Genomic DNA, 285,672 nt, shown 5'->3' with positions numbered 1-285,672 from the left:
CATAGTCACACAGCTGAGCCAGTCTTTGGAACCAGTGTCTAGTTTACTGAAAATATATGGATGAAGGAATGTTCATAACAATATGCGGAAGCACACGAAGCCAGACTGTGGGACGTGATCCAGCTCTACTGATCCAGTTTCCTCGAAAAGCCAATAGACCAGTGAAAAAGAGGGGGAGAACTTTCTGGATTTAGAGACTCGAGGTGACTTCTAGTGTTGGCCAAGCTGGACAAAACTGATATCAGCCCTTCTCTACCACTGACCACAACAAAAACTCTGGGCAGAATATAAAAGCAGCTGCCTGAAGATCCTGAAAAGTTCACAACAGGTGGACTGGAGACAAAAGTCAAAATCTGAATAATGATGCATGACACGGACAGCTTCAGCTGTGTGCAACTGTGTGTCAGCATGGAAAGCTAAACTTCGAGAGCTCCGTCTTTCTGGACAGAGGACTAGGAAAGACAGAATGGGGCCTGAGATTGTAGGACAAGTCCCAGATTGCAGAGATCTGGAGAAGGACACCGTCCAACTCTGCGTACGAACTGACGTAAGTTCCAGGGCCCCCTGTGAGCCATGTATGTGTAACAGAGAAATGGAAATATTCACATAAATACTAGATGTGAAGGTTTATGGCAGCTTTACTTATAATCCCCCCAAACATCGGCAGCAACCCACTGTCCTTTAGCTGGTTAATGGATAAGCAAGTTGTGGTGTACCTAAGCAATGGAATACTACTCGGGGTTATATGATATGCTGGCAAAGACAGAATTCTAGGGATGGAGAAGAAATCGGTGGCTGTTGAAGAGAACGTCACTATGGTGGGACAGCAAAAGGGGATTTTTTGGTGGTGGTGGAAGTATCTGTATCTTATGGTGGCAGTTACACAAACTTATGCATTTGTCTAAACTCAAAAAATAGTACCTTGAAAAAGGTGAATTATACCATAATTTATTTTTATTTTTTTTGCTTAAATTCCATAAATTAAATAATTTTTAAAAAGACATTCAAGTACACGGTGTCTGGGTGGTTCAGTCGGTTAAGGTCCGACTTCGGCTCAGGTCATGATCTCGCCATTCCCGAGTTCGAGCCCCGCATCAGGCTCTGAGCTGTCAGCCTCTGAGCCTGTTTCAGATTCTACGTCTCTCTTCCTCGCTCTCTGCCCTTCCCCCACTCACCTCTGTTTCTCTCTGTCTCTCAAAAATAAACATTAAAAAAAAAAGGACATTCAAGTGCCATAACAATCAAATGTAACACGTAGTCTCTCTTTTGATAGTGATTTGAACAAATTAACTGGAAAAAAAAAAGGTTCTGGGGAAACATACATATGGAATCCATTTAAATGATACCAAGGAATTGTTGCTTTTATGAGGGGTCATATGGATATTGTGATTGAGTGAACAATGTTCTTATGTTTAAGAGATGCTTAACATAGCATGGCATATAGCCATCCATCGAACCATTCCATGTTGGTTATGTCTAAAATTTTTCAAAAATGTTAGTAAATAAAATAAGAAAACTACTTTGTCTCAAAAAAAGTAAAGACACATTCTCTTTAAAGTAGTGGGGCTGAGATTTTTACTTAGTTTTAATTACGCTGAAATCTGTAGTCTTTACCACTATGTTCTAGAGCTTTCCTATGTATCCTGACCTATTTATTGCAACTTTCATATTTCCATAAAAGAAATATAAAGCATGTAAATAATCTAAGAGTGACTATGGACATTATTCAGGTAATCTGAAAAAAACATGGCCTCATGAATTGCTTTGATATGCTGTCTTCTCTATTGAGAAGGTATTCCCCCAACCCCGACCCTGTCCCCAGAAGAATGCCATTAAAATGTCACTGGAATTATTCTAAATGATGAAAAGTTGTAGGGAATTTAAAACACTCACTTCTTAAAAAGACCTCAGAAATTTCGCCATATTTCCCCTATGATGTATCTTAGCTAAATATAATCTTTTCAAAAACATTTCAAGTGAGGTCAGATAGATGGTAGATACTTTGAAAATTATGAGAGGGCATTAAGTCAATTCATCTGAGGCTGGCATGGGCAGGATGTGGAGGGCTCTTCTTGTGGTATCCTCACTACCGTGCATCTGGAAGACTCTTATAGAACTCTCGAGTCATTACGTCACCAAGAGAAATAAGATACTGTACACATTTCAAGGTGAACGCAGAAGCTTCCCACCATAGGACTACAGAGAAGCCATCTAGGCCCACAGCAGAATAACCATCTGTTGGCAACTTGTTTGTTGCTTAGCCATTAAGGTAAAATGTGGCCCAGGAAACAATACAAGCACAAAATAACAATCTCATGATAGCCTTCTCCTTTGTGAGAGGGCCATTTCCCCTTATATGTGTATATATTCTATATGCATGCTTTTCATATAGATATGCACACACCCTCTCACTTATATGTCAGTCTAGATCAATTAAAAATAAATGTTTATTGAGCATTCACTATGGACCAAGCACTGTTCCAGCACTTCCGGTGTGTTAACTTATTTCACTCTCACAAAACCATATGACATGGTACTCTCTTCATATGCCTCTCTATTCATATCAACGGATGAGGCAGTTTGTTCTCAACTAGGTACATCAGGCTCTAAAAGTCATTCAGAATTGCATAGGGAACTTTAAACTTGCATTACGGGACATTGCCCTAGAGAACCGATGCACTACATAAAAAATACATTTAAGTACACGAAACAAAATACTACCTGTTCTATAAATCATTTTCAACTCTTGAATACAGCCATGTGCCAAGTCCTGGTATGGTGAACACTTGTTGTTTTGTCCCCATATCAGCCTTCACCGTTATGTGGTCCTGGGGAAAATGATCCAAGCTTGGGCTAATGGTTGATGGGGCATCTCATCCAGGTTGGGCCAATCACAGATACGTGATTCAGTCGGTATTCTTCAGGACTTCTGTAAACAGAAGTGGTAAAGAGAAGAGTCACTGCTTGTATGGTGGAAGAATGTGAGAATCAGGAGCCAGAGACAGCCATGTTTTCTGCCACACGATGGAATTTAATCTTCTTCGGGGGCAGGAAATTAAAGTCAAAACCCACTGGTGGGAGAGAGATACAGAAGCCTAGCTGTATCAGGTCTTTTTTTCCTATTGTTCTTGAAGCCCAGATATGTGTCTACTATGTCCATGACTTACTTGTTCATCCCTTTCTTTTTTTTTAATTTTTAATTTTAGAGGGAAAGAGAGAGAGCTTGAGTGAGGCAGAAGGACAGAGGCAGAGAGAGAATGAGAGAGAGAATGAATCTCAAGCAGGCCCTAAGCTCAGCACAGAGCCTGATGCAGGGCTGGATCCCATTACCCTGGAACCATGACCTGAACCCAAATCAAGAGTCTGATGCTCAACCGACTGAGCCACCCAGGCACCCCTGTTCATGCCTTTCTTTAATCAATGATCTCTATTAGCAAATTCCCCTTTTTTGTCACATTATATTATTTTTGTCACTGGGAATATATAGTAAGTTGCATTATTGTTAAGATCTTCTCTTCTGCCCTTGAACAAACTAATTATCGATACATATTCTTTGCCATGTGACTTGCCTTCTTCCTGGTAGGGGGTATGTATCTCTGCCCCATTGACTCTGGGTTTGGCCGTGTGACCCACTTGGTCCAGATGTAGTGTGAGAAGTGACAGGGTGGCAGTTTGAGCAGAATTTCTAAAAGGTGGTACATACTTGCACCACTAATCTTTGAGTTTGTGGCCTCTACCACGTGAACAACATGTATCAACAGAAGCCACTTTGCTCGCCTGACTCTCAGCATAAGCAGAGATGGAGAGCTGACCCATCATCCAGCTGCTGTCTTCAACATAGCCTCAGACCCACAGGGCTGCAGTCAGCCAGCTCCTGACATGTCACCTGAGTGACAAACCTTTTTTTATAAATTTCTCGGATTTTGAAGTTGTTACACAGCATTACCTCAGCAAGAACTGACTGACATGGGACTCTAACCGTCTTGATCAATTTGTCCTGTGCAAACGCGCTATTATATGCCTTAAGTATTTCGGGATACAACTATTACTCTTGTTTGCTTTGCAGTCGAGGAACCTGAGTCTTAGAGTGTATAAGCAACTTTCCCAAGGCTACCAAAAGAGGCGGGAATCAAAGATAGCTGACTCTAGAGCCCAGGCACTTAAAGATTTTTTAATTGGCTTTATATCACGCTTTTACAATCTGCATACATAGCATATTTAGTTGCTATGTTGGGGAAATATAACTTGACTGGGAATATATCTAAATTGGTATATTTCATTACGAGATTCTAATATGTGACTATATTACATTAATATGCAATATATATATATATATATGCATCCTACAAGATTATACTATTCTGTATAAATGTAAGTAGCTTTAATAAATTCTAAGGAGTAAGATATTAAAAATATACAGAAGATAAAGTAGGCCATTTTTATTTGCAATATTAACATTCTTGCTCTTGCTTTCAAATGGACACAGCATGGGCGCTTTTTTTTTTTTTTTGAGGTAGAAAGCTCTCCAAGAATATTTAAATGTTATACAGTTAACAAAATTAGATTTGCATGCATTTTTCCCCAAAATTATGTAAAAAAATTATGTTATTTCTGTAACAGACTAAATATCTGCAATAAATCAAATCAACAGGGGAGGTTTTATGGAAATTAGCGAGTGCCTTTAAAAAATAATTGATGATTCAGTAGCACTCCTAACTATTATTTTTGAAAGAGTTTTAGACATTTTAACAAGCAGTTTCAGGGGTAATTGTTACTGTTGTTATTTTTAGAAACATGGCAGAGCGTAAGTACCAATTTGTTCTGCTATCTACATATTTGCCTAATTTCTACAAGTGATGAAATGCATCTGTCCTCCCAGGAGCTGTCCTTTGGCAGCATGTTGGGATTTAGTTCAGGAGGGAGAAAAGGGAAAAACTGGTGCGGCCAGAGGCTCGTTCTTTCCATACCCATGCATCTCTGTGCTTCAGAATGAATGCACGCTACGTCAAGCAGCTTTCTATTGTGGTGAACAAAGGACGAAATTCTGAAACCATATTTAAGAACCTCTTCTCTTGGGGGGTCTGGGTGGCTCAGTCAGTTAAACATCCGACTTCGGCTCAGGTTATGATCTCACAGTTCATGGGTTCCAGCCCCGCATTGGGCTCTGTGCTGACAGCTCAGAGCCTGGAGCCTGCTTCAGATTCTGTGTCTCCCTCTCTCTCTGACCCTCTTCCTCTTTCTCTCTTTCAACAAATGAACATTTTAAAAATTACCAAAAAAAAAAAATGGATGTCTTTTGGTTCCTATTGGTTGGGTTGATAACTTTGGACTGGCCTTTCAAGTTCTTTGATCCATCAGGGATAAAGTCTTCACTACATGTAAGGGGAAGGTTAGGACGTGGTAATGAAATACAACAAACAAGTGAAGGTCTTGAGGCAAGAATCAGAAGGACTTGACACATGGGTCCATAGGCTGGAAGTGTTGGAGTTGGGAGTTCTGATTCTGTGTATCTACTTATCTATCTGTCTATCTATCTATCTATCTATCTATCGTCTATCTATCATCTGTCTACCATCTCTGTATATCATCTACCTATGTCTCTGTTTATCCCTACCTATCATCTTTCTCTCCCCTTCTCTGTCTCTTTTCTGTCTCAGTCTTTGCAGCTGGCAGATGAGATGGACCTGGGGAAAGCATTCATCTCAGAAGGGTCTGCACGGTCACTGTAACTCGCTGTGGTCTGTGATCAAACTTCAGGCGAACATTAGACAACACAAACGAGTGCAGACATGATTGTGTGGTCTCTTTGGGTTATGGAAACAGAATGAGGCTGCTATGTGATTAAGGACTGGAGGAATCTAGTTGCGATCACAAATGCAAACCAGAGCAGGTGAAAGATATTAGCAAAGCATGCGTGAATTTGAATACGATATAGTTGGGAGATGGAACGTAAGCATTAACACAAAGCCTTCCTTATTCTTCCTGGCGTCTCCATTTGGGTCACTTTAGGGCTGTGCCAATTTTTCTCAATGGAGCTTTTTAAGATCACACCAGATTTCCAGTTCAAACAACAGAATAAGTGCTTGTAATTTTCCATTTTATGATGTCACCTATAGAGTGTATTTGGATTCTTCGTTTGGTTGACGTGAGCTCAGTGTCTCTGTTGTCTGATTCGTAAGATTTGCCACCTTAATGATATTTGGAGTCCAGTTTTCATAGAAATAATAGAAATATTTTGAAAAGATTGCCTTTATTATCACTAATACATTGGGAATATGCTGAACATATATGTTGCAATATATATTGAATTTATACGTCAAGTGGCCCATTTTTCACACATTTAGCCATAAGCTTTTTTTCCCAAAACAAGGGAATTTATGATTGTCTTATTTAAGCCCTGGCATTTTATCTTAAAACAACAACAACAAAACAACAACCAAGGTGATTCTGTGTCTTCTCCTTTAGTCTGGAGCCCATTAAATCTCTTTCTAATGTTTTCTAGAAGGCTTTGTTGGAATCACTATCTATCTATCTATCCGTATCTATCTATATCTAATTAAGCTGTGGTCTCACATATCCCTTGTCTTTTACTGATAATACCAGGCTCCAGGAAAAGTGATGATTCATCAAATAAACAGTATAACAGCTTAACTGAAGCTGACATAGAAAATATGCAAGGAGACTAGTTAAAGTACAGACAAGCTCATGCCTGTTCTATGAATGGGTGACATTTTAAACAATAGAGCTGTCAGACCCTAGTGTGAATAAAGGGGCTTAATCATAGCAGGAATTAGTGCACACGACAGGTGATTATGTGTTGGAAACACGCCAGGACCATCTGTGATGCTTCACATTATTTGTAATCTCGGTAATTGCAGCCTTGGGGAAAAAAAATTATTTGGGATTGGAGAACCCATGGTTGGGGAAAGAAGTAAACAAAACCACATACAACCCATTTATTTTAACAATAGGGGTCTCTACAAATGGGAAAAGTTCAACCCACATTATCAATTTAAGTCCATCCCTCTTCTCACCAATTCAACAACAAAGCAATATAATCATGTTTCCCCCCCCTCCTTTCTCAAACTCCAATTATAGTGGCTCCTAGCCAATAAAATAAGCCTGCTATAATCTACTTACTAAATTGAGATGAGAATTTCTTCTAAAATTATTTAGGCTATGCTATCCGAAGCCACTCAAGAAAGCATGGGGCCTGGCTGAAAAGGTGTTCTCCCCTGGTAGATATTCTGCTGTTTAGCTATGATAAAGGTTTGATTGCCTTCTGCTGAGGTTTATGAAAACAGATAATTTTTTTTTTTTTTTTTTGAGAGACCGAGAGAGACCGAGCACAAGTAGGGGAGGGTCAGAGAAAGAAGGAGACACAGAATCTGAAGCAGGCTCCAGGCTCTGAGCTGTCACCACAGAGCCCAACACGGGGCTCGAACTGACAAACCGAGAGATCATGACCTGAGCCGAAGTCAAACGCTTAACCAACTGAGCCACCCAGGCGCCCTGAAAACAGATCATTCTTTAACCCTGATACAATTTGTGGAGAATGATCTAGTTGGAGCCAATGGTGTGGGGAATTCCAGACATAAAAGACTGGAAAGCAAAACCGAAAAATGAAGAACAAAAATACCAGTGAAGATTTGCAGAGTTAGGAAACAAAATTCTGGTCTCATGTTCTAGCCGGCCTATAGCAATGAGGCGGAATGTAAAAACCAGCTTTGTCTTAGCTGTTGATCTTTAGCCATTTTTTAAAATGTTTATTTGCGAGAGACAGAGATAGAGAGAGAGCGCAAGGTAGGGGCAGAGAGAGAGGAAGACAGAGAATCCCAAGCAGGCCCTCTGCTGCCCCCACATAGCCCGGTGTAGGACTCCAGTCCACGAACTGTGAGATCATTACCTGAGCCAAAACCAAGAGTCAGAGGCTTAACCGATTGAGTCACCCAGGTCCCTTGATCTTTAGTCTTACTTATTGATTGCTTCTCAATGGAAATAATACCTCCAGTTTTTCTATTTTCTTCATACCCATGTGGTTATCACTACAAAATGCAACTTTGGCCACATAGCTTTCCTTTACACATGCTTTGTGTTCTTTTGTAACTTTTTAGTTCACGATAGTTTCAAATTTTCCTTTTATCAGTTTCTCCAATTATTTACCTTTTGTTCCATTGATTATTCTCCCACTATATATTTGTTGATATTTGCATTTTTTTTCTGAGCCTTTGGCAACGCGTATTACCATTTTTACTCCTAAATATTTCAGACTACATTTCCCAAGAATAAGGATCCTATCCTATTATCCACAGTGCAGTTATCAAAGTTGGGAAATTTAACACTGATACACTAGTATAAGCTGACCCATAGGCAAAACCGTCAATTTGCCCAATATGTTCTTTGTGGCTAATTTTATTTTATCATGCGGGATATAATCCAGGATTACAAATTACTCTTTGTTGTTATGCTAATTAGTCTCTTTTATCCCAAAGCAGTTCTGCAGCCTTTTAAAAATCTGTATGGACATTGCCATTTTAAAGGAGAACCGACATTTATTTTGCAAAATCGTTCTCATTTTGGGGTCTCTTTCTTCATGATTAGACTACATGCATCTTGTCAGGGATACCGCAGAAGTGATGGCATGTCCTTCTGAGTGCATCAATTATATCACGAGGCATATGAGCTTGGTTTGTCCCAGTAATGCCAGGGTTAGCTTTGATCCTTTAATTTAGATGATGTGGCCCATGGCTCTTCACCGTAAACTTATTATTTTTCTCTAGAATTAATAATCTGGGAGGAGATAGTTGGACACTGCGTAAGTATCCTGTTCCGCACCGACTTTTACTGAGTTGTAACGTCCATTGATGGTTCTGTAGCTACACTATTCCTTCTTCATTGATCAGTTGGCATTCATAAGAAAGTTTGTTTCCATCTTCCCACTTATTTATGTTTATTCACTTATTAATGTTAGTATGGAAGTGTAGATTCTTATTTTCTTTTTTTTTTTTCCAACGTTTATTTATTTTGGGGACAGAGAGAGACAGAGCATGAACGGGGGAGGGGCAGAGAGAGAGGGAGACACAGAATCGGAAACAGGCTCCAGGCTCCGAGCCATCAGCCCAGAGGCCGACGCGGGGCTTGAACTCACGGACCGCGAGATCGTGACCTGGCTGAAGTCCGACGCTTAACCGACTGCGCCACCCAGGCGCCCCATAGATTCTTATTTTCTACAATGCGTTATAACCCATGATTTATTTTGAGGTCCCATATTTCCATTTTGGGTAAGCAGAGCTTCTTCAAGCTAGCTGCTATGTCTTTCTGATATATTGTCATCATTGAGTACTCCCTTACTGGGTCAATTAGGGTTCCACCAGAGAGACAAAAACACTAAGAGATGATGATAGACAAATAGATAACAGATAGATAGATAGATAGATAGGTAGATAGATAGATAATTTATTGCTGCCAAGGCAAATCCACAGTCTGTAGATGAGGTCTTCCCCCTGAAAGATGGGAAACTCTTTTGCAGGAGCAGAAATTGTGGTCCCTGAGCAAATATATTCCTTTTCAGAGAAACCTCTGTTTAGGTCTTAAGGCCTTTTAACTAATTGGGTCAGGCCCACGAAGATTATCCTGGATAATCGCCTTTACTTAAAGTCAACTGATTGTAGATGCTAATCACATCTACAAAATACCTTCTCCACAGCACTTAGGCTAGAGTTTGGTTTGGTAACTGGGGCTAGGGTCGAGCTAAGTTTGTTACCACTGGTGGGGTATGCAACTCCTTGGTCCTTGTCTTCTCCAGGGAAAGAATTCAGGTGAGAGACTCTTTGGAGAGTTAAACTAGCAAAGCTTTACTATTTAGCAAAAAGTGACAGTACGCTCCAGAGACAGGAGTGGACAGACTGACGGGAGGATAGGTGACGGTGTGCTGAGTTTCTCATTGTGTCTTTGTGTGGGGGTTTATTCTGTCTCCTCTCTCCCGTGTCATAGTTACATTTCCACCCTTGGGTCCACCTTGGTTTTCTCCCCTCCAACCTTTTTGTGCAAGCTTGTGTTAATCATCTCCTCCTGAGGCCTGAGAGCTACCCATGGGGGTGAGGGGCCCCAAATCGCAATGCCAATGGTATTATCATGACATTATAACAGTGGACAAGGTCTTTCTTAAGTGCTCATGCTCCAAAGTGGAAGCATTCTTTGCAGCGTGTATCTTTTGCTAATCAGTCTGTGCTAAACCACAAAGGGGATTGGTCTAAGGGAGATGGGCTGGTCTCTCGGGGGAGAACTGGTGGTTCCTGGTAATTGTCCATCTGTCATCCTCCCGCTCAGGTCTATCTAACTGCCTACTCTGACATGTTGGCACATGAAACTGACCATCACACTGTTTTTTTCCGAGTAAGCTCTTGCAATTTCATTTTGTTGTTTCCCTGCCAATCCTGGAGTCAAACTTTTCTCCCAAAAAGTCTGTTTTCTTTAAGTAGGCAATGGTATTTAGAAACCAAGATCTAGGTGCCAGACGTGCTTATTGCTTTGATGTTACAATTATTTATAGACTTTCGGAGCAGACAGAGCTAGCAAGTGTGTGTGTGTGTGTGTGTGTGTGTGTGTGTGTGCGCACGCGCGCACGTCCACATACATATACAGAGAGAGAGAGAGAATAAAGAAGGAGGAGCAGCTGAGGAGGAGGAAACGGAGACAGATGAAGGAAAGGAAAAGAAAGAAAGTTTTACACGGAGTTAGGAGTACAAGTTCGTACTGGTACCTCCGATTTCATTACAACAATAAAACATCAGAGGATAAATTCTAGTCCTTGCCTTTTTATATTTCTAACTCGCTTCTTCAGCCATGTCACTCCTTTGCTTATTCCTATAATAAACAAGAATGTAGTTTCCAAATTGCTAACAATGCCCAGTGTGGAAAGCAAACTTGCTAAGTAGAGGTTAAATTTTGTTTGTAGGGTTTTCTTTCACATAAAATTTATAGATAATTATATACACAAATCTTAAGTGCACCATGTGATGAATTTAACAAACCCAACCACCTGTAATAGTCTGTCCAGTTCCAAGTTGTTTCCATCACCTTAGAAAGTTCTGTCATGCTACTCCTAGGTTAAGTCTTCCCTTCCCAGAGCCAACATTTTTGTTCTGATATTTTTTGACACTGATGAGTTTTGCCTCCTTTCTAGAACTTCCTATAAACTGTATTATATAAGTAGGCACTCTTTTGTGTCTTGCTTCCTTCACTTATAAATTGTGTGGAATTCAACTATGTTTTTCACCTGTCAGTTGTTCATTCCTTTTTATTGTTAATCAGCATTACATTGTTCGATATACCGCAAATTATCTACCCATGGTTCTGTTGATGAGTATTTGCAATGTTTCCAGTTTGGGGCTAAGTAAATAACTATGAGCATTCTGAAACAGATAGATATTTTCATTCCTTTAAGTAATATCTAGGGCTGAAAATTCTAGTTGATAGGGTAGGTTAACATTTAATTCATGATAAACTTCCAAACCTTTTTCCAGAATGTTTGTACCATTTCATCAGCAAGGTATTTTAGTCGTAGGCACTCCACATTCTTACCAACTCCACAGTCATACCTTGAGTTGAACTCAAGTGTTTGGGTGTTTTGTTTTAATTAACCATTTTAGTGGTGTGAGGGGCATTAATTTGCATTTTGTAGATGATTACCAATGTTGAACACTTCTTCATGTGTTTATTGGACCTTTGTATACATTCCATTTTAAAGTGTCTTTAAAAAAATGTTTATTTATTCTGAGAGATAGAGAGAGAGCACATGTGTTGTAGGGGGAGGGGCAGCGAGAGAGGGTGAGAGAGAATCCCAAGCAGCCTCCACACTGTTTGCCCCGAGCCCAGTGTGGGGCCCAATCTCATGAGAACCGTGAGATCATGACCTGAGCCAAAATCAAGAGTTGGACGCCTAACCAACTGAGCCACCCAGGGGCCCCTCCATTTTAAAATGTCTTCTGAGGATTTCTCTTCATCTTAATTTTTTAGAGTTGTTTGTCTTAGTGGTAAGAGTTCTTCAAATATTCTGGACATATATTTAATATTCTGGACATGTCTTATGTGTTATAAATTATGTATATTTAATACATAAATATATATAAAATATATGTATATATGCAATACTTTTTCTAGTGTGGACTATTTACGTGCCTGTTGGCATGTAAAATTTTTAGGAAATACACTTCACCAATATTTTCTTTTATGGAGAATGTTTTCTGGACCCTAAGAAATTTTCTCCTACCCTAAGATTGCAAAGATATCCCCCTTTTTTCTTCCAGATGTTCCCATAGAATACTAGGTTTATTTTTAGCTCTATGATCCATTTTGAGTTAATTTCAGCCTTTTGCTCTATCAGAATTTGTTGAAAAGACTTCGCTTTCTCTACTGTATTAATTTTTTTCCTTGGCTAAAAAATCACTTGATCATATAAAACTGGATCTATTCTATTAGTTATTTATCAATCCTATATCATTACCACATTATCAAGATTAATACAGCTTTATAGTAGCTCTTGAAATCTGGTAGTGAAAGTCTTCCAAATATTTTCTTTTCTACTGCCACCCGAGATTATTTGGCTATTTTAGGTCCTAAAATACATTTACATTTCCATATAAATTTTGAAGTCAACTGGTAAATTACCTACCAAAAATATCCCGCCGGGATTTTAACTGAGATTGCATTTGCTCTATAGGTCAATTTTTGGAGAAGTAATATTGTAACAGTATTGACTCATCCAATCTATGAGTATGGATTTGTTTATTTCTCCATTGAATTCTGTCAATGTTTGCTTTGCTGTTTTTTAAGCTCTTCAGCTATTGCACAAACTTTATAATCATTATATATTTCTGGTGGATTAAGGTTTTATCATTATGAACTGGCCCTCTTACTCTCTGGTAATAATCTTTATACTGATGTCAGTTTTCTTCTGGCATTAGCATAGCCACTCAGATTTCTTGTGCTTGCTGTTATTTTTATGGGGTATCACTCTCCATATTTTTACTTCTACTCTCTATATTTATATATAGATTGCCTTTATATTTAAGGTGTGATTCCCACAGATGGCTTTAAAATTTTAGTCTGGTAATTTCTGCTTCTTATTGGGAGTCTTTAATTCATTTATGTTTAATAATTATTGATATGTTTGGATTTAGGTTTATACATTTTATTATTCATTTCTCTTTCTCCTATCAGTTTTATATTCATTTATTCCTCCTTCTCTGCCTTCTTTTGCTTTATTGAATACTTGTTAGTGTTTCATTATGAGGCTTCTGTTGACTTTGTAGCCATGCCTCTTTGTAGTGTGTGTGTGTGTGTGTGTGTGTGTGTGTGTGTGTGTATGTGTTTGCCAAAGCAATTACAATATAGGTACTTAATATTACAATGTACTAGAGCTCATATTGTATCACTTCATGCAACATGTAAGGACAATGTGATAGTTCATTGCAATTTACCCTTCATCCCACGTGCTATTGTTGTTGTGTATCTTACATCAAATACATTACAGATTCACAGCTCCTATCAGCTCCCTTTTACTTTTGCTTTAAACATTCTTATGGCTTTTAAATATATCTAAAAAGCAACAAATACATATTGCTTCACACATATTATATGTGCATACAAAAATACATAGTCAAAAAGAACAAGAGAGAGTCTTATATATGTATCCATATAATTAACATTTCGAACACTCTTTAGTTCTTCCTGTATGTAGATCCTTGCTTTCATCTGTTGTCATTTCCCTTCCAAATGAAGAGTTTCTATGAGTACTTCTTGCAGTATAGCTTTGCTGGTGTGTTTTCAGTCGATCTCCACTGCCGACATGCAGTTGTTTGTTTTTAAAAATATTTTGCCCAGAGTTTATCTTTGTTGTCTTCAGGGAGGTTAGAGTCATAAAAAGTCCTTTACCATTACCAGAAGTAGAGTGCCCATTATACAATTTTTAAAGACATTTTTGGAGGTTAAATAGTGTGCTTAACTAAATATATATAGGTCAAAAGTTATGTACTTATCTTTCAATGAGTATGTGTCACATATCCAATTATGTTGCAAGCCCATTGAGGGTTGGCTCTTGGTCTAGCTTCCTGTAGTCCTATTCCCTAACCCTGATACTCAACAAAGGTTTTATGATGATGAAGAATGCCTCTATTCCTCGTTATATGGTTAAAGAAGCCATGTGCAGGGGTGCCTGGGTCATTCAGCTGGTTGAGCGTCCGACTTTGGCTCAGATCACGATCTCACAGATTGTGAGTTAGAACCCCGCATTGAGCCCTGTGGTGATGGCTCGGAACTGGGAGCCTGCTTCGTAGTCTGTGTCTCCCTCTTTCTCTGCTCCTCCCCCACTTGTGCTCTGTCTCTCTCTGTCTCTTAAACATAAAAGTGTAAAAAAAAAAAAGAAGCCATGTAAAGATTTTTACTTTTATTATCTTCTACATCCAAGAAGAGAGGTCTCAGTTCTGAACATGTGTGGCAGAATTTACTTATGGGATTAGAGATTTCATAGCTTTAGTTTTTACGTCAGCAAACTATAGCCCACAGGCCAAATTTGGCCCACTGCCTGTTTCTGTATAGAAATTTTCATTGGAACATGGCCAAGTTCATTCGTTGATGTATTGTCAATGGCTGCTTTCACATGACAACGGCAGAATTGACTAGTTGTAATAGAGACTGCATGGTTGGCAAAGCCAAATATATATAAGGTCTGCCCCTTTACAGAAGAAGTTTGCTGATCTCTGATCTAGATCAATAGCAAATAATCACCAGCACTTAAACGAAAGCAGTTCAAAGTGCATGCTGCATTGACATCAATATTTCGAGAAGCCTTTTTTTTTTTGTTGTTCAATATGATAAACACTAGACTCATTATGGTAGGCAGAATAATGACCCTCTACAGATCTCCGTGGCCTAATCCCTGGAACAGGTGAATATGTTACCTTACCTGGCCAAAGGGACTTTGCAGATAACTTAGGGTATGACCTTGTAAGGGGGCAGGGGGTGATCATTCTGGATTATCCAGGCAGACCCAATATAATCAGAAGTCTTTTAAAGCAAGAATCTTTATGGGCTGTGAAGTGACAGTGGAGGAAGGACCAGAGACAAAAAAGAGAAAGGGGCCATGAGCCAAGGAAAGCAGGTGTTTTCTAGAAACTGAAAAAGACAAGGAAATGGATTCTCCTTTAAAGCCTCCAGAGAGAAACACAGACTTGTGGACACCTTGATTTTAGTCCAGTGAGGCCTGGGTCAGACTTCTAACCTCCAGAACTGTAAGATAATAACCTTTTTTTTTTTTTTTATTTTAAGCCACAAAATTTATGGTGATTTATTATGGCAGTAAAAAACCAAAACAAAACAAACCAAAAAAACTAATGTATTCACATACGATAATGCATGAGGAAATGAAGTCACTTTATAATTATTGAAAAACTTCTATTATACATTAAAAACATATTAGCTAACGAAGCAGAGTCTCTCTTGCCGCATCAGCTTTGTTTTTGCAGCGATGCATTTAAAGCAGGTATTTCCCTGCTATCTGTGATGTCTGTGATCATTAGGAAACCTTCATGTGTGAAAGGAAGGCAGTTCTAAGGGCTTTCATTGGGTTATGGTTGCCATGGAAACCATTTTACTTGGTAATCAATATGTTCAGTACGTCTCTGTGGCTTTGCACTTAAGTCCTGAAGATACCATTGCAGAGTGGGTCCATGGAAAAGACTGAACAGGGAAAAAGGAAGACCTTGAAATGTTAACTTCAGTGAAAGACATTCTGGTTAACTTATTCTCATTCCCATGAAGCAGAAAAAAAAAAATAAGAGAATGAATGGCTTTGCTTTGATTTTTGTGCGGATTGAATAGACTGAGATGCATTTTTCAATAGCAGATTGGCAGGGCTAAGTAAGGTCCTCCGGACTCTCTCGCAAGGCCACGGAAGCAAAGACGCAGCCCCTCCAGCAGCCAACCAAGATTTTCTTTTTTAAGTTTCCCTCTCTTTCTTTGTTCTCTGACTCTGTCTCTGTCTCTCTTTCTCTTTCTCTCCCCGGCATTTTTCCCCTGAATTGTCCCTCAATTAAGAAATATGAAAAAATGAAATAGACTTGTTTTTAAGGACTCTGGTCAGTACACAGTATTAGAGTCTATTCACTGTCACATAACATCCTAGACTGCTTTACACAGCCAAGAAAATGCAGCCCTACAGAAACAGAGTAATTCCTATTATGCGGAACTAGAGAAAAGCACAGAAATGTTTAGGGAGAAACTCAGGGCACCAAGGGACCATTTCATGTGTTACATTTTGAGGTCATTAAAGTACTTTTTGCTGAAAAAAAATGTAAAGTTGACACTTGTGTGTTTGATCACAGCCAAGCAACTCAGGATGAGCATAATCGGGTGACACCATGACTCATATGCAAATACTTCCCCCAAATTAGCAAAGGCTAGTTCTGAGAAATAGTCTGTCTCCGAACCTGAGGGATTTAACATTTGCACATCAGTACAGTTGCTTTTCCTTATTTTGCATGTAAATCGTTTTGAAATACATTATTACGAGCATGATTAAATTTGAAATCATCTTGGTCAGAGAGATAGGCAGGCAAAAAGAAATGACACAAAGTGATGGAGTAATAAAAGAGCAAACATGAAAGAGATTTTAAAAATTCCTGTAAGGAAAGTGGAGAATTACAGGTGGATAAATGAACGTATTAGTATCTATGTTTATCCAATTCAGTAAGAATTTTACTTTTGCATTACTTTTTGTTAAACGAATGAAATTTCTGAACTGTTTGGTTATGAAAGAAGAAATGCAGGGTGAGATATATTCATCTAACTTCTCTTTCAAAAGACAACAGTTAAGGGGCGCCTGGGTGGTGCAGTCAGTTAAGCGTCGGACTTCAGCCAGGTCACTATCTCGCGGTCCGTGAGTTCAAGCCCCGCGTCGGGCTCTGGGCTGATGGCTCAGAGCCTGGAGCCTGTTTCCAATTCTGTGTCTCCCTCTCTCTCTGCCCCTCCCCCGTTCATGCTCTGTCTCTCTCTGTCCCAAAAATAAATAAATGTTGAAAAAAAAAATTAATAAAAAAAAAACCAAAAAAAACCAAAAGACAACAGTTAATAAGCGTAAAAGACTAAAGTGAGATTTGTACCTGGTCCTGAAATGGTCCAAAAGGATGTCAGAAACAGTTTAAATGGTTTTTAATGTTTTTTTTAAATTAATTTTTTTTTTTTTATTTTTGAGAGGGGGGAAGTGGCAGTTAGAGAAAGACACAGAATCCGAAGCAGGCTCCAGGCTCTGAGCTGTCAACACAGAGCCTGATGCGGGGCTCAAACTCACAAACCGCGAGATCAAGCCCTGAGCCGAAGTCACTCAACTGACTGAGCCACCTAGGTGCCCTTGTCAGAGACAGTTTAAATGAAGACACAATAGCAACAACATTTCTGCATTGCTTCAAACAAAGAGAATAAAAATTGCTTAAAAGATATATAGTTACTGGGGCACCTGGGTGGCTTAGTTGGTTAAACATCTGACTTTGGCTCAGGTCATGATCTCGCGGTGTGTGAGTTCAAAACTCAACTTGGGCTCTGTGCTGACAGCTCAGAGCCTGGAGCCTGCTTTGGGTTCTGTGTCTCCCTCTCTCTCTGACCCTTCCCAGCTCACACTCTGTCTCTGTCTCTCTCTCTCTCAATAATAAATAAATGTTAAAAAAATTTTTTAAAAGATATATATTTACCTAAAAGATATATAATTACATAGATACATATTTCCCACGTGAGTGTCCCCTGTGATCTTGTTTTTGAATCCCCCCGATGACCTCTGTCTTTTACTTGGTGTATTTAGACCACTCATATTTAAAGTGACTATTGATTCTGATGAGGAGACTATTGCAATCCCTCTCCTATTTCTCTATAGGTTAAATGCTCTATTTTCCCTAGCTTTTTGAAGTTCTTTTCCTCTCTCTTTGGTTTTCTGCAGTGTGAATATGATATGCCTAGACGTAGACCTTTTGGTATCTATCCTTCTGTATAATCCTCTGAGTTTGCTGGATTTTTTACTTGCTGCCTAGCATTAATTTTGTAAAATTCTCAGTCATCACTAGTGAAAATATTTTTTTCTGCTCCCTTTCCTCTTCCTTCTAGTTCTGGTATTTCCACTGCATGTACGCTATACTTTTTGGCTGTTGTTGAAAGCACTACTATAAACATTGGGGTACATGTGCCCCTATGAATCAGCATTCCTGTATCCTTTGGATAAATTCCTAGTAGTGCTACTGCTGGGTCATAGGGTAGTCCTGTTTTTAATTTTTTGAGAAACTGCCACTCTGTTTTCTAGAGCAGCTGCATCAGTTTGCCTTCCCGCCAACGGTGCAAGAGGGTTCCCATTTCTCCACATCCTCACCAGCATCTGTTGTTTCCTGAGTTGTTAATTTTAGCCACTCTGACTGGTGTGAGGTGGTATCTCAGTGTGGCTTTGATTTGTATTTTCTTGGTGATGAGTGACATTGAGCATCTTTCCATGTGTCTGTTGGCCATCTGGATGTCTTCTTTGGAAAAGTGTCTATTCATGTCTTCTGCCCATTTCTTCGCCGGATTATTTGTTTTTTGGGTGTTGAGTTTGTAAGTTCTTCATTAGATTTTGGATACTAACACTTTATCCTGTATGTCATTTGCAAATATCTTCTCCCATTCCGTCGGTTGCCTTTTAGTTTTGTCGGTTGTTTCCTTTGCAGTGCAGAAGCTTTTTATCTTGGTAAGGTCCCAATAGTTCATTTTTGTTTTAATTCCCTTGCCTTCAGACATGTGTCGAGTAAGAAGTTGCCGTGGCTGAGGTCAAAGCGGTTGTTGCCTGTTTTCTCCCCTAGGGATTTGATGATTTCCTGTCTCACATTTAGGTCTTTCATCCATTTTGAGTTTATTTTTGTGTATGAAAGTGGTCCAGTTTTATTCTTCTGCATGTTGCTGTCCAGTTCTCCCTGCACCATTTGCCAAAGAGACTGTCTTTTTTCCATTTGTCCTGCTTTGTCAAAGAGTAGTTGGCCATACATTTGTGGGTCCAATTCTGGGTTCCCTATTCTATTCCATTGGTCTATGTGTCTGTTTTTGTGCCAATACCAAGCTGTCTTGATGATTACAGCTTTGTAGTAGAGACTAGAGTTTGGGATTGTGATGCCTCCCGCTTTGGTCTTCTTTTTCAACATAACTTTGGCTATTCGGGGTCTTTTGTGGTTTCATACAGATTTTAGGATTGTTTGTTCTTCCAGGTGTGCCTCCAGTAGCAGGGGTCAGGCACGACTGTCTGGATTCTGCTGTTTTTTTCCAGATCTCTGGGTAGAGGTTTGCTGTGCAACCTCAGTTCTCTGATCAGTGCAAGAAAAGTCATTTCTTTTCCATTTGTTTCACTTTTTCGTACATTAAGGGCCGGAATGACAGATGTCTAAGCTTATTTCACGTCAAAGCTGAAACTGGGAGTAGTGTTCTATCTATTTTGTCAAACCTAATCTTTCGTCTAAGGCTGCACTTGTCAAGGAAAGTTAAAAAGAAGAAAAAGATACTACAAAGTAATTATAAGCAGTTATTTCCGGCACATTTTGGGGGAACATGGACTCTCTCCTTTAGGGAAACAGCCTACATAATGAATTGAAAAAGGCACTCTTAGACATCTCTTCTTTTCCCTTTTTCTCTTTCCTACTACAATTTGTGCCTTTGGTCTTTGGTTCGCTGGGGTTTAGACTTAGAAAACTGACATTTTGCTGGATTTCTTTCTAGTGTTCCCAGATTACCGGAGGAGGTGGGGAAGAAAGAGAAGCCTCTGTTCCCACCACCATCCATCCCTTCCATCTGGGTGATTGTCTCCAAGGAAAGCCCTTTTTCGTAAATGCTGCCGGAGTTCAAGGAATGCAGTTTTCAATGGTCCTGTGTCAAATCTCCTTTGCAGCGACTTCACCTTTGTGTCCCTGTTTGTACAGCCTCTCCTTAAATATGGGTGGAAAATTTTGAACAGCAAACGAGTCAAAGACAGGGTGTGCAGCTTTGAGAGCAAAGACCTCTACTCTGCACCTCTCATAATGAGATTTTCTCTGTGAGATGAAATTTCTATGTCTTCCCCAAAGCCCCAATTTTCCAGGCCAAAAAAAAAAAAAAAAAAAAAAAAAAAAAAAAAAAAAGAAAAGGAGTCTAAAGAAATGGCACAACTAAGGAGAAAGCGTCCGTGTGACACAGTTTTCCCTTATGTGATATAGTGTCACTTAATACTTCAAACCATTTCACGTCTCAGATAAACAACATCTTGCCTTTCAATTTCCTCTCACTCTATTCAGCCCGGAGTGGCCCTCTGGTGCCGTGTTAGAGAATCCGGCTCATTTTGCACAAAATGGGTTGAAAGAAAACTGCTTATGGTGAACTTGCCTTTGCCTGTAGCAAAAATGTGAAATGTGGAAGGTTGTAATGGAATTAACGTCGTGGGCATGTGTCGCTAAGAAACTTGATGCAGAAGTGCTTATCATTAGAAATTCTTTAGAAAGCGCGTATCTATGAGGAAAAGGGCTCTTCCTTCTCACACCATTAAATAGAATTCGGTTCCCATTAACACGCTGAGCTGCCCACTGCACATTCAGAAATGAAAGTTCCTGGAGTGCACATCAACTTCCTATTTTCAAAGGCTAACCTGCATTGGGGGCTTCCGAGTGGAGTCCAGCGAGGGGGGCTCGTCATGAAAAGGTTTAATAGGTTAAAAAGGTTTGACGGTGATGAGAAGGGGGAGGGGCAAGAACAAAAGGACAGACAATATGTTAGGATTATTCACAAAGAACATTTTAGAGGTGACTGTCTCTCTAGGGCAGAAGAACAGAAGTGGTGAATATGGTGATATTAAGTATGAGTGGCGGGGCTCCTGTTCACGTTGCGCCTTCTTTCTCCCGGTGCTTCAAGACCCCCCAGTCATTACCACCCGTTTTGCCTATGTTTCCTCCAGGTGGACGGGGGGCTGCGAAAGTCACCCTCCAGGTTTGCTGTCAATCCATGTGTTTCTGGCTCTCACGGTTAAATTTGTTACAGCCCCGTGTTTCCTAATCAGTGGTTTGCAGGCAGCACTGGTTTAAGATAAAGTTTCCACAAGTCCTTGAAAAAAGAGTTTTCGTAAAGCCAAATTAATTTCATTGGAAAGACTGACGGCCTCTAAATTGCAATTATGTCCTTCCTATTTTTTCGGTTCTTGGAAACTTACCATTGTTTGCTTATTTAGCAAAATTAAAAGAATGTTGGCTCTAAAATTTTTTTTTTTTTAATTATTGGTCCTGAAATCCTAAAGACTGTTTATTGGTCCTTAACCCCCAAATTGGGATATCCATACTGACTTGTCTGACAGTCAGATGTAAGTAATGAAACACATTGAAGAAATTCCCACGTGTATTAATACAGGCAATTTTTTCCCTACTGATGTTTCCGAGGGCCTGATCATTATTTACTGGACTGTGCCATGCTCCTTCTGGCTACTATATATTGAACACTTACCCTCTGTTAAGCATTGGGTTGATTGCTTGACATGAATCATCCCATGTAAGCTGCAAATACCTTAGGAGGGGAATACAACAATTATTCTCGGTTTACAGATGAGGGAACTAAACCACATGGGGTGTGGCTTCTCAAGATTCCACTGCTTTTTTTTAAAAATTTTTTTTAACGTTTATTTATTTTTGAGACAGAGAGAGACAGAGCATGAACGGGGGAGGGGCAGAGAGAGAGGGAGACACAGAATCTGAAACAGGCTCCAGGCTCTGAGCTGTCAGCACAGAGCCCGACGCGGGGCTCGAACTCACGGACCGCGAGATCGTGACCTGAGCCGAAGTCGGACGCTTAACCGACCGAGCCACCCAGGCGCCCCACGATTCCACTGCTTTAAGTGAAGAAGCAGAATTCAAAAGCAGGCAAAATTCAGAACCTCCCCCCTTAACTATAATGGGGTTGTGCCTTTTGACCTTTACATGTGGGAAATGTTCAGAAGGTAACAGAACCGTTGAGCAGTATGTTCAATTGGAAAAAGCGACTGGGTGCATAACTTATTGTACAAATCCTCCTGGTTTTAAGAGTCTGTCAAATTCTGGCCATGGACTGAGTCAGACTAATAATAAAAAAGATAACGGTCAGTATTTATCTGCGCTTACTATCTGCCAGGCACTGCCATGGTCATCACAAAGAGATGATCTGATTTAATTCCCACAACAACTCCGTGGGATAGAAGCCTTTATTACTCCCATTTTCAGATAAGGGAAACTGACACTTTGAGAGAATAATTTGACCAAGATCTCAGTTAATAGAATGGGTGCCTACCACCCTGTTGTAAAATCCTGTGCTGTTTTCTCTTATCAAGTTAGGTGAGTAAAAGCTCTAATCTTGAGGCATGTGAGTAGAATAAGGATGATGAGTCAAGTGCACTTTTTTGAGGGAGAAGTTTGTCGACTTTCTAAAATTATCATCCAAACGTTCTAACCTGGCTCTTCCTCATTCCTTGTTTTTGGTTTTGGTTCTAAATGTACACTCAAACTGTGCAAAAGCCGAGAGTCCTACCTTAACTTACATGCCGTATACAAGTATCTGCCTTGTCTGTTTTCTTTTCTAATGCTAAAAAATATGAGCGTTTGCTAAATCCATGGATATTGGACTCAATACCAATCTTGGTCATGAATGTGGCAGCGAAACCACCAGTGACTCCCACATCCTGGTGTTCACACCCTTGAGGATCTCCTCTGTTTGAATGTGAGCAAAACCTTTGGTTTGTTCCTGAGCAAAAGAATATGGCTGAAGCCATGGGGTGTGACTGCGAATTGTCCATGCCCCTAGGTAAGGCGAACCCCTCTGCTTGTCTGCTACTCCTGATCCTTTCTGTCCTACATGAAGGCATTTGCTTCAGCAACTCTCCCCTCTCCTGCATTATTATTTTGACTTTTTGTTGGATCACGGTCATCTGCTTATGTGATAGGCTGATAATGGCTTCCAAAGATCTATTCATGCCTTCAACCCTGGAAACCATGGGTGGTCAACTAACATGGGAAAAGGGTCTTTACAGATGTGATTAAGTAAAAAAAAAAAAATCTTGATATGGGGAGATTATCCTGAGTTATCTGGGTTGGCCCTAAGTGCAATTACACATATCCTTGTAAGACAGAAGCGGAGAGGACGGGGGGTTGAGATACACAGAAGACGAGGAGGCGGTGTGACAATGGAGGCAGAGTTTGGAGTGATATGGCCACAAGACAGGAATATGGAGGCTGCCAGATGCTGGAAAGGGTAAGGAAGGATGCTCTCCTTGAGTCTTGAGGAAGCATGATCCTGCTCATAGTTTGATTTTGGACATTTGGAACTCTGGAACTGGGAGAGAATAAACTTCTGTTGCTTTAAGCTGCCCAGTTAAAAAGACACCCTCAACTCAACTCTACTTTCCCTCTAGCTGTCGCCATTTCCTTTAGAGCAAAATTCCTCAAAACGGTTGTCTACACTTACAGGCTCCAGTCTGTCCCCTTTCATCCTCTCTTGGATCTACTGCCATCAGGACTTTGCCTCTCTCGTGCTACTGAGATTGCTCCTCAATATTGTTGGTGACTTCTACGTCATTAAAGGCAATGGTCAGCCATCTTGGACACAGAGGATTACTCTCTTTCCTGAAAAACATTCTTCCTTTGGTTCCCAGGACATGGCACCGGACTGGTTCTCCTGTGTGCTCTTAAGAAAGAGGTTTGTGCTGGTTCCACTTTCTGTTCTTGAGGATGGGGAGATGGAGGGCTTTTCTCTCTTCTCCCATATTCCCTTTTTCCAACACCCAAATTTATGTCTGCAGCCCAAGTCTTTCCCTGGCATTCCAAACATGCATCTTCAACTGCTTACCCAACCTGTCTGCTCAGCTGGCTCACCGGCATCTCCAGCGTAGCCCATCCAGAACTGATGTGAATATCACTCGAAGGTTGCTTCTGTTTGAACTCTATCACCAATCTTGCAGGTGCAGCTGTCAAAACCTTTGGGGCCCTCTTTGTTTCCCCCACCCCCATATTGCACATCCACCCGACTGTGCATCTTGTTGGTTCTCCCGTCCAAATACACTTGGAATACAATCTCCCTCATGTGTTGTGGCACCCAGGGCCACGCCCCCTTCCCTTTTCACCTGGATCATTGCAGGACTTCCTTCCTCACTGGCCTCCCTGCTGCTCCCCTTCCCTCTTCTGTACTCTTCACAACTCGCAGCCAGAGTGGTGCGGCCGCATCCTACGTGAGGTCCTGACATGCCTCTGCTCAGAGCACTCCCGGCACTTCTTGTGGCCAACTAGTCCTCCATGGGTGGGTCACCTGTCTGACTTCAACTCCTAATGCTCAGCCCCGTCTCTCTCCATGGCTCCCTGCCAGCAGTTTCTCCCAGCTTTAGGTGCATGTGCCTCCCATTTGCTGTTCCTTCTTTCTAGAAGCTTCTTCCCCTCATAGCTCCATGGCTTGTTCCCTCATTCCCGCGGTCTTCACTCAAATGTCACATTTCCAGTGAAGCCTTGCCTGAAGGTTCTAGCTAAAATGTTAACTCTCTTGGGTGCCTGGGTGGTTCAGGTCATGGTCTCGCGGTCCATGGGGTCGAGCCCCGCGTCGGGCTCTGCGCTCACAGTTCAGAGCCTGGAATCCGTTTCAGATTCTGTGTCTCCCTCTCTCTGCCCATCCCCCGCTCACACTCAGTCTCTCTTTCCTTCAAAACTAAATAAACATTCAAAAAAAATTTTTTTTAAATGCTGACTCTCCACCCCTGAACCACCCAACACTTTCAAGGCACTTTCTTTGCTTTATTTTGCCCCTTGATGCTTATCCCTTATATTTTACTCATTTATTATCTGGCACTCACTAGAATGTAAGTCCCCTGAAGGCAGGGAATTGGGTTTTACTGGTGCAATGCGTGCAACATGAAAACACTGATCAAATATCTCAAATAAATGAGTATATGAACATGACACATGAATATTATAAACAGCATGAAGGCACAGGCAAAAACAGATACACTGAGTGGATAAGAATAGCCATTACAAAGGCCAGCAGAAGGAAAGTATGATTATCATGTAAACAACATAAGATAACAACATATCATGTAAACATATCATATCATATCATAACATATCATGTAAACATATCATGTAAACAACAGAAGATAAATTGGGCTTATATGTTACATTAAGACCTTTGTCCTCCCCTGTGATGTAAAGCCTTCACGGTTATTATTTCCTGTATCTTCCCAATGTCTCTGGGAAGTGGGCCAGGAGCTTTATTTTTGTTGCCTTTATTTAATTGTTGGGGCTCCTTAAAATGCTGTTTGAATCATTCAGATCGTGGCCTTGATTTTTCCCTTTGTTTTTGTAGTGGAGACAAGGCCAGTGGGTTCTTGGTACATTGACAGATGTTCTCATCAGGGACCAAGGTGAGGTCTATAACCTCGTGAGCAGACACTCCAATTCCTGTCTCAGTGGTCAAGGATGGTTTTCCCCTGCGGGGGGTGGAGCGCGGGAGGGGGTTTACATAACACAACACTGCATCTGCCGAAGTCAGACCGCTCCTCCCCACTGGAGAGAATGTTACTGGACATCTCTTTCTTGATAGAAACCAGTTTCCGTTTCAGTTTAACCAAGGCCAGAGTCAGCGTGAAAGAATGCAGTCAGTGGCAGCTGAATGGATATTATGAGAGAGATACATCATTGCCTAATTCTCATGAATCTAGAAGGATGAGGAGAATACTACAACAAAGGTGTGCACGAAGAGGTTAGAGGACATTCACATCTGTTCATTGTGCCAAGTGCAGGGACTCAGAGAGGGGTTGACGGAGTGTGAGGACACCGGGCACGTGACAATACAGCTGCCCAGTCTCCAGGCTGGAGAAAACCGGCCTCAGTTTTAATGCCGTCGAATAGCTTTGCTCCGCTGAGTGTCTTTTCTGGGTGTTATGCTCTAAAATACCTAAATGAACACATACGGACTAATGGAAAATACAAATCATTTGATGTCAACTGCGTTTTATTGGAAGACAAAATATTTCCCCAGTCTGGGGAACATTTTCTTTTGTATGTGCCGGGTTTGGGGAACTGGGGGGTTCCTACCACTCCACGGGTACCAATGGCCATCGCCTGGGCTGTCTACCTAGATTTTGACACCTTTGCTCACATTTTGAGTGTTTATAAGTAACTTTATTTTCCCATGTGGCTTTGGTGGTTATGTACTGGAATAAACATACCTGATGGCATGGAAATGCTTTAATGTTCTGGGACATTAGAACATGTTACACAGAAAATGGGTTAGGAAGATGTGGATTTTAGGCTCCTTCAGGGCAAGAAACGTACCCAGGGCATGTCTGTCTCCCCCTCTGAGCCCAAAACGAATGCTCACTGTGTATTTTCTGTGGATTCTGAACTGTGGCCCCTGTCAAGGAGAACAGTGACAGTGACGACGAGGACTTGGTAGGACAGACATGTCCGGGCACATCAGCGGGCCTGCCTTATAAGGAGCTGAACGGGTGCTGGCAGGATACGACCTGATGAACTTCCACTGACACTTGTGAGGGAAGAAGACACCAGTCCCTGAGAAACCGATCATGCCACTTGTCATTGGGGAGGGCACCCTCCGGGTTCTATTGCGCCCTTGTTGGCAAAGGCAGCAGAGGACATCAGAAGCTTCGGTCGGTTTCCTTTGCTATTCGGGGGTATTTTCGGTATTGCAGGGACTGCTGGCCTCACCGAGCTCATTAAGCTCGATAAGCTTTGTGTCAGGAATCGTGACTTGGTCCAAGGTGACCAAAGGCATCCCTTCCCTACATCACGTAGGAGTGGTTTACAGCCCTGGTCAGAGAGGCCTGAGGCGTGAGGTCATAGATGCACTCGAAGCTTCGTCTGTAGGAAAACAGGTTGAGGGGAGACAAAACATGCAGAATGTGACCAACAACTGCAGAGACGTAAGCAAATATGAGCGCGTGTGGGTGCGTGTGTGTATTTGACCGAGAGTCAGACGGGCAGAACGTGAAGAGAGACATACAGTGCCTGACAGTTGTGTTTGGTTTTTTGTTTTTGTTTTTGATAAACTCAAGTGTTTTGGATTCCTGCAACTCCGTAGTACTAAGTACTAAGAAGCCGGACTCAGAAGCGAAGCCACCCCTGGAGCTGTCAGGCTGCACCATGCACCAACCAGATATACTCCATTCTTCTTTTTTTTTTAATGTGTATTTATTTTTGAGACAGAGAGAGACAGAGCACGAGCAGGGGAGGGACAGAGAGAGAGGGAGACACAGAATCCGGAGCAGGCTCCGGGCTCCGAGCTGTTGGCACAGAGCCCGACGCGGGGCTCAGATCCATGAACCTTGAGACCATGACCTGAGCCGAGGTCGGATGCTTAACCGACTGAGCCACCCCGGCGCCCTGTGATATACTCAATTCTTAAAAGCTGAGTCAACCAGAACACCTGTAGTATGTTTTTAAGGAGAGAAGATGGGGAGACAGTGATGCCAGCTGCTAGACTCACTGGTCACTGCCATCACATAGTGGGCTATTTTCTTTTCCCCCTCACATACTCCTTCTCTTTGAACAGTTGGCAGAAAAAAAGCAGGGCAGCAAACTTGTTTAGTGCAAAACAGCTAAACAGTGCATCACCTGGTCACCCCTAGCATGCACCCCAGTTTCCCGTGCAGCACAATGCTTCTCACCAGGGGACTCAATCCAGACAGGCTCTTGAGAGTTTTCCATTTGGTGGACAACTACTTAGAGAGCTTTGGCGGTCACCAAGCACTTTTTGCAACCCTGGAGATCCGTTTTATTATTCCCCCGTGAGGAGACTGAAACTGGAAGAGGCGAGGGCTGTCTTGTCCCCAGCTCTACACTTGGTAACTCGAAGAGCTGGATTGTGATCCAGACAGTCTGGCTCCAGACGCCATGCTCTTAGTCACCACACTCAAGTGCCTCTCCGTCTCAGGAGCTTTTCAAACATCAGAAAGCATAACTTTGGAAAGTAAAACAACGTTGGAATGTGTAAGGAAAATGCCAATATTACTCCCCAACTGTTCTAAATTAACATACGACAGTAGATTGGTCTGGCTCTTTCCACATCACCTTTTACTCCATTTTTTCTGCAGGCGCAAATGTAAGGATTTTGGTTCTGTCTTTGATTATACGGAACGGGATGACGTAATGATACAATATGCATTATATCACCACTTACTTTTTTCGCTCAACAGGATGCTATGGACATTGCTTTGGGTCAATATTCATAGAGCTAGCTAATTCTCTTCAGTAGCTGAACCACATTGCTTACAGACCACGATGTACCATAAAATATTCAATCATTCTCCTAGTAATAGATATTAAGACTGTGTGTGTGGGTGTCTTTTTGTGGTTTTTTGGGTTGCTTTTTGTTTCGTTGTGTTTTTGCTGTTCTGCAACAACCTCTGGAAACATTACTGAAAAAAACTCTTTTTATGTGTGTCCATAAGTACTGGAATATTTGTTTCTATATACGGACCCCCCAAGTTAAAATCATTAGGTCAAATGGGATGCAATTATTGTGGTAAAAGTTTAATAGATATTGACAGATGTATGCAATTTGATCTCTACAACGTACAAAAATGTGTCTTTATCTTCAACTTCAAGGCCACCAATTTCTTCTTTCAGCGAACAATTGCTCTTGACAGAATCTTTCAATTACAAAATATTCCATGTCTTTGGAGTCTCAAGTTAATGAAAATATCTTACTCCCCACATGGGCCTAGTGATTGATATCAATGGCATTTCCCAACCAAGCCACCCCAACTAAGCTATCTTAATAAAATGTGTGTTCATAACTTCTAGGCAAGTCCCCAGCCCTGCCTCAACAGGACTGCCCCTTCCTAAGATGCTCCATAGTGGAAAACCCAGAGCTGACCCTCTCACCTTGACGATGTCCTTGAAATGATGAGTCTGTTTATTTTAGTCTTCACACGATTTTTATCTTCTATATCAGAGGGTAGTTGATAGAAGATTATTTCTAGAAGATTCTCCAATATTGGTCTTGGGAAAAGGGCGCAAATAGATATGGTTTATAAAAATATATGGAGTATGGCTATTAAGTTCTATAGGCTAACTACTAAACAAACAACCTCAAATCCCAAAGACTCAACCAATAAATTTTTTTTAATGTTCTTTATTTTTGAGAGACAGAGAGAGACAGAGTGTGAGCAGGGGAGGGGCAGAGAGAGAGGGAGACAGAATCTGAAGCTGTCTCCAAGCTCCGAGCTGTCAGCACAGAGCCCGATGTGGGGCTTGAACTCACACACCGGGAGATCATGACTTGAGCCGAAGTCAGACACTCAACCGACTGAGCCACCCAGACACCCCTCAGCCAATAAATTTTATTTCTTACTCCTGTCATTATACAGTGCCACTCAGTAGGGGACAAAGAGAGAGAGCTGTAATGGGGGTGTCATACTCCATACAGTCACTTGGGATCCCTACCCCTTCTGTCTAGGGATCCATCCCTTGTTGATCTTCTGCGTTTGCTCCAATTAGCCAGTGGAGTGGAAACAATCAGGATTGGGAGTAGGAGAATCATCACATCGCAGTGGAGAAGAGTCCATGGTCCATGGCTCACCTAACGGCAGTTAGAAGTACACTCCAGCTGAGTGCCCAGAAACAAAAAGTACAGCGTGGTTTTGTACTTCATTTTCAACTACAATGAGAGTAAAGAGTATTTGTGAGAAAACAATGGAGACTTAGGGTAATCAGTAATGAAAGGCTGATATGGGACGCAAGTTACCAGTGACTGAAGACAACACAGGAGATTGTTGTGTTGGCTGGCCAGCTCATATAAAAGGAGAGGTGGGATGGGCAGCACTGGTGTTGAGTGGGAACCAAGATAGAAGCTCCTCATCTTGACTCCACCATGAGTTCTCTGGGCAAGTAGCTTCGCTTCTCTGGGCCTCAATTTCTTCATGGATAATAGACCTGAAGCAGAAATACATATACTCTAAGATGTCTCACTATTCTTAATGGATTGACTGCAAAAATATGTCCTTGTTATCCACTTAGGCTGTGATAGGCTTGCCTTTTTTATAATAAAGTTTTTTTTAGTGTTTATTTATTTTGAGGGAAAGAGAGAAAGAAGGGGCAGAGAGAGAGAGAGAGAGAGAGAGAGAGAGAGAGAGAGAGAGAATCCCAAGCAGGCTCCATGCTCAGTGTGGAGCCCAATGTGGGTCTTGATCCCATGACTGTGAGATTGTGACCTGAGCCAAAATCAAGAGTTGGACTCTTAATTGACTAGACCACCCAGGTGACCTGATATAATTGTCTTAAAAAATTTTTTTTTATATTATTTATTTTTGAGAGAAAGAGAGAGAGAGAGAGAGAGAGAGAGCAGGGGAAGGGCAGAGACATAGGGAGACACAGAATCCAAAGTAGGCTCCAGGCTCTGAGCTGTCAGCACAGAGCCTGACACGAGGCTTGAACTCATGAACCATGGGATCATGAACTGAGCCAAAGTCAGACGCTTAACTGACTGAACCACCCAGGCACCCCTATAATTGCCTTTTTGAAGAAATTTAGATGCCTACATTCCATAGTTACAAATAACCCTAAAGAGTCCAGTTTGTTGTGTTTACTTTTTGTCATTTGAAAGTTTAAAATCCATTAGTTCAAGATTTGAAATCTCTTCGATTTAGATTGTCACTTTAGTTTTGGATAATAATACCCACACTTTGCCTAGCACTATCTCTGGGCCAAGTCCTTTACCTAGTATATCCTTACAATAACCACTGGAGATAAATGTCGTTAGCCCCATCCTCAAGATGATGGAATCGGGGAGGACAGATTGGCATGACTTCGTATGCCACGGAGCTGGAGTTAGAAGACAGGCATATCTATGCTTCTTTTGACCCACAAAGAGTTTCACCAGCTAACACAGAGTGATTAAAGTTTCAAATTGGCCTTCTATTTCTGAGTATTATATATTCTCACATACATATTTCTTGTTGCTTGTATTTCTTGTTAACATTTTGAAAATCTACAAATGTTGGTATTCTTGATGCTATTGTTTGTAGCTATTTATCAAGCTTCCTCACTCTTATTCATGTAATATACTCTTTCCATAAATTTCAGGCATGCAAGTAATAATGCTACTTAAGCATTACTCTAAATGCAAGTTTGAGAATGCTTTGTAAAATCAGGACTGATTGTCAAAATGAAATTGGAAATGACGATCTCAAAGCCAGCAGACAAAAATTCTTGAAGCAAGAATGTGGATTCCATTGCTTTGCTTTCCCAACAAAGTCATTTTACTTTATTTTTTCAGTACTGGTTTATTTAGTCTGATAACATTTCCAGAGAAATAATAATCCTAAAGAAAATAGAAGGTGGGGGCCTGGGTGGATCAGTCAGTTAAGCATCTGACTTCAGCTCAGATCATGATCTCATGGTTTGTGGGTTCAAGCCCCACATCAGGCTCTGTGCTGACAACTCAGAGCCTAGAGCCTGCTTTGGATTCTGTGTCTCCCTGTCTCTCTGCCCTCTCCCACTCATGCTCTGTCTCTCTCTCTCTCTCTCTCAAAGAATAAACATTTAAAAAAATGTTTAAAAAGAAAATAGAAGCTGTTCTTTATATTTATGATGTTGGGGAGATATTCCCTATGTTCATTTAGAACACTGAAAATACAGTTGAATATTTTCAGTAAGTATGAGAATGTTAGCTGTGTTTTTGAGGAGTCTGGTGGGTTTGCGTAACCAATTAAATAGCTTTTATTTATATATTATTAATATATTATTAATATTAATAATATATTATTTAATATTTTATATTGAAATAAAATAGCTTTTATTTTATTTATTTTATATTGGGTAACAATATATTGGCATTTTGAATACTGTTGAAACAGAAGAGCCAGTATATTAATTCCATCTAAAGAAGACACTTGCTCTTACTTTATCACATATAAGAGAAATTTACAGCTAATTTTCTGTGTAAAGAATTGTTTGGGCTTATTTAAATATTGATGCACAAAGATGTTCATTTTCCTCTCTGTAGAGATGCCCAAGTAAATTGCTCTGTGAATGTTGAATTACCTGGTTCTTTATCCTACTTTTTTATGGGTTTACTCAAAATGTAAATATCATCTATAGGAATATGTATAGTTGATCTGTATATTACACAGGAAGCTCATTTTCTAACTTACAGAGATTTTATCAGATTTTATCAGGGTTCTGCTGTAACATTTTCTAGGGAGGTTTAGAACAAGCAGTACCATAAAATACATTATATATTACTTGAAAGTAGGCAGAGTAAGAAAAGCTTAAATTGGAATTGTCATGTCTTTAGTTGAAATACAGTTTTGAGAGCCCAATTTGTATCATTAAAATGTAGGGCTCGGATTAGCAGTACAATGATTGTCTATTGTTATTACCCCAATTTGTCTTCCAGGCCATACATTCCTTTGGTTCAATCTCTTGCCTGCCTGCAAAGGGTGGTGGCCAAGGAGCTGTTTGTAGATCAATTTTCAATTATCACAATCATGCAAATAGAAAATAAGATAAGAAACATTTCGACGATAATAGTGTCTCAAAAATGAGCTACCAAATTGTCATGTTCATTCATTGCCTGGCATGAGATGTTCAAATTACTTTCCTAACCTTTAAAATCTGTAAGGCTCATGCTGTTGAAGGAAAAAAGCAGTGTTACAGGTTTTGTTTACCCCTTTGTTAAAAGCATGAATATCAGCAACTTGTATCAGTTGGGAAAGAGATGATTAGAATTAAAGGGATTTGGGGGGGGGGCAAAACAGACCCACAGGTGCAATCACAGATTAATGGATCTCTCCCCCCATTTGTGACGTGCCTCCTTCCCAGACCTTAAGTCATCACTTTGCCGCTTGCAAACCTCAGCATGGCTTAAACCTGTGGTCTGATGGATATTTGTAAATACAGATTTAAAAACATAAATAAAGTTCTGAGTCCAGTACGAGCCACTCTAAAATCTGCCACCGCCTATTAGAAGAAATCTGAAGGGCTTATAAGGATAGTAAAAATGTCTTCTTCCAAATCTTTTGGGAAGCCAACATTTTTCATTGGGAAAAAAAAAATAGCACCCTCTTTCAACAAGAATTCTTGGTAAGAATCTTTCTAAATATAGCGTGTTTCTTCAGAGCGGCTCAGAGTACTGACTTTTATATTTTGGTTTTTTGAAAATAAGATGTAAAGGACAAGAAGAAATACCAAGGAAAGGATTTTGTTTGTTTGTTCTCCGGCCCTGTTTACTCTCAGTTCCAGTCACCCACGTGAATCTGTGCCCCCTGTTCCCACGACTCCAGGTTACAGGAGTTGAGAGAGCTTGGTCCTTAATGTTGGTAGATTTCCACCAGAGGACACGACAAGCGTCCTATTAATTTTAAGCTGCTACGACCACCTGGGCACTAGCCTCCTTGTGCCAGGGGACCAACAAGCAAGAGGCTGAGTCGTCATCCTGAGGGGACAGTTGGCCCTGGTCCCCAGGAGGAGGTAGGGCTGCTGTTACACATGAAAGAGACAGGACTACATTGGACATCCACTGTCTCCTTCTCTTCTTCCCCAAAGATGCGAGGCCCTCCAAAATCCTAAAGGAGGTGCTTCCCGAGCTGGTATGAAGCAGTGGCTCAGGGCACGCACTACAGTGGACAGGAGGCAGGTACTGCCCAGATTACTGTTGGAGGAAAGGCTTGTGCCCCAGTTTTCAGCACCAGGCCCACAGCTTCAGCTCCTCAAGAGTTTGCCTTCACCGTGAAGATGGCTCTCCCAAAGGCACGCCCACCCAACCACTGATTGTGGCCCTGCCACGTCATCCTGAATCCAGACAGCTCTGCTGGGCCCTAGAGCTCCCCGTTGGGCTTTGTTCAGGCTCTGCTGCGCCTGCCTCATGATCTGACTTTTCCTCCTGCCCGATTCGGCTTCCTCACCCTGCTGTCCGAGCGTGCCGATTCCCAGGAGACATCCTCTTGGCATCTGCCTCTGGATAACACGACCTGTAGCAACCGACTTCACCAGTGGTGTTTTAGCATATCCGATAGGGTCTCAAAAATCTCTTATGAGGATTTTGATTTAAATGGGACCTGAGTTTCACGCCCTACCTCCACCGAGACAACTGTACAGGCATAACAAAGAATACAAACGCACAACGTCGAGGATCAAACTCTTGCCATGTTAGGGAGTTTTTACTGACAGCAAGGCCAATGAAACTGGATTGCAATACTGAGTCGGTACAAGTGAAAACCGAGCCCAGGTTCCTGAGCATAAATATGGCAAAGTACTGATAAAGCCGGGGCTGCTGGCACGTCATGGCATGGTTGTATGGCTCGCTGACATCTTAGCCGATTTTTATCATGTTTACTAGATCAGGTAAATTAGTAAATTGCTAGAGCAAGTACCTCACTGAGCCTTAGCTTACAGAACGCTAATGGCCAGTCCTGCTGTAGAATGTAGGGGAGGGTACACAGAATGTGCCCTTGGGTCCTAATAGAGGCTTATCACCAGGAAGGAAGGATGTTGTTTCAGATCCCTTTAAGGATTTAATAATGCTCTTGACCACAGCTGCAGACAAATGCATACACTCAGCCACATTTATATAAAACTGAAGTTCACCTATGACTCCTCCAGGGATCCACGGATCCTTGGTTAAAGAATGCTTGCGTTAAGAGTTGGTCATTTTTTTTTAAACTTTTAAAATGTTTATTTATTTTTTGAGAGAGAGACACACACACAGACAGGGATGAGTGGGGGAGGGACTGAGAGAGACACACACACAGAATCAGAAGCAGGCTCCAGGCTCTGAGCTGTTGGCACAGAGCCTGACGCGGGGCTTGAACCCACGAACCGCAAGATCATGACCTGAGCTGAAGTCAGACGCTTAACCGACGGAGCCACCCAGGCGCCCCAAGAGTTGATCATTTTTAAATGTAATTTCTCAATAATAGATATTTATTAAAAAAAAAACCCCAACGCTGAAGTAAGTAATTATCTATTAAGTGCTACTTCCCACTTGATATTTTCTACCCATGTTTTCCCAAACTCAAATCCTGACTCTGCCATTTACTTGTGGCAAGACCATGGGCAAGTCACTTAACCTCTCGATATGTCAGTCTTCTCTGCTGTAAAATAGAGGTGATAATAATTCCTACTTCATGGGGAGATTGGAAGAGTAAATGAGCAACACAGAGCTTAAGACAAAGTGGGCTCCTAGGATGTTAGCCACTGTTGTGGTTGTGGCGGCATTAAGTACCTTGTTATCACTCCTTCTTTGTCCCAGTGAAGGGTAAAGTGCACTTTTTCATTCCTGTAGATGACAGTTTATAGAGAAAAGGCAATTTTAAATTCCATACATTACTGCAATATTCTGTTACTCAGGGCAGCACAGCAAATAGGACTTAGCTTCCCATAGACCCTGGGGAGGTGGACTCTGTGAGACAGCACACCCAGTGCTGTGCCTTCTTGACAATATACCAGGAAGTCTGGATTTTTTGGATCTCACTTGCCATGATGCAAAGTAAATGATTTTGCACAGGGACATTGAAGGTCATTTGAAATCAAACTGAAGGGAGGAATTAGCCATTTCCTAAGTCCCCAAAGAGTACATGAAGCTTTAGAAGGAATTTAGGTGGTGGCTTGTCTATTTAATACAACTTCTGAGAAAAAGAATCTTAAAAATATTAAACATGTCCTTGGGATAATGGGGAATGAGGCTATGATGCCACAGAAGATCTTTCGATTGAAGAATCAGACAAATTCCAGTTGGCGAATGGAAAGAAGTGGAGATGAGTTGTAATATAAATGAGATGTTCTTTGATTTTAATCGTTTATTTATTTGTCCTCCCCTTAAAAGGGCTTAACCATATATGGCTTATATAGAAAAATTTAGAAATAAAATGGGATTTCCAAGGTCTTTAAGATTATCCAAGAGCACATAGGAAGAAATAGCCAAGAATACCAGACCCATATTGACCTCCAGAGGGAAATGAAAGAGACAAAGCTGCTATAATTGGATTTTTCCCAGAACATGTCAAGAGTTCTTGCTTTTGCAAAAATGTTCGTGGGTCAGTAATCATAACCTAAGAGCTGTATCTCTCCTGAAAACCAAAAGATCCTTCTTTGGTCATGGCCTAGATGAATTCCAAATGGCATAGAATACTTAATTTTCAATTTCCCACATGCTTATTATTGACCCAACACTCAACATATCTAAAAAATAAGTTCCATTTATCCAAATGGTATTATTTCACTCTAAAATATTTTTTTCTCTTGCACAACCACGCTGTGTTCAAATGTTCTCAATGGATTCCCTGGGACAGGAAGCCTTAGATGCGGATCAGGCCCTTCGAGAATGTTCTGGCACTTAAAATCTGAGTGCCAAGGGCCATGCCGTGAACATAGCCAGAAGAGCCATGTTTCCACCTTCCAAGGCTTCAAGAGCAGCCCGGATGCTTTCTGAAGAACTGTGCCTGCTTGTTAGATTCTCCAATGGGAGATGTTTATCCAATTTTAGAGACAAAGATGTCTCATGGGGAATCTGGCAACTCCATATACTTCATACCACTCAAAAGTGACAGGGACTGGGTAGAGGCAGAGATATTTTAGCATTTTATTTATAAGCCTGTGTACCATGTAGAGCAATAACTTCTCCCAGTTATACATTATATACATATGTGTGTGTATATATATATATATATATATATATGAATTTTTTAATGTTTGTTTATTTTTGAAGGGGGGTAGAAGAGAAAGCGAGCATGGGGGGGGGCGGGTAGGGGCAGAAAGAGAGGGAGACACAGAATCTAAACCAGGCTCCAGGCTCTGAGCTGTCGGCACAGACAGAGCCCAATGCAGGGCTCAAACCCATGAACCTTGAGATCATGACCTGAGCTGAAGTCGGATGCTTAAACAACTGAGCCACCCAGGTGCCCCACATTTCGTGTAGTTTTTAAAGTCACATACTTTATTTATTTTTTTTTAACATTTATTTATTTTTGAGACTGAGAGAGATAGAGCATGAACGGGGGAGGGTCAGAGAGAGAGGGAGACACAGAATCTGAAACAGGCTCCAGGCTCTGAGCAGTCAGCACAGAGCCCGACGCGGGGCTCGAACCCACGGACAGTGAGATCATGACCTGAGCTGAAGTCGGACGCTTAACCGACTGAGCCACCCAGGTGCCCCTAAAGTCACATACTTTAAACTTGCCACCCAAGTTTTGTCTGAGAAGGTGCACACTCTCTTCAGAATAAAGATATAAAATAAATTAAATGGAATATGAAAGGGTATATCTTGGAAAGGCCTATTATATCTTATAGTAAGAGCATAGTCTTGTTTTATTATACCTTCTAGAACCTTCTGTAGTTAATTTCACAATCACAAAATGTTTCATAATCATCTTAATTAGTAATTCCTTTTAATAATTTAACAAGCCACTTATCATCTGCATTTCGTGCTTGGGCAAACAGCTTGTGGAACCAGAAATAGAAGAAGTTGTGCCTTTGAGCTTTTTCTTTGAGGTTTATTCCACTAGGCAGGGATATCTCCGTGTGTCACATTTTTTTTCAAAGATCCCCACAAACCTCCTCCAAGAATGTCTCTTCATTCCCCAAACCGAGTTCCCCTATGGATCCATCAGGGAGGCAGTGGTGAGAGAAAATTTCAATATTGTACATTTATGCTCAAATATTACCTTCACGGGAGCCTGTAAACTACACATCACAGGATTTCTGGCTGTTTCGAGTGTCTTACAAGCAGCTGGAAATTCACACAATGCTTTGGTTCAGGTCTCTTGGTAAACAAGACCTAGGTATGTGGGGCAGCCTTGCCACACTGATTTATAAGGAGGCAGCAGGCCCGGTAAGGCCAGAAAACACCTAGCCCTGCAGGTTTGAAAAGTGGCAAAATGCTCTTACTGCAGACAGGGTTGTGGATTTATGGAATATGCGGTCTGTGCTCAGCATATCGCCACAGAACGTGCGAAGCGGTGAAGATTTCTTCTTCTCCATCCCAGACAGACCGATGTGATTTTCTTGTCCTTCCTGGTTTGAAGCCTGACTACTTCATGTCGGACCAGACTTCAGCCTTGGACGTCTCATAGTCAATGTCCCTTTGGTGTAAGGATGACAAACAGCACGTACTTCACTTCCCAAGTAAATGTCAATTGGGACAGTCCTGTGGGGCATTGCACTTTGGTGCCCAGTCTTATTTAAATGAGCCTTAAGCAAAAAAAAAATAAATAAAAAATAAAATAAATTTGAATATTTGGTCTTCAGAAAAATAAATAAATGAGCCTTAAAATCCTCAGCGGCTTTGCTAATATGGGTCAAGATATTGATTCCCCGGGTTTTGGCTGTGAGCGGCTTTTTATGAAAAGCGTCGACTCAGCTGTTCAACTCAGCCGAGCTCCTTTGAATGCTCAGAATGCGCTGCTTTTGCTGCTGAGTCGTGAAAATCAGAGAGGATCTTTTAGTCATTGGAAGCCTATTCAGATCCCTGTTGGGTTTGAGCTCTGTGTTGCAGAGCTGGGAAAATAAAAATAAAAATGATTGCTTTCATCATCACGGGGTCCTGCTCTGTGCTTCCCCGCACACAGAAGCATGGGATATCTTGAGAAGAGACTTTGTCATATGTGATTTCATTATACGCTTTCAGGGATAGTGTTTACAAACCTTTCCCGGAGTCACGGACTAGCCAGTTTGCTACCGTGCTCTCCCTCATTGGAGAGCCAGCTCAGCTCTGAACATCAACAGCTGCGGGTTTCTTTGACTGTGTCTTTTTGATCATTCAAAAATCGCTGATTAAACGGGGTGCAGAGATGCTGATAAACATGATTCCACAGTGTAAATTGACCAAAAAAAAAAAAAGGGCACCAAAACATTTACTTCTGGAATGCAGACTGTAAATTCCTTCAGGTCAGAGAGGACTGGGCTTGAAGAGAGTCGGTAAGAGGCTGCTGTGTACCACAGGGCTCGGTAAGCATCTCTATCATTGACATCATGATCAAGTTATTAAGCCCTAGTCTTTTTTTAAATGTAGATTTATTTATCTTAGAGAGAGAGAGCGCGCACACACAACCAGGGGAGAGCAGAGAGAGGGGGAGACACAGAATCCGAAGCAGGCTCCAGGCTCTGAGCCGTCAGCACAGAGCCCAACGCGGGGCTCGAACTCACAAACTGTGAACTGAAGTCAGACACTGAGCCACCCAGGTGCTCCTCAGCCCTAGTCTTGAGACCAATAGTATCCTCGGAGGAGCTGGTAAGAATTTAACCGTCCTTGGAGGATCAAGAGAGGGCAATAAATTCTTCCAAAATATTAAATGAGTATATTGCGGCCCTAGACAGTGTACCTGACTACATGATATCCAGGGGCTCTAGGAATGCCTTCACCTCCTTTGGCCGAGCAGTCTGGCCTTAGATCTTCTGTGACTCACCCATAATGCAACTGGCCCTTCTAGAGCTTTGGAGAGGCTCATTTGCTAGTTCTTATTATGCGGATCACATTGCTTGAATGCCAAAAGTTTGCCCACTCACAGCTCCTAATGTGAGGTTTGGAAAACCTCAGTCTCAAACATATACATATACATATATATATGTATATGTGTATACATACATATATATATATATGTATACATATATGTATATGTATACATATATATGTGTATGTGTATACATACATATATATGTATACATATATGTATATGTGTATATTATATATGTATATGTGTATATATACACATATGTATACATATGTATTTATGTATGTGTATATATTATGTATACATATGTGTATACATATACACATATATCCCCAAACCCAGTCTCAAACACATATATATGTGTATATATATACACATACACACACACACATATATATACACACACACGTGTGTGTGTGTGTGTGTGTGTGTGTGTGCATTTCAAAATCTAAATAGAAGTGATGTGCTTCAATGGTCCGGCTTTGCCATGAGGATAGATGGCTTAGCTCACACAGGTTCATGGATGCCTTCATTCTATGTGGAATATAGCAGATACTCCCACATTACGATAATTGTTTTCAACTGACTACAATAGCTGCCCACTAGCAATCCACGATGCTGCCCTCCGAATGGCACTCTAGCCATTTATTGAGTATGGTCACAAGACAGGTGGCGTGGAAAGGGTTTTACAAACAGCCTTTATTTCAATCCTCACAAAATTCTAGAAATTAGATGTTATTCTCTCTAATTTATGGAAAAAGGAGAAGTTAAGGTGCTTGCATAAGGCCACGTCCCTAATAAGCCTACAGTTGTGGTTTGAACAAAAATTGGTCCAATCCAAAGACGGGACTCTTCCCCTTTGTGTTAAGCCTGCAGGGTCTGGTGTGAAAGTGCTCTACTGAGCACTAGAAATGAGGACCGTGGCCAGTCCAAGGTGACCTGTGAGGTACACACTGGCTTCAAAGACGGTCTGAATAAATAGGTCAAATGTCCAAATAATTTTACATATTGATTAAATGCTGAAATGATAGTATTTGGGGTCCGTTGGATTAAACAAAATATGTTACTAAAACTGATTTCAGTTTTTTCTTTTTAAAATGTGGCTACTTGAAACATTTAACGTGCCTACGTGCTTCTCTTTGTATTTCCAACGGACGGAGCTGTGCCAATCTGTATGCTGTTCGAAAACTTTTTCCACTTTCACAAATAAATGTAGGTTTAGATCTGAGAAATTCTTTTCTCTCTTCCAAAACAAAACGAAACAAAACACCCCGTTATTAACAATAAAGAGTGAGAGACTAGTTTTACAAATTCCCCACCGTTTCTAAGGATGAAATATAATTTTGCCTTGAACATTCCTCTTTTAAAATTTTAGTGTCATTGCTTTCTGTCACCTGAGTTTTCTTCAAGTGTCCACAGTTGTTCGTTGTATTTGTTTTGCCTTGTTTGGTTGGTTGCTTGCTTTGGTTGATCAAACACCATGGTGGGGGGAAGGGGTCTCTCTCAATGTCTCTTTCTTTTAGGGTCTCTTTTGTAATCCATTCATTTAAAAACTGTGTACAATCCTATGGAACCTTCAAGAAATGCTTGCAGGCAGGACAGGAGACACCCAGCAGAGAGCTATGGCACTGCAGCAAGTGTTTAAAGTCTGCACTTCTCAACTTCTAGAGGCATGAAATTCAGAGTATTAGACTCTTCTTACCACATCCCACTGAAGCGTTTCTCTGGGGACTGTCATTGTGTGTGTGTGTGTGTGTGTGTGTGTGTGTGTGTGTGTGTGTAACAGCTGAAAAACAGAGTTCTGATATTAAATCACGTGACAATCCCAGGTGTTCCGGTTTTCAGTTCTCTCCCTGACGGCCCTTTACTGCAGTCAACAGAGGCTCTCAAGACTGCATCTGAACCACCATTTCAAGGTGTCTGAGAATGGCGTCTTCAAAAACCGTGGCACATTTTTCAGATCAGACATTGCACTCAGTTTAAAACAAATAAACAAACATGATCCTGAACTCTTGCTGATGCCACTGGGGAGACGCCCAGTAAAGACCGATGGGGCCTATTTTGCTCATTTCTGAGTTGGACCGTCTAGCTTCAGAAACAGCTTCTGATTCTTAGAGAAAAAGGCACCCCCAGGATAAGGCACAGCAAAAAGAGCATTGCCCACCTGATTCCAGACCCTCTTTAATGTGGAAGATTTGGGGTTTCTTTATTCTCATGATGTACTTTTTTGTATCTTGTTTATTGTTGTTGATCAGACAATCTAATCTTGTTTCCAATTCCACTACAGAATCTGAATCCGAGACCTCTTATAATCATGGATTTCCCAAGTTCCACAGTGGATTAAATGCTTCTTTCCAATAAGTAATGTGAGTGAAGCACCAAGTCTGTCCTATCACAAACCAAACCAAAATGGGACCCACCATGATGGGCCGGTTACCAAGGACCAAATTGCTAGGTGACTGTCTTAATCTATCGCTAGTAATCATCTATTTGCTAAATAGCAAAATCCCTATATAACAAATAATTAAATTCAATCTTTTCTTTTAAGGCACTACACTGGGTGTAATTTCCCTCTCCTATACATTAACCTTTTATCACAGGGGAGGTTAAGATAATGGTTCCACTGGTACAGAAAAGACTTTCATAAACAACTTGTAGTTTGCAATGATCCTTTGGATTTTCTTCTAATTATTTCCCAAGGGGACAGTAGAGACATACTACTTTCATATATGCAGCACGTTATAATCACAACCTTTGCCCCCCCAGTTGCGTTTAAGGAGCATGCTGTTTTTCTTCACAAAGAGTCTGGAGGATACAAAATACCATTAGAGTGACTTTTCTGTCTTGGAATTTGGCAGGATGCTCTTGAATTCCACCTAAGAAAAAGTACTGCTCATACATAGAACTACTTGCATTTATTTGAGTCCTTCAAAGTAACCTCCTTCTTTACCTGGTAAGTGTGTGTGTGTGTGTGTGTGTGTGTGTGTGTGTGTGTAGTCAAGCAGTGAAGCAAAATTTACCACTACAATTCACTTGGACATACATCCCATGAAAGAATTTATAACACTTTTATCAGGAGAATGCTGACATCTCAGAAACATGACAACACAGTGCTATAATGAATGATATTTACAGTATAGGTGTGATGAAGAACCCACCTGGGAGAGGCAGAGTTGAAAAGACACCACGATCTATAAAAATCAGGAGCAACCTTGTGTTGCACATGAACCAGAGAAAGATGGCAAATACTACGGTTGAGTTTCTCAGTTCACCTCGTGGAAGCTCCAAGATGTTCAGACCCATGCAAGTCGGTTCCTTTTGACTGTCCCGCTCTAAGAGCCCCCATTAGAAAGTACCATTTTATTTATTTATTTTTAGGTTTATTTATTTATTTTGAGAGAGAGAGAGAGTGCCTGCAAGCAAGTGGGGGAGGGGCAGAGAGAGGGGGAGAGAAAGATCCCAAGCAGGCTCCTTGCTCAGCATGGAGCCCAGAGCAGGGCTTGATATCATGAATGTGAGATCTTGACCTAAGCTGAAATCAAGAGTTGGACGCCTAACTGACTGAGCCACTCAGGTGTCCGAAAAGTACTATTTTATGTATGTATGTATGTATGTATGTATGTATGTATTTGTTTATGTATTTATGTATTTATTTATTTTTAAGAGAGAGAGACAGAGACAGAGAGACAGAGGATGAGCAGTGGAAGGACAGAGAGAGAGGGAGACAGAAAATGAAGCAGGCTCCAGGCTCCGAGCTATCAGCACAGAGCCCGATATGGGACTCAAACTCACAAACCATGAGATCATGACCTGAGCCAAAGTGGGACCCAGGTGCCCCCCAAAAGTACTATTTTATTTTATTTTATTTTTTTTTTATTTTTTTTTTTTTTAATTTTTTTAATGTTTTATTATTTATTTTTTTGAGACAGAGAGAGACAGAGCATGAACGGGGGAGGGTCAGAGAGAGAGGGAGACACAGAATCTGAAGCAGGCTCCAGGCTCCGAGCCGTCAGCACAGAGCCCGATGCGGGGCTCGAACTCACAGACCATGAGATCATGACCTGAGCCGAAGTCGGACGCTCAACCGACTGAGCCACCCAGGCGCCCCCAAAAGTACTATTTTAAATATTGGCCAGAATGGCTATAACTATGCCCTCAACGGAGAGATCAGGTAGCCCTCTTGGGACTAAGGTGATAGACATCTCTCCTTCTTTTCTGTTTACTTCTTTGTCTTCTGTCCTCATCTAATACTGAAGCAATTGGCGAGGAGAATAGAGGTGGAGAAAGGGATTTGTTCCCCAGGTATCTGTTCTTCGCACTGTAGTACAAATAATTTTTATAATTTTTACAACAATCTAACAATGTATGGTAGTAAACAAATTAGAACAATTAAATTGCAAACCCTTATTTCAAAGTGTGTGTATATTAAAATTATTCAATACAAGTGTGTGCTAGTTATAATGCTTTCTTAATTAACCTTGCCAAATATTAGAATTTACAAATACATTTAAAGGATGTTTATTTATTTATTTTTTGATGGGTGGGAGGCACAGAGAGTGGGAGACCGAGAGTCCCAAGCAGGCCTGATGCCGGGCTTGAACTCACGAACGGCGAGATCATGACCTGAGCCCAAGTCAAGAGTAGGAGGCTTAACTGACTGAGTCAGCCAGGTGCCCCTGTAATTCATTTTTAAGTTTGAAAGCAAAATAAAAGAAAAATGAGTTTGGAGACTATCAGAAATATCAGCTCATATTTCTTCATCTTAAGTAACTTAATTTTACGGCTGGATTATTTCTCCCCACGGAGGTAGCAACTATTAGGCTATCAAAAATGTAGACTTAAATGTATGATAACCTCAATGTTACCGTCATCATATCTCTAAATAACGTTGTCTTAAGAGTAAAGCAATGATCATGGAAACGAAGCCAGATTTTTGCTGTTTTGGTTCCTCATGCTGGGGCCTCCTTGCATGGCATGTAACATCTCTGTGCCTCAGTGCCTTCATTTGTTTAACGGGGACCATAACATTATGTACCCCATAGGGTCGTATGAAGATTAAGTGTTTCAATACATGTTAGAAGCTCAGGGCACTATGTGTTAGATGTGCTCAGAATATATTAGCAGTGGTTATTTGTGAACCTGGTTGGAGACTTAAACTTGGTGGCAAGTCCTCTGACAAATTTGGACACTAACACGTCTGCAGTGTCACAGACTCTCTTGTTTCCACAGAAAAGTGCTCACCATGTACATATCCGTGGATATGCCAAGTAGGCAATAGAGGCAAATATTTAGGAAAACTTAAAAACTTAGGGAGTGTGAGTTACCCTGTAACATAGTATTCTTAATCAATTAAATACAGGCCCATACAGATTATTGAACCAGCTCCCTAAAGAATACCGGTGTTCCAGAAAATTCAGAAAAGTAGTATTTTATTTCCGAAAACGCTTTTGACTTGGTCTGTCTCTCACACGACTGAAACAAATTTTGCTCAAGAGATATGGTAATAATAAACAGAAGACAAAAACTTTCGTTGATTGATTTAGACAACAAATAAAAATCTGAAGGTAATTAAAGTAAAATTGTAAAAGCTCTCCATTCTATGATATAAGAAAGAGTCTCTAAATCCCAGTTTAATATTTCCTGTCATGTAGAATATCCAGCTGCAATAAAAAGATGAAATTTTCCAGTCTCTGCTTTTGTGTATAGATTTGATACTCTTTTCTGCACCTTAAATGTTGTCAATTAAGTCACTAGTCAATTAAGTCACTATCCCCAGAGCCAAGGCATTTTGCTTTAAATTCAACAGAGCTTAAGGTTTAAAATAATGAACTGCATATGTAATGATTAAATAAAAAATCGCCATTTATCATATTTTATTAACAAAGATGGCTCGGAAATGAGTTCATACGAAAGAAATTTTTCATTACCAGCAAAAATTATTTGCTAAATGAGACAGATTCCCATGCTCCGTCCACAGGAGGGAAATTTTCATTGTAAATGATTAGGCGTTTTATAGATTAATACTGTTTACAAGCAACAATACTTTAAATTCTTCAGGATCGGGGATGGTGGGCAAAAAATATTTAAATGGAATTGGCCTTGTACGCCTGTCATGGGAGAGGAGGAATGAACTTCAGAGCAAAAAATACAGAAAATACAAAAAATACAAACGTTTTTGATGATGCTGAAAATAATAGTCCTGGCTGTTCCATGATGAGGTAGCTGGCCCCCTTCCTTCCCCGGCTTCAGGGCACCTTACGTGGGATGAACGAAGGAAAGTTCCCTTTTTGGCTTTCCTCTTCCACACCCAGCTCCTCTGCCATATTGTCTGCCTTCTGTACTGCCTCATCGCCACTACTCTGTCTTGTTGTGCAAGACTCCTCTCCTACTGACCACATGTAATCTCTGCGAGTGCTAAATGTTCCTTAAACTGTACTAAAAACAAACCAAAAATGCTTATCGAGATCTCTTTCGCATTTTACTTCTTCACAACCCAGCTCTATCTTTGGCTGTATTTTGTCCGCACTCTCGAGTGTGGTGAATTAAGTTTTCTGGAATGATCTCTCCAGGTTTCCCCCGTCTGGGTTTTTACCCCCTCCCTTTGTTTCCAGCTTTTTACTACTCTTGTTTAGGATATTTTTTATTGAATCTTGACTTGTTTTGCAGCAAACTAAGTCTTACTGTCCTTACCATTTTTCTGTTTATTTCACCTCTTTCCTTACCTCCTTTGGCGGCTCCACCAACCATCATCAGAAGCATTTAATCTCTTGGTCAGAACTCTCTTGTCAACACCATCCCTTGACCCTGACTGGAGGGGTCCCTGCCCTGTGCTCTGCATTTTAGAGAGCCTTTCATTGGCCCTCTTCTGGAAATACCCTTCCCCAGGGGCTGAGGAATCTGTGGGGGAGAAGGCAACACGGCCAATTGAAATCCAAGCCCCCTTTTAGAACTCTTAAAGTCACATTTTGGTACCCAGAACCCTCAAATTCCCTGCCCAAGCCCATGTCCTGGGCCTCCACAGATCTCTTCACGGAGACCATGCTCCCAAGTGCAGATACAACCTACCAAGTGGCCACAGTTTGCCGGAATGTAGAGCGTTTGCACTCAGACATCCCCAGGCAAGTGCGGATCCCTTGTATATGGGATGAAGTCAGAGCGAAAAGAGAAGCGATGCAGGGCTTCTCCCCCAGGGAAAGTTCTCATTGAAGAACTCAAGAGAGCACAAACATTCTATATTTGACCTGGCTTTGTAGGTTACAAAGGGCCACGTGTCCAAATAGGAGCCTAGAACACATTTTATTTAGCAATTTCTTACCTTGATTTAGATCTTTTGACTATTTAGTCTTATGGTATCTGGTCTTCCTATCCTACAAAGTCTGTCTTATGGTCTTAGTTTCTGTTTTATTTCATAGAGCCCCTTTAAAATATATTTTTGGGGGGAAAATGAAAAAGAAATATATTTGTCCCTTTCTCTGCTGCATCACAATAATCCCAAATGCCATTCTTCTGCTTACTTTTACCCCTTGTTGCAATGCTCTGTTTCCATCTGCCTCATTCTGGAAATAGTTTCTGATAGATCAGTTTCTGATTCAGCTGGCCAGGGCTGCAGAACTGACTAAGCTATTCCATATAAGCCTTAAAGCCCAGCTTTGGACAACCAGCAACACCTTTCTATCAACTCCTTCAGGGCTTCTGATGACAGTCAGGTGTACCTCCTTCTTTTGTTTCGTGGAAAAACTACACAAAATTGTTGGCAGTCAGAACGTGAAAATAAATGGCAGTATTACTGTACTTCCTGACTTAGGAATGCCAACAGTCGTGATAGGAGTAACAACTATTATAACTTAAGAGGCAGAGATCAAATGCCCCAGGTATTGCACAAACAATTTGCATTGGCTTTTTAAAAAGTTTACCCTTCTCTAACAATTGGATTGCTCAATTCATATTTCAACCAGTTGGCCGTGATCCTTGGGTCGTTAGTATCAGGTACATACGACCTGATGTCGTATTAAATGGCCATTTAATTTTTAAAGCAAATGTCAATTGTCTTTACCCTGGCTTCCTTGTGTGAGATTATCATAAAATCCCAATAGATGTGGCCGATTTTGCTCTCGTATTTTTCCCCCTAAATCTGACATGTAATTGGAGATTTAAATCTCTGTAAGTCTACTGTTTTGGTTTTATTTCTAACTCTAGGACCACATCTCCAGGAGCTGTGGTTCCAAGGGCACTGGGATAACACAGGATTGACTCATAGAATCTTGGGAGGTTTGGCTGATGTTATGGTGTCCCCAGCACTGTAAATGCAGCCTACATGAGTGGGAAGCTGGAGATCTAGGCTTGTATATTGAAACTCCTTCTCCTCGTCAAGCACTTCACAGACCACTTCTAGGCTGATTGCCTTCATAAGCAGGAGTAGAATCCCTTGCCACTTCTACTGTACCCCGATTGCACATGCTTGCTTAGAAGTCTCTTCCTAGCTTCTCCTTTGAACTATTAACATCTCATGGCCTTAGGTCAATGGTGTCTTGTGGGGCCTTCCCCATGTCTCACATCCTTTGATCAGTTGAATAAGTGAGAACCTTCCACAGCCACTAGAAAAAAGATAATTCGTCCTAAAACAGAGGGTTGTCATCGGTTGAGCTGGACAACAGTAAGAAGTAATAGTAACCGAACTGACTCATTCGTTTATTTATTTATTTTGTTTAGCTCTTGGCTCAGGCCATTCCAATGAGGATCCCCAACATAGTTCCTTTGATTTTTTTTTTTTTCTAATTTAGGTACAACTCAGGGCACCTGGGCTACTCAGTCCGATGAGCATCTGACTCTTGATTTTGACCCAGGTCATGATCCTGGAGTCGTGGTATCGAGTCATGCATTGGGCTCAGTGTTGAGTGCTGAGCATGGAGACTGCTTAAGTCCCTCTCTCTCTCTCTCTCTCTCTCTCTCCCCCCCCCCTCCTTCTCCCCTGCTCATGCACTCTCTCTTTCTCTCTAAAAACCAAAAAGAAAAAAAAAATAGGTGTGGGGAATAAGTTTAAGGAGTCTCAAAGCTTGGCACCAACGGATTAACAAAGCTTAGGGTGGAAAGCCACCACGGGAGGAAAGCGCTCAGCATAGAACAAAGCTTAGTGCAGAAAGCTGCTTCCACAGGATGAAAAGCGTCAGAGAACAAGTAGGGGGGGAAAGCCACCGCAACAGGGTGAAAATTCCCAGAATTTATCATTAAGTAAAACAAAGCATAGAGCAGAAAGCCGCTGCAGGGCGCAAGTGCCCAGAGCTAATTAGCGAAAAAATGCCTTATTAACCCTGTGGTATCAGGGTTAACCTGATCATGGTCTACCTGTCTTAGCCCCTAGAAAAATTAAGATAGGGGTGCCTGGGTGGCTCAGTCGGTTAAGCATGCGACTTCGTCTCAGGTCATGATCTCACAGTTCGTGAGTTCAAGCCCCGCGTCGGGCTCTGTGCTGACAGCTCAGAGTCTGGAGCCTGCTTCATATTCTGTGTCTCCCTCTCTCTCTGCCCCGTCCCTGCTCATGCTGTGTCTCTCTCTTTCTCAAAAATAAATAAACATTAAAAAAAAATTAAGATAAACAGACACGGTGCCTGGTGCCTGCAGTAAATGGCCATCTGCTCGGTGCCGGGACTTTGATTTGTATTGACCCTAACCCCTAATACCACATACCTTCGAAATCCCCCTTTGCTCACACACGAGTTAACGATCACTGTTTTATTGTCTCCTTCTGCACGTCCATCACGTATGGACGTCCATCAGCCTTCTGATCCTAATAAATATGGAGCAAGGACCTTTACTGAGGGCTCTTGTCTCCTCCCGGACATTAGCCTCTCTCATAGTCAATGCTGTGCCTGCTCTCTTGCTGGACAAGAGAGAACTCCAGACTCAAAGTCGGCAACATTTATCATTCACATGCCATAAAATTCATTTTTTAAGGGTGTACACGCCAGTGATTTTTTAAAGTTGTGTTAATTCTAAAACATTTTTGTGAGTCCCAAAATAAACTCCATAACACATTAGTAGTGCCTCATTCCCTTCTTCCCTCAGCTCTTTGCAACTACTAAATCTATATTCAGTATCTATGGATTTGCTTATTCCAGACACTTCATATAAATGGAATCATGCAATATATGGTCTTTTGTATCTGGCTTCTTTCATTTAGCATAATGTTTTCAAAGTTCATTCACGTTGTAGCATAAATCAGTACTTCGTTTTTTTTTTTTTTTTTAATTGCTGAATAATATTGGATTATGTGGTCATACCACATTTGGTTATCCACTTGTTGGTTGGACGTTTGGGGTTGCTTGGTTGTGTCCAACTTTTGAATTTTATAAATAATGCTGTTTCTTGATGATTCATGAATTTATGTGGATATATGTTTTCGATTCTTTTGGGTAGACACCTGGGAAGTTGAAATTGTTGGATGATATGGTAAATCTATATTTGAGCACCTGAGGAACTGCCTGACTGTTTTCCAAAGTGGGTGCACCATTTTACATTTCCACAGCCTCATTGACATTTGTTATTGTCTTCTTTTTTTTTTAAAATATAGCCATCCTAGTAAGTGTGAGGTGGCATCTCGTTATTATTTTGGTTTGCATTTCCGTAATGAGTAATGATGTTGGACATCTCTTCATGTGCTTACTGGACATCAGTAAATCCTTGAGAAAATGTGTATTCAGATTCATTGCCCCTTTTTGTTTTGTTATTATTTTGTTTATTATTATGTTTTTATTTTAATTCCAGTATAGTTAACATACATGGTTGCATTAATTTCAAGTGATTCCACAATTCTATACATTAGTCAGTGCTCATCATGATAAGCACTTTAATCTCCTTCAGCTCTCTCACTCATCCCCCCCCCCCCCCCGCCCCACTTCTCCTTTGGTAACCGTAGTAGTTAAGAGTTTGTTTTGTTTGTTTTTTTTGGTTTGTCTCTTTTTTTCCATTTGTTTATTTATTTTGCTTCGTAAATTCCACATATGAGTGAAATCATTTGGTTTGTCTTTCTCTGACTGACTTATTTCACTTATCATTATACCCTCTAGATCCATCTATGTTGTTGCAAATGGCAAGATCTCATTCTTTTTTATGACTGAGCAATATTCCAGTGTGCGTATGTGTGTGATAAAACTTGAAGTACCAATTCAATATCTTGTTATACGTCTATTCATATTTTTAACTTTTTATTGAGTCAGTTTCTGCAGTTTATATATTTCTAGGAATCTGTCCATTTCAAGTAGAGTTTCTAATTTGTTGGCAAGTAAGGGTTCATAGTATTCCCTTAGAATCCTTTTTTCCCCATAAAGTCTGTAATGATGTTTCCCTCTTCCATTCCTGATTTTTGTAATTTGAGTTTTCTCTCTTTTTAGCTTGGTCAGTCTAGCTAAAAGTTTGTCAATTTTGTTGATATTTTCAAAGAACCAACTTTTGATTTCATTGATTTGGTTGTCCTTTTTTTCCTTCCTTTCTTTCTTTCCTTCCTTCTTTCTTTCTTCCTTCCTTCCTTCCTTCCTTCCTTCCTTCCTTCCTATTTATTTTTTAGAGAGACAGAGAATGTGCGTGGGCTGGAGAAGGGGCTGAAAGAGAGAGAGAGAGAGAGAGAGAGAGAGAGAGAGAGAGAGAATAGTAAGCAGGCTCCATGCTCAGTGCAGAGCCCAACCTGGGGCTCGATCCCATGACCCTGGGATCATGACCTGAGCCAAAACCAAGAGTTGGACACTCAACCGACTGAGCCACCCAGGTGCCCCATCTTCTATTCTCTATTTAAACTCCACTCTGTCATTTCCTTCCTTCTGCTAGCTTTGGGTTTACTTTGCTCTTCTCTTACTATTTCCTTCAGAAGTAAGGTTAGATTATTGATTTGAGATCTTTTTAAAAAAATGTGTGTGTTTACTGCTATAAATCTCACTGTGAGCCCTGCTTCCTCTGCATTCCATAAGCTTTGGTGTGTTGTGTTTTTGTTTTCATTGGTCTTTATGTACTTGCTAATTTCCCTTAAGATTTTTTCTTTGACCTTTTAGTTTTGTAAGAGTGAGTTTTTTAATATCCGCATATTTGTGAATTCCAGTTTTCATCATGTTATTGACTTTTGGCTTGATTCCACTGTGGTCAGAGAAGATACTTCATGTGATTTCAATCTTTTAAAACTTACCGAGACTTATCTGGGATCCTAATGTACAGTCTATACTGAAGAATGTTTCATGTGCTCTTGTGAAGAATATACATTCTGCTGTTGTTGGGTGGAGTATTCCATAGATGTCTGTGAGTTCTAGTTGGCCTATAGCATTTTTCAAGTTTTCTGTTTCCTTATTGATCATCTGTACAGTAGTTTTATTCATTATTCAGAGTGGTACATTTGACTATAACCTGTCTGGTGTGGCTCTCTTTGCAGTTATTATTTTTGGAAGCTGTCGAGCTTTTCGGATGTAAAAACTAATGTTTGTCCTCAATTTTGGGAAGTCCTATTTCTACAAATTTTCTTTCTGCCCATTTCTCCCTTCCCCCTTCTTTGGGGACTCATATTACGTGTATGTTGCGACGTTTGATAGCGTTTCACAGGTCTCTGAAGCTCTGTTTATTTTTCTTCAATCTTTTTCCTTTCTGTTCCTCAAACTGGATAATCTCAACTGACTTAGCTTCAAGTTTGTTTATTACTTCTTCTGCCTGCTGAAATCTGCTATTGAAATCCTCTCGTGAAATTTTAATTTTAGTTATTGCACTTTTCAACCGCAGAATTTCTAGTTGATTCCTTTTTATAACTTCTCTCTGTTTATTGATAATCTCTGTGGGGTGATTTAAAGACTTCTCCTATGGCTTATGTCCAGGCTTCCTCATGGACAGTTTTTATTAATTGACTTTTTTTCCCTGTGTATGAGCCATACCTTCCTGTTTCTTTGCTAGCCCCATGGTTCTTTATTGAAATTGGATATTTTAAATAATGTATCGTGGAAACTCTGGCAATCCTCTCCTCCCCAGGGTTTGTTGTTTTGACCGTTGGTTGGGGTTGTTTATTTTCGTAATGGGTTTTCTAAACCAATTCTGTAAAGTCTGTCTTCTTTGTGTGGCCCCTGACATCTCTGATTGGTTAGCATATTGGTCAACTAATGATTAGAAAGAGATATACTTTAGAAATAAAACCAGTAATTCTTACCAGTATTTACTAGAAGTTCTGTGTGTGTTGAGGCATGCCTCCAACACTCAGCCAGGCAATTTGCTGTTCTGTCTGGTTTTCACTTCCTGCTTGTGCAGGACCTCAAGGTCACCCCAAGGTGAGTGCCTAGAGCCTTCTCTGGTCTTTTCTGAGGCATGTGCACAACCAATCCCAGGCGTGCAAATAGCCCTATCCGAGCATGTGGCTTTCTAGATGCCCAGGAATAGGTCATGGCTTTTCAAAGCTCCCTATGGACATCTCATGCCCCCACTCTTCCTATCAATCATTTCGGTCAGGTTTTGTTTGTTCCAACTATCTTCTGTTTCAGGTAGCCACAATATTCAATTGCTTCTGATTATTTTCAACAAATGTCTATGGGAAAAGGGCTTTTTGTATGGGGTGAGCGCCAAGGAAGGCCAAATAAAGGGAGTCTTGCAAATGGGATATTGCAGGAAAATGCCACACAGGTCAGATAATGTTAATTCTCTGGGAATGGGTCTTGAAGGAGCTCTAGCAGCTCCATTCTGCCTCCAAGCTGCCAGGTTGCTGATCTTCACCGTGATTCGTGGCTGTTTGTTTTCAAGATTCCTGCAAAGCTTGAGAGGAGAATGAGGATAGGAGAGGTGGAAACTCCCCAAAACTTACTATTCTTACCGAGACTTCACTCTTGTACTTGCATAAGTGCTCCCCGGATTGCGACAAGCTCTGGTTAATTTGCGGAGCTCAGAAAAAGTTGATTCTGACCATCTTTGCCACTGCTCTTATCACTTTTATGGAGGAGAGAATTTTTGGAGGTCTTTACTCCACCATTTCCGTTGACGCCCTCAGCGCCTTTGATTCCAACGGAAACAACACCCAATCTGGTCTCTCCTAGCAAATGTATAAGAAAAGTCCTCTTTTTAATTAATTATAGTACCTCTTTGAAAAGTCTCCTGCATTTAAACCTCTTTCTTCCTTCGCTGGTTTATTTTCTGTGTCATTTGAAGCCAGGGACGCAAAAAACACCACCACCATATACCTTGGCTTTCTCCTGTTCTTTTTCTCCATAGTACCCATTCACCTCTGGCCCCAATTTTGTAACTGTCTCTCCCGAGCCTCTGCCCTTCAAGGCTGCTGTCTGTGCTGCTGGCTGGAGTTCGCCGTGCCAAGGCAGGAAATACTTCCAGATTGTGTATCTCTAAAATCCTGCTGGTCTCCAGCTGCTCCTGCCGTTTATACTTTATTTCATTCTCCCTCCTCCACGTTCATCTTAGTTGTTTCTCCAGGGCAAAGGCTTTCACCCTGGAGTCTACAGAGCTTGACATGTGGGGACGGGGGAGGTTGGGAAAGGCCACCGAGGTGAAGCTCCAAGCCTCAGTCACTCTGATCAGATCCGCTCAGCTTTTATCTGGTTTATTTGCTGAAATCTCCCTGTAAGCCTTCCTTTAAACAGAGTGCTCCCTGGTATTAAAAAAAAAAAAGTTTGAAAATCAGTTCTCTAAGGAAAACAATGTCATTGTGGCCACAGATGCAACCGATAGAATACAGAGCCCAATAACATTAAAGGAAAACTCATTATTAAAGAATCCCTGTTTCATAGGACAAACTTGAAACTGCTGGATTCTCTAGAATTCCATAATGAAAGGGAAGCCTTTTGTTTTATACATGAGAAAACTAAAGCCCAGAGGAGGTGAGTGACTTATCCCAAGGTCAAATAATGGTGCAGCTCTAGCCAAAAGCCAAGGCCACGGTGTGTTGGCAGGGGTGGGTCGTTCTCAGTGTCCTTCGGGCAGAGCAGTTTCTCAGCCTTTGTAGCTCCTAGCACGTGAATGCATGATTCTCCTTCGCCCAGCCTCAGGCTCGTTATAGGTATTCTCCGCTCTCCTTCACTCTCCACTTGCCTGCCTTTGGTGAGCCTCTTGTGTGCTTCAGAAGATGTCCACGAAGCCTCTTATAAGGACTTATTTTCATCAGCCCTGTCTGGTCTGACCATTCCGATGTCTCTTCATTCAGATCCCTAAGATCAAACACTTGTTTAGTTCAGCCCAGCAGATGGATTAGCCACCTCCAATGTTCCTAGTCATTATCCACCTCTGGTCCACCTCTGGGCCAAGAGGTTTGGGATACCTGGAGCTATCATGACCACACAGACCTACCCCCTCCCTGGGTCTTGAAAAAATTCAGAGTGGCGAGTAAGCCAGATATTGAGAACAAGGCATATCTTCTCAAGCAATCGTCTTTAGTGTGGTTTTAGAAACCAATAAATATGGGATCCAGAGTTCTATACGTCTACTGATGAGCAACGGGTACAATTGGTCTGTTGATGAATATCGTACTGCATTAGTCAAGGCTCTCCAGAGAAATAGAACTCACACACACACACACACACACACACACCCCTCGTGTGAAGAGATTTATCATAAGGAATCAGATTGCATGGTTATGGAGACTGGCAAGTCAAAATATGCAGTGTTGGCCAGTATGCTTGAGACCCAGGAGAGTTGATGGTAAAGTTCCAGTCCAAGAGCCAGGAACCTGGAGACCCAGGAAAGCCAATGGTGCAGATGAGATCTGAAGCCACTCTCCTGGAGACTGTCTCTTACTTGTGAAAGCTGGTCTTTGTGTTCTATGCAGGCCTTCAACAGATTGGATGAGGCCCATCCACGTTATGGAGAGCAATCTGCTTATTCAGAGTTCAGTGACTGAAATGTTAATCTCACCCCAAACACCCTCCAAGTTGGCACATAAAACTCACCATCACGTACGCTTTCTGGGATCTCATCCAAAACAGCTCAGGTACCACAGAGTGAACATGATTCAATAGTCTTCCTCAGGGACTCATTCCAATTCAGTTTTTCATTAGCCCCGACCATTCTTGCTTTTCCTTAAGTAAATTTTATGAACTTCCATATGTATAGAACTGTCACAGAGTGCAAAGAGACTGATATGAGAAGAGTAGAGCATTAAACAGAGCAAAGGGGCTGTGCTATCTTGATAGAATCTCCCGGACGCAAGGCTCCCTGGGGTTTCTGTCAGCCCACCAGTTTGACCAGTGGATAAGTGATTGTTTCAGAATGACTCAGTATATTCTGTAGGGTTGAAAATTCCTCGATTGCTGACTAACTTTTACATCAAGAAACACAATAATAAACAGACTTCCAACTGCTGTGGCCACATGGTGAGATTCGTCACTAAAGAATGCCTCTTTTTGCTCTCTCTCTCTCTCTCTCTCGACTTCCTCTTGAAAAGCCAGACATCCTGTTTATCATCCAGGATATGTCAGCTATATAAACAATGCCACAAGACCTAATTCATAGAAATGTGGTAGAGGCACACTAATTCATAATCAATAAATCTTTTACAGTATGTGTACTCTATGCCTTTTTTAATTTTAGAGAAAGAGAGAGAGAGAGGGGGGCAAATGGGGGAGGGACAGAGGGAGAGAGAGAGAGAAAAATCTTAAGCAGGCTTCACGCTCAGTGGGGAAATCAAGAGTTGGACGCTCAACCAACCAAGCCACCTAGGTGCCCCAGGACACATTCATCGTTGCTGCCATCACCCCAGGTATCAAACCAGTAATGTTTAGGGATATTGCCCCTCCCACTCCTACAGGTCACATGAGGATCAGTTTCTTTTCAGAGATGTAAATGACTTATTAAATGTAAATAACGTAAATAATTTATTTGCCACTCTTCTTTAAAAATGACACAACTCTCAAGATAGCACTTGCACCCTAGGACTTCCAGACAGAGAGCTATGTTTTTTGGTATTTCATGGTGCTGAAGGCCATGAGTATACTTTCAATTATATGAAGGAGAGTACAATATGGAATTCATTTTTGATGTTACATCTTTTCCAATGACTAATAACTACTGACATAAGGCCAGTACACTATCCAACAGTGTTAGGCAATGTATAGGAGAAAAAATGAAAAATGGAAGTCTGCTAAAACAGTTATTCTGTTGGTACAATAGAGCAGTGTGGGTTCAACTTAAGCAGGTGAATGTGATAAAACCACAGAGATAACAATGCCTTCAGCGCCATAGCCCGATAGAGACAAACAGCGGATTGCCTGTGTACAACATCATTTTCCACCTTAGTTTTTGACAGTCCTTTTAAGTTGGACCCTAACTGGAACATTTCTAATAGTGCCTCAAAAATTGCTTTTATGTCATGCTCATGTATGGTAGGATGAGGAAGCATTTTAGGAAATAAATTACAAGCAGGGTACAAAATCTGTACCTAAAGAAGTTAGAATCGCATTAAGTCCGGTAGAACTTCCTTTTTTTTTTTTTTTTTTTTTTTTTTTTTTTGGTATTCTTTCAGGTTGTTGGATTCTGCAGTGTTAGCTAAGCTGTGTTTTAGAAGTTTGAGGCTGTTGGTCGATATGGCTTCAGGCTACCAGGAATATTGTTAGTAGGCGTTATCCCCCAGTCCCCAATTTCACCATAGCTGTTGAGCATAAAGCGTTAAGTGTTTGGTTCAGTTCAGTAATTGCTGTGGAGCTTGTACGGTGAGACCTTGGGTAGATGTACACCGAGGGAAGTCAGTCTTGCGCCTCATCCATAAGGAATGTCCAGTCTGGTGTCCAAGAAACGCCCTAATGTGACTGTTGACCACATGATCTGGTAGATATAAGCACAGATGCCTGATAGACATGAGCGGAGAAGGGGACCTAAACCAGCCTAGATTCAAATAATGAAAGACCTAGACAAGCATTCAATTCTGAGTTTGTGTTTCATAACTCAGCCCGTTGTGATCCAGAAGTTCCCACATCCAGTGCTTGGGCAGCTGGTTTCTCAAGCCCCCTGCCCTGCCCTGGGCACTTCCCTGAGAAGCAACCCCCCCCCCCCCCCCCCCCCCCCCGCTCTGAAACGTTTACTGGAGAATTCAAATACACTGCTCAGCCTGGGTACAGCAGCTCAATAAAAAATGGGCTAGAAAACCTTTGCCTCCAGGATCACCTTCCTGCCATCCATCCTCCGGGCCCTCTCTGAGAGGCAAGTGTGATGTTCCCTTCCCGGATTAAAGTCCTGGGGGGGTGGGCAGGAGCCGAGCGGGGTGTCTCTCCCACAGCTGGCCTGGTAAGGTCTGCAGTTCCCTTCCTTCTGGCTCCTCCCCTTCTCTGGCTCTCTTATTAGTCCAGCTCCCATTCCACTGATTTGCGATTCCTCCCTCCTAGAACGTTCCCTTGCTCTTGGTGATAATCCTAATCACCTTTTAAGACCCAGTTCAGGAGTCTTCACCTTTGGGAAGCCTTCGTTGGCCTTCCCGCAAAGGGATCTCTACCTCCTCTGTGCCACTGCCGTGGCCCACTCGCATCGCTTCGTTGTAGTAGCAACAAGGGTAGTGTCTTGAAGTCGTCTGTGTCCGGCTCCACACCAGGCCTCTAAGCACCTTGACAGTGCAAGAAAATATCATATTCATTTTTATTTATTTTATTTTTATTTTATTCATTTTATCCTGGCATACAGAAAGTCCCCCAAAAGTAGCTTGTGATGAATTACTCTGCTTCGTCATAGCAATTAATTCAGTGGTTTGCAACTATTTATTTACAAAAGTCACTCCACTTCCAGTTTAAGTATCTTGAGGGCAGAGACTGTGCCTCAAATATACTGTTGACCCTTGAACAACATGGGTTTGAACTGCACGGGTCCACTTATACACAGATGCTTTCTGATAAATACGATACAGTATTGTACATGTGTTTCTCTTCCTTATCATTTTCTTAATCACATTTTCTTTTCTCTAGCTTACTTTATTGTAAGAATACAGCCTATAGTACATATAACATACAAATATATGTATGTTAAAATAACTATGTTATCATTAAGGCTTCTGGTCAACAATAGGCTATTAGTAGTTACATTTGGGGGGAGTCCAAAGTTCTACTGCGAGTTTTGGCTGTGTTGGGGGGGCATCGGCGCCCTTAACTCCTGTGTTGTTCAAGGGTTGACCATATTTATCTGCCTAGCATATAAGAGGAATGACTAAGCAAATCGATGAATTAATTTGGGAAATTACCAATAATAATATTCTACATCTGTGATGCCTAGTAAATTTTCTTAATGAGAAGACTTACAGCATAAATACTGCACTACCTGTGAAAGGTATGTCAGGGGTGCTATGTGGCAGATGTTACCAAGCAAGGTGATCTTGCAAGAATAAAAATAGCCCTGTGTTTTCCCCTCCCGTAGAATATTAACTAACGATGATCTGGAAAAGATGTGGTACCCGATACACTGGAAGTCACCAAGCAACAAATGAATTCAAGTGGACTTCGGGGCATACATTCTCTTGCAAAATGACTTCTATGTGGCCGTGCCATTGCTCACAGGCTTTGGGAGAGATCTGAGTCCTGGGGCATCAGCCCATTTTGCTGCTTGGGGTAATCTAATGAGGAGGCTTATAAAACTCTAAGTGCCCCCGACTTGAGAGAGCTTCCAGAGCATGAGCTAAGAGCCTTCTTTCCACTCACCAAGACTCAGCCTCAGAACATTAAAGGGCACCTGCAAAACTCCAAGGCTCCTGTTCTCATCTGGCTCCTAGCCAATGAGTGTGTTGTCTCTCACAATGAGATGTCAAGCAGCAAACACTCTAAGCACGAACTGCTCTCCTTCCAGTTCATTTTCATTAACGTCCCTATTCCAGTAGTTCACTAAACCCATCTAGACCTCCAAGTCATTTGCAATTTGTCACATGCTCCTGTGTCCACGTCATGCATTGCCCATTCTCGAGTCCATCACTACAATAAGTCCCTTGCATACACTCGCCAATTCCCTGGCCAATGGGACAGTCAACGAAGGTCCCCAGGCCAGATCGGCCCACTGTTTTTATAAATCACATTTTACTGGAACACGGTCACACCTATGCAGTTGGCGCATTGTATTTGGCTACTTTTGCACTGAAGCGGGGAGCTGAATAGTTGTACGGGGACTGTATAGCCCACAAAGCAAGTTTAAAATATACACCGCCTGACCCTTTACAAGCAACGTTTTCTAATCTCCACCCATCGCTGTCTATCATATCCACTTGGAACAACTCAAGTTCTGCACGTGTTGCTTCCGGCCTCGGAGCAATAGAATGGGCTGAGCAAAAGCTCAAGCCGAAGCTGAACACGCTTGCTGTAAAGTGAAGGGTGTATTTTTCCAGTAATTCTTCAGCACTGCTCAAAACTTCACCTTAATTCCCTAGCCAATGAATGATTCCACTCTCGGAGGTTACAATTTTCCATCTCTTTTCTCAAAACTCCAATTACCCGTTTCCTCTTCGCACTCTGAGATGATTGATTTACTTCTCATTTCGCTCAGAAAATAATAATATTAAGAAAAGAAATACCCTGCCTACCTTTCATCAAATCTACCAACCTATTGACAGCTCGGCCCATCTTCTCTGTGTGCCCTCTTACAAGGCTTGAACCACCTCTACCCCTATAAGAGGCCAACCACTTGGTGAGTGTTTGGATCTCATGTCCTCAAGGACTTTGATCCTCTAATTATTTCCTCCTTCTTCTGTTTCATCAATTTATTTTTCTCTATTAGACCATGACTGTCAATACACATACTATAGTTCCCATAAAAATAAAAATGCTCTTCCAAGAATGCTCACTGCCTTTAGCCTCGGCCTTACTTACCTGTTGCCTTGTCATCATCCAGCTAGAAAGAGTTGTCTCTGCGGACCATCTCCACATTCTCATCTCGAACTTTCTCTGCAACACACTCTACTCAGACTGTTCCCATGCCTCCAGACTGAAAACATAACTGTCAAGGCCACAAAGTCATTGCACTCACCCTCTCAGGAGCATAGGATGTAGGGATCACTCTTTCCCTCCTGAGGCACTTTCTTCTTTTGGTTTTCACAGCACCGTACCCTCCTGGCATTCTACCTGCTTCTCTGTGCCTCCTCAGCCTTTATTGCTGGCCTCCCTTATCCTCGGTTGCTAAATTGTGAAGGTCTCAGAGCTCCGTGCCCAATCCTTAGAACTTTTCTTTCTTATCGATGCTCATTTCCTAGAGAGTCTTGCCCCGTCCCATGGATTTAAATACCATCCATATCCTGATGCTTACCACATTCATAGCTCCAGCCCAGACCACTTCTCTAAACTCTGTGTTGACTTCTCTACAGGCATCTCAAACTTAACAAGGCCATAATGAAGAGACTTCCAAAACATGCTTCTCCAGTGTTCTGTTTCCATAACTTATAACTCCATTCTTCTAGGTATAAGCCTATAAATATCTGTATCCCACTATTCATCTCTCCCTTCACATTCAGTCCATCAGCAAATCTTATCAGCTCTTCCTTTGAAATGTACCCAAGTGTGACATCTTCTTGTCACTTCCGTCACTATTTCTTGTTCTAAGTCTCAGCCATCATCTCCTGCTCGGTCTTCTTTGCTTCTTTGCTTCTACTCTTGCCCATGATCTCCCTTCCCCCCGCAGTGATTCCATAACAATCAGAAAGATTTTATTTTAAATACAAACCTGCTATGTCGTTGCTATGCTGTCAAGTTTCCAGTGGTTTCCCATTATTCTGAGATGAGATTTCAAGTCCTTCCCATAATCCGGAATGCCACCCATGATTTGACTTTGGTCAGGCTCTCTGATCTCCTCTTGACTCACTTACTCCATCTTAAGCTTCATCAGCATTTCTACTATTCCTTTTATGTCAAAGCCTCTCCTCTCTCAAGTCTTCTGCATTTCCTCTTCCCCTGGGATGCCTCCCACCCCACCCCACCCAGGCCTTCTTCACGCGGCTCGCCACCAACCTTTGTCAGCATGATTCTGTGTTCAGATGTCACTGCCTCAGAGAAATCTTCCTTGACCACCAGGGAAGTCTTCCTTCTCCCAGGTCATCCTCCACCCACCGATTCTGCTTTTCTTTTCTTCAAAAGCCGTTGTCACTGTGCCCATGGCAACATGTTTAGTTTGTATTGCCTGGATTCTCCCCTAGAACATAAACCCTTTGAGGTCAGTGACTTTGTCTAATCACCTCTGCATCCTGGGGTCTAAAATAGTGACTAACACATAGTAGGTTTACAGTAACTGGTTTTTTGTTTGTTCTGTTTGTTTTTTAATGTTTATTTGAGAGAGAGAGAGAGAGAGAGAGAGAGAGAGAGAGAGAGATCACGAGCAAGGGAGGGCAGAGAGGGAGGAGAGAAAGAATCCCGAGCAGGCTCCATGCTGGTAGTGCAGAGCTCCACTTGGGGCTCTGTCTCAAGAACCATGCGATCATGACCTGAACCAAAATCAAGAGTCAGATGCTTAACTCACTGAGCCACCCAGGTGCCCCTATGTTTTGAATAAATAAATAAAATCATTTCTATCTAATTTCATATCCTTGTAATCATCATTAGGAGTTGAATGACTTCTGTAGTCTTAAAGTGAAAGTCAACAGAGGAAGAAAGAATTTTATTCTTTGAAACACAGAAATGCAATTTAATAATGACTTGATGTTCTATTAAAGGTCAATTAAATCTCTACTCTTTACTTTATTTTGGCTTCTGCATTGAAGCCCTTATGATAGAGTAGAGATCTCTTTTTTGGTTATGTCTGTAGGTACAGGGGACTTGACCAGGGCTTATGTTAGGAAGGAAAACAGAGGGTGGTTAGAGATGAAGTGAATTGACCTGCAGGATGTGTTTGGCTACCATAGGGAAGACTTAATTTAATTAATTATCCCAGGTCTATGCAGTGATCACATTTGCCAACAGTCTGTCACTTATGCAAGAATGCATATTTCCTCTTAAATGTCTATCAAGAGAGTGAAAGACTTCATCAAACTGCTAACTCCCATCAAGTTCTAATTCATGGAGGTGATGTGGCCCCAGGACCAGCCAAGAAGGTCCTTGGCTTTGTGCAGGATGGAAATCAAACTCAAGCTGGAGAAAGTGAAAGCAGAGTTTATCAAACAATGTGAGTGACAGACATAGAACAGCAGAGTGTCGGGGAGACTCAGAAAGGAAAGAAGAATGAGTTTTTGTCATAGCTTGGGGTTTGGGCTTTGTATTAGAAAGGGCTCTAGGGTGTATACTCCTTCAGGAACACAGGGTAGGGTCCAATCAAAGGACAGTAACAGGTGAATACTCAGTGTTATTTTCTAAATTATCCAGAATAAGGGGTATTGATGTCAGCATCAGCCAAGGTTTGTTTGAAAGTAGTGTTCTGGAACATGTTTGGGATCAGGCTCTTCTTAGATGTTATCAGGTGTTTAGGGGGCCTAGGCAAAACTAGAGAATGATTAACTCTCTTGTTTCCCCCTTGGAGGGGGACCATAGCTTCTTTTGTTTATTTAGAGACAAAATACAGAACATGAATACGTGGGGCCCAGCAGAAAAACAGCCGAGATAGAGCCTTTCCAAAATGGCGTCTCTTCAGTTTCCCTACCTCGGAGGTAAATTTCTCTTCATGTGAGGCCTCTATGCATCAGACTTTGCCTTTTATAGACCAGAAATTCTAAATACCCTTCATCTATTTCTGATAAACATGTAATTACATTTGGCCAAAAAAAAAAAAAAAAATAGAGAAACCTGTTGTTTCAATAAAATGAGTCTTTTGACAAATACCCATGGAGCTATAGCCAAGGAAAAGAATGACATATTCACATTAAAAGAAAACGAACCCTCTGAAGAAAAGCACACGGTAATTATGCACATTCAAGAATTTATTCTCAAAATACAGTTGAAGAACAACATATGCATTTGATTATGTCCTTCTTATACTCTAGGCTTCCCCTTTACATCCTTTTCCTGCACAGACACTTTTCACAATCATGATTTTGATATACAAACAATGTCACCAAGAGTCTGCACTCTCAGTGACACAGAGACAGCCAGTAAAAGGCCAAATAGGAAATGAACTAAAGTTCTGATTTTATCCCAACAGGAAAGAAGATAGGTTTATAATTTCCCCTTGGGAAATCAGATCTATTTCTCTGCATAGCTGGACAAGATGATGGTATGTCTTTTCCCTCTCTATTAACATAATATCAAAATAATGGTAACCCAGAGTTAAATAAACAGGAATAGACTTCTAGTCTCGATCCAGACACCTGCCAACTTCACTTCTACTGTCGGTTGTGTAGAACTCAAGTTTATCACTAAAAGTATTTATAATGTTCTTTCCTCGTTGTCTAAATCAGAAAGAGATTTAAGAGAAAAAGAGGGGAAAAAAAATGCCAGGTGACAATATTATCATATCATTTCATTTGGAGGATTACCTTCTTATGAATTTTTCTCAACTGTTCTCATCCAAACACCCACCCTCCCACTCCCCCCTCCCCACCACCATTTTTAGCTGGAAGGTATTGGTGATGGGCTACTTACATTTACCTGAAAATGTGAGCATAAATCCTTTTATCCAAAAGTGATTCTTAAGTCAAATTTCCAGACTCAGAAACCTCCCGTTTCATTTGCAGAGGTAGCTTCAGATGAATTTCCCTCAGAGAAACATTCTGTTGCTTTCCCGAGTTGAAAAACATATTCTAGATGACTAACGTTTCAGTGCTATTTTTCCCTTAGCAACATAAAATGGACTTTGGGGTAGAAGGAGCCCGATTTACTGACAACAGTTATCTCTCTCAGTTGGGGGGCATTGCCAAATGCCTCCATATGCTCTGTGCTTAAGATGCTCCTTCTAGGAGGCTTTTATCAAAACAATGTGTAAAGCAGTGACACGCCTGGAAGAGTTACAGGGGAAAGAGAGAAACTGTGATCGGGCACCCAAGACTGGCCTGGGCTCCTTTTAGGACGTCCATGAATTCCTGACCTGCATACTTCCTGCATCCTGTGTGGGTGGTCATAAAGTTCGTGGTGAGTCTGGAGCTGAAATACTAAAATGAAGAGGGCGGAGGCTTAGCTTCCATACTTGCGTTTATTTACGCATTGGGCATTTATTCAGCGGGCACGGAAAGAAGAGCTTGACAGACCCTGGGCTCCTGGACCCCATACAGAATGGGCACAAAGTAGAGGGAGAGAAATGGAGTTGGTTATACAGTTTCACATACACGTGTCTGTCTGTCTCTATTACCTATCTATCACCTATTTATCTATTAAAAAGAGTATACACCCGTAAGATTTATTTATTATCGAAATGTCTTTGGAGAATGCACTACCTCAAAACAAACAAACAAACAAACCCTGAAAAACCCAACTCAGGCTTGCACTGAGCATGTCAGTATGCAGTTAGTTAATGACCTTGTTGCTTAACGTCTAGCCAAACGCTTTTTACCTTTAAGGCTGAAAATATTTTTGGAAGATAAAGTTCCAACCATTCTTTACATTCAAATTGTTCTTTTTCACTGTGTTCTTCCATAAGACCCTTTTGGGAAGCTTTATGAAAGGTTAAGAAGAGGAACTCCAAACTTCGCCCCGCCCACCGTGAATGCCATTAGCTGTAGCTGAGTCATTAGCTGTAGCTGAGGCTTAAATTAACTGGTATAGTAAGACCTTCTAGAATCTCACATGTGGATCTCTTCATATAGGTAGCTCCTTGAAAGAGCCCACAGAGTTCACACAATGTTTGGGAAGAGCCAAAGATTAGGAAGAGTCCTATTCGATTCCATAAATCTAGGGAAGGTTATGGCTTACCAACTACAAATAATGGCTGTATTTAATGTACTATATGAAGTTGCTTCTTTTTAAAATAATACCGCCTCGTAGGTGCCTCATGTAAATCACTTTTACTCTTGATCTCCTGAATTTGATACTCTAAAAGCCTATTTTATGATTTATTAATTAAAATGCACCTCTTATGCCTGCAAGTCTTTTGTAAGCCCCTTAAAACAGGCAGAAGGAAGAGAAATTAAATCAAACTTTTCAGTTGTTGTTAGATTATCCAATCTGATAAAGGAGTCTCAGTGAAATCTACACCAGCAGGCAAAAGCAACAAATAAAAGGAGCTACTGTAAAGTTAAAATCAAAATCAGCTGATTAGCAACTCCTTGAAATTCCTTGGTAACAAATGCAGATAGTCTTGGCTTTGTTCTCTGGGCAGTGATGTTGCTGGAGTCAGAGCTATTTAAATCTGAGCTACACCCATTGGTTAGGAAAATTAAAAAGTTTATTTAACTCTGGCACATAACCATGTGGTGGCAAAACTACTGTGGTTAAAAAGAAATTAATTTAGGCTTTATAAGTAAGCTTTCTCAGCATGTTTTTATCAAGGAAAAAATCATCAAAGTGATAAAGTAGTAAGTACAAATGTAAAAATAATACACAGACTCTCAAAAGAGCCCAGGCAGTCTCTGAGTGCACAAGGAATTGAGGAAGAAGCCAGTTCTCAGAAAATTGAGATTTGTTGCCTATGATCCAGGAATACAGAATAAAATCTATATTTTCTAAAACACAGTGGTTCCCACGCTAAGATTCTGCGTTTTTCTGTTTTGTGTTGTTTGTTTTGTGAATGTATGGTTACCGGAGTGAAATTTCCCCAGAAAAAATATTTCCAAAATGTTTCAGTTTACATAAATGGTCAGGCAGATCCTAAACAGATGTCTTTTTTGCAATGAGTGCTAATATGGTGTCATCACTACGGAGGGTTTACTTCCAAAAGGAGTCCTACAGAAGCATTTGACGATTTGTCTGCCATAATTTGCAATTAACAATTCACACAGCCGCTGGTTTGTATTGCAGTTCATGTGAAATGCAATCCCCTTAATTAATTCTTACCACAAAATATACAGCTGAAATGATAGATAGCATTTATATAAATATTTAACAACCAGGACTTGAGGCTGAGGGTTGGAGTGTTGCCCTGATTTGAACATTTATCTATATTATGGGTGTCAATATGCCCATCACGACCAATTTCAAGCTACCAAGCTGACATCACAAATTGTGGAGTTGGGGAGAGGTGTACGATTAGCCAGCATTATGTAGTATTTCTACCAAGTAGGTACGAAAAGAAGTAAAAATCCTCAAGAGCACAGATGATAGTAAAATGCAATAAAATGATCAGGAACTATTGAGTTTCAAGTGTTTATACCTTTTTATAGAACATAATAATGTAACATAATATTGTATAATGTGCAATTTTTAATAATGGCTACCTTTAACAACCGGCTTGAAAAATTCCTGAAACTTTGATAATTGATTCTTGTGAATTAGTGTGAACTGGCTCCAGCATATCATGGTAAGACTTTCAGAGCTAAGTAATATTATTCCGGAAAACAGAAATTTCATTTAAAAAAAATTTCATTAAAAAAAATTTTTTTTTGACACTTATTTCTTTTTGAGAGACAGAGAGATAGAAGAGCGCAAGTGGGGTAGGGGCAGAGGGAGAGGGAGACACAGAATCTGAAACAAGCTCCAGGCTCTGAGCTGTCAGCACAGAGCCTGATGCAAGGCTTGAACTCACGAACCGGTGAGATCATGACGTGAGCTGAAGTCGGACACTCAACCGACTAAGCCATGCAGGTGCCTCAAATTTCACTTTTAAAGGATGAAAAATTGGACTCCTTCAGTTAGCATCCAGATTAGTACTTTGTAGACATTCCATTTCTCTCACCATCCCCTTCACACTTCTTAGGCATCTTCTAACACACGTTTTCAGTGACGGGGATGCAATGAGGAAATAAAGGTTTCTTGTGAGTGAACACATCATCATTGATCCCTGACATTTCGTTTTCACATTCCCTCCTCTACGGGTTGTATCTACTCTACAGAGCATGTCTGGTGGCCGGCTTTTCCATTTGCCCCATCCCATACAAGCCCACAATGCTACCCTAACTGCTCAGACAGGGGTGCACTGCTTCTAACCCTGAATATGGTCTTGAAAACAGAGATTGCAGAAGTGCCGTAACTTACCTACGTTCTCCTTCTCCATTTGATCTTTTCTATGGCAAAATGGTCAAGTACAAAATGAAGTTCTAAAGATTAAATGGGGCGTTGTATTTAACTCTACCTTTGCCAAAGTCTCTTATACAGCTTTGGAAAACTTCCCAGGGTGTAATCTAATAACAATGATTCCCAAACCACGGTTGGATGACATATTTCATGGGGTAGATATGGCCATTCATCCACCGTTCCTCTTTTTTTCATATTCTCCCTTAACAATGTTATACTATCCTGCAACGCCAACTATTGAGCTGAAGTGGATGTTATAAGTAAGAGTCACCATCCATTCTGGGTTGCCTGACATAGCTGTAATTTATGTTCACTGTCCTGGTGTAGGTCTTAATACTGTCCAGTGCACTCTCGAAGGGGCCCATCCTGCTTTGGTTGATAAATTGTATGGTCGTCTTTCCCCAACCCAACCATGATTTCTCGTTCTGATTCCTGACCCAACTGGATATCCCAAAAGACCTCGAAAGTCAGTTCATCCCAATCTTAACTGAAATTCTGTTCCCCAAACCTACAATTACAGGCTGCTGTTAGTGTTGATGGTATCTCTAATTTATCACATTATTGAGGTCTTTCTAAAAATTGCCCCTTCTTTTCCATGTAAAACAATTTAGGAACGTCTATCCACTTTCCATAGATTTGTATCCTGAACCCACCCCACTGCCACCAACTTAGCTTAGGTTTTCTTCCCTGGGCTGCTGAAAATGTTTTCTAACTGCCCTCATTATTTTGTTTCTCCAATTCATCTTATACAGTCTCACCAGACTAATGAAATATTTGCTAGAAGGGACCATACAAAGTTCTCTTTATGTTGCCATCATTTAGAACGCACCTGGCACATTTTAAGAGCTCAACGTTATTTGTTAAATAAAAGAATTAATAAACACACGTTAAAGTAATCTTCCTAAACCGGTCACTTATGCCTAGACCTATTTTACAATATTCTTTCAATAGCCTCCTTCTACCTCCCACAGCAAAGTCCTTTCTCTGCATCCAAGAGCCTTTGTGTCTTAGGCACCTCCTCTTTCCACCATGTCTGATCATCTGGGTTCCTGTGCCATCACGTGGGTCTTGCCATAGAAAAGGGCACACCCTTCCCAGTATTGTTCCGTGCTTATCTGCCTTCAAACTGTTGGTCCTGCCATTACCTAAACACCAATCATCTCCCTCCTTAACTGTCCCCAGCCCATCTTCCAAGAGTGCGATAAATTGCTAAGTAAAAAGACTGATTATTGCAGCAAGGATTTAATGTGATGCAAATCTCAGCGTTCACTCCCAAGTCATGACTTGCTAAAGTCATGTTTCTGTTTCCATAGGTAATCAACTGTACCTTTGGGGGGGGAGGGAATCCAGTGTGTTTATAAATAATGTACTTCATTTTTCTAAAATGAAACTAGATAAAAAATATGACACCCAAAGAGATGATTTAAGATGATTTATTTTATTCAGAATATCACAGCTTATAGTAGCTTTTAGTCTTAAGATGAATATAAAATACTCCACATGAAGTATTTTATGTGTTTTTTATGGTTCCATCAGTACATTTCTTTCTCTAGTAGCTTTATAATAGATTCCATAAAAAAAAGTCATCACCAAAACATAAAGTTAATATTTGTAGGTAAGTCTTCTAAAATTTGAAAATAGGACACAATTCAAGAGGTCTTTTGTGCCTGACTTTTTTGTCAGGAGCATAGATAAGAAATAGAAATAAACAATAATATTTTAAACAAAAGAAATGATAGCAAATATAAGAATTGCTTTATTTGTCCACTTAACTCATACCCTTTGGAGCTATTTAAGGAAAATTAAATCAACAGTTTTAGTTCCATTTATAATTACTTAGGAGACTTTGAGAGACAGATTTTATTCCCAATATTTTTTTCTGTGACTTCTTTTATAAAAAATAGGAATTTTAATAATTCTAAGAGTAAGTATAAATCTGAACTTTGAAGGGGTCATTTGTAGTTCAGGATTTGGAAGATAAAATGTTTAAATGAGCCTTGAGCTTAGTATAACACATGTGCTGCTTCTATCCTTTTTTGCAATAATACCTCAGAGCAAATAAAACCAGCTGTGTAAATCAAAAATTCAAATTAGATATGTTTAGAACCGCCGCTAGTCCCAGAGAAGCCATTTGAAAATCTATTCTATTCCTTCTGTTACCAAATACAAGCAAACAAACTGTCGCTAAAACTTCACGAGTGACCGAGTCAAGACATCTCGGACTTATGACAAAAATTAATGTAACCCAAAGGTTATTCCCTGGTAGAGCTAAAAGGTATCAGAGTGTAAGATATAGACAAATGATAGATGGGTACATAGATAGATTGATAGATGATAGAGATGAATAATGGGTTTGTGTCTAATATTGTGAATATAAAATATTATCCCAAGAAAGAGTCAATGACCAAGAATTTAAAAATTGTATATTTGTTTATTGCCCATATAAACCAGTGTGTGATGTAAATTACAGAATGGTGTCATTTTCCTGTGAGACAGAAGTTTGGAGGGATTAGTTTATACTTTTGTCTTCGAGAGTCGGTATACAGATCACTCCTCAAAAGTCGATGACCTGTCTTCCTGGAAGCGTTGGCCACATGAATGTTGCCATTGGTCAAAACTCGGCTCTAGTGCGGCCTGAGTCCGTTTTCAGCTCACGCAGATATATCGAGCCCCATGCGTTTCCTCTGAGGAAACGGTATGAGCCCACGGACGTAGCATACTCGTGTCCTACCTGTCCTGATGTGATTCCCCACTGCGTTCCATTCCCAGAGCACAGCAGGTCGCTCCCCTGCATGCTCTCTACCAGGTGGCTAATCCCAGCCCATGGTGGCCAGAGAGGTCACTCTGTCATTCGATATTCCATTATCGAGGGCTCAATCTTTATGAGGGCCCAGTAGCACGTGAAAGTCGCCGTTCAGTTTCCTGCTGCAGACAGCCGGTCCTCACTCCAGAACTCTAAGGATCTGGGCCCTTAGACTCTTCAGCGAGGACAGCCACGCAAAGAATTTTCCGGCACTGTTGGGTCTGCTGGGCCATGCAGCATGAGTGGCAGGGCATAGACCTGAAGCAGGGGTGCCTTGGGCACCCTTCCCAACAGGCAGCCTTCCGAGTCACGTGATAAATGGTTGGCGCAGTGGTGGTCCCGAGCGTGGTATATGTTGCCTACAAATCCAACCGATACAGGTATGCTATGCAAGGTCTTGTCCTTCATCATAAAGGGGTTGACCTAGTTTGCCCAGACCACTCAGCCCCTTAAAACTTTACAACGTGGCAAGCCACTCTATATTTCTAAGGCTGATCTCCTTCTCTTTGGCACTTTCTTGCTTACTAGGGCACCCAGAGGCTGGGTCCTTTCCTGTACACCGTGTGCACAATGTCATCAATATAGGGAACTAACACGCTGTTCCGCAGAAGGGTCAGAGCATCCAGGTCCCTGGAAATCTTGTTTAAAGCATTATGTAGAGCAAATGGAGAAAGTTTACAACAGCTGCTGGGTGTAGTTGTATGTCTTTCTTTTTCACCTGGTGTTATTTGTAAGTATCTTCTCATGTCGTTTAATATTCCTTTAAAATTTTTTTAACACTTATTTTTGAGAGAAAGAGAGCATGAGCAGGAGAGGGGCAGAGAGAGAGAGAGGGAGACACAGAATCCGAAGCAGGCTCCAGGCTCCGGGCTGTCAGCACAGAGCCCGACACGGGGCTCGAACTTATGAGCAGAGAGATCGTAACATCAGCTAAAGTGGCCGCTCAACCGATTTAGCCACCCAGGTGCCCCCAACATGTAATATTCCTTTAAAGATAAGTCTTAAATGGCTGTATAATACTCCATCATATTGCTATATGGTATTTGTCAAACTGTTCTCCATCTACTAGATATTTACATGTTTGACAATATTTGTTATAAAAATAGTATTGTGAAACCCTTTTTGCATTTAACTCCCTTTCATCTTTATTTCCTCCAAAGAAATTCCTAGACATGAAATTACTGCTAGAGTGTACTGAATTCATACAAACGGTTCTCTAGAAATGGTATCCTGATTTATTGCCAACCGCCCATGTTTCAGAGGGCTCATTCCCCATGTGCTGGCCGGCACTGATGGTATCGTTTTTAACTTTTGCAAATTCTCATTATTATTTTCCTGATACAGACCCTTGAACAACATGGGGGATAGGTGTGCTAACCCCCACCCTGTGCAGTTGAAATTCTGTTTATAACTTCTGATTCCTCCCAAATGTAACTACTAACAGCCCACTGCTGACCAGAAGCCTTACTGATAACATAGTTGATTGGCACATATTTTGTATGTTATGCATAATACAATCTATCTATCTATCTATATATATATATACACACACATGTATATATACATATATATGTAAATATATATATGTGTATATATATGTATATATATACAATATTCTTACAAGGAAGTAAGCTAGAGAAAAGAAAATGTTAAGAAAATCAAAAGAAAGAGAAAAGGAAATTATAGCACTATATTGTAGTTATTGAAAAAAAATCTATGCGTCAGTAGACTTGTGTACTTCAAGGGTCAATTCTCTTTTATTTTGATATAAAGTTGAATATTTTCATGTGCTTATTGGAAATGCTTATTTCCTACTTTTTCCCCAAACTTCCCAGAGAAGGAGATAGTGTGATTGCCTTCCTATTATTCCATGTTCTCATGGGCATCAAATCTTTCTCATCTTTTTAAAAAATGTTTATTTATTTTTGAGAGAGAGAGAGAGAGAGAGAGAGAGAGAGAGCAAGGGGGGAGGGGCAGAGAGAGAGGGAGACCCAGAATGTGAAGCAGGCTCCAGGATCCTAGCTGTCAGCACAGAGCCCGACATGGGGCTCAAACTCACAAACCCGGAGATCATGACCTGAGCCAAAGTTGGAGACTTAACTGACTGAGCCCCCCAGGCACCCCAAATCTTTCTCATCTTTAATATTGTGTTACTACCCATTCAGTTTAAGGCTCCAATATGTTATCAAGTTATCAGAAGAATAACTCCCTGTGATTCAATAAAATATTCAAGATACTCATTTAATAACTACTCTGTAAACCGTTTCATTGTCCTGACCTTGTAGGATGAGTGCCTTCACCTCTCTTCTTCCTTATTGTTTTCTTTTATGTTTATTTATTTATTTATTTATTTATTTATTTATTTATTTGAGAGAGAGAGAGAGGGAGGGAGGGAGTCCCAAGCAAGCTCCATACACTGATAGCATGGAGCCTGACACAGGGCTCGATCCCATGACCCTGGGATCATGACTTGAGCTGAAACTGAGAGTTGGACACTTAACCAACCGAACAACCCAGGTTCCCCTCTCTTCTTCCTTATTCTTATCTACCCAGCCTATGGATGCCATTCAGTCTGAGGTCCCCTCAGGTTCATGGCCGATCATTCTGGGATGTGATTGCTATGAACAGTAAGTAGGTAATCCCAGGGTTTTTCATTTGGAGAGTAAATGTTGATGCAGACCAATGCTTAACTAACCAAATTTTAGTTATTTCTTTATTCTTCTCTAAACTCTTTCAAAGTGTTTACTGTTCAATTTTTACTCTTCAATTACAGAAATGAAAACGGAAAGGGTACTACATGCACCAATATGGATGAATCTCACAAATACAGTGTTGAGTGAAGGAAGGTGGCCCCAAAGTGTGTACATACTTTATAAGTGGTTCCACTGACATAAAGTTCGAGAATAGGCAAATTAATCTCCAGTGATAAAAGCAAAATAACAGTTAGCTTTGGTTGAGGGAATATTGGCTGCAAGGGCCTTGAGAGAGCCTTCTGGGATGTCCTCCTATTTTATCTGAAGGAAGGGTTCATTCATGGTACAGCCACGTATTAAAATTCATCAGTTAAGATTTGTGCATTTTACCTCAGTAAACATGTAGATGAAAGGGAATAGGGTTCCCTAATATGTCTTTTGTTAAGTAAGTAAAGAATTTTATGTTTTTTTTTTTTCTGTCTGGATGTCTCTGTAACTAAATAATCTTAAACCTCTTTTGTATGACTTTTATTCTGAGGTTAGTATCTCCTTCCAGGTGAAGTGCAAGAAAATCATTTCTAACTAAAGCTTTGGAAGTTACAAGGATAAAGACCTATATAGTAAATTTTTTTCCCCATAAAGCCAAATATTTTACAGCAAATCTCATATATCTTTACCCATTTCTTAGATTAGTTTAGCATCAGTAATTCTTAATAAGGAAATGCCACAGAAATGCACTTTGATATTAATTACACTAGATGCTAATACAATTGACAAGATTTGCAACCTCACCAAGTAACTTATAAAGTTGTCTCAAGAGAATAAGAAAGCAAGACAGAATCTTCATATCACTGTAATTATATCTAGCTGATTAATGGTTTTTAAAAGATTTAAAAAGTGTTTCTCATCCACTACCTATATATTTTCTCCCACTCTCAAAAAAATAAATGGTAATAACCTTTTGTTTACATTTTCTTTCTTTTGCCATGCAAGAGAATAATGCATGATAATTGTTTTGTCAGAAACCGGGAGGGTGGGTGTGGCTGACTCAGTCGGTACAGCAGTCAACTCTCGATCTCGGGGTTGTAGGTTCAAGCCCCGTGGTGGGCGTAGAGATTACTTAAAAATAAAAATCTTAAAAAATCTTGACAGCCATTTGGGAAAACTTGATTTTGTTTTCTTCCAGGAAATATCTGAAAACAGTCAATTTTAAAGTGGCTCTCACAAGGGGACCTCTTCTGAGGTATTCTATGCCAGGTATTAAGTAAACAGGTATCATATGGCAAATCGTTTCAAGAATACCTTTACTACGTTACGTATCTAAGAATGCCCCTTGCCCTCCATCGCCTTCATTAAATCCCAAATTAATCTATAAATGTAGTAGAATTCTAATCACCATTCCTTGAGAGATTTTTGGAAACTGGAACATAATTCTGAAATTCAACTGAAATAACACATGCTAAAGAAGTGAGGGATGTTTAGGAAAAAAAAGCAAGATAGGAGCATGTCTACCAGATTCCGAAACATGAACTTGTAATTACCAGCCACCATCTACTGAAGTGTACTGTGGTCTACTGGCTGCTGAGCTATAGCAACCGTGACCACTGTAAGTCACCTTGTGACAGATTGGTGTGCCTTTCGTGGAGGAATAATAATTGGTCCTCAGTGGAACATACACAGGTATATTCTATATTTGAAGTTACTTTCTTGCCCCAAACCACTTGTGACTGATTTGCTGAGACCCTTATTTTCTATCATGAGAACCCAGACAACATTATTTTTGACCAAGGAACTTACTTTACTTCAGTAGATGTTAAGATGATAATTATTGTTCATGTGACTTATCATTCTTACTATGTATCCCATGACCTAGAAGCCTATTATTGATAGAGTGACTATCTGTCTTGCTGTGCCTAGGATGGCCTTGATTTATGCCTTGTTGTTCCAGAATAATTAGTCAAAGTGCTCCCTTTTGCTCTCGAAATGTCCTTCTTTAGATGATAAATTGTATGGTTATTCAACTTATGGGCATTTCAATTACAGCTTTAACTGGAAAACCACCCTTGTAGGTGTGTGATGCTATCCTTTAGGATTCAGTAATAGGTCTGAGCCCATGGAGTGTATCTCTCACTATTATACTTAATGACCCTCTTGCATAATTTTTTTTTGCTTCCCATACCTAAGACTTGGACTTTGCTGGCTGGAGACTATTGCTCAAAGGATTTGGATTAGTTACCTATTGCTGTAGAGAAAGAATTCACTCCAACACTTAATGGCTTAAAATGGTAATCGTCATTTATTAGCTCCCATGATTTCTTTGGGTAAAAAATGTGGGTGTATTTGACTGAATGATTCTGGTTTGTGGTTTCTCATGAGGTTGTAGTCAGGTGGTAGCCTGGACTGGGAAGACTAGAACATCTGGAAGCCAGAATAGCTGGGGCTCATTGATTATCTCATTATGTAGCCTCTTCATATGAAGACTTCATATGCCTCTCCAACATGGCAGCTTCAGGGTAACTCAGAGTTCCCAGAGTACATAGAAAGAGAAAGAGTGAGGAAAGGAAGGAGACAGAAGAAAGAGATAGAGGGAGAGGGAGAGAGAGAGAGAGAGAGAGAGAGAGAGAGAGAGAGAGAGAGAGGCATTATGTTGATCAAGGCAATTAGAAGAATTTTTTCCAGATTTAAGGGGGAGGGGGTCATAGACTCTCAGTGGGGGAGTGTTAATAGCACACTGGGAGATGAACATGGGGAATGAAGTATTAATGTAGCAATAAAATGCAGTCTGCTATAGGATACCATACTTGTGCCATTGAATTAAAAACTGAGACTCAGGGCCAACTCATGGGCATGTGGTCATGGTAGCCGCACAGTGTTCCATGCTTAGAGCACCCCAGGCTTGGTTTAATGCTCAGCTGTTGCCATCTTGAAATCCTTCATACATTTTTAACCAAAGACCCACATTTCATTTCACAAATGATTCTGCAAATTATGCACCTGGTCATGCTGAGATTGTCACCTAGATATTTCAGGCTCTTCACTCACTGGACAAACAAGTAAGAAAATAGGGTTATGGTTTACTGTGGTGATTAACTCTAGGGAAAATCAGGTTGCTAATAAACTATAGACGTAGTTAGGACATGAGCCGGTACATGAAAAACTAAAGGAAGCCTATAAAGGAAGTACTACCAAGGGAACACGGCCCCTAGAAACAAAAATTTTCATCATCCCATAAAATGCTGGCCAAAGGCAAAAGGACTGTGTAGAGAAAGAGGCAAGGCATAATTATCAAGTGAAGCCTGGGGACTCGTTGCGGAAACGAGGACTGTGGCATGTAATTGCATTTTATTTCTTGTATTTTCATGCATATATTTATTAACTAATATTGTTCTTTCTTTTATCTCTGTGTATGTGTGTGTGTGTGCATGTGTGTGTGTGTGTGTGTGTGCATGTGTATGTTAGTGATTGTTGACTATACCATGTAGTCCATAGGCTACAGAATAAAAAGAAAGGATTAGGACAGAGCTAGAGAAAGAATGGACATAGTTTTGACATTTTGAATCATGATGGCTGAAATAATTGAAGAATTTGCATTGATTACTTTTGGGGAAGTGGTGAATATATTTTCAGTTGTGAGAAGGTTAACTGCATTATATGTTGCATTATAATTGTATTGTGTGTGTGTGCGTGTGTGTATGTGTGGTGTGTACCATTGTTTCTATCTTTGTTTTAAAAATTTTTTTAAACGTTCATTTATTTTTGAGAGACAGAGAGAGGGAGACAGGGAGCAAGGGAGGGAGACAGACTCGGAAGCAGGCTCCAGCCTCTGAGCTGTCAGCACAGAGCCCGACGTGGGGCTTGGACCCACGAACCGTGAGATCATGACCAGAGCTGAACTCGGCGGCTTAACCGACTGAGCCACCCAGGAGCCCCTTATCTGTCTATCAAGAGGTGATTTGTAGGGGAAATTTGTCTTCTTTTTAGGCTGTAGCATCTGTGAGGAATCATATGGGGGAAATTCCTTATTTTATGGATCCAAACTTGGCTTCAACTACAGAAGCTGAAAATGTCAGATACTTCTTTCCCTGGCTCTCTTGCTGCTAAGGTGTATATGCTTACCAAAGGCCTTTGCCAGTCAATTGAAGTAAAAATTGGTGATGCAAAAAATGTATTTTGGTGATGGATTGCATGGGTAGCAATAGCCGTATCCATAATTTCCAATTTTGTGGTATCATTTTGAGTGCTGTTTTGGCCAGTGAGCTTTACCCCTGATTCTCCAGTTCCCTAACTGAATCTGCGAGCTACCCAATATCCTTTTCCTAAGTTCCCTTTCTGTTAATTTCAACCAGAATCAAGTTTTGTTGATTGCGAATAAGAACCTTAACTAACACATGTAAAAAGATGATTATAAAACATGACGAGTAATTGGGAATTTACCAAAAAAGTACAAATATAATCTCATTTTAAGGATAGAGAAGGGAAATACCCATAGCACGAATATTGGATAGAATACACAAAAATTCAAACAGTAACTGTCTCTGGCTTGTGAGACTATCAGAGGTTCTTCTTTCTTTTCTTCTTCTCATTGTCTCTGTTTCTCTGTTATTCCGTCCTTTCTCATCTTTTTTTCTTAAGACATCTTTTCAGGTGTTCCTTTACTGTGTACAGAATAATTGTTTGAAATGCCTTTAGTGATTCTTAAAACATGAGGCAGAAAGAGGGTTTACATTTCCAGATTTTAACAACTTGTAGAAATGGATAGGAACTTAGAAATTAAGTACTCCAACTTCTTCACTTATACGGACAAGATATTCAGGACCTGCAGGGTTACTAACTCTGGGTTGCACAGCAAGTTCAAGGTGGAGGTAGCTCTAGAACATGGATCTTCACTCCTTCAACAAATATGGATGTGTCAGGCACTGGTCTAGGCATTGGTGATAGAGTAATGAATGAGACAGATAAGGTCACTGTTATCCTGAAGCTTAAATTCTATTGGGAGAGATAAACAGTAATCACGTAGAATAATAAATAATATAGCTCTAACTAGTGATAAATGTTATGAGCAAAATAAAAGAATTACTTAATAGAAAGCGATCAGGCGAGTTGATAGGAAGCCTAGGGGAGATTCTTTGTAAGGTTTCCACTTCAGTTGAAATGTGACCAATAAGAACGAGGCAGACTGGGGGATTTGGGAAGAGCATGGCAGGAAGAATGAACAGTCAACGTGAGGCACTGAAGTAGACATGAGTTTTGCATAATCAAGGAATAGAGAAGGCCAATGGGATAGGAGCACTGGGGTAAAAGGGGGGACACGCCATGACATGTGATCAGAGATGTAGAAAGGGACCAGAACATGTGGGATTGTACGTGCTTTGGTTAAAAAAATTAAAAAAAAACAAAACAAGTTGAAGCCATTGGAAGTTTTCTTGTGAGACCGTATGATCTAAGACAAAAAATTCAGCACAAAAAGTTAACTCAGCCTTCTGGACTGTATTAGAATCCCCAGGAGGGCCTGTTAAAACGCAGATTTATGGGCCCCACCCCCAAATTTATGATTCAGCATTTCACAATTTGTATTTCTAGCAATTTCCCAGATGATGCTGATGTTGTTGGTCCAGGGACCACAGTTTGAGAACTACTGGTCAGGTGCCATATTCTTGGTGACAGACGGTGATGTCTTAGACAAGGGTGGTAGTTGTGGGGTGAAGGAAAGAAACTGGGGATGCATGGTGATAATAAAGCCAATAGGACTGACTTAGTGATTTGAAGTGGGGGTAGTGAAATGGCTTGAATTGCCAGGGGGCAGTGATGCCAATCGCCGAGACGGAGAAGGCTGAGGGGTGAGGAGAGAGGTCAAGAAGTTCAATCAGCGATTAGGTGGTCTTTTGTTGCCATGTATTTCATTTTGGGTTGAAAGTTATCCAGGTAGAGATACGAAGCAGAGAGCGGGCCTTCTAAGTGTGCAACTCAGGTGTGATGGGGGAGCTGAAGATACAAATATGTGTCATCAGCATATTGATGAGACTCCATGAGAAATCAGGGAAAAAAATGAAGCAGAGGAGAACAGTGGCCTCCAAAGCAAGCGCTGAGGCGCTCCACCATCTTCTTGTTTTGGCAAAAGAGAGCAAAGAAAAGTAGGAAGAGTGGCAGGCAAAGCCAAAGGGAAAGCAAGAGCGGGTGGTCCATGAAATGGGAGGGGGGAGGCGATTCAAGGGGGAGATGAGCGAATGGGCCCGTTGCTACTGCAAACTTACCAAGAGCCGGGGTAGGCTGGGAAGGCCTGCGTCATCTGGTGACGCGGGGGGTCAGGGAAGGCCCCAGTGAGGGGAGTTTCAGTGACCTGAAAGCATCAGAGTTTGATTGTAGTGAGTTCAGAAGAGAACCTGACATGAGAAGGCAGAAGCAGAGAATGCAGCCAATCTTCCCAGAAGTGTGGCCTTGAACAGACAGACAGAAATGAGACAGGGTAGCTGGAGGAGGGTACAGATCAATCCCAGGAAGGGGATTGTTGGTTTGGTCGGGCTTTTAACTTCAAGGACTCCCCCGCCCAGGGTTAAGTGCTAATAGGTAAGACCACACAGAAGGGAGCATCTAAGCCACACAAGACCCGGGGATCAGCACTGCAGAGACTGAGTCCTTGGCCAATGGGAGAAGTTGCCCCGGATGGTAGCTGGGAGGGACAGGAGGGCAGCAGAACTCAGCTTTCCTGCTCCCCGGTGCAGTGAGACCCCAGCCTTCTTCCTCCTGCCCTACCCAAGAAGACAGCCACTATCATAACACATTAATCAATTGCCGTATCTTTGTCAAACAATTTGGGAAGCCATAAGAAGGATTGATTAGGAGGTAGATGAGACAAGGGAATAGTATATCCCTGATGAAAGGAGGTAAAGCCCACGAGACTTGGACATGCCCAAGGATGTTTGGAACCCGTAGGCAAACTTGGTTTAAAACACAATACAAGGGGAACATTTTGACTGATGAGGGACATAGTGAAAACGTTACGTGAGTGACATAGAAGAAAATAAGATGCCTTTATATTATGTTATATAAATAATCAGGGGAGAAAGGGTTGGCATGAAATATTTTACTTCCTCCATCCCGAGGAACAAATTATGTGTTTAAGAGGCTCTATCATGCCTTTTTTTCTTTTTAACTTTTCCATGATTTGTTACTCTGAGTACAGAATTTAAAGATCTAATCAAGGTGATAAGAATTATGCACTTGAATTTAAAACATTCAAAAACTCAATTTGGTATTTAAAAATAAACCAAATGGCCTGGGATTCAGATGTTTTAATACGTTCCAAGTTTTTATACTAGTAGCCATCTGCTTAAGCAGCAGACAAATTGAAAGCCCAGGAATATACACACATCAAGTATTCACGGAGATCAAATTCATGGAGAAATACATTCTTCAGGGAGAGACATTTCTACTTCAAGATGTGTCACAACACACAAATCTACCGGATTTTGCTGTTAGGATCGTGTCTGTTAAGGGTACGTCACACGCTATTTACTGTGTTTTAGATGTGACCTACATACGCTGATGGTTGTGGCTGATCTGCTCAAAATATCGTCTATCCTCCTTCTGCGGGAAGCCACTAGGAGCAAGGGGGCATTTACACTTAAATGTGATTTTTATTCATGAGCTCGCTCAGTCTTTCTTATTCTCTTGCTTCCGATCTTTTTGTGTGTGACAGGTTCAGAGGTGTAGTCTTGATAAGCGTGCAAAAGTTTGGATGTTTGTGTCAACCTCCTGCATCTGCACGAATCTGGCCAGAGTCTCCTGAGGGCTGCTTTCTTGCAAGTTCGCCGGGCTTTCTTTCATACTGGCAGTCCTGGGCAAATTGTCTACCTCAGGCATTTTGTCACTTCTGCTCTGAGCCCAGGCAGCAAGGGACAGATGCAGGGACTGAGTGAACATCGACATCTTGAGAGAGAAAGAAAGGGCTGCATTTTGGGCATTGGCTTTCGGTGATATCAAGGGATGGAGACCTGGCGTGGCTGTTTCAGAGTCGAGACACTGAGTTGTTATCACATTTGAGGGACACTCTGCCTCTGCGCTGGGAATTTTGGTATTAGTAATTTTAATCCTTTGGATAAAAAGTCTTGTTCAGCTCATATGCATCACTTTATATTAATCTAACTTAGTTTTGGTATTCACGCATCTATTTATGTTAATTCCATGCTCGATGCCAGATGCTGGCGGAGGCCCTGGGGATCCACTCACGGATAAGCCTGCATAAATAATGACTCGAGGAGGTGCTCTTCTAGAAGGACTTCTTTCCGCCCCCCCCCCCCCCCCCCGTCCACCGTGTCAGTACCTTTTCTATGCCCCCCATGGCACCAGATACGTTATTCCACAAATATCTCTTGAACCTTTTGTGAGTCAGGTATTGCTGAACCATGATGGCAAACCCTCAGTGATACGCAACATTAAACATTTTATTTCTTATTCGTTCATCTTCTGGTTGGGCAGGTATTGCCTGATGGAGGCTGGCTTTGCCATTTGGTTCTCAACCATGAAATAGTCCTGAGCCTATGCTATTCCATATCTTCCTCAGACCAGTAGATACCTAAGGATCTTCTAAGGGTAATCGCAGAAGCACCAGACGGCGAGTGGGAAGGTGATGCTCTTGTGTTAAAAGCTGGAATGCTGACCCATTCGATTAGCCAAGCAAGTCACTTGGTCACGTTCACCATCAGTGGTGTGGGATCTACGCATCTTGCTTGGAGTCTGGTTGGGGAGGGAAGGAATGAACGTCTGCTGAACAGTCATCACCTCTATCCCAAGAACCTACTATGTACCAACCATTTAAAAGTTGCTAAAGAGGCAATGCCTTCCAGAAGGGTAAGGTTTCTCACTAAACAGGCAACTACAGTGTGATCAGTTAAAAGCAACACAGGTACGGGTTAAGAATTTGAACCCTGAGGTCAGGCGGTCTGTGAATTTTGCTTTTTCCACTTATGAAATCTATGGCCTTGCACAAGATTTTGTATTCTCTCTGAGCCCCAATTTCCACATCTATACATTGAAAGTGACAATAAGGTACCCATCCCAGAGGCTCTTGTGGGGATTAAGTAGAGAATGCATGTGAAGTTTTAAATCTAGAGGCTGGCACAGTGTAAATGCTCAATAAATGGGCACTATCATCATCAATCCCAGGCATCCTGAATAAGCAAGAAAAGCATCCTTGCTTTGGAGGTGCGGGGGAGGAAACTTAAAGAAAGCTTTAGTCTGGCATCTATCCGATTGGGCTACAAGAGTCTGTTGGACCATCCGCTTTGCCAACCGAACGGTGCGCCCCTCAGGGACAGTCTCAGGCCTCCTTCCCCAGTGGCCAGCACTCAGTGCACGTTGATAAACCACTGAAACCCACCCCCCTCCCCACTGTGCTCGCCATAGCACTGCTGTTAAAACTAGCTGCAGTGAAGAAGGATTGGGGTTTTGGTTTGTTGTTGTCACTTCCGATCTGTCACAGACCAGTGTTCCTCGCCTCTGCTCTGTTTGGGGAAATGGATCCCTCGAGCATATGCTGGAGCGTCATGGCCGTGTCAAATTGCTGGAGACGTTTGTCAACGATGACTCAGTATTTCTGTACCGATCTCTCTTTGAAGTAGCAGCAATCCTTGTGGAGGCCCGCACCAGTTCCCAGACCCCACCTTCGAAGAATGTTGCTGTACAGTTTGTGAGTTTCCTCATTATACAGTCTGATGGGAAATCCTTGCCAAAGAAGGTATGTGGATGAGCAGGCACACCCTTTCTGCTATCCTTCCAGATACTTAGAGCCGAGGGGCAAAACCATCATTTATCTTGTCAGTGGTTCTCGCTCGGATGCTTCATCCCTCCTTGTTCTCCATAGCCCGGTTTTCCCAAGGAAAACAGCAGAAGCCGCGCTGCAGAGGCAGGTATGGGAGTGTAGCGTTGGGTCAGCTCCAAAGCACCCAGTTCGGGGGTTTCTGTAAATGGCTACAAGAGTTCAAATTCCTTAGCCCTGAAACTACCCTTCCAATATCGTTGCCCTCTCCTGAAACGCACATGCCCTGAAGGCAACTGAACTGAATGAGACCAGTGGTTCTTTGTACAGGACCGACTTCTCACCCCTTGTGTTTGCTTGTACAGCTCCTTCCTTCCATCTCTACGTGTAGACTCTCCTCATCGTTATCCCCCTTAGTCTACATTAAACCTTCCTTGGTATCCCAGAGCCTAATGCCTTGCACATAATAATGCTCACTAAATATCCCTGGAATGAGAACATTTAAGCAAAGACTGCTTCCTCCTCACGGTGGGAGCGGCCGTGTCTTTCTGTTGTTCAGATGAGCCAATCAAGACTTAGGTTTCTAACCTCTAGAGGGGTTTTACAGAATGGAGATTTGTTAGAGATGTGGTTTTGGAAGTAATGGATCAACCACATGATTGACTGATCGGATGAATGAAGGAATGAATGGTTTTGACCTGTGGTTGGGAGTCCTTTAAGTTTTGCTTCGTTTTCTATGGCACCTAGAAGGGTTTTCCTGATGGCGTATGATTTTTCCTTTTTGTTCCTGTCTCAAATCTAAGATATTGTAGTCATTGTGTCAAAACATCTGACTCTGAAGGAAATTGCTTCTCTTAAAAGATTCACAGCAAGTTTCCAAGTCACATGACAAATGAATGGCTGCCAGGTCTATGCATCAAAAGTCTAGACAGAACTATCTACTTCCTGGAATCATAGATGATACAGGAACCATATTTTGTTGTTTAAATATGTTTACTTCTTTGAGAGAGAGACAGAGGCAGAGAGAGAGATGGGGACAGAGGATCCAAAGCAGGCTCTGTGCTGACAGCAGAGAGCCCAATGTGAGGCTGGAACTCGTGAACTATGAGATCATGACCTGAGCTGAAGTTAGATGCTTAACCGACTGGACCACCCAGGTGCCCCATTTTTTTTTCAAGAACCATCTTTTACAGAAAAGGAAGCAGGGGTGCAGAGGACCCCTCATCTGCGTTCCCATGGGGGGTGGCCGGGGTGGGGCTGGAACTGGCCTGCAGACTCCCTCTCCATGCCCTGGAGTCACTCAGTCATCTTTTTTGTGGGTTTGAGGGGCAGGGAGAGGCAGCAGGACATGGGGGGGAAGATGCAGGTCAGAGCCAGAAGTCCTGCTTAGAGGTCGGGCTCTCACACTTTCTAGGGCTGATTGTTGGCCAACTCATCGAGTTCCACTGCAGGTGCTTCCTTGTTTGTATTATGGGTACGGGCCCTTCCTAGAATCACAGGGTTTGTGTGTCACTGGGGTTGTCATGAGAACAAGGAAGAGTCTTTCTGTTCCTTCCATATTCCAATCCTACTCCACATGTTGGTTTGTCCCGATTGGTGACACTAACTTGGATCCATTGGTTAAGGTGGTATCCACTATCTTAATCCATCCATGGTAAGGGGTAAGTTTACTATTTTTCCTTTCTAATTAACTCGTAATTTGGGGGGAGGCTCTTTGAGGCTATGTAAGTATCCCTTTTCCTCATCAGACGTGTATGTATAAGTTTTGTTGCCTGAGTCAATTGTTGCTCTGTTGGTGGTAACCTGGTGAAATCTTAACTCAAATGATGTCTTCCACATTTATTAGTTGCCTAAATTGAGCTCTGATAATATGAACAATGAATAACACAAAGGAGTATACGTAGTTTGCTTGTTGGTTTGTTTTTGTTTGTTGGTTTGTTTTTACTCCCTCGGTAAATATTCATGTCCTGGTTACTGTGGTTAAGCACTGGGGGGACATCAGACACGACATCACTGTCCCTCTCTCTGTGGTTCTCACTGTCTAATGCCAAACATATGACCATCAGCACAAGAGCAAATAGCTAAAAGTAGACAAAATCTGCAAAAAGTGCTATGGGATCATAGGACCAGGGTGTCAGGGAACGCTGTTTAATCTCCGTAAGTGGCATTTACTGAGAAACAAAGAAGGAGGTGGCCTTTGATGGTGAGGGCATTAGGGGCTGAACAGCACATTCCAGGCAAGGGTTCTCATGGGCAGAGGTCGGGACAGACAGCTTGTAGGGATGCCCCTTCGTACCCTTCAGCACCTCTGTTGGCACTCACACAGAACTGAAAGGCTGAGTTCCCCTCCCCAGGAGGGAACCCCCAGTGGTCGGCTTTTCTGGAGGCCTCGCTTGCCCTCCAGCCTCTCATCCCAGATAGGCCCAGTCAGAGAGATGTCCTTGTGTCTTGGAGGGAGAAAAAAAGAAAGATCTCCCTAAAAGTATTGGGTCAGACCTCAACAGCCCACAAAAAACAGCCTCCAGAAACTCTGGCCCCGAGATAATGTTCTAGACTGAGGATGTAGGGTCAAAAGCTTACCTGGGTGGCCTGAGTCTCAGCTTTTGTCAGCCATGCAGAGGGGAATCCTGCACTTCTCTCTCAAGGATGCTGCTAGAACTAAGTGTGATTACGTTTGAAGAGCCCCCTGCTCAGTGCCCCCGCATAACTAACGAGATGCATGTATTAATGGCTGCTTCTCATGATCATTTTATTTCTTTCTCATTTAGAGACAGGGCATGTTTTGGGGATTGTTATTAATATGGCAGAACATACCAACAATTAATACAATATAGGATGCCACTAACATGCACAATACAGCAGCACCTAACACATTTTACTTCAATGTAATATTCATTAAGATATCTTTTTGATATAATTTTACATCGTACAGAAAGAGAACAAACATAGTTTTTGAACGCTGCTTTGTTTCCAAAAGAGAATTTTAAGATCCAAGCTTGCACTTAGGTTCAGACTATGATTTTTTTGTTGTTGTTTATTTATTTATTTTTGAGAGAGAGAGAGAGAGAGAGAGAGAGAGCGCGTGAGTCGGGGAGGGGCAGAGAGAGGGAGACACAGAATCGAAGCAGGCTCCAAACTTTTGGTACAGAGTTCGACACGGGGCTCGAACTCACAAACTGTGAGATCATGACCTGAGCTGAAGTCGGATGTTCAACCGACTGAGCCACCCATGCGCCCCCAGACAATGATTTTTAAGGACTGACAGATATAAAAATTAAAGAGGACCTTTGCCCCTCATTGCTAATTATTAGAGCTGGGCTTTTCATACAAGCCTGAAAATTGGTGCTTGTAATCCCTTCGATACCTGGGACTGAGTGAGGTTGAGCAGGGTCACTAGGCCGTGTGGGGGTCGGGCGCAAGACAAAGCACACATATTGGCTGTGTACTAGTAACGCTCTCTTAGACAATAAATGGATGTGATCGCGAGAGACGCTTGACCCCATTCGAATAGTACATTACATGTTCCCGAACTAAGGTGACTGGGTATTTCCAAAGTGATTGCAGTTGTATGGTATTACGATAAGGACATATGCTTTTCAATAAACTGGCTGGAACTCATACATTTAAACGAGGCTTATCCTGCAGAGCAGTTATTGTGGGAGAGGATACCCACATTCTCACAGAGGCGTCATTCCTTAAAATATCCTGGAGCTCGGTTTCTGGAAGGGCTCTGGGATAACATTTAGTTTTTAAACTGCATCAGAATGATCAATGCATCCTCTACTCTATAATTGTATCGTATCCTAAAATAAAAATAAAATTCGATCGCGCATATTATTTTCCTTTCATTGTTCTCCCAAATGGATCCAATTTCTAAATATCAGGATGATCCATCCAAAGCTTAATGTATCCCGCTTGAGGTTTGTGGGCCCAGGTTCAAGTCTGCATTCCAAGGAGGGCACTCCCTGTCCCGGGACAAGGGCTAAGGAAAGAAGAATCATGGTTGTGTGTCTTGAGAGGACAGACCCAGCATGTAAGATCATTGCACCTGGCATTGATTGAAACTCAAAACCTGGTGAGTCTCCGAGCCAATGCAAGCCTGACTCACTCAAAAGCCAACCTCTGTACAGAACTACTCCTGAACTTCTCCAACTGCATTACGAGATGTGCCTGAGATAGCGCAGCTAAGCGGGGCTAGGTCTTCAACTGCAAGTAGCCTCATTTATCCCAGAGTGCTTTGCAAATATGACTTTTTCATGGGAGCCCGGAAGGTTTGGAAGTACTCCATTGTGTCGCACCATTTTCTGCATTCGCTCGCTCGCCCGTTATTTTCATCGCTTTTCATGAGGCAAGCATAGTGCTAGATCTTGGGATTACAACAGCAATAACCCTGTCTGTGTGTTTCAAGTGCAATGGAGGGACTGACAAAAATTCATGACAGGTTTACCTATATGTACAGTGAGAATTATGGCGAAATGATCCCTTTTTTCTTTTTATCCGATCTTTTTTTTTCTGATTTCTTTTTTGTTTTCATCCGATCAGTTTTTCCAGGTTTTCTATAATTACTATGTATTGCTTGCATAATAGGAATAAGGAAGTTTATGTTTTAAAGTGCCCATATCATTTCAGAGGGCAGTTCAACCCATGGTGGAGGGAGTCCTTGACTTGGGTAGTCGAGTGGTGCTCTTTGACCCCGCCCATTCTTTCTTATTTATTTAAAAAAAATTTTTTTTGTTTAAGAGAGAGAAAGAAGGCATGAGAGGGGGGGAGAGAGAGAGAGAGAGAAAGAATCTCAAGCAGGCTTCACAGTCAGGTCAGAATCTGATACAGGGCTTGATCCCATGAACCTGGGATCATGACCTGAGCTGAAATCAAGAGTTGGATGCTCAACGGACAGAGCCACCCAGGCACCCCTGGCCCAGACTATTCTTAGCAGTCCAGGGATCGGCTCCTTCTGGTTGTGCCTCAACACTCTCATGACTTTGTGTGGCCGAGGTCTCCGAGGAGAGCATGAGTCCTAGAAACTGGCCCCAACTCAAGGCAACTATTCACCGTCTTTAAACTAACCAACCGTCTCAAAGGCACCATACCCAGGGCATTAGTGAGGACTCTGATGTTGAAAGTGACAGAAAGCCCAAATCAAACCTAATACAGAAACGTAGGGGGTGGGGTTTGGTTCACAGAACTGGAAGTCGGATGGGCGTGGCCAAACAGTAGCCCCATCTCTGCTGGGCCTCACTCTTGGCGGTGACCCCCAGCAGCTCCAGGGTCACCCCTACCGTTTGTTCTGGTAGAATCTCTTCCCCCTTCTCACTGAGGACCTCTGATTGGGCTCCATGGCCTGAGAATCGGGACACTCTATTATCGGCCCTGCCCGGGTCACAGCTGATGCACAAGGGTATGTGGTGGCAGGGTGGGGGGAGGGGAGGGGGGAGGCGGGGGGGGGTGCGGGAGGGCTGTACTGCATGGTCACACCAACAGTGCCCACAGGCACGGCCTCCGAGGACTGTAGCACACTGAGGACGATCTGAGATCAATGGAACTTGTTTGCAGTAGCCCGTTTAGAATTCTCTGGTAGTAAATGACACCGAAACAGAGAGAAGGACAGCAGTGTGCAGACCCTTTTGGTGTTCCTCCCTTATGCTGGTGATGTGGCCAGAGCTCGGGGGGGCCAGGGGCCAGGCAGCCTGGTGGTCTCTCCGGGCAGGCTGCACTGTTCTGTGGATCCGCTTGGGGCTGTCACCCCAGAGCCACCGGGCCTCCTGGGCGACCTCGCCGCTTGACAAAATATTTAGGCACTCATCTTGAAAGAGGATAGTTGTGCGAGGTTAACAGACCCTGAGCGCTCACAAATCAAACCAAACCACCACCCACAAAATCTAGGCTGGGAGCATCACTTGGACTGGTTAGACTTGTCGTTCTGGAAGTGTCCTTGGCTTGCCTCCCTCCCTCATTTCTGCCCCTGTGTTTCTTGAGCGGATGTTGCCGTTTGCTTCTTCAGCCGTCTTATCCTTAGAACAGACTTTGCCCTTTGTTCTGGGGAGAGCACCCGTGTCCCATCGTCAGCTCTGCATTCTCGGGGATACAATCTCCTTTTGCAAATTGACAAACTGCAGTCATTTGAAAGAAATGCCACCTCACACAGAGGTCAGTGCTGGTGGTGTTTTAATGAGCTATGCTGAGCACCGAGCGCTCGTTGGAGAGACAGGATGATTCCTTGTTTTTGCTGGTCTATGACTGACTGGGAGGGAGGGGACAGTGCCAGTGAGGGTGTGTTCGCAGCGTCACAAGCCACCGTGTGGTGTGCATTCCTGGCTTGTGTGTTCCCGGCAGGGACATCCATTTTATCCGCAAGGTCTCAGGGTGGAAATGAGATCAGTGCACTTGAAATACCGGCTCAGATAGAATAAGAATCGGCAAACAAGGGACGCCTGGGTGGCTCAGTTGGTGAAGCGACCGACTCTCGGTTTCGGCTCACGCCATGATCTCACGGTTGGTGAGTTCGAGCCCCACATGGGACTTCACGCTGACAGTGTAGGGCCTGCTTGGGATTCTCTCTCCCCCTCTCTCTGTCCCTCCCCCGCTTGCTCTCTCTGTCTCTCTCTCAAAATAAATAAACTTTAAAAAAAAAAAGGCTCAGCCAACAAAACCTATATTGTAGAATCTTGTGCCCTCTCTTCACATTCAAATCCCGAAAGTAAAGAGGACAACTTCTTTAATAACAGTATGAACACACACACACACACACACACACACACACACACACACACACATCTCTGTAGAAAGCTTTCACACAAAATCCTTTCAGTTCAACACTTCTAAGGCTTCCAAAGTTGTCACTTTCCAGTAGCATCTAGAACATCATTTACTCCCGTTTGATGGTCTTGCAGCTTCGAGGCCTTTCCAGGCTGGCAGTGGGACCTGTACCTCTAAATCAGCTCCGACAAGCTCTGAAAATATGCTCGTTTTCACTCGGTCGCCATTCTCGGCCTGTTTTCCAGCAGACCGCCTCTTTCAATTTCAAGTTCAGTGCCATAATACAATTCTGCACAACCAAACCCTGACTTACCGCGAGTAGACACAACTACCTACCTCCTAGGTGCAGCATTTCTAGCCCGTGGAAAAGCCATAATAAGTAATAAGTTCTTCAGAAAGCTTTATTTCAGTCAGTCAAGTTCACACTGGGACACGGCACTTAGGGGAGCTTCTCTCCCTCTCCTTGGCTTCCCTCCCTCCCATGCCAGGTTCGCCGAAGTTCCTATTCCTGTGACAGTGCAGCACCGTGAAAAACCCATTTGGTTTAAGGGATATTGGACCTCAGGAGTTCACAATGAAAGGAATAGCAGTGTTCAGCTCAGAGCAGGGACTGTCTACCTGGGGTTTTAATTAACGGCACACGTCTATCTACAGTCTCTACATCCCATTTGAATCAAAACGATTATTAGCACTACAGTTAATTTTATAGAGAAACGAAACCCAGAAACTCTTCTGAAGTCAAGTCAAGTGGGAGTTCATTCTGGGCCGCGTGTATGCAAAGTGGGTTTTCCCAGATGAAGCCGCAGTGTGAACATTTAGAGGGGTGGGTTTTCCATCGCTTTCTCGGTGGGAAAAGTTAAATAGACTGACGTGAGATTTAAACAACATTTTGAAACGACAATTAAAACAACAATGGGAGACGTGCCACAGGGCCACGTGTGATTTATTGCCAAACGTTCTCTGCAATAAATAATTGTCACACACACACGCGGGAGGGAGGTGGGAAGACCAGCTGTGTGGTGTGACGGGACGGGAAGGCTTAGAAAGGGGGAAGTTTGGTTTGGGGTTCACAGGATTTGAGTTAGAAATTGGGGGGGATGGGGTAAGGATGCCCCATGAGTTGTGTCCTCTCCCCTCCTAACCTGTTGGATTCCCCTTTGTGTCCCACAAAACCCTGGACAAGCTGGTCCGCAGTGGGAATTGTTACGTAAATGGATGAAAGAAAGTTTTCCCATGGCTAATTGTTTTCTAAAGTTCAGGCCCCCTTCTTGGTGACAATGCATTCAGAAATTCATGAAATGAAAGAGAACGGGAGGGGGGGGGAAGGGGAGGAGGAGGGGAGACCCCAGGCCCCACTGGGTGCCGAGTACACAGATTTAACCCTCACAAAAGGATGACCCCTTCCTCCTGAGGAGGAAGAAGCACCAAACAGCATCTCTGTTTTGCAGATGAGGAAACTGAGGCCGAGCAAGCTTGCGTGAGCTGCTGAAGGTTCACAGCGGGAAGAGACGGTATGGAGAGCGGAGCCCTCAGAAACCGAAGTGGAGTGGGGAGTGGGGGGGCTCTGGCACTTTTCTGGGAATGGGAGAGTGTGAGATGCCACCCCTGGCTGGGGCACGGACACGGAAGTTTCCAGTTCGCAGAAATGCTTCTGCCTCCGGTTGGCTGCAGTCTAGGCTACTGACTTTTCTGTCTCCGGGAGCCTCCACCCTGCGAGGGTTTGCTGGTCTGCACTGGGCTGTTGGTTTCCGTGGTCTTTGTTCTGAAAATGAGGCCTGAGCTCAAGTTGTGTGACCAGCTTATGCAGGTATGATATATATATACATACATACATACATATATATATATACACACACACACTTGCGCATATTTATTTTTATTTATACATTTGTAGTATATGTATGTATATTTATGTACGTATATATGTATGTATATTATATATGTATAATTGTATATGTATGTCTGTTATATACGTATACATAATGTATTTCCATATAGTTATACATGTGTATATATATATATATTTATATACACGTCTTTTACTTTATTATAAAGATATGAAAAAAGGTGTTTATTTGAAATCATGTATTACTTGGTATTATTTACTTTTCTGTTACAGAAATGATTTTAATTAAACAAAATAAACATAAGACTAGCGTGGGGCACCTGGGTGGCTCAAGTGGGTTCAGTGTCCAACTTTGGCTCGGGTTATGATCTCACGGTTTGTGGGCTCCAGCCCCGCATCGGGCTCTGTGCTGACAGGGTGGAGCCTGCTTGGGATTCTCCCTCCCTCCCTCTCTCTCTCTCTCCCTCTGCCCCTCCTCCACTCGCACTGTCTCCGTCTCTCTCAAAATAAAGAAATAAAGCTTAAAAAAAAGTAAGACTAGCGAACAGTGGCACTTGGTGGTGATTAAAGTAGGACTAAGCAGTCCGTTGAGTGTCTGACTTCAGCTCAGGTCGTGATCTCACAGTTCGTGAGTTCGAGCCCCATGTCGGGCTCTGGGCTGACAGCTCGGAGCCTGGAGCCTGCTTCGGATTCTGCGTCTCCCTCTCTCTCTGCCCCTCCCCCACTTGTGCTCTGTCTCTGTCTACCAAAAATAAATAAAATGTAAAATAAAATAAAGTAGGACTAAGCAAACACACGCTCTATGTCGGGAGAACATAAACTTTTCCCAGTGTGCCTTCTGTCATCTGACGCCACGGGTCACCGTAGCCCTCTTCTTCTCTTTCCTGGACGTCTGACTGTTGTGGGCTGGGTTCGGAGGTACTGGGGACACAGCTGGTGACAAGGGCGGGCCATGAGGCCACGCACCCGCCTGGCCGTCAGCTGGTTTCTGTGATCTTCAGGGAACCGAGCTCCCCCAAAGCGGTTCCTGACTCAGTGCAATAGTCTACACTACACCTGTCTCTCAGGATGGAAGCGTCCCCACGGGGATTCCAGAGAACAAGCTTAGGTTTACTGGCGTGTCCCAACCCACAGCGTCCCCTCCAGGGCATCTGACTGATACGACGTTTTCCTTTCTTAGGGACTCACCACTAAGTAGCTAACCCCTTTGTTTCTCCTCAGCCCCGTGGGTCCCGCAGTGTATTTGCTGTGTCTGTAGCCGGGATTGCTTTTCTCTGATATGTCCGAGGTCCCTCCCTCACCTCCCTCAGTTTTTCCTCAAATGACACCCCAAGTAAGGCCACTGCCTATCACTGCGGCCCTGTTGTATTCCTTTGTCCCAAGCTTGTGTGATTGTCTCAGCGTCTGTACATCTGTCTATTTAGTCTGTCTCACAGGGAGATCAGAGCTCCTGAGAGGGGGCGCATTCTGCCTGCGGGGCTCACCGTGGTGTCCCCAGGCTCAGAGCGGCGCCTGGGACAGGGCGGCCACTGGCAGAAGGGAAAGCTCTCTGCTCAGCCTTTCTGGTCTCTCCCCTGAGATTAGGACTCCTAATCTGAGATCTTGGGTTTTTTTCTTACCTCGTATTCATTCAGTGAGCATGAAGCACCTTCACGCAATATGCGCACCACAGTCAAGGAGGCACTGGCGACACAGCAGTGGGGCAAGAGTCCCCGTCTTCAGGGAGGTTACCTCCGCACGGGCACATGCGAGAACAGAGGAAAATGGAACGGAACTGTGTTACCACCTTAGCTGTGGCTCCCTCTTCTCACTAGGCAAGTTTGTTCTCTAATCTTTTCTTTTCCCCCAAACCTAAATGCGTTCAGGACGTTCAATCACCAGGCAAAGAGGGCTCAGAGTACGTATATGTTAGAGAAGATGCTTTACTTTTTCTTTTCAGTTCGAAATAGGCCTTCCTATCTGCTGGGCTACATGTCACATCAAATTGCCCTGCAAAGAACCCCCTCCGCCAAATCGCCAGGATTTTAATTTAAAAAAAGTAACGGAAGTGTGGGGCGCCTGGGTGGCTCAGTTGGTTGGGCGGCTGACTTCGGCTCAGGTCATGATCTCACGGTTCTTGAGTTTGAGCCCCGCGTCGGGCTCTGGGCTGATGGCTCAGAGCCTGGAGCCTGCCTTGGATTCTGTGTCTTCCCCTCTCTCTGCCCCTCCCCTGCTCACGCTCTGTGTCTCTCTGTCTCTCAATAATAAATAAACGTTAAAAAAAAAAAATAACGGTAGTGTAATGTGACCCCCAGTACATTTGTCTGGAGTACATTCTTCAAGAAGTCTGACATGTGCATGCACATGAACACGTAATCATTTAAGTGCAGAAAGCACAAAAATCCACTTCAGCCATTAAACTGGATTTAAAAGGCATCAGGTGGTGAATTAAAGGCTGGAAACCAAACCTTGGGAACCCGAAATGCTGTCCAAATCTCAACTCGCAGATTCCTTACACCAAAGAATTCTCAGCAGATGGAAACAAAATCCATAAACTCCGAGCAAGGAGTCTTTAGGGAAGGGGGTGGTTTTTAAATCCCAGGCTCACACACCGAGCTGCTCTGAGAAATCCGCAACATGGACAAAACATACCAAGCCTTTGTTCAGGCCGAATGGAGTAATTTTTTCGCCGCCGCAGACATCCGCCCCACGTTCCCGGACCACGTGCACCTGTCAGTTCACTGGGAGAAAAGAAGAAAAGCCTTTAGTGAACTAGCCACATGCCCATGAGGTTACCGAATAAATGTGTCAACCATGTTTCCTTCCAGAATAAAATGCCTCATCGTTCTGGTCCTTAACATGGTCGAGAACCCCGTGGGGGAAATGATGTGCCTGCCGGAAACATTTGGAGTTTGGAGCTCGGCAGCCGAGAGCTCAGGGTGCACACAAGACACTCACCTGGCTGCCGTTCTCCGTCTCTTACAAAAAGGCACAGATTAAGCACGCCTCGAACTCCTCAAAAGCTTCCAAACTTACCTACACTCAGCCAGGCAAAGCAGGCTACCCCAAGCATCTTGGGAGGCAGAGCCCTGAGAGCCCTCCCTCCTGGTTTCCCTTCTCCCAGTCGATCTTCCGTATGTTCTCAATTACCAGCCACCACAGTTTCATCCAGTTGAGAGAGAAATTGCATTCATGCATGGTTGGCCTTTTCCTTTTTTTTTTTAATTCCCTAGTGAGCAGAATTTCCCAGAGAACAGGATGGTGAGCCCCTGGTTGAGAGGTCAGCATGCACAAACTGAAAGGCTCAAATGGGAGGCGATTCTTAGCCAGTTTTGCCGTGGAGACAGACTGCCAGGGGGGCTTTCAACGGTGTATACCCAGGAGCGCTATCTTGAGTATGTATTTTCATTCAAAAGGTAAGCTTTTGTATTCAGGTAAGGAAATGGGGTGTGTTACTCCTTGGCCTTTGAGACAAATGGAGGAAGGAAGTCAAGGTAAAGATTCTGCATTCTTAGGTGGCCACTATCCCCAGCCCATCCCAAGCAGAGCTCCCCGCTGCTTTGGGCTGCGGCTTGGAGGGAATAGGAGACTTTTGCTTTCATTTATTTATTTTCTGAGAGAGGGAAGGTGGGGAGGGGTGAGCAAGAGAGAGGGGCAGAGGGAGAGAGAGAGAATTTTAAGCAGGCTCCATGCTCATTGTGGAGCTGGCCAGCGGACTCGATCTCACCCATGACCCTGAGATCACGACCTGAGCCGAAATCAAGAGTCTGTTGGCTCAACCCACTGAGCCATTCAGGCGCCCTGATTCCCTTCTTTTTTTTTTTTTTTAATGTTTATTTATTTTTGAGAGAGAGAGAGGGAGAGAGAAAGAGAGAGAAGGAGAGAGAGACCTGGGGAGGGTCAGAGAGAGAGAGAAAGGGAGACATAGAATCTGAACCAGACTCCGAACTGTCAGCACAGAGCCCACATGGGGCTCGAACTCACGAATGGCGAGATTGTGACCTGAGCCAAAGTCAGATGCTTCATCCACTGAGCCACCCAGGGCCCCCTCCACTTCTTTTGAATGAGTGAGAAATTCTTGCTTATAAAATCCTTTTATGCAGGGAAGTCCCTCTTGTAGACTCCTATGACCTTAAATGTGTTGTTGTTTTTTTTTAATTTTTTTTTTTTTTTGCTTTTGTGTTTTCATTTTCCAAAAACAAATACTAGGGCGAGAAACTCTTTTTTTTAATTTTTTAAATATTTTTATTTATTTTTGAGACAGAGAGAGACAGAGCACGAACAGGGGAGGGTCAGAGAGAGGGAGACACAGAATCTGAAACAGGCTCCAGGCTCTGAGCTGTCAGCACAGAGCCCGACGCGGGGCTCGAACTCACGGACTGTGAGGTCATGACCTGAGCCGAAGTCGGACACTCAACCGACCGAGCCACCCAGGCGCCCCTAGGGTGAGAAACTCTTAGATGCCAACCCCAGTTCTCATCTGTAGCAGGACTCTAACAGAGTGTCACTGTCAGAGGCAGGAGGGGCAGAAGGACAAGCTGATGAGGGGACCCTGAAGCCAGGAGGTGGGATTAGGTGAGGAGCTAGGTCTGGATTCTTCCATTCATTCTGAGGATACCCCGCAGTCAGCACTCCTGTACCTGGAGCTGAACGGGGTGAAGGGGGCGAAAGAACACCCAAGATCAACCATAACTTACCGAATGAGAGGATTTCAGATTGCGCTAAATGCCAGGAAGGAAATTAGCAGGGGACGGAGATTAATGAACACAAGGAATCAACTTTATGGCAACAGAAATGAAACCTGAGAGGAGAGGTCTGCCACGTGAGGAGGGAATTTCAAGAGGACAATGGCCTGTTAAGGAGGCAGCGACCCTGGACCCTGGGAGTTGGGGTGAGAGGAGCTGGGGCGCTCACAAACACGAGTGAGAGCGGAGGGAATGGGGAGCCTCGGTGTTGGGGGGCCAAGGCTGTGAGAGACACCACAGGGTCTCACAGCCTGAGGTGCAGCATTTTTAATTTTGTCACAGTACAAAATTAATAGCGGTGGGAAATCACTGAATGGTTTTGAGCAGTGGAATGATACTATGCACGGTTGGTTTTGCAAAGGTCGCCTTTGGTTGCTTAACGGGAATGAATTGAGCGGGGAGCAGAGTGGAGCAGGCGTTCAGAGGCTACGGCTCAGAAGTAGGATTCCAAAATGTAACAAAAGTATCTCCTTTCTTTCTTAAATGTTTATTTACTCTTGAGACAGACACAGAGCATGAGTGGGGGAGGGGCAGAGAGAGAGGGAGACACAGAATCCGAAGCAGGCTCCAGGCTCAGAGCTGTCAGCACAGAGCCCGATGTGGGGCTCGAACTCACGGACTGTGAGATCATGACCTGAGACAAAGTCGGCCGTTTAACCGACTGAGCCACCCAGGCGCCCCTCAAAAGTATTTTCCAATACCAGACAATGATAGCATTCTCCCTGGTTTCCATTTAGTAACTTTTGGAGGGTACAGGTTAAAAAGGCAGATACCTGGGCCCACTCCTTGGGATTCTGACTCAGGATGTCTGGGGTGGCACTCAGGAATTTGCTTTGTATTGAGAACCTCAAGGGATTCAAATACAATGTTTCAGGGGCACGTTTTGAGAAACAAAGTGTTGGAGCCGGCCCTTTGATCCTGCCTCTTGCTGAAATAATGTGACCATCCTTTAAGTCTTATTGGTTGCATTCCAACTGAGGCAACAGTCTGGATGGGCCAGGCTGTGCCTTAGGGCAAAATAATCCCCCAGATGGGGGTCATTTACAAGGGCAGAGTTCATCCCCTGGGGTTTGTATATCCACTCTGTGTTGGGGGTGAAGGGCTCTGTTCTACATTGTCCTCATTCGGGAATCTAAGGGCCACTCCGCCTTCTGGAACTTTGCTGGCTGCCATGTTTGAGGAAAGAGAAGATGAAAAATCTGGGACTAGCTCCTCCCTCCTCTAATATAGTCACTGCCATTCATGGTTCATTGGCCACAACTAATGCTAGGGGAGGTGAACAGGCAGTCCTCTTGTGAGCAGGAAGGAGGAAGAAGCAAATGTCCCAGAGGATCCGGGATGCCGAGAATCAGGCCGGTAAAAATGGTCCCTGAGCTCCTGAGGAATACTGGGCAGCCACAGACGGTGGAATTACCAAAATAACACGAAAACAGTGATGTCTTTCCAAAATCACTAGAAGCTTCCTGAGAGAAATTTCTTAATCTCTATTAAGTATTTTATATCTGCTATGGTTAAATTGAGAAAGAGGTCATGCACATTAATAGGAAATCTAATTAAAGTTTCTTTAAATATCTAATAGTTTTGGAGGCCAGGGGCCCTGCAAAGGAATGATAGAGTAGATGGCGACCACGTCACGTGACGGAATTGTTAGCGGGACGTGGTCCCCCCGTTCCCTGGCCCTGGTACTTAGTGAGGGTGGTGGAGCTCTCGTCTCCCTGTTCTGGCTCCACTGGTCAGTTCACCTGCTCCGCAGCCCTGCCTGAGTCCCGCCTCCTCCTTGCTTGGCACCCGTTTCCTCCTCTATAAAATAGGATAGAGAGGGCTGGTTGATCAGTGACGTCCCTCTCAGAAGAACCAAGAAGCTGCAGGCCTGATGGGATCAAAAGCAAGAACTAATCTGGAGTCACTCACTGCACGGAAGAATCACAATCCAGCCTACGTAGTTGGGTTTGAAAGTTCTGGGGAACGTCCCGCAACACAATTTACCTCCCGCAAAGGAGCAAAAGTGGCTCTCCACCCTGCTAGATGCTAATAACTCATTACGGACTGAGTGCTTTATGGACATGGATTTGCATTTCACTCTTCCCACTGACTGGATGGGTGCCTTGGAGAAGTTGCTCAAGCCTCAGATCTCTCATCGGCAAAGCAGATTCTAATTCACTTCTAACGTTCTTGTGAGAAGGAAATGAGAACGTGACAAAGGGCTTCTTAGCATCGCATCGAAGGCATACTAATGGTTGTCTCGTGAATGTGGAATGAATAAAGCGCCCAATAAAGTGAACGACTCTGTCATTATCATTATCACGGCTTTGTACATTGGTGTGCACTGGGCCACGTTCAGTTCTGTCACCTTCTGACACCGTGACATGTTTCTGGAGATTCCTTCCATTCAGAGAAGAATCTTTTTATAGGCTTCATTCCTTTCCCCCGCTAGAGGCTGGTGCAGACAATGCCAGTAAGTGAAGTATTTGGCCCCCATCAGGCCTTGCCTGCCATCTCACTTGCCATGACAACATGAACCCAGCCTTCTCTGAATTTTCATAACCCCGCATTTCATTCTAATGTTCCGAAAACAGCTCTCGGTGCTGCCACGAAGCCCTGAGGCCAAGGGAACACCCGCACCAGATGACTTTCCTTCTGTTTTGCAGGTGAGGGAATGGAGGCAAAGTTTTAGGCAGACGGGTCTCAGTTATCGGAGGAAGGGGTCTCACAAGGCTGCCGAGGCCCATCTCTCTTTGGCTTTTCCTTCTGCTGGGTTTCTGCCAAAGCAAGAGAGTGTGAACTACACATATGAGAGAAACCCTCCATGCAGGTGACTTTGTTCAGAGCCAGACACACAACCACAGAGCCTGTCTTTCATTGCGTCACTCTCGGACAGCTGTGTAGAAGCCGATAGAACCCTCGGTCACCTTACAGGGCTAAGTGGACAAAGCAGGTGTCACATTTTCAAAACTGCGGTGAGATTAATCATCCTTTCTGAGTGAAGGATCTCTTCAGTTTTTCTGGAGCATCCTTAACCTTCTTATTCCTCCCCCAGCGCATCTTCTGGCCAGAACACTCCATGTACCTCCCCAAGGACGGCAGAAGGGAATCATGCTGATTCACCAAATCGCCTGTGTTCCCTGATTGTTGAATTACAGGCAGACATTCATCTCTGTTTATCCCTTCTGAAAGTCCTTGGTCAGAAAAGACAGGACGTACCTTCAAAACACAGCACACCCAGAACTGAAAGCATGCCATTCTGAACAGCGTTGTCTCTTTGAACTTAGCAGGCTGTGTGTTGTTATTCATAATGCAACGGCTGAAGTCTTTTTCTAAATTTTATTGGTTACCGTTTTGGTAAGAGTGAAAACTGCAGAAATTCTGACTGAGACATGTTTGTATATACAGACAGCAGATGAAATTATCAAGATGAATTTAAGAGCACTTTGGTTTTAAAGGACAACACTCAGTCTGCCTTTTTCTGTCTTGAGCTGGAATTGCAGTGTTGAGTTCACGCCCCTTCCCGCCACTTACTTCCTCTGGGATCTCGGTTAAGGGGCTTAACCTCCATGGAACTGAGGTGCTTCACCTGCAAAATGGAACAATAACGACCACCTTGTGTTCATCTGAGAACACTTCTGGAGTAACTAGCACAGGACTGAACAGTGATAGGTTACAAAAAAATCCAGTCGACACTTACGAAGCATCTACTATATATTCTAGGCGGCTGTGCTGTGCCCTGGCCAACTCTGGGATCACAGTTCACATTATACTCTTTGGAGATTTATGAATTAATAGGGCAGTCTTTTTTTTTTTTTTTTTTAGCCCGGCAGAAAATCAAATGTTTTGAGGAAGGTACACCTTATAACAATTTACACAAAGGCACCATTTAGGCTGGCAAAGGCTGGGTCAGTGGGCAGGACAAAAAAGTTACTGTGTAATGGGAGAAGGCAACATCGAAACTTAAAAATATCACTGGTTGATGGTTGTGTTGAATCTCGAAAAAGCAGGAGTCCGCAAAGTCAAGGAGGAAGGGAAAGGCATTCCTCACAGAATTAAAAACTACTGAAACTCAGCAGTAGTGATTTTAAAAGATGGGTTTAATTTCCATGATATTTCTTCCTTTAAAAGATGAGGACTAATCCTCCTCTCTAGGAGCGTGGGTTGTATTTAGTGACACGCTTTTAGTCAATTGAATATGGTGGAGGTGTGTGTGACTTCAGATACTGGGTATCAGCAGATATTGGACCATAAAACGTATCGTGGCTTCCTCCTTGCTGTCCCTGTTCGGTCACTCCGTGTAGAGGAACCCAGACGCCATGTTGTAAGGACTCTTGGCAACATCACGTGATTCATCTTGGACTTTTGGATTCTCCAGCCCCAGTCAAGCCTCCAGCTGATGCAGCCCCAAATGACATTTTGTCTGGAGCCTAATGAGATACCCTGAGCCAGAAGCATCTGACTAAGCCACTCCAGGATTCCTGACCCACAGAGAGTGAGATAATAAATACTTGTTGTTATAAGTTGCTCACCTTTGGGGAAATTTATTTTGCAGAACAGATCACTACCACACTGGCAAAAACTCCCAATGGAAACTTCCTCTGATTGGAGACTGGGGCTTGAGTGGTTGGAGCCTGGGGGCCTGGAGACAGAGAAAAGGGGGTCTGAAAAGTAAACACCCCACATTCGCTTAGAAGAAGATAGGATTTATCCTATCAGCAATATATTCAAGCTGGAGGATGTTTTCACATAGAGAAGAGACATGATCAGAGTTGATTATGGTATCTTTGGCATGAAGTGGGATGGGAAGGGAGATTGGCTGGCAGCAGAGGGATCTCCAGTTAGGAGGTTAGAGGAACAGTAGTTCAGGTACAAAGACAATGGCAGAGGGGGTGGAATCCGGGAGGACTGTCTTAAAATGTGGTGGTTCTCAGAAACAACCAGTATTTGGGGCCATCTTGTGAAATCATGCTTCACCCTGCATTGTGCGTGGGGAGAAGTATGCTGAACTATATTCCTACTAACATTATCATTATCATCAGACACACACACACACACACACACACGTGCGTGCACACACACATGAGATAACTTTTCATGCTCTAACAGAATCAGCACTTTGTGAAAAGGACTTTAGGAAGTCCTTTTAGGAAGTCTCTCACGCTTAGGATTTAATAGTAAGCCTCTGAAACAGTCCTTTATGGAAACTCTAATTTCAAGAACAAAAAGGAAATAAGGGGCCCCCACCTTCTATGAAAGGAACCAAAAGGCTCACATTTGTTCACTATTCTAATGAGGCCACACAGGATTAGACTGAATTATGGTGGGATGCAGATTACATGTGGTTTTCAAATGCTGGAAGACTCAACAGGATCCATGACTCAAATAGCATGGGCAGTGATGTTAAATTAGCTAAGAAGTGCTCTTCTTCCAAAAAAAAAACTGGTTTCCTTAGAAAAATGACACAATTTTTGGTATTTCAATAGCCCTAGAAAGAGATGGATATATAAATACTAAGCCATGAATATTTCAAATGGCCACACTTCTTCCCTAATGGTTAGGGAATATAAGAATATATATATATGTGCATGTGTGTGAGTGTATTATATATATGTAATATATATAATATATATAAAACTTATATATTATATATATTATATATGATATATAACTATAAATGTTATATATATAAATATATATATATATATATATATAACTTATTTTGAACTAAATGAAAGAAACCTATTTTCATTCTATTATCCTGAATGTGCTGTGTCATCACCCACGCCAAGCTGCATTTCAGAATGTTTCTTCTGGGAAGTAGAAGTCTAGTTGAACTGAAAACTAATCAGAGAACCAGAAAGAATTCAAACCCAGCAGAGAGTCAAGGAACCAAATTTGATCTCCAGAAGGAAAGTGTTACAAACAGTAGTGGTTGGGAATCTTATCATTTCTGTTTCTGAAAAGTTTTCAAATGATGCTTTCTTTCACACTAACATATCATGTGGAAATTTGAAGAAGTGTTAGCCTTCAAATAACTTGATTCAGTAAACAGTTGAATACTCAATGTCCTCATAAGAGGAGATAAGGTAGGTCCACTAAGAAGAATGATGTTTCTCGGAAAGTAAACCTGAGAACCTGTGCTCCCTGAGGCAGAGACCGTGTTGTTGACCACGATAGTCATGTGCCTACCATGAGGCCTGAAAAAGGGAGCCGCTCGTCCAATGACCTGTTGAAAGAGGAACGAATGAACGGGTGGGCAGGTGTATGGACACAGGTAATGTTCACGATGTCGGGCTTGTACAAATAAAGACCATTCAAGGGGATGTCTCCGCTGTATGAACTCATAAATATTTACAACTGGAGTCTTGGAGAAGATGTGAAAAATCCTGATGTGTAAGAAAAGGTAAAAATAACAAACGTGTGAACTAAGTAAAGAAGAGGCAGCATATTTTAGGAAGCCGGATGAAGCTATTTTAACAAAAGCACATTGCTATCGCTATCATTCGGAAGAACTGTGATGTGGTGAAAATAACTTAATGAAACAATGTGTCTTCAACACGATCAAAAATCCGCTTCTGGCCCACAGTCCAAAGCTAAACGTTGAAGGAGGGAGCAAAGAAAAGGACAAAGAGAAACCACCACCATTAGTGCCTGCACCAGAGCTATTTATTAGCGTAACTTTTTTTTTGTTTGTTTCTTAAAGATTTCATAACAACTGAAGTATGTACAAAGTCTTACAGCATTTACACCATAAAAAGTTTCCCATTAGCCGATGAAGTCTAAGGTAGTGCTGCTGAGAACTTCGGGGCATGAGTACAGAGCAATGAAGCAGACTGCCACACGTTTACCTCTCTGCGACCGCACAGCGACTATCAGCTGGTCCACAGCTAACTAACCACCTGCGGGACAGGTTACTGGGGAAAACGGGGAACAAGTTGATAGGCAGCACTAGAGACCAAAGGCGGGGGGGGGGCGGGGGGGGGGCGGGAAGCTACATGGCATCATGTCTCTACAGTTTCCTAGAGCTGTAACAAAGGTCCACAGCCTGAGAGAATAACATAGGCAAGACAACACAATCGCACTGCTCGGATATGGTTCAGCTACGGAAGGTATTCACTTCTGCATGGGAGGCTCTATACTGATATGGCTGGTATTTCCATTTGTGTTTATGTCTTCAGAGAACTCAAACCTGCGCAAGCCCCACCCCCCTCTCCCAAATAAATCAACAACGCAGGAAGGGGAGGAGAGAGGGAAGAGAATCAGCATAGAATCAGTTCTTGATCAAAAACCTTTTTGTTTTGTTTTGGTTTTTAAGACATTTAGTATCAGCTTTAGGATGGCCATTCCCGTCAAAAGATTAATAGTAGGAATTTTGGAATCAACCCAAATCAGAACATCAACAAAACCCCCAACCCCCGGACTCCTAGATTTAATCGCCCTCGTTGTATCTGATTGTCTTTCCTCGGGGTCAGTATTACACAGAAGCACCAACATTTTACACACGGAGTCGGACACAGAACGTAGCACGGTTGCCCCATTACTTTAACGAGTGGCAGGAGAATTCCAATACGCGAACGCTTAACATCAGGCTCACCGCTGTTCTTCCTCAGAAAACCCAGCCTGGTTCTCTCACTCAGGTCAGTCACTGTTATCCGCTTGGTAGCAGATCCCATTTCCTTCCCCACTGTTTGGGTCTCGCGTGTAGGCAAATTGGCTTTTTACTTCGAAACGGTTCTCCTCTCAACTTAAAAGCCAGTGGATAAGATTTTTAATTAAGACACAATAGCGCGGGATAGAAAAACACAAGAACCACATAAATATCGAAGAAGTTGTCTACCGTTTTTCGTGTAAACAGTTTTGCTCAAAAGATCGAAGCCCTAGTTGGATTCTGGATTCTGGCCGCAAACTCTTGGCAGGTGACGTGCATTCAGCCGGGCTCTGCAGCCATGGTGGACGTGGAAGCCGGGTCGGTCCCCATGTTGACAGGCATGCAACTTGGAAACATTGCACAACAAGCAACACAAAGAGAGTGGAGAAGCTCACAACACTTCAAGGAGACCTCACACCCTTCACGACTGTGGATGCACAGACAGAGACCCACCCCTCCCTCCTTCGCACGCCTTTCTGTCTCACACGTGGGAGACCTTCTGTGACTCTCTGGCTTGTTTGATGCTATACAACCACTTGATGATCCTCGCGTTTCTTTCGATGGCAGAGATGCCGTATGGCACCCGGTCATTGGCACTGTCGTCATTCCTAAGGTCACTGTTACTGTCCTGAGACTGTTCGCAGTCTGAGCTGATCATGCTTGCGCTGCGGAAGTTGAGGGATATGATGTCGGAGTTGGCCCGGGCAAAGTTTTCCATGCCGAGGTTCTCCAGCTCCTCGGGGTCCAGTCCGCAGTAGTTGAAGAACCTCTCCACGTCCGCGTCCACCCGGAAATACCGGTCGCTCAAGTCCGACTTGGACCGCTGGAGCGAGGGCCTCCGGCTGACGCCGCAGGCCGGTTCCACCGCGTCGGCCTCGGGGGACTTGGCGGTGGCCGCGGCCGCGACCTTGGGCTTGGGAGGCAGGGGGGGCGCGGAGCTGCTGCAGGGGATCGCTTTCAAGGGCTTCGCGCTGGTCACCCTGCGGATGTCCGAGGAGCTGTGCGAGACGTGGAGGAAGGACTCGGCCGCCGGCTCCAGCAGCCGCCGGCCCCCGTGGGAGCCACCCTCCTGCGGGCTGCCGCGGCCCTGCGTGGGGTACACCTTCAGGGACTCGGCGAACGAGTGCCGCTGCAGGTCGGCGGAGTCCGGCCGGTGGGGCGGCCAGTTCCGGGCGCTGTGCTTGTGCCCCGAGCCCGAGCTGGAGCCCTCTGAGCTGTTGATGATGTTCTTCAGGATCTCGAGCTTCAGGGTCTCCCTCTGCACGCCGCTCTCGGTCTTGGCGTGGCCGCCGAACACGCGGAGCGTCGGGCTGCCCAGGGCGCGCTTGGCCGCGGGGCACACGGGCGGCTTGGCCAGCACGGCCGGCTTCACGGGCTCCTGCTTGGCGTTGATGACCTCCTGGCTCTTGACGTACTTGGCCTTGTCGGCCTCCAGCCTCTCCACGGCGCTGAGTCTCTTGGGGTTGGGCTCGGCCTGCCTGCGGAAGTAGTCGGGGCCTTTGTTGAGGATGCGCAGGGGCACGGCCGAGGTGAAGGTGCCCGCGGGGCTGACCGGCTTCACCATGCTACCTGTCTGGAGCGTCTCCGTGGGCATGGTGGGTGGCCTCTCCCCGGCAGCCGTGTTGGATTCTCGTCTGGGCGCCTCCGGGTGCGCGGGGCAGACACATGTACATGAAGCACGCAGGGCGGCGCACGGAGCCTGGGGTCTGGGAGTCGTCAGCAGCAGCAGCAGCAGCAGCGGCGGCGGCGCCTCATCTCACGGCTCGCCGACCGCCCCCCGCGCCCCCCGCCTCCGATCCGCTCGCCCCCCTCTCCGGAAGGCCACGAGCCACGAGTGCCTCTGATGCGCCCGGCCGCCTCCTTTCTTCTCCCCGAACGACGTGGGAGTCTCCTCCGGGTCTTTGTGTTCGACTGCAGGCAGAGCTGAAACACACAACAACCAACCGCGGGTTAGGACGGGCGAATGACATCACGGCTGTAGCAACAGAGAAAGCCCGCGGCGCCCCCGCCCCCCCCTCCCACCCCCGCCGGCCGCGCCTGGGCGGCGGGGCCCCGGGGCCCGGAGCGCGCGCCCCGGGCGCCCTCAGTCGGACACGGGGGCTCGGGGCGCGCGCTCACGGGGGCCGCGCTCTCCCACGCGTGTGGGCTCTCGCGGCTGCCTCTCCGTGGCCGCGATCCGCCCCCCCGATCACGCCCGGCGGGCGTCCCTCGCACCAAACCCAGCAAATCCTGGGTGAGTGTGGAAATGCGGGCTTGGCCAGGGCCGGGTCCCCGGGGCCCTGAACCCCGCGGCGTTGCGAGGCTCCCGCATCCGCGCCGGCGACCGCGTCGGGGAGTCGGGGAGTCGGGGAGTCGGGGAGCGCCGTCTCCTTCCTTCCGGCGGCGGGCGGCCGGCACAAAAACGCTTCGGGGTTTCTTCCTACCGACCCGCTCAAGTAACGTCTGAAAGGAGCGCTTCCTTCACTCTTCAAAAGCTGAAGATAACGGGGCGAGCCACGGGATTGGCAGCAGAGATGGAAACAAGTTTTTTAAAAGCAGGTTTCAGTTATCTGACTTTGGACAACCCATATATTTGAAAGCACTTTCTCCCGAAAGCCAAGTCTACGGTATGGAGCTCCTCCTGTTAAATAAAGCAAGCTTATTTATTTATTCATTTATTCATTTATTTTTTTAATTAAAAAAGAAAATTAGAAAGACCTCCGGATTAACCAAGTTAACTAATTTGATCATAAATGCTCCATAATGTTTCACACTTCATGAGCAGAAATCAAGGGTTTCTCTGTGGTATGCGTTTTCCCCAATCCCCTAGAGAGCGAAGAACTAAGAACATGTGAAGACGTCAATCATTCCTAAGCATGTCTGTGCTATAGAAAACTGGTGCAAGAATTGAGTATTCACGGATTTATTATTTGTGGCTTTCTGAACACTCCGACCACCCCCGCCCTCATCCAAAACCACCACAACGAAACATTTATCAATACTCCCAGTATCAATCTATCGGCTGTCTCTCTACTTAGTGAACGATATATGTAGCATTTTTCAAAAAAAATAAAAAAAAATGTTTATTTTTGAGAGAGAGAGAGAGAGAGACAGAGCATGAGCAGGGAACGGGCAGAGAGAGAGGGGGACACAGAATCCGAAGCAGGCTCCAGGCCTTGAGCTGTCGGCACAGAGCCCGACATGGGGCTCGAATTCGCGAACTGTGAGATCATGACCTGAGCTGAAGTTGGGCCCTTAACCAACTGAGCCACCCAGGTGCCCCTAAAAAAATTTTTTTTAATGTTTATATTTGAGAGAGAGACAGAGACAGTACAAGCAGGGGAGGGGCAGAGAGAGAGGGAGACAGAGTCCGAAGCAGGCTCCAGGCTCTGAGCTGTCAGCACAGAGCCTGATGCAGGGCTTGAACTCATGAACCTTGAGATCATGACCTGAGCTGAAGTCAGACACTCAACTGAGCCACCCAGGCACCCCTAACATTTACTCATTTTTGAAAGACAGAGAGAAACAGAGTGTGAGCAGGGGAGGGCCAGAGAGAGAGGGAGACACAGAATCCGAAGCAGGCTCCAGGCTCTGAGCTGTCCGCACAGATCCTGACATGAGGCTTGAACTCACGAACCTTGAGATCATGACCTGAGCTGAAGTCGGAGGCACAACCCACTGAGCCACCCAGGCGCCCCCTAAAATTTTATGTTTATTTATTTTTGAGAGGGAGACAGAGCACAAGTGGGGGTGGGGCAGAGAGAGAGGGAGACACAGAATCGGAAGCAGGGTCCAGGCTCTGAGCCGTCAGCACAGAGCCCGAGGCAGGGCTCGAACCCACGAACTGTGAGATCAGGGGCTCCACCCCAGGAACTGTGAGATCATGACCTGAGCCAAAGTCCAGCGCTTAACCGACTGAGCCACCCAGGTGTCCCATGTAGCATTTTTCTAAGAACAAGTCTCTTTGCCTGTTACTGCTGACAGAGAACATTTATGAATGCGTCAGCATCCCAGGGTAACTGGTTACAGCCCTTTTCAGCATCTTTGGTTATAATAAGCAATATTAAGGGTAACGTATTCACTAACATCAAATAACTAATTTACAAAATAAAGTGGCGTACGTATAAAATCATCTGCTCTCACGTTAAGAAAATGAAGGGTCCACCTCTTGCACTGTTGGTGGGAATGCAAATTGGTGCAGCCGCTCTGGAAAGCAGTGTGGAGGTTCCTCAGAAAATTAAAAATAGACCTACCCTATGACCCAGCAATAGCACTGCTAGGAATTTATCCAAGGGATACAGGAGCACTGATGCATAGGGCCACTTGTACCCCAATGTTCATAGCAGCACTCTCAACAATAGCCAAATTATGGAAAGAGCCTAAATGTCCATCAACTGATGAATGGATAAAGAAATTGTGGTTTATATACACAATGGAATATTACGTGGCAATGAGAAAAAATGAAATATGGCCTTTTGTAGCAACGTGGATGGAACTGGAGAGTGTGATGCTAAGTGAAATAAGCCATACAGAGAAAGACAGATACCATATGGTTTCACTCTTATGTGGATCCTGAGAAACTTCACAGGAACCCATGGGGGAGGGGAAGGAAAAAAAAAAAAAAAGAGGTTAGAATGGGAGAGAGCCAAAGCATAAGAGACTTAAAAACTGAGAACAAACTGAGGGTTGATGGGGGGTGGGAGGGAGGGGAGGGTGGGTGATGGGTATTGAGGAGGGCACCTTTTGGGATGAGCACTGGGTGTTGTATGGAAACCAATTTGTCAATAAATTTCATAAAAAAAAAAAAAAAAAAAAAAAAAAAAAAAAGAAAATGAAGGGTCCATTAATAACAAGCATGGAGGTGGGGGGGGGGGGAGGGAAGCCTGAGATTCCTCTCTCATCATCTTTTACAAGCTCAATCTCCAAATACACCCATCGCCGTGTTTTGCTAAGAGACGATTTTGGGAATCTGCAAAAGGACTTGTTCTAATAAAAATATTTTCCTATGCGAGAGTTGAGAAGCCCCAAGGCAATTCCTACACAATAACTTCCTTTAATTGTGCGCTATGTAGTTTAAAATGTCACCGCCTCCTTCCCCCTCTCATGGATTCGGTGAGATTGTTTCTTTGAACACATTTTGAGTGAAATGCCAGAAGGGAGCGACTATTTCTCTGCGGAGTCTTCTGCGTTTGGTCATCCACCAACCTGGGTCCACCTTCCTGGGAAGATGAACTGGGGCTCGCTTCACAGAGGGGCTCAGGGCCAGAACAGGCAGGAGAGCCTGGGGTCAGAGGCAATCCATCACAAACGGAGTGCGCGACAGCAGGCTGCCCCCAGGACAGGCGACGTTTCTTCCCAGCATGTGTAACGTCTCCGCTGATTAGTTACCTCTGGAGTTTCCAACCGTGTCCACAGAGGGGACAGGGGCGGTACATCTGGGGACACAGTGAAGGACAGGACTGAGATTGGCGCCCATCAGCTCTGTGCTCAGGGACCAAAGCCAACCTCTGGCAAGGTGAGCCGAGGGGAGAGGATCGTCCAGTGGGTTGCAGGAGACAGAGCTCCTGGAGCCTCTTCTGCTGGGGCCTCGTCTCCTCATCTGGGATAGGAGGTGCTTGGGTGAGATTCCCAAGATCTTGGGAATCTCACCCAAGCACCTCCTATCCCTCTAAGTCATGTGGTTCCCTCCTCCCTCCAAGTCATGTGGTTCTGAGCAGCCAAGAAGGAGCGAGCTATTTCCAATTTCAAAATGGCATATGGGAATATTGGCTCAGGACTGCATTGTGGTTCCTGTATTTACCGTTCTTAGGACAATATTCTCCGCATGATGACTTGTCCTTATCACGTAATGTGAACTGGCATTAGAGCCCATGCTGGCCTGCTCGACTGTCTCCCCTTCTAACCCTATCCTGCTAAGACCAGAAGCCCCAACCTCCACCGCTACTGACCTGACCGTACCGCATGGCCCTGTCTGTTAAGGCGGGCTTTGGTGTCGTTGAGAACACGAAACAAAAATCATTACTTTCGGCTCACAAGACTGGCAGACACCAGTTTATTTAAATACCCGGGCACCCGCCTCAGAAAGCTCCCTGTCTTGCTTTCACAGTTTGCTTTCTTCGTGGAAAAAAAGGCGAGGCAATGGGTAAACAGAGGCAGACGCTCAGGATGGCTCCCGCAGGCACTCCCATCTGTTCCACGCCATCTAACCTTCGGAAGCACGCACTAGAACAAAACCGGTGTGAAAAGATTATGTTAGAAAGGTTGTGACTGGAAGCAGTTCGCACTGCATTTCCTTGTTGTTTCCACCCCTTCCCTCTGGCACCCCCAATCTCCCTAGTAACTTTCAACACCCTGATATTTACAAACGACCAGGTTCCGAGCCTACACGTTTTAATCCGGACTCTTTGGAGAGGAAAAGGAAAAGCATCTTCCTGGAAGAAACAGGTTGGGTGCTACAGGATCTGTTTTGGCCAACAAACTACAGCTACTTCAGACCTAATGAAGGCAGCTTAGGTGCTCCTTCTTTTAATGCTCCCATAATCCCTAACTTCTGTTCTTTTCCTTTTCAACGTTGACACGGTGCTGGCTGAGATCGGTCAAATGGTAGATGCCGTGCCTGGAACTCCGGGGCCACATCTCGAGGTCATGGGTGTGTGACAACCACGATCTCTGCTCGGGGAGCAGATGACGCCCCTCTGACCCCTGGACAGGTCCCTCGGGTGTGGCCTGGCACCGGCCAGGAGGGGCTTCTATTTCTTTACCTTATTCTAGGAAAGGAAGATCAGAGCTCCGCCACCTAGAATTTCATCAACAAAGGTAATTATACAGTCCTGCCTGATCCCTGACTTACGGCTACGAAGAGGGAACGTAAGCCCGAGGCAGAGAGACACTTCCGCTCACCAACTATTTGGCTACATTCTCCCCTGTTTAATATCCATTTGAACATTTCACAGAAGTAAAAAATGAACCGGAGAACAAAGCTTGGCAGAGGTGAGACACAAAATGGTCCGCCGCATCAGGGTGCACGTGAACTCCACAGCAATCTGGCCTTGGGTGACGGGGGCAGGGCCCTGCCGGTTCCTCCCCCCCCCCCCCCCCGTGGAGCAGAGGGGCTAGAGGGGTCACGTTATCTGTGGGGGGGTCCTGCTCTGGGTGGGGAGGGCTGGAGGCCACAGGCGCACACGGTGACTCTCACCCACTTGAAGCAGTGTTTCTCAAGCTGTTACGTGCCCGTGCACCCCAGGGGATGCCCTGCAAACGCCCACTCCTGAAGTAGGTCTGGTGTGGGGGGGACCTAGATCCTGTGCCGCTCACAGATCCCAGGCGAGGCCTAGGAAGCTGGTGCACCTTTGAGGGGCGAGAGGAAGCCCACCGCTGCACTCTCGAGCATCAGGTTAGAACCCAAGTGCCTCGGGCGCAGAGGAAAACAAGACAAGCTTTCTTGTCTCTCAAGTGAATTCAAGTCTGGGGTCTGTGGGGCACGTAGGAAGAAAGCAAGGGAGTTAGAGCCAGGACCTTGGGACTCGACACAGTCCCGGATTCACCCATAGACATTCCTTAGCTATGTGAAGACTGGCCATTTCCCACGCGCGTTACTACGGAGAAAAGCTGGAAATGTTGCCATTAGGTGGGAGCCGAATTCCACTTGCGGTCACCAAACGTGACCTTCTCTACGAAAACTGAATGTGTTGAATTTGGCGAGCTTGGAAATGCCTTCAGTTCAAACATTCCTGGAGGCGGACAACAGAAGAAGCGGTTTACCTTCGAGGTGAGTAAGAATTCTTGAAGAACCCATCTTCTGATTTCCTACCAAGTTAGAGCACAGAACACTGACAGTACGTGTCAACCTGGGCCATGCTGCTTTCTGACTTTTTTGTTTGTTGTGGTAACAGTATTTGTGCTACTGCCTTTAGGCATCAAACCCCAACCTGGTAGGGGAGGGTCACTCTTGCAACTACAGTCTCGGTTTTTCCCACTTAAGGACAGACAGACATCCTCGTCGGTGCGGCAAAAATGCACAGTTTCACACAACAGTGTTAACCTTTGAATTCTTTACAAACGTAAGAGAAATGCACTCACAATAGAAGAGTCAGAACCGTCCGGGGGAGGGAGAAGGTGGCTGGGCTTGGAGTAGCTGCCTCTGGGTCTGGATCCTGGCTCAGCCCTGCAATGGCTGAGCCGCCATGGGCAGGTTATGGCATCTTCCTGGGCCTCAGGTTCCCCATCTCCAAAATGGGGACAATGATAGTACCCACCTCTTTATAGGACCCGAGAAGGTTAGATAAGGGCACACTTTTCATTCATAACCATTATGCGGAGGGTGTCTCTGGGGATGGAGAGAAGTGTGGACAATTTCGAGAGACATTGGAAGAAGTACACTGGGCTGAACTTGGAGACGCGCTGGGTGTGGAGGGTGAGGGGGGCGTGTTGAGGACGATTCTGGCTCCCAGTTTGACTGCTGAGAAGTGGTTTGTGGGGAGGTACACACTCTCTCTTCCATCCCTCCCTCCTCTGCACCCCAGACCTGAGCCAAAATGAACTATGGTAGTCTGTCCCTCCAGACCAGCTGTGTGCATTCACACCTGTCCTCCCCTCTGCCTCAGATGTCTCCTAACCAGCAGCGTCTCACAACGTTTGTCACGTCCTTAATACCCATCACACACGGTTAACAATATTGTGGTTCTCACAGAAAATTATTTTATCGAAGCAAAATGCATTCACAAATAACGCTCAGTTCTGTGGGTTCAAGGGAGCAACGCCATTCCATTTGGAAGACGTTAATGCGTCCATTTTAATTAATATGCCATGTTCTCAACGTGTTCCCATCCTAGCGCATGCTCATTTTTATTCATTTCTTTCATGCTGGGAGAATAACCTGCAAAAAGTGCAAAAGCAAAGGAGAGTGTCAAAAGTGGAAAAGTAACTGGGGAAGTCACAAAAGCAGGTTTGAAAAAAAGACTGCATTTGCACGCTACAAATTGCACAGAAACTAAGAAATCAGAGGGCCCACCATCTGGAAGCATTAAGTCAAAACCACTGCCCTTTCTGGACCTGTACTTTTTCAATTACTGAATGACGTGCCTCGTTCTGTCTCATCGCCCGGTGAATCCCTCTCGTCTGTAATTCTGACGGCGGAATCTTCTCTTTTTTGGCCTCAGTGTTGCCATCAACATCAACTCCAGGCTGTTGGTGAAATAATCCTCTTCCAACCACACTATCCCTTCGTATGTTCTTGGCAACCGGGGACTTTTCCCAATAACATTTTGACTTTTGAGTCCAGTATCCTAGTCCTTTTTCGGCTTATTTTTTCGGTTGGCTACAGAGTAGGTCTTCACAGATGATTTAATAACAAACCCTTGCCCTAGGCTTCCATTCCTTTGTTTTAGTCTTCCACAGGTGGCGTAAACCGTTCCCCCCCTTTTGGGGCACCCCCTTTCAGCCCTGTTTCTTCCGGCACATCCATTCTCTACAACCGCGGGATAGAAAAAGATGTTGGAATGGGTGCAGAGATGGTGGACAGGCCAACTCTTAGCTTGTTTTTTTTTTTTTTTTAAACATTTATTCATTTTTGAGAGTGAGAGAGATGGAGCATGAACAGAGGAGGGGCACAGAGAGAGGGAGACACAGAATCCGAAGCAGGCTGCAGGCTCTGAGCCATCAGCACAGAGCCCGATGCAGGGCTCGAACTCACCGACAGTGAGATCATGACCTGAGCGGAAGTCGGACACTCAACTGACTGAACCACTGAGGCGCCCCGCCCCTGCCGTTAACTTCTTAGGACTTTATAGATATGGACGAAGAGGAACTGTCTGTCTCACTGGCTCTCATATGTGCCAGGCGCACTGGTGGGGCAGCACACAACTTGTGCCTGCATTTCGATCAAGGTGTGAAAATTACTGGGACAACCGGGGAGGCCCTGTGTTATGGAAATATCCCCCAGGTGGCGCTGTGAGCTGAGCCAGGCTGGAGGGAAGAGCGGAGGGGGGTGGGTGCCACTTGCTACGCCCAGTGTTTCCTCATGAAGCCCAGGGGGCACACAAAGGCGGCTACGGGAGACAACTCTGCCTCAGGAAAGCAGTATGGAGGGCAGTCTCAGGCTCTCTGCTCGGAGCTATGATGGAGGACAGTGGCTCTGTCTGTCTACCTTCATCTCAGACAGTGAGATGAAGCCGTGTTTCCATGAGTACAAGAGTGGGGGTTTCCTAGGTGCACCTAGGTATTTGGGAGAAGGTGCTCTGGAGTGATGGTAAACAGAATTGCCCCCAAAGATTCACCCCCAAAAGGAAGCCCCCAGCCCTGCGCTGAGTGGGAGGCCGTGAGCACCCCCTAGCGGTAGGAGGGATGCGGCTGCCCCCAGGGAGCCCCAAAGCTCCCAAAGAAAGGCAGCTCTGAAATCCCCCGTCCCCAGGGGACCACACCAGATGACAGGTGTCAAAGCCCAAGGCAGGATACCTTGCGATCCTCCCCTGAGCACTCTGCCTGGCCTGCACATTCACACAGCCTCACGGGACCTACTCGGGTCAGAAGGGACGCCTGCTCATGAGAGGGAAAGAAGCTGGAACAAGAAAGGAGGGGAAAACCCACGATGTTTATTACGTCCCCTCCTCCACAGTAAATCCTCACCCCCTCCCCCCAACCCCCCCCCCCCCCTTCTCTCCTGAGCCAACACAGGCCTGAGCTGGAAAAGGGAGAAGCTAATTTAAACCGGATGAAAGGCTGGAGTTGGGGTTGAGACAGAATGATGGACTGGGCTCTTTCGTTCCTGAAACTGATCTGAGGACTTTCAATTATTTAAGACCCATTGAAGAGGCTATGGGTGCCATCTGAGATCTCATCCCAGGGACGGAAAGGAGAACTCAGCAGGGTGAATTCTTCAGGCACAGAGAAAAGCGCACACTCACTTCCTGTTTATCCCTCCTGAATCCAGGCCAGAAAACAAAAGGGCTCCATCCACACAGTATCCCTCAGGTTTTCTGTTCCCCTGTTCACTCTCTGCCACTCCTCAGTTCAGAGCCCAGGTCCAGGGGTCAAGGTCAACCACACCTAAAGGTCCGCAACGCTGGGAAGTTACTCAAGCTGAGTGTGCCTCAGTTTCCTCTCTTATGCATAATGACTGCTACCCTCCATAGGGCTGATGTGGGAACTCCGTGAGGTATATAAACGCGCTCAGCATGGCACTCAGCACCACGTTTGTTCAGTAAATGTGAGCGGTTATTAAATTTCGTCCCCAGTGTCCGCAACTTGGCACTGATAATCGCCGTCATCAGATCTCGAGCTTTACGGGAACTGAATGATCTTTTGTCTTAAAATGATTCCATTACTCTCAAGCCATAGTGTGTGTGTGTGTGTGTGTGTGTGTGTGTCTGCTATTTCTGTCAAAGTGGATTGACTATGCAGTTTCTGTCTGAAAGGTCATTCGCATGACCCCATTTTTATTTGAGTTACAGAGAAAATATGTGGTTTCAAATTTCAAAGCAAACAGTTATGTGAGTGAACCAGGCTAGAGTAAATAATAGAGCCATTATTAAAAATGAAATCAAACCTAAAATTGGGAGGAGAAAAAGAGCAGGTCAAATCTCAATCCACGATGGATTCTTTAATGTCATTCTCCAAGGTCATTTAGAAAATGCTTCGTTTTCATTTTGAAGTCAATCCGTTATTTTAAAATGTTATGGGTTCCCTTTAAAATGCCTTTCTCCTATTTAAGACAATTAGAATGAAAACAGAATCAGGGGGACAAAAATCACATTTCTGGTCCAACGTTCTTCCTTGGCCAAAGGCGAAGAAAATGCTGCTAAGACAGGCCCAGCAACTTGTTCCACGGTGGGGGAGCCCTGCCTTTCACCTGAGATTACAGAAATCAAGGCTGCGTGTAGCTGGGCCCCCAAAATCATTTGGCAATACAATGGCTTGCTTAATGACAATAACTACAAGTAATTAAAAAACAGGGCCACTAGGATTCCTAATGAAAATCCAATAGGACCGCTTGCCTTATCCAAACAAACATAAAACGATCCCACTCGCAGCCACTTTATCCTCTCCTAGAGTTTTATGTGGTTTTACGTTCCGCTGTGAGAATGCGGGAGGCCAAATTCTAAATGAACGTCAAGTTCAAGGGACCACTGTCCTCTTTTAAAGACTAGTGTGCTCAAGTCACAGGCTTTAGAAGTCTTGCTAATTAACGTGGGTCTCAGTGTTAGCTGGTTCCCTTAGTCAGGTAGACCAGGCGACCCTTCCAGGGGCTCAACGATCTCAAAGATTCGGAACTCTAAAAGGATCCGTGTTGCGCATGGAGACACTGTCAGAGGACCACCTCATCCGTGCTCACAACTGCCTCCTCGAGGCTGCCTGGTGCCCCTGTGTAAGCCAGAGGGTAGGTACTTGTGAGTGGCCCCTGACGGCCCTGACCAGAATCCAGGGTTGGGTGCATCTGGGGACCCTGCACCTACGTTCTCCCACCAGCATCGATGTTAAGCATCTGTGCTTCACATACTGCTTTTTCCTTTAGCTGTGTGTTGACTTGTCCTCTATGGCAATCGTAGCTCATATATACGATAACAGAGATTAAGGGTGGCAATATAGACCGAACCCTTATTTCTGAAAGTATTTTTAATTTCTAGTGACCGGCCTTGGGGCAGAGGAGATTTTACTCTGGAATAAACCTTAACATGTGTTAACATTGTGAACCATTTTTCAACTTGAAGGGAGAAAAAGTAAAGCAGCATTTTTTTTTTTTTTTTTTTGCACAGTGGGCCAAGTTCGCTGTAAGTGGATTAGGTAAATTCCTTTGTATTACGTTTGAAAATTAACCTGTTAATCATGGCCACTTCTTATAAAGCATATATAATGTCCCCAGGACTGTACTAATGCATCTTATAGGTTTTTAAATTCAATCCTGCCGATATCTCTAAAGCAAGCATTATCCCTATTTTACAGATGAGGACACTGAGGTCCAAATAGTCTAAGGTATTCAATACTGAGTGGCTGTTGGCTCTACACCCAGGTCTGCACAGGTACACTTCGGCCCACCTCACCGTGTCACACTGTCACCCCAGAGCTCTTAATGATGTCGTTTTGAATGTTTTATATTTGGGGAATATGGCCATAGGAGCCCACACTAATTATATTTTAGTCCCTAAAAATCTCCTCTTTTGGCTGTGTGCTGTTCAGTACCAGCTTCCCCCAGAAGGTGGAGAAGGAACAGAAATCTCCTTAATTTTTTGCTAAATCAAATAACCATGCCATTTGCTAACAGCTTAAATGCACAAGCGGAGAAGGTGAAGTGTTTATAAATTGGGTTCCATTAATTTCATTTTCTTTCGTGATACCACTGACTGCGGATCTATGAAAGTTAACCGAACTTTGATGAAAATAATGAGAGATATTAAAAGGAACAACAAGCAACATAAGACTGTGATTTCATTCTGTCTTACTACACAGAGCATCAGAGAGCAGGGATCGCACACTTTTTATTGCCATTTCCAGTAAAGCTGCCCGCCTTGCACATAGTCAAGCGCTTGAGTTGAACTAAAACGCTAACCACTCCGTAGAATAGCACGTCAATTTATATTGCAGACACCCAATGAAGATGTCAGATACAAAGCTTGGGAAGTGAAACTTGGAATAAACTGTTTACAAATTTGAAACCACACTCAAATAGCCTCCTTTTTCTTTCTAATGTTTTTTTTTTTTAATTTATTTTTGAGACAGAGAGAGACAGAGCATGAGCAGGGGAGGGACAGAAACAGAAGGAGACACAGAATCCGAAGCAGGCTCCAGGCTCCGAGCTGTCGGCACAGAGCCCGGTGTGGGGCTGGAACCCACAGGCCATGAGATCATGGCTCTGAGCCGAAGTCACTCAACCGACTGAGCCACCCAGGCGCCCCAGAGCACCTCCTTTGGACTGCAGAGTTTGGTATAATAGTACACAACTGCACAGAACCTGTTCTTTCACAACTTCATGGACACATTAGCCCGGAATTGTGGTTAGGGAACAAATACGCTGCAAAAGGACATCAATGCAAGGTAGAATTTTCAAGCATAGCCAGTGGGTTCACTTAAAAACAAACAAACAAAACACGTGGTCTCCTTTGCCAAGGAACACCTAGAATCGTTTTTGAGTTCTCGAATAGCTCTTAGTACCGCAGCGGTTCGGACGAGTTCTTTGCCTCAAACGTACTCAAAAAACGTAACAGCATTTTCTCATTTTCCAGGATTCAGACTGCACCGTGGGAGAAAAAAATAACCTTCAAAATAAGATATGTAAGTAGCCAGACACGTGTTTTGTGCAGCTCATCTTTTGATCTTGAGCGTTTTGACGCGTCTCACGCGAATCATCTCCAAACCTAGAACGCCACGAGGTAGGGCTTCACCACGATTTGCGCTTGAAGTGATATTTTTGGGTCCAAGTGACAAGGAGCTCAGGAATGACTGGTAAGTTCATTCTACTTGCCCGGGCCCATTCCGGCACCAGAGCACCAGGCACGGGGCCAAACTGTTGGCTCTGCTGGGCAGTTTAGCCTGGAGGTGTCTGGGGGCAGGCACTGGGCTAGAAGGGACGGGAGATCCCGGGGCCAAGGATAATCTGGGTGTGTGGCCGCAGCCCCCTCCCACCTGCCGCCAGGACCCGGTCTTCCCGGCCACGCGCTCTGATGCCTGCTTCCAGCTCCGGCTCGCTCCTCTGCCAGGCCTTGACCAGAGCCTTCCAGGCTGGAGAAAGTGTCCCCGAGGCCCCTGAGAAGCCTCTACTGACCTCTCTCTCCGCATCCGGTCCTTCCTCCCTGGCACTTCCCTTATGGTCCTTATAGTCAAGTGGCGGTCCCGCCCTCTCATCTCCCAGCCACACACACCTGAGGGCAACCCGGCTCTCGTCTGTCTGTCCAGCCCAGCACTTACTGCTGGGGACGGCAGGCTTCAGAGATCTCTCGCAGGGACGCTTGTCTGACCCGAGTCCAGTTCAGGACGTGTCTGTGCCTCAGTGGAAAAGAATAAAAGCTCACGCTATCCCCAAGGCTTTGCTTACTTCCCCGTCTCCCTCCTCCTGCTGCCCAAATGCACAAACACACAAACAAAAAGCTGCTCACTTAAGAGGCGCTCTAAGGATTACAGTAATCTTAAATCTATATTAAAAGTAATCGGATAAAGACTTAAAAAAACCACAGGCGTTGCTGGATGAACAGAATGCATCTTTCACGCGCTCTGAAAACTCTGCCTTTGGTATCCACTCACATACAATGTACTTTTTTACTGCCCTCCTTCGTGCTTTCACTTCAAAACGATGCTATCTGCCTCTATCTTGATTAATTTTAAGCTTCTCACTCCTGTTTACTAAAGAAAAATGACTCCTTCAAAGTGAGAAAAGAGGGTAGGCTTTTTGAAATAGTTTTTTTTTTTCCCCTGTCTCTAGCCTTTTTTGTTTGTTTGTTTGTGTGGCAAGAAATGGGAGTTTTCCATTACTTTTTTAACAGGAAAGAATTATTTCGCTTGTGCCAAAAGGTGGCTGTTGACGTTCAGTGCTTCACGACCTCTCAAGCTTTTGATTTTAGGCGCAATCCCTGGGTCTAAAGAGAGAAATACAGTAGCAACCATTTGTGGGGTACCTTTCCTCGGTCGGACCTCATGCCGGATAAGTGCCTTACATTTATCAGCCTCGCCCAACGGGTGTCATGTGTCCCCCTTAGCAGATGGGGAAACTGAGGCTCGGGAAGTCTGAGGGGCTGGCGTGAAGCCGGTCAGTCGAAGGAGCTCAGTGTCGACCTCAGGTCTGTTTTCTAAACCTGTGCTCTCCCACTGCTCTGCGGAGACATGGAAACATCTGCGGCTGCAGGGAGTGAAGACGGGCCGGATCTGGACGAGAGCCAGGAAGGAAGGGAGGACGGAACAGAGCGGGCGCCCTCCTCACCACCCCCAACCCAGATGATGCCAGGCCTCTGGCTGCTTTCCTAACGAAACCTCCTTCCTGCTGTGGTGGCAGAATCTGGGAGGCACTGCAGTTAGCGGTAGTGGCCGCACCAGAGGATAAAACAGTAAGGGGGAGTGAGAGGCAGGAGGATGTTCTGAAAACTTTGTGAGACGGCATTCGTAACATATGAAAAATCGGCCCGATAAACCCAACTTGTGGCAGTGCCCATAAAAGCTCTGCTTGGTAAGATGCTCCAAGGGGATCTCAAAATTGCGCTCTACCCTCCTTGTGGGAAATAATTATTCTATCCTGCTAAGGAAATGACACCGTCTTCCTAACGACTGAAAAATAACAGTCCAGTCATCACCGGATGAGATAAAAGCCACATTCTGTCTGGACGAAGCTGGGCCCACCCCTGGGCATGAACCCTTCGGGTCACGGAGACCCACTCAATACGGCAAAGACAGCTTCCTATCATCTCCCTGCCCTCAAGGGAACAGGCCCCTAAAGGGACACGGTCCAGCCAGTTTGTTCAGAGAGAACGGTCTAGAATGCAGGAAGCGCCAGAGGCGTCCCGGTTCATTCAGAGGATGTTTCCTGAGCACCTACTATACGCCGGGCCGTGAACAAGACGAACGATACAGACGGGGCTCGCATACATGGCGATACCTAAGAGAAAGAAAGAAAACACGTAGTCCAGTAAGTAGAGCCGCTAAAAGGAAAAACAGATCGTGTATTTTAGCAAGGTGGAAGTTACGGCCGACTTCAGTAAAACAGAGCTTGGCAAAGCGTCGGGCGGGGGGTTTAGGAGAGGATGGAAGAAAGAAAGGAGACACTGAGGGCTGGCGGCTTGGTTCAGGAGGTGACAGCTGGAGGGGAAGCAGGGTCAAGGGAGGGTTTTTTCTTTAAGGGGGTAGAAGTGACAGCACGTGTGTCTGTGACAGGAATGATACGGCAGAAAGAAAACGTGTACAATGCAGGAGAGAGAGAGAGGGAGGCTTCACACAAAAGTGCCGGGAACAGGGGAATAAAAGCAAGAACCGTAAACTTTAACACAGGCAGTGAGTGCTGGCTCACGGGTGTCGGAAGGTTGTGTGTGGGACGTCGCACAACTGGCCTGTAACACTGGAGGACACCTTCCTAAATGACACCTTCTCTGAAGGAATGGCGGGGGTGGGGAGCACTGCTGAGGGTCAAGGGGGTAATGATACGGACCCCCCTCGGAGCCCGTGGGTGGGCATGGGGCAGAGAGTGGTGGCCGGCCCGGGAAGGTAGGCAGAAAGCCAGCGATATTGCTGTGGGGAGGTTACCAGACCCCAGGGAGTCAGCAGCTACCTTGTGGCGCAGATTACAAACTGCCACCGAGGCAAAGCCTAAGAGTGTGACAGGAAGTGACAGATCTCCATTTGCCGCTTCTGCGGCCAAAAGCAAAGCATCTGATGAATTACAGTTGTACGTCCTGCAAGAGAGAGGAAGAACATACTGCTGCCGTGAACTTAGATCTAGCTCACCAACGGGAAATCAGAGACCCCACGGAGAGGGAGCTCGGCACGCACAGAGTCTACAATTACGGAGGCAGGGAATTCAATCCCTCGACAAATACCAACCGAGTGCCTACCACGCGCCAGCCACCGTTCTGGGTACTGATGTGTACATCCGGTACATCCGGTAACTGATGTGAGTGCGGCACGCACAGCATTCCAGCAAGCAGACTGCACAATTCAGGGTAAAGGTGCTGAGATCTGATGGCTGGACTCTAAGGCGGAGAAGACGAACTCCCAACTGCTCCCAGGGTGAGACGCGGGAAAGGCATCTGAGAGAAACAGGTGACAGAGGACCAAAGGGGGCAAGTAAACCATGAGGAAAGAAGGGGCCCAGAGCAGGCGTGTGGGACCCGGGACGACAGCGCCCACAAGAAGGGGCTCAGGCGCCTGTATATCTGCCGGGTTCTCACTCTGGCTCCACCCTTTATTGCCACGTGACCTCCGTGGCCCTGGCCTTCCCGTCCCTTACGTGTGCCATGCGGATGATGCTAGGACCTACCTCGGGGAGGGGGCGATACACGTTAGCCACCGTTCTTTTTTATTTTATTTTATTTTATTATTTAAAAAAAATTTTTTTTAAAACATTTATTTTTGAGACAGAGAGCATGAACAGGGGAGGGGCAGAGAGGGAGACACAGAATCTGAAACAGGCTCTGGGCTCCGAGCTGTCAGCACAGAGCCCGATGTGGGGCTCAAACTCACAGACTGAGATCATGACCTGAGCCAAAGTCGGAGGCTCAACCGACTCAACCACCCAGGCACCCCACCATTCATTCTATTTTCTGTCTCTTACCAATTGGACTACACTAGGTATCTCAAATAAGTGGAATCATATAGTATTTGTCCCTTTGTACTGGCTGATATCCCTTAGAATAATGTCTTCAAGTTTCACCCATATTGTCGCATGTGTCAGAATCTCCTTCCTTTTGTTTTTTAATTTTTTTTTAACATTTATTTATTTTTGAGACAGAGAGAGACAGAGCATGAACGGGGGAGGGTCAGAGAGAGAGAGAGAGACACAGAATCTGAAACAGGCTCCAGGCTCCGAGCTGTCAGCACAGAGCCCAACGCGGGGCTCGAACTCACGGACCGCGAGATCGTGAGGTGAGCCGAAGTCGGCCACTCAACCGACCGAGCCACCCAGGCACCCCGCCACCGTTCTTTTTTAATGAGCTGGAGCAATACCGCGAGGCGGCCACAGAAGCAATCTGCAGACCAGTCGAAGGAAGCATTTTTGGAACAATCAAAACTATCCCGAGCAGGAGTTAACTCCTTTGTAACCAAGAGCGAGCTCCTTCTCCCAGGACGCGTGTGTGCAGACACCGACCTCCCACCTGTCCGAGAAACATTAGAGGGGATTCCTGGGGCGGGTGGGAGGGCGCGGCTGGCGAATTTCAAGTGCCTCTCCGAGAAGTCTGCTTCTCTGAAACTTCTCTCACTGCCTGGACTTCGTTTACCGCGCTCAGAGCAAGAGGACAGGAACGCGAGGACAGACAGCACGTGAAGTCAGCAGAAACATTTGCAGACAGACTGTCCTAAGATACCGAGCACTAGTTGCACAGGTGACAGCAGGGCAGCGGCAAGAATGCTTATGATAAGCTGTTGAGGTCTTCCGGAAAAGAGCGAAGAAGAGGAAGGTGTGAGTGAGGAGGGCTGGCTGAAGGAGAGGGGAGAGAAGAGAGAGCAACACGTCTTGTCGACCGTGGCCGCGGAGACCGAGCTGTGCCTTGCAGACCGACGACCTTTCTCCCCACGCTGTTCTCCTGGTTCTCGGTCGGCACCCGGGGTTGATTTCTGACATCTCTTACGGCCCTGAAATTTTTCTTGCAGGGCGTGTCTCCCAGTGCAGACTGTGTAGAGTCTTTCGAGCAGTGCACAGCCCCTGAAACTGCCCCACGACTTTATGCGCTCACCAAGGAAATCACCACGTAGGAGCCGTTCACTGGGCTAAGGAATGATGACAGGTGGTTGATACCTGAAGGTCAGAGGCCGCCTCTAATGTGACCCAGAGCCGGGCGGTTAAACGTGACACCGTGCTACCAACAGCATTTCCTTTGCGTGTGATGCCTCAGCTCATTCGGGAGGTCACGTCCTCCCAAAGGCTTTCGGAAAACCTCCATCCACGACTGCAGTTCGGAGATGGGAGTCATTAAATCCTGCAACAGGCGGCCACTGGCTCCGAACTGAGAGATACCACCAGGAATCACTGGATATAATGCCTGCCTCTCCAAAATGAATGTTTTGATTCATGCCATTTCCCCCTCCATTAGCTTCGAGGGCACCTAACTCCTTTGTGATATTCTTTTTTCTTTATCGATTTCTAGAGGGAGGGCATTGGATTTTTCTCTTTTGTTTAAGAGCTTTAAAGATAGACGGAGGCTTTTCAGTGTTCACCTGTTTTACTTAACAAGGCTCTCTCGATCTCTGCAATTACTGTTTCTGGAACATAAGGAGGTTAGAGCATAAGGAGGTATATCTAGAAAAATATTTCAATAAATGAAGCTAAAATATATACACAGGAAGGCAAAATGACTCCTTTTATCAAGCCACAATTGACCATTAAATTGAAATTTATCTAGGGAGGAAACAGGAAAATGGTATTTTTTTTGAAAAAGCTAGTGTCTATCTCAGAAAAAAATCTCTTAGCAATCCATATCTCGTCTTTGGACGAAGAACTACTCAACATGCAACTTCTCATTTTTCAGTGTCAGCTTTTTCAAGTATTATGAAAAACACTATAAAGTGACCTATCTCCTGACACCTACAGAAAGTAACGCGTCATTCCAAAATCCGTTTCTCCCACTTGCGGGACAAAACACACCTTCTCTGACAGATGGGAAAGGCCCCTTTACATAATCCCTCCGTCGCCCCCACCCCGACGCACGAAAAAGTTCCTCTACAAAGTATCTATTAAATGTTGCCTTATAGCTGCACAATCTACTAACGACCTTCGGGTCCAACTCTCTAGCCAGAACTGGAATGTTATGGTACAGTGGGGATATTCAAGATACGGCCTTGCTGGGAACTAGGTAGCAAACTGATACAAGGATTACAGTGATTTTCAAAAAGCAGGATTATCTGAGAAAGCGGTTGGTAGGAGTCCCTCGCAGGAACCGAGGAAGACAGCAGCACCCCTGCGTGCAGGGCAGGCTCTGGACTCAAGCTGGTCTGTGTTTCGAACCTGCTTCCCTTCACGCTCTAGTCCTGTGACCTTGGGTGAGTAAATTCCCCCGACGTGCTATCCTCTACTTTTCCGTCTCTTAAGTGGAGGCGACCACGCCTTCCTCCCTGGGTGGCTGTGAATTTGAGGTGATAGGAAGGACGGAAGGCCCTCAGCCTGGGGCCTGGCATAGCGAAGGTGTGTGCTCAAATTTCACAGTAAAGGTGCTACTTCTAATGGAAAGTATTAAAAGCACTTGGTGGTATTGGCGAGTCATTTCTTTGGTCATCATTTTCCAAAACACATGGAAATTCTAGACGTTCTTGTTAAAATAAATGTAGGAGAATGAAAAGTGTACCAACAAAAAACAATCTTTCTGGGGTTTTGGGAGGCATCGCATTCAACCTGCTTAGCAATGTGGGGACCAGTGACATCTTCACTGGACTGAGTTTTCCAGTTTACTAGCATGGTAGGTCACTTCATTTATTTAGATCTTCCCAGATCTCTTTGTCGGAGTTTTACCGTTTTCAGCATACACGTCCTGTACGTGTTTTGTTAGATTTACCTTTAACTATCTCATTTTTTTTTTAGCCATTGTAAACGATAGTGTATTTTTAATTTTAGTTTCCATGTGCTCATGACTAGTGTATAGAAATATAATTGACTCCTGTGTGTTGATCTTGTACCCTGCGACCTTGCTGAATCTGTGTTTTAATTCTAGAGTTTGGTTGTTTTTCTTTAAGTTTTTGGTAGACCCCTTGATACTCTCCAAGGAGACAATATGCCAGACAATATAGACAACGAGAAGAAGCTGGCAGAAGCAGAGCAGGCCAAAACGAAACAGTGCAAGGCAGGAAGAGTATCAAGTAAAACCTCCTATCAGTTACATGCAAACTCACAGAAGATTCTTTTAAGATTTATATAGAAAGGAGGGGCGCTTGGGTGGCTCAGCTGGTTGAGCATCTGGCTCTTGATCTTGGCTCAGGTCACCATGACCTCATGGTTTGTGAGTTCGAGCCCCATGTCGGGCTCTGTGCTGTCAGCGCCTGCTTGGGCTTCTGTCTCTCTCTCTCTCTCTCTCTGCCCCTCCCTTTTGTCCGCAGTCTCAAAAAAGTAACAAAATAAACTTAAAAAAATTTATACGGAAAGGCAAACGAACTCTAATAGCTAAAACAATTTTGAGAAAAAAGAATAAAGTGGGGGGAATCGCTCTACTTACTCTCAAGACTTATGAAATAGCCATAAAATAAAGACTGTGTGATACTGTGAAGGGACAGACTTACAGATCAGTGGAACGGAACAGAAAACCCAAATATAGTACCAGTATACTCACACACGAGTACAGTCAGCATGTTTCGACAAAGGTTCAGAAGCGATTCAATGAAGGAAGAATCGTCTTCTCAACAAACAGTACTGGAACAACTGGGCATCCATAGGCCAAAATGTGAATCTTGACCTAAATTTCATACCTTATGCAAAAATTCAGAAAGGATCACAGATCTGCTTGTAAGACATAAAACTATAGAATTTTTAGGAGATAACAGAGGAAAAAGTCTTTGAGATCCTGGGGCTTGACGAAGCAAAGTTCTTGGGTATGACAACAAAAACGTGATCCAACAAAGGAAACATGGATAAGTCAGACTTATCAAAATTAAAAAAAAAACTTTTGCTCTGCGAAAGACCCTGTTACCAGGAGGAAAAGACAAGCTACAGACTCAAAGAAAATAGTCGCCCAACACGTATCTGACAAAGAACTCAAATCTGGAATATATAGATAAGTCAAAACTCAACTTAAAAAAAAAAGACAATCCAGTTGGAAAATGTGCAAAAGATATGAAGAGATACTTTGACAGAGAGGGCATATGAAGGGCAGAAAACACGTGAAAAAGATGTCCCACATCACTAGTGGTTAAGATGACAAAGCAATATCTTTACACGCTTGTTAGAGCAACTAAGATAAAAAAAAGCGCCACCACGAAGATCATGCTGGTGAGGGTGCAGACAAACTAGATCACTGTGTGCACCGAGTAGGAATATTTTCCAGTAGAGACATGCCGGGAAAGAGTTTGGCAGGTTTCTGTTTTTGTTTTTTGTTTTTTGAAAGCTAGGTGTAGACTTACATAGAACTCAAGAATTGTACTCCTGGGCATTCATTCCAGGGAAATGAAAAGTATACCCACATAAAACCTATGCATACTTGTTCACAGCGGCTGTATGTGTAATAGTTGAAAACTAGAAGCAGCCAAAATGTCCCTTAATGGGTGACTGCTTCAGCATAAGCATCCCATGGAATGCTTCTCAGAAATCAAAAAGAACTACTGGTCCATGCAACAAGTTGGACGCATCTCAAAGGCATTACACTGGGTGAAAAAAGCCAATATCCAAAATCGTATACTGACTCATCCCAGTTATGTAACATCCTCAAAATTATGTAACTACAGTGATGGAGAACAACACATACATGGCTATGAGGGGCTGGGGGCAGTGTGTACATGTGTGTGTAAGGGGGTACGGAAAGGGAGACCTCTGCATACAGAAGAGGATCTTGACTGCGGTGGTGGTTACATGAAACTATACATGTGATGAGAGTGACATATGTATGGCATCCCACACGTTGTCCCAATGTCCATTTTTTGGCTTTGATCTCTGATACTACACTATAATTCTATCAGACATAACCGTGGGGACAGAGAGTGCTGGGAGATGGTACGTAGCATTTCTGTTATCTTTGTAACTTTCTATGAATCTACAATTTCAGAATAAAAAGTAAAAAACAAAACAAAACAAAAAAAAAGCCTTGCCCAGGACACAAGGCGGAAACACACAATCTATTTCCCGAATAAGTGAAAAAAATCATTACTTTAAAAATAACACAAATTTGGGGGCACCTGGGTGGCTCAGTGGGCTAAGCACCTCACTTTGGCTCAGGTCATGATCTCATGGTTTGTGAGTTCAAGCCCCGTAGGCTCTGTGCTGTCAGCACAGAGCCCAACTGCAGATCCTTTGTCCCCCTCACTCTCTGCCCCTCCCCTAGTTGCGCGTGCTCTCTATTTCTCAAAAAGAATACACGTTTAAAAAATTAAAGGGGCACCCGGGTGGCCCAGGTGGCTAAGCATCCGACTTCAGCTCAGGTCATATCTCACATTCTGTGGGTTCGAGTCCCACGTCGGGCTCTGTGCTGACAGCTCAGAGCCTGGAGCCTGCTTCCGATTCTGTGTCTCCTCTCTCTCTGCTCCTCCCCCGCTCACCCTCTGTCTCTCTCTGTCTCTCAAAAATGAAAAAATGTTAGCAAAATTTTTTTAATTAAAAAAATAAAAATAAAACAACACAGATATAAAACATAATAGGTTTTATGATAATAGTTCTATAAAATAGGTTCTATTATAGAAATTAACATGTTTGTCAGATTACGAGACATTTTATATGGAGAAATGGGCTTTAACATTTCTCAGATTTTCATATTGAGAAACCAACCTGAGACTCAAGCTTTGGCCTCAAAATAAAAAAATGGGACCGTGTTTTCTAAATTGCTAGGAGTTTCTAAAATGAAACTTTGTTTCGAAAAAAAAAAAGTGTTTTTCCCTTATTACAGTTCAGAATCTGGCCTGGATTGTAATATGCTATTTAAATAGTACTGAAGACAGTAATGTACTAACCTAAGAACTTACTCATGCTTATGAAGGTACCAAGCTGGAAGTATTGGAGATGAGGTTTAGAGATAAAAGAAATTTCACACATGCATAGTGTTCTTTGAAATTGTTTCTCAAAAAGTGTTTTCAAGGAAAAATTTCATATGTAATTCAATCAGAGCAAAAAAAACCAGAAAACAAAAAAACAAAAAAAAACACAAAAAAACCCAAACAGAGCAATTACAGATCTCAATGATTTCCTACTCCAGATTGAAGTGCTTTAAACTTATTTTAACAAGAAATTTAAAAAAGAATTAGCATCAAAGAAAGAGGATTTGGGGCAGAGCGGACTTCACGGTCTAGCAAACTTGAAAGGAACGAACCATTTTTTCTTCTTAAATTCCCCAGTAACTGATTTAGAGGAACAAGATTCAATGATTTCACATTTGGCATTTCCTAAGCGTTCCCCATTCATTCTATATTTTAAATGACCATGCTAGCACAGATGTACGTAAAGTCGGTGGGAAAGTTTTAAAAACACGTGCTTTGCGAATTTAAGTTCTATTTAAGTATGGGATAGGTGATGTAACAAAGGCGATTTTCCTACCCTCTGGCACATCTTAAAACGTACCGGTCAGGTTTACGGTGTTGCCTCCTCCTTGCCTCTGCCTGTCTTTACACGCGTCACTAGGGTGCAGCCTATTATGGCATTTCTGGGATTGAAAGACTGCGAGCAAAGATAATGAAAAAAGTGAGGTGTGCATTGTAACATGGAATCCCGATGTTCACGTATAGCTAGTCTATCAGATCTGTTTGGATTTGGGAATGAAACTTTGTTGGCGGACAGTGCAACCCAAGAATAGATTCGGTACAACTCTTCTGAGCAATGGTCTACTATGCTTCGCCAGCAAGAAAGCTGAGGGGTTCACGGTAGATTTTACCATCAGAACGGCGTGAAGAATCTCATCTGGTCCAATTCATTTTACTTCAGGATGACTGAATATCCTAATTGATCTACTGAAGGTTCTGCCAATATACGTATGGCCTCTCAACTGTAGACCAGAGACCAGGGCTAATTATTACCCCAAGAGTGGCCAAGAAGATGTTCCTTGGGAACCCTGTCTTCCTTTTTAGAGCTGAATGCTTCCATTATTATCTTCTCTAGATTGACACTCCTATTAAATAACCAGGGATCCTCTCCCCAGAAGAAGAAGTTAAAAAAGATAACAGAGAGATAAAGTAAGGCAGATTAGCAGAGGTGCAAAAGAGCAAATCCAATTAAGAAGAACTGTTTCCTATACGGATCTCATATCCTCCTCATTTGTGTAGAATCAGGAGAACACGTTTTCTCTATAAATAGAAGAGAATTGAATCCCTGTCACAAACACTATTAATTAACTTAGAACTCTGCTTTCATACTGTCTTCCTGAGTCCGGACAGCAAGAAGCTGTGTCTCAGACTCTACAGTCAGGACAGCTATGCAAACGCGTCTGGCACAGCCGACAGATCCTTTCTCAACTGATCCTTATAAAGCATAAGTCACGTCAATTAAATAATTTATAATTAGTGTCGGTGTGCAAAATCTTTACCGTATCATGTTGATGTGTTACAGAATTTAGCATTTTCTGCACGGTGTTTTCTAAAGGTGGATGCCTCATGTGGAGAATACAGTTAGAGCAACGGCTATAATTTGAATAACGCAAGATGCATCTAAAGCCGGTGGGGGGAAAAATACCAAATGTGACTTTCGGTTCAGAACGGTCGCGTGATTTCTTGTATCTCCTTTCATTCCGCAAATCTTGTTAACATGAGACGAGAAGAATAAAAAGGGCAAAAAAAAGAGTAAGAGAGACACAAAGCAGAGGAATGGATAGTAGCTAACCTAACGGGACGCTGGAAATTAAATCCAACTGTGTGTCAGAAGATCCCAGTGACAAGCCAGTGGATGTTCCTGGCGACACCCCCAAAGAGGCAGGACCCTTGCACAGGACAGGCCCAGAGTGGAGGGCTAGAAAGCAAGCTGAAAGCATGGAGCCTGTGAAACTCCGAACACAGTACTGGGGGGCCCCTGGGCCCCCCACCCTGACATGGCATGAAGGCAAGTGTCCCCCCTCCCCCATCTCTGCCATCACCCGCGGGACTCCAGGTGGGCAGCGCTGGGCCCAAAGCAAGACTGAGATACAGTGAAGGCACCAGCACGGGAAGGAGGAATAGGCCTATGTCTCACTTCCTCTGCCAAACTCTCAATGCCAACAGCAGGACATAAGATGCTTTCCGGGAAGGAATATTTTCCCCTCGGAAGAAACCGATCAGATCGGGTAGGGGTGAGTGTGTGTGTGTGTGTGCGCATGCATGCACGCGTGTGCTGGGGCAGAGGGAACAGGGCACCTCCTGAAGTTTAGGGGTTCCAATCTGGAGAAGGTGGCTCAGCACAGGGTTTCATACAGTGCATTTCTCCGTCCACAGCTTTTACCTTCTCGCACGGAGACCCTGATCTGATTCTCAGTAACTCCCTTTTAAGTGGTAATGGGCGGCCAAGACTCTAACATGAAAGCCAGAGACCAGAATAATCAAACAGAAAAAAAAGAAACCTGGAGGAAAACAAGATACTCAAAGGACATTTGAAGAAAACTTCAAAAGGCTTAGGAAATCATTTAGAGAAATAAGTAAAGATATTGCAGCCCCAAAATTAAAAAAAAAAGCTCCCTTAAAAAAAAAAAAAAAGCAAAAATAAGAGCTGTTAATTAAATACTGAATTGAAATAAAGATTCCGTAGGAGAATTTGAAGGAACATCAGGGAACTTTCCCAGAAGGTAGAGCCAAAAACGAACAAACAACAAAGTTAGGAAATAAGAAAAAAGGTGATGACATGAGAGGCTCCATCCAGAAGTTCCAGTATTCAAGTAATAAAGATTCTAGGCAAAGACAACAGAGATTAAGGTGGCGGAGAAATGATCTAAGAAATACTACTAAAAAGTTAGTCATGGGGGTGCCTGGGTGGCTCAGTCGGTTAAGCGTCCGACTTCAGCTCAGGTCATGATCTCACGGCTCGTGAGTTTGAGCCCCACGTTGGGCTCTGTGAGGACAGCTCAGAGCCTGGAGCCTGCTTCGGATTCTGTGTCTCCCTCTCTCTCTCTACCCCTCCCGTGCTCACACTCTGTTTCTCTCTCTCTCAAAAATAAATAAACATTAAAAAAAAAAAAAAAAGGTTAGTCATGGAAGGACACAGGCATCCAGGGCCAGGATGAGCAGTCCCAAGAAGAAAGACCAATGAAACCAAAGACTAAAAGAAACCAAAAATTCACGGTAAGTCACATCACTGTGAAATCTCAGCCCATCAGGATCAAGAAAAGATCTTTTTTAAAAAGCTTTGAAAGAAAAACAGGACACATACAGGCACCCGAATGGCACTGTGCTTCTTAAGAGCAGCACCAGATGTCAGGAGACGATGGTGCCGTGTCTCCAAAATTGAGGGGACGTGCTCGTTTAACCCGCAGTCACATGCCCAGGCACTCCTTCTTCAAGCAGGAGGGTCGAATAAAGACACTTTTTAGGAACGCGGGGATTCAAGAGCACCCCTCCCAGGCAACTTTATTTAGGGAACGTACAGAGGGTGTGCTTTGTCAGATGGCAGAACAAACCTAGAGGGAAAACGCCCAGGAATCCAAGAAGAGAGATGGTCACCCCCCGACCCCCTCCGCCGTCTCGCATTGTCTCGCACTGTGTTGAGAAGTCACAGCACAGCACCTGTGGAGGGGCTTTAAGAGTAACCAAGAAATGACCCTGGGGGATAAAGAGCTCCAGGAAGGAGAGACATATGAGTATTTATAATTAAAGGCACCATGTATGCATACGGGCAAAGGCGATCGATGGCCCTCTGGTTTCCTCCCCAGGCTCAGATGTCACTTCTCAGACCAGCAGCCACACAGCATGTACATTCCCATTACAGTCGCATTAAATGCTTACCTTTCTGCATACGCTTGCCACTAACCGAAATCTTATCTGTTTGTCGGTCTCCTGCACCAGAAGGGTAAGCCTCCCTGAGGACAGCACGGCGTCAGTCATTCGCCTCTGTATCTCCGGGGGGGCATCACTAGAGTCAAGTGATTGGAGGAGCAAAGGGGAAGTGAGGAGGGAAAGAGGATTCTCATATGCCTCCGGGGCAGCTTCGTCTGCGCATCCCCTGAACTGGAGCTTTTCACGGGGGACACTCTGCGTCCCTAACCCTTCAACTCCACCTCACGCGGACGTTGTCTGGACAGGCGAGGGATGTGTCTGTTGAATAGCTGCCTCAGCCGACTCGGATTGCAGTCACCCCTCCAGTGTTTTAAATCACTGTCCCCTCTTCTCCCTGTCTTCCGGCTCGGTTTCTTCACCTTGGGGACTTCGTGGATCCCAGAGGCATCTTCTTAAAGGCTAGATTCTTTATATCAGGGCTCTTGGGCAGATAAGGCAAAACCTCAACAACGTGGGTGAGGTATTCCTTCCCTTTGAATTCTTGAGCAGATTATTCGCTGTGGATTATCCTTATCTATAGCAAAAGGGCAGCCCGCTCTGGGACGGGAAGGCAGTCCGTAAGCAAGTATTCTGATACAAAAATAAACTACAGAGAAAGAAGTTCACCTGTTGAAATACCAGACTTACTCCCGGAGGTACCCTGCCTGGAATTTCTCCTGGTAGATAATAGGTATCAGTGGGGCTATTCTCTTATTCCTACATCCCCCATCATTCTTCACCATTAAATAGCGTACAGGGCATTCCAGACAAGAAAAGCTAAATCAAGTAGGTCAAAAGGGAACCACCCAGAAAAAGTGATTTCCCAAAGCGATCTCAGTAAGAAAGCAACATGTTAGGTACAGGGCAGGGGGGTGTCCCCCATAATGATAAATATTTATGAGCACCTACAATTTGCCTGTCTTCTTAAAATACGCTTAAAAAGGGCCATGGGCCCTTCCTCAGCCTCTGATAGAATTATCAGAAATCGTGTGCCCTTGCAGAAGGTGCCCTTGGAGTCGCTCAGTCAGGGACACAGGTCTGGGAGGCAGGATGTTCTGCCCACTGGTTCAGTGACGGTACAAATAGTGACTGAAAGTATGAACCCGGACGTCAGACAGATCTTGGCTTCACTCTGGGCTCCACGGCCTACTGACTGCATGTCCCTGAAGCAGATTACGGCTTTCTTGACAGCAAAGGAACGACACATACAACCTACCTTACCAGATGGCCGTGGACTTAAAATGACGTAACACGTACAGAGCACCTAGCAGGCAGGTGAGTGCCGAAGGGCACAGCCGTCACTCTCGCCGCACAGAGAAGGCTGAGAAGCAGGACAGTCCCAAAGAACGTCTGAAAACAAGTCAGCGGGAGGAAGCAAAGCCACCGGAGTCGTCTGAATCTATTTTATGGCGACTGCGACGAGACGACTACAAGGACCCACGAGTAAAGCAAAGCATACGTCTCGACCAATTTCTCAAAACCCTGCCGATGAGAAGCGAGTTACTTGGAGCGTTGGATCTACTATCACAACGAGAAATTTACGTACCGCCATTTCCCCAAGCCCCGATAAAGAGAAAACAAATTAAGATAAAAGGAAGCATGCAGGCTAACTTTCTTCAGATTTGCTACTCGATTTCCATTTGTTCCATCCTGAATTTCAGCTCAGCCATCCCGAGACAGCAGGCACGAGGATGGGCACGTATCTGAGTTTCTCGGGCTACAAGAGGATACCCTTACCCTCCCTGTTCAGAAGACTCATGGATCATACGAATTCTGAATGTTTAAAGTAATAATGTCTGCAGGCGATGTTAAAACGAGGCTCTGCAAAGGAGATTCGAAGGCCAGAAGCACAAGTACGGTTGAGTGGTTTTTTTAGACGTGTCAGTATTATGATGTGTTTTAGCGTCGTAAAGTTAGACGGTTTTCCCCAGTCTGCACCAAACTAACATCTGAAATGGTAGCTGTAAAAAAAGAGGTGCTTTGCTAACCACACTTGTAAGGTTCAGAGGGGGAAGTTTTGGAGTCTTTACCCTCAATGGCACGGAAGATATTTACAACAGTAGTTGCTACAGATCCTGCTGATTTGCAACTGAAAGTATGAGTGTGTTGAGTAAAAGCATCGCTCTTAATGCAGGCTCTGTGGAAGCATCTTGGCAAGCGGTACCGTGGTCACGCATCCCCCTCGATGAGAAGCCCCTGTTTAGAAGTAACCGTTGGCAATGAAGCTTTCCACGGAAGCTGGCCACGTAGCTAAGCTGCCCGCCACTATTCTGATGCAGCACGTTGACCTGACGTTTGGTCCCTCCCGCCTCCTGCAAAAATAGATGACCAGTTTGGGGAATGAAAAGCGTTTGAAATCTGAATGCCCTGCAATGTATCTGGCTCCTTTCCCTTTTCGTTTTCAGTAAGAGGCCAGACGTTTGTAGCTCTTGAGATGTGAATGATGTGCGCTTCCTCACTGTGTCAACCTGCAGTACCCCGAGTACCAGGGATTGGCGTTTCCAGGATAGAATACGCGCATTCATCAAATTTATGAGAAATGATGTCATGGAATAAGGTCAGTAGAGAGAGGAGGAAAGAGACAAGAAATCTCTTGGGATCATGGCAATGGTATTATTATCAATATAGAGATTGATGGTAACCAGGTAAACTTTTTTTTCTTTTTTAATTTAAGGTTCCTGACATTAGCACACATAAGATCTTCTTTTATAACTAAGGACCTTATTCTAGAATCTTCCTGAGACTTTTTGGAGGCCGAGAGATTTCACAGTATTGCATAAGTGTTTATAAAGATACTTTTTGATTTAAATTTTTTAAATGCTGTCCTTTAATCTCTTTTTGTTTTCTAACGAAATTAAGTTTAATGCGGATTAAATAGGGAGATTGCAAAAATGCCTTGGTTATAGACTATGTTTATTAATATACACATGCATTAGGTGCCTCATACATAGGAGTAATGATTACAGAAATAACTCCTGGCTGGTGCTTCCTGTAGGTGCCTTATGAATATGAACACATTAACGCCTACAACACTTAGGAGGGGCTATTACTGTCCTTCACTTTACAAATGAAGAAACTGAGGCCCTAAGATGTTACGATGTTCAGTAATTTCCTCAAGAAAATGCCCGCCCGACCACGGCTAGAAGTAGGGCTCGAATGCAAACAAGGCAGTCTGGGTCCGTGCCAGACGTCTCTCAGGGTCACGTGTGGCCAACAAAGGAAGTGCAGTGCTCAGAGGCAAAGAGGCCCCCCATATCTGCCATCCCCACTTTTGGCAATCGTTCTGTGGCTCTGTGCTTCTCCATGCAAACTGGGGCCTCTGCAGCTCTCCCCTTTCTAAGTTTTCTCTGGCTCTTTTGCTGAATGTTGGTTCATGGATTGTCCCACTGGGGAGTAAACTTGAACAAACCCCTCTTTGTTTCTGTATCTGCGTCCAGCTGCCACCAAGAAAGCGGTGCCCAGAATCATATCAGCTCTTCTCATGTAGCTCAGCTTGCCTTCTGCTTTATTGGACTCACAGAAACCACTTCACTTAGGTTCCCTAATTGGTTTACCTACGATCGATTTTTTTTTTTTTTCCCTGCTTAAGGGATTCTGGACGGGGCTAGCACAAAAATGCTGGAAAATAAGCCCACCACAAAAGAGGCCCTTTGCTGTAAGCCATCCCATGGGGTCCCGAGACACGTGCTTCCTAGCCTTACCACTTGTCCTTCTTTAGGTCTTGAGAGAGCTTCTAGCCTTAGAATCCTAGAGGCAGCCCCCAAATGCTGTGTGCATCACACTCAGGAGAAGCTTGAAATGGTTTGCGGTTAACAAACCTTTCCTGATGCTCTACAGTCTATATCCCCCAGCCTCCAGAATCCAGAATTACAAGCCTGAAATGGAAGAAATTCTGGACAGGAACAAATAAGGTAACTTGCTTGTCTTTTCCTTATCTCTTCCAAATAGGATGAATGCTCATTCGTTCATAATCTCTGGATTTATTATCACGACACATCTGAATAAATGTCAGCGTCTGTAAGAAGGCTCCCGAAACCTTCAGAATAGGCTTTTATTCTACTGATGGGTTAGCGAACTATTGAAAGTACTAAGGAACACATCTGGTCTGAATGTTAGGGTTGGCATATTTGTATGTTCAACAGGTATGGTAGCCTCCTTCCACAGTCAGGCAAGATTCTGTACGTCAAAGAGGGAGGCTTCATTGAGGAAGAGATCTCTGAGCCAAGTTCTGGAGGAGGTGAGGGGGTGATCACAGAAATGCTGCAGAAAGACAGATGCAGAGGCCTTAAGGCACATGTGTGGTGAGCATGAGAGGGAGGAGGGGGGGCCACCTAAGGGACGCCATACTGTGCGATGCTACAAAGGCCATAACCACCTCCATGGGAACAGGTGCCACTGTAGCGTTTCAAGCCCAGGAGTGAGGATTTGGACCCAGGAGTTAGCCTGGGCTCTTTGGAATAGGCCGTAGGGGCCAGAATGGAAGCAGGGACCAGTTAAGAGACTACTGCAATGATCCCAGCGCTTTAGATCTCAATCACAGCAGTGGAACCGTAAGAACCAGTCATTTCCTGGAAACGTACCGAAGGCGGGGCCAACAGGATGAGGACATATGTATTTATTTACTGTCTGTCTCCCACGCTAGTATTAAGTTGAGCTGGAGCAGCCTTGGTTTGCTTTGTTCTCTGCATCTCCAGAGCCCAGAACAGTACCGGGCACACAGGCCCCTGGCAATGTCTGCTGAATAAGTAAAGGAACCTGCCAGAGTCTGGAGTGCTACCAAGAGGCTAAACTAGGATTCCAGTCCAGGGGTTTCTCACTCCCAAGTTCCAGTTCATAATCACTGTTCTGCTTCTACTAACATAATTTTTTTTTATCAGGAATAAGAGGTCCCCCCCCCAAGTTATACTCAGGGTAACACACTTTTTAGCATCTGAGTAAGGCACACACTGTATCATTAGTGTGTATGCAGTGTCGACATCTGGAAGAAAAGGGTCAGAAACAAGGCAAAGGTCCCAAGAAGCTCCTACACACTCTAACATGACCTTAGCATGGCCTTGGTTAGTGTGTGTGTGTGTGTGTGTGTGTGTGTGTGTAGAACTTACTATCTGGTAAAGATACTATATTAATAGCACTCTATAGTTACACAAAAGACATACAAGGGGAATTCTGTTTTGTAGTTCCACAAAAAAAAAAAAAATGGAAAATGAGCCAGAGAAACAGTCTTTAAGAAACTGAATGGGATGGGGCATTGAGGTCGGCACAAGTAAGTGAACAATGAAATATTTTAAACAACGGTGTTAGTCCAGATGAGTCACAGGTTCGGAGGAAAGTGGGATTTTCCTGGAACTTACAGTGATCCAACCACAAATTAACACAACAAACCTTCCGGGAGACAGAACAGGTAGCCTCAGAGCACCAAACTAACCCTAGAGGTCTGATGCCAATTAAGATGACCTGTCATATCACCCTTAATCAGAGGACAGCACAGCATGAAGTCTGGAGAGACACCTGCTGGGTTTAGATAGTGCCTCTACCCGACTAGCTAAATGTCCTTTGGCAAGATACTTACATTGTCTGTCTCAATCTCCTCGTCTGTAAAAAGAGATAAAAAATATTACCCTTCTCCGAGGATTAAGTCAGGATTAATTATACTAACACATGCAAAACATTTAGAACTGCTCCTGGCTCATATCGATAGTTAGCCCTTACTGAACACTTGGTTGTTTCACCTAGTGACTTTGTCTCTCAGCTCAGGGCCAGAAAAGGCCCCTAAAGCACCCTCCCCCCCCCCCTCCCCCCCCGCCCCTACCAACGTGTCCAGCTAACTTTAAGAAGGGGAATCCCTTTTCGGTGTTTCAGTCCAGAAGGAGGAGCCTTGCGTCCTGTGCCTGGGGTTCAAAAGAGGTGAACTGGGAGTCTCATCAAGAATGCAAAATCACTGAGGTCAATGTGAGGCTGGCTGGGACGAGGAAGGCCACTGGGCCCGAGAATGAGCACACTTGGAGAGAATGCCAGGGAGTGTTACACATAATTACAGCTTTCAAAGAAAGTTCTGAGAATCCATGGAAATATTTCATTTATTACTCTATCATTACCAGAATAAATCATTATGAAATATCAATCTATTTGACCTGAGGAACAACAATGATGATTCTAGGAATAATTCTCTCAGACTGATACACTCTCTTGTCACGGAAAGCGGACAAGTTATAGATGGAACCTAGGCAGGACTTGTGATTCCGTCTCATATCATAGTGATCATCTGGGAAAAGAGTGTCTCCCTCTACAAATATTAGTCTTTGAGTTATTAGTGAGTCTTTCCCTTCTTAAGGGACAGGGTATGCTCATTAAAGACCCAGAGGGCAGGACAGAGCAAACTTCCTACGTTTGCAGATGACATTAATGTAAAGGCAGGATGTGAGTTACTTTAAAACCGAGAATACCAAAATAAAGCGACAAGGGGCTGTGAGTGAGCATGAACCTTTTAAAAAATGATGAAGAAGTCACTTAAACTCTCCTCTGACATTTATTTTCCATGCTTACTAAGCTTTAGCCAAGACGTGAGTCCAAAGCAATTCTGTGCACGGATACCTATGAAACACCATTAAAGATCTGTACCCAGGAGACCCTTCTTTATTAACGGATCACCCCCACTCAGCGATTTGCTTCCTTCTTTGCAGAAAACTATAAAAGATCCCTTAAAACTATAAAGCCAGATGATGTTTCCTATGGGAGTGTTCTTGGGAAGACAAAGCTAGAAATTGTTTCCAGGTTTCATGGGAATCAGCATGCATCTGGAATGAGGCCGGATCAGGTCAGGGCTGCATATACCTAAGAGGTGGGGCCGCAAACCCGCCAGGGGGACCCAGGGACCAGGTCCGGCCCTCAGCAGCACCCTATAGAGCACAGGGTGTCACAGGGGAGTCACAGACAGGTGACGTTCACCTGCAGGGTGAGTGAGGATTGTTACCAGACCTACAAATGCTCAAAGTACAGATCTAGATACTTGGGACTTGGAACTCTAGCTTTTTACAAGGTCATATTCATGATGTTTCAAGCAAAAACGAGTTAGAACTTCCTTGTAAAAACTACCAAGTAAGCTGTCGACAGGATGATATTAATTTTAAACTTGCATATCGTGATTTTAAACAGCACTAAAAAACAACGCCAGAAGGATTTGCTTTTTACCAATGACCTTTTGCTTTACGTGTAACTAATCTGAATTACGGGTATCTGGAAAACTGAGGGTGAATTTGTTTTTATCTCAGTTAAACAAGACATGGAAAGTGCCTACCACAGTGCCAGGCACAGACTGTGTGCTCAGCGAGTGACTGACAGAATGCAGAATTAATCCCTCACTAGTTTCCACGGTTGGGGGAGGAGGGGCTGGTGCACACACAAATTAGAATTCGTCTTTGCACTCAAACTCATCACATGTCTATTTAAGGATCCAGACAGTTTGCTTAAATAAGCATTTGTGACGGTATCTTTTACTTATTAAAGTTTATTTACTTTGGAGCTCTCGAGATAGAGTGTGAGCAGAGGAGGGGCAGAGAGAGAGAGAGAAAGAGAGTCCCAAGCAGCCTTTGTGCTCTCAGCACAGCTGACCTTGGGCTCGATCTCACGAACCTCGAGATCGTGACCGGAGCCGAAACCAAGAGTCAGACACTTAACTGACTGAGCCACCCGGGAGCCCCTGTGATGGTATCTTCTCAAAGTAGTTTATATACTTGCATATCTGTGTTTATTGATGATTCATGGTTATTATATAACTATAGTACATAGAAACCCTGCCTGGAGATGTCTGCTGTTTTAGGTTTCTGGTGTTCCTCATGGAATCAGGCTATTAGTTCTAATTGGACATTATTCTTGGGTCCAGAAGTTTCCTCACCCCTTTGCAATTCCTGCTTCTAATCTACTGAGTTCAAAAAGAATTAAATTAAATTAAATTGTAAATTAAAAATTTTAAAGTCTGCATTAAATGTAAGCCAACAAGATATCGATTGAATGGACAGTTTAGGAGTGGAGAGCATATTCTCGTGCCATTATATCTAGACAGCCATTTTCTGAGCACAGCATTATTTTTTAAACTTAGGGGGTACATGAGGGCAGGGTCTCATACAAGACGAACACGTGTGTTTAGAATGTTGCTTTATATTTGCAAAAAGAGATTCACGGAATTGTAAATAAATACAAAACATAAAATTATCTTCATAAAGATTAATTAATTCTCATTATTCAGAAGTCCAATGTTTTTTGTAACATGAAATTTATGAATTGCTATCATCAAGTAACAATATTCAATCAAATCCGTTTCATACAATTAGGCATTACACTATCTTCTAAAAGTGATGTTCTAAAACAACGTTTTAAAGGTTTTATTTTTGGCCTCCTATAATTTGGAATCCATTTTCCTGGAGCAACTTTTATAGCTATGTAAAGACTAACCTTTTATTTGAGGAATAATCACCATCAGTGTTCCCGCCCCACCCCCCACCATGTCACTCAAAACGTCTGGCACAATTTTACACTATTGTTCAAGTGACATGTTCAAATGCCTGACATATAAATGACTTTCTGTGGAAATTTTCTCAAACACTGGAAAAAAAAAATCCCCAAAATCTGTTCTTTCAATCTGATTTTCTAACCCCTGTTGGTCTGCATTTGAAATAAAAGAAAGTGTAATACTGGGCTGATAACACAGTCCAAATCAAGTTCTGAAGTACTTTTTTAGAAAAGAAAAAGAATCTTTGGTCAGAGGCTCTGATTTATGGTAAAGAAACAAAGAATAAGGAAGATAATGCTACCGCGTAAAATACACCACGTAAGATACGCAAAAAACACTGTTACCTTTACTTAACATGGAACTAACTTTTCATTACACACAACTTAGGGTAACACTTCCAACTATGACCCCTTTCTGAGCCATTTTATGGGCCACCGATTCTCCAAAGAAAAATTGAAGTTTTAATCATCTCAACCAGTTCCTTTCTTTTTTCTCTCCTAATTAAAATGCACAATAATGTCAGCAATAAACTTCATCAATAAACCAACAGATTCCTGTTTTCCTTTTTCTAATCATAGCAGTTGGTAGTCCTTTCTGGTTTGGGGCAAACAGACTGATACGTACATTTCCTCGTCCAAACAAATGAGTATGATGATACGATCATCTGCCTTGAAGAGTTTCTTGAATAAATAATTCTAACCAGCCCAAATGTAAACAATGGCTATGAAGTAGGTAGCAAGTTTAATTCCCGCTAGCCCCAAATCTTGGATTACTTCTGTTGGATGGAACCTTCAGGCCTCTGGGAACCCCACCGCTCAGTTTCTCAGGACTACTGTCCCTTCTGTGGTTTAGTCGATGACCGTGGAAGAGAAGAATAATCAGAATAAACATGGAAGGCACGAGGTTCCCAACTTTTCTGTTCGGCCTTGTCTCTGAGCCACTCACTACAGCCTTCGAATGAGTAGATTGAATACGTTACAGTAGACTGTTCTCTCCAGGCCGGACTCACTTCCATAGTAAATGAATTGCAAAGAAGGACAGATTAATGACTCGAGGGCACTAGGGTGTTATTTAGTTGAAGGGTCACCAATCATGGCAGGCGGGATGGCGCTGGCTCAGATGGCCACTCTGGCAATCCCACAACCTTCTGCTTTTCTGATGGCAGGGGGCATGCCTGCCGGCCCTCTGGATTCTCCATCAGTGTCCCGGGCACCTTGCCACCGTGTGGGATCGTCTGGGATCTTCCACGTGTGGCTGGGCTCACGTATGAGGAACTCTAGACGAGCCCCCCTCCCCAAACTGCCCTTCACATGCTGCCTGGCCAGTAACCAGAAAGGGGGCCTACACAGAGTTAGCGCTGTGGAAAAACTAAACTCCCATGTTTCAGGGCCCTTCATCGAAACAGCTTCTGTGCCTTTGTTTGAGGCCAACGAGTAAACTCAGCCCTAGAGACTCTACGAGTTCTGTTTACGTAGACTCTCACCGTGGCCAGATACGTACAGCCGAAAAATATTCCTGCAAATACGATGTGCCGTTTATAAAATTGGATTTTAGTCTTTATTCTTACCCTGTGGCTACCCGGGAGTGGATTCAAACTTTCGATCAGTCACTCATCTGGTCCTCCGATCAACTTTATTCATGGAACAAGGACCTTGGGCCAAGGGTGGTGGTGCTGAATGTTTAGGGCCGAGGTAGAAGTGATAAGCCGATTAAGACAGAGAACCTCACAGTCTAGAGGGGAAGATAAACATGAAGCAGGCACACAACCACACAATGTGTGACATGCTATATGAGAGAGCAAGTATTTCAATCCAAATTTCCTAATTACTGGTGACTTCCGGATGGAGGTGGTCGTTTCCTCATCTATCAGAGTCTGTAACAGGGCTGAACAGGGCTGCTGGGTGGGTCGACATCACTCATGTCAAGTGTATTGGTGCATAACAGGCACCACCCCCCCACACACACACCCAAACAGGAGGTGTCATGGTGGCTAAGAATAAATTACTTCCGGAGGAAGGTAATGAAGGCAAAGAAGTAATAAAGTTCTTGGGGAAGGAAGGAAAGAATTCCTTATCACTATCTGTGGTTCACAGAGTGACAGAGTGACAGTGACAGAGTGGGAGAGGGGCAGGCAGAAGGCATGGTCTGAGCGAGGGCATGAACCACTAGAAGCCGAACCAGGGAGGGTGGGAATTTGCAGCTGCCAGAGGAGGGGGTGGGGAGGGAGGGCAGGGCTGTGGCACCGCAGGCTGGCCTCGTGGCCATCAGGGGTGGCGGGCTGCAGTCAGGAGGCCCGGGCTGTGACGCCCGGTGTCCCTGAGTGGGGGACATCACTGGCCAGGAGGCTCATGAGAAATAGCACCAAATTCCAAGTTACCCATTTTCTTAAAGGTGCTAGAAAGCCTCCCGTGGGATCTGAGCCAACGGAGAGGCTTTCTGTAACATTTTAGACCGAGTCTGAAGTGCAGGCCTGTCCCGGAGGGGCTCGGGGTGGCCTTCTGTGGGCCTACGAGGATTGCTGAAGGTCTCACCTATGTCACTGTTGGCTCAGGTTTGTGCCTTACTCATTGTCCTGCTGCAGAAATTTCCCTTTTTACAGATGGAAGTCAAAGAGAATAACTGGAATTTGAGAATTAGTGAAGGATCTCCAAAATCACCATTTCTGACCCTTCTTTATGTTTAATGCTTAATCATTTACTTTGAGGGAGAGAAAGGGAGCATGCAGGAGTGAGGGAGAGAGAGAATCCCAAGCAGGTTCCACGCTAGCAGCACGGAGGCCGATGCGGGGCTTGATCCCATGACCCCGAGATCATGACCTGAGCCAAAATCAAGGTGCTTAACCGACGGAGCCACCCAGGCGCCCCAGACCCCCTTCTTTACTATGTCTGTCACCTTCTCATTGTACGTCATGGAATCTCCACCTCAGATTCAGGAAACAAATGTTCTGGAGTAAGAAAAAAAATTTTTTTATAGAGCTGATAAATATGACAGGATAAATTACATGATAAACAGCCATGTGCAAATTCACGTACATAAAGGGGGCAGGTCCCGAAAAGAACAAAAGCAATTCATCTCCTTGCTATATCCACAGACCACAGCACAAGACATTAAAGATAACCCAGAGGCCCTTATTATTATTCATTATACTAACATCTTTCAAAACCAACCAATTTGGAGATTTTAAATTACAGGCAATTATTACAAGGTTGAATGATACAAGACAGGTTTAATTATTTTGGAGGTCTTCAAATCAAAACGATCTGCATGCATTAGCATGAAATACACAACAAATCCCCTCCGCTTGGTGACTTAAGCTAGCAAACAAGATTACATTTCTCACCCCTCAAGAGACTGCAGATATGAACAGGAAATCTAGTAATCACGACAGAACTGTCACTAAAACTTGCTACGTATAATGCAGTGATCTGCCTGTTTGCCTGCGAAACATAGCAGCGGGGCCTTCTTTTATGATGAAAACAAAGAAACAAACCACTTTCGTTGTGCAAAAATATTTCACTAAGAGCACCACAAAAGTAGGAGTCTTCGAATATTTAATTTCTGGCCTTTCAGAAAATTCAAAATAACCAATATTGATAAGTCAGAAAAAGGTCTACGATCAGTAAGGCATCTGTTACTAGATGAACTGCCTTTAAAAGGCGAGGACAGTAATTGAAAATAATGACAATATTAAAGAGGGTATGTGAGCTAATTTTTCAGTAATGGAAAATCCATATGGCAATAGGATTTGTTTTGACTATTTTTCACTGCAGATGGCCCTCACTTTTTCAAGGTTATGGCTAGAAAAAGAACCTCAGGAGCAACTGGGTGGCTCAGTCAGTTAAGCATCCGACTCTTGGTTTCAGCTTAGGTCATGATTTCAGGGTTCGTGGGTTTGAGCCTCCCACTGGGCTCTGTGCTGACAGTGCGGAGCCTGCTTGGGATGCTCTCTGTCTCCCTCTCTCTCTGCTCCTCCCCCATTCCCATTCTCCCCCCACCTTTCAAAATAAATACATAAACTTAAAAAGAAAAAAAGAACCTTATAGGCTGAAACTATGCAGTGGGTACTTACTAAACAAGGGCAAAAATTATGAAGGCTCTGTGGTGTCTACAGTTTCTTGTCAAAACCTTGAAAACTTGCTTCTTGTCAGTTATAAACGTGTAGGGAAATGAACGCTACAATTGAAAACACTATAATCGACAACATAAACACCATAATCGACAACATAAACACATTGAGAATTTTTAATTTCTTGTGGGAATTTAGCAAGAGTGATCCAAACGATCAATGCTTGTTGCCTTCTCCACCTCACCCGACAGGAATGCAGTTGAGCATCTTTTCTACGCCTTGGGGAACCGTCACACTCTGCTCCCACCATTTAATCCTTTGTGCTTTCGATGCCATGCACATCCCCGAAAACCGCTTTAACAGGAAGTCGTGGATGGCATCACTTCCTCTGGGACATCTTCAACCTGGTCACCTCCGCTTCCCTCACTGACGCGGTAAGCATCAGCTCTCACTGCACATCTGGAAGTCTCTCAAACAACGCAGGGTCAACACTCCCCACGGAACTCTTTCTTCTGTGTCCCTTTGATGCCAATGTCATTGCTCTGCGGCACTCCCATCCCGGCTTGGCCAATTTGCCTTTTTAAGTATCCACTTTCATAAAATGTCGCGAGATATTACCAGGAGACAAGGGGGCACTGCAACTACACCTACAGCTGTCGGTAGACGCTCGATGAGCAGTGACTCTGAAGGAAGTGACATGACTGTGACATTCGCCAGAAGGAGCACCTGCTATTTCTGTAGTGATCTGTGGCCTGAAGGGCTGGCAATGAAGTTTGCTCTTTATGCAATTATGGTCAGCACGCTAATGAGAACTCAAATCTGAACTGTGGTGTGGGGTAACTGTTTTTATGAACTAAACGGCGTGACTGAAACTCATGTAGACTGCAACCACGTAAAGGAAAGAGAAAAGACTGAGCACAATTCCAGTCCACTAGACAGTTTCATTCTAACTCCATGGCCTACAACTATTTCGCATTTGTCTGTGCTGGGGCAACCACCAAATTCCCAAGCTTTGCATACACGCTCGGAGTTGAAATGACACTTGAGTATTGGAAAAAATGAAACACTGAAACACAGTTCAACCCTTTTCAACGCAATGAAAATTGGCCCATCAAAATAATAACAGAATAACACGGTATACTAAGTATTTTACATCCAAATTCCCATTTAATACATCAAACCTTAGGAAACAGAGGCTTATAGAAGTTTCCTGGCTTGCCAAGATCACTCCCCTAATTGGTGGTAGGGCTATAATGAAACCCAGGTGTTTCCAGCTCTAGACCTTGTTCTTCAACCTTAGGTAACATGGAGGCCAAAGCCATTTTAGACAGACTTCGGTTTCCTCCATTAATAAAGTGTTTTTCTAGCCTTTAAGAAATCGCCGAGCCAAGTCATCTGAGAAACTTTTTGGAATACAACTTCACACAATGTGCTTTTATTTTGATTGGTTTTATTTGCATATAAAACCGTAATTTCCAATATTTAAAGAAGAGTGAAAAAGGCAATCAGATACGAATCTTGGAAAATATGTAACGGTAACACCAAAGTAAAGAATATCCGTAGAAAAACTGTGGGGAGTAATTATTTCAAAAGCAAGTAGGTACCGCATTACAGCACAGAAGACTGCAAGCAAGTTATTGCAGGTTGACTTTGAACAGTGAGAATCAATTTTACACGTTATAAAAAAAAGCCTACGATCACTATCTTTTAATCTAGTCTCACTCTGCCCTGTGGTCTTCCTCCTCCCAGGTGCAAAGAGGGTGAGGAAGAAAATGCCCTGTATGTAAAAAGATAGGTTTACATTTCATTTTTATTTGTAGTTTCAATAGATGATTTTCTACTTAGTCCTAGAACCCAGCTTGCTCTCAGGTGTTCTGCAATCTTCTTTACCAGACTTCCGTTTTAGAAAAAAATAAAAAAAAAAAAATTTTTTTAACGTTTATTTATTTTTGAGACAGAGAGAGACAGAGCATGAACAGGGGAGGGGCAGAGAGAGAGGGAGACACAGAATCTGAAACGGGCTGCAGGCTCTGAGCTGTCAGCACAGAGCCCGACGCGGGGCTCGAACTCACGGACCGTGAGATTATGACCTGAGCCGAAGTCGGACGTTTAACCGACTGAGCCACCCAGGCGCCCCAGAAAAAAAATTTTTAATGTTTATTTAGTTTTGAGAGAGACAGAGACAGAGACAGAGTGTGAGCAGGGGAGGGGTAGAGAGACAGGGAGACACAGAATCCGAAGCGGGCTCCAGGCTCTGAGCTGTCAGCACAGAGCCCCACCTGGGGCTCGAACTCACGAACTGGGAGATCATGACCTGAACCGAAGTCGGACACTGAACCAACTGAGCCACCCAGGCGCCCCTTCTTTATTAGACTTTCTCAAAACCTGTGACATGCTCACGCGATTGCCAAGGCTTTGCTGCAATTCTTGGAGAAAAACAGGTGGAACCATAGTGTCCCTGTCTAACCACAAGATTCCGTACAACCAGGAAACATCTGAGCCGATCAGTATGTTTCTTAAGTTGACAGGTTAAACCTTGAAAGACTAATCTTGGGAAAAATCAAAGCGTGAAATAGAAGTATGCAGAGAAGCAAAGATTCAGGAGCCGGCTGGAGGCTCAAGACATCGCTGTCTTCCTCCTTTATTCGTTCATTTTGCAAACACATATTGAGTAATAAACCCAGCGCTGGGTGATGAGAAGTGAGTCAAAGAATGACACAGTCCCTGCTCTTGACACACTGGGCTCTAGCTGGGCAAGGCAACCAGACAACTACATTAGAGGGTGATATGCCATCTAGTAGAATTATGAGCAGGACACTAGGGACGCTTCAAGGAAAGGCTAGTAAGTGTCAGGTAAGGAGACAGAATGTGCTGGGAAAATAAAACTGTTATGACTCATTTTTGTCCTCTTATGGCTCCTGGAAGGAGTCAAAGTAGTGAAAATGATGGGGACATGGGGAACTGCACCCGTGCAGTTTACTATCAAGACTGATTGAAATGGTCGGGACGTAACACGGGTACTTGCATATAGAAATACACGGCAGGACTCTATATACTGCCTTAATTGGGTCAGCTGTACAAACCGTTCTCTGTATCCCCTTACAAAGTTTAATTAATTTTGAGAACTGAAACCTGCCATAGACAAAATAAGAAAAAGTTAAAATTAAGGCATAAGACCCTCAGGTATATATTCAACCCTTTTATTGCCTTATTTCGTTCAATAGGTCTTCTTTTTAAGATGCACTATACTCTATAATATTGCACACGGAAAGACAATGACAGGCTTTTCTAAAGCACGAGTCTCATCATGTCACTCTTCTTTCAAATCCCTTTACTGGTTTTGAAGTTTCTAGCCTGGGTGACCAGTCTCCATCCTGGGTAATGGCACGGCTAAGGTATGAGGAGTCGTACGTGCCAGAAGGCAGTGGGCTTGTGTGCAGGTATGACGTGAACCCCACTTGGGGGCTGAGAGTGAAATATGTTGTTACGACCTTGGAAATCAACTCGTTTCTGCAAAAACGTAAGTAGCTTTGTACTAACACTTGCCCAGATAAATTTCTTTCCATCATTAGAACTCATGTATTCTGGTTTAAAGGAGCTGGCTACATTAAAAAATATATATATTCTTAAACAGTTTATTTAGATATACTCTGAACCCAGGGTCAGACAGGAGAAAGCTGTATTTTATTGGAGATCAAATTATATAAACAGTGGTAAACCTCTAGGATGAAAATCAAATTACATAATCAGAAATTGGTATGCTGAGAATAGATAATTTCCCAATTTTGGCTCTAAAACAGAAGTGGATTGATTCGTGGGAATATCCATTTGTTGCTCCGTATCGTTTCCAAGTTCTGTCAATCAGAGCCCCTCTTTCCGTGACTGAGGCAGGGTGACTCATTCTGAATGCCACCGAAGCAGTGCAAAGTTATCTGCAATCTGGGTCTTCTAACATCCTGGCTGTGCTTTAATGTAAACACATTCCTGAAAAGTGTTGGTGAATAAGCTAGCATTGCTGAACGAAGGGAAAAGTAGACGTGACGGTCCAGAAAGATAACTAAAAGCAGCATTAATGCTGAAGATTTCCTTGCCTTTCGAGTTTTAGATGTAGGGCCCGAGCGCCATTTAAACAGAATAAATAGAAGTTGGTGGATGCTATAGCTCCAGCTTGCCGCTTTAGTGTCTCCCCTTGGGGGGCACGTGAAGTCTGTGCCCTGGGACTCCAACTGACAGCGACAACTGCCACATGGCTGGAGGGCACAGACTCGCAGCTTCAAGGAAACGGGTACCAAGAGTGCCAAGGTGAGCCACTGGATGCCATCTGCCACTGAGAACCTGGCCCTCTCATTGGCCGGTGACTTACATAAGAAAAATTTTAAATTAAGGTTTAAGACCTGTAGGTATATATCCAATGCTTTCAAATCCCCTGTGATTAAATGACAGTGTAGTCGAGCACGATCAAGAAACTAATTCTTGAAACATGAAGAACATGAGGTTTCGGAGGAAGTGAGTTCATCGAGGCTGGAAATCAATACGGCTCTCATTAATAATATACCGTGGTTTACTCTCAGTAAATATTCATACGGTCCTGGTTATTTTTGGATTAAAATGGAACCATCATCTGATGAAAAGGTTACAGTGACGTTGAACGATCTCACTGTCATGTGGGGGGGGGGGTAAGAATCGCTGGCACAAATTTAGACACAGTTTGTTTATTTTTCAAATGAGGTTGAGCTAGTATGATTAGGAATGAATGGACCCTCCAAGTACATGAACAATCAGAGTGCCAAGCAGAGCTGGCCAAGGCGTAAATGCTACGACTTCATTTGTTAAAAGCACCCACACCAACTGTGTTTGATTTGTACCGCGATCCAAACACAAGGTCTACCTGTTGTAAAACCATGGAGTAGACTCAGGATATAAAACAAATTTTGTTGTAATGATATGAGCTAGGGGTTGAATCGGGTCCCTCTAAAACTCATACAGTGAAGTCCCTCCTACTCCTCAGTAACAAAGAATGTGACCTTGTTTGGAAATAAAGGTGTGCTGATGTAATTAGCGAAAACGAGGTGATACTGGAATAAGGTGGGCCTTAGCGCAATACGATCGGGGTCCTTATAAAAATGGGGAAATCTGAACGCAGACACACACAGGGAGAATGCCATGTGAACACACAGGCAGAGATCAGGGTGACGCTTCTACAAGCCAAGCAGTACCAAAGATTGCCACCAGAAATTGCCAAGGATGGAGGACCACCAGAACCTGGGGGAGAGGCAGGGAAAAGGGAATGAGCCCTGGACACCTTCATCCAGACGTCTCTGTTTCCAGAACAGACAGGGAATAATACATTTCTGTTGCTGTAGCCACTCAATCTGTGCTACTTTGTTATGGCAGCGCTGGCCGACTAATATGTGAAATGTATTCCACTGAGAAGGGGACCAAAACATAACAACTTGTATGCTGCTCTTGGAAGGAGCCCATCCTCCTTCAGAACACATCCTGTGGGAATAACTTCAAGGACCCTAAATTGAATTAACGATTGTTTTTTTCCAAAGGATAGGAGGAAACGCCGAACGAAATTTAGGGCATGCTATTTCAGTATCTAGAGCTTGGGAATGTACATGGGCTGGATAGTACAGAGAACTAGAGGAACAGAATCCCTGGCTTCCATGAGATTTCTAGAATCTACATGACAAGAGAAAAGAAAGGGACAGAGATCAGGGAGTGGGGAAAAGAAAAGCTGAGCTGACGGCACTGACACAGCACTCTGGCAGAGCAAACCGTGCACGGATTCCCCAAATGGGAGTAGGACGCGGGAACAAAAGGCTGATATCTCGAATGCTTAGCAATCGGGTGGTAGGAGAGAAAATGAAGAGATGGACAGGAATCAATTAAAATTTTCAAAACTGGAAACGCAGCACACAAAACACAGAGGCTTCGTTCGGCCCACTTACGTGTAAGGCCATAGGCTCCATGAGAAAACACAAAACACACTTAGGGAATATTATGAAAAGTACACAGGAAACAGATGAGATATACTCTGAAAGATACTCTGCCGATATACTCGGCAGTGAGGTTGGGTACGTGTGTGTGCGCATAATTTATCAGTACGGTATTCATATCTATACACACTTAAACATCTACACGACAACTAAATCCGCCCAGGGAGACCAGAGGATCGGACCCGAATGAACTTAACAACCAGAACGAAGAGAGAAACTCTCCTCGGAGTTTACTGAAGAGATTTACATGCTGAAATTCCTTGTGTTCAATTTTTTGGAATGTAAGTATTCACTTTTAAAAACTACATTTAAATATTTAATATACCCCAATTAATGACTATCAACTTGAATATTTCTGTACATTCCTTTAGATTCTATTCTCACTATTTTTTTAATTTATTTTGAGAGAGAGAGAGACAGCGAGTGAGCAGGGGAGGGGCGGAGGGATAGAGGAAGAGAGGATCCCCAACAGGCTCCGTGCTGTCAGCTCAGAGCCCGATGCTCAACTCACTGAGCTGCCCAGGTGCCCCTATTCCCACTTTTAAACTAACGAGTTAGCAGGCATGTAGACACTGCACACAAAAGCTACTGTCGACGGGGAAAAGTGAACAGTCACTTATCCTGTCTGTGCAGGGACAGTACGCTTGATAAATATAGCGTGTCTCCATAAGGAAGCTGAGATTTAAAAGACAAAAATAGTACATAAACAGCAAAGTCTGACAAAATAAAATTATGTTCTCCCAGATGACTCCAACGCCAAACCCAAACTATGATACGGGAAAAAGAAGGCTTAGTTAGTGGCAGGAGAACATCGACCTCCTAGCGGTGGTTACTCGGCTTGTGCGAAGCATTATTATTAATAAGAGCAAACGCAATACCCCTCAGATGGAGTCTATTTGGAATTTGAAATGAATGCTTTTCCTCCAATAATGATGCATATTCAAAAGCCAGCTATGAACCTTAGGTTTATTTTTTTAGGACTAGTATAGAGTTAATGTTCCTGGAACTAGCCAGAAGGGCTTAGAAACTAGTAAGTGCGTTTCCATGGTAACGGGCTGCTCTGCCAAGGAGAGATCGGTTCACACATTCCCTATAACCCAGCGACCGCATGGGGAGAAGGGAGATCTGCATTTGGGGTTTTCAGGGTCACTGCCAGCTATGATTTTTGCTAGGTTATTTGTTTTCATGAGAACTCACGTGGCATTCATGTTTACAAGTTACCTAAGCTTAATGGCGACGGCCATCGGCATGGGCTCTGAGGGAGGTATGGTGGTGACAAAGGCACCCACAGATTTCACTTTAATTCATGCTGTGGGTTACAGACCCCTGGCTGGAAGAGTCCAACGCGGAATCCCGACAGAGGAGGGGCTGCGCCCAACAGGTGCGGCACCCTTCACGTACACGAAGCGCAGAGAGCGGCGGCTGTCCAGCAGGGGCTTCGTGAGCCCCGCTGGACAACTGACTTGTGACAACTGACCAGGGGATCGTCAGAAGGACCAGGCAGAAAGCATGGTTTCCAAAGACACGGAAGACAAGTGCGGGAGACGCTCCGTAACCCGGAAATGAACGATCACAACTTCCTGAATAAGGGTGCCTTCTTCAAGGGAGATTTTTTTTTCCCAAAGGAAACGTTCCCATTTCTGCTTTGCTTCAAATGTAATTCTGGGTGGCGAGAGGAACATGAAAACGTCCTTCCCTTTTGTCTTACAGGGTTCGCCTTCTGGAGTGGCATTAACTTTTGGCCCATTACAGAGGTTGTACGGTCAAGGATTCACTAGACGGGTGAAGGCAAGGCCACACCTATTAATGCACGGCTGCCCCCCCGCAGAGAGTGGTCCCCCGAGGACAGCACTTGCGTGCTGCAGTTTCCTCCCCTGTACCAAGGGCATATTGTGAAGATGAAGGGGGAAAATCCAGGTTAATGCTTAAAATGGGGCCAAGAGTAGAGCAAGCATCCAACAAATGTCAGCGGCTACATGTCATTACCATGGATGTTATCAGATTGTTAATATTAAAATTGAGGCAGGGTCTCTTACGAGGCCTTGGGAAAAACGCAGGTCAATCTTATAAATGATGAGATGAAAACACAAGAGATTCTCAAAGGAACTCTCCAAAAGTGTACACAGATACCTTAGACTTTATTTTGAATCAAACTAATTAATTGAAGGTCTTCTGAATCTTGCTAAGGTAACAGCACATTTGGGGAGAAGCACAGAAACTGTACTTCAAATGTGTAAATAAAATGTTCTAAAAGATGCCATCACGGCAAAAATGTGTTTTTAATGTAGCGGTTAGTTTTGGTGGTATTTTACTTCTATGAAACACTTTCTCCTAAAAGAGGACTGCCTGATGTAAAAATAAAGGAGGACTATGTGAACTTTTAATATGAATAGCCAGCTTTGAAGCAAAACTTATCAATGCACACCCATTGTATATCTATTTCTCAAATGATCTGTATCAAATCATTACAATGTCAGGATGTTTATGGCTTTCTCCCACCCAGTGAATGTGTTGTCAAATTGCCATAATTATTTTTGTCTTTATTTCGGTCATAACCTATTTATCATGCCAAATAGAGTATCTGCAAAGCAGAGCCATGGATGCTAATCAGAAGAAAATGACCAGGGAAAGAAATGTACTCTGGGCAGTAGAAGGTAATGTCTTTGGACTCAGCTTTTATTCTAGTTTTTTGTGGAAAGCAGAACTCCTAAAACTAAGGCACCCACAAATAGATCAAACCGTGAAACTAAATCACTGCGAATTTAAGGCACAGTGTTTTAAGCACTACACTGAGGGAAGCAGCTGCCAAAGAGAAGCAGTAAACATCGAAACAGATCCCCAGTGCAAATGACAAGGCTGGCAGAGATCTGGAATGTTCTCAGAACTGTACAGATTATAGCTCAGCCACAGATGACCTTCACACGATGAAATACTTTATGAGCCTCGCCCACTGAAGTTCACCGATCCACGCGGATGATACACAAAGGCAGCAACTGATAGACAGTATTAAGACCACAGAGTTGATGTGAAATAAAACCAATCATCTGTGAAGGTTTTATTTCAGCTTCTCCCTGCCCTTTGTGGGACCATTTGATTGTCACCTAAAACTTCAACGCCTTACTGCAGAGTTTTCACTACCGCTAAAGGCATATTCGTGGCACTAGCTCTGATCCCGTCAAAGGCAGTATTTATGTACACGGGAATATAAAACTGTTGTAACAAGGAAAAATGTTGCAGATTTACAAGGGATCAAATTTACAAGGGAGCAAGTTGAGGCGCATGGGTTTCATCTTGTAAACGCTCCGATCAGAAAGGCAGCATGAAAAGCAGAAAAATCTGTCCTTGATGGTTTTCGGATAAAATATCGCTTCCCCTTGGAACATGCTCATAACTTATTGTTCCTCCTCACATCCAGGATGGGGCCACGCCAAGCACCAGGCGTAACTTGGAAGCAGAGTTCCGTGTTCTTGGGACTTCCACATAAATTCTAGCGCGCGCAATCAACTGACAATCATGTCTTTCTCAAGTTTGGAAAATGGAGAACATACGATTCGGTTTATTAAACTAAGTGTTCATTGCATCCCATAAAAAGAAGCATACACAATCCCCGCCTACTCAAATCTCCAACAATGAAGAGAATACAGACAATGGATTATGGAAGGAAAAAGGACCATTTCACTGAATTCAGAACTGAACTACAAAAGATGGGGAAGCCTGTCTGGAAACGTCCTTTTATCACAGGAGTTCTAAACTGGATGTGTGAGTTGAAAACATTTAGGCCTTGCTACAACTAGAAATTCATCAACTCAGGAAAACAAGGAAGACAGCTACGGAGTGACTGGGTAACTGGGCAAATGCACTGTTATGTACAAACTCACTGAATATATGTATGCACATAGCAAAATGAGATTTAGTGGAAAAACCGAAAGATGTGATTATCCTTTAAAATCAATTATGAAATTATTTATCATCCTCGCATACTTTAACAGGTATAAAATAAGTACAGTTTTGCTATTCTGTGCACCGCTTAAAATATATACTATAACGCAATTTAGTTTTTCATTTAATTTCACCTCAGCAAACATTTATTGGGCCCCTCTCGTGAGCCAGGTGCTAGACTAACCATGAGGGATAGAAAAATGACCGATACCTGTGCTCTGTCCCTGAGGAGATCAGATTAGCGAGGGAAAAAGATCCCACTGGAATCGAAACATTTGATCTCAGTGCAGAAAGAAAGTATGTAAGAGCCACGAAACCACCCAAGAGGAGCACGTGGGGGTAAACCGTAGAGTCAAGGGTAACGAAGTCTTCCTGGAAGAGATGACGTCTGGGCAGACTCCTAAAGCTGAGTGCCAGGCCAGAAAACAGTCTAAAACCCAAGCCCAAGAGCATTAAGAAGCTGCTATTCACAGAGGCTGTGAGTCCTTTCATGATCCTTCAGGGAAACCCTGTGTGTGTGTTGGGGGCAGGGGCGGGCGGGGGGAAGATGTGCAGGGGAGGTAAACAGACTGTCATGGGGAATCTCATCTGAAGTGAAGCGGCCTGAACCTGGCCTTGTAAGTGATGGGAGCCAGTGAATAGTGGTGAGTGGGGGCCAACGTGCCACTTGAAATCACCTGTGCTCTTGGGAGCGCGCAGGTAGACCTGGGCAGGCAAGAAGAGTAGCAAAACTTCAGAGAAGGTAGGACCGGGGCTTGACGGAGATACATGTATCGAGCTGGGTATCAGATGTTTTACTTCTGGGGATCCCTGCTGGCCTCACCCAACAGAAACATCGTTGGAAAGCTGCAAATTAATTTGGGAAGCCAAATCATATTTGGTAAGCCAAACCACACCACTGACAACTTACTCGTGTTTCTATTAATTTCATTGATTATTAAGTTGGCGCTGGGCCCTAAAGGGTAGAGCTTAGAATGTAATACGAATGGAAGTCTTCACAGCATTTTGTCGGCTGCAGAAGTTGTCTCTAAAGTAAAGGTTATGTGGAACATCGGCGTGTAAAACAGACAGACACACGGTGGTTTTGGCTAAAGCAGGGCCTCAAATCTCAATGCCCCGTCAGCCTGGAAACGTCTGTACTCCAGGGAACGGTGCTGAAAACCACTGAAGGAGCCCCATTCATTGACTCCACTGATAAGCAAATGAGGTCTCCTGGGCAGAGGCCTTGTTTCAGAGTTGTGATGGAGAAGGAGACAGATGGGTTCACATGCACGGCTTTCCCAGTTATGAGCCACGTTACTTAGACAAGTCACTTTCCTCCTATGCTTCTGTTGCTCATCTATAAAGTTGAGGTGGCAGTGCCCCCCATTCCTCAAAGCGTAAGTGCTTCGTAAAATGTATACGTCTATGAAAAAAAAAAAAAACGCAAATTGCCAACCTCCATTCAGAGAGCTGGCAGCAAAGCCCAATGATCCGAGTCCCAGACGGCCAGGTGAGCCATCCGAGACCCCTCCCCCTAAGGATAAGGATGGAGGTGACAGAGAGCATGGGTCTCTTTGAGGCCACTACAGAATCCACAGCCTGGAGGGGAACTGTTGTTGGCATCCACAGCAAGTTTTTTTTGTTGTTGTTGTTCAGAGAATCCTTTAGTAGATCTAATCTGCCAAAAGAATATGGTTTCTAAATAGGAAGAAAACATTTAGCTCCAAAGTCTGGGATCTGGCACGTAAACCATCACTCTTGACACGCTTTGGCAAGGTGAACAAGAAGGCTGCATCTGCAGCCAAACATGGGCTTGTATCTTGCCCCCTGATTACCTGCTCCGTTCCAACAACTGCCTGCTATGAGAATTAAGCGAGATGATGCATAAAGGCCAGATGACTGGCCTCTGAAAAGCGCCTAGTACATGCCAGGCCAACACCGGTTCCACAACCTTCCGCTCGTGCCCCATCGTGTAAGTCACTATGCTATGGAGCTATTTGTCCATTAATATTCCACTGTCTTCACCGGGAAACACAGCAGCATTTAACACGTAGTCTTAGAGGATCACCATCCGTTACTGACCAGTGAGGAGACCGGAAATCAGAGAGGGCAGTTTGTGAAGTATTTTACACAGCAATAAGGCGTGAGCTTAAAACAGAGGTAGCACCCTCTACAACATATCCTAAGACGCGCACGGTGGTCTTGCTTATGTATGAGGCCAACTGTCAACGACATGGCTACTTTTACTTTAAAATAGAAGAACATTTCAGCTAGCAGTTCAAAACCAGGTTTCAACAGTCATAAAACATGAGATCGACTGGATGTAAATGTCTAATGATCATAAGGTGCTTTGAAATACGGTTGTTGTATTTAAGGTGAACGCATGACGTCAAGTGTCATTAATACAATGAAAAACCCCCAAACGTTGCAGATTTGGCATAAAGTGTCTTCAGGGAGAGACTTAAAGTCACATATCCATATAATTTTTCTTAATTGCACTTTAGCATCTCTTAATCGAAAGCTCAGTGGCCAAAGGATGTGAAGAATAAGAGAGAGACGCTCTTCCAGGCTCCAAATGAGGCCATTTGCTTTGGTCTGGCACCCCCGGAAACCAGCTGAGGATGACTGGAGAGTCAGTTACGAAGACGTGAGCACTGGCCACGGCTGATGAACAGCAGGGCAGCGGGCAGGTCCTCATTTGCAAAAGGACAGCATCAAGGAATGCGGCAAGGAGTCAGTTACACGAAAGCAGAATGCAGCACTTTACGTAACAGGGACAAGTTCCGGGGAAGGTTCAAAGTGCAGAAACACACGTCGGTAGGGGAGGAAATGCACGTGGCCTTCAAATGCCTTATAAGTAAACGTGCCAGGTGTATTCTGAGATCATTTATTACATCCTCTAAAAACCCAATGTGAATAAAACCTTTTCAGGCTCAAGTTCAACAAACGCACGCGTCTTTCTGGTTCTCGACAAGTCAATGGTCAAAATCTTAAATCTATGAGGGTATTGGCTTTCTAAGATCTCCTCATTGATTGTATGAAGAAAAGAAAGGGGGGGGGGGTTCTTAAAAGTATAGCATGAAATGAACCACAAATAAAACTAGGAGAATAAAAGAAAATGAAGCCCTGCCTTCTCCCCTTATTTTTGCTGTCTACTGCCAGGGTTCTGGAGCAAGGACACAGAGCCTGAGACAGAGGCAGAAGAGGCAGTGGGATGGGGAAAGACAGTCACATATCAGTGCTGACCCTGACTCACCAGGGATGTCCATGCTGATATAGTCTGTAAGACAGTGTGCAGAAGGGGGTCTTGAGATCGCAATATGGGAGCTCACGCCTTTGCTAAGTTTAGGATCTAAGGCTACTGGATGGGGATATTGACCATGATTCCAGCAATCAAGTATAAACATCCCACTGACACCTCGGTGGAACCTCTTGGAAAGTAATCCACATTAACAGATGGAAAGAACAGCCTCGCAGCCCCCTCGCTACCTGGGAGATGGAGAGTGGCAGGGTATAAAAGGTGTTAAGCTTTGCAGTGAAAAGTCATGTTTTCAAAAAACGGGATTCAAGTCCACGGTTCACTGGATGGAAAGCAAGCACGAGAATCTTACAAAACCACTTAAAATCTCAAACTCTGCCACTACGTATGGGCCAACTGCCTTCAAAACGATGCTTGAAAACAGTATGTTTGTCTGTTAACCGGGGTGCGCACCATCAATGCGTTGCACTTCTTCCTTTGCACGTCCACTATATGAGATGAATGTCAGCCAGCAAGGTCTAGGTCACAAACACACCTCTCAGGAAAGATAGCCATGGAGGTTTCAGAGGACCCAGAGAACAGACCCTTGGCATTCACAGACAATGCGACGATCTACGAGAATAGACCAAAGATTCGAATACACAAGTTCAGTCGTACTGGAATCTTCCATAGGTCATGGATCTGAGCTACCCACGATTTAGCCATTCTCTTCTGGCATGTGATCAGGGCTTCTGTTCTGCCTAAAATGCATCGATCTTTTCGCATTTTCTTTACAACCAACCCCAAGATGAGTTAACGGACACTCTTCTCAAAATTAGTTTTCAAACACAAAGTTTTTATCCCTTCACGAGAAGGACTGAGAATGTCAGTGTCTCAGGGGGCAGGAAAGGTTCCTTATACCCGTTAAATCCCCAGGTGCACTAGGGCAGTGCATTCCTGTTTTTTTTTTTTTTTTTTTTTTTTTTAAGGAAAAGATGAATGGATTAACACACAGGCAGAACGCGAAGCCGGGGTGAGTGTGAACAGTAGGCATGGCTGTGCTCATTCCTCATCTTTCATGAGCGCTGATGTATGTCTTTTGAGGCGGTACCTCCCCCCAATTGCAAATTAAGGCTATTATTGAACTCGGGGCCAAGCACAAATAATTGAGCTTTTGAATGCTGAATCTGAGTCCCTAGGGAACACAGACTTTGAGCTAAGGAACAGAACTGTATCTAAACTAAATTTTGTAAACAAAACCCTATTTAAATGCAGTTGAGGAGTCCAGATTTAAAGAGCCTTTTGATAAAGCTAATTATGCGTTCACTGCTCCCTCGTTTGACTAGCTTAAAGTTGAAGCTCAAGTTCTTACCATAACATTCAACTGTAACTCGCTACAAATAACTCAACTTTTCCTTCTTTTTTTCCCCCTTTCTTTTTCCTGACTTCATTTTCTCCTTCCTTTTCCCGCATGTAGACTGTGTCTTTGTCTTTCAGCGAGGTGATGCACCCGGTCCCGTTAACCCCTCCTGCTGCCATGTCTTGTGTCTGCAGAGGATGCTGCTACCAGAACTTGTAAAAGACAGAGGAGACCTACAGTGATTCTCCTTTATACGCAGAGGAAACCCTTGAGTCCTATTCAAGTCCACAAACTATTCTCGATCGTCTACAGTGTGTTAGATTCTGGGCTGGATTCTAAGACACGGGGTTCAAACATAATTCCTACCCTCCGATTGCTTATATAATCCGCCAGCAAGAAGCAGAGGAAATGTAACCGGAACACGAATCAGGTAACGGTAAGTACGCCGTATGTATGCAGAGACTGAAGAAAGTACACGACAGAGACACTCATGGTCCTAAGGGGCTATGAGTGCTTGTAATGTAAGTTCTGAAATAACAACGATTTAGGAAAGAGCAAAGTCTTCACGCAGGAGGGGAAACTTGAACCGGACCTCACAAATCACGGGGGGATTCTGATCGGGTTTCTACTTGTGTTTCTGGCCGTCAGTGGGTCTGTTTTACCTTCCAGTGGAGATGCTGTGGTTTCCTCTCGACTGTGTTTTCCCTAAGTCTATTTAGATGTCACTCTATTATGGACATTTCAGAACCGACAACGGCTCTCCAATCTGTGCTGTTGAGCGAAACTGTGATTTTCCTGAAGGGCTTCCAGCATTGATAAATGACTTCATTTCCTTTTAGGAAGCTCATCAGTCCACAGAAGCATACTGAGGCTGTAGGACATCCTAAAGTCTTCTCTAAGATTTCAGCCCCGCCCGTGCCCCTTCAGGGCAGGTGCCGATGGATGCCCGCCGTGGCTCAGACGCCACCGTTGAGAGCCTGTGTTCTTTACAGTAAGAGAAAATTGTTAAAGAAACTTACCATATCATTTGAGAATCATACAAATGCTTACAGCAAAGGATGACTGCAAGACTGTGCCTGTAAATGTACATGGTATATACTAAATTGTGAAGAAACTTGGTGAATGAATGAGTGGTAGAAAGTCTTGGATTTTGCTCAACAAAAGCTTTTTTCTTTTTTTTTTTCTTTTTTAAGGAACAGGTAACTTTTGAGATGGGCCTCCAAGGAACTCCTCGACTCTGAGAGTGAGGCGCTGATAAGGAATTGTGGGGAGGAAGACGCACACAAACTCTGCTGAGCCAGGTGTGAAGGGCACACGAGAAGAGTAATAGATCCTGACTTTGGGTAAGTGTGGAGAGGCCAGCCGAGAGGTGGCTTTCGCTGCAAGGCTCTGGACTTTAAATGTGATCGATGGGTACCTGGGAGAAAACAGGGTTTTGGAGCAGGGAAGGAACAAGATGAAAACAGTGTTGGCAAAAAAATGTTCTGCCTGCTAAATGGACTGGTCTGACAGCAGAGACCAGAGGGCAGGCTGACTGATACAATAAGGCGAAGTCAGTAACAGAGCTGTTTGGTGTTGAAGGGACGGGGTCTGACGTCTAATCCAGGAGGAAAAGCCGGTCAGGCTTGGCCTCCCTGGACACGGATGGTAAAGAGCCAGCAGTGACTCAATGGGGCTTCCTTCCAGAGGAAGTTCCTTCCAGTGACCGTCGTGATGGAAACTGCATGTGTTTGTCTGAGGAGGATGCTGAGCTGAGCTCGGCTTTACACGTGTCTTCTAGAGTCAGACCCACCAGACCCAAGTAAAAGCAAGAGATCAATTTCAAGACAGTGACAGACCAGTGCTATGGGAAGCTATGAGAGCAGGTACGTCCGAACACCATCCAGAGGCCATGTGCAGAGGCCAACTTTCTCCTAGGGGTCTTAGTCTGTTCCGGATGCTACAACAAAATGCCACGGACCGGGTGGCTTATAAACAATAAGCATTTCTTTCTCACAGGTCTGCGGGCTGGAAGTCCAAGATCGAGGTGCCAGCGTGGTTAGTCCTGGGGAAGGCCCTCTTCTGGGTGTGTCCTCACATGGCAGAAAGGGCAAGGGATCTCTCTGGAGCCTCTCTTACCAAGGTACCTTCCCATCCCGAGGGCTCCACTCTCATGACCTAAGTACCTCCCAAAGGCCTCAGCTTCTAGTACGATCACATTGGGCATTAGGATTCCAACATATGAATGGGGTGGGGGACACGCTGTGACCACAGCACTAGTCTCTGGAAGAGAGTGACCAGTTTGGAGAGGATACTCCAATGCTCACTAGTCACGTGGTCCTGATAAGCCTCCACATCTCTGAACTTTGCATAGTCAGGATGCTTGGACGCTTCCTCAGTCCACACCTCATGGTGGAGCAGAAACTCAACAGGCTGGAGAATCAAAAGTGAAGGACTTGACAGGCCAGCTTTTTACTTGCCACTACTCTGTATGTGTCCTCCTCTCTCTAATGGGTGTTTTCTTACAGCCCCTTTCTCTCATCACTTGGCTTTCTGGTCTCATCCCTTCTCTAACTGAAGACCAGCCATAGTTTCTAGGGAGTGGTTCCAACATTCCTCAAGATATCCATGTTGTCTTGTGACTTTCCCGTTCCACTTTCCCACTGTCCAATTATCCTCAACTATGTTTCCCATTCCATTTATGACCCTAGCATTATAAAGAAATCAACGGGTATGAAAAGTCTAGTAAGGGATTGATAGAAGAGCCTGGGGGTAGACTTGGGATTTTATACCCAGTGCATCTTATCACACGGTTGCCCTTTCAGGAAGTTTCAACCCCTTCGGTTCTTGCATCCTCATCCACACGATGAAGATTCTTAAAGCCTTCTCTGCAGGGCAAGTAAGCAGATGAGGCACAGGATGCCTCTAGCACAGCACTCCCCAGGTAGGCCTTCCACGGACCATGGGCTTAGCTCTTCTTCTAATCTTTGTAGAAAACCAGTGACTAAGGGCGCCTGGGTGGCTCAGTCAGTTAAGCATCTGACTCTTCGGCTCAGGCCATGATCTCACAGTTTGTGAGTTCAAGCCCTGCATCAGGCAGACCATGTGGAACCAGCTTGGGATTCTCTCTCTCCCACTCTCTCTGTCCCTCCCCCACTTTCTCTCTCTCTCTCTCTCAAAATAAATAAATACACTTAAAAAAAAAGAAAAGCAGTGACTACGTCGACAATGAACTGATGTATACTGTAATAATCACTAGTAATTAACAACAACAAAAAACCATGGGCACACAGTAACTTACAGAAGTTCTTTCCTTTGATTAAAAAAGAGCATTTCAAATATGCCAAATAACTGGTAACTTAACAATTTAAATTGCCATCAGTAGTGGCCTCTTGAATTTCATAATAAATATGCACGAAATCCTCAAAAACAGAATTCTACTTTCCGTCTGAGTATAGGACTATTTTGTTTTAGAGAGGAGAATATCCCTATGTCTAACTTCACAGAAGCCTATATGATGTTTGTGAAGGAGAATAAGACAAGTAAAATCCCAGCTACTTTTTCCCAGAGAATGCCCCTCCTCTTCCTCTGCTTTTTTAAGAAGCACCAAGCAAGGTCAAAGCCTGGCTCCACTGGGCTGCACGGCGGGTCTCATTACCGCCGCTGGCTTCCCTGGCTCCTGGGGAGACCTTGCTCAAGGTCAGCTGAGCCGGCTTTGGGAGAGCCACACCTGACTGTACCGGTGGAACTTGAGCTCTGAGTCATTTGCTTGGCAAAGAGCTGATCTGGGAAAAGGCAAAAAAGTCAGAGATGCTGGCGTGAAAGGTGGATGAGTCATGGACAAGGAACAAATCTTTCGCTAGGGAGGACCAGCGTTAGGAGACACTAAAATGGAGAAACAGCGGTTTGGGGAAAACTAGCGTGGATTTTTGGTCAGGAGCATTTAACACACACAAAAAGCAGGCCAAGGTTGCTTTTGCTCCCGGCAATGTCTCAAGTATCCAGCACTCACGCTACGAAGGAACAAAAATCTGTGCCAGAGAAGTTTTGGAAAAGGAAGCTTTCCAGGCGAAACTGCCTTTATCACTTGCTTAAGTTTGATTCCAATAAGAAACTAAAACACTGTAACTTATTTCCTCAAATTGTAATCACATGGATAATGCATAGAAACCGTTTGTTTCTTTCACGGTGACTTACATAAACATTACACAGGGGGTTTCATATTCTAGACTGAAAAAACTCAAAAGTTTAACCAAGAGAACACTGCAAGGTCATTTTATGCCTTTCTTTTCTTTTTTAGTTTCCTTGAGTAAGGAACCATGTTTTAAAAAGACACACCTTGTACTCTTAAAACAACGGAATCTTAAATGCACGTCTTGAGTAATAGTGAAAAACACGAATGACAAGATTAGTACCTAGGTCTCCATAGGGTTACTTATCTCTAGTTCAAGAACGCAGAACAAAACAAAGTTTTACTACACTTCAAATGCAAAAACCACCCCAGACAGTTGAACACATTTGGATGGCGAGACAAAAACTATGCTTTGCAACAACGATGTTTTAGAGCCCTTTTGAAGTAAATGTTCCCATCTTATTTACGGGAAAACCAGCAGAAAAACAACTGAAATCAGCTTGTGTACAATTAACTGACTTGGACACAGGGCCAAGAGTTAGGGTCTCCAACCCAGGCGACATCGCATTAATGAGTCAACGTGGCTGAATCTTCTATCATCTCTCCCATGCAGGACCTCAGCTAAATGAGAATACTGACAAATATCGACAACCTCAAGATGGTTATGCCTGGGACAGTAACTGCCTGTCTTCTCCGGAATCTGTCTGGGAGGGAGAAAGGACGTTCCTTCACTTCTTGCATGCCTCTGCGGAACCAGGCACTCCCACAGCTATGTCCTTGGCCTTCTCCAACCCCCTACTAGCTTGCTGTTATCTTAGCTGGCATGTGGGCAACTGAGGTTTCAGAGAAGTAAAGTCCGTTCGCAGGGTTGGTAAGCAGTGGAGCTGAGTTCACACTCGTGTCTGCTCAACCCCTCAGTGTTTTCCTGGCCACCAGGGTCGCAAACTCACCTGCTCTCGGGAGCGAGCCCCCCGGGCATTAACATCGCACGGCGGAGTCTGGATAAGCACGGGAGCTGGGAATCATAAAAGGGACCCACAGGCCCATTGGTGGGGGGCCTGCTTTTAGCACCAGAAAACCCCCTCCCTTGTGGGCACATCGGGATGGGTGGGCTCCTCGAATGAGGCCGAGTGGAGAACACGGGCCCTGCTGGAGGCACTCCCTATGAAATCCTGTGTGCAGGGGCAGTTTTGCAATCTCAGACCTGGGGATGGAGGGCGTGGAGTTCCTTCCAGCCAACAGGAGCCTAGGGCTTTCCTCTCAGCACTTCTTAGATCCGGGATAAGAAGATAAGGTGATGGATTTCAGGGCATCTCACTGGGGGGCACTGTTGGCTTTTTCTGTAATGCCTCTCTCTCCACAGATGGCAGGATTCCACCTGGCACAGGCCGGTTCTTACCTGTCAGCCTAAATTAGATTCTGAAGTTCCTGGACAGTGGTAACATCTACCCAACAATGTCATGCATAATGCAGTAATAATAAACTACAGAATGCATGACACACTATACGGGCAATGGCCCAATTCATATGGATGCTGGAAAAGAGGCTTGAGGAAGGCTGTCAATCATATCGGAGCTTGTGGCCACTTGGGAATATGGCGCTGAGGTTAAGACTGTGCTCTCGTGACGTCTGTGCCTTAAGTGACTGCAGACATCAGTTAACTGGAGAGCTGTCTCTCAACTTCCTAAACATTTCCAATGTCCTCGTTTGGTGATATCAAACTCTCAGCCCCTCTGGAAAAGGGAGGAACCACCTGGACCCTGACCACTGTTCATCCACGTCCTTGCTTCCTTCGGGGGAAAATGGGTCTGGTTCTAGGATGTTTCCAGGCTCTCGATCAGCTCTGGAGACCAGGAAGGAATCCTGGGGTGGTGTGGACGCGGGACGAAATGCCCAGCAGTCTCTTCATGAAGCACGCACATTTCCAGAGCTGTTGGCTATCTGCCAACACTTGCCCCCGGCCTTCTCGGTCTGTCCCTTGGCTGGCCATTAGGTTCTGGCCTCTTGACATGGCCTCCTTTGGGAGCCATCCTGCAAAACTCTCTCTCCCCAAAACTCCCAGGGCACTTAATGCTGGCCCTACACCATTCGGCCTGTCAGAAAACACCATTTCATTCCCCGACCATAGACAGTGTACTTTTCATTAAAGTACAAAGATGTTCACTTTTTAATGTTGCCTTCAAACCCACGCACTGACAAGTAGCTGGTCACTGATTATGGGTAAATACAACACGGCCTTTGAAAGAACCGTCACTGCTAAGCAAATACATAGAAGACATACCATGGAATCCCTTGGAAAAGCCAAAGTACATCAAGGTTACTGTTACTTTTAGTCCTAGTAGAGACCTCCAAGACAGGGGCTCCTTGTTTTTCTTTGTCTTTTTTTCTTTTTTGGTCAGACAGCAAAATATCTGAAACCTCAGCCTCTCAGCCTCTTTGTCTTAATGTAATAAGGCCACAGGTTTTCAGAGAGAATCAATACCTTCTGCTCAGAATGGGTCCAAATCAAGCAATGTACTTACTTGAAAGAAGAATGAGTATTTTATGGACGGTAGGCAGAAGTCACAGGGAATCCTTTCTACCTTAAGCTACTCTCTGCAGCATGCAATATCTGAAAATAGAGAAAAAACTGCTATTGCTTTTTTATTTGACAGAAATAGGCAGGCTACTAGATATATATAGCAATGGAAAATGATGGCTCTTTTAAAAATGCACGCACGAATTAAAAAAAAACAAAACAAAACAGATAACAAACAGGTAGGTACACCAAAATGTGTTAGTTCTCACACACTTCACTTAGAGGCGAAGGGTTTTTTGCTCACCTCAGCTACGCTTTTAAGGACACATTTAACCATGGGCGGCAATTATACAGAAGGACCTGCACGCTGAGTTGTGAGGAGTCACATAAATAAAGGCTGACAGGACGTCATCTCATTTCTGGAACTGCTGCCCTGCACATCCCGAGTCTGAGTCTACCCAAGGTCTGACAGGGTGTTGGCATGTCGAATGGCCTCAGGGCCATCTGGTAGACCACCCCCCCCCCTTCAGAACAGGAAACAGGCCCGCTCAGGTGAGGGGCTTCGCAAAAACCACTCAGCTGGCTGGGGCAGAGCTCCAGGAGTACCCCTACCTGCACTGTCAAGCCCCCATGATAGGATTCATTCATTCATCCATTCATTCATTCATTCATCCATTCATTCATTCATCCATTCATTCATTCATCCATTCATCCATTCATTCATTCATTCATCCATTCATTCATTCATCCATTCATTCATTCATTCATTCATCCATTCATTCATTCATCCATTCATCCATTCATCCTCAAGTACTGGCAGAGCACTTTCTATGAACCAAGTTCTACTCTAGGCTCTGTGGGTGAAGGGAAAAATGTCTGACCTCAGCGTCTCCATTCCAGTGAGGGGAGACTATATTCTCAGAATGTCCCGCTACCATGGTCGCTGGAGACATCTGAAGGCAGCGGGGGAGAGCTAGCCAGGGGTCCACTGGGGGAGGCACATTCCAGGCAGAGGGGGCAGCCAGGGCCCTGAGGCACAAGGAGCCCAGGAGGCTGCTAGGACTGGAGCAGGGGACATGCGGGGACCCAAAAGTAGTGGCTAAGTCTGTGGCAACGGACGAACCAACCAGTGGAAAGCAGGTGTCAGAGAAGCTGATGAAGCACAGAACTTCGGAGGGTACCTACTGAACAGGTGGGCAGAAAAGAAGGAGCCTGGAAGGAAACAATTGAAGACAGGAGAAGAATGGAAGGGGGCTGTTTCCCAGAGGCCAGCAGGCCAGCTCCCAGCTGCTGCCTCTGGTGGTCAGCTCTGAAGGAGAATACGCCCAACACAGAGAGTAGCGGTAGAGCGAAGGCAGAGGGAAGTCAAGGCTGCGATACGACAGCTGTGTAGACGTGGATACGGAGGCCCGACTAGAGCAAAACACTGCAGAATGCTGACTGCAGGTCCCGAACATCGGAAACGCAGGACCCGTATCCACGCAGACGGTTCCCTGGCGGCAAGATCTAATGCAGACTTGTCCTTAAAGTGGACCTCCCCCCCACATTGGGCACGATTTAAAAGACGCCTAAATTCGATGAAATGTGTAAGGAAAGGAAAGAAGAAGGCCTCCATCATAGTAAGGCCAAAGGCAAGTGTTATCATCCACGCCCCAACTTTACAAGCCTGTCTTTAGGGAGCATCGACAAAATAAACGACTCCCACAAAAGAGTCAACAGGCCTCTAAGAGCAAAAGATTATCCCTGGCAAGGCACACGGTTGCAAAAGTCATCACTGAATTGCTCGGGAGTACAACAGTAATGAAGGTATTTTGCGATTCCTTGAAGGTGGATTTTTAAATTACGAGGTACATTTAAATTACTGGATGCCTCAAAAAAGGCTTTTTAAGTCCCATGTTATGTGAATCTACTAAAACATAAATACTTCCGTGCAACAATCCAGGGTGCATTTTGCAAAGGTGCAGAAGGAAAAAAAAAAACAAAAAACGACGGTTTATCTTCAGGACGTTCATTACAGATCACAAACAGGACCACATAGTAAAACTGAAAGTCAATATAAGATACGGAACAGCCCTGTGGCCCACGCCAACTCCTACAAGACACTAGCTCTGGTGGATGTGGTGCAAAGTGAGTGGCAATCAGAAAGTTCTGGATGGGGGGCCGGGCGTTACCATCTCTCTTCTCCTGAAGCCTTCCCTCCCTGCCCTTTCTCCTTGGGATCACCAAGCTAAACGCCTCTGTTCTCCTCTTATCCCCTATTATTATTTATTTCACGGTCTCTCCTCTACCACAGAGCTGTGTCTTCTATCCTTGTCTCATGAATGCTTAGCGCAGAACCTGGCACTTGGTAGGTGCACATCATCACAGAGTAAAATAATAAAAAAAATGAAATACACTTAAATGAGAGCCCTGTGTCTCTTCAAATATTTTTCCAACCCAGGCAAATCTGGGGGGGGGGGGGGTCAATCCTGAGATATTAATCACTTGTTAAGGACAGATGTCCCTTGCTTTTTGCTGTCACAGATGCCCAAGCATCCGGCCAGAAAGCCACCTCAAGGTGCCATACCACAACCTCACATCCAAGACCCTGTACGACACCTTGGTCTTTCTTTTCTGCAATTATTTTCAGGCTGCGATCAGCCCAGGGGCTTTGTGGCATATCCTATTCTACGTGGAATGACTTTTTGTTTTTAAACTCACTACCATTTTTTTCGGCTATGATTACAAGCCCCTAGGAGAAAAAGTCAGGAAGTAGCCCTTGATGTTTTAATTTAAGAAATTAGACATTTTATATTCTAGTTCATGCTAACGGACTTATTTCTGATTGGTTAGAAATGCCGTTCTCTCAGCAGTAAAGAGCCACAGAATTACAAGGATGGGCAGAACAAAATTTTAAAGTGTCTAAGAAACTTATTTTTACTTTCTCATTTCAGAACTACATAAAGAATCCTCTGAGCGTAGTAAAAACAGGTTGTAATTGATCTGAAGATAAAAGTGTAGGTTTTGGTACTCTAAGAAAAGATGGCTGGCATTTTGTTTAGTGCTATTTGAAAAAATGCCCCTTTAGTATATGTTAAAAGGCCCTTTGGGATATCATAGTACCTTACACAATATCCGTGCACATTTATAGTTACATCACATTTTTAAGAAGTTCCTTCTAGACACAGAAAGTCTTTTAAGATCCAGCCCTTGAGAATCAACGTCATTTACAACTATTTCCCACAGCTTCCCAAATGCTAAGTGGGGCTGTGCTCAAAAGGGAGGTTTACAATGGTTATGCAGGACAACAATAATTTACTCTTCAGGCAGCTTCCTTCTTGGAAATTCTGTAAGACTAAGGTGATTAAGGAGGGGTTTCGGGAGATTAGCAGAAGGAGAAGGAGGACAGGCAGTTACGGAGCCGCATCAATTTATTCTTGTGCAGATGAGTGTCCACGCCCAACTGTCAAATGCAGGTTATTTTCCACACCTGCAGCAGGAAGCATGTCAGGCAAAGGATGGAGGGCTGTAACTGGAGAGAGGGGTCAGGCCGTGTGAAGGACAGCACGATCACCGTAACCAACTGCGCTCCCGCCACGGCGACGCAACCTTCTGAAGTCAGAACCAGGCGTGGCTAGGGTCAGGGGAGTCCAAACAGGAAGTCGGAGCTCTCAGGAGGGCGACCCTTCCCACATTCATCCCGTCACACGTGCTATCTTAAAACCAAAACGCTGCCACTGCCTGTAGTCACAGAGAGCCCCTGCCTTACAATGAGTGACTGCCAAACTTTGTTATTTATAGATGACGCTGCATTACCACAAATGACCCCCTTTCTTGATATATTCTTTATTTTTTTTTCTTAAAACTGTGATTTGGGAGAAATGTCACATTAGACAATTTATTACAACCTCCGGATAGACTAGGGAGGGGATCGGGGCGGTGGGGAGTGAAGCAGAGTTAGTATTCTGAAGTTTTCCTCTGCCTAAGAATATACGGAAGCCCTTCCCACCAGATCGTAGCTTTCAATCAAAGCAGTCATTTTAACAAAATACTTAAATGGCACTGTTTGGCTTTTCAGGAGCAGGGCATAATTCCTGACAGCCTTCAGATATCAGCAGGGCTCTCCACTGATAGCAGACCAGACGCATGGTGGCAGCCAGCCAGCCGTGTGACCGGTGAGTCAATACACAAGTTTCTCTGGTCTCCACAGTCGGCGACGGTAAGGACATCAATTGTTAAGTTTGAGGACCAGATGATAACAAGGGGTTCTTCTGTATCAAACAGCTCTATGGCGAAGGTACGCCGAGAAAACAAAAACTCACGCTGCGTTTGTCTGGGTTTCTTGAAGCTCAGCCTTGGCCATTTAGATATTTTTCCTCCAGACTATACCACCTTTATTACACCATTTAAGATTATTTAGGGTTTGATTTGGAAAACAGTCCAGGCGACCATGAATAGAAATTTTCAAGCGTCGTCAGACCTCAAAGTGGTCAGAACCCCACCTTTCTGTGATTTCCTTTCAACTCCGAAAGCAACGTAACATCCCTGTGAAACAAAAGCCCCGAGTGAAAAATTCTCTCTTTGGCACAGCTGAATACGCACCTCTACATATTTCTGGCACAATGGGATATGCTAATATTCTCCATATTAAAAAAGCTTAATGGGAACTACAAACAGTGAAACAAAGAAAGCCATCCAAAATGAAGGCTGCACACATCTTTGCAGAAACAATAGCACATTACTTCTGCGCCGACACCGGGAGAATTGCTCCCCCGTCCTCATTAAAGTGTGTTTCACTGAACTCTCCTCGATTGCTCATTATTCATGAGAGTCTGGACTCCATGCAAACAAAGTCACCCGGCTACGGAAACGCACCTCCAAAGCCACCTAAATTGAGGCAACATCGGACTTTCCAAAACAGAAGAGAACCAATAAGAATCATCCCCCGCTACCTGCACTCTTGAATCCAGGTAAAAACAATATTCCTTCGTGAATAGGGGAGCTGTTTACCAGCCAAGCCTTCTCCAGGAGAACACATTACAGTCTGGGAAAGCTGGAGCACGCGTGATATTAACAAAAGCAAGATCACATTAAAACGGAGGACATGACGAACGCACTTCATTTCATGCATGGCCCTGTTTTTTCCCTGCGAGATAAAGCCTCAAAGTAATTACCATGAACTGAAACTTCTCCAGTGATCTCCGGGAGCCGGCAGCCGGTGCCTCCGATGAACTACAACAAAGACGGACACGTTCTCTCCGGTGCCTTCCTTCTCCTTCACTGTCAGCAGCCAAGCACCTCCGCCGTCGCAAGAACACAGTAGAGTATCTCTGTATCTATGTCTCCAATGCAGCATAAAGAGTACTGTGGAAACCTATCAAACTGGCGAGCAGCAGGGCGAGCAACCAATGAGGAGAGGCTCATGCAGAATCCAGCACATGCTCTCTGAGGCGCAGGCTGTCACCAGCGCTTAGCAGGCTGCTAATCTAATTATAGCTAGTTTGCTAGCACAGAGCTCTTGGAGCAAAAGCACAGGAGCAAATTGCATTTTAATAAATTAAGCCCCACAGACAAAAATCATCTTGATTTCCTGTCATTTTGAAGATGGATGCATCACCTCATAAACGAGAAGTGTTTCTTACAAGTGCATGCCTGTGTGCTCTCCAGTCTGGAGAAACAAAGAGTGGTGAAATCGATGTGCCGTGCCACCAGCTTCCTTCAACTTCACAGAAGCCAGCAGGGAGAAATAATAAAATCGATACCGCGAGGATATTAAAATCCAAGTCCTCTAAAATCTGCGCCTCACTTTATTTACCCTGGGTCAGCAATTTGCCACTCATTTGTCCTAAAGTGCTAATTACTCTCTCAATATCATTGGAAATACCACGCACGTTTGTGTCCATCGGGGAAAAGGGCTACTCAAGGTGTCAAAAGTCATAGTCTTGATTCTCCTGATGAATAATAATTCAGAGTTACAAGGGGTGGAAAAGGATTATCAGAAGTCATTATAAAAGCAAAAATTAAATAAATTTGCCCACCTCACGGTTTAACGGTAGAATCAGTTCTAGAAGCCAAATCCTGTCAGGGATGGTTTGATACAAACCTAAAGGGCATACGTCTAAGTGGCAAACTGGCTGGGTTGAAGTTCTGGATCAGCTATTTCCTACCTTTGTGACTGGGCAAGGGATTGGACTTCTCTGTGTCTCAGAGGCAATAATGGGAGACACCTTGCAGGATTACTGTCAATGGGCTATTAGCACTTAGCACGGGGACTGGCACACAGTGAGTTCTCATCACGCTATTATTAATAGCAGCAATCTTTTCACGACGTCCTATTACCTACCTTCTTTTCCAGTATCACACTACTCTAAAAAAGTATCTAACCACTTCTCCACTGTGGAATTTTGTCAGAAACACCATTTAGAATTAACAGTGACAAGCTAATGGCAGACTTGATTAATCACAGAGAATCATTATTGTATTCACTCTAGTAACAAAAAAAAATATGACACCTCCTTCTTTTTGCCTACGTAATTGCTACAATTTCACTTGATTCTGTAAGAACCGATCTTAAAAGGACTTTTCAGGAAATTATGGGCATATAATTGTATTTCATTTACGACTTGCAATATGGATTATATGATACACATTTTGAAAGTGTTTTCTATGGAATATAAATTGGGGAAAGTTGGTAATGAGAAGTTTGATTAAATTTATTTATTTTTTTTAAATTTTTTTTAACATTTATTTATTTTTGAGACAGAGAGAGACAGAGCATGAACGGGGAAGGGTCAGAGAGAGGGAGACACAGAATCTGAAACAGGCTCCAGGCTCTGAGCTGTCAGCACAGAGCCCAACGCGGGGCTCGAACTCACGGACTGCGAGATCATGACCTGAGCGGAAGTCGGCCGCTTAACCGACTCAGCCACCCAGGCGCCCCAGAAGTTTGATTAAATTTAAATTGACAAATTTATATGAGAAGGGGAGAGGAGAGAAGTCAGCGAGTCAAAGGCAACTTTTGTCCCTGCAGCCTACTTACACATTTGTTTTCCCTGAAAGTCATTTCTTTCTTGTATGTTCCACAAAATTAACAATCCCGGGATGATATTTATCAAATCTGTTAATCTGTTCAGTGTTCTTTCAGTAATTCCCAGAAACTGGTATGTTCTACCAGTTAAGTTCTGATCCGACGATACTGGGCACACTTCTCATTTCTATAGTTTTTATTTTGCTCTGCTTTTTATTTGAAAACCTTGATAGACAGTTGACATTCTCAAAAGGCATTATGATTTGCTCTAAGGAACCAAATATCCCCAGGGATTAATCAGTGGCCATAGAAAAGGAATCCTGCCTAAGGATCATTTTTCATCCACCAGTCTTTGTGTCCCACAACCTGTTTGGGAAATAAGCTAGTGAAAGGGACGACATGGCCCATAAACTCCAAAGGAGAGCACAGAAACTCATGGCCCATCAACTTAAGAATGAAAAAGGGCGTAGAAACGTACACACAGACACAAAGTCGGGGGAAACATGATGGAGACAAGTCGGCTAAAGGAAAGTATTGCCGCGTGCGTTACTTGGAAGCATCGACCACCGAATTATCAAAGCGCAATCAGCATCATCAGGAGCTAAAACTCTAAGAGGAATTGGCTTCAGTGATTTGGCCTAAGGCACAGCTCCCCAGAGGCTGCCAGGATACAGACTAGTAACACTTCCAGGCATTTATCTAGGAAACATCGAACAGCTCTGCCTTCCCCTTCATTTAACAGACTGCTAGCTCAAAAAAAGGCACTTTAAAAAGCTGTTTGATTAATTTCTCTCATGCCTGTTTTGTAGAAGCATTAAACAGACCCTTTCTGAGAGACGGAAGCGACTGTCCTTTCTTCGGTCTTATCTTTCCACATGTTTAGAACCAATATTTGTTTGAAACTGGGTAACAGTTCATTGGTCATCTTTCTTACTGCCACTCTGCTGGGCGAGCCTATATATTTGGTTTTAACCTCCGGAACGAGCACTTTTGTCTCTGAACTTTTGTCAACTCGTCCTTGATTCTGAAAAGCCATTCGCCCCCTCAACGAACGGTGCTTGGCACCTCCTGTGTGCAAAGACCTGCTGGACATTGACAACAGCGGCACAGGCAGGAGTCAGAGCGTTCAGATTCTTAATGGAGCTTCCATTCTAATGAGGGAGATGAACATCAAGCGATTCATTAACAAATGAGCAACCATGATGGCGGTAAACCCTTGGGAAGCGCTGTGGGGGGGGCAGGGGGTGCTGTGAAAGCATGTAAGTGGGGGGTGGGGTGACCGGTCTGTGGCTGGAGTGTGGGTGAGGGCCAGGGGTGTGTCAAGGTCCTGGAGAGGCTGGTGGGACTGGAGGGCAAAGGAGGGACTTGGAGACACAGCCGGAAACAGCATCCACCAGAGAAGGAAGGAAGGGAGTTTGGTCCAAGCCTTCTGAAAATATGACTGCTGATTTCCTTTTCAGTTCTTTCTAGAGTAAGAGGCTCCCACAATCTTCTAGGTCAAAACTTTCGCTTGCCCTGCCCTGTACAAAGAACAGAAACGTGTGCATCTCACATGTGCCACACTGGGCAAGGAGGAGCAGTCACGCACCATGGGCATCAACCTCCCTGAACGGAATCCCTCAATTCTGTTTTCATTCTCTAACCTTGGAGAACGAAGAGAGGAAAGCGTAAGCGTCGAGACTTTCCATACAGAGTTCTGTTAGAGTCTTCTTCTTCCCTTGGGAAAGAAACCAGAGTTCCCATACTAAAAATGATTCTTTCTAAGCCTATGGCTCCTGGATAACTTTAGACTGATCCGAGGTGTCTCTATTTTGGTTGTTTGTCAGACTCCAACTTGCCGCAAGGGGTCCAGGAAAGCTGCTTCTGCTCTGAGGAACCAGATCCGGTTCCACCGTGGGGAGGGCTGCTCATAAGCTGGGCCTCCATGGCCAAGGATTCTCCCACTTGGCTGACCGGAGCCGCAGCTCAGCTCTCCTCTCCCGGCTCTGCCAAGGGAAGGAGCAAGGACCAGCGGTTGACTGGTGGTCCGAGACGTGCCACGGATCCCAGCCCACGTGGAGTACGGGCTGGCCAGTATCAGAACAGCCAGCCTGGGATGGCGTGGCCCTGACCAGCCGCGTTTCCATCATGGGGTTTCGAGGCGCCAACCACCATGCACCATGCAGTCGCTATGCGTGGGACTGGGCAGAGATGCTAACAATCAGCTCCCCCCAGACCCTATGAAGGGCTTTAGCATACCACCGACTCCCAACTCCAAGGGAAAGAGAAGCACGCCCAGGCTGTGAAAGCCTCCTCTGGCTACCAGGGGTGGGACAGCTGATGGAACAGCATATGAGTAGTTAGGAAGTATAGTGCTCTTTCCTTCTCTGTTCATAACACCCAAACACTGGCCTTCTTTCCTTCCTTCCTTCCTTCCTTCCTTCCTTCCTTCCTTCCTTCCTTCCCTCCTTCTCTTGCTTCCCTTCTTTCTTTCTTTTTAGAACGCAGCACACGGGTGCCTGAAGCAGGTGTAACACGGACAGGCTCGGAAAGACCAAAACGGGCTGCTGGAAATTCCCCCACCCGTGCCAAAGACCAGGTGCGGTCCTCAGCACCCCCCCTTCATTCGGATGCTTCGCACACTGCCCCGTGTGCCACGAAGTGACCCCGCGGTGCAAACAGGGCCTCCGACGTTCCTTCGTCCATCAACGCAGGATGCCGTCGTGTGAGTCGGCTCTCGGGGCCTCCTGGGAAGCCACCTGCTGAGGAAGATGATTATGTCTGGACGACCATCTTGCCAGCCCTCGTAAGCAGCCGGTGTGAGTCTTCTCAGTGCGGCTCGGTTTCCAATCCAGCCGTGCATCCTGTAGGGTCTTCTCAAAGCCTGTCTGTGCCATCGCCTTTGCTTGTCTTTCTTTTTCTCCGAACGATTCATATTTTATAGTACCGGCGGAGACAGATGGGAAGGTAGGGGACAGCGAGACAGCTAAGGAGGTATGAATCTGCGGGGCGGCTAGCTCCAGAGAGACTCCGTCCTGGAGGCTGGCTGTGAATGGCTGGCAGTCGCTCGCAGAGTAAAGCCTTTCCGACATCCTCGCACTCTCGGCATCTATCCTGTCGACGAGGACCCAGGGCGGCCCAAACACCCTCGCGGAGGGACTTCACAGGATCCACAAGTGCATGGCTGGACAGCACCAGTCGGTGGTACTTGACCACAGCACTTGGACGGACTGTTTCCCAGGGGCCCCCTCTCCCCATTTCCTTGGGCCCCTTTCCTGCTGTATCCCCCTATAACAAACCTATGAGGCCCTGTCTGCTCTCAGCCTCTCTTCCAGTTTGCCACCCCAGCCCACCCAGCAGACCACCGAAGTTAAGGCTTTGGACTTTGACACGATTTAATCATAGGTCAACACCGCACGGGGATTAGCCCTATCATGCCGATTTAACCAAGAATGTAACTGGTTTCTCAGGCCCAGAGGTAAGAAGTCACTTGGGGGAAAAAGAGAACAAAGAATTCCTTAGGTATGGGACTAACCCTCAAAAAAGTTTCTACAGACAAAATTTACCTCTGCAATGTCCCATACCCTTTTGTACCGCACCCTGACCCCAAGGATGCCCAAGTACCAAGCGCCTACAACCGTAGCAGGCCACGTAGGGCTGCCCAGCCCCCAAACCTCCTCGCGTTCTAAAACTAACCAGCCAGGACTTTGTCCTCCTACAGGAAAACGGGCCTCCTACGCCTGTTGTGCACAAGAAGTAACAAGTCTCCTGCCTTGGGGGTGAGCTCCTGCACCTGTTAAGAGGATGGTAGCCTCAACATTCAGCGTGAATTAAGAAGAACCCACAGAGGTGCTTCCGCGCAGGTCCACGGGGTTAAGAAGAGAGCTGGGATACGTAGTGCAAAAGGGGCTTTCCCCCCACCCCCCCAGACCTGAGAAACTAAACGATTAGGGTGACATAAACAACTTTTGAAATTCCGATGCAAAAAGCACACTTCCGTGCCTAATGAACATCAGATTAAGAAAAATCGTCGTTAGATGATTTCATTTTGCATCTAACTCACAAACACAACATTCTTAGGAAAGCATCTTTTCGATTCAGCTACTTCCTACAGCAGCCCATTTCCACCCAAATGATTGTTTCTTAATTATAAAGTCCAACAGTCAATTACAGGGAGTGTTAAAAGTATCTCAACGCGCAGGAATTTAAGCATTGCATAATAACGCACAGGAATTTAAGCACTGCATAATAAAAGAACTTCTATATTCTCCAGAAACCAAAACTCCTACCTTCCCTTCACTTATATTTATATATGGTTACAAGTCAAACATGGGTTTTTTTTTTTCCAGCCGATGAGGCAGAACGCATAAGGACATTTCATGCGTGTGTAAGTACATGTTGGTATCAGAACACGCATGCGGACAGCAGGGAGCCTTGCTCGAATGGACATTCGAGCAATTAAAAATTAGTATCACTAAGAAACTTTAACAATAACAACAACACAACCATGGTGGTGGAATAAGACATCAGTGATCTATCCCTTAATGGGAATGATTTTAAATAACCGATAAGAGGGGCGCCTGGGCGGCTCAGTTGGTGAAGCGTCCAGCTCTTGGTTTTGGCTCAGGTCATGATCTCACAGTTCGTGGGTTCAAGCCCCGAGTTGGGCTCTGTGCTGACAGCACGGAGCCTGCCTGGGATTCTCTCTCCCTCTCTCTCTGCCCCTCCCCCACGTGTGCTTTTTCCTCTCTCTCTCTCCTTCTCTCTCAAAGTAAATAAATAAACTTAAAAAAAATAAATAAATAACCAGTAAGATTAATCCTCAGCATTCTGACTTGTAGCCTTTAAGAAATGTAAGTTTAGGACAAGGAAGAGAGGGTTATTTGAAAACCTAAAAATAGTAAGGAGACATTGCCTCAGTAGCTCGAGAAATGTATATTGGGCCCCTACTTATGTGATCATGGGTTGAGATATACCATCTTCCTTGATGGCATTTACAGGTGAGGGAGGCAGTGAGCACCAGAGAGCTTGTTGGGAAGGAAGGGAAATCAGAAAGGGGAGCCACAAACCAGGACTTGCTCAGGAACTCCAATTTGTTCCTATTTTGCTCCTTTTCTCGCTAAAATCATGTTGGTTCTTATACACAAAAAATTAATTACCCCATGGGTATAATAATTAAATATTATTAAATAATCTTATATATATCTTATATATATATTATATATAACAATAACAATAATGTATAAACACATCACACATATCATATATAATATGTATACATAAATAATCTTATATAGAATAATATAATACACTTTGAATTGGCTTGCAGTAATATTCCTAAGCATATTACCTTTTCTTCTGTTCTCAAATCATACCATGGTTTAGGGACACTGACAGGCATCTTCTTGGATGTGAAGGTGTTTACCTTATCAATAATCTCTGTTCTACCAAAAGGACTCAGGCTTGGACTCTTTCTCTACTGACCATCGATAATTCCTACACAACTTTAAATTACAATAAATGGACCAACGTCCTAAATCGTAGCTTTGACTCCTAAAGCGGCATGCGTAAATATTTCAGTTAAATGAAGCTTCCTATAATTGTAAACAGTTCTGCATAGTATCAGCCCCCGTTCTTGAGGGCATCTCTACAATTACCGTCCAAAAATCAAGGCATATAATCTTGCATGACTGAAGCCTGCTGCTATTTTAAGCAACAGCTTCAAGGAATCACTTCAAGTATGTATCGTACGAAATGTTCATAATTATGTTTTAACGTTACTAACTTTGAAAGGTTACTTCATCCAAACAAATATCATTTGTTATGAAATTCATCTGGGGTCTTTCTGAAACGTTTAAAGTTTCCTTTAAAGCCTAAGGATAGGTGTCTTGAAAGGGGTCATATGAAAACTTTGGAAGTTATATCCTCCTGAACGATATTCTTTGGGGGGAATTATGTTGCTAGAACAACATCATCATGTACTTCTCACCTCCTATCCCATTACACTTTATACCAATCTACTCCTTTCCAGCTGGCCACCTTGGGTAAATTACTTAACTTCTCCATGCTTGAATGTTCTCATCTACAACATGAGGATGACATTATGTGGATTAAGTGAGTTAATATATACAACAAGCATTTAGAGAGTACCCAGCATTTTGTAAACATTAAGTTCTCCACACTTGGCTGATGGCAAAATTAAACATCCAGGCCAAATGATATTCATGTTATTAGAGAAACCGACCCTCTCTTAGAAAAAGAAGTATATAATATAAATACATAATATATACATAAGTATATAATATAAATACATCATGCCCTGCGTGCAACCCAGAGGGGAAATGTGATACTGTTAAGAGCTTGTTAGTAACATCTAGAAATCCTGGAACTTCAATGAGCATGGCTTTTTTTTCTTCCTGGGGGCAATGTGGGAAAATGTCTTGAAAATGTGACAAATGTGTATACCTTTACCCCTGGCCATTCACCGTGGGGAAATCATCCTACAGACCATATGCAAAAATAAATTAGAAATAATTGAGGATATATGAAAAAATGTATAGAGTGATGGTATTTGTCATATCACACTATCCCTTAGAGAGCCAAAACAGAAAGGAAATCCCATTCAACAATAGCCAATTGGTTACATACATTATGGGGTATAAAATTAATGGAATATTATACTGAATTTAAAAAATTTTTTCTACTGTGCTATCACTAACATAAATTATTTACTAAAGCTTTGTGTTTTTTCCCACTCCCACCCAAGGAAAAGAAAAACCTAGGGTGGCCAGTGTTTAATGAGTAGAGCCCCTGTAATGTCTTGGCCTGGAGATTCTTGTTGCCCCCCCCTGCCCCGGTGGACAGATCTAGCCTACAGCCAGTCTGCAAGGTGCAACTCAGCCTTGCTAACCATGAGGTGAGGAATCAGCCAGTAAGCAGCAGCCTCAGCAACCACGATTTTGATGAGCTAATTGTTCTCAGCCGTAAGTCAAACCATTAGAGTAGGAACCAAAAGTTCAGCCTGGATTGTCAGCCAATTTGCTGATGATTATTAGACATCAGGGCAAGCCTCTGCTGGCGCTCACACAAGCCCTCATTGCTAAGTGCAGCTCAGATATTCCTTACCTTAGTTATTTGGATAATTCTCTCCTTTTATCTAAAAGCGTTCTTACATACTTGGAAGACATGGCCAGGTTCAGACGTCTGGAAAGAAGCCAGTAAGTTTAAGTGCTGTAGAAAATGGAAAATAATTTCTTTGGATATAAAGTTAGAAACATTAGCATGCTTCAAGATCGACTGGGACCTTGGCAGGTGTCTGAAGCTTTATGGATTGTTGCTGCTACAGCAGGAATCAAGTTTAAAATAAGGTAAAGCGAAACAATCCCCTTTTAGCGTGTCTGCCTAGATACTGTTTTTACTTTCACAGTTTAAAAAATCTTGTGAACCCTAGCTCAGTATCGTTAATAGATAATGGTTCAATGGTTTTGTCAGAAAGATATTTCCATTTACACGTGTATATTTTAAAGATAGTTTTATTATATCTAGGGACCAATTTTTTAAGTTCCACAATAGAAATTAATGTGCGAGTGGGATTTGTTTAAAAGAAATCTGCCTTGCAGCAACCTGAGCCCTACTCCATCTATATATACTATTAAGTGTGTAATTACCTGTAAAGTCAAGACTTTTTTTTTCCTGCTGAAAATAATCACCCCCAGTTTCTTTTTTGAATGTTAAGTGTTTTTTTTTTAATGTTTATTTATTTTTGAGACAGAGAGAGACAGAGCGTGAGCAGGGGTGGGGCAGAGACAGAGGGAGACACAGAATCCGAAGCGGGCTCCAGGCTCTGAGCTGTCAGCACAGAGCCCGACACGGGGCTCGAACTCACAAACCATGAGATCATGACCTGAGCCGAAGTCGGACACCCAACCCACTGAGCCACCCAGGCACCCCGAATGTTAAGTTTTTCATACACGGTGACCAGTTTCTGTATCTGGATTCCCTATATGTCTCCTGTTCCTACTTCCAAACGTACACATTCTTTCCATGTTTTCTTTTAGAGCAAAGAAACAATTTTTCATTACATAATCCTGTTAAAGGCAGTGGCAATAATTAGGGAACCCTTTTCCTTTAACTCATGTTCCGCTCCTGGAACGTTTCACCACTCAGTGATTTTAAGGAGAAAAAAATAACGTGTCCCTCAAGAATGAATAAGTTATTTGATGAGAAAGAATCTTCTGAAACTATGAACATCTGACGACTTTCTAAACAAACAAGAAAATCTGTGTTACTTAAGGTTCTTTCTTGGGTTGTCACTTTATGCTTTATGGACACAATAAAGGGGAAAGTTCCTCCTCCAAACATTACGGAAACAGTGTGTAAATCTGTGGCGAGATCTGAAAATCATTTCTGCGGACGTGGGTTCTCTTTCTGTAGGGTATGTTTTCTAAGCACAGCGTCAGTATATCAGGAAGAACAAGCACAGGAAAAGATAAGCTTCACTGCATATTACTTTTATCGTGGGTATGTTATTAACTTTGAAACTGGAAGCGATGGGAAGGACATGAATTCACCTTCAGGAAACTTTCTCGCATCTCTCTTCGGCTTTATTTTCAAAGTCAGATTACAAGCTAATTTACATTTCAGGCAGTCAATTACATTCCTCTTGACTTGACTGCTCCTGATCTTTGCCAAATCAGCGCTCCATTCAGGGAGAAGCTATTTTATTTCTACTGCAGGCAGGTCTTCTTCTGAAGAGGAGAGTTTAAATTCCTTTTCCATGGAACAGCACGTGATGAATGCTTTTTATCATAAAGTCTGAGTCAAGCCTACACAAGTGGATTGTGTACTAAATTACATAGAAGGCTTTTAAGTTAACATCACAGAAATGGTCTGCACTAGGAATAAATGGCATAAAGTACCTAACAGGTGAGCGGAAAAGCGCCACAGGAGCTCAGAGGGTGGCAAGAGAAACTGTCCACCTGAAAGCTTGACGGTACCCACCGCATTTTCTAAAGCAGCACGGGCCGTTTCAGTTGTCTTCCTCCAAAGGCAAAGCAGAATCTTTGCATTTGTTTTTAATGGTGTTTAAGAGCAAATACAATTTGAGGATGTGATGTGAGTCGATGCCAGGCTTTAAAAGATGGTTCCTGGCGTTCCATGAGGACGAGCTGGAGGCACAGACAGTGGTTCTTAATCAATTTTATTTTGTCTATAATGAGCACAGCGCTTCCAGTCAAAAGGGTGGATCCTGGCTTTTGGGGTGAAGTAGACAGAAAAATCTTACGGGTTTTGCTTCTCCACCATTAGTGACGGGGGGCCCAATGGATGAGAATCGACACTCCAACTCCTTTGGATGCTCCAGGTGAGAGGGCCAACACCTCCTGCCTCAAACCCCAGCCGAGGACAGGCCAGGGAAGGAAGCACAGAGAGGGAAGACCTTTCTTGATTTGTAGCTGCTACTATTCTTCAAATGTCCTCATTTTCAGCAACGGAGCTGACACGGAATTTCTTCTCTGATTTTTTTTTCCTTCGGAAACAAACGTAATTTCTGTTTTCCCCAAAGAGGCCAAAAGATGTTCGTGCTGTGTGCCTTTTGGAAAGGATGTATTTTTCAAGGAAGAAAAAGTACTGCTCCGACAACCAAGAGGGAGCTGTACTGAAGCACCGTCATTTTGAACCCTGGTTGGACCCAGCTGTGTGATATTAATTGGAATATCAATTAACCGATCTTCCTTTTTTGATTTACTAGTTTGGGGCTGCTCTGTAGTCTGTGCTCGCTCAGGCCTTCGTACATATTTCTTTTCAGCATTGTTCTCTGACCCAAATTGCAGTGAAATGGAATGTATTACACCAAATTTTTCATATCTGAATAAACCGAACTCATCCAACTGCAAAACACATTCCACCTGCAAAATTCCATGTCAGCGTCAAACATCCGTGATGTTTCACACTTTGTGTTCATGTGTCCCGCTGTGTGGAACCTAGATGGTGAGTCACCTGTGTTCCCACTGATAAGAAAGTGTCCTCCTCCTCCTCGGGAAGGACACTAAGCTGTTCCAGAAAGACACTGAAAGGCCAACACGATGGTGTTAGTAAGAAGCAACTGTTAGAGCAATGACCCAGAAGAGTCCAGAAATAGATCCACAAATACACAACTGATTTTTGAAAAAGGCACTCGGAAAATTCAATGGAGAATGAAATGTATTTCAATAAATGATGACGGAACAGCTGGATACTCATTAGAAAAATAGTAAACTTTGACCCTTACTAAACCGGAGATAGATCATAGACCTACAAGTTAAAACCCAAAACTGTAAAGCTTCTAGAAAAATCAGATGAAAATATTTTTGCAACCCCGAAGTAGATAAAAATTTTCTAGAGCCACGAAAAACACTGTTAAAAAATTGACAAATCGATGGGGTGCCCGGGCGGCTCGGTTGGTTAAGCGCCCGACTTCGGCTCAGGTCATGATCTCGCGGTTTGTGGGTTCAAGTCCCGCGTCGGGCTCTGTGCTGACGGCTCAGAGCCGGAAGCCTGCTTCGGATTCTGTGTCTCCCCCCCCCTCTCTGCCCCTTCCCCACTCACACTCTGTCTCTCTCTCAAAAATAAACATTAAAAAACGTTTTTTTAATTAACAAATTGGTCTTTGACCAAAGTCAAAACTTCTGCTCATCAAGTGACACTATCGAAAAAATGAAAAGGCAAACACCAAATGGGAGAAGTAGATCTATTACTTACATCTGAAAAAGAACTTTTAGACAGAACCAATAAAGAACTACAAACCAGTAACAGAAAGACCAACAGTCCCACTTTTAAAAGGGGAAAAAGGCTTGAACAGACCTTGGCAAAAGAAAATACACAAAAGACGGGTAAGCCCACAAACAGGTAGGTACTCGTCACCATTAGTCGTGAGGGAAACACAAACTTAAACCCCAAAAGACACTAGCTCATGACGTGGGAAACAAAGGCAAATTTAAATTTCCCTACAACTGACGAGTCCTTGAGACAGGCAGGGTGACCTTCTTCTGAGAGCTCCACTGTCTTGATGTGGGCCCTCGGCTAAGGGAAATAGACAATCTTAGCCCGACCCCCTAGGATCCTGTGAGTCTACTTTAACATATAGAAATTCGTTTGGAAACGTCCTTTATTTATCTCTACCTCTCCAAGATATATGTTTCCAAGCATATGGCCCACTGATCTACATCTGGAGGGTGTCATGACCGAGAGTTTACCAGATAGTCGTAAATGACCTTTTCCTAACCATAGCTAGCCTCCTCGAGGTCCTGGAAACCTTGCTTCCAAAATTCCTTAGAGACTTATGCTGTTCCAACCTCAACCTGAAGGTATAAAATCCGTCACCCATCATAGTGTCAGGGCAGCTCTTTCTGCCCACAGGTCACATCCCTGTGCTTTGACAAAACCACCTTTTTTTGCACCAAAGTCGTCTCAAGATTTCTTTCCGGGCCGCCGGCTCTGAACCCCATCACTTCAAACCACATCAGTTCGCAGCCACTCAAATCACTGAAAATAAAGAGGCAACACCAAATGTCCGCAAAGACGTGGAATGACTGGCACTTTCACGTGGTGCTAATGGGACAGTCGGAAGTTAATCAAACATCTGGCCTCTGAGCCAGCAATTCCACTCAGGGGTCGTGTCCGAGATACAGGAAAACATCTGTCCAGTTGAGCGATGCTCGTAGCAATTTGATTCAAAATGTCCAACTGGAAACAAGCCAACTACCCATTAACAGAAGATCAGAGAAAACCCAATCGCGCTATTTACACACAACGGGGTGCCACTCAGCAGTAAAAGGACCCAGCCACTGAGAGAGACGACAACATGGATGAATCTCCAAGACATGATATTGAGTGAAAGGAAACAGGACAAAGGGCATTTACTGTGATTTCACCGATAACACGATTTAAAAACAGATAAAACTAACTTATGGTGATAGAAATCAGAACAATGATTTCATCTGGAGCGGAAAAGGGGAAATAGGGCTGCAAAACGGCAAGAGAGAACTTGTGGGAGTGAAGGAAAGGGTCCACATTTTTATTAGGGGCGTTGTAAGAGTGTTTGGTTTTGTTAGACCTTCCTTACCAGACTGCACACTAAAGATCTGTAAATTTTACCCCCCCAAAATCCCATATTGTATAAAAAACCCAATTATTACCAACAGAGTCTCACTACAAAGTGTTCAAGGTTTTATTACCAATTTCACACCTTCACAAAACTATTTTTATTTTAAGTTCTTCTGAATTTTTCTTTCTTTTTTTTTTTTTTAATTTTTTTTTCAACGTTTTATTTATTTTTGGGACAGAGAGAGACAGAGCATGAACGGGGGAGGGGCAGAGAGAGAGGGAGACACAGAATCGGAAACAGGCTCCAGGCTCTGAGCCATCAGCCCAGAGCCCGACGCGGGGCTCGAACTCACGGACCGCGAGATCGTGACCTGGCTAAAGTCGGACGCTTAACCGACTGCGCCACCCAGGCGCCCCTTTTTTTAATTTTTTTAACGTTTATTTATTTTTGAGACAGAGAGAGACAGAGCATGAATGGGGGAGGGTCAGAGAGAGAGGGAGACCCAGAATCGGAAACAGGTTCCAGGCTCTGAGCGGCCAGCACAGAGCCCAATGTGGGGCTCGAACTCACGGACCGTGAGATCATGACCTGAGCCGAAGTCGGAAGCCCAACCGAGGTGCCCCAGTTCTTCTGAATTTTTCAACCTCTTATTTCTATGTAGAATGCCGCGTACACATAAAGAAGAAATGAGAACTCAATTCGACATGAGTTTATGTCAGGTACAGTTTACGCACGTGAATGTCACATTGTACCTTTATCTTTAGATGACTTTATCAGGCCTGAGAATCTCTGTTTCTATTTATAGGCCCTGGGAAAGCTCACTTCCAACAGTTAACTGCTGTTAGCAGCCATTTAAAACGCCTTTCCGGTAAGTTATTTTCACGTCTTCTGCCTTTACCTGACCAACTTTTCTTTTATTTGTCTCATGTTTGTAATAAAGCAGTTTTCTGGAAGAAATCAAAACATATTTGATACGAAAAGACTGTACCCACGTGCCATTTTCTCTGACTTGTGTGTCACAGAAATGAGCTCACGGCGAAGCATCTTGAGGCCAGAGGAGGCTTTACGACGGTCTTGGGCTCGAATTATCTGTTCTATTCCTTACTGGTTACCGGAAGGTAGGTAAAATCACTTAATTTCTTTAAGACGCAGTTTTCGCTTAGAGAGAAAGTTGTGTGGATAGCTATTTCACAGCTTTGAGAGGGGAGGGGTGCTGGCCCCCTTAAGCTAATAAGGGGGTGCACTGTCTACAGAAAATTAAAAAAAAAGTCAAGCTGCATGCAGATGATGCTAAAACGTATCAGTGATAAAGCTCCTGTCCCCAGTGACAATGCGTCTGAAATTCAAAGCAATGCAAGCTGCCCACCTGTGAGGGTGAGTGAAAAGAAGAAACAAGAGAACACAGGACTGAGGCTAGTCTCTCATGAAGTTCTGGCCCAGGAACAGCTTCCCTTCACTGAATACCGTCTGTGTACCTGGCCCCATGAACGAACCCATTAATCGCTCAAACCTCGCAATGACTCTGTGAGGCAGATACTAACTATTGTCACCACTCCACAGTTCAAGAACTGAGAGGTCTGTGACCTCAAGGCTACCAGCAGGGGCTGGTCGAATCAGGGGCGCCCTGGCAGGGGACCCTGACAGGCGTCTTTGCAACCATGAAGCCACATGATTGCCTCTGAGCTCCTGAGCCTTCGCAGGGGCTTCTGCAGGTGACCGGGAAGGGGGGGTGGCGGGGCAGGTCACAAAAGGGGGTCTCTCGATGGAAAGCATTCCACTTTGGAGAATGCGGGTCCTCAAGCTTGAGGCACAACAGCACGAGAAACAAGAATGAGGAAGAGGGCAGGGCCTCCAGTTCTATTCTTTAGGAAAATAAGCTAGTTTCAGTTCCCAGTGCCCTGGAAATGGACAAGAGCAGCCTTGCCAAAAACGTTGCACGGAGCTGTCTCAGTGTGCATTGTGCGTGCGTGTGTGCATGTATGCGTGTGTGTGTGTGTGTGTGTGTGTGTCCAGCAAGCCCAGCAGGACCTCAGCCATGCCAGCATCATGTGCCTGAGGGGCCCTGGCATGAGGTCGTCCAGGGTGTGGACCTGTAAGCCGGCCCGGTGTCCTCGCCAAAGAGAGCAGCCCTACTGCAGGGGCCGGCGGAGGACAGCAGAGCCCTTCAGCCAGCCCATAACCGGTGGAGTGTGTTTCATGGCAGGGAACTCGCCCCTCAGCTATAGTGTGGATGTGGCTATAAATCAAGCGGTAATTAGATTTCGCCACATTTAACACAGCCCCTCTGTTGCCCTCATTTACCAGCTCCGGATGGGAAAGAAAGGCAGATCGTTCCCACTGAAAGCACAGACTTCTTCGCTCGGAGCTCTGTGTCCTGCGTTAGCCCTCAGAGCCCAAGACCGCCGTGGAGAGGATGTTCTCTTCGGGTCCGGGTCGTAGGACAGTACCCTGCAACTGCTCCGGTGACGGGGATGGCAAGGGCACCAGGAAGGAGGGGATCATCTGTCCTTATCATGCTGGAACACACATTAACCACCAAAAGCCTATGGAAAGGGAAACAGCAGTTCAAAGAAGCCGTGCATTACTATGAAAATGTACTTAACGTACCAGAAAAGCACTGAGGTCTTCCCAGACGTGCGCACACACAAAGAAACCTATGCAAACTAGCCTCTCATTTGATTTTAGTCCAAGGAAATCCAGCCTTCCCGTTAGGCTATAAAAATGTCAAACTGGGTGGCTTACGAGGGAGACCTCCAGAGACGTGTGAATTATGCCTTCGTGAAGATTTTAGTTCTAAATGTTATCAAGCCCTGTGAAAATGTAACCTAATACTTAGGTTCTGTAGAAATGCCAATGTTCTCTTTCAGCGTGACCTGAGATGCTTTCCAATTTACATTGCCACACGTTATGCTTCCTAACTTAAACAAATTTTGATAACCTGTGAAAATGGGAAGTGGTATTAGACAACCAAACAACGCTGAATTTTGATGTATTTTAAACCACTGGCTGTTTTCTCAATGGACTCTCCCTGACAATTTTAAATTTTTTTTTTCAACGTTTTTATTTATTTTTCGGACAGAGAGAGACAGAGCATGAACGGGGTATTTTAAACCACTGGCTGTTTTCTCAATGGACTCTCCCTGACAATTTTAAAAAGATGGAAATAGCGATGATTCCAAAATTGGGTTATGGCCGAAAATGTTTAGTTTAAAAAAAGTTACAGATTTCAGACCACAGTTGGCAAACGTTTCGGTAAAGGGCCAGATAGTGAGTATTTTAGGCTCCACAAGTCTCTGCCATGACTTCTCACCTGTGTTACTACCGCACGGAGCAGCCGCAGTCAACACATACACAGATGATCGTGGCTGTGTTCCAATAAAACTTTATTTACCAAACCTGACAGTGGGCTAGATTTGGCCCATGAACCATCATTTGTCAACCTCTGTTCCAGACCAGACTAAAAACAGAGGGGAATCTGGTCTTTTATATCGGAAACTGACACTTCAGAGCAATGCTTTGCATCCAAGTATATAATGTTAGATGTGGCAAATGTTTCTTGAGTTTCTGGAGGTTGCTAATTTTTATCAAGAAGCAGAAGACTTGAGGGTGTTTATGCTTTCTTGCACACAGCATATTAGCCGGTGTCAGTGCTGATCCCAGCTGGAAACAGCACGTCCTATGCGTGACTCAAGATGGCCAGAGGAAAGGGTTCTTACACAGGAAGGCTTCACTTGACCAGGATTGGATCTCCACAGGCCCAAAGCATCTTTAAAAAAAAGTCACTGCTGTTACTTAAGAGCACAATTGATTCACTCAACTTGAAAAGGGCACTGAAAATGCCATTCTTTGAAAGCGTACACGACACTAAGGGAGCGGGGAAAAGCATGATGTCTTCTTCTCAAATGACACAAAAGAATTCGTGTTCACAGGTTTAAGGAAAATTAATTGAAGTGAAATCCTTAGAATGGGCATGGTAAGTATTTAAATGCCAAAAAGGAATATAACCCGAAATGGCGGGGCGGGGGCGGGGGGGAGATGCCACACAGAGGTGGGAGAAGGGTGAGCTTTCTGCAAATGAAGTCAGAGGGGAACAAAGATCCTGTGCTCTGCGGTCGGGTCTAATGCTCCGGGCAGGTAGAGGACAGGCAGGCTAACACCATAAATCAGGGTGCATACCATCCAGCACTGCTGCCCTTTGACCCCACTGCTCACTGTCCCAGGTGACAAGGCCAGCATGGTGTCCTCATTCCAGAAGGGCCAACCAGTTGAAACCCAAACTCTTCAGGTTTGCTGCTCAAGCCCTTCCTGGAGCAAGAGAGGGTATGAATAACCGTCTCAGCTCCCAAAGATTTTATATCACCACCTGGGTGACTCTATTTGAAAAAAGGTACTACCTTTGACAATGTAGCAATTCAATACTAGATTAAATGACCCACCCGATATGATGATGGAAAATGGAGAAAGAGAAAAAAAAAAAAAAAGAGAGAGAGAAAGTACAATGAAATAACTGTTCATTTGTAAGACTTGTGAATAAATATGTAACTAGCCTTATAGAGAAATTTACAGACTAAAGGGATTACTTACATAAACACAGATGTATCCACAGGTAGGCTCTTTTGCTTGTGAGGGTCACGCCTCTCCCTACACCCACCAACCCCGACGAGGCTTGGGCTACATACACCAGCCCCAGGGCTCTTGATAAATGCAGGTTTCACAGGGGTCCAGGCACTGCTCTCTCACCTCCTCCCAACTGCCCTGCTTTTTGGAGTTCTGATCTTTCCCGATCTACTAAATCCCCAGAGGGTGCCTTCCCATTCTTGTCCATCGGTTGAGTTGTGTCTAACTGAAGAAATACAGCAAACTATACGAGCGAGCCACGGGTCTTCTGCAAACCCCATCTTGAAAAGCCACACTGACTGCTTATCTGTTCTTTGGTAATGAAGCCGAGGTCAGGGTAGGATATATAAATGCTTTGCCTGCTCTTGTGAAACTGGGGCTAGGAGGCTCTAGGCTTACGCATCTATTTGCCCTCAGGAGGAAGAGATCTGCTCCTAGTTCGTGCTGGAATCTTCCCACCAGGGTCCAGCACGTAATACCATATATTGAAAGCAAACAGAAAAAGTGAGCTGACGTTCTGGAGAGGAAGAGAACAACATTTCATCCCTGAGATAAAATAATTGAAGATATTCCACTGGCGCGCCAATGTTTCGGTCTTAAATCTCTTTCTTGCCCGTCTACAGTGACGGTCTTAGGGTCCTCATGGCCTTAGGTCCCGTACATGTGCTAACTACTTCCCTGTCTTCTCTCCGGAACGCCAGACGGGTACACCCAGCAGCAATTCACTGTCTCCCTTTGCACACCAGCAGCAGCTCGAGTGTACGAGGCCCCACGATCCTGTCCCCATCATCTTCAATGGCAGCACCTTCCTTCCAGGTGTTTTAGTGAGAAACCCTGGAGTCATCCTTTATTCTCCTCTATCACACTATGCATCTGAGATGTCATTAAATCCCACACACTCGATTTCGAAATATTTCCTGAACCTGACCTTTCCTCGCCCACCCATACAGCTGGACCTTGGCCCAAGCGGCCAAACCTGTGCTCTGAGTGACTGCAGGTGTCTTACTGGTCTCGTCCAGTGTCAGCACAGCAGCCAGGGAGACCTTGTTAAAAGGAAGGTCGGATTCAGTCACCCTTCTGTCTGTAATGACTTCCCATTGCCTTTAAGGGCAAACGCCAAAACCTTAACAGCCCAAGGGCCCTTTCCACTCTGGCTCCAAACACTCTCTGACCTTACTTCTGATTGCATGGGGCTCCCCTCCATCCCATAAATGTTGCTCTTCTGGCCGCTCCCACTGCCTGGGCCCTTTCCCACAGAAATCTGCATGTACTCTCTCAGGTATAGGCTTGACTCAAATACACCCCCCACCCCCACCCCCAGCTGCAGTCAGGCCTTCCTTGGCTCTCTGTCTGCCTCAGGTCTCTGCTGCTGTGTAACCAGCTACCCCAAACTCTCCGGCTTAAAACAACACCCAGTGAGCATCTCACTGTTCCCGTCAAGGCCCATAGCAGAGTCCTCGGCTCAAGGTCACACAAGGCTGCAGTCGAGGTGCCCCCCTTTGAGTTCTTGTGGCTGTTGGCAAAATTCAGTCCCCGGGGGGCTGGCGGACTGAGGTCCCGGGTTTCCTGGGGGCTGCGAGCTGGGGCCATTCTCGTCTCCGAGAGGTCGCTCCCGGTCTCCTGCCACGTGGCCTTCCCACGGCTCACTTCTCCACGACCAGCAGGAGAAACTCTAGCCCAGTCTGCTAAGATGGAGTCTTACATAACGTCATCCAGTACGCATCACGGTAGTGACACTCATCACCCGCTCCACACTCCGCTGGCCCCGCCACCCAGTACAGAGTCCTGCCTACGACAGCCTCTAAAATTGCCCTCTCCTACAACACACATCTATCCCCCTGCCCTTTAGTTTCCCATGTGGTGCTTCTGCCCATTCGAAGTCCCAAATATTTCGTATATTTATCTTCCGTACGTCTGCTTCATTTCCCCGAAATACAAGCCCCCCAAGGGCAGAACTTACTGCCTCTTTTTGTTTACTACTCTAGCCCCAGCTGTCGAACAACAGGCTTGGGGCAGGTTAGCAATAAATATTTATTGGGTGTGGGGCGCCTGGGTGGCTCAGTCGGTTAAGCATCCAACTTCAGCTCAGGTCACGATCTCACGCTCCGTGAGCTCGAGCCCCGCGTCGGGCTCTGTGCTGACCGCTCAGAGCCTGGAGCCTGTTTCAGGTTCTGTGTCTCCCTCTCTCTCTGCCCCTCCCCCCTTTCATGCTCTGTCTCTCTCCGTCTCAAAAATAAATAAACGTTAAAAAAAAATTTTTATATTTATTGAGTGAACAAGTGATTTATTACGTAGGTTTCCTTTAAAACCCTCAGCATCTCAAGTCTCCGATCCCATCGCTAACCTACAGATCACTATGGCCTCTTTTTACCGTAGTTGCATTGCCAGTTTTGGTCACAAAGATGAAGCTCTGTGTTCGCCTTCTCAGGCTACAAAAGCTCTGTAGTTTTAGTTTATCTAGAGTTTTATCAGCCAACTGTGCGGTGAGAACTCCATGCTGAATATTTGCAAAACCAGCAGTTTTATACTTCCGTGCAAACGGATATGTTCACGGTCTGGTTCCCAGGCCCAGGGAGGACTTCTATGTTTGTTTGTTTGTTTCTAATCTTAAGAATCTTTCAGTCAAAAAAAATGCATGGAGGGAATAGGAAGTAAAAGCCAAAAACTCCTTTGGAATACTGACTCCAAGAAAACCAGGGGTATGTGATTTAAACAGAGAAGTACGGTATTCAGAAGCAACAACCTATCACTGTAGTAATAAATGTTACGGAACCACTACCCATCTCATTTAAAGGAGTGTTGCTTTTTGCCAGGGGTAGGGGAACAGGCAAAGCCAAGTGCTATAAACGTGAAATACAACTCCCTGTAAAACACACATCGGGTATCCATTTTACCCCATGTGTCTCTGGTTAGCAAAGCTGTTTGGACGATAAGAAAAATGCATATGCACCTAAAACAATACGTACAAACCCAACTGCAAAGGCGGGTAAGTTAACAACAAACCGATCACTTACCTGATACGCAGCCTGAGAACCACTTATCCACGGTCTCCACTAAACCTGACTGATGCTATTCAGGTGATCACAACTCATAAAAAGCAGTCTGATTTTCTCGTTTATCTAGTTTAAGCTCCCCCACTCTTGTTTATTCTACTAGCACTATTGCTATTAAGGTAACTCAAGAAACATAATTAATTCCTGAATCTCCCTTGCCACGGATAAATAAACATTCACTTCTGAATTTCTGGCTAGTTTCTGCTTCTGGCTTCTCCCCTCTAACCATAATACGGTTTCCAGGTTAATCTGCCAAAAAACAGTGATTCTGGCAAGTCATTTCTCTGGTCTTGAACTGAGGGAGGCTCTCTATGGCCTGGCTTGTCAAGTTCACTGCCTTCCCCATGGCCTCACTTGTCAAGTTCTTCTCCTGGATGAAGCCCAAACTCGGGTCAATTTGGTTTCCATGTTAATTGCAGACTCTGCTCACTTGACTCCCGTCCTCACATCTGGCCACCACTGGCCCTGGAGTGACTGTCTGAAACAATACAGATCAATAAATGAAAACCACAAACATTCAACCCTATGCCCTCCTGACTGTAAAAACATCCCTTTATATGAAGGACTACTTCTCTCTTAGAAATATAGTAAGGTTGAAAAAGAGAGAGCCCATGAAACACAGTCTTCAGGATCTCAAAGTATAAGTATGAAGGTAAATTTGGTCTTTCCCAAGTATCTTAACTGAACTTTTTTTTAAAAAAATTTTTTTTTCAACGTTTATTTATTTTTGGGACAGAGAGAGACAGAGCAAGAACGGGGGAGGGGCAGAGAGAGAGGGAGACACAGAATCGGAAACAGGCTCCAGGCTTCGAGCCATCAGCCCAGAGCCTGACGCGGGGCTCGAACTCACGGACTGCGAGATCGTGACCTGGCTGAAGTCGGACGCTTAACCGACTGCGCCACCCAGGCGCCCCTTAACTGAACTTTTTATGGAGGCAGAATTCTAACATGGTCCCCAGGAATTCCCAACCCGGTACGCACCCTGCATGGTCCCAGGACAGTAAATATAATGGATTTTACTATGCTTAGGTATGCCATATGGTGCATTAACCTTAAGATGGTGAGATTATCTGGAGGGACCTCACCTGATCTCATGGATCCTTTGGAAGCAGAGAGGTTTCTCTGGCTGGTCACAGGAGAGAAACCAAAGAGCTCAGAAGTGAGAGGTATTTGATGAGAGATTCTGCTCGGGTCAGTCAGAGGGCACCTGAGAAGGCCCAGGGCAAGGAACTGCCAGTAGTTTCTAGAAATTTCTCGGAACTGAGGGCACCCTTGGCTGATAGCCAGGATACAGGGACCTCCATCCTGTCAAAAACATGAAGGAGCTTAGATACTGAATTTTCCCCAAAGTCTCAACCGAGAATACAGTCCGACCAACACCCTGAGTGTGAGACTGTAAGCAGAGGACCCAGTTGAGCCATGACAGACTGGGGGGCAACTCAACTGTGAGGTAACAAATGGCTGCCTGCGGAGATCTGTTACCAGACACAGAAAAACGAATATGCTTTCTTCTAAGCCAGCCTCTGTTCACATAGAAGTGACACTACCCTAAAAGCACCTCCCAGGATTAGCCAACTATCCTCAGGAGCATGAATGAGTAACCAATAAGTGGAAAAGAAAGAAAAACATAAGAAGCACTGAAGGAAATCTCTATCCTTCCTGTGAAATGAAGGCCATGAAATCTGAGGCCAAGCAGGACGCACACAGCTTTAACGAGAGTGACTATTCTAAAGTATTGCATGCGAAAAAAAGCAATACTTCTCAGAAATGTTAAAATAGAAATCAGCCCTGCTGCAACAGGCTAATGCTAACATCAATAAAAGCGACATCATTGTTATAGCTTGTTTAGGTTCCTATGATGTATATTAGGGAGAGTGTCCGTCTTTCATTCATCAAAATAGTAATTGACTATCTACTATATGCAGTATCCTTTGTAAGTGCTTATTGACTAATTCTAGGGAATGCTAAGGTACATGTGACAGGCACATATTATAAGAAAAAGTAAGCATCAGAGGCTGTTTGCCTATTGCTTTTCCTATGAGTAAATACTTATTAAAATATAAAAATTCAGCATCTCATTTTGTTTCTATAAGCAATTCTGCTGTGATTTCAACTTACAGAAGTTTGTTTCATTTCAACTCCATGCTAGGCTCTCTGCCAGGCACTAAAAACAGATAAATAAGTCAGCCCCTGCTTTCCAGTAACCCTCAGGCTATTAAGAGCGAGAGAAACAAGTCTATTAAGAATTGAGATAAACAATTTAAATCAATACAGTACTATTACTGGTATGTATGATGTGTAAGATACGGTAGAACCCGGGTATTATATAACGTTTGGTGTGACGGTGCTGAACAATCAATTCAGAAAGTGTACATTTCATTTGCTTGGTTTTTTGCTTGTGTGTGTGTGTGTGTGTGTGTGTGTTTCTGAGATTCCACATATAAATGAAATCATAAGGTAGTTGTCTTTCTGGGTCTGATTTATTTCACCTCGCAGAATACTCTCTAGGTCCATCCATATTGTCACAAATGACAAGATCTCATTCCTTTTTATGGCTGAGTAATATTCCTCTGTGTGTGTGTGTGTGTGTGTGTGTGTGTGTGTGTGTGTGTGTGTATACACCACTTCTATATCTATTCACTTATAGATGGACATTTGTGTTGCTTCTCTATCTTGGCTATGCTGTAATAAACATAGGGGTGCATATACCTTTTTGAATTAGTATTTGGTATTTTATTTTTTTTGGGTAAGTATTCAGTAGTGGAATTGCTGATCATGTGTCTTTCTATTTTTAAATTTTTGAGGACCTCCAAACTCCTCCATACTACTTTCTGGATGGGCAACACAGGTGATAGGGAGGGGGACGTATAGGCTTCCAGTTATGAAATGAATAAATCACAGGGATAAAACGTACAGCATAGGGCATATAATCATTGGTACTTTAATAGCGTGGTGTGGTGACGGATGACAGCTACACTTGTGAGGGCAGCATGACGTACAGATCTATCGAAATCACTACGCTGTACACGCGAAGCTAAAGTAACATTGAACGTCAACTATACTTCAATGAAAGAAAGAAAGAAGATGCAATGAAATTAAAGACAAAAAATGAGCAAAATAAAATCACAGATTTTGGGGGGAAAAAGCGTATATTTCCACCCATCCATCCTTCCATCCATCCAGACTTATATTAAGAGTTACAAAGAAATATCCGATCTAATTCAGGGCAGTTCGGACATTTGTTGTAGGTACACCTAAGGACTGTGACCAACTGCATTCTTCTCATTAAAGAAATGAGATTTTCATGAAGTATTTCTATCCACTGTCATCTATTCACATATGAGAGGTAGGTGGCAGTTCTTAATCACAACCAAGTTTGCACATGTCTGAAACAATAGCCTAAGTACCACAAAACGGTGCCCATCCACGGGAAGGGGACACGAGCTCACCAACTTCTAAAACTCCCCAACCAGAAACTTGTACGAAAGCCAGAGTGACTTCCCAGAAACAGAGTATGAGAGTGTGACCTAAATCAAACACGAAACCTTTCATTCTTGACCCAGCAATGTAAAATGAAAATAACCATGCTATTGAGGAGACAGAATGATTCTAATAGATAATACTGAGCACTACAGTTTAAAAGCGCACACACGCACACACACACACACTCAAGTATCTATCACACTAGTCTTGTTGGGAGGAAATACAAATCTTAATCCCTATTACTCTACAAAGATTTCTCTTAAGTGAGAAAATCCGCCCCCCCCAATAATGCTTGTCTTGCTTGGCATTTACTTTTTAAACGAATGAGCTATGACTCTTTATACAAGCTGTTTACAAATTCCACCACCAAAAATTATTCCTAAAAGAAATTTCTTAAACTCAGTTGTCAGATGTTTAACATCTGCTGTGTGAACTAGACGAAGTCGGGGATGCAAAACACAGTGTTTAGAAACAACAGGCACATAACGAATGCACTGACTTAAGGCAACACAGCCAAGAGTACGGAACCCAAGTCTTTAAATAGTTTATGTATCAACGGTTGAGATGTGGCTAATAAACCCATGAAAAATTGAAAATAATATAAAACAATAACACACCACCACTGAGAACTGTACACTTAGAAATTAAGACGGTAAATTTTATGTTGTGTTTTTTTTTTAACCACAGTTAAAAATAAAACAGCGAAGAGACCCACTGATAACTCAAAACTAATTGCGAGATCTTAAGACAGGAAGTGCTATAAATTCATTTAGAGTCTTGTCTTTAAAGGAAGCACGAGGTGACCCTTCCGTTTTGTGGGCGACAGCACATATTGCCGTGACTGGGCTAAGTGAAGGAAATGGGACGGGGACTCTAGGCCCGGGTGAGAGCAGAGGAAACGAGCAGGGTTTGCCAAAAGCATTCAAGATCTCAAGCAGGTCAATAAAGCTGACGGGGAGGATTCCAAGCTGGAGAACAGAAAGGACTGGAAAGGTAAGTCAGAGCTCGTCTATGGCAGCAGGTAGGTGCCCACCCTACCCCATCTGTGCCGTTTACCCCCCACAGTCCGTGGAAGTTAGTAAAAGGTTTTTAAGAAGGAAGGTAACATGAAGACAGCATTTTACCAAGATGTACCTATAGGTAACACACAAGCTGGACAGGAAATGGAACCCCTGAGGGATGGAGTAGCCAGCTGGCGACAGCTTTAGTGACGCCATCTGATGAAAGAAGATGGGCACTCGACTTGGAACTCAGTAAAGAGAGAAAGAAAAGGGCAAATATGAACAAGTCAAGGAACAAAACCACTTAATGAGTGAATGCCTAGGAGTGTGGTTGATTCTCCAAGTTTTTCCAAAGATGGTTCCTCCGTATCAGAAGCTCAGTGGTACTTTAGCAGAAAAGCTAGGAGAGATGCTGGTTTATTAGCAGGAAGATCTGGAGATCCATTCGTGTCCTCGTGAATTTGAGTTTGGGGTAGACTATCGATTAAGTGAATCTAGCAAGAGACATAAATGTTGAGATAATCACTGCGGGAAGAAAAGCTGGAACCAGGCTTGAATGTGATGTTCCAGGTTGAAAATGACCAAATGGCTGAGCGAGACCCCTGGTGGATGCGCACATTTCAGCCATAGTAAGGGAATGAGCAAAGAGGACAGGGAAGGGAGGAGATGAGAGCCCCTGACCTAGAAGACAACAGAAAACAGAGCAGTAGTCCTGAGGCCAGAGCACAAAGTCCTGAGGCCAGGGGGATGGAGAACTTCCAGAAAGTACCAAAAAGAGACAGTGCCGAGAGAAGGCAGACGGGAAAGAAAGGACCAGGCTGAGCACAAACAGGACAACAGAACCCACTGACACGTTGTGAGGTATGAGGCAAGGAGGGAACTCGGCGGCGGTGGAGGTGAGGGGGGTCAGGGCTCAGCAGGGTAAGAACAACAGTGAGATCAACGAGAACATTCTTTTTAAAATGAAAAACATCCAGCAGCACCAAAATATTCTCCACCAAGCCTGCACCAAAGGAATATTCACAGCTTCTATTTTTATCCTCCAAATATGAACAGAGAATTTTCCTGAAGAGAATTTGCAGGTGCATCTGAAAGGGACTAAGTAAGAGAAAAACCACTGCAAAACAGCTAAGTAATTCACTGCTGACTGGCTTCGTAATAATGAACTATGCCTAAGCACCCTAGAGTTTCAGGCTGGGTTTAGGGATTATTAAGCAAGTATTGAGAACCAAATGCTGAATTTCAGCAGCACATATATAACCCAGGGAGTGTGAATCCATTAGGCTTTCATGCTAATAACTTCTGTAGAAGGTGAAAGAGAGTTAAAAGAAAGAAGCTAAAGTTTAAATCAAGTCCTACTTTGCCATTAGCTTTTTTTTTTTTTCCAAAATTCTCAAACTGGTGACTGAGCACGATAACCTCCTGCACGAAGCTGTTTTTAAAAACTAAAATCCCGATATTCATTACCCACGTGAAATGGCCTCTTACATATGACAAGAGAGCAGTCATTTACCCAAACAGGTATAAACTGTACAAAGACAGAATTCCTCTATTACTGTTTTATGGGACATTGCCTCTTCAGTGACTTATGAAGCATCACTGTTTGATGAACATCGGTTTAAAATGAAGAGAGAGAGAGGCGGAAAGAGAACACGATTCATTACAATCTCGGGAAGTCCCTCGTGCCTCTGGACAGCCGCTGTGCCTCAGTGCCTGGAACCACAGCCCACGCCTGGTGGCCTCTGGGGACAACCCCGAGGACACAAAGAAGAAACAAACATGGCAGCTCCCAAGTGCACCTCAGATACAGCTAGTCCTCAAACCTCATGACAAGCACCCTACGAAACACAGACCGTGATGCCAAAACTCGGGTAACTGGTATTTTCCTCTTCCCTACAGATAGGCAGGGACCGCTGGATTGACTTACTACATCATTTGACATCCTTCAGAATGCTCGTTATCACCGCTTCCCCAAAACGTAGAGTATCTCATTCTGACATAGTCTTTACTGTTTTCAAAGGAAAGAAATCTACTGATTTCCACATTCGCTCCTGGGATGACTGGATTTCGGTATCGTTCGAAGACGCCCCCTACCACCACCAGTATTTTCTCTCTGGAACTCTCCCACCTGACTTTGTCCTGGTTTGAAAGTGTGCTAGCCTCACGGTTGCCCAACAACATCAGCTCTGGAAATCTGCCGTGTCAGGGGCTCCCCGGTTCAAGCTACGGCCTGTAAAGCCAATTCTCTCCAGCATTTGTCAAGCCACCTGCCACTGCATATTCCATTGGAGAGTGACCACTAATAAACCAAGACCCCACAGCCAACGTCTGGCAGAATGACACAGTCTAGCGTAAGGCTGGAGACGTCGTATTTTGAACTGGACAACTGGTAATCGCTGACTTGACGTAAGATATCCTCTTGCAAAAGTGGACGTGAGTAGGCGATACAAGTTGAAGATCAAGAAATGTGAATACGAGTCCATGTGGCCAGCTATGGGAAGATGTACACACGGAGTTCCTTCTTCAGATCTCTGCTCTAAGAGGGTTCCTAAAGTTGAAAGGTCAAAGAAGAAATAGATGTATAAGTGGTACTAAGACATTCTGTTTATTCTGGGTTTGTTAACGGGTGATGACGCACTTAAGGAGGGCGTACCTTTATATCTGAAAGGTAATGCCTGACCCCCCTACAACTTCCCTGTGCCTCAATTCCCTCATCTATGAAACGGGCACTCTTCAGAATAGCCACAAAACATACAGATCATTTCGGAGAATGCAGAAGTCCCAGAAGTCTGGATCACTGGACCATGGACCGGGTATTAATATACAATATGGGGTTAGATCGGGACACAGTTGAATTCATTCCATTTGGTGACTATTCATAGGGCACCCATTGGGTGTTAGGCACTGCTCTAGGCGCCCTGGGGAGACAGCTGCCAACACACCACACTTCCTGCCCTCACAGAGCTTACCACAGACCTCTATTAGGCGACGTTCGCATGGAAGAACCGCAGAGCAACAAGGGAGAGTGTGACCATGCTGTCAGAGAGGGGACCCCACTGTGCGGCCGTGATTACTGCTGACGTATCCAGAGCTGCTTTGAGCGGCTAGAGAAGGCAATTCTAGTGTCCTCTGAGCCCCACAACGTGGCTCACTCAGGGCTCTGCCTCCCCCTGTAATAAATGTGGCCATAACTATTCTAATTGCACACACGTACATCACACTGACTTACTGTCAGGTAACAATTAATTCACTTCACTAATTTTTAAACAACTTTTCAACAGACGATTACGCTTAAACTTCTCACCAACTAAAGCTGCTTAAGAAGACAGCTTTATTTTTACCTGGTTCACTCATTACTTCCTAACACTACATAGTACAGGTGTTATATAACCTATTTACTACTGAGCATATTTAGTGGGTACAGCAGTTTGAGGGCTTTGTGTCCATCCATCCACACAGTATTTTGTCCTTGTCTCATGAGAATTTCCAAGTGCCACCCACTTTTAGCCAGAAGTGGCACTTGGCTAAAGAGCATCCACGAATCTCTACAATCTGATGTATTGCGCGAGCTGTGCTGCCTTGAAGCTCAGTGACAGCTGAAATAGTTCAAACTGGCTTTTATTTTGGGACCTTGCTGGGTGAGGTCTGTAATTTGCAAAATTACTAAGCTGATGAGTTTGTAATTCTAATACCCACACAGTCTGGCCAACTAACGTCCCTGTAAATTAGAAATTAGTACAGGGGCTTATTTTGATTCTTCTGTGGCATTCCAAACGGCTTCTCTATTTACCTGGTAGCTACTGCTTTCACATGGGCATTTTAGCATCTAGAGGTTTGCTATGTAAAGTACTTTTTTTTTCCACTTCATTCAAAGGTAGCTTTGATACACTAAGGTGAGTTTATAAAGCAGGAACTATGATCATAGGTACACTACATTTTCTACATGTTCATGAAAGTTTTCTAAAAAATTTTTTTTTAATGTTTATTTATTTTTGAGACAGAGAGAGAGAGACAGAGCATGAACAGGGGAGGGTCAGAGAGAGAGGGAGACACAGAATCGGAAGCAGGCTCCAGGCTCTGAGCTGTCGGCACAGAGCCTGACGCGGGGCTTGAACTCACGGACCGTGAGATCGTGACCTGAGCCGAAGTCTGACGCTTAACCGACTGAGCCACCCAGGTGCCCCGAAAGTTTTCTAAATAAGGCTGTCAGCTTGCAAAAAGCCGGGCATACAACTGTACAGGCTGTGGACAACGCAGTCTAAGAGATGTCATGATCTCTTAGGGGAGATCCCAGGGGAGATCATGGGTCCTAGGGGGCCGTCTATGCGAGGGGCCCCCTAGGACCAACACAGGATTCATCTGTACCAGCCTATGTGGTGCCTCTGAGCACCCCAACGTCTAGGTAGGAATCCACGCCGCTGCAGGAAGTCATTCCTAAGTAGCACGGTACTTTGTGCAGCCCCCGCAGAATGTATTTAAGTACCAGCCAAACAGCGGTCACATTCGTTGGTTCAAATACCTCCCACGAAAGAGTAAATGTACATTCACCAAATACAAAGGAATCAGTGACTATTATACCACTTTTTTGGAGAGCCAGTACCGCGTATCATTTAAGGGAATGCAATTCTAGAATCATCCTGGTTACATGCAAGTCCTATTTTACTACTGTTACCTGTGGAACCCTAGACAAGCTATTTTACCTCTCTACGCTTCAGTGACCTCATTTATAATGGGGATAATAGCAGACCCTACCCCAGAGCTGTTAAGAGGATCAAATGAGGGAATAAGTTGCGCAGTACCCAAATGCTGCGTGCCCACGGTAACCACTGTTGAAGCGTTCAGATCTGGAGTATCCACTGGGCAAGAAAATCAAAGCAGAGAGAGGTTAAATAACTTGTCGTAGGTTTAAGGGTTAGTCAGTGATCTCTTCCGGAATGAAAATTAACTTTTGATCTACAAGAAACAGTTTTTATGAGACCACGCTGTCTTATTTATTTATTTTCTTGAGAGAGAGAGAGAGAGAGAGAGAGAGAGAAGGGGGAGGAAGGGGGAGAGGGAGAGAGAGAGAACCCCAAGCAGGCTCCACACCCAGCACGGAGCCCCCCACTCAGGGCTCGATCTCGAAACGGTGAGATCGTGACCTTGGCCGAAATCAAGACTCCCACGTTTAACCTACTGAGCTACCCAGGCGTCCCGAGACCACATTGTTTATATCCCAACTTTCTGACCAAGGCAAAACCCATGGCTTGAAGTACTTATTACATCTGAAAAAGTAAATGCCCACGACACCCGAGTGCTTTGATTACTGACACGCATCATCCTTAACAGGCCACCACCGGGGCTGGGCATTCTGAAGCCACATGCTGCCGGCCCTGGGCTGACATTTACTAGCTGCCTCTCCTTGCGGGGAGAGGCATGCTCTGTGGACAAACAACTCCAGTTTGCACAATCAGCCATCGATAAGACTTGCAATCCTAGGAGGAAATAACTGTCCAAAAGCTGTAGCCTCGTGCCTCCGCAAGGCACCTACCACTTTCGTTCGCGTTCTTTAAATACCAGCCGATCCCGGGTGCCCTACCCTGGTAAAACCATCTCACTGGCTACAGTGCAAACAGCGTCTGCCCCCGGTGCCCTGAGGGAGAGGGATGTGTTCTAAAGTTGAAAGTGTCACTCAAAGTCTCCGGGGCCAACAGGAGCCAGGCCCGTTTCCAGGGTGTGAAGCGGGACATCTAGAAATCACGAAAAGGCCTGGCATGCTAATGACCGGATGCTTTATATCTATTTCACTTCTTCTACAAGGATCCAGGGAGGTTTGATAACGGGTTTGGACACAGATTGTAGCTTTTTTTTTTTTTTTTAAGTTTATTTTATTTATTTATTTTTGGTGGGGGGAGGAGAGGCAGAGGGAGAGGGGGAGAGAGAGAGAGAGAGAGAGAGAGTCCTAAACAGCGTGGAGCCTGACGCAGGGCTCAATCTCACGAACCGTGAGATCACGACCTGAGCCGAAATCAAGAGCGGGACGCTTAACCGACTGAGCCACCCAGGTCCTCCTCCCCTATAGATCGTAGCTTTTAGGTAGCGGAACATAACACGACACTGGAGACAAGTTCCTCACCCACGTCTTCATCTAGCATATTAGAAAGTGGAGTCCTATGCCGTAAACTCTGGCACACAGAGTTCACGCACTACCTCGGTGTGCTACAGCCGGCCAGAGCACCTCTCAAACCGTGCTGTAGAGGCTGTGTCAGCATCACCTAACTAGTCTCCCTCACTTATGAAAGGAGATGGGGAGAGCTCGCTGGGAAAAAATTACAATCCGCAGAGCAGAAGATCCAGGTAACCTAGAAGGGTGAATAAACTAGAAACAGACAGGCTGCGGGAAACGATCTGCATAAAAAAGCAGCCAAAACCCAGAGAGGTCACGCGCTATCATCTCTGCGTTGACACTGACATTGCACCCACAAGCCTCATTACTGTTGCTTCTGGCTACACAATCAGGAAAAGGCACCCAAGCCCTGCTGGTCAACAGCATATGTACTATTTCTAAATCAATTAACATCTGCAATTTTAAAATGTCTTCATCATAAACGCAATTTTAGTGCAATATCCTGGATCGAGTATAGGGTTCGGTATCTAAAAAGAAGGAATAACATTATTTTCAGTCCAATAACATTACGTGTTCTAACTCAGCCCCTGATTATAATGGTCAAATCAAAACTTGTAGCTTATGGAAGCAGAGAAATCGGAATCTATTTCTCCGCATGGTACACACAAGGAGGCTAAGGCTGGGAGACTTTACACAGCCTCTCTGAGGTCAAATCCTTCTAAGAACTGAAGCTAGACCCCTGCTTACTCCCTGTGAAAGACTCAGGGACAAGGAAATATGGTTCCTTTTTCGAGCCGCTTCCAGACTTAAAGCAGAAGTTAGCCGTCTGCCAACCATCTGGGGATCAGATTACTGCAGGATTACCAAACCCTATCGCTAAAATGGAGAAAACGGCCATACACACACTACTTTAAGGAACTTAAAGGAGCTTTAAGGAACATCTTCACTTTAAGGAACATCTTCACTTACCAGATGGTTCACACCAGGAAGTGCTGTTGACCCCAAGTTCTTCCTCCACCAGCCAGTGTAGCCCCACACCTCGATGCCACATGTGGGTGACAGTTGGCCATCACTACGGTGAGTGAACTGCATCATCCAGGGTAATGCCCTCACCTTCCCTATCTGGCAATGACACTCCCAGCTTACGGTGCACCTGCTATAATTTCCTCTGTCTGCGACTTCCCTGAATAGGAGCTACAGAATACTGACCAATCCAAACGAGGGAGGGGGGAGAACCAGTAGCATATCGACTTGCTAACATGGTGGCTGAAATGTCACCACCAATTAAGTGATGGGGACCACCAGAAATACCTACTCATGGCGGCATGTTTTAAGTTTTGGTAAAAGGGAGAATAACAGAAGAGTGGGAAACATCACCATGCTTTACGCTGAAGGCGTGGTCCTATTTCGTGCTGGAATGAACATTTCCACTTAATGTTTATTCACGTGGTTAAGTTACTGTGGTGTACCTTAGCAATTCAGCTTTCCCCATTTCTGACCCCCCCACCCCCGCCGAAAACAAGAAATTGTGCGCATTTGTTGCGAAAGTTTATTTTATCAACCATCATATGGCAACAAGACTGCTGAAAAAAAAAAGGATCGTAGAGAAAGGAAAAATATCATATGTGGACATTTTAAGCCTCATTGAACATGGAATTTAAAAATGCTGGTCCTGGGGTGCCTGGGTGGCTCAGCTGGTTAAGCGTCCAACTTCGGCTCAGGTCACGATCTCGCGGTTCGTGGGTTCGAGCCCCGCATCCAGCTCTATGCTAACAGCTCGGAGCCTGGAGCCTGCTTCGGATTCTGTGTCTCCCTCTCTCTCTCTGCCCCTCCCCCACTCACGCTCTGTCTCCCTCTGTCTCAAAAATAAACAAACATTAAAAAAATGTTCTTCAACGCTGGTCCTGATCTAGGGGGGTGACCGTCCAGGACCACCTGGGTCTTTAACTGTTTGTACATCAGCTTCTCTTTGTGAGCATTATTTCAGATACTGGAAAACACGAACTGCTTAGAAAAAAACCAAACTGCTTTGCTTTTATGTTCAATAAATAAACTGTCACGGCACACAGATGGATTAGCTCTGAGGACAGAATGATCTGTGCCCAAATCAAAAGCAGAAGAAAGTAAATGTTTTGCAGGAAAAGAAAAAAGGCAGGGCGGAGACAGTATAGTACGTCAAAGAAGAGGTGACCTTCCGAGAAGGAGCTGACCTGCCCGAGCAACTCAACCCACAGTCAAAGAGCAGAACAGGACTCAGTTCCGAAATTCCTGCAGCATTTCCCATTGTCCGACCGACTGACCTGGTACCCAACACAGCCTACCAAACAGAGATAATTAATTAAATTACGATTTTAGAAACAAATCACGCGAAAGGGGTACCAGGGGAATACAATGTCAAGACCTGTGACCTCCATGCGATCCCATATGGGTAAGACTTTCCGCGTGCACGGTGAAGGTGTTCCAAAGGGAGCAAACGGAGCTCGTGACAAAGGCCTCTTGGGGAACACCGCCCATGGCTGGTGCTTCCGGGTTGGCCACCGGCCCTGTGCCAACCAGCATGGGATCGAACAAACAGGTAGGTAAGCTCATCACACGCGTTCTAAGGGAAAGGAGTTCTGTCTTTGAGTCACACGAAGGCTAATAATCTAAGCTCTTTGCATTTTTCACGTGACCCACACGGAGGAGGCCCTCACAAGGACTTCCTCCCAGCATTCTTAGAGTGAGGATGAGTCAGGGCTCAGTTTCCCTCCCCAAAGCAGGGCCAGTGAGGAGGCCCTGAACCTGCCAGCCAGCCAGGATAACTGCAATCCAGTCTCCGGCACGGAGGGCAATACTGTGAAGAATTACCTAGAAGGAAGGGGGGGGGGGGGGAGGAGGGGGGGGGAGTTGTATAAGTTAACATGGTAGGGATATGCTTTCTTTAGCTCCGTCGGGGAGTTTCTTTTTTGGTTTTAACTTTTTCAATGAAGTTTATTTATTTATTTTGTGTGTGTGAGAGAGAGGGGAGGGGCAGAGAGAGAGAGAGAGAGAGAGAGAGAGAGAGAGAGAGAGAATCCCAAGCAGGCTCTGCCCTGTGAGCACAGAGCCCAATGCAGGGCTTGAACACACGAACCCATGAGGCCACGACCTGAGGTGAAACCAAGAGTCAGAGGCTTAACCGACTGAGCCACCCAGGCACCCCTCCCTCAGGGAATTTCTATCAAAACAATCTCTGTGACCTAGCGGAATGCTCAATTTACAGAAGTGCAGGAATGACAACAGAAAATGACATCTTTGCTGAATTCTTAACAGATATCCCAAGCGGAGGTGACTGTAAACGTGGTCTCAATTTTCTCCTCCGTAAAATCAAGGAGCCGGAGTGAAATCTGTGACGCGTGTATCTTGAACATGCCATGACGTCAGGCGCAAATATGACACAGCGCTGAACAGCCGTCAAGAATGTTCCCAGGGCCGACGGGGAGCCACAAGGGCAGCGTTGCAACCTGATCTGGAGTGAGTGCTACCTGAGATTTCGAATGTAAGTGAAAAGAGGCTAACACAGATTTATATGCCAGCAGTAATCACTCGGGGAGAGAAAGACCTTTTGCAAGAGGTTCAATTATCCTCCTAGTAGTACCTTTTGAAGATGCAGAAACAAAAACTGGGTGAGTTACTAGGTCAGAACCATCTAGAATTCATTTGGCCCCCTCCACCCTGCATTTCAAACCCAGACAGTCCCTGCCTGTGTCACGTTGTGGTGATGCCTAGCCATCCAGCCGACAGAGAGAGGAGAGCAGCCTCGGAGATAAAATGCTAACCGTGGAGGCTGGAGAGGCGAACCTGTACAACAATGAGAAAAAGAGAAAAGAAACGTCTGCTTTCCAGTGCTAATTAACATAGGAAACAACTCCGAAAACAGAGCCAAGAATGGAACTCATTGTAAAGGGATGCGACAAGAAAAGCGTCAAAGATTATATAAACACCGTATTCCTGGCTGAAACAGAGCCTCGTCTGTACGACTGAAGTGTGCGACTTAAATCAGAGACATCTGAAATCGATACAATAAACAACCTTCCTTGTAAAGAAGGAAAGCCAAATTTCATATTTGTGTACGAAAACCGGAAAAAGTGCCAAGGACTTGGTTCTTTTAAGAATCGTATGTAACAATTAGAATTCATTTACTGTCGATATCAGGCTTTGGAGGTTAATCAGAGCCTAGGAGTATAAAATCAAATAGGAAAAAAAAAAAATTAACATGCACTTAGTGCCACTCATACATGGAAGGCCTACCGATTACTTAATTGTCTCTAAAATCACCCTGAAAAACGACAACATACTATCAGATGTTTTTCTTCTTCCTCTGAACACAAGGAAGTGAGGGAAGGAAGTGAGGGAAGGAGGGAGGGAGGGAGGAAGGAAGAAAAGAAGGAAGGAAGGATGGATATTCATCAGAAAAAAAATCAAAGAAAATCTAAGTTTACATTACAGGAATACAATAAAAAAATAAAATAAAAAACAGGACACTCAGTACTTGGGAAAGGGAAATTCAAATGTTTCTAGGATTTGAAGAACTGTATATTTAACCTACTCAAATACACTCCTGTTTAAATGGTTTGCTCTTAGATGATACTCAGGTCAGATCTATACCTAAAGCAAACAAGTCTCCGTGAGAGTTTAAAGCCCAGGTGACCCCAGGGTAGAGGGGACAGATAGGAGGGACTCACTAACATCCCGTTCAGAATAGCAACTAGACTATTCCCTGGTTTCCAGAAACTTTCACTGGTCACTGCTACAAATTTTGAGGAGTAGCCACACTCTTTTTACTTGTTTAATCTCAGGGCAAACCATAACCTATGTGCAAACACGTAACAAAGTCGAATTTGTCAAGTTGTGCACATCTCCAACAGAAAAAGATCATAACGATTGCGTGCCAACTTATGGTCAAATACAAAAACTTTTAAAACTCAAAATGAAAAGAGATTAATGTCTATTGCTGGGAATACTAAGCCAGTTCAGGAGTCACCGTATCGGGTCTCTTTCTTTCTTTCTTTTTTTCTTTTTTTGTAAACGTTTATTTATTTTGAGAGAGAGAGAGAGAGAGAGAGAGAGTGAAAGAGAGAGAGTGCATGCAGGGGAGGGGCTGAGAGAGAAGGAGAGAGAGAGAGAACCCCAAGCAAGCTCCGCACGGTCATGCCCAGAGCCCACGCGCAGAGCCCAATGCAGAGCTTGGTTGCGTGAACTGTGAGATCATGACCTGAGCCAAAATCAAGAGTTGGATACTTAACCGGCTGAGCCACCCAGGCGCCCCCACAGTGCTAGATTTCTATCATGAAGAACACACACTGGCAGATAAGAGAATAAGTCTGATTCCAAACAGAACTTAACACTTCTGGCTGAGCCTGGGTCTTTCCTGTGAAATGCAACCATAATACTGTTCTCTGCCAGAAAACAGTGATGTTAATAGAAGCAGAATGCTTCCTTCCCAAATTAGCTGAGGGATGAGGTAGCAAAGGACGCCGACAAAACCGCTCTAAGAGGCGGATGTTAACTCAAGAGCACAGACGTACCGCCACGGATTCTAACAGAGAGGCGGACGGCTCCCTCAGATGTTTAAGTAATGAAGGGGGGCTGCCCACCAGAATACAAGTCACAGCAGAATGGGGTGGTGGCGTTACTGCTCGAGGCTGCTCGCTGCTGTTGGTTTGAACTCTTACCAGGACCTCTGAAGACGACACCCAGGCCACTGCACAGGGAACACGAGAGCAGGGACAGACAGGGGCTTGTTTAAGGTCCATCTCAAGAACAGGCAGGAGGTGGGTGGGGGGGAGGGGCAGGAGGGTAGATAGGGAAGGAGGGGGGGGGCAGGGAGAGACACAGGCGGCAGGAAGGGAAGGCAGAAGGAAGGAGGAGGTGGACCCCGGCCCATCAGCATCCTAAACTTAGGACAGAGCAAAAAACTCCTTTCAAATACACCCAAAGTATCACCCCCGCTACAGGGTCTTGATTTCTACTTTAAACTCGATTATGGTAAGATGAAAGGCAAAGTTGAAAAGTCATCATATTCTCAGTATCCTAACAAAGGCATTTTCAGTTCTCCAATTGCCTTTGCTGCTGTGTTTTTAATTCAGTTCCCAGCTTCACCGAGCATGCCCGTTGCCAAGCACAGGTGCAAAGAAAACACGACAGGCCTCTATCGCCAGAAGGGCTCAACAACATTCACATCCTAAGGTCACTCACGGGCACTCGAATCATATACTCTGTCCTTCAACTGATGTTCTTAAGCCATGGAATGCCATTTGTCTCAGGTGTACCCAAAGCGAACATATAAAAAAAGTGGTAAGAAATTCTCCAATACGCCAAGGATTCAAATGTGCTTTGGTTCCAAGTATAGGAAAAAGAATGGCAAAGATTCTTCTAAAATTAAGCCCCATTTAATTTAGGTCTAGTAGAATCAAATGTTATTAGAGTTCAGTTTGCTTCCCCTTTTATAAAGTTTTGGAACAACCACATAATATGGGTGGTAATATTTCAGTATACTTAAGAATGACGAAGGAAAGGCCGTGTCTAATGAGAGAGACCAAAACATCGACACATCTATAAATATGATCAAAGACATGTGTGGACAGGCTGATGGATTCTAACATTGTTCAAGAGCTAATACCATTTATTCTTAAGGTAGTTTAAAAATTTTGTAAAAATTCAAGAAAAGGCTGTCCTTCATATTTAAAAACTTAGACACTAATAAGAATCAAAAGATGAGCGGGGTATAGAATTCTCAACTATTCGCTCCAATAGTTAACAAAGCCTTTTTGAGTTAACTTTTGTGTCCAAAGTGTAGACAATGATTTAACCAGCTAATGATGAGATTTTAAACAATGTCAAGTTGTCAGTACATACATACTGTGTGGTCGCCAAACTGAACTTGTAGCTGTTCTTGCCTGCTACCGTTACGTATCAGCTAGCGTTCAGAGTCACAGTCTCTGTCCCATTCTGTACACACTTGCTGTGACAATGCTATTGTCATTTTGACCAGCACCACTGAGGGCGACCATATGTTGAGTGCATTTACGTGCCTGGCACGATGTTATTTTACCGCTGATGCTTGAACAACGTGGGGTTGGGGCACCAATCTCTGAGCAGTCAAAAATCCACATATAGCTTCTGTCTCCCCCCAAACTTACCTACGGATGGCCCACCGGAGACTGGAGGCCTTACCGGTGACATAAAAATATTGATCGACTATATTTTGGATGTTATGTGTATTATCGACTGTATTCTTACAATAAAGGAAGCTAGAGGAAAGAACATGTTAAGAAAAGCATACGGAAGAGATTACACATTTGCGACACGGTACGTAGATCTATTGAAAAAATCCGCATAGAGGTGGACCCACACGGCTCAAACCGTGTTGTTCAAAGGCCGCCTGTATATGACCACCTCATTTAATGGGTAGAGTAACCAGAAGAGGGAAACATTACTATCTCCACTCTGCAGAAGGTGATGGCAACAAATAGCTACTAAGCATTCCCCATGAGCCCGTCTACGTTGCAACTCAATAATCACTCACTGAAGGCTCACGATAATCCTATGATACAGCACTACTATCATCCTGACTTGACAGATGAAGAAACTGGGGCACCAAGCCAAGAGCTCTCCCAACATCACATCCACCATGTGGCAGAGCACAGGTGCTGACCCAGATGTGCTGAACGCCGAAGCCACGACCTTATTTACCAACCCCGAAGAACCTGGCTCTCCCATGCCTGCCCTCCACGCCACCTATGATAAGGGCTATAAGAGCAGACCGGAAAGGGCAGGGTTGGTGCGGCCACAGCCGAACACCCTAATCCACAAGCCAACTCATAAATCTGGCTGGGCACGCCCACCCCCCAAGTTTCCCTGAGGAAACTCGCAAGGAGGAAACTGAAATCTGGCCTCATAGCTGGCACATGTGACCCAAAGGCCAGGGCTTCTAACTGCCCAGAGCACAAGGCATCCCAGAATAAAGAGCCCTGCACAGATGCCCTATGTCCCTTCAGTGGTCACCAACGGCTATGTGCCCAGCCACACTAGGCTCTCAGTTACTGAGCTTAACAAGTCAGGGACCTGCCTCACCAGCTAACAGTGCAGGGAAACCAGCAGCTGGGGAAGTGACGGAATAAGGGCTTTCGGAATCATGGCAAATTATTTTTGGATGTAGTGGGGAGGGGGTTCCAGGGGGGACTGACTAACTTCACAACCGTCAACCCGAGGACAGACAGAGGCACTGTGAAGAGAGGAGACTCACGTCCCAAGAATCATGCTTGAAAAGGTTTCCAGTTCAGGGAGAAGCTCCCCATTCCCACCGAGCGTCCAAGGCCCAGGTTCCCTAGGGAATACTGCAGCGACTGACGCATTCCTGACACCCTGTGGCCTCAGTAGTAGCCTGACTACCGTGTATTACAAAACATGAACATGAACCAGGCACGTGGGAGCCCCAGCGGCCACCCCCTGCCCCCCCCCCCCCCCCGACAGAAATTGCCCGTTCAACTTGGCAGTTACCAGGAACGCGAAATAAATAAAGGTGCGATATTGCACAGAAAATATGAAACCACTTTTTCCCCTGACAGTTTTGCCAACTGGTTCAGGGCACTTATTACTGACTGTCTTTATTAGCCACACGAGTCCATGCGTGGAGAGGAAAGGAATTAACATGTTCGCACCTCCATTTAGGCAGTATTATCGCTAGGGAGTGGCATAAGTGCAGACGGTCACATCCTGTGTTGCAGACCTGTAACATTTCATTTTCGTGCAATCTCTGTGTCATGTTAGTGGCTCGGAAAAAGATGCCAAATCTCACACCGAGCGAGCACACTTACAAATTCACCAGTCAGGGGCCAGCACACCGCGGCGCCTTTCTTTACTTACCCCGTGAGCGACTGCGATCCTGACAGTCCAAACTGGGGAGTTGAAATAGCCACAGAATTCACGGAAAAGCCCCTGCAGGTAAACGCCCAGGCAGCTTCAAAAAGGTCGGGGAGAGCCCATGGGTTTCAGGGACGATGAGGACAGTGACAGCCAGGGGCAGGAGCAGAGACCAGCAGACACGGTGCTCCGGTGGGCAGCAGGTCCCAAGAGGGGCTTTCTGGCAACCCCTCCACTCCCCCAGGGCAAGAAAGACAGGATGGCATGGGCGGGCTCAGGACAGTGAGCTGCACCATGGGACAGACGTCACAAACGTCTGCTGGATGAATGCATGCAAAGAAGAGGGGGGGCGGGGTGAGAAGGAGTAGGGGGAAGGAGGAAGGAGGGGAAAGGGAGAAAAGAGACAGGAACAGCGAAGGAGGGGACAGAAGAGAGGAAGGGAAAGTAAATCAGAATGGAAAGGTGGGGGCGGTGGGCGGGGGGCAAGTGGTGGAAGAAAACACCTAAATTCTGCTCAACAAATAAAAGGTTGTATTTACTTTACGGTCATCAGGGTTACACATCAATTTAGTAAGAAAAGTTTTAATTACCTTCTATTTCCCCTTCAGACCTTAGAGTGTCCTGTTAACGCTCGATTCAAGATGCAGAAAGAACAGGGTAGGCGCTCTGGATGCCCAACTGGGGATTTCTAAAGGAAAAAGACACACAAAAATGATTCTGGAGGATATAAGTGATTAACTTTTCAAGTATCCTTAAAAAAAAAAAAAAAAGACCGATTTTCACTGAATAACGGAGACAGTGTATTTCCTAACATCCCCGGGGAAAATGGAGCCCAAAGCCTCTTTCAAATGCAGTTGCTCTAACAAATTTCAAGCATGGGCCGGGGGGGGGGGGGGGGGGGGGGGGGGGGGGCGGGGAGGGTGCTGCGTTTGGGAGTTCATTGGAAAACAAACCCAACAAGGAGCCTGTGTACTGCCATCTGCCTGGAGCCCCCACCCAGGTGGCTTTATGGCACTCCAAACTCAAGGCCCCCACAGGCCTTGTCAGTACTAGTTCCCAAAACCACGCAGGAAACGAGGGAGCTTCTTCACCAACAACTGTATCACTGGGAAAGGAAACAGCTACGCTGGAGGAACTTGGTTAACGTTTGGAAGGGAATAAGATATTACGAAACGGGCCACACTGCTCGTCCCATTCTCCGAATGCAGTTAAGCATGAGCTCACACACACACACATGCCTCGTTGTCCCCGGGCTTCTTTCTCTTGGAGCCAGGACAGACCTTGGAGGCAACGACGTCCCAAACTGTGAGCACACAATGTTTCATTTTTAGGAAGGAAACCATTAACATTGACCAGGCGTGCGCTCAGGCCCAGAAACAACGTGATTCCGGTTCACAAAGGGGGAAAGAGATGGAGAGTCCAATCCGTATATCTGTCTGACACATAAATGCTCTTATTATACTTGGATATACTTGCATCGATCATGAAAGTGCTTGTTATCTAAACATCCGGCAACTCAAAAGAAAATACCGCGGTGGGAAATGTAAACGTCTTCTCCTCTTGTACCTGTTCTCCTTGTGTATCATCAATCCAAATAACTAGATCTTTGTTTACGTGAAAGTGGGAGCTACAGACAGGAAGGAAAATGCACTGACCGTAACAAGTTATCTTTTTTATGGAGATCTACTGTATATTTTGCATGGATATAGGAGTAAGCAATAGTAAAAATTTTAACCACTTCATTAAGGTCAATGCCAACTTTCCCAACCATCATTATCTCCTTTCTGGAGTGATGCGTAATGAACGATAAGCCAGAAGTTTATTAGCAAGGCTGCAGATCTTGACCTAGATTTTGCATAGCTTTAAAAAAAAAAAATAGAAAGCAAGCCTGAAAATGTCTATTTAAATAACAACTCAGACTGACACTTCCCACACTCACAGTTAAAACTTTCAAAACAATCTACTTTCCCTGTGCCTGTATCTAACAAGGTTCAACAAGAACCTAAAGTAAAAATTAGTACCAGATCAGAAGAGAAATATGAACTCCAAGTTCTACATTTCTGTTTAATTGTTTACTAACTGCAACTTAAGACTTTTTTTGGTGGTGCCTGGGTGGCTCAGTCCGTTGAGCGTCCGACTACAGCTCAGGTCACGATCTCACGGTCCGTGAGTTCGGGCCCCGCGTCGGGCTCTGGGCTGACAGCTCGGAGCCTGGAGCCTGCTTCGGATTCTGTGTTTCCCTCTCTCTATCTCTACCCCTCTCCCACTCACACTCTGTCTCTGTCTCTCAAAAATGAATAAATGTTTAAAAAATTTTTAAAAAAAAGACTTTATTTGCCTGCTGAAGTATATGATTCCAGAATTCAAATGAATAAAATCATACACCTTTGACAAAGCATTAGGGAAATTTTTATTAAATTGGGCCCAGAGGTATTTGGGATTGATGGTGACTCATAATAACAAAGTAAAAAGTTTTACATTTTACTATTTTCCAACTACAATTTTTTTGTTTTGCCCTAAATCGTATCACAAATTCCTTTTCACCTTTATCATTACTTTCGCTTTCTCTTTCTCACACTTTTGAAGAGAGAAGACAACAAAGAGGTCAACCTTACTCTAATGATTGAGAGATGTCAAAAGTCACACCTCGGATCGGGGTGGAGAGTAACACCGTAAATGAATTTCAGGATTGGATTTGTCTTCAAAGTTGCCACGTGACATCGAAATCATCCTCATAAAAAATAATTCACAGCATTTATTTTAAAGCTAAGACCGTTGTATGGTCATCTGCTCGAATCCGTTCGTTTCACATCTGAGGAAATGAAAGCCCAGAGTGGTCAAGTGACCTCTCCAAAGTCACACAGCTCACCTGGTCCTCTATCTCAGATTTCATAGGTGCCAATCCAGTGCTCTATTAGATCCTCACTGATCTTTAATTCCTATAAATAAATTCTTCAGAGCTCACATTTTCATCTATTTCTTACACACCCATGACTCTACACAGCATGAACACCACTTGAAACGTCAACTTAACTTTACATTAATATGAAACGCTACTCAAAATGATCAAAAACATACTCTGCCCTTTGCTCCACTGATAAAGCTAGATTAAGCCACAAATGCCCAGGAGAAGTCCCAAATAAAATTTGGGATACTCTTAGGTTTTCTAACCTAGATACGTCTACTCTAAAAATAGAATTTCCCTCTCTTATTCACAGTCAAATCATAATCATAGCTTTGCTACAGCACATTTTCAAGAAGATTTTATAGAGAGCTAGCAAGCAAAATGTAGGTATTCTACAGTAAAAGCTTATATAAGCAGTTTTTAAAGTAAGATAAGATAATTTACTTTTAGATCCATCAGTTCAGACAGAACTCTTATTCTCCAAAACTCTGGAATCACTCAAGAGCACTTAATTTACCTAGACCAGCAACTTATTACCATCAGCAGTCATCTGTCGCCTCCTCAGTTATTTACTCTGCGCCGAGTGCCAGGTACAAGGGAACCAAAAAGCATGAGAGGCTGTCCTTGCCTACTGTTGGCTGATGAGGGGAATAATTAAGCGGGCTTTCATAGAGGCGTCTAGGTGAGGCAAGGTTTGCACACGATCAGTGTATACGTAGGTATGTGTGTTTGGCGGGGGAGCTAATAAAACCACGTGGGTTTTCTCAGAGAACGAGTTGACAGGTTTAGTAAGCAGTACAGCTGACCCTTGACCAACATGGGTTTGAACAGTGAGGGTCCACTTATACGCAAGCTTTTCCCGAGAAATGGGGTACAGTACTGTAAATGCATTTTCTCTTCCTTAGGATCTTAATAACATTCTGTTTTCTCTATAAAACATATGACCTAGAAAATACGTGTCCAATTGTGTGTTACCAGTCAGGCTTCTGGTCCATAGGAGGCTGTTAGCAGTTAAGGGGGGGGGGGACTCAGTCAGTTAAGCGCCTGACTCTCGATGGCAGCTCAGGTCGCGATCTTGTGGTTGATGCGATCGGGCCCCACGCACTACTTGGCTTCTGTGCTGACAGAGCAGAGAGTGCTTGGGATTCTCTCTCTCCCTCTCTCTACCCCTCCCCTGCTGCCTCTCTGTGTCTCTCTCTCTCCCAAAATAAAGAAATCAACTTAAAGAAAATAAAAATAAATACTAGGCTGTTAGCAGTTAAGTTTTGGAGGGAGTTAAAAACTGGATGTGGACTTTTGACTGCATGGTGGGGGTTCAGCACCCTAATAACCCCTGCATTGTTCAAGGGTCAGGAAGCAGGGTGAGATACATGAAAAGAAACCAACAGATAACAGATGAATCCCTCTGGTCATGCCCACAACAGCAGCAAAAAATAAATAAATAAATAAATAAATAAATAAATAAATAAATAAATATAAAAATAAAAATAAGAATAAAAATAAAAATAAAAAATAAAAAAAATTTTTAAAATGGTGCAGGAAACAAAATACCCACTGAAAGGAATTCCCTTCTTGAAAATAAGTCAGCAACAAAATACCTTCCTTGTATCTCTTCAGAATAACTCGTTAATGGTATTAAAACCCAATGCCAGACAAAAGACCCCACTGGGCGGGGGCGGGGGGGAAGACAAGATTTAATTTTTTTTTTTTAATGTTTATTTATTTTTGAGACAGAGAGAGACCGAGCATGAACGGGGGAGGGTCAGAGAGAGGGAGACACAGAATCCGAAACAGGCTCCAGGCTCCGAGCCGTCAGCACAGAGCCCGACGCGGGGCTCGAACTCACGGACCGTGAGATCATGACCTGAGCCGAAGTCGGCCGCCCAACCGACTGAGCCACCCAGGTGCCCCAAGATTTAAACACCTTCAACGAAGAAAATAAACAAATGCCAAGTGAGCACAAGAAGAAAGCTTCAATATAGTCAGCAGGAAAATGCAAAGCAAAACCTTAATGAGATACCACTAGAAACTCACAAGAATGACCAACTTTTAAAACAGCAAAAATACCAGGTGTTTGCAAGGAAACGGAGCAACTGGGATCCTTATACACCTGCTGGCAGAAAATTCAACACGTTACAGGCACTTTGAAAAATAATTGGGCAGTTTCCTATAAAGTGAAACACACACCAGATGACCCAGCAATTCCACTCTGAGGCATCTGCCCAAGAGAAATTTAAAGACCCAAATGCTGAAGACTTACACAAGAATGCGGAGAGTAGCCTTATTCATAATAACCCCAAACTTGAAAGAATGCAAATGTCCACCAACTGATAAAGAAGGAAACAAATTATGGTGTAGTACACAAAGGAACACAACTCAGTCATAAAAAGAAAAGAATTACTGATGCATACGATAACGTAAGTCAGTCTCAAAAACGTTATACTAAGAAGCCAAACACAAGAGACCATATGCATAAATCCATTTACATAGACTTTTTTTGGAAGGCAAAACTCTAGCAAGGAAAGCAGATCAATTATTGCCAGGGGCCAGGGTGCGGTGAATGCAGAGAGGGATGATAGAACATGCTGGGGGCAGGGGGAAGGAAATGATCTTTGTCATGGTAGGAGTACTGCTACATGATCGTGCACATTTGTTGTTGTTGTTTTTTAATTTTTTTAATGTTTTATTTATTTTTGAGCAAGTGCAAGTGGGGGATGGGGAAAGAGAGAGGGACAGAGGATCTGAAGCGGGCTCTGCACAGAGAACAGTGAACCTGATGTGGGGCTTGAACTCATGAACCAAGAGATCATGACCTGAGCTGGACGCTCAGCCAAGTGAGCCACCCACCCAGGTGCCTCGATCGGGCATATTTGTGAAAATTCACTGAATTATACCCTTAAAATCAGTGAACTTAATTGCATACACAGTATAACTAAACAAACCTGATTAAGAACAAACAAAACTCAGTGCCACCGTCATTTAACTTGAAAATCAGCAATCTCATTAATAAAACCTAAAAATGTACTCAACATTTTCCAATACTTTATTTTTTTAAGTTTATTTATTTATTTTGAGAGAGAGAGGAAAACAGAGAGAATCCCAAGCAGGCTGTGCACTGTCAGTGTGAGCCTGATGTGGGGCTCGAACTCACGAAGCGTGAGATCATGACCTGAGGCTTTTGAAATCAAGAGCCAGACACTCAACTGACTGAGCCACCCAGGCGCCCCAACATCTTCCAATACTTAATAAAGATTATAGCAATCGATGATGGGTAAGTACCTAGAGACCACCAAAAAAGAAAAAGAAAAAAAACCCAATAGTCAAATTGCTGATAGGGAAACTAAATTCTTCCATTTTTCTACAACTTCCGATAGGTTGTAGCCTTATAACAGATTTCCAAAAAAATGAGCTAATAATATTTAGTCTAAAATAAACTCCCCCTCATTGTAAGCGGATAATCTTCCTAAAACTACTGATGATCCATGTGGGGTAATACATAGGAGATTGAAGAATTATCAATAAATGCAGAGACAAAAAAAACCCAACAAGTATGGAAATGTGAAGAAATATGGGTCAGATTATAAATCAACTCCCAAATTATTATTTAAAACTCTTTGATAGGTTAATTGGGAAACACTTTTTAAGCATCCACAAGGCTCTGAGCTGGTCTACTGGACAAGCTTATCTATGATGTAAATAAGGATGCAAGGTAGGCTTATCAAAATTATAGCTGATTCAGAGGTTAAAAATGGCTACAATATTACATAACAGTGATTCTACATGTATAAAAATGGGATAATTTTATAGCGTTAGTGTCAGATATAAGGGAAAATGGCATTCATTTAGCAAATATTCCCCGAGGGGCTGCCACGTGTTGGTAACTAGATGGAAAAAGACACCAAGATTAAGTAAGAAAGAGCCCTTGCCCCTCCTAAGTTTATCAATGAAAAAATGTAAGTAACACACTCTGCGGTTAGGAGTGATAAAGTAATTAATCTGAAAAAGACCTATGAGCTTGAGTTTATCACTCAAGTGTTACATATACATAAAATACTGGTAAAATTACAGGCTGAACTAACAAAAGTATCACACTGAAAACAAATACACACAAGTAGGGGCGCCTGGGTGGCTCAGTCGGTTGAGCGTCCGGCTTCCGCTCAGGTCATGATGTCCCGGTTCGTGGGTTCAAGCCCCGCGTCGGGCTCTGGGCTGACGGCTCGGAGCCTGGAGCCCGTTTCGGATTCCGTGTCTCCCTCTCTCTCTCTCTGCCCCTCCCCCGCTGTGCTGTGTGTGTCTCTCTCTCAGAAATAAATAAATAAATGTTAAAAATTTTTTTTTAAATTTTTTTTTTTCAACGTTTATTTATTTTTGGGACAGAGAGAGACAGAGCATGAATGGGGGAGGGGCAGAGAGAGAGGGAGACACAGAATCGGAAACAGGCTCCAGGCTCTGAGCCATCAGCCCAGAGCCTGACGCGGGGCTCGAACTCCCGGACCGCGAGATCGTGACCTGGCTGAAGTCGGACGCTTAACCGACTGCGCCACCCAGGCGCCCCTAAAAAATTTTTTGAAAAATAAAAACAAATACACAGAAGTACTACTCTGCTCTAACTGCATCAACCATACAGGTGGAAGGGTAATGCTCTATTACGCTCTGGACGTACGCATTACAAGTCTCATTCTGAAGTCCAGCTTAGGTGCCCGAACCTTCTGCATGTTGCCATCCGCCCACCGCTAAGTCCCCAAGATGATGTATGAGCCTGGAATTACCCCGTGCCTCCTATACAACCCAGGCTGATCGGGGTGTTGGATACTGTCGGACCTTGGCACACTGAAACATGGGCAGATAGGAAAAGGCCCAAGAAATACATTTCAATCAACTAGGGGAGTGGGGGGTGGAACGTAGGAAGGAGGAGACACTATTCTGAATGGCAGGAGTTAGAGGAGCAAAGGTAGCTCGTGATATCAACATAGCATCACTGAGCAATCGCGACGTCGTCTTTTTTTTTTTTTATGTATTTATTTAAATTCAAGTCAGTTAACATACCGTGTGGCCCTGGCTTCAGGAGCGGAACCCAGTGATTCATCCCTTACATCCAACACCCAGCGCGCATCCCGACAAGTGCCTCCGTGCCCATCACCCATTTTCCCCACCCCGCCCCCGCCCACGCCTGAACAATGTCAAATTTGAAGACGCTGCCTCGTGACGTAGGGAGACTTGGCAGCACAAGTTTACTGAGCTGAGAATTCAGCCACGTTCTATTTCTAAGACTTCATGGTAACATGCTACCTGTCATCCCACAGCCCGTCTCTCAACGCCCAGATTGTCAAGCTTCCGTGCGGTGGCCAAATCAATCTTTCTCGTATCCTTTTAGGACCGTGTGCCCCCACCCACCCCCGTGCCCACAATGCTTGTGCTCTTTCAGGGGCTCTCGGTCACTGATCACTCCAGGATCCGGGCCCAACACCCCGCAGGCTGGCAGACAGGGCCCCCTATCAATTTCGCCTGTCACTCTCCCTCATACGCTGTGTCCAGCAGTTTTGAATCACTGCAGAACATGATCACAGGGCCACACTTTTTCTTGCCTTCACCGTGTACGTGCCACTCGCGGTCTGAACTACCCCACACCTCCTGATGTGTGTCTGGAGCCTTCAGCCCCCACGGCCTTCACAGAGTCCATCCCAGCCCTCTTGCGAGAAGAATTCCATGCTTTACCACGTCCCCCCCCGCTCCATGCCCACGGCGGCTTACTGGTCTCCAGGAAAACGCTCACCCCGTATACAAAGATTAGTTATGGCTGCATCTCCCTGCTAAACCTTAAACCCCCTGCCTGGTTATCGAACCCCTAGGATTTCGCCCAGGTTGTGACACTTTATAGGTATTTTCGACGAGTCAGGGATTCCAAGGTAGCCCAGTTCTGTATGTCCCGTCTGCCCTTATACCCATGAGCAGTGTATCAACTTGGGTTACGCAGGAGACACAGAGGAAGCCCAGACAAATGCTATTGTCCTGGAGCTACAGAAGACACGTGGGCATTTTTCTAAAGAATCCAAGCAGCCCTAGTTGGGATAGAATATTAGAACCAAAATGATTACCCAATGGACGCGCTCGGCTGTTGCAAAGTCAGCTGGGCTCAAATCCTGCTTCCACGCCTTCACCAACTAAGTGACTTTGAGTAACTAACTTGACCTCTTACAGCCCAGGTTTCGTAGTCTATAAAATGAAGATAATTATAGCCCTTACCTCGAAGGGCCATTGTGAGGACGATGTGCCAGTGTATCATAAAGGAGGTAATGAAGGAACCAGTACATGGCAAATACTCACTAAATGCCGATGTCTCAGCCGCCTCGTCCTGCCTGGTTTTCCCTTAACGAATGGAAATACTGCCTACTTCGCAATAAGATGTCTCAACAAAATGTGTAAAATTGCCAGGCACCTAGGAGTCACTGGATTATGAATCACTGATTTCTAAGCCTAGAAAATTACCTTTTTTTCCCAAAAAGACAGGATTATACCACTGAAGAATCTTCTGGAGGTTCAAACCAACAAGACCATAATCACCTGACATAATACTCCTCACATGCTGTGAAGGCAGTTTAAAAAGAGGCTTTTAAAAAATGTTTGTTTATTTTTGAGGGGGGGGGAAGAGGCAGAGAGAGAGGGGAACAGAGGATCTGAAGCAGGCTCTGGGAAGACAGCAGAGAGCCCAATGCGGGTCTTGAACTCACGAACCATGAGACCATGACCTGAGGTGAAGTCAGATGCTCAACCGGCTGAGCCACCTAAGCACCTGAAAAAGAGGCTTTTTATGTATTCCAATAATTAATTTAACTGCACTAAGTTTAAACAGATACCTATATTTCCCTAGGCTTGACAAAAAAAGAAAAAGCACACTTAAAAGTTTCATGAAATTCACTCAAATGTATCCCATCACTTTTGCTCACTGATTCTCTATAAACAGTAACACTTACTAGCAAAACCCATTTGGGAAAAGAAAGGTTAGAGTCAAGACAGAAATTTCTGAAAAATGTCATCATGGAAAACCCCTCAAGTGCTTACTACAATATCCGTGTCACAAGTGTATCCTAAGGATAAATGCACCTGGTTCCAAACAACACATTTTTTTAGAAAGAACGCTGCACATTTCCAAAGTTCATTTTGTAACACCCAACACAGAGCTTATTATACAAATCCATGTTTAAAAAATCGAGGACGTAACTGATTGGCTATGATCCAATTACTAATACCATTTTCCAGGGTTTTGGTGATTGTCAGTACCTGAAAGATCTCATTTCGAAAAGATTAACAAAATCACAAAACCGACAGTGTATGTAAGTAGCTGTGTGTGCCAGCAGGTGTGGGTGGGACAAGTTATTTACGGGCATGGACGTGAATATAAACAAGGGTAGTTTTGATACGTTCTGTAGGACTAACATGCTACTTTGGGAAAGAAAGAATACAGGAGCTTCCTTCCTTGAAATTTTTCGAACTTGTACACCACCAGAGATTTCCTAAATCCAAAATACACGAAGAGATTCTTTTTTTGTCAGATTCATCCTTCCAAAGTCACTGTACCTCTTTGTCCAGCAGAAACCGTTGTAGAAAACGTATGTTTTGTAAGTTACTCAAAATTTTCCGTGCAAAACCCCTTATTAACCTACCTTATGGAAAAGACTTCTTTCAAGAAGACACATGGGAATGAAGAACTTACTATATAACCTACGCCAAAAAGCATCGATCGTCTCTGGAGACCGATCTTTAAATTGCTATTATTTTTTCATTTTCTGTGGCGGTAAAATACCCAACACAAAATTTACCACCTTACACGGTTTTTACGTGTACAGTTCAGTGCTCTTAAACACATTCCTAACGTTGTGCAATCATCACCGCCATCCATCCACAGGACTCTTTTTATCTTGTAGGACGGAAACTCTGGACCCATCAAACAACAGGTCCCACCCCCGCCCGCCCCGTCCCTGGCAACTGTTTTCTGTCTCTATGATCGCGACCGCTCTGAGTATTTTACATAAGTGGAATCAGGCAGTATCTGTCCTTTTGCGATTGGCCTACTTCACTTAGTGTGATGTCTTCAAGGGTCACCCCTATTGTAGCCCGTGTCAGAATTTCCTTCCTTTTCAAGGCTGAATAGTATGGCTTTCTAGGGACATACCAGAGGTTGCTTATTCATTCATCCACTGACAGATACTTGAGTTGCTTGTACATTATAGTTACCATAAATGATACCGCTGTGAACGTGGGTGTACAAATATCTCTGAGACCCCGCTTTCCATTCTTTCGGGCGTATACCCAGAAGCAGAATATCTGGGGCATATGATAATTCTACTTTTATAAGCTACACTTTTTGACCCAGTATCTATTAAATTAATCACTACCTCCCTCAAAATTATAAAAATTATGTAATAGTACTTAAAAAAACCTCACCAGGCCACAACGTTATGTCAACAAAATTCTTTTCTCTTCTATGATTATAAACTGGCGATTTCCCATCCTACAAGGCATCTCCCAATCCCAAAAAAGGTGTTGATCAGATTCGAGTCTCCCCTCACCTTTTTTTTCCTTCAAAGAAGGGGTGCCCTGGGGTGCCTGGGTGGCTCAGTCCGGTAAGCATCTGACTCTTGATTTCAGCACAGGTCATGATCTCATGGTTCGTGGGCTCGAGACCCCCTTTGGGCTCTGCACTGACAGCATGGGGCCTGTTTGGGATTCTTTCTCTCCCTGTCTCTCTGCCCCTCCCTGGCTCACACGCTCTCTCTCTCTCTCTCAAAATAAATAATAAATTGAAAACAATTAGTCTTCATAATATATTCAATGTGGACTGCAGGGACTCTATTAATTAAACTGTTTGTAAGACACACACACACACACACACACACACACTAGTTATGTTCATCAAACATGCAGGCACAGCGGCTTTCCCACACTGTTGTTTTTTATTTGGTCCTCAAGAGACAAATCTCTGTTTAACAATGCCAAGGTCTGGGGCCCTTTGTCTAGGTGAGAAGTATCACCAGAGTCCCTTTCAAGTACTTTCCAGAGTGGGTGGCAATGATTTCAGGCCAAAGAATCTCTACTTTTAGCTTTCTCTAAAAAAGCTATTTGTCTCATTAATAAGCAAGTATAGAACAATGCCAACATCAACACTGGCATTTTCTGCTATCCTATAAAAATTAGGCATGATGTCAATAAAATGTAACACAATCTACTGGGCACTTCTTTTTCTTATCAGCATCGAAATGCATACTTTCCATCATGTTTTATATCGTTACATTTCTTAAATAGTGGTATAATACACATAACATAAAACTTAGCATCTTTAACCATTTTTTAAAACGTTTAGTTATTTTGAGACAGTGAGCACGAGTGGGGAGGCGCAGAGAGAGGGAGAGAGGGAGAATCCCAAGCAGGCTGCACGCTGTCAGCGCAAAGCCCAACGTGGGGCTTGAACCCATGAACCGTGAGATCGTGACCTGAGCCGAACCAAGAGTCGGACGCTTACCCGACTGAGCCACCCAGGTGCCCCCCCATCTTAACCATTTTTAAGCATACAGCTCAGTGTCGTTAAGTACACATTCCTATTCTTGTCCAATCATCACCACCACCCATCCTCAGAACTCTTTTCACTTTGAAAAACTGGCGTTCTGTACCCATTAAATACAAATTAATGAATGAGTGAATTCTGTGTCCTGTTCCCTCATCCAATACTCAGCATCCACCATTCTTTCTGTCTCCACGAATTCTCTAGGGACCTCATGTAAGTGGGATTCACTGGCATTTGTCCTTTTGTGACTGGCTCATTTTGCGTAGCCTAAGTCTTCCAGGTTCATCCATGCCTTAGCCTGCGTCTACACGTAACCCGGGAAAGTCTTTGCCCTTAGGATGTAAGTGCAGAGCCAGACGAGTCTCTCCAGTGAGGCCCTTGCGGATGGACGGTCCCAATAGAAGTCCCTGTGTTTATTACAGCAAGAGTCTGACTGCACTAGTGGGATCCAGGAAGACCAGCATTCAGTGCTGCTCATGGCTCCCTTCTCAAGGCTGCTTCCGGCAATCGAGAGGGTGGGGAGTGCGAGCCAGGCCACCTGGCGTGTCTGTAAAATAAGTCAGGGTACAGTTACACCCGGGACTGAACGTTTCATTTTTGATGTCTGCTGTGCCCTAGCTTTAGGGCTTTGGGAAAATTCGTGTCAAAATAAATGGCCAGGAAAGAGCGACACCACTGGTAAACATCAAATTAATGGCTCCATCACATTTAAGGCAATTTTGCGATCTTCACGGTAATACTAAATTGCACGATAAAAAATACAGCTTGCTCCATCAAATATAGCAGTTATTATATGATCTTTTGCAGTAGTTTCTGGCTATGTGGCTATTTTATGTAAGCCTTCGCCAAACGAATTATATGTTTCAGAAACACAGTCTTTGAATTCTTTTATATCCATCTCAAATCAATGTTCGCAAAAAAAAACTAGGTATTGGATAAAAATACTACCGACTGATCAAAAAGTAACGGATAAGACAAATATAACACCCCCCAAAAAATGAGGGGGTATATTATGTGGTATAATACACCACATAAGTTAAACAAGGGTTAAAAAGTGGTTAAATAAGGGAGTACTTATAGCTTAGTGGTTAAAGGTGCATGTTCTGTAGTCAAACAATTCCCAACTTAAATCTCCGTTCTACTCAGAGTTGTCCCGAGTTAAAGGATAATACATTTACGACCACTGGCTTGAAACCCGAAATAGAGTAAATAATCCTTCATGGTTGGACCCGCAGTGGTAGTAATGTTATTGCAATGAACCCACTGCGATAGTATTAGGAAGCAGTACCACTGGGGGGGTCGTTAGGTCATGAGGGTGGAGCCCTCCTGAATGGGATTAGTGCCCTTACAAAAGAGACACAAGAGACCCCTTCTGCCCTGTGAGGACACAAGACAAGACAGTTGTCTACGGGCCAAGAAACGGGCCTTCCTGACGCACGGAATCTGCCCACACTTTGATCTTGGACTTCCCTGCCTCCAGAGCTGTTAGAAACAAATGATCATTATTTAAGCTACGCAGTCTCTGGTAGATTGTTACAGCAGCCCAAACAGACTAAGACAGCTCTGGGTTCACTTTATGTACGCCTCTTTAACTTTTCCTGCTTCCCGACTTGCATTTGATCGGGCAGTTTCACGACTGAAAAGAAGTCTGCCTCACAGCAAGTGCCAGGGAACAACGTTTGATTTTATTTTTATTCTCTTGCGGACTATCGTGTTTTATTGTCCGCTACCGGTAACTAGGGTTGGCTCATTAGAATTGCGTAGGTCCCAGATTTTCGTCTTGGGAGAAAGGAAAAAGTGGAAGAATGTCACTCAGCACTTTCACCGTGGTAGGGTCCCCTCCCTAAGGAGGGAGAAAAAAGGGAGAGAAAACTTCCAAGGTAACCTGGCTACGCGCCTACGTGACAACATCCCTCATGACCTTGTCAACTGAGCCTGCTTAATCAGACTGCATGTTTACATGTGTTACCATATACGGGAGACAAAGAAAGAGAAAATGTATTAAAAAACTACGCCACGTGATGTGCGGCGCCCAGATCTTGGGGCACAAACCACCTGAGCGGTGCCGGCATGAATAAAAGTTGCCTCCTGGATAAAAAGCCTCAGCGTCACGACTCTCTCTGTGTGAGAATCCCGCCACATCACCTCACGCCAACCACCTGCCGGTGTTTTCCACCAGTCGAACCCCACCGGAACCCAGGGAGCTCACTGTTGGATTTCAAAGTTTTGGGTATTTGCTTTCAAATAAGTGTACAATGAGCCTTCCATTTCCAATTACGACACAGAGCACGTAGAAAGGCCTTTGATCTCATGGTAACGAGAAATTTCACCCGGACCAAATAAAAATATACTTTTCTGGGCGTCCAGCAAAGGGTAGTAAATGCACAGAAGCCTCGATGACCCACATTCAGTAAGAAACAAGCCCTTCACAGGCAAGCTGAAAGCCAGCCTAGGGTGCATGTCTGCATAGGCTGAGCCTGGCTAGTCTGAAGAGCGGGGAGGAAGCAGTCCACGGACGGACCTGACCTGGCAGGAACACGGACAGAGACCAGTGTTACAGGACAGTGCGAACCGGTAGGACAGACAGACTGGAATCTGGAAGAACCAAAAATGCAGCAGCAAATCACCTTTCCTAGTAAGTCTTCCAATCTACCCCCCATACCCTCCTGTGCAAAAACAGACAAGAGAGCAACAGTGAAGACGCTAGAAAGCCAAGGGAAATCACAGAGCCCATGCATTCTCATGGTATTTCAATCTCTGAGGACAAAGGGGAATCAAAACATCTAAAACGGTAGTCCAAGCCTCTCCCAGATGAAATGCTGAGATAATAAAAAAAAGGAGTATCAGGTGAACTCATTTTAATTGAAAGTATATAACCCATAGTTTAGCTAAATTCTGAGGGATCTGAATATTCAGTTCCTCACCCTAATCTCCATTATGAAGAAAGAGCAGGCAGGCTCTGAGATCTGAACCAAACAAAATATTATACTTCAGTCTTTCCTGTTTTATTTACACCACCTAGGGTACAATTTTTAAAATTATGAAATATACAAAGAAACAGGAAAATGTGATCCATAATTAAGAATTAACACATGTCAATAAGAAAAGAAACACAGACAACTCCATTAATGAAATAAGTAGTTAAGAACTTTAACACAACTACAAAAAAAATATATTGAAGAATATATAGAAAAATAGGGGTGCTTGGGTGGCTCAGTCGGCTAAGCATCCAACTCCTGATTTCCGCTCAGGTCATGATCTCATGTTCCTGAGATCGAGCCCCACATCAGGCTCTGTGCTGACAGCATGGAGCCTGCTTGGAATTCTCTCTCCCTGTCTGCCCTTCCCCCACCCGCAGCACACACACTCAGGCTCTCTCAAAAATAAATAAATGTTAAAAAAAAAGAAAATACGGAAAAATAAGTGTACAATGGGAGAAGATCTGAGATACATTAGTACAGAATAGAAATTCTAAAACAGAACTAAATAAAAATCTAAAAATACAGCATTTGAATAAAAAGTTTCTTGGATGGGATATCTCCCGAGGCAAAGGAAATAAACGCAAAGGTGGGCTATCGGGACTACATCAAAATAAAAAGTTTCTGCACAGTGAAGGAAACAATCAACAAAACTAAAAGGCAACCGACGGAATGGGAGAAGATATTTGCAAATGACATGCAGGATAAAGTGTTAGTATCCAAAATCTAATGAAGAACTTACAAACTCAACACCCAAAAAGCAAATAATCCAGTGAAGACATGGGCAGAAGACATGAATAGACACTTTTCCAAAGAAGACATCCAGATGGCCAACAGACACGTGAAAAGATGCTCAACATCACTCAGGATCAGAAAAACACAAATCGCAACTATAATGAGATATCGCCTCACACCTGTCAGAATGACTCAAATCAACAACACAAGGACAACACATGTTGTCAAGGATATGGGAAAAAGAAAGGAACCCTCCTGCACTGCCAGGGGGGACACAAACTGGTGCAGCTACTCTGGAAAACGATATGGAGTTTCCTCAAAAATTGCAAACGGAACTACTCTACCACCCGGTCACGGCACTACTGGGTATTTACCCAAAAGGTACACAAAAAATTTTTAATTCAAAGTGATACGTGCACCCCTGTGCTTACAGCAGCATTATTTATAATAGCCAAACTATGGAAACAGCACAAGTGTCCGTCAATAGACGAATGGATAAAGAAGATGTGTTTTACACACACACACACACACACACACACACACACACACAAAGGAATATTATTCAGCCATAAAAAAGAGTGCAATCTTGCCATCTGCAACAACATGGATGAATCTAGAGGGTACTGCGCTAATTGAAATAAATCAGTCAGAGAAAGACAAATACCATACGATTTCATTTGTATGTGGGCTTTCAGTAACAAGTGAGCAAAGAAAAAAAAGTGAGAAACACACCAAGAAACAGACTTTTAAATACAGAAAACAAACTGATGGTTATCAGAGGGGAAGAGGGAGGAGGGATGGGTTAAATAGGTGATGGGGATTAAATGGTACACTTATGATGAGCACTGAGTAATGTATAGAATTGTGAATCACTATATTCTACACCTGAAACTAATAGAACATGGTATATTAATAATACTGAGATTAAAAAGAAAAAATTAACAAAGTGAAAATCTGGAAAAAAAGACGTTTATTGAATGGGTCTGCTAACTGGACATTTCAAAAGAACAAGTCAGTAATCTTATATTTTCCAAATTAAACAGAGAAAAAGAGAAAGAAAAAAAATGAACTAAGTAGCAATGACTTGAGAAATAATATCAAACAATCCAAAATATGAGTAGAGGAGAGAGAATGATGGTATTTAAAATATTTTAAGGAATGTGAATGAAATGTACCAAATTTGAAAAACATCAAACCGCTAACTCAAGATGCTCAATGAATCCAAAGCAGAAAAATACAAAGAAAACCATACCTAGACATATCACGGTCTAATTTCTGAAAGCTAAACATAAAAAGCAAAGGTATAATAAACAAACAAATAACTCAATAGCAAGAGGGAACAAACACATTACATACAAAGATATTAATGACGGCCAGTTTCTCATTAGGAGAAATAGAAGCCAGAATTTGTCATGAGCAGATCCACATTACAGGAAATGATGCAGGAAGTTCTTCGGGTTGAATGCAAATGACACCAAACAGAAGAACTCCGATCTACAAGAAGGAGTAAAGAGTGTAGGCATGGTAAAAGTGTGTATAAATATTTTAAAGGTTTTTCTTTTTTCTTTTTTTTTTTTACCTTTTTTAAAAAAGATAATTGGCTACAAAGCAAAACATACTATTGTCTTGTGAGGTTGATAACTTAGGTAGAAGCAAAATATATAACAACAGATCAGCAGAGGGTAAATGGAAATGTATTGTTGTAAGGTTCTCAGATTAAACTGAGAGTTGTAATATGAATTCAATATTAAATAGCTGGATCCTTAGAACAACCAGTAAAAAATAAAAACAAACCTTGGCTAAACAGCCAAGGAGATAAAATGGCATACTAAAAAATACTTGATAGGGGTGCCTGAGTGGCTCAGTCGGTTGGGCGTCCGACTTCGGCTCAGGTCATGATCTCACGGTCCGTGAGTTCGAGCCTGGCGTCGGGCTCTGTGCTGACAGCTCAGAGCCTGAGCCTGCTTTGGATTCTGTGCCTCCCCTCTCTCTCTCTTCCCACCTCTGCTCATGCTCTGCCTCCCTTTGTCTCAAAAATAAATAAACATTTAAAAAGATGTTTAATAAAAAATACTTGATAAATCCAAACTTAGGCAGAACGAAAGGACAAACCCATCAAATAAACAGAACACAAGTAACAAGAGAGTAGACTTAAAATTAGCCATATCAATAATTACATCTCTCCCGATTTCCCTACCCACACTGTGTAAAGTTCAAGCCCAAAGCAAAGCCAGGTTCTCGACTTCACCAATAGCCAAGCATCACCCGAGGCCCCTCCCCCAGAAATAAATAAGCCTAAGGCGAGGCCTTGAAATCTTTACTGTAAATACGTGTCTCAGGTGATTCTTACAAAAAAACCAGTTTGCATCTCATCTGTACCTTCAGGTTTTCACACCGATGCGGACAGACACTCGGAGCCCCCGCGTCACGGGCTACATGACCTTGGCAAGTCAATTCATCTCCCTCAACGAGGCTCTCCTCTATACAATGGAGACATCTCCACCTTTCAGAAGTGGAGCCGTGCCACGCCTCAGACCTAACAGGTGCTCAAGTCTTTGCTGAAGGAATGAACGAGAAAATGTGCAGCACAGGTACCGTGACCAGGTGCCCATGCTGCACGGTTCGGAAGCTAGTCCAAACGCCACTACCTGGGCACACGGGGCTTCTCCATCCCTCCGACCTCCCCAACCTGAACATTTCAGCTTACGCTGTAAAACTCAATTGCTTGGAGCATCCCCGACTGGCCTGTGCCGTTTCACGCTTCAGTTCCCTGACTTGGTCTGGTGCATCTGGCTGCAATTTCCCTCCTGAATTTCTCCCCCCAGCCCCCCACCCCCAGCCCATCCCTTCACCTACGCAACACCTACCTTAGGGAGGTAGATGTGACTCAGCTCGGGGATGACCTTCCTCAGGAAAACTTCACCCGGCACGTTCCCTTTTAGGCTAGCACATGCCGATCACCGCGCCTGGAAGCAATGAACAACATTGCAGGTGTCTCCCTAGAGCACTTCCTGGAGCAAAGGAGCACCTCGGCAAAAACCTGGGGACTACGGAGAGTTGGGGAGGGGGGGAGCCAGTCTTCCTGGCCAAGAATTGGACCTGTGACCGAAACAGTTCAAACAGGGGTAGGAAAGGCCCCGGGTGGGGAGGAACTGAGGTCCACCCACCCAACCAAGAGCCAGCCAGCATCAATGCACCAGGCACCCAGCTGAGCCCCCCTGGATGTAGCTCCTCCAGGCCCCGTCCAGGCTCCCAGTGGCCACAGCCCCAGCAACGCACTGACTGCAATTTCCCGAGACACCCCAGACCCCCACAGAAATAGGAGGATGAGACACATCATTTTTTGAGCCACCAAGTTTCGTGGTCACTTCTTATGTAATGATAGACAGAGAATACAGATTTCACTTCAACTCCTAGGCTTCTTTTTGCTCCGTATACCCATTTATCTAAAAGTATCCGTTTCATAGATAAAAAAAAAAAAAAATCATCAAAGAGCCACAGAGGATACATGTTCTAGCTCCCTCTGGCCACACTCACCAAAGAGACATTGGATTTCTCAGATTCTAAAATGGTTTAAAAGATACCCTAGTTTCTGTTTTGTGAGGTATTCAGATTAAATGGGTCGACTATATAATTACGCCGTAAAAATAGAATGAGTCAAATGATATGATAAGGAATAGTTCAATATTCTTTGAGTTACACTTGTTTCCAAATAGGACTTATTTTAATTATAGAATACACATTTCATTACTTTAAATCCTTGTAACTCTTTAAAGACATGTTTCAGTTCATGAAAGGCATTTTTATCTATGGACCCAAGAGTAAATTTAGAAATCACCTTTACTATATTCCTCCAAATTTAATCAAGTTAATAATATCTACATTAATTTTTATCGAAATAAGAAAAATTATTCCAAGAGTGTAAATTTTATGTACCCTAAAACAAAAAGAGCCTAGCTGTTTCAAAATAAAGAACATCAAATTTATCAGCTAAAAAAAAAAAAAAAACTCCCAAGAAAAGGATACCATTTTGTAAAAAAATTTTTTATTTTTATTTTTTTGAATTTATTTATTTTGAAAAAGAGAGTGCACATACACACATGCATAAGCAGGGGAGGGGGCAGGGGGGGGGGAGAGAGAGAGAGAGAGAGAGAGAGAGAGAGAGAGAGAGAGAAAATCCCAAGCAGGCTCCATGCTGTCAGCACAGAGGCCAAAGCAGGGCTCAATTTCATGAGATCACGACCCACGCCGAAATCAAGAGTCAGACGCTTAACTGACTGGGTCATCCAGGTGCCTTTTTTTTTGTCATAAAAACATTTTTTTAAACCTAAGGAAGTAAGTACACTTTTGCGGCTCAAAGTTTTTATGTTAATGAAAATACCTCAGAATCACTACGTTTAAAAATATTTTATGAAAACTGAATATGTTCCAGATTTCCATTAATTATTTTTATTTTAAAATAAAACACAGTTTTATCATAGTCTTGCTCCCAAGCATCTAAAAATGTTGAATAAACGGTACTCTGAAAAGCAAATCATAACTCAACTGATAATTTTTTTTTCTTTTTCTTTTTTCTTTTTTTTTTAGAAAGAGAGAGAGCATGAATGGTAGAAGGGAGAGAGGCAGAATCTCCAGCAGGTTCCATACCCAGCGCAAAGCCTGATGCGGGGCTTGATCTCACAACCCTGAGATCGTGATCAGAACCAAAATCAAGAGTCGGATGCTTAACGGACTGAGCCACCCAGGCAACCCCTCAACTGATATTTTAAATGTGAGTATCCACACAGACTAAAGACGAAAGCAGAATGGTTAGGGGAAAACATACATACGCACAGCTTATTAAGCAGAAGTGTTACATTAAAAATTATGAGCTTTGTTTCAGATTCTTGATGAGAAATGAAAGCCTGTGATAAGGCAGATCTTTGTCGGGAGAACGTCTGTAACTCCGCCCTCTGCGGCATTTTCCCACAAGACATCCACCTTCCATGAGCCTCCCTCCCTTCCTCCTGCCCAGGATCCTGCAAAGTTTACTGTGCCTGGGGGCTCTCAGGGTACACCCCTAAAATGAGGATTTCACCCCGATCAGCAGTTCGGCATCCACAGGGAACCTGTTAGAAATGCAAACTCTCAGGTCCTCCCTGGACCTTGTTAATCAGAAACTCTGGGCGCCGACTGGCAATCTGTATTTAACCCTCTAGGTAAGTCTGCTGTTTTGGAGTCACTGACCCAGATCCGGGGCTCCCACAGCCACCTGTGTGCATCACTGTCACCAGCAAACTCCGCAGTGCCCCCCCAATTCCTACCCGAAGAAGGTAGCCCAGGACACTACAGAATCCCAGACATTCTTACTGGGTCAACAGTGTGCATCACTGGATTAGGCAGTCTTGAAGGCCCTTTCGAGGAAGAGCTGTTTCGCCAAGTCAGCCCCAGCAGTTCCCGTTTTGCTTGGGCACTTGCCAAGCCAGAGAGATTGGAAGGCAAGAGAACTCTGCACCCGCGGCTGCCGGGATCTTGATGCACAGAAAATCCCTGATCCCAGGAGACACAAGCTCCAGTCTCCTTTCCAGCACGGTGACAGATGCCCCAAACTGAAGGCCAGCCGCTTTGCCCCTCTCCTACTCTGCTTACAAGCAGTTATCAGTTTACTTTGGTGTTAAAGAGAGATGTGACCTTATTTTCCAACACCGTGCCCCTGAGAGAGTGCCCTGAATAGATTCTGTTAAGTCTACCGTGGAGCAGATTCAGCTTGCGAAGCATCATGAAATAAACCCAAAATGAGAAGTCAAAAAGATGCCGCTAGAAATGGCGACAGCCATGGGGGTTGTGGGTGAAGCTGGGAAGTCAGGATGAAAACAACCTGGGTCTCAGCGCAGGGGACAGAAAGCCCACTGCCCAGCTCCCTCCGAACCCCCACTTCCCCATCCCAACAACGGAAAGTCCACTTTATATGGCAGCCCATTCCGATCTGGGTCAGCTGTGACCTTCATTAAGTTGAAACCCGCCTCCATATCACTTTCCCCTGTGGGTCTTGGCTGGGCAATCGGCAGAGCATGCAGTCACTAATCCCTCCACCCCACAGAGGCTTTTCGAGTATAGTCAACTACTGTGTGCTGAGCCCAGAAATGTGCCGGGCTGGGCGTCTGGACAGGAGAGTAGCCCATCTCCATCCGACGAGACGTGCGGGTCGGGGGACGGCCATTGGGATATCCCAACCCCCCCCCCCCCCCCCTTACACTGGCCTCGGCACTTGCTGTCATATTTCATGTTTGATATACATAGGTAAAGATTCTGGAACGCCAGGTATTCGCCTTCATTCGCGGTACTCAAAGAAATCTTTAAGTAAAGCCCAGTCAGTCTCAGTTGCAACCTACTTAATTCCAAAACAGCCTGTCTGGGTGGGAAGGTGCTCCAGGAAAACCCATCAGAGGGTCACCAACAATCCCTCTCAAGCCTGGGGGGGGGAGCAGGGTTGGCAGAAGGGACATCCCAGGGGACGGTGAAATGCAGGAGCTCTGAGAACAGCTCCAGGCAGGGAGGCACCTGCCCGAGAAGGCAAATGCGGGAAAATGAGACACGCGACCCCGGGAAAGGGAAGAGCAGGCTGGGGCGGGGGGGCAGGGGGAACGCCTCCTTCTGCCCACTGAGTATATGCTCTATACCAGCTTTTCCGCTCCCCAGTGACTTGAAGATGCCACTGGTGCTACCTTTTGGCCCCAGTGTCCCTGTAGGCGGGACCATAGTAATACCAACACAGCAGTGTTGTTGTCAGAAGAAATGGGTAACCTCAGGTGACCACCAGCAGCCCCCTCCCCCAAGGCACAGGATCCCAAGGGTATGCCTGCCTCACGCTTCCGTCACCACACCCTCCCAGAGAATGCACAGCTCGTGGCCCAGAGACATCGCCAAAGCCCCCTTTGAGATGTTCTACCCAAGAGGCAATTAGGTTGGAAGAAATTTTCTGCCACAGGACTCCATAAAACTTGTAATTGGGGATGGGAAAAAAGAAATGACCTCTAAATACTTTTCATACCCACAAAAGGTAAAGAATTAAACACCTGACCGCCCCAATGTAAATATTTAGTACGCAAGTTTCAACAAGGTCACGCAGGTAACTCCTACCTTCCGAATACAAAGGATTTTCAACAACCAACTTATAGACCAAAAATCACATTAAGAACTCTTCTGGTTTTACCATGAACCCTGCCTTCTTTCACAAAAGATGTGAGATACCTTTAAGAAAAATTGTCATCAGAGGGAACCAGGTAGTTTAAGAAACTAGAGAAAATTAAAGCACAGAAATCGGTCAAGACAGAGAAACACTACGCATAGTTTCCTACTAAGCCGCTACAGGCGAGCTTAAATTTTGCTTCAAGTTTATTGTTTCTGATCAAATTATTTGCCTCACGTGTTTCTGACACATTTTCAAGTGTGTAAAGTGTAGAACACCCCGGCTGATAGCAGTGCAACAGCTACTTACTGACATGTCCACCAAAACACAGAGGGAGATGTCATGGCCACCTCTGGAATAGTCTTCAACCCAAACAGAGGGCAGGAGGGACAAGAGGGCCACGCTGTCAGGAAGATGATTCTAAAAGGATCCAAGATAAGTCCTGGCCACCCAAATGCTGCCTAGCGCCACCTACGTGGAAGGTCAAAGTTGACAAAACCAAAGCAGTGGAGGGGCTCCGTAAACTCGTGGAAGAATCTTCCCCAACAAATAAGCCTCTTGGATTGTTAAGAGCTCAGTCGGTTCATAATTTTCAACGGAAGTCCCAAAAGCCCGGCCAGAAGGCAGAATTATGCGCTTCTGTCCCTAGCTAGCAAAACCAGAATGTTCTTTGAGAAGTAACAGTTTTGAAGGACCCACTCTAGTACATGGGCCCGGTGAACCCGGATGTCTACTTGAAATTTGCTAAGAGGGTAGATCTTAAATGTTCTCGCCACACACACGTGCGCGTGCGAACACACACACACGGGCCCGGTGAACCCGGATGTCTACTTGAAATTTGCTAAGAGGGTAGATCTTAAATGTTCTCGCCACACACACGTGCGCGTGCAAACACACACACACACACACACACACACGCACAAGGTAACTCCATGAGTTAGTGGATGTGTTACTTAGCTTAACTGTGGCCACCATTTCATAATGCATACATACGCCAAAACTTCACACTGTATATCCTATGTATGATTTTTCTTTGTCAGTGGTAATGCAGTAAAGCTGGAAGAATATAAATAAAACCAATTAGGGGAAAAAACCCTCTCATAAATGAAGGTGCCATATATGTTAGATATGAGGCATTAAGGATAACGATTTTAGTTTCAGACCAATTAATACTACACCATTCTCTGGGGCCGCAGAGGTGAGGTGCCTACACACACATGCCTCTACCGATGCGTTACCAGCGAGTGTGCGACTTTATTGGAGGTTTTCTTTCTCGCCAGAGGAAATTTTGAGGTTAGGGATGATGTATTATTAATTTTTATTCTCAGCACTCAACGGAGCGCCGTGAGCACATATAAACTCAATAAATATGTTCGCTGAATGGGATCCAGACCGTTCGGCAGAACGTGGCTGGTGTGGCATGCCTCCTTTCAGACCTGGTCAAACTTGACCTCTTCACAGACGACCTTCGTTTATGTTCCCTCGTGTCACCCAAATGGAACAAGCTCTACAGGAAGCCTGAGAGCATCCCCACCTGTTCCTGACACCACAATCAATACAAGATATTCTGAGAACCGAGTTCAACCAGCTACAGACACAGCCACGCAATCAACCACGATTCTATGGGCTCCATGTTGCTCTCGAGCTGATCAGCGGAGATGTTTCAAATGTTTTTACAGAAAGCCAAATAGAAATCTACAGAATCATTCCGATCTTCTAGGCTAGTAACCTTATGAAAAAAAAATGAGGTTAGCTTGGCATGATTTGTTCTTCGTGAAACGATTCTTGCTTTCAGTTATGACTATTTCCTTCCCTGCGAGTACACAACCATCTGGTTAACACTATGTTTTAGAACACTGCCAAGGATAGGGAGTAAAATAATTGAATTGTAGAGTCTAGAACGGCATCCTCCCATGGAAATATAATGCAAGCCATAGATGTGAGCCATATAGGTCATTTCAAATCCTCTTGGTAGGTATATTAAAAATTAAAAAGAAGGAGATGAAATTAATTTTGACAGCATATTTTATTCAACTCAATCAATCCAAAATATCATTTCAACTTGTAATATGAAAAATATTAATGAGTGATTTTGAATTCTGTTTTCAAACGAAATCTGCAAAATCCGAGATATCACACCTGCAGGATATCTGAAGTCATGCTAGCCACACAGCCAGTGCTCAGGAGTCATGGGTGGCCACCATATTGGACAGTGTGGGTCTGGAATCTCTTGTCACTTTCTGAAAAACCAGGGCATTTATCTCGATTCTGGCACCTCTCGTCCTCTCCGTGATCTCTTGGGATTATTACCAAGAGTAATGCCTTGATTTCAGCCGCCAACTCCTTCGGCATCTGAGAAATCATTCACCTCAATCTTGAGATGCAAAACCACTCAGGTAGCTTAAGGCTGAAGCAGATATTCACAAGAATAAGTCATGAGGCAGAGATCTACCTTTATGCCCTTGCATTCAAGTTATTTAAACATCATAAAAAACATGATTGTTTCTTCTGCCCTTTTTCATTCAGACCATATGTGGTCAGGGAAAATAATTAAAGAGGAGACATGACAGAAGCCTTTTAGGGTGGCCAGGACTGCATGAAGCAGAGCGGAGGCGAAGGGGCGCCCGAGGCAGAAGAAACAGCAGGTGCAATGCAGAGAGATGCCAGAGGCACACGGGAGCCACACTGGGAAGAACAGGAATGGCATGTTAATAAGACTTTGTTTTGAGCATGCGGTCCGGGTTTGGAGCAGGTGAACAAGGTGATAGACGGATACCTCGGCTAATGTTGGAGATGGTACAAGAGAGGCAGGAAAGGGAAGAAGGTTCAGGGCAGGGCCATGAAACAGAAAGGCCATGAAACAGAAAGGCCATGAAACAGAAAGGGCCATGGCCAAGGAATGGACTAAGGTGGAAGATGCACCGAGAATGCAGACAGGCAGGGGGCTCAGTCACTTAAGCATCCTACTCTCTGACCCGGCTCAGGTCATGATCTCAAGGTCATGGGATGAGCCCATGCTGACAGTGTGGAGCCTGCTTGGGATTCTCTCTCTCCCTCTCTCTCTCTGCCCCTCCCCCACTTGCTCATGCTCTCTTTCTCCTTCTCTCAAAATAAATACACTTAAAAAAAAAAAAGAATGCCGAGACGGGCAAGCAGGAGAGATATTTCAGACTCAGGGACAGAGAGGATGTCAAAGGGGACCAGGGTCCTAACTTCAGTATTAAGATGCTACGCATGAGCTGGCAAGAACCATCCATCTGAAGGCCTCTCTCCCTCACGGGGCACATTCCTGATGTCAGCGTCAGCTCAGATGCAGGAGAAAGAATTCACCCCTTTCCGAAGACAAGCTTTTCATGATTCCTACGCTGTCATTTCATTAGACCACAAAGCATCGACTAATCGATTAAAAATCTATGAGCACAGACAAAAGTTGTCCTGCTTGCGAGTATGTTTGCTACGCCAGGTTTGAGGAATTTACCCTTTTATTGGGAGAGGGGAGTTTCTTACAGGAGTTTTGCTTCTTCACTTATCAAAATGCAAGGGGAAAAAATGCCTGCTGACATCATATTCCCTTTATATGACTTTCTGTTCCAAGACGGGATAGAGGGGCTGAAAAGTGATGGAAAAAAGAAAACAGATGAAGCTAAAATAAAAATAAAAATAAAATAAAATAAAAAGATGAACGTTTGCTAAGCTTTCTTTTCCTCCTAAAATAAAAAGATGAACCTTTGCTTCATCGATGGTGCGTCCCCCATGTCACGTAGGCATCGCTGGGGTACACGGGACCCCATCTGCAAAGCACACGGACAATTTCAGCACGGGCACCCAGACACTTCAGAGGACGGACAAGGTCAAAAGCAGCACTGAGGTCACTTCCATTCTCCTGCAACAGGCAGTGGCCTGGCATGAGGACTAAAGAAGTGTACCCATCAACCTGACTGGGCCACCAGGTGCCCAGATACTTGATTAAGCAAGAGTGTGCTTGGAAGGATGCTCCTGGGTGAGATTAACACTTGAACCTGTCCACTGAGTGAAGCAGACTGCCCTCCCCGCCCCACCCCCCGACACGGGTGGGCCTCATCTAGTCTGTGGAAGGCTTGAATACCACAAAAGGGGAGAAGGGACAATCTGATCACTGCCAGACTCTGAGCTGAGACATCGTCTTGCCCTCCCCTCACACTGGAACTTACACCATGGGCTCCCCTGGGTCTCCAGGCTCCAGGTGACAGATCTGGGACTTCCCAGCCTCCATACCCGCACGAGCCACTTCCTTATAATAAATCTCCCTTAAAAAGAGACGGAGATAGGGATAGAGGCAGAGACAGCAACCTATAGATTCTGTTTCTCAGGAGGATCCTGACTAACACAAGGTCTGCATGACTAAAACACACCATCTGATAAAATACAAGGTCCAAATTAAAATGAAGCTATTCAGGTATTTCGGACACCAAATGTATAAACACGTCTCATCACGTCTTGGTGTCCTGACCTTACAAGGTCTCGGTGATGCCGTCTCTCGATCGCTAACTCGCGGTCCCTAAACACCTTTGGGGAAAGGTCCGAAGGGCAGAGAGAGCTTTTCAACAGCTGAATGCCTCGCGTTCAATGCCTCACATGAACTCCTATCGCTTCGGTGGAATATTCACGTAAAACCAATTTCCAAACAACACACGTTGATACATATTTTAACTTACCACGAGATGCAGATGCGTACGGTTGGAAAACTCTTCCCCCTACAAGAGCTATACATTTCAATCCACTAACAGGAGTCAGATAGAATAAAATCTCCACGAAATTAATAACTGAGCTGCTAGACAGCTAGCTGATCCCTTCAAAGATGGTGGCCACGCTGACCAAAGCACTAGGAGAAGGTTTACGTGGTCACACACCCGATCCGCGCTGCAGGCTGGACCAAAGCCCGCAAAGGCGAGGAATCGCACCCATGAGCGGCCATATTCAGAACCGACACAAAGATCTCTCTTCTCCTCTCATGGTCACTACACAAGAACAAAATTTATTGGGAAGAATAACATCTGATTCTGAAAAATCACAACATTCCAATGAATGATCACTGGAATGAGCACAGGCCGGGGGACAGATTAAAAGGATTTTTTAAATCCCCAACTCACAGTCAAGAGGACAATGAGCTTTCCCATTTCACCTTGTTCTGACTGCATAGTCAAGACACAGAGCGTTGTCAGGATTCACTGGTATTTCTCAGCACGTCTGAGTTCCTAGTTTCCGACAGTCTGTTTCTGACCCACTGTGGAAGCGATGACCCCCTGGTAGCCAGGGAAGAAAGAGCTTGTCCGTGTATTTGAATAAATATGCGCACACATCCACGACAGTGGAGTGTCTGCACGGAGATCTGAAAATAAGTCCCTTGATATTAGTCACTAAACTCCACCCAAAGACTGCAATCAACAAGCAAGTACCGTGAAAGATTAAAAGCCGGGAAAAGAATATGCAAATAATTTCCTTTTGCAAAATACAAACAGCATGAAAATGCCCCAACCAAAGTCATCGCAATGAGATGGGGCATCACAAGTAACTGAATATAACTCAGAAGCAGGGGAGAGAGCCCACAGTCCACGCAGCTGACCGGGCAGGTCTATGAGGCTGACGGCTGTGGCCACAACGTGAGGGCCGGCTTCTGGAATGGCCAGCACAGTTTCCCAAGCACTGGTTGCATTTTTACAGTGGGTGCATTTCTCTATCGTTTTTGCTCTTGTGGTTTGTACAGAGGGACTAGGTGCCTGAAAGCTGGCATCTCGGACTTTAGGGCCTTCGAGGTCCCACAGGCAAGGACCTCCTCAGCTCGCACCCCGGTCGGAAAGCCTGCCAGGTGCCTGGCACAGTTTCCGGCCAACTAGGAGATTCAGCAGCTTCCGTGGATTCCGCAGCTTCCGTGACAGCATCCCTCTCACCCTGGAAACTGTATTTTCAATATGTAAACAAATCCCACAATTTCAGTGAGGCATGAGGGCTGGGCAGAAAATGCGGCAGGACGATGGGAAAGAAGGAAAGAAGGGTGGTCGGAGAAGGGGCGACCTCAGCTTCAGCGGTCAGGGTGAGTCTCTGGAAACGTGACCCTCGTCCTGTGACCCGTGTGACGAGAACATACAAGAGCGATGGACGGGGGCGCCTGGGTGGCTCAGTCGGTTCGGCGTCTGACTCTTGATTTTGGCTCAGGTCAAGATCTCGATGGTTCATGAGTCTGACACCGCCCCACCCCCGCCCCGGCTCTGCACTGATGGAGTGAAGCCTGCTTGGGATTCTCTCTCTCTCTCTCTCTCTCTCTCTCTCTCTCCCCCCCCCCCACCCCACATTCTCTTTTTCTCTCTCAAATAAATAAACAAACATTTAAAAAAGAGACAGATGGAAAAAGGCACGAAATCTACGAGACAGTAACACGTAACGGCAACTCATCTCTGTGGAGCACCGGGCATTGGGCAGCATCATCTTACTTAACCCTCAGGGCAATCCGATGCTATACGTTATCTCCGTTTTACAGATCAGGAAACTGAGGTTCCAGAAGCCTCCACAACTCGCTCAAGTTCACACAGAGCCGATCTCCGCACCCAGAAAAACTCAACTATAAAACCTCGTCTCAGTCTGTCGGTCATGGGCTCCACCACTTGCTGGCTTACAGCTAAGTGTTTGGCCTGGAATCCGCACGGCCCTGACCGAGCCCTCACCCTGCCCTCACCCTGCCTTGCTCCCAGTGTAACAGAAATAAAGCTTGTGATTCCCAAGGGCTCTGCCACCCCGTTTTGAATGTGCACACAGCGTCTGTGACTCCCCTTGAACCTGACGAATCCGGGCCGTCCCAATTTCCTTTATCTCTGACACTAACAGTCTGTTGTGCATCTGGGGGCAAAAGAATCTGTGAATGCCTTCTCTACACGTTTTTAAAGTATCAGAAAGACTGCTTCCACCGGATGCAATTGTCTAGCTTCCAATCCTGAGGTAGGGGATCCCACTATATATGACCCCCTCCCCCCGGCCCAGGTCCTTCCAAATAACAGGATTCGGTTTGTATCACTGATACGCAAATAGAAATAAAACAGAAAGCAGCAAGGCCCTCTCAGCGTGAGCTCCAGAAGGTACCCTGTTTCACCGATTCTAAGACACATCTGTTTTCCCATTTTAATACCTGAAATGAGGATTCATATCACAGCGGGTGGTGCGTCACAGTTTAACTGGGAGTATGTTTTCTCTTCTGCCATACGATAACAACGCATCTTAAGATCAACAGTGGGTTAGGTTAGGAGACATTCAAAACGGTGCCAATATCAGGCTCCCCACCCCTCATCTCCATTCTTTCCTTCCAGCCCAACTGGCTGGTCACCACAACAGCTTTCTCATTGACTCCCCATTTCCGCTCTTTCCCGACCGTCCAATCTCCAAAAGGTGGGCCACGTGAGCTGCCGGAGTTGATTCCCACCCTCCAGCAGCTCTCACGACTTTAGAATAAACAGAAACTCTCCCCTCCATGGCCTTCAAGGCCCTGCTGACCTGGTCCTTCTGCTGCAAGTTCCCGTTCTTCACAAATGCAGGCTCTGTCTGCCTCAGGGCCTTTGCACAAGCCACCCTCTCTACCCAGGGACCTTCCAGAGGTTGCCCCCTGCCTTTTTTTTTTCACTTAAGGGTCATCTCAAACATCCTTCTTGGAGCCCTCCCAGACCACCCAGCCCAGTTCAGATGGTCACTGTTATTCCTGACTGAACTTACTACTGCTTTAAACTAGCTTTTCATTTGTTTGTTTATCTTATTAGCTTTTGCTTCCACTTATGCCATAAAGCCTAAAAGAGGTAGGAACCTTGTCTTCCTTGGACACTGCTTATCCCCAGTACCCAGGCAGGTGCACAAAGGATCCTCTATAAATACCCATTTAACATAATAACCATAATAGAAGATATTACTAAGCTACATTTATGTGTATAGTTACTATTTAATTTTTTTAAGTTTATTTATTTATTTTGAGGGAGGGAGCAGAGAGAGAGAATCCCAGGCAAGATCTCCACTGTCAGCACAGAGCCCAATGCAGGGCTCCAATTCACAAACTGTGAGATTATGACCTAAGCCGAAATCAAGAGTGGGACACTTAACTGACTAAGCCACCCAGGCGCCGCCCCTCATAGTTACTTCCTTTTCATTAAGTTCCAGCCGATGGGACAAAAAAAAAAAAAAAAAAATACTGACAATGATCATTTTGAAGTGTATCTGTGATTCTTCCTGAAAAGTCAAAAAAAAAAAAAAAAAAAGAGAGAGAGAAAGAAACAAAGAAAGAAACAAACTTCCAGTGGGGCTTATGAGGAGCAAATGCTTTGCCTTCCCAGAGAACCACTCAGAAATTTCCCATATGTTTCTAAATTGTATCTTTAAAAGCTTTATCTAGACTGGATAATTTCAAAACCCATTGATTTTGCTCGGATGTATATATAAAACATACCACAGAATTCTTATAATTCTTCTAGAAAACCTGTCGGCCAAGTGACATATTGTTTCCTTTTGCTCAGTATTCACCCTTGAACTTCCCTCTAAAGTGTTTACAATTTTAAACCCCAGCTTTAGCTCCAGTTCCAGTTTAAAATTGTTTAAATCATCCACATGGTCACTATTTCTATCACCAAACATACACTGGAAAGAGGAAGCAATTTGCTTCATCTACTAACTACTAAAGTTTCCAAAACAAAACAAAACGAAGAAATGAGTCTTATGTCTTTGAATGCTGTGGTCTTCTGTAATTCTCTTTATGAGACTCAATGTTACAAATGTAAACATTATATTCGTCCTTTCTCACAAGAAGGAGGAAATCTAACGTGTCAGAAAAGGAAGATACATGACGTAAGGTCATTCATGTTGCATTACAAAAGATCATCTAGAAACAAACCCAGGCTTAAAAACAGGAGGAAAATGTATTCTGCAGAAATTCTGAAGCTTTGCCCATACCTTAATTATCTGCAGTTACCTGCGTGGATGATGACACACACAAACCAAGAAAAACTGTATTTCTTACTACTTTCTCCCCAGTCTTCCGGGCCGGACGATCCTGTAACATATCCATCCAAACTTCAGAATCAACGCTACCTTTAGTTTCTTTGGTAAACATTTTGGGCAGAATTTGTGTTCTCTTCTGAACAATTCCCCCAGACGACTTCTTTGTATTTCTATAACAATGTCAATTTTAGTGGCTGCGAGAAACTGTTCATCTGACGTTTCATTCATCACCATAACGTATTTGATTATTTGATGATTTTAAGTGATCAAAATGAAAGAAAGGTCCTTTAGCCCAAGGGAAAGAAAGTCAGTGGGGGTTCAAGGAGGCTAAGACTTTCACCAGATCCCCTGAGCCAGAAAGCCAGAAACAGTCCTAACACTACCCCTTCATCCTCTAGGCCATGTGCATTCGCCTTTACATAGTTCAAGAAAGTCAAACCTGCCACCCTTCTCCTCAACCCTCTTAAAATAAGGAGGCTTTAATAAAGTATTACAAAATCTTAAGAGGTGGCCTCTAAGCACTAAAATTAGCTTAAGGTCTCCTGCCTTGTACCCCTTAATGACTGAGCACTGCTCAAGAACTTCAAAGCATGTCACTTGGTTATGAAGAAGAGATCTGTTGGTATCAGACCCAAAAAGAATGCAGGGGAGCACCTCCAAGACAGAGGTTATCCCCCTCGGTGTGGTGGAAAGATTCGGGGGCTCCGGGGCACACAGGGCCCAGGGGTAAAACCACTGTGATTCACCCGGTCACTCTGCGTCACCAGCAGAAAGGAGATAACAACTATCCTGCTTTGGAAGAAAGAGAACATGCTGTCAACTGCCCAGAACGAGGCCGGTCCCCGAGCCGGCCCACAGAGACAACTCAGATTACAGTCCAGAAAGCCTTCTTCTTCTGAGTCCTCTTATTCACTCGCTACCCTTGGTGCTGTACTAAATAGAATAGATATATTTTTTCTCGGATGAGTCATGGCTTTGCAGAGCTTCAGATCCTTCGTCCTGCATATCAATTCTCATTGCATCACACCGGGAGTCAGAAAACTGGTAAAAACGAGAATAAATGAGAAGTTGTTCTCTCTCTATTTTTTTTTAATGTTTGTTTACTCATTTTTGAGAGAGAGAGAGAGAGAGAGAGAGAGAGAGAGAGAGAGAGATAGGGAGGGGCAGAGACAGAGAGAGAAGGAGACAGAATCCCAAGCAGGCTCTGCACCATCAGCACTGAGCCCGGTGCGGGGCTTGAACTCATGAACCGTGGGATCGTGACCTGAGCCAAAACCAAGAATCAGATGCTTAACCGACTGAGCCACCCAGGCGCCCTGAGAAGCTGTTTTCTTAAATCAAGTCATGATGTAACTGGGTTTCTTATCATTTGTTTCTCTCTCTTAAAAGTTAAGTATTGAAAAAAGGTCCAGGTTACAGGGTGTCAGGGTAGCCAGAGGGTTAAGGCGTGAGACTCCTGATTTCAGCTCAGGTCATGACCTCACAGTCGTGAGATGGAACCCCTTGTCAGGGAGCCTGCTTGAGATTCTCTCCCCCTCTCTCTCTGCCCCTCCCCTGCTCTAAAATTAAAAATTAACAAACATTTTTTTTTAAGTCCAGGTTACTTGGAGATCCTCTGGGCTCAGAACAATCAACCTTCTCCTGTCACGGAAAAAAATGAAAGTAAAGAGTACGGTCGATCAAATAAGATTTTTACAAGCACCGTTCGTCGTAACACCTGGAACACCGTGGCTTTTCAGAGAGAAAAATGTGGCCAAGTAAACAGTCTAAAGAAGTTGGACATACAAAGGACAGACTTTTTACAGAGTTTATTCCTAAGGAGGCTGTTAGACAGGATCGGTGTGGCGGGAGTATATTTTGGGGAGAGGGCAAACAATGGGATTACGAAATTAATCCGTCCCATTCTCCTGGACCACAAATGGGCCTCGTCTATGCCAGCATTACCCACAACTCCACCTACCTGCCACACTGTGTCTACAGCAGCTATGGTATGGCAGGGCCCCAAGAGTTAATGCCATGCCTCTGCTTAGCTAAGTAAACTGTTTGGGAAAGAGAGAGAGACCATTTCAAAGTTACAAGGGCTGGGGGCAGGGGGAGAAAACCTCACAGTGAATGTACACATCCGACAACCTTTTAAAATACCTAGGTAGCAAACGTAATCGTTTGGGTACAGACACTCGGCAAGTAAGTCGTTTTAATTTTTCTTATGTTAGCTAATCAGGCTGCTCTAGAGATTTGAAGTACAATTAAGAATTACAGGATCTGGGTGATGTATATACAGGGCACACATTTGTATTTTATTCCCTTTTGACCCAGCGGGAGTTACCTAACCGTTGTGCCAATATGCTTCTTTCAAGTACAAATGGAAGTATTACTGTCAACCTAGAGAACGAGGGGGTTCAGAATGGGGTCCAGACTGGGTTTCTCCCAATGGCCAGGCTTCTCCTCAATTAGGCCCTTAAGGATAATTAAGTCTCCTTACTATGAAATGTACCTGGATAGGACTGTTCGGGACTATGCTGGCCCGGACAGACCTCCTTACTGTGCAGAAGAAAACACGCAACAGATCGTCAGTCATAACAAAACAACAACCCGATCTCAATTCTGATCTAAAATTAAACCGCATACTTAAAATAGACCATGCCTTAGAAACTCTTCCATTTTAAAACCAAAAACAACTGTACAGAAAAACACAGGGACTGATAACAAAAATTAAAGAAAGAAAAGTAGGGTGATACTCACCTAGCACTGGGTTTCGGGCACTGCTCAAAGCGCTTTGCCAGTTATCAGGTTGACAAAGCACGGCCACCTCCCTGTTCAATTAGTGACTTTACTGTTGCAAGATCCATACTAGCACCAGAAATATCGTAGGATAAATCAGTGGGGATGTTACGGACAAAGAATGCTCGCCCTTAGGTTAAAATAATTATGCTTATTAATAAATAGCTCATCCGAATGACCAGGGGTTGTGATGTCACAAAATATATACAAGTTAGTACAGGTATTTTCCATAGAATGACTCTCAGTGTGAATTGGGGCGGGGGGGGGGGTGCGGAGGGAAAGGCTGAATAGGTATCTTCGACACCAACAAGGGAAATGGGGAAAAGCAAAGTCTTATTATTGATATTGCAAAAACGCTTAGTGGACTCCCACATTCCCCTTCTCAAAAACAGACCAGTTCGCAGTCCTTACAATGCCAGCCATGCAATGTTGTCACAGATGTGTTCCAGATTTTGCACAGGGCATGGCCGCGGGGGGGGGGGGGGGGGGGGGAACCCAGTCTGCCCGGATCTCAGGCAGCGAAGAAAGCCCGTCCATTTCTGCGGCTCACGAAACGAGTCACAACTTGAAAGGGTTAAGAAGCCGGGCACCAGGTGTTTTCCTTCCACTTTCCCCGAGTAACTGAAGCACACGGCAAAGTCACCCCTGCCACCCTCCCCGCAAGCCTGCGCAGAGGCACCACTGTCACTGCCATTTCCACCACGCTGCTCCTGCTCCGACAACAATCGGCGGGCACCAGGCTGGGCAGCGGGCACCGGCGCCTCCCCACAGCCTGCAACGCGCTGTGCTGCGAAGTTATGAGCTCCGCTGGGTGACGGGGGCACGAGTGAGCCAAGGATACTTTCATTCCCTCTCGAATCTGTGTGCTTTCAAAGAAAGTGGAGACGAGGGAGGCACGGGTGGAGCTGGAGGGGGCAACCAAATACAAACTTTCAGAGCCTCTGAATCTGCATTTCTTGCCAGAATTGCCCAGCCGGCGATCGGGAGATCCAGACACACCCCCCCGCCCCCCCACCCCCCCCCCCACCCCAACAAGTATTCAGCCCGGGAGGCTGCAGACCCCGCGAGGAGACGCGGTCCCTCGCCTGCCCGCTCCCCCAGCAGCAGGCAGCAGGCGCGCTCGGGGAGCCCGCCGCTCGCGCCCCGCAAGCCCGCCCGGCTCCGCAGCGCCCCTGCCCGGCCTCCCCGCCCAGCCCGGACGCGCAGCCGGGCGCCTCCCCCCTTCGCGGCCCACACCGCCGGCCGGGGTCCGTCCGGGCCAGCGCGGCTGCGGGACCGGGCCGGACGGACAGCCAGGCGCGGCGCGGAGGCTCGGGGGCGGACCCGGCTGCGCTCCGGCCGCGCGCGCCTCCCGCATTGTCCGCAGCCGGGGCGCCGCGCGGCCCCCCGCCCCGACCCCCAGTCCCTGCCCGGCCCGGCCCGGCCTTACCTCGGCCGCGCTCCCCGGCCCCGGGCGGTGCGGTCCCCGGCCGGGCGCCAAGCTCCCGGGGACGACGGGTAGGAAGGTCGGGCCCGCCACACACGGGGTCCGGGCCGCCGGCGCCGCCGGAGGGCCGAGCGCGGGCCGCGGGGGCCGCCGAGTCCTCGCGCCGCCTCCGCGGGGCCACGGATACGGAGCTGCCCGCGCGAGCCGAGGCGGCCCGGGACGCAAGGCCGTGGAGGGCCCGGCCGGCGGCGGCCGCGATGGTTCGGTCTGCACCGAGTGGGAGGGCTCAGGCGGGCTTCGCGGAGCGCGAGGGAGGGAACTTGGAGCGAGTTGCCGCGGCCCAGAGCGCGTGTCCCTGTGGAGTGTGCACGCCCCTAAAGAGCGCCCCGCCCCACCCCCGCCCCGCCCCTCCCCTCCTCACCCCCTCCCCGTTCCCGCCCCCTCCCGCACCCCCACTTCCAGCCCGGCCCCCTCCCCCACTCCCTCCTTGGCCCCACCTCCAAACCCCTTCCACACCCCCACCGCCGCTCCCACCCCGTGGGGGGGTGGGGAGGGGGGGAAGAAGCCACAGGGTCTCCGGTGCCGCCGGGAAGCCCCACATCAGACCGCGGCGCGGCGCGGGTGGAGGGGGACCCTGGAGTCCCTTTTGTGAATGCGGTAACCACACCTGGTAGTCAACCCACCCAGATGATCTCGGTGCCTGACATTTTCCGTGGGCTCACTTGCATACACTCTGGGGAGCCTGCTTTGAGCATTTGCAGACTTAATTTCTCCAGGCATTTTTTTCAGACTCCAAAAAATGTTTGGAGAAAACAGTAAAGAATATTTTAAAAATCGCAAGCACGATGTACTGCCCCTAGAGTGCAGGCCGGCTGATGTTTCCAAATTAACTCAGTGTTTCAGGGTGTATGATGATTCATGTTCATCATGTATGGCTTGTAAATAAATGCTTTTTCTTTCGATGCGCTTAATCACTTGGTTGGGTTTTCTGAGGGTTTTGTTGTTTTAGGAATACCGAGCACATTCCAGTTTAGTGTTTGCTATTGGGAACTCTGGTAGAGGAAATCCCTACTTATCGAAACGACTGAATGAGATACGAACTCACAACATAATTACTTCTCTAGAATATTTAGCAGAGATTTCCTTATACCTTTTGTACGTTTGAAATAAAATTATGTTCATCCCATTTGCTCAGAAAGATCATCCGTATTTGAACTGTGTGACTTGTAGCAATTCCAGGTCAGAAACGATCAAATAAATGAAACTCAGACTTCCAGCGTCAAGTTTTGGCTACTGACAAGGGAACCATTTTAAGCGAGTGACATGATACTGGGTTTTGAACGGAACTTTCCTTCGCCATGCTAATGCATTCCATGTGATGCTCACACATCACGCCGTGTCCAAAAGTCATGTAACGGCAGAATAAAGTTATTTTGTGTAGCACATTAGAACTGACTTCTCTCATCCCAAGGTAAGCTATTAAAAAAAAAAAATGAACTTCATTGCTCCGACCTCTTCCTTTAGGGAATTGTTCCTTTACACTGTGCAGGAGAGACCCTCCCTGCCATCACAGAGGCACGTGACCCAAGCTTGCCAATGAGAGTACCTCTCATCCTCTGGGCACAAAGGGAAGAGGGGAAATACAGAGGATCTAATCTGGGAAGATGGGGGGCCTTTTTCGGAGTTGATATGACAGCTTCTGAGACAGTGCCATGTAAGACAGAGGTAGCCTATTAGAGAGTAAGGCCAAAAGAAGAAAGCCACCTGAGCAATGAAGACAGGAAGAGTAGTGATGGCATTAATGAGGCCCTCCAGGCAGCCATGTCTGAAACCAGTCAAAACCCTGGATTTCTGAGGAAATGCACCCATAAATTGTCCTTCTAGCTTCTTGGGAGTTAGGTTTCTTTCCAAAATACTCACTCGTAAGGCCGTAAAAGATTCCCATGTGAGCCAGGCTCTGAAGATCAGGAATGTAATCAATGAATCCTGGCTTCTCGATCCCCTAAATTGCTCCTTCATAATAAAATAGGTGCCAAGAAGGTCGCTTAGTCGTTAAGTCTTAACTTTTAATAGGACTGGGGTTCTCATTTAAGGTATTACCGTTGCCCAGTGCAGACTTAACATTTTCACATTGCCCCCCTTAAAACCAAAAGTTAATACAAGATGTGGTTAGAAAACCGGAGAGAAAATATTAATATGTCTAAACCAGAACATCCCGGCAAATTTTTTGTCTTGTCAGTCAGTCCAGTAAAACGTGCCTCCGTAATCCCCTATTTTTGCTGACGTAGGACATTTCCTCTTTCCTGGATTGAAAATGTTAGGGCCTGTTACAGACTTTCAGGGACTGGCGAAATTGGTCGTCGTGCTGGAGTGCTGGAATTTTATTGTGTTGCGTATTGTTCAGGAGAAGTGGGCCATTGGCCTATGCTTGGAATTCTTTTGTTCCACAGAACTTGTTGTCTCTAAAACTATGTGACAATATTTGGCTTGGTACCCTAACGATCGTCCATACACTAATCTGTATGTCGCTTAACCATTACTCACAGGTCACTGTGAACAGTAGGAGTTTGGGTGGCAAGAGAGTGGGTGGGACAGACCCAAAGGCATTGCTCTGAGCCTCTGATTGCACGAGTGGTTTCTAAAGGGAAAAGAGTTTTCGCTGGTTTTCCTTCAGATGGATATGTACCTGGCCATGTCAATAACTAGTGAAATTTCATGCATGAAATCCCAGAAGCTTAATAATTATAGTATACCATACGTAGGTTTGAGCCCCACAGAAAGACCCTGCAAGGAGGTGAACCATCTCCAGAAACATGACGAGGAAGCCTAGGAGGAAAAGGAAAGGAAAGTTCTAGAATCCAGGCCCAGCTCGGAGTGACACTTGTTCAAATGACTGGCTATGGTTCCCCAAGGGAAAAGTTCAGCCCGATATTCAGAGTCCCTCCCCATCCTTGTGCTGATCCGTGTGATGTCTGTGCCATTTCCTTACCCTAGAGTGGCGCAGAAATCTCTCATGTAACCTGGGCTCCCCTCTGTCCAGAGCCTACCCTAGAAAAATGGCATACACCAATAATTTTCAAACCATGAAACAGACGGTTAGGAGCACTCAGAGTGCTCCTAACAACACCCGGTCTCCAGATTAGGGGGAGGAGGGACGGGCACGTATATTGTTTTAGGACTTCTCCCAAGAGAGGTTGTAATGATCAATTTAAAGTAAATCACGTCTCTGAATCTGTGCCCTTCATCCCACAGGGGGGAAAAAAACAACCTCTAGAAACCATCTGATCGGACTCCATTGACTTAGAATTGTATGTAAAATTAAAGTTATTGATTGAACAAGCTCAATTTGCCTTTTTTTCCTGAACAGCCTGTATAGTTCTTCCAAGGTTATGGAAAAAGCAGTGAGGACTGCTCCTTAGGATTTGCCAGAAGCAATCACAATGAAAAAGGACAGCTCACAGCCAGCCAGAGATAAGAGAATCACTAACGAGAAAAACATCGTCCTTTGTTACAGGAAGAGGTTACTCCACCAGAGGCAACAGCCCCAGGGTTATCACCTAGTGCATATTTCACAGTTTATTACATGTTCAGGCTGATGATCGGAGAAATCAACACAATTGAATTACGTTCACGAATACTGACCTACATCATTTAATACTAGTAACGGCTATCGTTTACCGAATATGTGGTCTGTGCTAGGCGATTTACAAGACTCGTTTCTAATTGCAACAATGCCCCTGAGCATAAATATTATAACCCCCATTTTATGAACAAGAAACTCAGGCCCAAGGAAGGTCAGTGACATACCCAAGGTCACAGAGTTAATATTCGAAGGATTTAAAGGCTGGTCTATGTGACCCGACCTCAGAGCCTATATATTTTTTACTCTAAAAACTTGCCTGTGAGTCATCTGTTTAATAATATAGTGCCTGGCCACATGTGCCCATTTCAATGTAAATGAGTTAAAATTGAATTGGACGAAGACCTCAGTTTTGCAGTCACGCTGGCCGCTTTTCAGGTGTCCAAGAGCCACATACAGCCCCGCTGGATGGCACAGATAAAAAAAACATTGCCATAGTCATTGCAGAAAGTTCTGTTAGCACTGATGTTTCACATATTTGTTCATATCACCAATGAAGACACTGTTCTTTGTGATTGAATATCTCACGTACATTACTCCAAGTATTTCGAAAGACGGAATTCTCTCTAAAACACGTAATACATTGATGTTCCTGTGTCTTAGTCCGTTTGAACTGCTATCACAAAAATACCAGAGATTGTATGGCTTATAAATAACAGAAATTCACTTCTCATAGGTCTGCAGATTGGGAAGTCTGAGATCAAGAAGCCAACAGATTCAATGTCTAGTGAGAGCCCACTGCCTGGTCCATAGACGGACATCTTCTCACTGTGTCCTTCACATGGCAGAATGAGAAACGGAGCACCGTGCTCTCTGGAGTCTCTTTTATGAGGGCACTAATCCGATTTATGAGGGCTTCACCCTCATGACCTAATCACCTCCAAAGGCCATGCCTAGTGCTAACATCAGTTGCGGGGGGCGGGGGTTAGTATGTCAACGTTTGACTTTCGGAGAGTGCAAACACGCATCACAACCTGCCTTAATCGTAGAGCACACTGAACAAGAGGCCTCTTGAATGCCTTAGTGGACCCAAATGGCCTGGTGTGGGGCTTACGCTTCCCGGTCCTCCTCTGGGGGTCTCTCTTCCCCGACTTTGCTTCTTGTTTTTCTCAGACTATCTGCCGCATTATGGTGCTCACGGGTGTTCTGCCCCAGCCTGTTTCTACTTCTGTTTCTATTTCTTCCTACGAGCTGTTTTCCAATTCCGTGTCCCCAACTACTGCTGACTTGTCAGGGACTCCAGAATTCTGATCTCCGACCTCCACTTCAGTTTCTGATCTTCAGAATAGGGTTTTTTTTTTCTTTTTCCTAGCTCTCTCCCAGACTAGTGCATTCAGAGCGCCGTCTGTAGACCCACAAGCAGTCGTCTGTAAATTGATTATTGTTCTGGGACAAGCGAAGTTAGAAAGTAAAAGCTGCAGTTTAGAAACTTTTAGAGCAATTTGTTGTTGTGGGGAACTTATATTTTATTTTATAGTATATATGCAAATAACAGACCACAATGGACTGGAGATTAAAAATAAACAAACAGGGGTGCCTGGGTGGCTCAGTGGGTTCAGCGACCAACTTCGGCTCAGGTCATGATCTTGCAGTTCGTGAGTTCGAGCCCCACGTTGGGCTCTGTGCTGACAGCTCAGAGCCCGGAGCCTGCTTTGGATTCTGTGTCTCCCTCTCTCTGCCCCTTCACTGCTCATGCTCTGTCTCTCTCTGGCTCTCAAAAATGAATAAATGTTACAAAAGAATTTTTTTCAATAGACCAACCCGGAACACAGTAAAACCTTGAATCAAGAGTAGATTGTTCTGTGAGTGTTCCATAAGAGAAGCAAACATTCTGAGTAACTTTTTACTTGATAATCAAACGACGTCTTGTACTATGAGTGTATGTGACACCAGATGTCACATGATCACCACTGAGCCAATGGTTCTTGAAACTCACGTTGGTATACAAGTGGTTTGGATTCCAAGCATGTTTCAGGAATGAGTTATGCTGGCAAACCAAGGTTTCACTGACTGGACCTGACTCCATCTGGCTACCTCCTATGCCCCCAATGCTCACTCACCACCTGCCAATAATGACAGTTCTTCTTCTCCCCTCCCCCCCCCCTGCACTGATGCCCCCCACTCTTCAGTCAAGATCCCTGCAGGAAACGGGGGGTTGAATACAGGGAACTACCTACAGAAGTTCTTGAGAAGCTGAAGGACAAACAAGAAAAGGGAACTCAACCTAGATTTTAGCAGGAGCCAGAAACTCTATTGTAAACAGCACAGATAAAGGACAAGTTGGTCTCATGGGCACCCAGGAGCTGGAGCTGATGACGGAACTTCTTCCCAGATGCTGAGACCACCGAGGGCGCATGGGTGCTGTCTTTTCAATTGAACTGAATGAACTGATTTTCCTATTCTATTATTGACACCAACCACGATAAAAAATTTCCTGAGACATCCTAGATTGCCAAATACTGCATATAATAAGTTAATTATGCAGAGGAGCTTGACATTGTTAGGTCCTTTCAGGCTGTAAAACTGACCTAGGGGTGCCTGGGTGACTCACTCGGTTAAGCATCTGACTTCAGCTCAGGTTATGATCTCACAGTTTGTGTGTTCAAGCTCCACACTGGGCTCTGGGCTGACAGTTCAGAGCCTGGAGCCTGCTTCGGATTCTGTGTCTCCCTCTCTTTCTGCCCCTCCCCTGCTTGCACTCTGTCTCTAACTCTCAAAAATGAATAAATGTTAAAAAAAAACATAAAAAGAAACGTGATCTACGCATCAGGACTGAAGATGTGTCTGCTTTTATAAAATAAATACATGAAGTCTTGTTTCTATTTAGCTCAGAACTTTCATTTACTTCCAGATCTTCCAAACTTTTGAAAAATATTAAGCTGCCAGCATTTCTTGCATGGTATATGGAATATTAGGTTAACATATACACTTTCTGTATTCCTATAGTGGGAAATAATGTGCCACATATACGCAGCATTTTTAAACCATCTGTGGCAAGGTGAACTTAGAACATTAAGCTCCTTACTTAATAGAACTATAATCCCTTTTGTACACAGCTCACTAATTCTCATTTTCCCTGGAATCAAAAATCAGAGGCGGCATGAATAACTAAAATCTCTAATTCAATTCAAACCTCGTCCTAATCAAATATTAAACCAGTTCATTAGTAGCCAGAAAAATGAACTAATTTGAACTTTTCTGCTCCTTTCTACCATTATACGGTGGAGACGCCAACCAGTAAAAATAGGTAATAAGCAAGAGAGAACATGGAGAAGGGGACATGTAAGGGAATATTAGGTCTCTGAGCCACAGATGGTACTGATACATAATAACCATTTTCCTCTATTTAAAACATGCTTAAAGTGGGTGTGTTTATTCCCTGAACTCTTTTTAAAGTGTATGGTATGGTTTCTAAATGTTGGGTAAAGATATATTCAGAATTTCATGTAGGCATTCGATTTTTTAGTCACCTGGTAGTAATCCGAAGGCTGAGCAATGTATTTCTGACATTTGCAGAAATCACCTGTAAATTACCGGGAACTTGCAACAAAATGTCAGAGTGCTTTTGGTATAGATGTGAATTTTAGCTCGTTCACCCACTCAATCCTCCCTCACTCATTCTGTCAGCAAATCTCTCATTTTCAATGTTTTCACTTATGCATTTAGTCATTCACATCTTACCTGCACTTAGTACAATAGCTTTCCTGGTTCACTGTGTAATACATGACAACCAGTCAAATGTGTTTTTTATTACCTCTTCTATGATTATTCTTCCATTCCCCAAATTAGTAAAAATCAATCTTTTGGGCAGTTAGTCCGATGACTAACTCATTTTATTTACCTTACAAATTACACACACATACACACACATACACACAGGTGTGTGTGTATGTGTATGTGTGTGTGTATATGTGTGTGTATATATATGTGTGTGTATATGCGTGTGTGTATATGTGTGTGTGTGTGTATATATGTATATAAATATACATGTGCATATACATATACATATACATATACTCTTGTTTAGAGAGTGTGTGCGCAAACAGGGGAAAGGGATAGAGAGAAAAAATTTTAAGCAGACTCCATGTTCAGCACTGAACCCGGCACAGGGCTTGATCCCATGACCCTGCGATCATGACCTGAGCAGAAATCAAGCGTCGGATGCTCAACTGACTGAGCCACCCAGGTGCCTCATAAATTACAGAGATTTGAAATTTTCTGCTACTTTCACCACCAGCAGTCAAGACTTCTAAGTAGATATCCTTTTAGAACATCCGCAGTTGCAAATTGCCGACTAGCACGTCACAGAAGAGGGACAAGGTAGAGGGACCGAGGGAAGGAGGTTAATAAGAGACAGAATGGGGCGATGAAGAGAATGTCTCTACTCCCCAGCTCACCATCACACCCAATTCAAAAACTGTCCAAACTCTGCCAGACCGTAAACAGGAAGACTAAAGCATAGTATGTTGAAATCCTTTGAAAGAAAAGCAAATCAGCAAAAAAAGCAAAATCACCATTTTGGTGCCACTGATAGAACAGAAGTGTGGCTACACACAATCACCGTAGGCTACAAAAATGTTGGTACGTAATTATGGCATTTATCGACAAGCGCATCTCGCTCTGGTAGTCTCCACCTCCTAGTTAGCTGTGAGTTCAGAGTTTTATGCAAAGTAGTAAGTAGAAAATTTAAATACCCAGCACAATTTGCTCATAACCATCAACCGTAACAGTCTCATGAATTTTGGATGGGCTCGGTTCCCCCCTCTTAGTAAATATCTTAATCATGCCGTTCTTAGAAGGTCCTCCTGCGTTATATTTGATTAGATTGCCTATTTCTCCGAACTCGGGCCTCACTATGCACTAATAAATTGTCCCGCTCAATCAGTGGTATTCGGGTGGCTCTTCATTAACCTCATGAAGTCTGTAAGCTGTATGAGAAGAGTGGGTGCAGCTAACCCCTCTTGTGAAATTTCTCACTACTGCGTAGCGGCTGACAAAATTTCACCAGCTATTCACTGAGATGAATCCATGCTCTGATAGTGGCGTAATTGCTATGTCACTTTATGTTCATCAACGTCCAATCCCTGGGATCTCGTCGAAAGTTTTATACCGCAGTAATTCCTGCTTGACCACGTGGAACACGGGAAGTGCTGACAGGTCAGGCAGGAGAAGTCCCTAATCTCCGTGCAGCTCCTGACGGGCTGCAGGGGACCTTTCCCACCTGGCGATGCGCATCGGAATCCGGGAGAGAACGAGAATGGAAAGTTATGGGAAGATCTAATCTTCCTTGGATCTGAAAAGGTTTGTGAAGCCGCATGTTTAAGAATATGAATAGCAAAATATTCCTGTTAATTTCCCATGCATAAGGTGTTCTTGTTCTCTACCTGAAAATATTATATTTGAAAAAATAAGAGTTGCGATGGCAAACGAGTCGTGACTCACCCAGGCAGAGCTGTGGAGGTGGTTGGGGAGTCACAGGAAAGTGGGCTTTTCGGAATACTGGGAAGCTCGAAGCAGAGCAGTTCTCTGGGCATGCCGGACAGCTAACTCTGCTTTCTTCCTCCAGGATCCCAAGGCCTTGCTAATATTTTTTCTGCCCCCTCCCCCTCCGCAGTTTTATTGAGATACAATTAACACAACATTGTACAAGTTTAAGGTGTACAAAATAAGGAATGATTCCACGTACGTAGATACTATGGGGCCCCCAGGTGGCTCAGTCGTTTCAGTGTCCAGCTCCTGATTTCAGCTCAGGTCATGAGCCCAAGGTTCATGAGTTCAAGCCCCACATTGGGCTCTACGCTCACACTGTGGAGCCTGCTTGGGATTCTCTCTTTCCTCTCTCTCTGCCCTTCCCCTGTTCATTCTCTCTCTGTCTCAAAATAAATAAACTTAAAAAAAAATAAATAAAATGTTCCCCACACTAAATTTACTTAACATCCATCACCTCACATAGTTACACATTTCTTTTTCTTGTGATGGGAGCTTTCAAGATCCTTTCTTAGCAACTTTCAAATATACAAAACAATATGAACTATAGTCACCAGGCTGGACATTACATCCCAGAACATATTTATGTTATAACTGGAAGTTTGTACCTTTTGACCACCCTCATCTTCCCCCAAACCCCTGGCAACCATCAGTTTGTTCTCTGCTGCTATGATTTGGGTTTTTTTTTTTTTTTAGATTATTTGCATGTGTGTTTTGCTGTTGTTGTTATTGAGTTGTGTGAACTCTGTATACATTTTGGATAGTGACCTCTTATCAGATGGTAAGCAAATATTTTACCCCATTCCATTGGTTGCTTTTTTACTTTGTTGATCATTTCTCTTGCTATGCAGGAGCTCTTTAGTCTGATGTAGCCCCATCAATTTACTTTTGGTTTCGTTGCCTGTGCTTTAGATGTCATATCCAAAAACAAAAAAATAAAAAATAAAAAAAAAAAACATTGCCAAGTCCAATGTCAAGGAGCTTCTCCTTATGTTTCATTCTAAGAATTTTATATTTTCAGGTCTTACACTCAGGTCTTTAATCCATTTTGAGTTAATTTTTGTAAGTGGCTTACGATAGGGCCCAGTTTCTTTCTTTCTTTCTTTCTTTCTTTCTTTCTTTCTTTCTTTCTTTCTTTCTTTTTCTTTCTTCTTTCTTTCTTTGTTTCTTTCTCTTTCTTTGTTTCTTTCTTTCTCTTTCTTTCTTTCTTTTTTGATGTGACTATCCAATTTTAACCCAGCAAGATTTATTGAAGAAACTAACTGTTCTCCAGTGAGTAAACTAAAATTCATTTGGAACCACAAAACACCCTGAACAACCAATGAAATCCTGGGAAAGAAGAATGTAGCTGGAGACATCACACTTTCTGATTTTGAACTACATTAAAAAGCTATAGTAATCCAAGCAGTATGGTGCTAATAGAAAAACAGACATATAGACCCACAGAGCAGAATTGAGAGCCCAGAAAGAAACCCATGCATGTCGAGTCAACTAATATTTGGCAAAGGACCAATTCTCACTGGAGAAAAGACAGTTTTTCCAATAGGCTTTTCAGAAATCATAATTTTAGTTATTCCAGAATGAGCCCCAAATACAACAGGATATAGGCAGAGGAAGTTACTGAGCTTGTAAAATCCCAGGAGATGTTTTCCTGCATAGCTTGGGCTATCTGTAGCTCCATCTAGGTTATATACATAATATATATTTTATATTCTCGGGTAGCTAAAATGGGCTAATTACACTCATTTCCCCTCAGTGTATAGCCTACCTGACATGTTGCATTTTCCATATAGCTTTAGAAATGCAGATGTTATCTTACATAAATATAAACAAACTACTCCTTAATTTGCATTTAGCTAATATGAAATCAGTGTTTGTTTTCCTGTGCCTCAGCCTTTAAAAAAAGATTTAAGCTCAGGGGCGCCTGGGGGGCTCAATCAGTTGAACGTGCAACTTCAGCTCAGGTCATGATCTCGCCGTTCATGGGTTCGTGCCCCACATCGGGCTCTGAGCTGACGGCTGGGAGCCTGGAGCCTGATTCCGACTCTGTGTCTCCCTGTCCCTCTGCCCCTCCGCTGCTCACACTCTGTCTCTGTCTCTCAAAAATAAACATTAAAATTTTTTTTTAAAAAGATTTAAGCTCAAAAGTATGTATTTTTTCTGATATGAGAGGTAACAAATTTCAATTTTCAATGTTTCATGTGGTTGAATAATGTTTAAGAGCTACTGTTAGATGACTGAGAAATAACCCAGAACATATAATTCACATGAAAGATTATATGCTATTACGAAAGCTTCTATGCTACTAATTCAGCATAAAATAATTAATTTTAGCTTTCATGAATGATGGGTTTTTTGAGACTGAAATGTCACTACAAAAATCTTTCCTTTTTTGAGACATAAGACTCATGTAAGCAATATAAATTTTTAATGTTTGTGGCATATTTGCAGACAGTTTAGACTGTAAAAGTCCCTAATTTTAGATGCTAGTCATATTATATTTTGTGCTTTATTCCTCACTTCTATTTTATTCACAAATATCCTAAATGCAGAATTTGCTTTTTATTGTTATATCTTAATTTTTATTCTCAACTAAATAAAATGATTGGTAGGGCCATTGTACATTCTGACAACACGGGCTATAACAGATTGACCAGACATCCATCAGAGTTTCAAGACTATTTAACTAAAAGGACTGGCCCTGAAGTTCAAAATTATGTAATATCCTCTACACTCTGGTTTCTGCAGGGCTATCATGCAAAACCAAGTGGCCTCCGGTGCCCAACTCCACGGGCCACACTACAGATGGCCCTCCCTAATGGGGTGTACAAAGCACCCCCAACGCTAGAAATTTCGCCCACAGACTCTGATATTCTGTCTGGTGCAATAGATCCAATGCTGTAACTATAAGTCACTTTGCGGAATGTTATATAATATAAGTCAATAACTGTTGCTCATAAGCTTCTATCTTCCCGATCATAACATATATGCACATGCATTAATAATTGCAGTGAGAAAGCCTTTGCTCCTCTTAATGACTGAATCTTTTAAAGGACAAAAGTATTTAAATGTAGAAGCCTATTATATTTAAAAGAGCATTTTAGGAAACCACCGCACGAGGAATAGATTGGTACGTGCAGGCTGCAATCTTCTGCCCTAACTGCAACCCCAGAATAAAGTGATTACATAATTTATGGAGGTGCACCCATCTGTAATTGCGTTTGGTCATAATGAGAGATTTTCCAATGATCTGTGCAATTTGGAGAGAATCCATGGTGCATATGATGAAGAAAGGCTGGAAGAGGTCAGAGTTATAAGCAAATTATAAGATGTCATTTCAATCCATGGGTAATTTCCTATTTCTTTAAGTAATAGAATATACTCAGGAAAACACGGAACAGACAAACGAGTTTGAATAAATATAATGCAAGATCAGTTTCAAGTAAGTACCAAACAGACATTGTATAGAGAAGTCAGATGTAGGATGATTATAAAATTTCCTTGAGGAAATAAAATTTTAATATGACTTTATACAATGAGAGGGTTAAAAAGAGGACCGTAGGGTTTTTCTGTTAGAGAAATTACAATTGTAAATAAAATAAACAGTTGATAACTGCTTTAAGAGTCTATGGTGGACGAAGCTTTAAAAAAAGGAAGTTAACTTCAGAAGAGACGAGAATAAGAATCTTCAGTGAAGGGCACACCAGTCAGTTGAATGATTACTTATAAACAATGTTTCAAAAGATGCTAGATGGTAGTCATAAGACAGTCATTGGGCATTTATCACTAACTTTAATACACAATATTACTGTTGAGAACTTTTGATCTTGTTGACAGACATGATTAAATGGTAAGACAAAATGTTTTAAGGTACAAACAGACAGGATTCATTGAAATACATAATAATACGAATCATAATATATGATTTCATATTCAACAAATTTTAATATGAAACAGATGTTTTAAAATGGTACCTAAAAACAATTTTGAGATTTTGGAGGAAGGAAAAGTTTTGGTCTGTTTTTAAAATCATCTTAATTTTATCTTCAGATTAGTAAGTCTAATATTACAGATACAGCAAAACAATATTAGGTCCTCATGAATTCTCACGATCCCAAAGAAAATAAAACAATAGATTTTTAAGGTTCTGTTAATCCTCAAGACTAACTCCAAAATGGATTATTTAATTATTTTTTTCGTGAAATTGATTAGGTCATTAAAAGTGTCAGAAACTAAACCAAATATTTTGATGAGTTCTTAGAACTAGTTTTTAAAAAAACTAAACCAAATATTTTGATGAGTTCTTAGAACTAGTTTTTAAAAAAATGTTTCATAGCAAAAAAAAAGGAATGTGTGAGGCATAGACTTTGGATGCACTATACACATTAATTTAATCCAATAGTAGAGAAATTATGTTATCTGGAGGAGAAAAGTTGAAAATTTCCTCTTGTGAGCAAATCTCGGGTAGTCATAACTCAGAATTCTCCCTTTCTGTCTTTCCTGATAGACAGATCCAATTTATTCTGTACACTCCCATGAATAAACGACTTCAGTAAACGGGAAACATTTTCCCACATCTGTGGGATTGGAACTTTTTAGTAGAGGTAAGGGGCAGACAGAAACATACTTGTTTAAAAGAATTTTATGAATAAAAGTGACGTTTCTTTAAGCAAATACACATTAATTATTTGGAAGAGATTTCAGCCTATTGGATGTGTATCATGAAATATTTGTGAGAAGAATAAACCATCTAAGTTACATGAGACCGTAACTATACCCTGTGCAATGAAGGGACTTACTGTATTTTTCCACATGTTGAGGTCAACCACATAATGCAGAAGTAGTGAAGTAACTCCAGCCACAAATATGCCTCCAGAGTTCCAGCTTCTGGTCCTTTCACTTGCATTTCTTTTCTCTGCACTGATAAGAGAAGCTTCGAAACTCTTAAAAGAGAATCTAAGAACGCTATTTTATAGAAGAGAAGCTCCAAGTATTTAAAAAGACTACTTGGATGGCAGCAATAGTATAAAGATTTGTTGGTGCTTCACCAAATGGCAGGCAAATCATTTGTAACAATGTGACCAATCCAAGATTAAAGAATTTAAGATATTTTTTTAAAGTTTTTTTAATGTTTATTCATTTTTTGAGAGGCAGAGAATGAGTAGGGGAGGGGTAGAGGGAAAGAGAGAGACACAGAACCCGACACAGGCTCCAGGCTCTGAGCTGCAGGCTCTGAGCGGTCAGCACATAGCCCGACGCGGGGCTTGAACCTACGAACTGTGAGATCATGACCTGAGCCAAAGTCGGACGCTCAACTCACTGAGCCACCCAGGAGCCCCTAAAACATTTTTTAAAAAAGAATCTAAAACATTTATATATTGCAGGTTAGGTTTGCATGATTGTGTGTGAATAGATTCTTAGAATTCACAAAGCAAGATGAGATAACAGCAGTTACGCTCTCGACGAACCACAAGCATAAATCACATGCAATGTTTTTACAAGAACAAGTCAGAATTAGGAGGAAGACAGGGGCGCCTGGGTGGCGCAGTCGGTTAAGCGTCCGACTTCAGCCAGGTCACGATCTCGCGGTCCGTGAGTTCGAGCCCCGCGTCAGGCTCTGGGCTGATGGCTCAGAGCCTGGAGCCTGTTTCCGATTCTGTGTCTCCCTCTCTCTCTGCCCCTCCCCCGTTCATGCTCTGTCTCTCTCTGTCCCAAAAATAAATAAATGTTGAAAAAAAAATTAAAAAAAAAAAGAATTAGGAGGAAGACAGGAGAGGAAGATGCAGGAAGAATGGGCATAGCATAAAAAGAGTTTACTCACTAATTTGGTAATTTGTTTATTCTCTCGTTTATTCAAGCGACGCATATTGTAAAGTTTCTCCACGGTGATACAACAGGAAACAAGCAGACAAAGGTTCTTGTACTGTATTCTCATGGTGGGAGAGCAAAAGCAATCAAATAATAAAACATGCATAAGATAATTCTAGATGATGATGAGTGTGTTTATTTTCAATAGATGCTGCTGTAGAAAGCCAGTGACTGCGGAGGCACGGAATTGAGTTAGGTCAGGTGGTCAGGAAGGTCTCATTGGGAAGATGGCATCTGAGGAACCAGCCACGCAGGGATAAGGGGAGAGGGCATTCCAAGCAGAGGGCATGGTTATCGCAAATGCCGGGAGGCAGGAATGAGCTAGGCGTGTTTGAGAAAAAGGAAGACAAGTACAGAAGGATGCAATATGTGATGGTAAATCTTCCGATTTTTCAACTCTACAATAGTGTGAAAGCGATATGCGTGTTCAGTAGAAGCCGTACTTTGACTTTTGAATTTGGCTCTTTTCCTGGGCTAGGGATATGGAGTAGGATCCTCTGTTGTGTTGCTGGGCAGTGATACAGCTCCCGACCAGCCACATGATCACAGGGGTCAACAACAAGCATACTTGTAACCATTCTGTTCCCCTGCAACCATTCTGTTTTCCACTGTCGGTATACTAGTCAATAGACTACATGAGATAGTCAACACTTTCTTATAAAATACACTTGGTGTTAGACAATTTTGCCCAACTGTAGGCTAACATAAGTGTCCTGAGCACATTGAAGGTAGGCGAGGCTAAGCTATGATGTTTCGTAAGTTAGGTGTGTTACATGCATTTTCAACGTACGGTATTTTCAACTTACTATGAGTTTGTGGAGACATAACCCATCATCTAAGTCAAGGAAGACCTTCAGTGAGCAAGGAGAGGTTGGAGGCGTGGCTGGAGAAGAGGTAGGACTGTAGTAAGGAATTTACATTTCAGTCTGCATGTCTCCTGAAAGCTGTATAATCTGCCTTATATTCCCGCAGGGCCAATCTAGCTGAGATGTCACAAATTTTCAGGGGATGGGGAACGGAAGCTAAGAACGGAAGCTGGGCGACCAACATGGAAATTTTACAGTGGTCCAGGGAAGCAGATGGAGGTGACTCACACCATGGTGGCTGTAAATTAAGATAAAAGAACCTTTAATGAAATTGAGTTGTATTTCTGAAGTAGGCTTCAGAAGGACTTGAAACCTCAGTAGACTTCAGACTTCAATCGGACTTGAAAATGGATTATAGATGTGAAGTGGGATGATATAGAATAAGGCAAAATGATTACCCCTAGTGGTAAATACTGACAACAGAAAATGAGGAAGTACTAAAGTACTAAAGTACTAAAAGGAAAAATCCTGAGAGTCAAAAAATCTCAGCCTTCGATCTTAGAGAAGGTCTCATTCGATCTCATACCCAAAGTGCCTACTTCATCATGGGGTGATGGTCTCTGCTTAAAGACTCCAGTGATGAAAACGCTTTTGCCAACCACTATTCTGTTAAGGAGGGCCCACTGAGTTTAGTAGTTCATAAGCTGAATATCAGATAGTTTTGAGACCTTTCATTTCATAAAATTCAACAGGATACTGGAAAGGTATATTTGGAAGAAGCTTAATTTCAAAGTCTGAGAAGTTGCCTTTCCTTTCCTTTCCGTTTTGTCTGAGTTTCTGTTACCACATTTTAAAGATAGCAGACACAATTTTTTAGGGAATTAGAAACAGGTCACAGGAGGACAGAGAAGAGAGACAACTCTTAAAGTTTCTGAGAGTCTGAGGAATGCAGCAGACAGCAGGCTGATCAGATGTTCTGAATTTCTGTAAAGGACTAGACATGAGAAAAGTGATGTCAATTAGAAAAGGAAAATATTTTGTTTTGCAATCGGGAAGAGTTTTGTGGATTTAAGAAGTAAAATAGTTAAAAATTCTTTGGAGTCATGTAGTCCTAGGAGATTAAATGAGAAAACAATTCATTCTGGGTAATTAAGGCCATGTATTGAAGGTAGAGGGTCATATGATTCTCTAATGTTAAAACAGGGTCATGAGTCTACTAAGTGAATTAGAACTCTCTTAGTTGCCTGATTGATTGTAGGCCAAAGTATGATAGAAATACTGTTGATTCCATTTTAGGGTCAGCAGAGATTTTAATCTAGTTCACAGGAAAGAGCAGGGAAAGAGACATTTTATCACACGGATGTGATAATTTCACAATTTGTAGATCATTTTCCTAGTGAAAAAATGATGGTCTTGCTTTTAGTAAGTTATAACCCATTGGATTAAAAAATTCACAGAGAAAACAATTAAGTAACTTTTCAACAATTTAATTTTTTAAATTAAAAAAAAATTTTTATTTATTTTTGACCGAGAGAGAGAGACAGAGCATGAGCAGGGGAGGGGAGGAGAGAGAGGGAGACACAGAATCTGAAGCAGGCTCCAGGCTCTGAGCTGCCAGCACAGAGCCCGATGCGGGGCTTGAACTCATAGACCGCGAGATCATGACCTGAGCTGAAGTCGGATGCTCAACTGACTGAGCCACCCAGACGCCCCTCAACAATTTTATTTAAGGCTATCTTGAAAAAGAACGAAACTGGAGGAATTTTACTACTAAGTACCAAGAGTTGTTATTAAAGCTATAGTAATTAAAACATAAAATAAGAGACTAATAAAATGAACTACATCAAAATTAAGAAGTTCTGTTCACCAAAAGGTAAACCACAAAGCTGAAGACAATGGCAGTACATCTGACTGACAAAAGGCTCATGTACAAAACATGCGAGGAACTCACAGACAATGAAAACTGAGCCAAAGACTTAGACAGGATTCCCAAGGATATGCAAATGACCAGTAAGCATGTTTAAAAAAATGTATTCAGCCACATCAATAACCAGGGAATACAGTTTAACATCACGATAAGTGACCACTCTGCAACTACAAGAACGAGTAAAATTAAAAACACAAAAGACCTGACAGCTTGTGTAATTACTGGAACTCTGATACATGACTGGTAGGAGAGAAGTCTACACAAGCACTTTGCCAATCAATGTCTGCCAAAGTTGACCGTACTTATGTAAGAATAAATAAGCTGCTGATATATAAAACCACAAGGGCGAAACTTAAGCACATTATTAAATAAAAGAAGCCAGGTACAAAGGAACGTGTACTATATATTCCCCTCATAAAATGTTGAATAAAAAGCAGAACTGAGGAAGCCTGGGTGGCCCAGTCTGTTAGGTGCCTGACTCTTGATTTCGACTCAGGTCATGATCTCACGATTCACGGGATGGAGCCCCGCGTCTGGCTCTGTGAGACAGCACGGAGCCTGCTTGGGATTTTCTCTCTCCCTTTCTCTCTCTGCCCCTCCCCTATGGTCACGCACGCTCTCCTCTCTCTCTCAAGATAATAAATAAACTTAAAAAAAAAAAAGACAAAACCAATCTATGCCTTTAGAAGTCAGGATAGGGGGCGCCTGGGTGGCGCAGTCGCTTAAGCGTCCGACTTCAGCCAGGTCACGATCTCGCGGTCCGGGAGTTCGAGCCCCGCGTCGGGCTCTGGGCTGATGGCTCGGAGCCTGGAGCCTGTTTCTGATTCTGTGTCTCCCTCTCTCTCTGCCCCTCCCCCGTTCATGCTCTGTCTCTCTCTGTCCCAGAAATAAATAAACGTTGAAAAAAAAATTTTTAAAAATTAAAAAAAAAAAATAGAAGTCAGGATAGGAGGGACTCCTTTAGGGGAACGGGGCGGCATTACTAACGGGGAAGCAGCATGGAAAGCGTGAGAGGTGCTGATAATTTGATGTTTCTTTAATAAGTGGTGGTGGCACAGCAGTTCACTTTGTGCTAATTCAGCAGGCTTCCAGTCATCGTATTTAAATTATTCTTTAATTAAATACACATAAGCATGTAAATCTTTATGTGTTACATTTTAATTAAATATATGTAAATATATGCCTGGATGCCAATTATATTTCACTTCAAATTGTATTCAAATGTACAGAGACAGAAGTTAAATTAACACTGCGAAATTTCTCAACTTGAACGTAACCCACGACATCTCGAGCAGCACAAAGTTGCATGCAATTACAGGAAAAACGTGGAACAGATTTTAAAGGGATCATAACAGGTTAGGACAATAAACCAAACCTACACGGCAGGGCTTAAGAGGTATTAGGATCAAGTCACTCTGGTGCGTTAAAAGAGCAGCAAATAACCTACCCTTCAAGTAGCCAACACTACAAGTAAAAGAAATCCAAGGGTTCTTAGTAGGGAGATTGAGGTGGTTAAAAAGTAGTCTGTACCGTAGCTCCTATATGACTCCTGTTAACTTCTTTTCTAAAAGAGAAATAAAGATGCTGCAAACAGAATGAGAAGACCAAAGACCAAAGACGGACCAGCTGTCCGTCAACCTACTGCAACACTTAGACCCTTTTCTGAGACAGTTTTCCATAAGGTATGAAAAAGGATTGGTGGCGTTGAACTAAGAATTGCAATTGCTAGCCTGAAGCTATTTGGTCAGATGAAATGGGGCAAAGCTGCTGGTGAGGATAAAGGTGGGAATCCGGGGATTTCCCCCCTCACTTCCTGCCCACCAAAAGATAAAACAAGTCTGCCCCATTCAGAGAACAGACAATGGCCTCCCTCTTCATTCTCCTCACTTTTACCAATAGCTGCTCTTCTAGTCGGGAGGTTGCCACTTCCTGAAAAGAAGGAAGGAAATTGAGTATGGGACCAGCAGAGCACACGGAGCCCAGGCACAGGGTCCAGATGTGGCGTCTAGTTAACAGTATATATGTAGGGCCTTGGGTTTGTGAACGTCATCAGAGAAACGGTCACCGGGCAAAGGAAACACCTGCCATATTCCAAGTGAGCTTCGTGAAATGAAGACCCGTTAGGCTTTGATAAAGGCAAGGAAGGCAATGATGGCAAGTGATATGACAACTTGCCACTAGGTAGGAGGATAGTGCTATGTGAGATGGGGTGCTCAAGGGAGCCACTCCAAAAAAGATGATCTTTGAGCTGACATCTGAATGACACAGTGGAGCCAGCCAAGTGGGCAGAACATTCCCGTCAAGGAAAAGACTAGCTCAAAGGCCACAATACAAGAACTGACCCAGTGTGTTTGAAGAATGGCAAGCAAGTTAACGTAGATTTATTACTGTTATTATTTTTAAAGTCTGCTGATTGTGCCTAATGTTTTAAGCTTCTGTCATTTTTGCTCCCTTTTTAAATTCGAATTTGCTATCAAATACACTTTTTTTTTTTTAATTTTTTTTTTCAACGTTTATTTATTTTTTTGGGACAGAGAGAGACAGAGCATGAACGGGGGAGGGGCAGAGAGAGAGGGAGACACAGAATCGGAAACAGGCTCCAGGCTCCGAGCCGTCAGCCCAGAGCCCGACGCTGGGCCTGAACTCATGGACCGCGAGATCGTGACCTGGCTGAAGTCGGACGCTTAACCGACTGCGCCACCCAGGCGCCCCTCAAATATACTTTTTCTCCAAGCTCTATGTTATTCGTAAATTTAATAAACTAGTATGCTAGGATTTGTTGAAGTTATCGATAATACTTTGAATAGGACTGCATTGAGAGAAACCCAAAGACAGGATCATTCAAGATTCTACTTCAGGGTAACATTCTTTAATTAACGGTTTTGGAGACGGACTCACAAATTTACATAACTATATAATTCTTTATGTTACCATTTTTAACAATTGTAATGAAATTAACTGCCACTTATAAGCACCTAGTATTTGAGGGCTTAGAATTGGATTTTACGGGATTCTGTAAACAACCTTCAAAATAGTGTGCCTTAGAGTTAACTGGAACCAAGAGAGGTTGGATTAATTAATTGCCTGAAGACCACGGCTAGGAAATAGAACTCTTAGTACTGAGACATATATGTAAATTCCACGGAATGCACTGGAATTTCCCATGGTTTGATGAAAAAAGTCGCTTCTTCCCTAGGGGTTGATGTTCCCTGAGATTTGGTTTCGGCCTTTGTCATTCTCTGCTGCCTCTTAAACTAGACCCTCTATCATCAGGTTGCTCTTTACCTAGAATGCACCTTCCTCTTTTCTAATCGATTAGTTATCTATACATTTTTCTTTCTTTTTTTATTTTTAAAGTTTGTTTATTTTGAGACAGGGAGAAAGGGATCAAGCACCTGCAAGTGGGGGTTGGGGGGGGTGCAGAGAAAGAGAGAGAATCCCAAGCAGGCTCCACACTGTCAGTGCAGAGCCCGACGTGGGGCTCGACCCCACGAACTGTGAGATCATGACCTAAGCCTAAATCAAAAGTGAGATGCTCAATTGACTGAGCCACCCAGACACCCCTCTACCTATTTTTCTAAGACTCTTCTGGTATTATCTCATCCTTGAGACTTCTCTTTGGCTCCCACTCCAATACCCTCACCCCCTGCCACTCCCCTAGGTTAGCTTGAGAAAAACGGAACACTCTTTTCTTATAAGCTTTATTGAGGTATAATGGATACCACTTCTCTTAAGCTCATTCAGGTAGAAAATGTGTCCTCCCTGTTTCCAGTCCCTTCCCCTTTTTTCCCATGGTCCACACTGCAATCATAGAGACTTCTATGAATACTATAAATCTAATGACATCAGCCTTTTCCCATAAGCTTAAATCTCTTCAATGACTCCCTACTGTCCTCAGCATAAAGTGCAAACTGCCCAGCCTGGCATGCTATTGATGTTCTATAAAGGGATTCATGAGTGAATGGTTTATGAACTGGTAAATAGTTATACCTCCTTGGTCTTCCGGGATCTTTTCCATTTTCCTCAATTCCTAAAAAAAAAAAAAAAAAAAAAAAAGACAGTCGAAGTTCGAAAATAGAATTCTCTCAGTCTTTTAAGTAATTTGGATGTGGAGATATGAACCTGGGCCAGGACTAGAGTGACTGAGACAAGTGAGGTGCTTGGCACACACAATTTAAAGAGGCTTTCACAATCAGGGTAGTGCAAATGCTAGCCATCAGGGGACGGGGAAAGTGGGTAGATCTGACGGAATGGGTGAAGAATGTGAATCTATTTGCGTTCCACGTGAATGCTTACTAAAGAGTGATGTCAGCCGAGGAGAATTTTAATGACATAGGTAGATGAGATGACCTCTTCTGTCGAGACCAGTCAGCTTTAATCCTGGCTATTCCCTGGCCTTTTGAGGACCTTGGAGAGGTAGGAAAACTTCCTCCAGGATGCAGTATGTACTTCAAATCAATAGTGTCCCCCAAACTCAGGATTCAGGCATCCAGGAATGTGGGATTGGAAATGCCTTACTCTGACTCCTGGTCACCTACAAGAAAAAATTGTGCTTCCTCTGTCTTCTTCTTTAGACTCTGTCTGTCTGGAAATCTTATTCCAAAAGGATCAATCTTCCACGAGTGATAACAGTAATTCCACTCAACTGAAAATTAAGACTGTCGCCTGGCCACTTTGAGATGCTTCACCCAGTGAACCACCAGGCAAAGAAAGTCCTTACTATATTGGCTGGGATGATTGATCACGATCATTAAGGAACAATTGGGTAACTCCCCCACCGTGGGGGTAGGCAACAGTATGCCTGGAATGTAGGAGATCCCTTGGGGGCATTTCTTAGTACTTTCAAGTCCTGAGATTAAAGTCATTGGAAACTACAAAAACCCAATTCAGGAAGAATTGCTAATAACTCGAGCATTCAGGAATGAAGGTTTGGGTCACTCAAGAGTGCCTAACCATTACCAACTGTTGGCACTTTCTGAAGGCAAAGGGAATTTTGAATGGGTGGCAGAATAATTTAGTTATAATTACCAGCCATTATCATGTGAACATTTAGAGAACTAAGGACTGTAATAGTTGAGTATTTTCTTATCTTGACATGAAGGCTTATATTAACCAACATTTTTGTTTTCTGCGACTTTTCCAGTCTCCTTGTTAACATGAGATATATTAATAGTCGTTTATATTTTACCTCCGTATTTAAATTACAAAATGTCATATGAGGAGTGTAAATCATCTGGAAGAAGATGATTTAACCGGAGACACCAACACATCTTTGCATCCATTTGGGGGGAAAGTCTTACACCGTATTTACTCTTTGCCTCATGTTTAGTGGCAATGTGATTTTACTATTATTTCTATTTGGACGTTAAGAGTGGTTTGAAGAGATAGGTATGGGTGGCAAGTTGATAAGGAGCGAATTGGTGTGGTTTTGTAATGTGTCACACTCATCTGGGATGAAGTGTTCCCTGGAGTTCCCTTTCCTGAATATTTCTAGTGCAGGTGAACCGCCATCGTATTTTCGTGCAAGATTTGGAATGCAGAAGTGAAGAAGCAGCCCTTTTGTGTATTTGCTTCAGAGGTCAGAGCAACTGCTTCTGCAGCTCACTCTTGTTGGTGTTCACCTGCTGGCTCACCTCCTTGGTGTGGGGCAACACCTGGGCCTGTAAGTCCTCCACTTACCCTTAAATCCTCCTTCAGCTTTTCTATTGCTGACACACGTGTGCTCATCTCCGTGGTTTAGGGTGTTGGCTTCTCCTGTAGGACATGCGATTTGTCACGGTGGAGGTGAGAACTGATAAAGGTCCAGGGTGTGCTCTTGGATTCCAGGCAACTCATACACATAAGTTTCAGCTTATATTTATGGGTTTCAGTTTGTCTTTGTTGTTCCTCACTTTACACCTATCTTCCATTCAGAATTATCTGCTCTGTTCCAGCATTAAACACAAAGACAACAGGCTTAGAGAGTCCCATGATTGCACTAGATCAAGTTCCTTTTAAAAATGCATATATATGTAAAACTCGGACTGATACAGATACCTAGGAATAAATAACAAAAGAAGTTTAAGACCTCCACACTGTAAGCTACAAAACGTTGCATAGACGAATTAAAAAATGACCTAAATAAATAGAGTGACATATAGACAATGTTCATGGATTAGAAGACTCAGTATTGTGAAAATGCAAGTTTCCCCAAAGTGATCTATCAATCTGATACAGTCCTAATCCATATTCCAGTTGACTTTTTTTTTCATAAATTTTAAAAACTAATTTAAAAATATGTATTAAAATGCAATAGACCTGTGATGGATGAAACAATTTTAAAGAGGTAATTAATCTCTCACAAGTAGGGCTTACTCAGATGTGAGGGCCATCTGGCTGCAACATTTATCACTCCATTGATCTCCAGGGTTGATTTGGCTGATCTGGCTGGCTAGGCAGGGGTCCCTTTCCTCCCTCACCATTCCATGTGTATCCCTTCCAAAGATGCACTCTAGGTGGGAGAGGATGACCTTCCCCCATAGAGAAAGACTGTTCATTCTTTGGTCAAGGGTATACAAGAAGCTGCTCTCCCCTAGTAGAACCTCCAAAATAATCTCACAAGTAAGGCTTACCCTATTTGATTTTACAGAATGGAAACATTTGTATTAGTGAAAAGGTGAACATACAGATCAGTGGAACAGAATAAATAGTGTGTCTGGAATGTAGGAGGTATGCTGGGGTACTTATTACTCTCATGTGCTGTGAATAAATCCACACATATAAATGTAGATTTTAGGCAAAGGTTCCAAGAAAATTAAATGTAGAAAAGGTAAGACTTGTAAACAAATAGTGGTGAACTAACTGTGGACTTGTATGGAAAAAAAAAAATCCTCAACTCCTCACATCATAAACAAAAATTAACTCAAGATAGATTTTAGAGTTAAATACAAATTTTAAAACTCTGAAATCCACAGAAGAAAACATAGGTAAAAAAAATCTTTGAGATTTTAGAACAGGCAAAAATGTGTTAGGTCACCAAAAACATGAAAAACAAAAGAAAGAATTGATAAATTGGACTATAGCAAAATAAAAACTTTGTTCTTTGAAAGACATCATTAAAAAAACAAAAAGGCAAATTTGGGGTGTTTTTCGACACAAACGACCAGTTCTCTGATTTTCCAGACACCCAATCAGGTGTTCAACAATTCAATTCAGTTCTGACACTAACCACTCAGAGTTAGCACAGACCCCACAACTTAAAGTCTTACAGGACTGTCCCTTATGTCAGATGCCAGCTGCATTTCTGAGACCTCCCATACTTCTGGCCCCCTGGCTATAAGTTGAGAGTTCCCATGACTCCTTCCTAGGGTTTGATAATTTTCTAGAATGGCTCATAGAACCAGAAAGACACTTTACTTATGTTTACTAGTTTATTATGGAAGATACAAATGGATAGCCAGACAAAAACATATATAAAGTAAGGTCTGGAAGGATCCAAAGTGCAGAAGCTTCTGACCTCGTGAAATTGGGGCAGGCCACCCTCCAAGTGCATGGATATAATCACCAGTTGGGAAGTTTCCCAAATGTCCTTGTTCAGGAATTTTTAGAGAGCTCAATCTCCAGGTGACCCCTTCCCTCAGATAGGTGGGTGGGGCTTACAATTCCAATCATCTAATCACTTAGTCTTTCTTGTGATCAATTCCATTCTGAGGCTTTTAGTGGCCCTAACCTAAGTCCCTTCATTATTCAAAAGCATATATTCAAAAGTGGTTGAGGGAGGCTTCTTATGAATGACAAAAGATAGTTCTGAATAAGTCACAGGATGAAAAGTACGTCATAGGGAATATAGTTGATAGTATTATAATAGCATATGATGACAGATAGTAGCTACAGTTGTGGTAACATAATGTATACAGTTGTTGAATCACTGTGTTGTACACCTGAAACTAATACAATATTGTGTGTGGACTATACTTAAAAACAGAAAAAGACATTTTTATCATTCAGGAAATTCCAAAGGTGCTCTGTGCTGGAAACTGCATACAAACACCAAGGACGTATTTTTTTGCATTAGATCTCAGCTATTCACAGACTGGGAGAAAACGTTTACAACATGTGCGTTAGGCAAAGAACTTATAACAAGGACATATAAAGATCTCTAGCAACGAATGACAACTCAATTTAAAAAGATTTGAGGGACGCCTGGGTGGCTTGGTCGGTTGGGCGGCCGACTTCAGCTCAGGTCATGATCTCGTGGTCCGTGAGTTCGAGCCCCGTGTCGGGCTCTGGGCTGACAGCTCAGAGCCTGGAGCCTGTTTTGGATTCTGTGTCTCCCTCTCCCTCTGCCCCTCCCCTGTTCATGCTCTGTCTCTCTCTGTCTCAAAGATAAATAAAGGTTAAAAAAAAAATTAAAATAAATAAATAAATAAATAAATAAATAAAAAAGATTTGAATGTACAGTCCACAAATGGACAACGTATATGTCAAAAGATCCTCGCCATCATTGATCATGAGGTAAATGCAGAAAAACATGACATACCACCATACACTCAGCAGAATGGCTAAATGTTAAAAGACTGATCATACCAAGTGTTGGTGAGGATGTGGAGGAACTGGAACTCCCATATACTGCTGAGGGGAAAGTGAAATGGTACAAATACATTGGATAAATTTTGCGAGTTTCTTAAAGAGTTAAAGATATACCAACCATATGACCTAGTCATTCAACTTTTAGTAATTAGCAAGGAAAGCAAAGCTTTCCAAAAAATATATTATATTCATAATGGCTTCATTTGTAATAGTCTTAACTGAAAACAACCCAAAGTTTCCTCAACCGTGGAATGGATAAACAAATTATAATACATCCGTACTCAAGTCAGCCATGAGAAGAAACAAACTATTTATGTACACAAAACAGTGATGATTCTCAAACACACTATCTTGAGTGAGAGAAATCAGGGCAAAAAAAAAAAACATCCTTTACTGCATGATTCATTTTAGGCAAAGTTCTAAAACATGCTAACTCATCTGCAGTAATGGCAGGCAGGTCTGTGGCAGCTTCAGTAAGGGGAATAGAGAAGGATCAATTGCGAAGAAACATGAGGCCATGTGGTGGTGATGGAAATGTCCGTTACCTTGATTGCGGTGATGATTTCAAGGGTGTATACGTGTCAAAACTGATCAAATTGTACATTTTAATACATGACGTTTAATGTGCTTTAATGACACCAAAATAAATTTGTAAAAAACAAAACACAACAAAAAAACCAACCAAAACAAATCCATACCTGGAGAGAAAGCTAATACTGACCTAACAAATGTTCCGATGGTTTGCAAGCATGGGCAGTAAGCACAGGTGTTATTTTTTCACCTTTTCTTCAAAAACATTTCTCCCTTCCTTTGACCTCCTCCTGTGCTCTCACCCCAACCTTGGTAACAGGGACATCTGACTCAGGCCATGTGGCTCATGTTACTCTCTCTCCCGTCATGGAGATGGGCATGTAACCCAAGCCATGCCTTTCAGTGTCCCTCAAGATTAAAATGGAGCTGGCGGGGAAGACTCCTTTTCCTTCTGCTGTTAGAGCCATCAGGTAGGAGTACAGGGCTGCTGGTAGCCTGTCCCCTTCCTACGTGGAGGGTGCAGCACTTCGAAAAAACAAAGGAGCGATGGAGAACGAGACAGAGAGAGGAAGGTCTGGAGCCAAGGAGACAGGAAGAGGGGGAAGGAAGGTGAGTTAAAGAGGAGAAGGAGAGAAGGAGGGTGGGCGGGTGGGGGGCGGGGGAGGAGAGATACTCGGATATAGTATCTGGCTTTCTCCAAGACCAGCTTCACCTCTGCCCTTTCCACAGTGTAGATATATCTGAGCCAATAAACTTCCCTCTTTGGCAGCAGGTGAGTTAGGCTTCTGTCATTTCCCACAGAAAAGAGTCTCGACTGATACAATACTTATCTAGTGCCATTCTTTTAGACTGAGGCAATAGGGGGGATTTGTATTGTTCTCTTTCACTTGCATCCAGAAATCAGAATGTTTTCCTAATTCCTTCATCGCAGTCGCATTGTATCGGTATCAGTGTGGGGTGACCCATGATTCTTTTTCTCAGTGGAGTGCTCTTAATGCAGTAGTTAGCAAGAATTTGCCCTAGACTCTCGGGCAAATGATAAATGATAAAATCTATATCATTTTCTGTAATTTTTAGTCTACAATGCAGATGTAAACTTTCATGTTTTTTTTTTAAATATTTAAAAAAAAATAACTCAGTATGTTAATGGAAATTTGGGAAAAAGTTAACCAAGTGACACTTGGACCCTTCCTTGTTAAATGGGAAGGCTGGCAACTTGGTCTTTAAACATACGAGTTATTCCTTGCTTGCATCAGACTTCTAAGAATGGAAACATTTAGCCTTCCATTGGTGTTTCTCTGGTTTGGAAACCCAAAGGTGTGAAGTTTTCTTTTATGGTGAAATGTCAGTTGTCTTAAGTGGATAAAGAGAAGCATTTCTGGAGAGGGAGCCAGCCCAACATCCTCCAAGGGGCAGGACGTACTCAGTCTACTAACTCTGTAAAGTTGGCCCTGCTTCCAAAAGGCCAGAAAGCGTAGTATAGGGCAGGAATAATATTTGAGGAGGATCTGCAAGTAAGAACTCACATCTGGGCCACAGAGAGTCAATGGAAACATCCCCAAACGAGCCTCAGAGGGTTGTCTCCATATTTGCTTCTCAGATGCTTCTTCCTAGTTAACAAACCATGATGGCTGTCAGTTGGAGAGGCAAGCTATAGTCAGACAGGGGCTGAGAAGTTGGGAGAAAAGTTGTGGAAGAGGTGATTTATTGCTGGGGTATTTATATTTGGGGGCTTAGCATGTTTTTTCCCAGAAGTTCTAGGCTTTCTAATTTGAATGTCGCTGTAAGAGAATATACTTACCTAAATGTAGAATTGTTGGAGGAGCATTGCCTATGATTTATACCCCATTTCTGTGAATGTCTTACATTATATACCTCCCCGAAAGAAGCAAATGGACTTATTTAAAGACAGAGGAACCTACAGATGGTGTTTACAGAGCTCACCTGGGTAGAAGGCACAGTAAGACCTGCCTCTGAAAAACTCGCTTGTTGGCCCCATGCTAACCCCAGGGCTCTGAGAATCTCCTGAGAATTCCGTCCAGGTTCTTCAAACTCATGAAGAGGGAAATAATATTAAGAAATTGGATGTCCGAATGGTTGTTATAAATCCTGAGATAGTTCTTCCATTACACTCTGTCCGAAAAGTCTGTTTTCCATGATGGACAGTTAGCTAATCACCCTGATATTGGCTGCTTAACTTCGTCTTTATAACATTACGGATCTCTTGTATTTAGGCTCAGAGAAATGATCCTCGAAGAACGACTTTCTAAATGAGTGACATTTACACTCTATTAGATTCAGGACGTGAAAGAATGCACAACAGACTTCTACTCTTTGTTAGTTCCTCTTATTTTCAATATGCCTTTCAAGTGGACTGCAGAATATGTCACGTGGGTTAATAATCTATATAAAACGTTTAAGGGGCGCCTGGGTGGCTCAGTTGGTGGAGCGTCCGATTTCGGCTCAGGTCATGATCTCACAGGTCGTGAGTTGGAGCCCCGCATCGGGCTCTGTGCTGACAGCTCAGAGCCTGGAGCCTGCTTCGGATTCTGTGTCTCCCTCTCTCTCTGCCCCTAAACCACTCGCATTCTGTCTCTGTCTCTCTCAAAAATAAATAAACATTAAAAAAAGAAAACATTTAAAAAATTTGAACATGTGTCTCTAAAACACATTAAGCGGTAATTAATTTCAGGTCAGCAAGATGGAAACCCTCACAGACCCCTAAAAATCATTATAGATAAATTTAGTGGGGAATTTTAAATATAAATTTTAATTGGTTCAGTAATGTTTCTAGTCACTATTTATTATGTAACTTAAAAATTATAGCGTACCTTGCTGATGTTTTTTAAAGCTGTTATTAACATAATTTATTTATTAAAGAGAATGGGAAAACTGTACTGCTAATCCTCCTGACTCAGTCATAAATCTTTACTGTTCTGCAATAAAACACATTTCCAATAACATTGAATACACTTTCCCCTGAACTTCATTCTCTTCGGCTTTGGCCACTTCATGTTCCTAACATCATGATATATGTCCCCCAGTGAACCAGATGTTCTTTGGGCTCTGAAATGGAAGATCTTATTAAAATGTGCATGTGGGGGTTTTCTGATATCTCATGAGCGTTATCTTCTCAGACGGCATAAATGCCAAAGATTTCCAATTAATTTTTATTTATTTAATCAGAGCGAAGCTCTATGAAGAGTTAGCCCTGGACAGAACAAGTGTGAGAAAATCAAACGGATAGTCTGGGGACTATGCCAACAGTGTTCGTATTATATGGTGCTTCCTTAGCCTCGTCTTTATGTGCTTTCAAACATTCAGCACCACACAGCATGGGCTGTCTAATCTATTTGGTAAAACTTGTGAAAACAACCAAGAAAAAAAGATAAATATTCTCTGCACCCAGAGTTAACAATCAAGCAATACAGAAAGCATAACACATGGGTAAATTCCTAGCAGTGCTATTGCTGGGTCATAGGGTAGATCTATTTTTAATTTGTTGAGGAACCTCCACACTGTTACAGGAGTGCTGATGCGTAGGGGCACTTGTACCCCAATGTTTATAGCAGCACTCTCAACAATAGCCAAATCATGGAAAGAGCCTAAATGTCCATCAACTGACGAATGGATAAAGAAGTCACGGTTTATATACACAATGGAATACTATGTGGCATTGAGAAAGAATGAAATATAGCCTTTTGTAGCAACGTGGATGGAACTGGAGAGTGTGATGCTAAGTGAAATAAGTCATACAGAGAAAGACAGATACCATGTGTGTTCACTATTATGTGGATCCTGAGAAACTTAACAGAAGACCATGGGGGGAGGGGAAGAAAAAAAAAGAGGTTAGAGAGGGAGGGAGGCAAACCATAAGAGACTCTTAAAAACTGAGAACAAACTGAGGGTTGATGGGGGGTGGGAAGGAGGGGAGGGTGGGTGATGCCTGAGGAGGGCACCTGTTGAGATGAGCACTGGGTGCTGTATGGAAACCAATTTGAGAATAAATTTCATATTTAAAAAAAATAAATAAATAAACAAAAACCCAAAAAGTATAACACATAGGAATAAACATAAAAATATATTTACAGAAAGCATATATACACATGCAAAAGAATTCAGGAGACTTCACTAAGATTGTTTTCCTAAAAAATTATTTTGATATAGAAGTTTACATAGCATTTCAGCCTTACTGGATGAGTTAGCTTCTTATAGATACCTGATACATAAGCAGATGTTAACAGCAGTGAACCCATAAGCTGGGCTAAAAACATGCTTGCATATACTTGTTTCCTTTAGAGGATGCATATCATTTTCAGTACTTAAGATTCATACTGGTTTGGGGGCACCTGGGTGGCTCAGCCGGTTGAGTGTCCAACTTCGGCTCAGGTCATGATCTCACAGTCTGTGAGTTCGAGCCCCGCGTCGGGCTCTGTGCTGACAGCTCAGAGCCTGGAGCCTGCTTCGGATTCTGTGTCTCCCTCTCTCTCTGCCCCTTCCCTACTTGTGTTCTCTCAGTCTCTCTCTCTCAAAAATAAATAAATATTAAAAAAAATTTTTTTTTTTTAAAAGAGCCAGGACTATATGGCAGGAGAGGTATGTTCTTCAAGACCCATGGAGAGCCAGAGATCCAGGAGCATGTCACATGGGGACAGAGAACTGCAGCCCAGGTCAGGAAGGTAAGGGGTGAGGAAAGTCCAGGGAGACTGGGGCCTTACAGGCCACAGGGAGGCCCCCTTTATTCTGGATGAGATGGGAAGGTTTGGGAGGGTTTTGAGCAGAAGAGACAACATAATCATGACCTGACCTACATTTTAACAAGATCACTGAATTGGCTTCTTGTCGTGCCCCTCCCTGCCCCATTTTAAATTATAGTTCTATTTTGGTGTTAATCTCATTCTTTTTTTAATAGAAAATTCATGGCCGTCACCCTGTAGCATGTATAAATATATCACATGATTTTGAAATCACACATCAGTCCCTCACCTGTCAGTAAGCGTACCAAATACTTTATTACTGATATAAAAACATTCAGAATTATGCATTTATTGAACATAAAAAAGTTTTTCTCAACAGGCATTTTGGTAGTTATGTATGGTTACGGTTTACCCAAATAAAAGCTTCATTCTTAAGGTCCTCTGCATGTGGTTTTTAAAAATCATTTACAAAAATCCAGTAAATAAAACACTTCACTTTATGATAGTGCATTAAATTCTTGTGACATTCTGCACATGCTCCATCAAATAAAAATTACAATTTCTCTCTAGTCGCAAGTTCCCTTTATGAGAAATGCGAATCTGTGAATTTACTGCTAGCATATGTGAGTTTACTACTGACTCGGCATCATCAGAATTTGGGTCCATTTGAAAGAAATTGCAGGCCCTCTTTGGTGGGGATTGCAAAACAGGCAACTTGAGATTGGAAGTAGAACAAGGAATGATAAAACAAGAATAAAAAATAAGAGAATAAGAAAAGTAAACAAAAATCTGAAGGATATTTGCCTTCTATTCCCTGAACTTGTTACCTTGGTTCTGCCATTTTGGAAATTCTTTCTCCCAGGCCTGACTTTTTTTTTGTAACAGATTTTTTTTTTTACTGTTTATTTATTTTTGAGGGAGAGAGAGGCAGAGTGTGAGTGGAGGGCGGGGGGGCAGAGAGAGAAGGAGAGGCAGAATCCGAAGCAGGCTCCAGGCTCCGAGCTGTCCGCCCAGAGCCCGACGCGGGGCTCGAACCCACGAGCTGCGAGACCATGACCCGAGCGAAGTCGGACACTCAACCGACTGAGCCACCAGGCGCCCCTTTTTTGTAACAGCTTTATGGGGATACCAGTACCATACAACTCACCCATTTAAAGAATACAAGTCAGTGTTTCTTAGTATAGTCACTGAGTTGTTTTGCCTGATTTAAATGCTACCCAATCCTTGAAGTTCACCATTGGTACTTTCCTGTACCTCCACCCACCCCATCCAGTTCCTTTCTCAATGCAAATTTTCTATACCTCTTTTCAACTCTGTTCTTTCTTCCATGAGCAGTTCCGTTAATAGCATTATCCGTGGAGGGGCTGGGTGGCTCAGTCAGGTAAGTGACTCTCTATTTCCACTCAGGTCATGATTTCACACGTCTTGAGACGGAGCCCCACGTCAAGTTCTGTGCTGACAGCATGGAGCCTGCTTGGGATTTTCTCTCTCCCTCTCTCTCTGCCCTTCCCCTGCTCATATGCTCTCTCTCTCTCTGTCTCTCTAAATAAATAAATAAATAAATAAATAAATTTTAAAAAACAGCCTTGTCCACACTTTTGAATCAAGCCAGCAAGCCAGGGTCAAAGCCTTGTCGAAGATGGCTGATTCTTTTCCTTTTCCTACTCAGTGTGAACACTCCAGCTGACTCCACCTTTGACATGTCCCGCCCCGCCCCCCCTTCCCAACGCCAATCATTTCTGAGCCTTGTTTCAGGACTCCCTACGTCTTCACTTGGATTGTTGTGAAGGTGTCCCAAGTGAGTTCCCACCAGAAGACCGTTCCCCATTTTAATCTACTCTTGCACTTGCCTTGCCAAACCCAAATTGTATCATCTTTCCCTTCTGTCTCAAACCTTTCCAGGTCTTCCAGTGACTTAGAGGTAAATCTAGATTCTTTGGCCGACCATCCACGTCCTGCACCCTGTGGCTTCAGGTTATGCTTCTTGTCTTACTCCCTACCCTTCCTTCTCTTGTCATGCATCCAGAAAATTCCAGCGGCTGTGTTCTGAACCAGTAGGCTTCGGTATATTTATACAAATTGATACTTCTGAGCATATTTAGGTACCGCAATTGCCCCCTTCTCCTTTGTCTGTCTGGGGAATTCTTCCACATCCTTCATATACTAAACGTGATACCAGCTCGGGGAAACCTTTCCCGAATACCCAGGACGATGTTTCCAGATCCTTCTAGCTGTTATTGCATTAGGTTCAAACCTCTTTTTCTGCCTGAAATTTAGATTGTGGTCATTTGGTCCACGTCTCTTCTAATTGCTAAGTTCAAGGGCCGTCCGGCCCTCACACGGTGCCTTGCACCATTCTCAGTCCATAGTGGGACTCAACGTGTAAAGCTGGATGTCGCTAAGTACATCTTCACTACAACTGACGTCACAGTTTTCAGGAACTAGCTGGCAACTTCTTTGGTGCTGGTCTGGTTTGGGATTTTTAACTCTATACTGGTTTCTGGTTTTTTTTTCTCACTTCTTCAGTCTTCAGAATAGTCTTCCCACAAAGCAGAAAGTGAGGCATCTTAGAAATGGCTAGGTAAGGGACAAAGAGTGGCCCTTTTTTGGTGGCTAAGCCCCACAAAGCTCAGCTACCCTTTAATCCAGGAGGTCGGTGAGAATAGAGGAGGGGATATAAAGAGCAGTTGGAAGGTAAGATTACGGTAAGAGAAATTTTAGTAAATCTGTTGAAGGTTTGGAAACGAAGAGATGGAGAGAGAGAATAGTGATATACTGTGAGTGTGACATTAGATTTTGAGCATACTTATATTTAAAAAATCCATTCCCCAGTAAATGCCTATAATATAACAACCAGATGGTATATTTTGCTTTTTAAGATTTCTAACCTTTACAATATGCTGGCTTTATAAGGAGCCATTTGAATTTTAATGATCCAGATTTCCAAAAGGAGTTGGTAGTTGATATAGTTTTAGGGTATCTGAAGTTTAGGATGGGAAGACGTACCCTCATATAGCCCCTGCTACCCCCAGGTGGTATGTTTTTTCGCACATGGCCCTGCCTTAATCCTTTCCCCACTCTGCCCTTGGATGGGAATTGACGAGGACTTCAAGGTCAGCCAATCCATAATCTCTGATTGTACCTCTAGTTCAAAAAAAGCTAGAGAAATCAGACATTTTGTCCTTTGAGGTAGACTCACTCAGAAAGAGATCACCAAAAGCTATTGAGAGACAAGCTGACCGGGGTAGCCGTCATGGGTCCCACTCAAACCGAAGTCATGAAGAAGTCATGAAGAAAAGCACACTGAGCAGGGGCACCTGGGTGGCTCAGTTGGTTCAGCGACCGGCTTCAGCTCAGGTCATGATCTCACGGTTCGTGAGCTCCAGCCCCATGTGGGGCTCTGTGCTGATAATTCCAAGCCTGGAGCCTGCTTCAGATTGTGTGTCGCCCTCTCTCTCTGCCTCCCCCATTTGCACTCTCTCTCTCTTTCTCCCTCAAAAATAAATAAACGATAAAAAATTTTTAAAAAAAGGCAGAGGCAAATGCTCAAGGCCTGATAAAGGGATAAAGATGAACTGCTTTGGGTCTAATTATGTACTCCATATATATTCTCAGAATAACTCCACCCCCCCCCCCCCCGTAGTAGATCTCTACCCCCTTGCACCCAAAAAACCCTTGCTAAAGTACGAATATTCTGGTCTGTTTTCTGCTGGTTTTACTATAATAAAGTAAACGAGGACCATTTTCTCCTTAGCTAACCTCCCTTGACAAACATCCTTATGGTTTGTGGCTCAACGGAACACCTACTTAGCAGCAACCTTTTGTTATATTTCAAGTTCTGTGCTAGTCAGAAGGCAAGTGTCTCTTAATTTTGAGTTTACTGATGTGCTGTTAAATTAAAATAAGTATCATATATATATATATATATATATATGCCAGCAGCAATTGCAAAGTTGTGGCTACACATTCCTATGATGGCAGCCACAGGCATTATCACTCCTTGGCCTGCAAAGGCAGAGCCTAATATTGTCACCTGTTTGAGAGTAGCCGTCGTAGGTAAAGCCCAGTGGAGCCCTGCCAGAGTCGGCTTCTAGTCAGGACCTCCAGTTGCTCTTCAGGATGTTGGGCTAAATAATGGCCACCCAAAGATATCCTGTCCTAATCCCTGGAATGTGTAAATATTACCTTATATGAGAAAGGGAATCTTGGTAGATAGGATTAAGGATCCTGACATGAGGAGATAGTCCTAGACTACCCAGGTGGGCCCTAAATTCAATCTCAAGTGTCTTTCTAAGAGACAGGCAGAGGCAAATGACATACCCAGAAGATGGGAAGCCATGTGACCACAGAGGCAAAAATGGAAGCGATACAGCACAAGCAGGGAATGACGGCAGCCACCAGAGGCTGGAGGAGCTAAGGAAAAATATTCCCCTTGGGCCTCGGAGGGGAGCAAGTCTCTGCCGACGTCTTGGTTTTGGCCCAGGGAAACTGATCTTGGACTTCTGGATCTAAGTTGCTTTTGTTTTAATCCACCATATTTGTGGTAATTTGTTAGAGGACGACAGGATTGCTTTTCTTCAGAAATCAGAAAGGGAGAAATGAGAGAGGCTGCTGATGAGTTTCTTAGATAAGCACAATGAATAAAGAATATCCTCGGCTGGAATCATTTCGACCTCACAGATTTTATACTTGTGGGGATTTTATGAGCCTCTACCTCGATCAGTGACCACAGATAGCCTCCTAACTTGTGTTGAAGAATCATGATAGGCCTCAGGTCTCCTCGATTCTAGAAGGACTTGGTTCAGCTCAGATTATACAGAGATCTTTCTGAACTGATGTTTGCCATTCAATGCTTGTAAACCTGAGTTACTATCTGGGAGGCTGTGGTATGAAAAACAGCTCCAACAGAAGACAGGTGTGCGTGAATTGCCAGTTCTGCCCTAGGGGACACTTGGTATCTGGAGCTATGGCTGTGGTGACATTTGGAAGTCTCTTGTACAATGTATGCAGACCTGAATTCAAGGGTCTCCAAGAACAACGTTCATTGGAAATGATGTTATGAGATATCACTATCTTGTTCCCGATTGCTATCATTTGACCATTAAGTATGTTTGTTGTACTGTTAGTGAATTATTGTCTTCTATTTCTAATTTGCCAAGAGTTTAAATGTTTATCATAAATAGGTTCTGAGTTTTAGTAAATAATTTTTTTCCGAATCTATTGAGAATATCATCTGTTTTTGCTCTCTTAATCTATTAATGTGCTGAATTATTTGAGTAAATTTTCTTTTTTTTTAATATGAAATTTATTGTCAAACTGGTTTCCAGACAACATCCAGTGCTCATCCCAACAGGTGCCCTCCTCAATGCCCATTGCCCACTTTTCCTCCCCCCCACCCCCCATCAACCCTCAGTTTAGTCTCAGTTTTTAAGACTCTCTTATGGTTTGCCTCCCTCCCTCTCTCTTTTTTTCCCCCTTCCCCTCCCCCATGGTCTTCTGTCAAGTTTCTCAGGATCCACATAAGAGTGAAAAATATGGTATCTGTCTTTCTCTGTATGACTTACTTCACTTAGCATAACACTCTCCAGTTCCATCCACATTGCTACAAATGGCCATATTTCATTCTTTCTCATTGCCACGTAGTATTCCATTGTGTATATAAACCACAATTTCTTTATCCATTCGTCAGTTGATGGACATTTAGGCTCTTTCCATGATTTGGCTATTGTTGAGAGTGCTGCTATAAACATTGGGGTACAAGTGCCCC

At 43.9% G+C, this 285,672-nt stretch overlaps 1 protein-coding gene across 7 annotated transcripts; it reads right to left on the bottom strand.

Moving 5' to 3' along the window:
- Window positions 1-102,681: 102,681 nt before the first annotated feature.
- Window positions 102,682-248,645, bottom strand: FAM110B (family with sequence similarity 110 member B). 7 transcript variants are annotated; one of them, XM_047842816.1, is made up of 8 exons: window positions 248,385-248,645; window positions 212,417-212,514; window positions 186,985-187,226; window positions 165,621-165,709; window positions 109,613-109,886; window positions 108,870-109,099; window positions 105,900-106,305; window positions 102,682-105,608 (listed from the first exon to the last, which is right to left on the bottom strand). In XM_047842816.1, exon 8 carries the CDS (start codon window positions 105,277-105,279, stop codon window positions 104,167-104,169), a length of 1,113 nt encoding a protein of 370 aa, XP_047698772.1. In that variant the 5' UTR covers window positions 105,280-105,608; window positions 105,900-106,305; window positions 108,870-109,099; window positions 109,613-109,886; window positions 165,621-165,709; window positions 186,985-187,226; window positions 212,417-212,514; window positions 248,385-248,645; the 3' UTR covers window positions 102,682-104,166. The 7 variants fall into 7 exon arrangements, with proteins under 7 accessions (XP_047698772.1, XP_047698773.1, XP_047698771.1 ...); XM_047842817.1 differs by lacking the exons at window positions 105,900-106,305; window positions 186,985-187,226; XM_047842815.1 differs by lacking the exons at window positions 105,900-106,305; window positions 108,870-109,099; window positions 109,613-109,886; window positions 186,985-187,226 and adding an exon at window positions 230,871-230,969.
- Window positions 248,646-285,672: the final 37,027 nt, after the last annotated feature.

Source organism: Prionailurus viverrinus, chromosome F2, assembly GCF_022837055.1.
Source record: "Prionailurus viverrinus isolate Anna chromosome F2, UM_Priviv_1.0, whole genome shotgun sequence".
Classification (NCBI taxonomy): Eukaryota; Metazoa; Chordata; class Mammalia; order Carnivora; family Felidae; genus Prionailurus; species Prionailurus viverrinus.
The sequence above is the reverse complement of the archived record's forward strand: the minus strand, read 5'-3'. Positions and strand labels throughout refer to the sequence as shown.

Coding starts and splice junctions, on each gene's coding strand:
- FAM110B (XM_047842815.1), bottom strand. CDS start 105,279: ATGCCCACGGAGACGCTCCAGACAGGTAGCATGGTGAAGCCGGTCAGC.